The following is a 288,358-nucleotide window of genomic DNA, read 5'->3' on the forward strand; positions in this document are numbered from 1 at the left end:
TTGCGGAGTATGTGGAGGGTGTTGAAGCAGGAGGAAGAGACGGCGTTGACCTGCTTAGTCATGGAGAGGGTGGAGTCGAGGATGACCCCTATGTTGCATGCGTGGTCGGTGGGTGTTGGAGCTGTTCCCAGTGCGGTTGGCCACCAGGAGTTGTCCCAGGTCGAAGGGATGGATCCGAGGATGAGGACCTCCGTCTTGTCCGAGTTCAGCTTTAGTCGACTGTTCCTCATCCATTCGGCGATGGCCTTCATTCCTTTGTGGAGGTTGGTTTTGGCGGTGTGGGGGTCCTTGGTGAGGGAGAGGATCAGCTGGGTGTCATTGGCGTAAGAGATGATGTTGAGGTTGTGTTGTCGGGCGACGTGGACGAGCGGTGCCATGTAGATGTTAAACAGCATTGGGCTGGGGGATGAGCCCTAGGGTACGCCGCAGAGGATCTCTGTGGCTTTGGAACTTAAGAGGGGGAGGCGGAAGCTCTGTGTTCTGCCAGAGAGGAAGGAGGTGGTCCAGTCCAGGGCCTTCTCTTAGATCCCGGCGTCGTGGAGACGTGTTTGTAGTGTGCGGTGGCAGACCGTGTCGAAGGCGGCTGGCAGGTCCAGGAGGATGAGGGCCGTGGTTTCTCCGTTGTCTAGCAGGATTCTGATATCATTGGTGGCGGCGATGAGGGCGGTTTTCGTGCTGTGGTTGCTGCAGAACCCGGACTGCGACGGGGCCAGGATGCTGTTCTCCTCGAGGTAGCGGGTCAGTTGTTTGTTGACGGTCTTTTCGATGACCTTCGCCGGGAACGGGAACAGGGAGATGGGCCGAAAGTTCTTGAGGTCCTTGGGGTCCGCCTTGGGTTTCTTGAGTAAGGCGTTGATCTCGGCGTGTTTCCAGCTCTCCGGGAAGGTTGCTGTCTTGAAGGAAATGTTGATGGCTTTCCGGAGATGGGATGCGATGGTGGTGCTGGCTTTGTTGAAGATGCGGTATTGGCATGGGTCTGACGGGGATCCGGAGTGGATGGTGTTCATGATCTTGATGGTGTTGTCGTCGTTGATGTTGGTCCAGGAGAGTAGGCGGTTGGTGCGGATGGTGGTCGTGGGGGCGGAGGTCTCAGTGGTTGTTGGGGAGGTCGTGGCGTTGAAGCTGTCGTGGATGTCTGCGATCTTGCGATGGAAGAAGGTGGCCAGAGAGTCGCACAGGTCTTGCGAAGGTGGGATGTCATTGGTGTTGGAGCTGGGGTTGGAGAGTTCCTTCACGATGTTGAAGAGCTCTTTGCTGTTGTGTGCGTTGTTGTCTAGGCGGTCTTTGAAGGAGGCCCTTTTGGCGGATCTGATGAGGTGAAGGTGTCTGCGGGTGGCGTTCTTGTGGGCTGCGTAGCTCTCCTGTGTTCGTTCACGGAGCCAGTTCTTCTCCAGCTTTCTGCAAGTTTGCTTGGAGGCCTGGAGGTCTTCAGTGAACCAGCTGGCTTTCGTGCTGATGTGACTGTTGGAGGGTTTCTTGAGCTGGGCGAGGGTGTTGGCGCAGTCTTCGATCCACTGTTTGAGGTTGCGGGCAGCGGTGTCGGTGGGGCCAGTGTCCCATGTCCTCCCGCTGTCTCGTCAGTTGACGGTTTATGTTTAGGCGTAGGAATTCCTTCGCCGACCCTGTGATCCATATGCCTAGGTATTTGAACTTGTCGTGTTGAACCATGGCCACGCAGTCAGTTGTGAGAAGTGGGAGTTCCCCTGATAGCGTATAAATTAAGGATTTGTCCCAGTTTATCTGGTAGCCAGAGTAAGAGTATATTAATGAACCTGTGAAACGTTTGTCTTGGTCTGGATGCGGATAGTAGTACATTGTCTGTGTATAGAGAAATACGCTCTTCCCATCTACCCCCCCCCCCCACGTCTATGCCACGGACCATGGTGTCCCCCTGGATCCATGCTGCGAGTGGCTCAAGCAGCATCGTAAAGATTATCGGGAGAGTTGGCACCCTTGCCATGTGCCTCTATGTAACGCAAAAAACCTTGACACTGCTCCATTAACCCACACTCCGGCACTTGGATGTAAGTTAATTCTTTTTAGTAAATCCATCTTTTAATAAAGTTAACAAATAGGACGTCGTTTTTGACTGAAATATATTTTAATGATATCATCAAGAGCTGTAAATGAGCGTCCTCGATATTAACAGGAAAAATACGTCATTATTATTAAGACTTATAAAATGAACGTTCTAGATTTAAAGATAAAATTGCTATCCTTCCCTGACCGGGAATCGAACCCGGGCCGCGGCGGTGAGAGCGCCGAATCCTAACCACTAGACCACCAGGGAAGCTGTCTCATGAATGTAACACAAGTCCTTTTAAAATATAATATACACAATCAAGTTGTTTATTATTTCAACAGTTTCGCCTGCTGTTACTCATCCTCTTAAAATATAACACGGGCTGTAAAGGATGCGGGCATAACTCGTTCTGTTCTAGTATTACAATTGAGACAAACACGAAAGCTTAACGCTAAACCAATTACGTCACTTTCTGAAACCCTGAAGGCCTCTTAGGATTGGCCTATATTCGCCGTAGAAGCACGAAAAAAAGAAACGGAAAAGGGACAAGAGAGAAATAGAAACAAGGTCCGCAGAGCGCTCTGTGCGCAGAATGGAAACAGTGATTTTTAAAAAACGAATTGTGGGTACTGGGTAGCAAAAACAAAGCGCAAACCTCAGAGGCACAGGAGGAACGTGTGAAAGGCCAATGAAAAATCAGAGTGCTCTTTAGTAAGATAGTTGGCGCTCACGTAGGTTCGCAGAGTAGTAGCGTCGCACTGTCGTACCTAATACCCACGAGAAAGTACCGCTCCAAGATGGCCGCCAGAAGCGCTTCCGCACCCCAAGGGTCTCCTGCAGCGCGCTTCGAGGGTTGTGAGCGCGCACGGCTTCTCCCCCGCTCTGTGGCCGCGCACGCTGCCCCCTCCCCTGCTTGTCTCTCAATCTGGGCTCTGCAGATTATGTGAGGGGGAGGAGCAGAGCATCGGGGACAGCGGGATACCGGGGATAGCGTAGCACCGGGGAAGCGGATACAGAAGGACGGTGCCAGCGAGGCAGTTGAAGATACGGGGTACAAGGAACCGGAGCACCGCCGCTGCCGGGTACGGCAGACCCCTCTAGCCCTGTTAATTAACATCTCCATCGAAAGGTGAGTGAAGGGCCAGGGTGTTTATGTACCCTGGACAGCGCTCAGGTGACGGTTCCGACCTACTATTCTTTTGTGTGAAAATGACAATTTTCTCACTGTAACCCTGTACAGAATGTTTCCAGACCAACGATTAGGACGTAAAGTTAAAGTGGGGCCGGCATTTTAATGTCAGTGGGCCCTCTTTACAGTTATGACAGATTGAAAGCTGTCGCTAAACCCATTGGTCACATGTCCACCTCAACTATAATGAACGCTCCTAGAAATAACAGTGATTGGCACCTAGATATAAGGTGACCTGTCTCCCGTCCAAATATATATATTTACGCCAATGCACAGTGCCTCTTCTGTTGTTAGTGTAATGTTGCTGGATAGAGTACCCCAACCCGAATATATTGCCACTTTTATCAAAACCACCTTCTGTAAGGTACAGTATATCTACTCGGTCCCCAAGTCACATATGCTTTGCCTGACGTGCACAGAAGGTGCCTCCTCTCCTATCAGCCATGATACACCTCTATTTCAATTTCAAGCAAACCTCACATTTTCATGTCCGAGAACCCTCGCACATAAAACCACACACATGTATACCTTTTATGAATAATAATCGTTATAATAAATACTCCGTCCACTCTATTCATTACATTTTGCAGCCCCCTACTTCAGGGCACCTTCAGAAGTGAAATGTCGCTTTTAAGACACCAGTAAGTCCCCTTCCCCTTAAATATAGAAGGACCCCACTGCTAAGGTATAGTGCATGTACTCTACTCACCTCTAAGAAATATGGTTCTGATCCCCACACAAGACTTGCATACCTCCCCACCAAAGAGCTAAAATGATTTCTCCCCAGGGTATGATACCCGTACTACCTCCCCCTCACCCCAGACAAGCTTGTATGTGATACTTTATTATATATGCTACCTGTACCTCCACCACCCTCCCAGATACTCTTCCTGGTTGACTAATGTTTATGCAGTCTAGTCTCTCTATAGTAAAGTGACAGAGAAGATTTGTTGTATGCCTACTTGTTTTTGTTCGCATTGTATATTCGCTAGGATTATTTTTACTAAGATTGTTCTGCATGTATAACAATTTGGTGCATTATTTTCCTGTTCTTGGAATTAGTGTACTGAAGACCTCTTGCAAGAGCCACGAAGTTTACTTTTCCGCATTGTATTGCAAATATTGAAAGTACCGGTATATGTAGGATTTTGTATGATTTCGAAATTAAGTCTGAGAGAAAGCAGTTTAGGTTGAAGGAACCCAATAGAAAGCCCAAGCAATACTTAACATGGCAGATGAGATTGGAAATGGCGCGTAATGGTAGGGTTGTTTGGGATTACTATAAACAGATTCCTGCAAAGTAGCTGAGAAATGTGAGGAGAGCAAAATAGGCTGCATAGGGAGTAATGCACTCCAGGAAAAGGAAACTGTTTCCCCACATTACTGATTCAATGTCCTTGGAGACATTGTGTCCCGTTCTGGAACATTTGGTGATAATGTATCCAGCTTTGGCTGCTACGTCTGTAGACTAGTATTAATTTCTGTAGGCCACATCCCCGAAAGGTTAAAAAGAGCTTGCAGACTACACCTAGACATGTACCAAGAATGTTGTAATGTCACATTCGTATGTCCCATAGCCTTGGAGAGGAGACTGGGAGAGATTGGGTTCCATTGATACATTGGAAACGTTCAAAGTTCTAAAGTACACGAGCTTGCATTTTTAACCTGAGGCTGTTGGCTTTGGAGCACAGAACCAGAAAACATCATGAATACATTATTCACAAAAAATATGAGTCAGTATTCTCCTTACTAAAGTGTGCATGCACCTTTCGGGGAAATGGGTGTTCTTAAATAGGCTATACTAGTAAGTACAGATCCTCTACTCGAGTTACAGACGTGAACCTTACACTCGGGCTAACAACTAGGGACAATGACTTAAACAACTGGTATGATTGGAGGCAAAAGGGCTATAATGACAGGATCGGACTGACCTATGGGGCAATCAGACAGTGGCTGATCTAAAAGGTTAATGTGTGGGGCCGTTTTTTGGGGGCTGTTTGTGGGCCTGTTTTATGGCCTGGTTTTTACATTTGATTTCCCTTATATTAAAACAAACACTGCTGGCAGCAAGCACAAATCTATGCAGTCTCCCATACTTTGCAAAATCCTTATACAGTGTGTGTTTACAAGTACAAAAATGTCCCAGTTTGCAAACATTGGCCAGATTTGTAGCTATTTAATTCACTAATGGGGCAACTTTTATTTTGGTGCCCGAACCTATTTTCTGTCCCAGTCCAACCCTTCATAATGATGAGCTATAATAATACTTGGAACATTCCACCCACTGAGGGTACAATGTTTTAAATTAAACGGGGAAACAGAAAGGCACACAATCAAATATTGGAGCAGAAGGGCTGTACCAGACATTATTCACCTCAGCCCACTCTATTTTCCTCCATTAACGTCCCAGCATTCCAGTGTTAGGCTAGAATAAGCATAGGTAAAGTTAGGAACCTTGCAGGTTCTTACTGTTAAAGAACTGGCATAATTAGAAAACGTGATGGGCTTACAAGTCCTTTTTTAACATCAAATGACGTTATTGTACAGTCACTACACAATTTCTTGTTCCCCAGTTGCAGTTTCCAACATGCTTAGTTTATTTAACGAGCATTGGCCAAGCCTGTAGGTTTCTCATTTGTGGCTCACCAGCTTTGCAAATGCTTGTTGCCCTTTCTGTACAGCATTGGTAAAAACTCATAATGACACAATCGCCTCTGGCAGCCTCATAATACCCTTGTACATGAGTGATACTGTATTGTGCCCTTGCATCACCATATATGTGTGCAAAACTACTCTCTCAACCGCCACAAGAGACACACACATTCTGGTATTGTTCAAAAGTGAAGTCTCTGATTTATTAAGTCATAATAATAATGCAGGCACCGACGTCCTCTCGACGCCTTGGTCACCCGATAAGGTTTCTTGAATGCCGTAACGCGTTGGCTGTTTTTCTGCACTTGCTGCACATCAGCGCCTGCATTATCATCATGACTTAAATCAAAGATTTCAATATTGAACAATACAGGAGTTTGCGTCTCTCTTGTAGCGATTGAGAGAGTAGTGTTGCTGCAAATGACAGCTGCTGCCCCCTTCAAAACAAATACAATTAATTTAAAAAATGTTATGGACCATGATGGATTCAGGGACCCATTGAGGTGGAAGCAGTGGGTAATGGACAAGGGAGCAATGGAGGTGCTTGAGGTTTGGCCGAAAAGGGCCCAAAAAAAAAAAGGCTAGGGAGGTCTAGGATAAGGGTCCAGCTTACAGGTAGGGAAGAGGGATCACCAAGGAGCACACAGCTGTCTGGGAGAGGGAACCAGCAAACGAGAGAGCTCCAAACACATTCCCTCTCATAGTGTGCTGAAATAAAAAGAATAAAGTAGTTCCCTAAAAGTGAGGATTGGAATATTATAAGTCAGCCAATCAAAAGCATGGTAAAGAGGGTATGCTTCAGGGGAGGGACAAACAAAAGATGAGGAAGGTGAACCATTGAATCAGAAGCAAGCAAATGAGTGACAATAAAATCAACCAGCAGTAAGGAATGGGCAGTGCTGTAAGTCCACTGTAAGTTTTTGGTATGGTCCACAAGAGACGTTCGACTGCAAACATCTAAACGCTATCTGGTAGGTGAGACCTAATAATAGATCTTAAACCTGATAGATAATTTTGGTTTCACCTGGGTTAAGGAATGTGCATTATTAATCTTTTTGAGGCCCATTTAATAAAAAAAAAAAGTTTCAGAATTTACCTCCTACGCTTATTGTTGTCTTCAGTTTTATAAAGTGAATGTACACGTCTTACTCAGCATAACCCAAGCCAAAGTTCTCCATTTCTACTGCACCACCAGTCAACTTGGATTGTTCCTACATGGCTTTGTATAGCTACAGAACAGTGGATCCATAAGTTTATGCTTGTGTCCATGAAGTTATGTAGACGTGGCAAACTTTTTTCACATGTCATTCTGCTCAATAGGCTATCTTTTTATGCTGTAAATTATTCTTGTTAGGTAAACTAGGATGGCTTTAGTTATCTGTTGACAGACTTAACGTTTCCAATACATTACATAAACTTAAAGTGAACTTTGTCATACCGTGCTCATGAATGAGTGTCTTTGCTGTCTTTCTCCTGATTCGATGCCTTACCTTCCTACTCTTGTATTTGTCCTGCCCAGGAACATTTTGATCTTGCAGTGTTTTGATTAGATGAACTGTATATTTTCATTGCTAATGTTGGGGAACTCTTTTTCTTTTTGCATGTTTCTGTATGCTTTGACTATTAGTATTTGATGGCAGGGCGCAGCCCCCCTATTTTTCTTGTCTGTGTCTATATCCATCCCCCATCCCTCCCTCCCTCCCTCCTTCCTCTCTATAGCCTCCTTTCGGCCCCTCCCTCGTTCACCCACTAGAGTTTACATCATGACAGTCAGAATCTTTACTTCTGCTTACAGTTAAGACCTTGTGATGTCACCAATGCATGTATTTTTTCTTTGTGTCTCCCAGCTTCAGAAGCAGTACAAATAAACAATACGTGTCAGATGCAATCTAATTGATCAGGGCAATATTCGGTATTTATTTATGCTCGAGACCTATCCATTGGCTTTATCTTTCTCATCAAGTGGATATACAATGGGTAGGTTAATAAAATATGTTGATTTCTGGAAAATTGGAGTGTGAGTGAATGGCCATTGGTGCAGCAGACTACTTATTAGTATCCGTCGATATACCATCTAGTGTGCCACTTTCCTGTTAGTAGGTTTTGTTTCATGCTGCATTTTTATTTGCTTATCAAGTTTGTGACTTCAGTTATTCCTGTAAGCTAAAGGATTATTAGGTCAATTGGGAAATTGTCCCTCTGTGCAGTTGGTGGTTTTGCCCTCTCAGTGTCTTCAAGTAGCTAAGGTTCTCGAAAATTACCATTTGCCACAGTAAGAGAACATCAGCATGTAACTTTCTGTGATGGTCCCCTTTGCTTGTGGGTACAACTACCTTTTTGCCATGGAACAGTCACTTATTGAATGTGATGCTTCATCTGCCACTACTAATTAAAGATTCCTCGGAGGGGTGGCAGGGTGCTCTGGATCACTGGGAAAAACATGTATGTTTCCCAAAGTCCAGTATAAGCTGACTGACCTGTCTATTTTCCGCCATTTAGCTCCATATTATAAGTTTTCATTTACTGCACTTCCTGGAGAACTTCACTGACTTTTCGATATCCTTGTTCCACCTCTCAAACGAACTTCTCATCCTAAGAAACTTAAACCTCTTCAAGTAACTTTATTTTACCCCTGCTAAGCCTTTGCTGACTTCTATTTACTAGAATTCCAATAACTTGAGCATGTACCTGCCTACACATTCCAAAAAGCATGATTTATACCATTTTTTTTTTTTTTTTTTTAAATTTCAAATCTTTTTTTATTGATAAAGAAATAGAAAAATGACAAAAACATACAATACATGACAATAAGTGCCAATAAATGACATGTGCAATCCCCGACAAACAGACCCAAAGGACCTAAGAACTGGCAAGTCTATAGGGGAGTCGCCCCCAACACAGACATATATGAAGTCATATTCCTCATACACATAGTAATAAGATCCGTAAGTCCGGACTATAAGTCTGATCCTCACGTCCGAGTAACATGGACGAACTTAAAACAAATTAAATTAAAATATGTCATGAAACCAAGTTCAACCCCCAAACTCCGATTGCGCTATGGTGAATGAGCGCCATGACTGCAAATGCCTTATCTCATGTGTGTTACCTGTCCGACCCCGCCTCACCCTTTACTCTATAGCCTATCAGCCATAACTCCGCCACTTCCGTTCAGGGCGGGTCAAATGAGAACGAAGATCTGTCCAGGGATTTCCAGAGCCTCTTATGGGAAGCGCGCCACGGGGAGGAGTGCAGAGCTGGGTTGTCAGCTCCTCTTAGAAACGAGAGCCATTCCTGCCAAACCCTGAATGAGACCTCAGAGGCGCTTTTCCATTTGCATAGTACCACCTTGCAAGCTAGAGTAAGCAAAATATCTAACAATTGACGATCATTGTCATTATGAAGCTCCTGGTCTAGCACCCCCAATATAACATAGACAAATTCTCGTTTAGAATTGACCTTGATAATATGATCTATGCAATCAAACACTTTCCCCCAGAATAATCCCAGCGCAGAACACCCAAAGAGCATATGAGCTAAGTCTCCCACCTCTGAATCACAGTTCCAACATAGGGGGCTATCCCGCAGATGGAGTCTATGGAGTTTTTCTGGCATCCAGTATGTCCTATTAATGAGCATATATTTGGTTTGGGCTAGAATCGGGGAAATCTTATTCGTTAGGGCAGCAGCGTGTATCAAATCCCAGTCAAATACTAAACCGGTAGAGTTAGGCTCAGATTCCCACTTGGATTCATTTTTCTTGTACGCCTTCCTTGGGGCAGGGAGAAGCAACTTATAAGTTTTAGAAACAAAGTGACCCGATTTCAAAAGTCGTGGAATCTGGGTCTTAAGCCAGGGGTCGCTCGAGTTGAGGGAGCGAGTAGACAGGATAACCTTGAGTTTCAAAAAGTCATAGAAATCCATTGGTGACAGGTTGTGGCTGGCTTGGAGCGAGGAGAACGGCAATGAATGTCCTCCTTCAAATAAGTCTTTCACCAGGTTAATGCCCTTCTTAGACCAACCCCCCCACTGCAGAGGTTTCCCTTCCAGCTTAAGCGATGGATTATACCATAAAGATACCATAGTAGACTTCCTCCACAGCAAACCAACTTTATGAGCTTGATCTAGTCTCAGAAGTGCTCTTCTAGTGTTTAATAGGATGTATTTGGAGTGGGGGAGATGGGATAGATCCATTGAGAGTAATGCTATTAGAGGGGCATTACCAATCAGAGATTTCTCAATTGCGATCCACAGCGGAGTATAATCCGCGTCCTCATTCAACCACTGTGCCCCTTGTTTACATAGAAAGGCCGTCTGGTAGTTCCTGAAGCTAGGGAGACCCAAGCCGCCTTTCCCTTTTGATAGCTGTAGCTTCTTCATAGATATCCTGGGCTTCTTCCCCTGCCACAAGAATCCACCAAATAGCCCATCCACCCTTTTCAAGAAGGCCTCCGAGAATGTCATTGGCAACATACTTGCCAGATAATTTACCAATGGGGTCACCATCATCTTTAAGGTTTCCGCCCTTCCCCACCATGAAAGGAATTTCGGGGACCATCCCTCTAGTAATGTAGATATTTTCTTCAGAGTCAAACTTTCATTAACCCCCAAAGTTGTGATTAGATCTTTATCAAATTCCAGCCCCAAATACTTAAAGCAGCCTGGCTGCCACGTCAAGCCAGAGTCTCCCATAATCTCTCTGTTACCCAAATTATTCAACAGTTTAACCTCTGTTTTATCTTTATTCAACTTGTATCCCGACACCCTGGAGAAATCATCAATGGTAGACATGAGGGCCGGTATAGCTTCTTCTCCCCTTTCTGATACTATTAGGAAGTCATCCGCATATGCGGTCAACTTTATTACACAATCTTCAAATGGGATTCCAGCAATACCATCGTTAGTTCTCAAGTGATAGAGAAATGGCTCGATGGCCAGCAAAAACAATGAGGGCGAGAGAGGACATCCCTGTCTGGTGCCTTGGTGCAGTTGAAACGCTGAGGAAAATGAGCCGCCCGCTCTAACTCTCGCAGAGGGACAAGAATATAGAGACATCACCATCTTTGTGAAAAAGTGACCCAGGTTGAACTTTTGGAGGACCGCATTCAAATAGTTCCAATCGACTCTGTTGAACGCCTTTTCGGCGTCAAGTGTGATTGCAACAGTAGGGGTAGATAACAGTTTTGCTCTTTCAAGTACATGTGCCAGTATTCTGGTGTTATCACTAGACAGTCTATGCTTTAAAAAACCCGCCTGTGAAGCATGTATCAATTTGGGCAGGACCTTTTGAAGTCGGTTAGCCAGAATCATGGCTAGAAGCTTACAGTCAAGATTAATGAGCGAGATAGGCCTATAATTCTTTGGTAGCGCCGGGTCTTTCCCTTCTTTTGGCAGCACCGCAATAATGGCTTCCGACAACGTACCTTTCACCTCCCCTATAGCACTGATTTCCTGGAATAAGTGCAAGAGTGGTTGCGATAAAAGTGATGAAAAGCCCTTATAGAATCTAGCAGTGAACCCGTCCGGCCCGGGAGCCTTACCGCACTTCAACGACTTAATGACCATCTCGACTTCTTGGAGCGTGATCGGACCGTTAAGGTCATCACGATCCACAGTGGAGAGGGAGGGAAGATTGCACTCATCCAAATAACCGTCAATTTTGGAATCGACTACCTCTGTATTCTTGGCATAAAGTTGCTCATAAAATTGTTTGAATACCTCCGCTATCTTGACTGGGTCCGAGTGTGTTGTTCCCCCCTGGTCTTTGATGGAATTGATCGTATTTTTCTGTATTTTAAATTTGAGGTATGCCGCGAGGCTCTTCCCCGCTTTGTTGGATGCACAGAGTTTGAATTGTTTCCTCCTAGTTAACCAAATCCCCGCTCTTTCACTTACTATTTTGTTATAGTCATACTTCTTATTTGCTAATTTATTCATTGTTTCTTCCTTTCTATCAGACAAATGTTTCTTCTCTAGCGCTGCAATTTCTCCCTTTAAAGTCTCCAGAGCTTTATTGTGGTTCTTGCTTATGGCAGATTTTATTTTAATAACGACCCCTCTTATCGTACTCTTTAGCGCCTCCCAACGGATCAAATCAGTAGTGTCTCCCCTGCCGTTATGTTCTAAGTATTCTCTAATCGCGGTCTCGATCACTACCCTATGTTGTTCTTTTTCGAGGACCTCCTCATTAAACCTCCAGATTGTTTGTTGAATAGAAGATTTGACGTTGGAGATGGATAGGGAAATACATGAGTGATCGGATAAAACCCTTGGTTCTATAGATGTACCTTCCATTCGGGGGATGCCATTCTTTGTTATAAATAAATAGTCATCCTGGAAAATGAATCATGTGGAGGAGAATAAAAGGTATAATCCCTCCCATCAGGGTTCTATACCCTCCATGTGTCTACCAAATGGAATCGAGTACATAGATTAGTGAAGGCCTTATGAGATCTATTACTACGAAAGGAGCATCTGGAATCCCTATCCAATACTGGATCAAATGGTAGATTAAAGTCTCCTGCCAGAATGTGTATGGCTGAATCAGGGATAGTCTCTAGTTGCTTGGACAGATCGGACCAAAAGGTTAGGTCACATGTATTAGGGGCATATACATTCGTCACATAAAATTCAGTGTCGTCTTTAGTCAGCTTGGTCGTAACCCACCGCCCTTTGGAGTCAGAAGCGGAGGAGAGCAAATCTACGTTAGATTTTTTTGCAATCAATGTCGGGGCCCCATTTTTCTTTCCTATTGCCTCTAACCCTACGACCTCAACAAAGAATTTATTCCTGAGAGTATGAAATTGTGAGGCCTCAAGTTTAGATTCCTGCAACAATACAATATCACCTTTCTGTCTACGTAAATACTCCAGGACCTTCTGACGCTTGACTGGCTGATTGAGACCCTTGACGTTGAGAGAGAGTATTTTCAAGTTATTCACTCTTGTTACGCCTATAGGAGTGTCAATTGTGGGTAACGACATAGCCACTCAATAGCTAACATGGTAAATTGTTAATAAACGACCCTTAAATGTATTTACTTGGACCTCCTTCATTCTCTCCCAGAACACCCCAGCTCTCACAGCACTGGTATGAAGGTAAAAGTACAATCGGCATAGGCATTGACAGGAGAATGATGTTAGACCTGATGTACATTGGAACTTGACATAAACACTATCAGGATCCTGACAGCACAATCGGCATAGGCATTGACAGCGGAATGAGTGTGGACCTGGTATGCATTGGAACATGACATAAACACCAGCAGGGTCGCGGCAGTGCAACCGGCATAGGCATTGGCAGTAAGATGATGATGGACCTGGCGTGCATTGGAACATGACATAAACAACAACAAAAAGAAAAAATAACACAGAGATCAAACACGTACCCCCCCCTCTCCCTCTCCCATTCTCCCACCTCCCCCTCTCCCTCCCGGTCACCCTCCCCCACCCCTCCACCCCGAGATATGCTAGTAGGCATGGTGACACGGAAAAAATAGTGTCCCTCCCATGGCCTCAACTCGTATCCGTGTTAGTAATTCGGGAATTAACCCAACACATAAAACAACATAAACCTGTGCGCCCATAAGGCAGCAGAACCCGTCCAGGTAACGATTAACACATACAGATAGAGCTGCCGCTGTGCCACCTCCAGTGGGGTTATCAACATTAGCTACCCATCTTTACCGACCGTAACCTGTTTTAACAAAAGGCGCACCGAGCAGCCCTCCTCTCTATCCATTTTTCCTCAAACAAATCAACACCATACGATGCAAGATCCCCTTATATGCTTGCATTAGATGTATGCATTAAATGCGCCTCCCCATTTCTTTGACTGGTTGGGAACCGCTACTGCAGACCAATAAACGCATAGTAGTTAGTAACGATTCATGACTAGTAATCAACACTCGAACAAGGCACAAGCCACCCAAGAGCACAGAATATAAGACTTGCGTCCCCCTCTACTCCACAAACAGAGCCCAACATTGCAACAACACAGCAATACATCAGGATCCAACATTGTATGACCACAAACGACACAGCGACATAACAGTCTGCTACGGAAACAAAGAATCCTGCTTAGTGGAGGAAGTATCCATGTGTAGCTCCTCGCCTCCTTCCAAACATTTCCTGAGTTTTAACGGATCTGCGAAGACCTGCGGAGAACCCTTAATAAAGACGCGGAACTTTGCCAGACCCACAAAACCAAATTGGTGGCCCAGCGATTTCAGCTGTGGTCGCAATGCAAGAAAGGCTTTCCTCGTGTCGACAGTTTCTGTACTGTAATCCTGTGAAATGTACACTTTACTAGATTTCCAGAGAACATGGTTATTTTTGCGCACAAATGACAGTATTTGTTCCACATGCTGGTAACGTAATGGCTTACATACAATAGGTCGCGGTCCTTTTTGGCCCGGCACGATCCTGCCCGGGACCCTATGATCTCTATCAAATTCCAGTGGATGATGGAAGTTAAGGTTGGTTGCCTGTGAGAACCAAGCCTCCAGAAATTGGACACAGGACTCGTATGACTCTTCTGACCCCTCCGGTATTCCAAAAATGCGTAGATTCCCTCTTCGATTTCTATCCTCCAACTCCGACAGCTTCCTTGACATCTGATCTGTGGAGATGTGTAGGTGTTTAAGAGAGCTACAAGTTTTGGTCTCTGAGTCTTCCAGTCGGCTGATTCTCGATTCTGACTCTGTAAGTCTGGCATTAGTGTCTCTGATGTCTTTACGGATAGCTACAATTTCTTCCTTTGTGGACCTTGCAATCTCCTTCACCTCTTCTAGTTTGTTCAGTATTATGTCCATCGTGTCGGTCACATCCTTTTTACCCTTGATAGGTGAGATTGGAGCCGGAGGTTCAGCCTTAAGTCTTTTCAGGTTCTTTGTATCTTTGTCCCCCATTTTGTACTCACTGTTGGAAGACACTTGATACGGTCGTTAAGACTGATGATTCTAAGCAGGCCCAAATAGCTTGGCTAGGACACCAGACACAATATGTGCACACGGACAAGATATTACCACAGCAAGAGAGTTTCCACCTGAACTCCTCCCACCGCTGCCAGTGGCGTAGTCAGCGACTTAAAACTGCAGAGTGCCCCTCAGAATTTCACTCGTGATCACTTGTGTCACTTGTGATCACCTGTAGTCAGCATGTCGTTGGGCATATGCTTCATCGCTGTACAACTCCCACGTGTCACAAAACTCGGATATGGCACTTCAGCCTCTCTCAGATCTCTCAGCCCTCTCCGATCTCGCAGTTCTCTCAGATTTCCAGATCCTCCAGCTCGCTCAGAACCCCAGGACCCTCAGGTCTCTCAGATCAGCAGCGTAGAGTAATGGCGGTGATCATACATATATGGGAAGAGCCATGGCACCCGCGCCTCCATCAATCCCCCTTGCAGTATATCTTGCCTTCAAACATAGACATACTATGCGCCCTCCATGTGTTGACTCTGTGATTGTTAAACACTAATTAGCTTACTTCAATGTTCCGAGAGGAGCCTTAATAGCCTCAATAGTCGCCGTCACAGCCGCCATTTTGCAAGGAACAGGGGAGTGATCGTGTGCACCAAAACCGCTTTCACCGCTTACACCACTTTTGCCTGTGATACGCTTTACCTGTGACACGCTGCTGCACCCAATTGCCTCTGTATTCATGCCGCTTTAGACATGGGGTATGTCGCCCCTCTTACTCTCCGGCTGCAGCCCTCGCGTCCCGATCACACACGGGGGCTACGGAGACTCTTGTAGCCGCCATTTTGCCTCTCCATATCTCGCTGTATATTGGCCCTGCTCAGCACGTTTGGGGTGATATAAAATATTATTATCCGCTTCCCATCTCAAGCGCTTAGTAATAATCTTGCGCTGGCCTCTCCTCGACTGTCTTCGTCACACTTCGGGACATACAGAGACTCTCAGCGAATTCCTACATCCGCCATCTCGCGCCATCTTGCACACTCCACACATCGGCGGTATCCAAGCGTGTCGGGAATGATCTATGCGCACTCAGATCCACTCACTGTTGATGTGGTGGCAACATGCTTCTTCCGATCTCCTCCAGCACTCCGGTGAGGTAGCGGCAGCATCAGCGCCCGTCCGGGACCGGCAGGCTCCAACTGCTGCACACCGCTCGTGTTCGGTCTCCAGGGCACCGCGCTCAAACTTGTTTCCAGGATCGCCTCGCCGACTCAAATTCAACCCAGAGGTAGGGCTCAACCTCCGATCGATGAAATCTTCATTCTTATCACCTATTTGACAGGTATTAACTCCTAAATCACTCCGTATTTCCCTGCCACGGGAGGAGCGTCGCTCTAAGCCGCCATCTTCTCCGGCGTCCAAACCACGCCCCACCATTTTATTCTTTTGATGTCTTATTCTGATGTGCTGACATTGCTCCTTCCTTCCTCGTCTTTCCTATTAACCTTGCTAAGAAAGAGGCAGTAACCGATACCTGTGTGTTGATCTTTTGATTGAAAAACTGCAGACCCCAATTTCTTTTTAAGGTAGCCTCTTTGTCAATTTCTCCCACTGGCTCCTTCTTTTCTTTAGATGTTATCTGCTTTCTAGGACACTCATTAATGCTTTGGACGATTTGTTTTCCTTAGAAGTGCCTGAAGAATTAATTGAAACTGACTAGACATTGCTTGATTCAACATTCCCCCCCCCCCCCCCCCCAAGTGCTTTCTGCGCGAAAAGGAAAGCATGTGGAGGGAATAGAAAAATCAGTCCAAACCAAGTGGAATTTATTTTTCAGTTGAACGTCCACATAAGGAAAATCAGCTCTCTGTAACTGTTTCTACTTCTTTAAGATCAATCAAGCACCTAACATTTCAGCTGTACTCCTTAACTTTGTCTGCACCATCACTTGTTACCTCTCCATGGATCTTTCCAGCCATTGGTCGCAACAACACTGTCACCTTGACTTGCAGAAAAACGGAAACAACATTCAAACCAAACCCTGCTTTCACCTGGATACCATTAACAAGCCCTTTCTTCTGAGGTGATCCTGAGTTATTACTCCCCAGTAAACAAATTACACAAGAATTAATAAATTCCATCAAAACATGCTTTGTATGCCTTCATCCAAACCCCATCTGGATTGTCCTGCCTCAAATATATTTCCCACTGTGTCTGTCTCACTGATTTTAGGGAGCATTTGTTTAACCTCAAAGCAATTTCTTCTACATACAAAAAGTAATATGGGCCAACTTGGTCCAGCCAATTACTGGTTGGCCCTCCGCCAGCTTACTCTTCTCTTACAAGGCACATTCATGAAGACCATGGTATGGTAGATGGCCAACAGTCGGGCTTGTCTACAGTTGTAGGTGGTGACCCACTGAACACTTTCATGCAGGAGCTTAAGCAACCCTGGGACTATCGGGTATGTTGGCAGCAATTGATAATCTTCCTTGCCGGTCTGTCTTCAGAAATGTCTGAGGCACTTATATTAAAATGTGTTTGACAGGGTGCTCCATAAATGCTGCACGGCATGTTTTCATCGCCTAGATTTAGGGGTATCAGGAAGCTTGTTGTAATGTTGCGCTGAAGTAGGCTGAGAATGCCTGGTCATCAGAGCAGACAATGGAGTTCGCATATGTGCTTAATTGTTTGTGCGCCGTAGAGGAACTCTCCTGCAGAGGCTACATGGAGCCCGGGCTACTAACTAGTTCTTGACTGTGCTGGTGGGTAGGGGGAATCCCTCATAAGCCTGTTGCTAGTTCTGCATATGGAGAGAAAAAATGCACGCTTGATTCGGGGCTTTCCTTTCCCAATGGGGTGACTGTACACGCTGAAGGCTGGTAGCCAGCAATCACATTGGAAGGTGGCATGTTCAGTCAGTTGTTCAGTTTGAGAGCCATTTTCACCTGTGGAAGGAAGTTGTGCATGTGGTAAAGGGACCAATGTTGGGTAGCATATAGCAGAGCCCCGCACTGCTATGGGATCGGTTTACCACTGAGGGCCAAGCAGCTCAAGGCAGGTGCCATCCTAACGCATGGTTCGCAAGTAAAGCTGCGGCCTTTTTAAAGTGAACCATTTGTGAGTTTGGGGCACTGGTGGGGTCCAGAGTTCTGGCTTAGCCTCATTTTCAAACTGAAATTGTCAGAGGCCATAGCATGGATAACGTAGAAATTAACCAGGCTGTAGTTCAAATGTGAAGGGGTTAATGCAGGGAGCTCTAATTGTTCACAGACTTCTTTGGGGGGGCCACACAGTGCTTCTCGGTCCGCCTTTCGTGATTTAGCATCTTTGAAAGTGTTCACGGGAACCTGTCAATCCCACTGCTCGGGGTGCAGCCTGGAACGCCACCGACGCGTTTCAGTTCTCCGGTTTCCCTGCCTCGGGCTGGTTGCTGAAGGGTCCACCCCTGCTCTGCTCCGTGACTTCCAGCATTTTTCTTTAGCAGCAGTGCGCGTCGCCCCGGGCCTGCTGATTCACGGTCCCTCCGCGCCTGACAGATGGCCAGATCCAGCCTTTGTTCGCTCATGTGCCCTCCCAGGGGATTAGCTCTCCGGGCCTGGGGACGGATTTGGAGGTGCGCCACACACGGTACCAGTTTCTTCCCAGGCGAGGAAGATGGCAAGCAACCCCGCGAAAGTGAGCATAGTTAAGAAAAGGCTGTTTTTGAGTGCACAGACGGGGTGCGACTATAGACAGCCTTGGGGCAGATTTAACCCCTATAAAATGACTCATCACTCGCATCGTAATAATATATCACATGTTGGGTGAGACTGTTGAAAAGCGAGATGGCAACGCTTGAGCCCGCTAGCGGGTTAGTGTGACTGCTGCCGTGTTACAGGGGCAGAGAGATTTTGTGGAGGACAGTGAGATGAATAGTGCCGGACAAATCGATAAACACGGTGGGAGTTGAGCCGCTCAGAAAGATAGATTTGCCTCACTCTAAGGGAACACCCCCAAGAGATGATATTGGGGTTATTTGAAACGTCAGGTAATCGTTTGTGGCGCTCTGTGCCCACGTAAAACATTCTAGAAGCCTGGTGTCTTGAGAACAGGAAGGCCACCGGTGATGACGTAAGTGAGAACATCTGCTCAGGGGCGTAGGGCAAGCCCCTGCAGTGTAGGAAGCTTCCCATTCAGCCCAAAGCCAAAGAATACATTTGAGACATGGGCCACTCATAGGCCCCTCATCGCATTTTGGAAGGCGGGGGTTCATTTTGTGTTGCGCCACTGCCACTAACGATTGATCCCATACTCTGACTGGCAGGGGAAGTCAAGATTTCAAGACGTCCGGTCTATTATAAGCCCTATAGCCATGAGGTGAAAGGCCAAATGTGAGGGTGAGATGTGGTGGACGCCCATAGTTTCGGCCTTTCAGCAATTTTGCAGGTCCGGTAAAAGGGTGTGATTATAATCACATTGCAGTCCATCAGTGTGTATTCTTTCTTGCAGCCCTTTGTATTCAGGTAATGTGCACTGATAGCAAAAGTTCTCATCCTGACAGACTATCCGCCAGTTATTGTGTGGCTGTCAATTCAAGAAATGCGATGCGTCTACAGAGAACTGTAGAAAACTTGAGTGAGATTTTAGCTCATTTTAACTCCTCTTTGTATGTCCAATGCAATCATAGCACTTAGGCATTGCACAATCGCATATACATCTCGGGCAATCATATAAAACTGCTGGACTTGGGTTATGACATTATTCTGCTCTGTTGCTTGTAATGTTTGAAACTACAAAGTAGAAATTTGCATAACCACAGGCAGGGCCACTATCCACTGGGGGTGGCCAAAGAGGGCACCTACTCAAATTGTCCACAGTATGTGAGTGAATGCTACTCGCATTGCCCAGTGCCTGTTTAGCACATATAAAGGCACTGCTAAGCATGTACTGGGTAGTGAAAGTAGGACATGTCCTGCAAGATCACCCAGCTTCGCCCTAGGACCATACCAAGACCGTGCTGGTGTTAGGAGAATGCCTGCCGGGTATATCTGAAACCGATGCGGAGTGGGCACTTGCAATGGAAGGACTGGCCTTACGACAGTGACCATTTTCTGGCTGTGTCGAGGAATTGGGTCAGGCTACTTATCTAATGTCACCAGTGATGTAATTGCTTGACATTTGTAATGTCATGAACAGTTCATGGAGAGGTTTATGGTTGCATGGATCATAATTGGTGAATTTCGGGCATTTTTATTCTTGTTTTAGATCAATACCGTAACTTCCCATGACCCAATTCTTTTTTTTTTTTTAATGTGATTTTTCTATATTTTATAATACTGTGAAGTTACCGATCTTAGTATTTAACTGTATTTTGTTCCAGTAGCTAAAAATAAACACCCAGATGGCAATAGCGTGTCTCTTTTCTAGTTAGATCTCACTTTACATAGGAAGAATCTATTTGTTTTGGTGCTGGCTTGTGTGCTGTAAGCAGAAATGTTCCAATTCTCTTTTGCCTGATCTTTAAGGGCTGTTATGGATTGGTCAGGGATACAAACCATGATTCCATTATTTTAACCCCCGATGTGTATTGGCAAGGGCTACAGTAAAAGCAACTACGTGAAGCAAAACCAAATTGAGTGCACCCAGTGACTCTTGTGTGTGTTTTTTCTAAAGTTGATATAAATGTGTGCAGTGTCTTTCTGCATTTTAACTTTATAATGTTTAAACATTTGGGCCCATCGATACTGTGTTCAGGTATGGCTGATGGTCACACCCCTTACGTGGTAGCCACTCAGTACAGCCAGGCCATTCCCATAAGCTTCTGATGTGGCAACACTGGATACAGATCATGGCCAAACCTTGTGCCTGGCATTTCCAGTCATACTCTGCCATACGGGGATCGAGGAAACGTAGTGCACTGTAGCCAGGCCCTACACTCAGGGTCCTACTACGGCTACAGTCATGGTAATGGATCATGGCAGGAACATTTACCATGCCCCTCATCCAGTACTGGGCTGTACCCAGTGGGTGCTAGGAGAAAGGTAATGAGGCTGTACCTAGTAGTCTGCATTAGCTGGGCACAACCACTAGCTGCAATTAGCCAGTAATAAGGGACTTGTGGAGGGCATAGACAAAAGCCACCCTCTTGAAGCGGCCACTGCAAACTGGAGTTCAGTTGAATTGAGCACACAGCATGGCCAAAGGCCATGCTCTGCAACCTTAATCAATGGAAATGGGCAAAGGCCATGCCCATAGGGCATATGAAGTAGGCTCTGCCTAGCGGGTACAAGAGGGTGGTGTTCCTGAGTGCACAATATGACCTAAGACCGAAAGCTTCTGGGCACCTCTGAGGGGACCATGATGTGAAGTCATATATTCAGTTCCTAGAAGGGTGGAACATATGTTCAGGAAAACTAGATCCATGGCAGATTTTCAGGATAACCACTGACCATGTAAATTAGTTTTATTTAGAATAATTTAATGTATAAACATTTTATTTGGATTGTCTGAAAATGTGATATGAATCTGCCCTCCTGGACCTACGTTGGACACCTGGGATGTAGATTAATTGAAGACACTGTAGACGGTGACAAATTACATCTGAACAGTCTGATTATCTACCCTACACCTACTACTATGACCCAGCAGTTATGCAAGTAGAATCGATTCTAGTGATATGTATATAGAAGTTATTTTCATGGCCATTGTGTACATTACCGAAGGTCGTGCTATCACTGTGTCCTTCAGTGTGGTTCAGGCTAGTACAGAACTGGACAAACGCCCCACACCCCCACCCACGTTACAGGCCATGATCTCCAAGACATCTCATAGCTTTCGGGGTATTTGTCTGAGACACATTAAGCTATCATTTTCTCACTCTCACCTAGGACACTGTTTTAGCCATTCTTTCATCAGAGAGCCGGGGAGAAGTGGTCTGTTTGTTTGCATCTGTCATTTATGACATTGTGAATGCCCCTCTGCAGGAAAAACCTGTTTCATGGATCCTACAGAAATTACTTGTTTGCCCTGTTTTGTGAAAAAGAAATCCACACTGAACCCGTGGTGTTTGTTGTACTTAACTCCCTGTTTCTAGTCTCCTTCGCTGCCTAACCTGCTGCTCTAGCTATATTTTTGCCAACTGTCTTTGTCTGCGGCCTTCCACCCTTGGTTTCCAGCCTTACGTGCCTATATGGAAATACACTCTTGGGTGCCCCAGATTTTGTTCTAGGCTTTCTTTGATCTCCCAAATTCTAGCTCTAGAATAAGAATTCCTTGTTGTTTGTTCCCCCCCCCCCCCGCCCAGTTTCATAATTATTCATAACTCTAACTGTGGTGAGTACCTGGTGTGTATCTTGTTCAGTAGGGCTCTTGCCCACCTCAAGTTTCTCCTTCTAAAGGTCCAGCCACTATTTCTCCTGCTTTTGACCATTGAACCCTAACCTCTTCGACCTAGTTTTATACTCTGTCATTTTACTTTCTTTTGTGGCTAACACACATCCAAAGGGGTAATGCTCCTCCTTCAACATTTTTCTGCTTTCTACTGCATCCCTGCGGCTTTTAACAATTTAGATGACTCAAAACAACTTGCATCTCAAATTTGGCCAGCAGAAGGTTCACACTTTGTAAACAGAAGCAACTTATTGCTACCGATCTCTGGGTTCTTGGAAGAAACGTATGTTCCACAGTGACGCTCTTCAGAGCTGCATGGTCATCTTTTGTTTTATCTAAAAGTTGCCCTAATTTCTAGAAATGAACTGACTGTTTAAATCCATTAATTAATAATTTGGGAATCATGGACCATCTTTATCACCTCCAGATGTTGACCCATGTGTAACCTCCGAACATTCAAAAAGTCGCCTTTTTGGTGACTAAGTCTTCATTAGTACAAAGCTCTTTTGCATCCTGGGGAAAATCTAAATTACAACTTATTAAAAGCGCGCAGACTCTACAATGTAAGTGTGCTGTTCAAATAACCAACTGGATTGGACATCCGGTCATACTGCAAGCCGCAATTAGAAATTGATGTCTGGCGAATAGCAAGACAAAGGCAGTACCAGATACATCTGGAATGTACTGCACACTTGCCATGGTCCTTCAGAAAATGGGGAAAAAGGCAAACATGAAAGAAAAAACTTGGGAAATGGAAATAATCGGCAAAATATACGAACACAAAGTAAATAAGAGAATCAGACAGAAAGTAAAGGAGGGAGGGGTATGTAAGAGTCTGAAATTTAAAACGAAACTCAGGGGAAGATAAGACCTTGGAATGATAGAATATTAAGGTAATAGTCACAGGTGAGTGTCAGAAAATTATCAGTGAAACCCCATGTGTCATGAAATAAGTAAACTCTAGAGAAGGCAGAGTAAAACTGCTCATAAGAGAAGTAGGAAGCATGCACATGAAGACTGCTAAACGTATGAAGGCTCTAGATGGAGGGGCAACGTGTGTATCTGTCACAGGAGGGTGTGCAGTGTGCTAATATACATCAAGGAGGGGCACAGATGTACAAATGTATGCCACTATCACAGGGACGTGCCCTGATGGCAGGAATCCACAACCCAAAGTGTGAAACGAGTACATTCACATGAAAGAACACGAAGGAATTGGTTGTCTGTGAAACATTTAGAAAAAACTTCATAGTTGCCAAGATTAGTGTGACTAGCTAAAAATAGACATCTTGTTGGCGCTGGGTAGGTGTAAATGCAAACAGAAAGACACAGCTACTTAAGTGCTAATAACTCTTTCTCTCCTCGCCTCACCAGTGAGGTAAGCGCACATCCCCGGCCTCACTGGCTGATAATTATGCTTATGTATACCTTGCATTTTCAGCAGACATAGTCTCTATCTGTCTATGTAACAGTCTGAGGAAATCAAAAGTAATGGCCGGATTGCTTGAATTAATCTCTGTCACTGTCAATTACCCTGGGCTGCAATCTAGTCCATCTTTTTTCCGCAGCATGCCACCGCAGAACCGAACTAGCCATATACAAATTAACCTTGGTCCTGCTTCAGTAGGAGCAATCCAACCTAAACTGACTGGCCGTTCTTTGGACAGGAACACAAGCAACCCCAGACAGGGTCCAGCCTATTGGACTTCGCTATAAGGGTTCAGCATGTGTCCTCTGGCACCATCAGTAAGAGACCCACTTCTCGGCATACCCGTTGCACTGAGGAAAACAAAAAAGTGATGGGTGGATTGCTTGAATTAATCTCAACCACTGGTAATTACTCCGGGCTGCTATCCAGTTCATCACCTTTTGTGTGATTGATGTAATGCCTTAAAGGGCCGCAGGTGTATGCTTTTTGCTCTCTGTGCCTGTGGATCCAGGCTATATCTCACTGACTGGGTTAACAAGGCTGAAACTCTACTAGAGTTGTTTGTGTTCCCTCTGTAACGTTTGTCAGGAACACACCGAACATTAATTAGGCACACAAAATGTAAGTTTTAGCAATTAACAGATGATGTTTAACAGTAATGCAAAAAATGTGTTTATTGCATTGGAACTGGTTTTAAAAAGTTCCATTTAATAGAATAGTACAATTTGGTAATATAAATGCGTTCAGTAAGAACCCAAATGTATAACCAATGCTTTTGGTTACATCTAAGACAGTAAACAACATAAGTAGTTCCCAATAATTGTTCAAGACAAACTGATAGGTTCCACTACAGCCGACATGTGTTGTGTCACAAATGACTTTTTCTAGTCTGTGGAGATATGATATAGAATAGGCACGGATGAACAAAAGTAGAGACTGGTGAGAAGTTTAGAAACAATAGTATTGATGATAGGAATATGGTGAAGTGACCAGAGGAATTATTTCTTCATGATATTAGTGCAGTGGGGGAAAATGGTGGCCAGCTGAGTTAGCCGTCCGGCAGCTCTCCTCCTCAGATGTGGCAGAACTTAATGTAGTGTGCATGAAACAAGGTAGCTTTTATAAAAAGAAAGACAATATTTCCATTACCTGTGGCGAGCGTCGCTCCTTCGATCTTTGTTGTTTCTATTTTCTTTCCGGTTTCCATGACCGGCAGAGAGGTGGCTGAGCGAGAACGTGGCAGTGGGATTGCACTGTAGAGGAGGGAGACAGGGGGGTCTGCATAAGGATTGGTAGGCGTCAGCCCAGATATCCTTCGGGGGGTGGACGGGTGAAGTCACCACAAGCTGGTGGTGGGAACGCAAGGAGCCTGCTGAGCTTGTAGAGGGAAGGTAGAGCAACCAGGGCAATCAGGGTGACCAGAAAGAGACGGCAGTCACAAATGGATGTTTCATGAATTTAACGTGAGGAGCTCCCACACCGGAGATAGCATCACTTACTGCTACCACATCAAAGCCAAGATCAAAAGGTAGAAGGTCAGTGCAATTGATGGGGGCCTCGGAGGCTGACTGGGAAGAGCAAGGGGAGACCTACTTTACACAAATGCAATTTATGGTCAGAAACCCTCTTGACAGCGGAAAGAGACCCACAAAAATGAGGCTCAGATGGAGTATCAAGACTGTTTCCCCCATAATGAATACACTTTCAGGACAAACAAACTTTGAAGGGACCACCGTATCCTCTAGTTCTGGTGGTCAGGCTCCTGTTTCAGCCTCGAGTATACTGGCCTCCTTGGGGAAGAAAGAGAAGGCACCAGTGGGGAGGGGCTAAGCCTTTACTTGGCACCAAAGCAATCCATCCTTGAGGTTTTTTTTAAAAGTGCAGGCAAAAAATCAGACTCCACATATATCCCTTGCGAGATCCTGCAGGTTATCGACAAGAGGTCAAATCTGGATTGGAGGGGACCAGAGATGGTGTGGCAAACATTCAAAGTGCTTGTGAAATCCTAGAGAGTAAAAGATGGATTCCCTAGTGGAGAGGGTAAAAGTTTTAGAGGCATCACTTGAAAAGTTTAAAGAAGAGGTTGGAACAAATAGTAAAGAAATTCAAACACTAAGAACAGGGGAAAAAGAACTTCGAGAAAAAATAGAATCCTTAAAGAACAACGCAAGGCGGAATAATATACGAATACTCAATATCCCTGTGGGAGTTGAAGGAGATGACCTTAAAGGCTTCATGATTACCCTACTTAAGGAATTTGTTCCATCTGTGGACCCCCGTAAGCTAGGGGTACATATTCAAAGAATTCATTAAGATCCATTAAGAAGAAATCCAAATAAGAAAAAGCAGAGGAAAAATTTGATTAACTTCAAATCTTACTGAATAAAAGAACAAATCCTCCCAGAGGCTTTGATTGCGGGCAGCTTTAAGAGGATTAATGGTCCTTCTGCATCAAGTCGGACATATCAAGGGCCACTCGGGACAGTCAGTTGAATTGGGGAAGTATATTCAGGAATTAAAAAAGTTAGTTTCCTGCAACTCTTTGAGTAATGTGGTACAAAAAAATGCATAATTTAAGAGAGCCAGAGGAAGCAGAGACCTTACTTAAACAAATTAAAATCCATCATGCATAAAGCTGAATGCCAGAGGAGGAGATGCTCCGAAGGGTAAATCAACAATCCCCAAAAGAGAGAGGGCAGGTTCCCTAGGGCGGGTGGGGGGGGGGGGGTACGCAGACACATAGAAGGCTTTCACAAGTTTCTTTCAGGAGCTCTATACAGAAGATCTAGAGATCTCCGGGGTGGGGATCAGATAGAGGAATGACTCAGGAAGAATCCACTCCAGAGCTGGTATCAGATCTAGGTCAAGAACTGAATTGTAATTGTAATTTTAAAGCGCATAATTGCCGTCCGGTCTGTAAGGGCTGTGAGAGAGGGCCCTACTCTAGCGCATGGTGGGGAGATGATTGATTAAGTTGTGCCCCAGGCTTCCACTAAAAGGAGTGTTTTTAACTTCTTCCTAAATGGGAGGAGGGCATGTTCCTTACGCAGATTCTCTGGCAGCTTGTTCCACAGCTGAGGAATAGAGGTTGAGAATGCTTTACCTCCTTTGGAGGCCATGTTAAAACGGGTACATGCCATCAGGCCAGCCTCTGGGGAACGGAGCGACCTGCTAGGTGTGTAGCTTACCAGTCGATCTTTAATGTAGGTTGGGGCCTGGCCATAGATGGCTGTGTGTGCAATACAGAGGCCCTTAAACCTGGTTCTCTGCCTGACCGGAAGCCAATGAAGCTGGCGTAGGAGGGGGGTGGCATGAGCCCTCCTAGGATGTCTAAAGATCAGTCTGGCGGCATTGTTCATTATCACCTGTAATCTATCAAGCGACTTTTATGGAAGGCCAATGTACAGAGAATTTCCATAGTCCAGTCTTGACACTATCGTGGCCGATACAGACATTCGGAGTGTTGCGAAGGAGAGAAGTGGCGCTAATTTCCGTAACTGTCTTAACAGACCAACGCATGTACCTACTATGGCTGATACCTGGTGAGTCAAGGAGAGCTTGGCATCGAGTTTGATGCACAGGCATTTTACGGCCTGGGCAGGTTCAGAATTTGTGCCTAGATCTTGTGACCAGAAGAGGTCACTCCAGGGCTTGGTGTCCGTGGTGATGGCCAGTACCTCAGGCTTATCAGGATTGATTTTGAGGGAATTAGCCGTCATCCAGTTGACAGTGTATTTTAAAATGTTCTGCATTCGTGTGTGGGCAGCAGGGGAGTTGTCTATCTGAATGATGATTTGAGGATCATCCGCGTAGTTATAAACCTGGCACTCCATGTTAGTCAGAGCGGCCACTAAGGGCTGGAGGTAGGTGTTAAATACGGGGGGGATAACGCCGAGCCCTGTGGGACCCTGCACGTGAGTTTGCTGGCGTCAGACACCTGATCAGCCAGCTGTATTCTCTGTGATCGGTCAGTTAGAAAGGATGTGAGCCATATAAGGGCCGTTCCCTGGATGCCTAACATCGAGATCCGCGACAAAAGTCGGTCGTGATTGACCGTATCAAATGCCACGGATAGGTCTAGCAGGACCAGGGCACTTGGCTTTTTGTTATTGGCCTTGAACCTGAGTTCGTCCAGTAATGCTAGCATTACCATTTCGGTGCTATGATGGGCCCTAAAACCTGCTTGATTAGTTTGCAAGAGATGATTAGTTTCTATGTGGTGTGACAAGGATTACAGCACGTGCTGTTCCAGTACTTTTGCCAGGAAAGGGAGCTGGGAGATTGGCCTAAAACTTTTGAGGTTCTTCGCGTCTGCACCTGGTTATTTTAGAAGAGGAATGACTCGTGCTTCCTTAAAGTCAGTAGGAACATGGCCAGATTGAAGGGACCGATTAAGTAACGTGAGGACCTCGCTCTCTACCCCTGGTAATGCCATACTGAATACCCTCGGTGGGCAGGGGTCCGCAGGGGACCCTGACTTAACCCGGCCCATTAGGAGGGTCTGGGAGTCATGGTTGAGCCTTGGGAAGACAGTGAGCGGTTTATCATATGCGTGTGGCAGGGGGCAGATGTTAGGGGACAGTAAACAGCAGGGCTAAGATGGATCTCTGTCAGCAGGTCCTTCACTTTATTTAAGAAGAAGGCTTGACATTTGTTAAAATCTTCAGGGCAGGTGGGGGGCTTCTGTTCCTGAGACTGTCTCAGTTCCTTTAGAATCCGAAAAGTCTCTTTTTGTGTATTGTTAGCGGTCAGGATCCTAGCTTCATAGAATTCTGCTTTCCTTGGTAAAATCACTTTTTTATAGGCTGTGAACATCGTTTTATATTTCAGCAGGGCATTTGGGTTGTATGCTTTACGCCAGGCTCTCTCGCAGTGGCGTAAGGTTTGTTTCTTAAAGCCTTATGGAACCAAAGGGCCCCTTTGCCTTTGTACCTCACTCTTTCCCTGCGTGCAGGTGCTATTATGTCAATGGCGTTCTTTAGCCTCATGGAAAGGGCAGCACATTCTAGGTCAAGGTATCCCTGTGCCGGACTTGGGGGGGGGGGCAGATTTATGTAGAGTTTTAACCAGGTCGTCTTCTCTAATTTTATTCCATCCCGCAGCACTTTCCACTCCGAGGGGTGGGGGGTGGGGGGGGCAGACAGCTTGTCTTGTGGGTGGGAACCAGCCTCTGATTAGGTGATGATCGGACCAGGCGCTGGGACTGATATCTAATAGGCTAGTTAATAGGTGGGACGTCCAGATCAAATCAAGTATGGGGCCCTTATCGTTCACCAGTTGACTGAGTTCCAGAGAGACCAGTGCCTCCTCCAACTGTTTGGCCTGGCTGTCTTTGGGTATCTGATCCCAGTGGAAATTGAAGTCCCCCATCACCAGGATACATTGATACCGAGAGCGGATATCGTTGACTAATTCGGCGAAACGCTCTACAAATTTGGGGGCGTTCAGGGGGGCGATAGACTACCAGAACGATTAGACAGGTGGCCTGGGAGCAGATTTTAGCCTCTAACACATCTGCCCCCTCAATGCTTTCTGCGCATAGGGTCTCTATCTTTAGCTGTCGATTATGCAGGATCGCAACTCCACCCCCTCTAGTGCTGGCTGTCTCTTATAACAAAGGGCAGCATAGTTCGGGGGCATGGCTGCTACCAAATCCGAGCTGAGGACTCCCCGAGCCAAGTTTCTGTGACTCCTAGGATGTCCAGGCAGTCATCTTGGAAGAGGGAGAATACCTCGAGATTATACTTCTGTAGGGAGCGGGTGTTAAGGGTAGCGACCCATAGTCCCTGTGGGCCATGACGCCCTGGGTGGATGGGGTGGTGAACCTGTGCTGCCTGCTACCGTTTGAGTCCTTAATAGACCTTAAGTCCTGAGTGCGTCTGGTATATTATTAAGTAGCACCGTACCTTGAGCTAAGGTCAAGAGTTCCTCCGCGGAATACAGGTAGCGGGGACCAGGGAGACAGGCCCCGGTCGGGCGCGGACGTGCTTGTCTACCGTGCGTGTGCGCTGCGCGCTTGCTCCAGCTTTGACAATAAGCATGTAACTCCCACCCACCATTCAGCCCTGCGGTGTAGCAGCTGACCGTCCCCGAGCACTAGACCGTGAAATGCAGCGGAAGTTCCCCAGGGAAGTGAGGGAGCGCTGAGTGCGATTCAAGACCAGTGCAAAGTACACATTTTCAAAGGATTAAAAGGATTAAAAAGGTTCCTACAGTTTTAAAATAGCAGCGATTTACAAACCATACCAGCAGCGCCACGAGCAAACCACCGCGAGGGGGTAAGCGCGTCTCTCCCTGCCTCCTCCTTGCTCCAGCTTTGCCAATAAGCGTGTAACTCCTCCCACCCACCAATCAGCCCTGCTCTGCAGTAGCTGACCGTCCCCGAGCACTAGACCGTGAAATGAAGCGGAAGGGCCCCAGCAGAAGTGAGGGAGCGTTGAGCGCGATGCAAGATCATTGCCAAGTACACGTTTTCAAAGGATTAAAAAGGTTCCTACAGTTTTTGAATAGCGATTTACAAAAAATACCAGCAGCGCCACGAGCAAACCACCGCGAGGAGGTAAACGCGTCTCTCTCTGCCTGCGCGCTTGCTCCAGCTTTGCCAATAAGCGTGTAACTCCTCCCACCCACCAATCAGCCCTGCTGTGCAGCAGCTGGCCGACCCCGAGCACTAGACCGTGAAATGCAGCGGAGGTGCCCCAGTGGAAGTGAGGGAGCGCTGAGCGCGATTGAGGACCAGTGCAAAGTACAAGTTTTCAAAGGATTAAAAAGGTTCCTACAGTTTTAAAATAGCAGCGATTTACAAACAGTACCAGCAGCGCCACGAGCAAACCACCGCGAGGGGGTATTCGCGTCTTTCTCTCTCTGAATCAAGAGATACGTAGGGAGGAGGTGACTGCAGCAAGTAAAGAGCGAAAGAAAGGGAAAGCATCCGCTCTGGATGGCCTATCAATGAGCTGTACATAGTGTTGGCAGATGAACTAACTCTGGTACTTACCAATTTATTAATAGAGATTTTTGCAGAATGCCAAACTGCAATGCGATCTTGGGATGAAGCCACAATTAGTGTATTACTAAATCCTAAAAAGTACCCAAATTTTGTGAGTCGTACAGACCAATTTCACTGCTAAATAGTGACCATAATATTTATACTCTCATACTAGCTAGGAGGTTACAAAAGGTAACGGGCGGTCTAGTCCGAGTAAATCAAAAATGCTTTATCATAGGACGGCAATTATATGGATTGAGTCACAAATTGCTGGGAGCAATAGACATGGCAGTTGAGGGAGTGACACCACTATCCATATTAACTTCCGATGCTGCTAAAGCCTTCTTTAGAGTGAGCTGGCCCTTTTTACATAGTGTGATTGAGCAACTAGATCTAGGAAAATAATTTTCAAGAGCAATCGAATACATTTATAAGGAACCAACCGCAAGAGTAGTGGTGAATGGGAAACGAAACAAATAGTGATACAAAGAGGAACCCACTGCTTTTCAACCAATAATTAGAGCCACTAGCAAGTGAACTAAGAGCGAACCCTAATATACTCCCCTTTGAAAACAACGGCTTGATAAAGAAAGTTTACCTGTACACAGATGACCTATTGATATGCACTAGAGATTTTGTAAACTGCTACCTGGTCATCTGTCAGGCATTGGAAGAATTTGTAAAGATCTCTGGTTATCTGATGAATCAACAAAAGAACAAAAGATTGAGATTATCAAACGGAACACCCAAACCAGCAGCCCCCTGGCCAGGAAGAATATTGGGTATCTGGGAATTCAAGTGATACACGTTTTAGATCAAATGCCACAAATTAACTTCAATAAAATAAAGATGGAAATCAATAAACAGCTGAGATCATGCAACAGGCTTCCACTAACAATTCTAGGTAGAGCCAATATTACAAAATGGTAGTACTTTCAAAATGTACATATATCTTCAATACGCTTCCTGGAAAAAACTCCACAGGAACCGGTCCGATGGTGGTATAGGGGCCCCAGAATTCTGATACTATTGCTGGGCTTTCCAAATGAAATATATAAGAGTAATGTTGAAGTGCAAAACCCAGCAAAGTACTCGTATGTTGCAAGCTATTCTGCTTAGTGTGCCATGTGAAGGTTCCCATTTTCTATATACATTTGGTCACCCTAAGTTCTTCAAAAGGGTAAGGCTGAAGACTCTTAATGCAGCTTGTAAATTATGGGTCCAGATCAGACGATTATTAGGGATACAATACTATAGATATTTCGCTCCCATCTGGAGTTCACCAGGGACTCCTGAATGTTAGCAAGACAGTCTGGCAAGACTTTTGATGAAAGCTGGTATTGACAAATAGGGCCAGATTATCAAGGATGGTAGTCTGGTACCCTGGGAATAGATTACACAAATGACAGAATAGGCTATAGGTTGTCTAGGTTTAAATAATATCAAATGATCATTTGTATACGGAGGCTGTGTAAAGTTGGAGACTGTTACCTAGAATGGGAGGAAAAAATACAAGGGAACTTGCGCCATCCCCGAAAAAAAAACCCAGAGGTGGCAAATTGTTTTTTGATGTTAGTGCAGGGGGTTAATGGAACCTTCAGCCTCCCAGAAGAGACTTCGAAAAGGGACCTGCCGATGCTGCAAGTGACACTTTATTGGCAAGTACCGTTGTCTATACTTTGGAGTACAGTAAACTTTGCACCTCTTAAGAAAAAACATCTATTCACTCTACACAGAGCGTATTGGACTCCAAAAAAGCTGGCCAAACTGAGAAAAGAAAGCTTGTAGTAGGTGCGGTCTAGAAATGGCCAATGATGTCCATATCTTTTGGCAGTGTCCCGTCATCCAACCCTTTTGGCAGGAAGTGGGTAAGGCCATATCCGATATAATAGGAAGAGAGATCAAGATAAGCTTACAACTGGTGATCTTCGAAATCTTAGAGGGTGATGGGGGTCTAGTTTAAGGCTGCGTATGAAACAGATAGCACTTCTATTCACTTTGGTTATTCTTGCAAGGCGGCAGATCTGCATGAAATGGGTATCTCACATATCACCAGGGTTTTGGGAGTGGGTGATTTATGCACAGAGATTAGGCAAACTTGATCGTAAATGCGTGTCCACCAAAAGGACGGAAATTAGGGGACTTCTGGAGGAATGGTGGATGAGAAAGACACAGGAACCTAAATAATTAAATATTCTACAAGGGAAAATCTTCTGTCTCCGATGATTTTGACTGATGAACCAACAAGTGAGGGTTACCGGGGCCAAATCTAAGATCCTGCCAAATGTTGGAAGTGGTCGTGACAAGTAGGGGATGCTCAGGATGAGATAAGGGTGATGCACTTATGGGCTGCAGTTAGTCTCTCACTTGAGTTTTCGCTTTCAGTCAGAAATGAGAACGCCCCAAAAAATATTAGTGAAATGAAGAAAGACTCCTGAGACAGAGTGAGAACATGTTTATTGTATCAGATGAAAAACCACCAAGTAGATTAAGCCAGTTTAGTGAGAATTAAAAAAAATCATATCACCCTCGTGTTGGAAACCAAGAAGAAAAGAGATGTGTAAACCAAGTACATAGCTACCTATATAATATGTTAATGTATATGGTATTGGCCAAATCACGCTGAGAATACGGCTAAGGAAGAGAGATAAAATATCATGTAATAAGTAAAAACACCTATGCTGAGCAATCGTTATAAGGAACTGGCGGGAGAATGAAGTAGAGTTCAAGATACTCACAATGATATTAGGTAGTCACAAATGGACTGTAGAATATTTGTGATTCAAAAAAAGGTCCAATCGCTTGAGTATATTCTGAAGCAAGTGTTATAGGTGATAATGGTGCAGGACATTGGTCTAGTAGCCTTTAAGGGAAAATGGTGAGGGTGTGAGGACTTGTCAGAATATCATTAAAACTAATTTAACACCACATCCTTCCTAATATGGTCTCTGGGAATGGGTTATAAAATATTATTAGGGATCATTATTAATTAGATATGCCGTAAATTGAAATGAGGAAGCCCATCCAGTAAAAAAGGGAGATAAGAAAATGCTATCAAGGGTCTAGTGGGCCTTCTCCAGTGAAGTTATTTGGATATGTGCAGAAAGTATCCCCGTTGGAGCAATAACATAAAAAGATTATAGATTGTCATTATTGTGGAGAGAACCCTAAGGAGAAGATCGTCCAATTAAGTGAGAGAGTACATTCAATATTTCTCCCTAAAAATGCAAAAAAGACCCTCTGAGTGAAATTGACATTCTCATTTAGCATAGATTATCAGGGGTGATTCATAAAGAACGTAAACTTATTCGAGCCTTAAGATGGTCATCTAAATTGAAATTGAAGCACATAGCGTAATATGCCCAAAGTTGAAAAGTAGCAAAAGAAAATTCCTCATATTGGAAAGTAAAATCACTATTAACTATCGTTAGTATAAATTTAATGAAAGATAAATGTTTGAGTATGGCCAAAAGTACAGCAAAAAACACTCCATTGTAGGGCAATTTTCATTTACCCTAAAAAGTAATCCCCTACCAAATACTTTAAAGATAAAAATGGAGAGAGAGGATAAATCCTTCAGTTATATGTTTCCTGTTGGTGAAGGGGAAATGTTTTCTCAATGACTGATAGTCACTTTATGCACAAAATAGAATTTTATATATAAAATAGGTTAAAAATCGGTTGTTTGTATTGATGTGAAGGTGGGGAGGAGTGCCTGAATAAATATTGTATTTATCGTTATCCATTCCTGGATGGCGTTAGTGAGATTATCAAAATGTTATTACATATCAACAATTGGAAACATGTTGTTGGTAGGGAAGAAGCAACATAACCATGGGAGGGTGGTAGGGAAGAAGCAACATAACAATGGGAGGGTGGAAGGGAAAAAGCAACACTACGACAAAAGGGTGGAAGGGAAAAAGCAACACTACGACAAAAGGGTGGAAGGGGAAAAAGCAACACGACAACAAGAGGGTAGAAGCAACACGACAAGAGGGTAGGAGGAAAGAAGCAACACGGACAACAGGTGGTGGGAGGGAAGAAGCCACACTGACAGTGAGGGGGTAGGAGGGAAGAAGCAACACAGACAACGGGAAGGTGGAAGTTATGAGGGAAGAAGTGACACGGACAATGGAAGGTGGGAGGGAAGTAGCAACATGGACACTGGGAGGTGTGTGGGAAGTAGCAGCATTGACAATGGGAGGGTGGGAGTGAAGAAGCAACACAGACAACAGGGTGGGAGGAAACACGGACAACAGACGCTAAGATATGTTTAGCGCTGACTGTGTCATATTGCTTTTTTTCCTTATGGCTGTTGTGGGGGGCAACAAAGACAGCTGTAGGATGGGATGGAAGAAGCAACACAGACAACTAGAAGGTGGAAGGGAAGATGTAACCCACCAACAAGAAAGTGGGAAGGAAGAAGAAACACTAACAATGGGGATGGGAAGGAAGAAGCAACATGGCTAATGGGTGTGGAGAGAAGCCACACAGACAATGTGGAGTGGGAGAGAAGAAGCAACGCGGACAACGCAGGTGGGAGAGAAGAAGCATTTGGATGAGGAAGAAGAAAGAAAAATAGTACCTCCATGAGAGTACGAGCAGCAGAATGACACTAGTCAAAATGAAGCAATCAGTACACTTGGTCTATGCTCCACATGAAATAAGAGGAAGTGAAACTGGCACATGCAGGCTCAGTAGGAGGCAGCAAATGAGTGTCAATGAAGCCAACTAATGCTAAGCAGTGGCATGCTCTAAGCTTCTTGTAGTAAATAATAACTCTCGCAAGTTGAGACCTAAAAGGGGGTAGGTGGCATGTTAGTGGTAGTTGTCATATAGGGTTAGTCATTAGGTGACTCAGAGAGGACCAATAAAAAAAATGGGTCTGGTATTCAAAACCAGAGAAAAATTAATGGAGTTACCAATATAGATCAACTGTTCCAGTGGACATCCTCAGTGTCAGCAATAGTGAAGTTAGCATGTAGTTCGGCCTAGAGTCCTTATATCATGTTAAAGCTAGAAGGAGCAATAAATGGTGGAACACGCACAACTGATTTTTAAAGAAGGTTGTTTAGATTGTTGTTTGCCTCCGGAGTGTCACTCTCTGGTCAAGGAGTGTGGGATAATCATGATAAAGATAGCGTCCCCTGTTTGGGGTCCGCCTGCCCCGGCGCACTGCAAAAAGACCCGTCAACCGGGTTATGTGGGATGTGTTGCAGGATCAAATAAACAATCAAAATGTCAGATTATGACAACAGATTTGTAAAGTTTATTGCAGTTTGATATTGAATTCTCATATCGGTGAGTTTATTTATAGAGAATACATGGTATTAACTTAGTTGAATCAAGCCATCATTAGTTTTAATCATCCTTCCTAATGCATTTTGAGCTACCCGAGCCCTTCGTCAGGGGAAATTTAAGGACGAAAACACGATAACCAGCGTGTGACGGCGATTTGTATTTTTGGATCATTGGAGAAGTAATTTAGCTTGGATAGACATTGTTGATCTGGGCCGAATTTTTCTGGCCATTTTTAAAAAATGGCATATGTGTTGCACTGATGATGTAACATTTCAGGAACCATGAGACCTGTATACTTCATTTTGGTGTCAAAACATAGATTTTGGGGGGCCAAGTAGATTTATAGAGACCGAAAATAACTCCTCAGAGCAAACCTTCCGCCATTTTCCACAATGGTGGCCATAATAGAGGAAGAAGAGACATATATAGAAATGAAACAAATGGTTTTAATCCTTTTATGTTTACGCCAAACCATATTTATGATCTGAATATGAAAAAAAATAATGGTTATCACTCCTGTTTTAGACACATTTTCATGGTTTGTTTATTTGTTTCAGCAATTGTTTGTGGTACAGTTGTAGAATGTTGAACATTTGAGAAGAGCATATTGACAGGGACATCGTTTTTAGCAAAGGTTTTGCAAGTACATGTACGTGTAAGTTCTGTGAGTAGAGGCTTTAGAAATTTCATAGGTTTTAGCACTCCATCAATATCTTCACAACCAAATTCACACCGATCTTTCTCTACATCTGCATGATCCACAACATTTACACATCTTCTGATCAAGTAGAACACTCTTTTAATGTGTCTACGCACAGAATATGATGTCGGTGGAAGGTCACTTAGCGGAAGTGATCACTTGAACTCACTGTACCGAAGATCATCAAATGTGTGACAATCTGAACTCATTTTCTGCACATGCACAAGGTATTTATCTAAGTCTTTAAAGTCCTACTCTTCTTCTGTCTCACCAAATCCTTTTAGAAACTTCACAGGTTCAGCAGTTAAAGACAGTGCTGGCTTTAGCACTGATGGTGCTCTGTGTGACAATTATTTTTGTCTCCCCCACACCCCATGACCGCCTCCTAGGATTCACTCACTACCACCGGGCAAAAGTGCCCCTCATCTCTCCAATCATAAGTTATTACTAAACACAGCACCGCCCCCCTGAGGTCAGCACATCCCTCCACAGGTCAGCATCCAGTGCAGCTGCACAGGTCGCACTGCCCTAAAGCCATCCCTGGTTAAAGATCCAAGCTTTGTTCCAGTTTTGCTCATAGTGTCTTCACCCGTAAGAATATGTGCCTTGATAAGAACACCGGGCATCTCTGGGTCAAGTTTCTTGTACAGAATATGAAGCCGGATTAAGTGTCTTTTCTCGCCACACTTAACCATAACTCTGACAATCCTTGACTTATGAACATTGCAATAAATCTAAGGAGCACAATAATAACATCTATGTAATTTGACAGTACAATGACTTGATTGGAACCATTTCGAACAGCCCACTTAACGTGTAGCACAACACAAAGGTCAGCTTCCTTCAAATTGCTGTTACGTTCTTGAATAATGTGGCCCAAACCTTTTGAATATATCGCTGCAGGCACCACATCCTCATTGACAATCATTCCACTTGCAATAATTGGGAATTCAAGATTCGCTGAAGCATCAGCAATGTTTTGGCGAGTTAACATCTCCAAGTTCTTCTTGTTAGATGTTGATGAGCAGAATTTAACAAGTTGCACAGGTATAGGTGTCGAATTTTTGATGCAGGGAAGGTCAGTTGTTCCACTTGTAGACATTCGTCTGATTGGCTCACATTCTTTGACAGATAGTTCAAGGTAACTGTCAAAAACATTGAGCAGTTTTTGCTGTAGAACTGTCCGAATGACCTCTCTGCAGTCTTGCATGGATGAAATCTTGACCATTCACAGTTGCGACATATAGTCCACAACAACAGCAGTTTTCAATGAGGACACCGTTTCAAATTGAAATTCTTCAGGTGAAAGTTTTTTTTGAGCTCTTGTATGAGTTTGTGTTTCACTGGTGTGTTTGCAGCATCTCCATCAAAAAATGCATTTGTTGGAAGAAGTTAATACGACAGAATGTCCTTGATAAATTCCCTCCTTTCTTTTGCTACATCCATCTCGCTTTATGCTTGTGAGAGTTGTTTTTTTGCAACCTGTTTTGTAGGGGCTGGTTGGACTAAACTCTTTTTGTGGCAATTAAAGCGTGGAAGTTTAGCTTTAGTAATTATGTCAAACAGCTTTTTCTCTTTCAATACAAATCTCCCCTACTTTAGTTCTGCTCATAGTTTCAATCCATGTTCCAGGACATCTAGTAGATGTGTTTTTATATTGTTATCCACATATTGTTTGGTCACGAAATTGTGTAGTTGCACAGGCTCAGTCCTTTCAAAGGTGTTTCCTTGCTGCTGCATGAAATAAAGAAGGCTGTCAAAATGTTTATTAAAACGTTCCCTTCTATTTCCAACAAGTTTGTGGCGAAGAACAGTTTGCGATGGTCCATTAATTTTTAATTTGTCATCTCTCTGAAAACATTGCAAATAAAAAAGGCCTTCATGGTGAACTAGCTGCCATTGGGAAACATATTCACTTTTATGTGTCTGACCAACAATTCCTTTGGAGCTTTTTTGTGATCTCTGGATCGTCTATTACAGTTTCATATCTGGAGCCACAGCATTGAACCTTTTCTCTCTTTCATTACAAAATGTCTGTTTAAATTTTCTGTAGAGGTTTGGTTTTTCCGCCTCTAGCTTCTTCACTGTTTCCAAATAACAAGACCCATATCTCAGGTAGTCTATGCAATCAAATTTGCAAAACACAGCAATCAGTGACGCAACAGTCTTCATGTGCACCTCCCAATCACCTTCCCGATCAGCATGTACCAAGTTCTTCACTAGATCTACTATGTGTAAAATATTTCTTCAGTACTTGCAAAGTTCTGGTTTTTATTCACATTCTTTGACAAACTCTACAAACTTGGTTTTCTGGTTTTGCACTGAGTGTATTGAACATTACCTGGCATTCCATTATGTCTTTTGAATGAAGTGCATCCTGTGCCTTGTTCACTTATGGGATAAGATATGAAAAAACTAATTTGTCATTCTTGTTCCAGAAAGCATACCAACACAATGTATCTATAGCCTCCGATATGATGAGCATACCTTGTCACTAACAAACATTATGAGTTCCGCTCAATGCTGACTGGACAGTTTTGCTTCCAAAGATTTCAGCCTCAATAAGTGCATCGTCTATGCCCAATTAATTTACTGCGATAACTTCCTGCACAACACAACTTTTGTCATGTGGAAAACGCCCATCATTGGATAAAGATCACCAAAGTCTGCTGGATTACTCCAAAAAATCTCAGCTTCAATACGGAAACCACCTTCATGGCAGAAAATTGGCAGGATAGGCTGATCTACAAGCTGAGCATGCACATTTTGGAAAGTTATTTTTAGTGCTGTGTATACTGTTGCATAGTTTGTGACTGGAGATGGTATTTCTGGTAAAAACCAAACTTTCTTCAGTGGGGCGGTATTCTGAGAGATCAGAGCATGAATTCCAGCCCACGGAGGAACTGGCTTTTCTTCATCCTTTAGTCTGCACTGAATAATCGATGTGATAAATTTACTTAAACCAGCTTTGTGGACTGCAGCATCAGGCAGAAGAAGATCCTTGCCTCAGCCACTTTGAAACTTTCTGGTAAACTGGAACGTGTTGTAATTTTGCACACGTTGACAAGGAAATTGGGTTATAAATTTGCAGCTTGCTTTGTTTATGACACAGCTTGTTTTCCAGCAGTTGCTTCATTGGTACAGTCTTGAAAAAGCACCATAGCAGTATTGTGTGCTGGATGTTCCAAACAAAGAAGAGCTGTCTTCAAAATCAAGATTATCAAGAGCAGCAATTGTAAATCCTTTCCTGGAAAAGTGACCTGGAAGTGATGTGCTATTCGCAAGATTTTACAGCATGAGCTGCTAACGAGCTCATGCTCCATACTATGTCATTATAACCTGTTACACCAATCCTATTAATTGAAGTGATTAGCTCTGTACTTTTGCAATTGTTCTAGATTGCGTGGGGCAGTCATGTGTAGCGAAGTTTTCTTTTTGCCATGATGTATTTCATAAAACATGATATGGAAAAGCCTGTCGGTTCATGGGATTGTCTTCCACATCATCACTTATAATCTTCAAAGCCATCATCAATGTTGTTGGCTTCTGTTCCTAACTCAAGAACTTTAGTTTCTAACAGTTTTGCTCAATGATGTAAAAAATTTTAAGACAACATCAGCCATTCTTGTTGACTCCCATGATTTGCGGAGCTCTGGGGCATCACAAAATTTGTCATTAAGTCCAGAATCGATATCTTTCAAGACGTTTCTTAAAATGGTTCCAGCTGATTTCACTGCATCCTGTGATTTTATTTTGGCAGCAAGAACTTCAGGAGTTAAAGCTAAGAACACCATAAGTGGTTCATTCTTTTTGTTAGACTGACAAAAATACATTCTTTCATTGTACATTCTCACCAGAAAAAGCTTAATTTTTTATTATTATGTATCCATACAGTTTCATCAATGTTGACCATTATTTCTCTGATCTCACTGAGTGTGAACCCGTAGCCGGCACTCAAAAGTGGCTTTAAAACTTAATTTGCTTTTTCAAAGAGTGTAAACTTAACTGAAGGCCGGCAGTTTTGTTGGTGCTGGGAGGTCATTGTACGTTCATATTGTCAAATGTATGCACGCAGGCAGTTCGGGTGGGCATACAAATTCACTGCAAATATATTCACCTCACTGTTTAGATCAGCTACACGGCAGAAAACTTCTGCTTGGAAGAAACTAGGTGCAGATAAAAACATGCATGCCCTTTGAGACTCGAATACACTGTACTTTGATCTTTCTTCAATCTCTTTGGCCCTTGCTCTGGCTAAAACACAGATAACACATTGAAGATCCTATACTTTTTGATCAGTTGTTGGAGGTGGACGAGGGGTAGCCATAAATCTTCTAAGTAGATGAGCATTGGGTTTAGTTATTGTCGCTTTCTCAGAAGACTCAGATTCTTCTTGTGACTCACTGGTTTCTGCTATTTTTGTACAAATTAATTCCAGGCTTTTTTGCATTGTATACGACTTGTAGCAATGGTAAAATATGTGATCCTGTTCACCCTTCAGTTTCAATCTTTTGTGAACTTCGTCTTACCGTATTTCTGCAGCATCTCGAACTCTCTTCTGTCCAGCTGCAGTTGATTTTTGTTTTTCTTTCGATTAGTTTGCCATATGACACATTTTTCTTTATTGAAGCAGTCCTTCGATTTTGTAGTTCGCAACACTCTGTCAGGAGATAAAAATCCTTGGCTACCTTCTGCTTAGTTTATGTTTACTAATTTGAATCAACGGAAAACCTGAAACAAAAACAATATATGATGTCTAAAACCATATCATTATAGAGCCGCCTTTTTGAAAAATGGTTGAAGGGTTGATTGAGGAGTTATTTTCTGTCTCTATATGACTACTTAACCCCTAAAACCTATGTTTTGACACCAAAATGAAGTATATAGGTCTCATGATTTCTAAAATATTATATTAGCCTTACAAGCTACTGAGCCACGAGCAATCCCGACAGTGACTCCTCTTGTTTTAACTCATGGATCACGACCGCTTTAAATATAGTGGCACCACTCAGGTCAGTTACTACTTCCAGAGCTACAACTGCAGCCTCTTGGTTCTCGGCTAAACTTAGAATGGTAAAGAGCAGCTGCAAGAAGTTAGAGCGCTGCTGGAGAAAGTCCTACAATCCCACAGCAAAAAGTGCCTATAAGGAGGCTTTGACGAAATTCCGCAAGTTGATGTGGTCTAAGAGGAGGGAACATTTGGTTAGATGCATAGAGAGTTCTGAGAAATCTGCTAAGGAAATTTGTAAGATTGTTACATTCTTTACCAAACCGGCAGTGATGGGCAGCACTATCCATCCCTCCCCCACCCTGTGCACGAGCCTGTCTGATTTCTTTAAAGAAAAAATCCTAAAATTATATTCCTCGTTTCCAGTTGTGGCAGGGACTGCAGCCAAGCGGCAGCTAGCTCCAACACCCCTAGTTCTTTCTTGGAATTTCTCCCTATAACAGCTGAGGAGTCAATGACTGAACTTCTGAGATGCAAGTCGGGCTCTCCTGGGGACCCTTGTCCTTCCCAGTTTTTTAGATCGATGGCCCCCTGGTTAAATCCTGAACTGAACCAAATCTGGAACTTCTCTCTTCAAACTGGCACCTTTCCGGCCATTTGGAAACAAGCATTTTTATTACCATTGATGAAGAAACCTAATGTCGACCCTGTTGTGTTCAGCAATTTTCGATCGATTTTTCCCTTCTGTCTGTACCCCCAAAAAGTTTAGAGAAACTGGCTCAGCAACAGCTAGCTGATATCATAGAGGCAAATGGCCTTCTACACAACTCCCAATCTCCCTTTCGATCTGGTTACAACACAGACCGCTTTGGTGGAAATGGCCGAATCAGACTGTTGACGGTGGCGCATCTGCCATGATAGTTTTGTTAGACCTGTCTGCAGCATTCGACACGGTCACACACCCGATCCTGCTGGAAAGATAAAGTCAGCTTGGTGTCCGGGGGTGGCACTCTCCTGGTTTCAGTCCTATTTTGAAGACCGCTGTCCACGGGTTTTTCTCCGTCCATTTTGATCCTCACTAAAACCACTACAGTGGGGAGTGCCTCGGGGCTCTGTCTTGAGCCCTCTGCTTTTTAACATTTACCTTGCCCCACTGTCTACTCTCATTGTATCGTGCGGGGTGAAGGTGGTTTCCTAGGCGGATGACACTCAGCTGGTGTTTTCTTTTAAAGAACAATTTGCTGCTGCCTTCCATAAATTCAAGGAGTGCCTGAAATATATTTCAATGTGGATGAACAGTAAATGTCTGAAATTAAATGCAGATTAGACTGAGGTCTTGTTTTTTTGTCCGGCGCCCCCCCCATCCCCTCCTCCCGCTCCCGGTGGGTGTCTGGTGGCCCCTAGAGCTGGCTCCCCCCCGCCCGTTATGACGGAGTCAGCAAGAAGTCTTTGCATCAGGTGGGAGACGGATCTAACATTTATGCCGCAAGTCCGGCAGACCTCGTCAGCTTGTTTTGGGAAGCTGAGAACTATCGAGAAATTCCTACATTTGCTGCCGGAAGAGAGCTGTAGGATCACGGTCCATGCAATGGTAACCTCACACTTGGATTATGCCAACAGCCTATATCTGGGGTTGCCAGCCTACCTGATTCATTGACTTCAGATGGGCCGGAATGCGTCAGCGTGGCTAATTTGTCAGGTCCCCCTTCCATCATCATCTCTTCTCACCTGAGACAGCTACATTGGCTCCTGGTGGCTAGGAGGATAGAATTTAAGGCGCTGACCTTTGCTTTTTGAGCCATGAGCGCCATGGGCTCAGGCTATCTTAAGCTAAGGCTCAGCCCATATCGACAGGAGCGGACCCCGAGATCCAATTACCAGCAACTGTTCTGTGTCCCACGATATGCCAAGACTCGACAAGGTGGCAGATCTTTCTCGGTTAGGACCGCTAAACTGTGGAACTCTCTGCCAATTCATTTTCACCAGATAGAAACAGAACATGAGTTTAGGAAGGTCCTACACCTCTGATTGAGGTAGCGGCGTGCTTTACAAATGATTACTGATTAATTGATCACCGCTGCAACACATCCACCATTTCTAAAAATGTAATCTAGAAAAATTCTGCCTGGATTAGCAATGTCTACCTAAGCTAAATTACCTCTCTAATGATCCAAAAACACAAATGAAAATCTCTGGACAACAATTTTTTATGAAGGTATATCAAGGGGCCAGGACTATTAGGAGACAGCTGTTGTAAGTTGCATTGTGTCTCCTGTATCCTGGTACATTTAATGAGGTTGCGAATAAGGCACACATCTGCATTCTATATATACTCAGTGTAGGCAGAAATAGAGGCAACAGAAAGCCAGGGATAATAGCCGTTTACCTAGTGTAACTGGAGATGTCTACAGCTTTAACCTTGATAGTTCTAAAATGATCTGGAATGAAAAAGCAAGATTTTACTTAAGGTTGTCATTTGAAATGCGCAGGAGGAGACAACCAAATGGATCTGGTGAGATCACATTAGATTTTTTCGATCCAGAAGCTTTGGCTTTTGACGTAATCTGCAGGGCTATTAACTTCTCCCAAAGTAAATGTCTAATGGGTGCCAAGAGAAATTTGGTCAAGCCCTGTTTAGAAAGCAATGAGTCTCGGAAGACTGCTGTTCATCCAATGCAGAACTGCTGATGCACACCCTTAAATGTTGTTTTGAGTATGAGAGGTAAATCAATAAAGCCTTAAAATTAGTTGATTGTTGCCTGCACAGGAGATCATCAAGAGGATGTAAACAAAGTTAAAGAGAATGGGGGAAAATAAAGACCCCAGGGGAACACCATGTTCGAGCAAGTAGAATTTTTAATGGAAAGGAAGTTATGGGGATGGACTCCTCCTTCAGAGAAATGATTCAAAGCACTGTCCTGCATTACTTTGTTTTCACACCTACTGAATGTGCTTGCCCACGGTGGAGTGATCTACCATATCAAATGCAGCAGACAGGTCAAGTATAATGAGGTGGGTGGGTGCATTTAGATTTAGATCCCACATTATATTAGTAACAATTATTTTGTGGCTAGCCATGGTTTGAAACCCATCTGACTGGAGCCTAAAAAGAAGGAGATTGTCTTCTAGAGAACTAGCTAGCCAGCATGCACGAAACGTCTCCACGGTTTTAGAAACCGCAAAGAGGAGAGGTCTCCAGTAGGAATCTTTCTTACAGCCTTCAGATACTGCCACCAGTACTTCAAAGAGCAATATAAAGGTGCAGTTACAAGTGCAGTACCTGCATGCTACTGAATTTCAGGCACTCCCCCCCCCCCCCCCCCCCCCCCGTCACCCCCCCCCCCCCTCACCCACCCTAAAAGTATTGCATCCCTATTGAGAAGTGCTGGTACTCTGTCTTGCAAATTAAAGAAGTGCAGATACCTAGTACCTGACATTACTTGGCCATTTAATCACGGGCTACATCGGACATGTAAGAGTTAAGAATATGTGTAAAAGGAGAAATCAAGCCAAGAGCCAACACTTTAAGACCTTGACTGGACAGACATAGACCGTGGAACTTGATTTTGGGGAATAAAGCAGAGCATTAACCTCTTCTTCAGAAATCTGAGGAAGCAATTCCAAAGAGAGAACCAATGTAAAAAACATGAGTGCCTTCTCCTGCGGATCCATGGAGAAGGAGTCTAAGTTCTGCAAAATACTAAAGATTGTCCTTGGTCTGATTGATAGAATCCTCAAAGATGGTGGTTTTTGCTATGCTAAGACATTGTTTATAGTGTCTTGGTTGCAGACGAAATTCCAAATGCACATCCTCCGAGTAAGAACTGTGCCAGGTCCTCTTGGCTCAACAACCTTTTCTTTTATTTTTTTTATTCTGAGTGAGAACCAAGAGGCAGTACGTTTCTTAAGCTGCATCTTTCTAGTGGAAGGGGGAAGAAGTAAGTCAAAGGTTTCCAAAAGATAAGAATTAAACTTTGATAAAAGTCTTTGGATCTTGAAACCACGGATTTCCAAACGTTTCCAAATCCTACTTAGGTTGAGTGTACTCCAGGCTCAGGACGTGTAAGATTCAAGGGGTGGTTGCAGTGAATGTCGGTTGAGACCAAGCTGAACAATGATCAGATCGAACTCAATTTTAGATCTGTCCTAAAGAAAGTAAGTATGGTTGTAACTGAAACCCGTCCATGTTGAGACAAAATTAGATCTGAGGACATTACACTGCCTGGGTAGGACCAAAAGCTGACATTGAGCCTAGGAAGTCCTTGGCAGAGCTATTGACAAGATGACAGCCCTAACATTAAAGTCTCATAAGACAAAGATTTACGGCCCCTTGGAGGAAACAAAATGCCAAAAATTTAAACTAGCTTGTCTAAGTAACTCTGAAGGTGTATGATACGCCAAGATGAAACCTAATGTGCATGTCAGTCAGAACATGGCTGCCCGTCTGGTTGTTGGTCATCTACCCTGCAGTGAGCACGTGTTTTCCTTTCAGTGGCTCAAGATACAAGAGTGTATCATTTTTATTTAAGCACTTTGGTTTGGTCATTGCATTCTGAGATATGCTGGCCTTAGCGTTGTCATTTTTGCCACTATACGCCACTCCTGCTTTGAACTTCATCTGCTAACCTACTGTTTCACAACCACATTCAGTAGGTTAGTCTAGGAGAGCAGTCTTTTTTGAATGTCTCAGCCCAGAGCTGGATTTCCATCCACAGTTTTAGTAATATATCAACCCACCTCACTGTCAGCGATGCTGTTAAACTACACTGTTTAGGTCTTCTGTCTATTCCTGAATAAGCACACTGGCTGTCCAAGTCATTCCTCTTAGAACCAGGAAGCCTCATTAAGGTGCACTATCCAAGTGAAAATCATTTATTCGTTCATTATTACCATATCATTCTTAAAGGGCTCTTGCACAAGTCAGAATTGTGTTTCCTTACCTCAGATGGCTCATTCAAGAGTTAGCCCAAGGTGCTAATGATGGCTTTCGGTTCTCAAACAGTATGCGTGGTGGCTGCCAGTCACTCACTTCCAAAGGTGACGAGGAACCCAGTTATACCCTAGCTTCTGGCAACACTTTAGACTGTGGTTATAGCACTCACAGCATAGGCTTGTAGTTTTGAAGAACATAAAAGATGTTATTACCCTGCTTGATGGTACTTGTGCTTGTAGTCTCTGAAGGTAAAAGGCTGGCTGTAGCTTGCTGATGTTTGAATATCTGACTTGCAGCTTGTTCAAATGCCACCAGTAGGTTCATAACCTCCTTAACCGTATACCAGCTGAGTTCTTTTGAGACTCTCCAAGATCATGACTGGTTGTTCTGCAGCTGAATTGTAGAAGAAGAAGCCAAGTGTAAAAGCAGTGAACAAGTGAACAGAGTAAAAAACACACCTTTTTAAAGTCATCCACCAGTGCTGAAGAGGATGACCCTGTTTTTGTTGCTTGTTTTCCAAGTTCTTTTGCAGTTGGGGTATTTCATTGACAATTTAGTGTAGGTGTTATTCAGAAAGAAGTGGCCCTAGTCTTCATGTTGATAGTGTGAAAGCATCACATGCAATATTGAAGTGGAAGATGCTGTTGCAGAGGCCGGAAGGAGCTGGATACAGATTTCACTTATGCTATTAGTGAGAATGGTGATTAGAGGACAGCTAATGCAAATTGGGCGCTTCCATTGGCAGATGTTTTTTTGGGCATCCAAGCTGTTTCTGAAATTAACGAGTATGCCTACCCTAGATTTTAGCAAGGAGCAATGTGTGATCCTTGTATCCCCAGTGATACACATCTATGTTACTGCAGCCCCTGATGCGTTCACTGAGCACAAAATCCCACTGAGCTCTAAATCTCCCTCCGAGTTTCACTAAACCAGAATCAAGAAGGTACAGAAAGTCTACAGAAGGTCATTGGAAGGTTTGTTTCAAGAGCAAAGGAAGAAGAATGGATTACACAGAGTTAAGCCAATTTGTTGGTAACTGAACAACCCAAAATTCCATATTTCTGTGTGCTTCCGAAGAAGAATACGCCGCAACATCCCCCTCCAGGAAGACTAATTGTCTCGGGTACTGGTTCCATTTTAGAACCATCGTCATAGTTTATTGATTATTTCTGAGGTCAATTGTTGGGAAGATGCCCTCTTATCTTCAAGATACGAAAAATGTCCTCGACATTTTGCAAGGCATTCAATTTGATATGCAGACGTGGAATCTTTATATACATCCATTCCACAAGATGAGACACTCAGTACAATCCACATGCTTTTACGAGATAATCTAACAGATGAGCAGGACACCCATCTCTTTTATAATGGAGTGTGTGATTCTAGTGATGAAAGATAACTTTTTTCTGTTTCAAGATGAAACCTTATTTTCACATTACCGGTACTCTATGGGAAGCATTTTGCTCCCAGTATGGCGTATCTCTACATGTAACATTTCAAATGCCTACTCCGATATGAATCCCTTCAAGCAGAATTTAAAACGTTCGAAATGTCCCATCAATGACGTACTCATAGTGTGGGAATGCACCTCAGAAGAGATTCTTGCTTTTCACGTGTAGTTGCATACCAGAAATGAACATATTATATTTACTTGTGAATACAGTAAAGTGAATTTACCACGCCTTGATTTATTACTGTATCTGAAAGATGCAAGGGTACATTCTGAATTATTTAGAAAACATATGGCACGAAACACACTTTTGCTACTTCATAGCTTCTGCCTTAAATCACTATGGGATAACTTGCCAGTTGGGCGGTTTGTGCGAGTCAGAACATATTGTTCTGAAACTGAGAATTTCAACCAGCATTCTGACCTTTTAAAGCAACAGCTTGTAAACAAAAAATATTCTCATCAGATGGTTAATCGAGCTAAGAAGAGAGCGTAGAATAATAACAGAGATGCTCTCTTGGAGACTTATCAACGTCCGGTGAAATGGAGATTGGTAAACCCATGTTCGCCTTTAAGCGCAGCAAGTACCTGAAATACACTTTAGTTCATACTAGACAGAAGATTCCAGTATTTTTTTTCTTTTTAAATCTTTTTAATAACATAGCTCATAGTACCATAAAACAATAGACAATGTCCCAGAAGCAGATTAGAAATTGCGTTGTGGTGAATAAAATATGAGCACAAGTGGGATATCCGATTATATAATTACTCCCCCGGTTCACTCCCCGACCCTCTATATTTCCGCTATGGCCCCCAGATCTTCCATTTCTTGATGCAGCCCCTGCTCTTATATATGGTTTCCTTTGCCCTTTGGCACCAATCTAGGTGCCTCCTCCACTGATCCCATTGTGGGGGCGTCTGGGAACCACACCCCCTGGCGATGTTTCTTTTCGCTACACCCGCGGCTAGAGCCAAACAAAGTTCATCATGCCTCGTCCAGTCCGAGTCCCCCTTAATCATCCACAACAGACATTTTGGCTCCATCAGAACCTTGTCACCCACAACCGCGGACATAGTGTCCGTAACCTTTGTCTAGAAAGGGACCACTTCAGGGCACTCCCATAGTATGTGGTAGAAGGTGCCCTCTCCCTGGCAGCCCCTCATGCAAAGTGCTGATTGACTCCTGCCCCACGTATATAGATGCGTGCGAGGGTAATATAGACAATGTCAAATTTTCAATTGGACCAGCCTAAACCTGGGGCGGATTGCTATTTCGCGCGGGCTTTGTATGGCTCACCAAGGAGTCTGGCATATTATTTATGAGCTTTTGATAAATGGTGGATGTGGGCTTCTCCGATATGGGATCCAGTAATAACCTGTCCTCTAGGGGGGAATATTCCGGAATAGGGGCATCTCTACTGACATATGAACGTATGGAGTGTATGAGTCGTATGTAGTGGTATTGTTGTTGTGAGTCGTGGTGGTCATATTCTTTCTTGAGGTAGGCAGAGGAGCGTGGAGCAGATCCCTTCCAGACGTCACCTAAGTAGTCCATGCCGATCAGCTTCCACCCCCTAAAGCCGATCAACCGCTTCACCTCTCAGAGCTGATCTCCAATCCATAGGGGGGTTCTACCGGTCAATTTGTCCGTCCACCCCAGTAACTTATTCGCCTCCCTCCAACATTGAACTACCACTCTAGTGTGTACAGGCAACTCTCTTCGCGGCCTCCGGGTGTAGAGCAGGTGCTCACAGTTTCCCCTTGGCATGACAAACCTGTCTATTTTGTAGGCCGGTTCAGAGTTATCTGTATAGACCCAGTCGTTAACTACTTTAACTACTTGGAGCTGCGAGGCCCAGTAATATAACCTGACATCAGGGAGTGCCAGGCCCCCGTCATATACCCCTCTAGTGAGCTTGTGAAGCGCTATTCTAGGAGTCTTCCCATTCCAAAGCAGCATTCGCACTGCCTGCGAAATGCGTGTAAATACCCCCGAGGGGACAGGATAAGGTGTATTTTGTAGGATGTACAGGAGCCTCGGCAGAGCGAGCATCTTAAATAGTGCCGCCCGGTCCATGAGGGAGAGAGGTAGGGAACGCCAGTGATTCACGTCCGCTCCGAGGCGAGCCAACTGAGGCTCAAGGTTCCTTGCGAAAAGTTCCTCCTTATCTCGCGTGATGTATACCCCCCAAGTACTTGAACCCGGCAGTGGCTACGGTGGCTGGGCATCTTGTGAGGATCCATGGGGGGGAGCCCGACAAGGGAAAAATTACCTACTTTCCCCAATTAATTAATTAATTAATAGCCTCACGAAATAGAGAGCTTAGGTGTGCCTGGATGGGCCATCACTGGCTGGATGGGAGTGTGGAGCTTGGCAAATTCCCTACCTACACTTGAAGAACCTGTGTTCTGCCCTCAAACAAAGGGCTGCATAACCCCTCTAGTTAATCTGGAGCCAGGAAGGGGAAGATCGGATGCCTGGGGACTTCAAAGAGAAACCTTTAGAAGCTTCTCCCTTCCAGAGGAAGGGCCCTAGGTATAAATACTGGACCTGATGCACAACATCTTCAGAATACTACTGGACCTGTGGATAGTCTGCCAGGAAGAAGTGTTGTGCTGCTGAAGGGACTGCCAATCTTCTGGACAGCTGATCTGAAGGAACTGCTGCTCTGCTGTGCTGAACTGCTGCTTGCCTCCCTCTTGCCTAGGTGAGAAGGACTTGACCTACACCTGATGAGCCCAGGACCTCAAGGTGACTCCAATGGCTAATTGACTGGCCTCCTGACTAGAGCCTCAGGAGGCTTGAACAAAGCACCTGGACTCTGCCATCTGTGAGAGTTCTAACCTGCAAAATGGTGTCACCCCAGTCCTGGACCCTTGGAAGTGGGCCTGAAGGTGCTCTGCCAGCCCATCTGTGGACCCAGCAGAACAGATGCATCTTCTCTGCTTTGCAGTGCAAACCTGAGCGGAACCAGTGCATACCTCTGCTACAAGGGTTCTCCTGACACAAAAGACTCCGCATCGACCCTGCAACCACATCGAAACCATTGCCTGTGCGAAGCTTTCCCGACTTAGGCCCTCACATCCCTCGTCAACGGCAGCCTTGACGACCGTGCAATTTCTCGCATCGCAGCCTCACAGCTCCTCGAAACAAACGCTCCTCAACTAAGCGACGAATCCCTGAACTCCGACTTTGCACCACAAGCCCTCCTCAACGGGATCCTCGATGAAGATGCAGGACCATACATCTCGACTCCGCAACATCTCAAAACTGACACATTGGCTTGGCTGCGCAACGCATCCTTGACGCGAAACCTCGTCACAATCTGCAACCAGGACCTAAGGTACTTTGTTCAGTGTGCCTAACTGGGTCCCTGTAGCCGGCCTGCTCTCCATCACGGTCGGCCTGAACTTGTGACTTTGGCCCAGTCCAGCGCGACCGATATCCACAGTTGCCGCTTTGTGCTTTTTTACGCAATTTTTGCTAAAATCTTTAAACCTGCATATCTCTGGGTCTACTGATTTAAACTTTTGTTGTTCTGGTCTTGTTTTATTTATTAAAATATACTCTTTTTTTCTAAACTGGTTTGGGATCTTTTTGTTGTGTGTTTTTACTGTTAGAAGTGTTGCACAAATACTTTACGCATGGCCTCTGAGTTAAGCCTGACTGCTCTGTGGCAAGATACCAGAGGGTTGAGCACAGGTTAATTTAGGGTTTGTTTGGGTCAACCTGGCAAGGTTTGTGGTTCCTGCTTCAATAGGGGTTCACCCCCTCAACAAGTAACCTAATTTCTTACAGTTAACTACTGTCCCCCCTAATCTAGGCTATACATGTACTGGCAGAGGTGGCAACCTAATCAGTAGTTGAGGGAATGGGGCTTTTTTCTGTACCCCTACAGAGGGAAGGCCTATTGACTACATGGAGTTTGATTACACCTATGTGTATATGGCAGTTGATGGTTGTGTGTTTAACGCATTTGCTTGGACATGTGAATGGTGGGGTCCCTCTGGTTCCTTGTGTGCGCGTACCTAAAGATGACGGCCTGCTTTGTGTTAGCTGTTCAGGGTCCATCAAGGATATCAACCATACACACTCTCCTGACCCTCTCTCAGAACCCCATTTGTCTCTGTGGCTATGAGCGGTAGATCCTCAGCCCTGTAAAGGAGCTGCTGTTCCTCAGCATGTTCCTGTCCCAGATCTATAGTTCTTTAGTGTATGGCCTCCTGTCGAAGCCCAGTACCCATTTCCCCTGAGGCAGTATAAACGGGCTCCAGTGTGTCAGCCATGCTAAATGAGCTGCACACGAGGTGAACATGCCAAAAACAGGCCACTCAAGTATTGGAGGAACCCCTGGAAATTCAAACGTTGACAATCACATGATGGGCCAGGCCTGGGGATTAAAAAGAATAAGTACTGGGACACGAAAACAATTACTTAGTTAAGTATTTAACTGTGCATCTGGGGAAGAGTTTGCAGTGCACCAGCAACGAGGAAACAGACGATCCTGGCACAGAACCTCTGTGGGCTGCTACTCTGACTCAATCAAGGACTATACGTGGACAAGGCTGGAACTACAACTGCTGCTGAGGACCACAGCAAACAATACCTTTCCTGCCTGTGGGAGATGCTGTACTGCAGCTGCTAGGATGAGTGCCCAATCCCCAGTGATGTTTTGATTGCCCAATGCTTACATGAATAGTGCAGCATAAAGTATGAGGACCTGCCCCTTTTGCCCAGTTCCTCTCCGCTCTGGGATGAACACCTTCTCTATCCAGGGTTATGCCACAGGGATCCTTTGCCCCTGCAGCGCTCTCAGTTGTCTTCAGGGACACCTCCGGCATTCCAGGGCCCTGTGATCTCCAAAGTGATAAAATGAGGAGAACCTCTGAGGCAGACAGATGTGCTTGACTTTGCAGGAACACATGTCAAACATTCTCCAGAACGAAGTAACCGAGCAGACTGGCAGTTTTATGGCTGAGACTTTATATTGGGGGAAATACCTGGAGTCCAGTGACCTTTATAACCATTTGTTTTAAACAAAGAAGATGATCAATTAGCAAAGATGTCGACTTTTCTTTTCGAAAGTCACTGCTTGTAATCTTGGATAAGAAACATTTTTTTCCTGTTACTTTTGAGGAATTAGTATGCATATTTTGGAAAGCGGGCGAAGCAGGAAGGGCACTTCAGAGACAACGACCACAGGAGAATGCTTTTGATGTCTGTGGACAATAGTATGTGCAGTGATATGTCTGGAAGCCTTTTAAATCTATTGTAGTTATGTGTTGGTAACCCTTCAAAAGCAAGTGTCTATCCTAAAAAAATAGATTGAATGTGTTGCAAAAAATATTTTACATTGAAACTCTTCTATCATGGCCAGATCTGTGGTTCGGTAAAGAAAGGGTGAGATTCTGGTGTAGTAATAAAACGATCCTGAAAAAGCTGACTTGTTGAAGCAATACATGCTTAGTTCTTGCAGGGGAAAGCGTAGCTGATGAGCCATATGTGAGCTAGAAAATAACTGATGGAGGGAAAGGGTGAGTACTACGCCTTTTACTAAAGAATGGGCTCAGCTGAAGCAATTAGCTTAAGGTGCCTCATGAAAGACGACCAGATGGGATATACTTAGAAATTACAGGAGGCGTTGACATCCCTCTATCGAGCCTGTGCATTGATTTTCTAGAGATTCGAAAGGATTGAAATCGCTGAGCCGAGTGGGTGCAGTGAGGCGACAGAAAGAATAAATTCTCTTATATAGCTGCAAACAGTCTACTCCCTTTAAAGTAAATGAGTTTAGGATCATTTCATCAGCAGAATGGTACTTAGAGAAATGTATCTGGCGAATCTAATGGAGGTCTTTGCTGTGGGACCAAGGAAATAGATCTTGGTGTACTCCTGGTTGACAACCTCAAACTTGGATGACGTTTTTGATCCCCTTTTGGTTTCTTAAAAAACCACTCACTAGTTGTCGGTATCTAAGATTACAGAGACTAAGGCCAGGAAGGTAGAGCTAACGATAGGTCCTGATTGCAAATCTAATGTTCAGCTTTAATGGATAAACTGCCTATTAAACACTATACAGTGGATTTGCTCAGATTCTTTTACTCCGCGTTTGCATTGCATTTAGAACGTTTGGGTTGTGATTAGCCTTAACAAATACTGTTCATTTAACAGTGAGCAGTGGCTAAGCTCGGAGATTTTTGAAGCTTCTCTTCTAATATTCAGGTAATATTATACTATGATTAGAATTTAGATCCTTGGATTTTGCTTTGGCTTTCGTGAAGAAGGTGTTAATTAAACAACGAGCAATGGTGAAGCTTTGCAAAGGATGACGCAATTTCCTCAGACTATGGCAATATGTCACAAAAATGTGGATCGTTCTATCACTACAATGAAATCATCCAAAATGCTCCCTTTTAGACCATAACAGCGCCTAAATCTGTAGTAAGCAGGCTATGTTAAGAGCGTAGTAAGCTTTATTTCCTTGGTTGAACGTGGAGAGGGCCATGACTGAATGAGAGGCTAAGACTCACTGGTTCTTACGGCCGCTTCTCTCCCTCAAAAAATGGTAATTAATCACATATTACTCAATGTGTATCTGCATATGTGTCATGTTGTCTTGCTATATGTAGTAGTTTAGTTACAAGCAAAAGTATTTAACCAGAACCAGGATTCAAGGCGTTTAATCACCCTGACTAAGCCTTGTGACTTAGCATAGGTGTTTTCTTCTGCCAAGTCATTCTAACCTTTTTTGTGGGCGGAAGGGAGCAGTGTTTTCTTAAGGTATTTGCATTGTACTCCGGCTTGACGTTTGTGCTGTTGTAATAAGTGTATGCGTGTGCATTTATGAACAAAGCCTGGTAAATTGAGCCACTCTGAAGGAATGGAGGTAACAAATGGCAGGAGGGGCATGGGGATTGGTTGTCATTCATTTGCTGTTTAGTGCATCTTTTTGTGTAACGTTTCCGAGGAGGTGCTTGGTAAAGGGTGTCTCTTGTCTTTTCTGTTTATTGCCTTTGACGCGCACTCTTGAATCCCCAGACAAGACTGGCTTGGCACCCGCATCCAGTCTGCAGTGCCTAATAGCTTGTTTATAGTGTTTGTTGACACGCCTTTGGCATTGTAAATGAGGATCCTTGGATCTCCTTTCCTAACGGTACTCCTATTATCATCGAAAGGATGAACGGCGGAGTCGACTCCGTTGGAATCGAGCACTTCTCTGTCAAACACATACAATGCAGCACGTACATAAGTCCTCTGCGCTATCATGCTGCCTCGTTAAATATTTTATTTTATCAGCCATATCGGGAGAAGAAATGGTGCACAAAAGAAGAGTGACGATGGCAAAATGGGCAGATGCGGTGGCTAATATATACGAAAGTGAACTGTTACGGTTTGGATCAGAGGCGCAGCCGCTGTGTGAAATTCACCTGTGAAGACTGGTAGTAACCAAGAAACACGAGTATAAATACTATATTTAAAACGAATAGCGCAGGCCTGGCTTTTTTTCCGGTGCACAAGACGGAGAGGCCCTGTTTTCCCACATGGTGAGACCCGGCGGAAGAGCGGCCCTGTGCACCCCCACACGGTGAGACTCGGCAGAAGAGAGGCCCTGTGCACCCCCACACGGTGAGACTCGGCAGAAGAGAGGCCCTGTGCACCCCGAGAGGCCCTGTGCACCCTCACATGGTGAGACTCGGCAGAAGAGAGGCCCTGTGCACCCCCACATGGTGAGACCCGGAGACAGAGAGGCCCTGTGCACCCCCACACGGAGAGACCCGGAGGCCGAGAGGCCTGTGCACCCAGAGAGGCCCTGTGCACCCTCACATGGTGAGACACGGCAGAAGAGAGGCCCTGTGCACCCCGAGAGGCCCTGTGCACCCTCACATGGTGAGACTCGGCAGAAGAGAGGCCCTGTGCACCCCCACACGGTGAGACCCGGAGGCCGAGAGGCCTGTGCATCCCGAGAGGCCCTGTGCACCCTCACATGGTGAGAACCGGAGGCAGAGAGGGCCCTGTACACCCCCACACGGTGAGACCCAGAGGCCTGTGCAGTCCACCCTCACATGGTGAGACCCGGAGGCAGAGGCCCTGTGCTCCTTCACATGGTGAGACTCGGCAGAAGAGAGGCCCTGTGCACCCCCACATGGTGAGACCCGGAGACAGAGAGGCCCTGTGCACCCCCACACGGTGAGACCCGGAGGCCGAGAGGCCCTGTTCTCCCACTTGCTGAGGCAGAGCGGGAGAGGGTCTTTTCTCCCTCAGGGTGTGACCCGGTGGCGGAGAGGCCTCGTTCTCCCACCTGCTGAGGCAGGGCGGGAGAGGGCCTGTTCTCCCACATGCTGAGGCAGGGCGAGAGAGGCCTCGTTCTCCCACATGCAGATGCAGGGCGGGAGAGGGCCTGTTCTCCCACATGCTGAGGCAGGGCGGGAGAGGCCTCGTTCTCCCACATGCTGAGGCAGGGCGGGAGAGGACCTGTTCTCCCTCAGGGTGGGCGCCCCGGCGGCAGAGAGGCCCTGTTCTCCTCGCCGTGGTGCCCGTCGAGGGACCGCCGTAGCCAGGGCCTTGCCGCCTGACGCTGCAGTGGGCCGAGAGCTGATGGGTAAAGCGTGAGGTGTTCTATGTCTGTGCAGGAAGGGGGGCGGTGCTGCTGCAGGCCAGAGGGAGAAACGCTGAGTGTTGGTTCGGCGACCCATGATGCTCTTCGTCCGATTGATTTTTGCTGATCGGACTCGATCGCTTGCGGCAGATAGATTGAGATGTGCCCGGGAGCAGAGGTCATTCCTCACTGGCCTTTATCAATAGCTGCTGCTCCCACTCATGCACATCTGCCAACCATTTGTTGGCTGTAGGTAGGTGGACCGCAGGGCACAAGTCCTATAAAAAGAAGCGTGGGGACTGACCAAGTTAGACACTATGCAAGTGACATCATGACCCGTGCCATCACAGTACATGAGGTCACGACGTAGCGCTATCAAAGAAGTAAAATAGTACTATTTAAATTATTTGTGTATATACTGGGACAGACCCCTCCCATCTGAGTATATACAGGGACAGAAAAAAGGCAAAAGCATGCATCTCTTAAGTACCTGGTAAGAGATAGCAAGCTGTGTGCCTTTGTCTCCATCTGTGGCATTTACATTTGTGTGAGGTTCCAGGCCGCATCCAGTCTAGATATTCAAAGACAAGGAGGCCTTATGGTCCCTGAACTTCAGCCTGTCTGGAGGTTAAAAAAAAAACAACACCCCTCGCTGCTGCCTGCACGTTGCTGCTGGAAATGGAAAGCAGACAACATGCAGGAGCTGCTGAACGTGTCCTGGTGTCTTACACCAGGACAAGTTTAGCATATTTCTGTGGGGCCCAACTTTTTGGCAGGGGGGATGGCATCCACCCTGTGAAAATAGTGGGCGGACGCAGTGTACCTGCGTGTACCCCCGACTCGTGCCCTGGTAGGCCATGTCCAGTGGAATGCGAGGCGTCGTTAGCTAGCACCAATCCCAGCAGGGCCAATCTATGCTTCATTTTAGCCCCTCGTTTGGGGGATGGGAGTACACCCAGCAGACCATGTTTGATCGAGGGCTCCACCTGGACATGCGTCATTCCTCGCAGTAACTCCTCCCAGTAACTCTGTAGTGTACTGTACTGCACTCCCACGCCATCGTCAAATGCAGGAACTTTGCAGGCTCTACCCTGCATCTGGGACACACGGCCTCTTGCTGCTTTAAACCTATGTAACTGTTGTGGTGTTAAGTAGTTGCGGTGTAAATAATAAAATTGGGTGAATTTGAACCATGCATTACTGGCCACCTCCCTGACCTCGGCTCAGGCTCGCGTCCACTCTCCCTCCGTGAGTTGTTCAGGAAAATCTCCCGTCCGTCTATCACGGACCACTGACCTCTATCCTACGCTGAGCCTTCAAGGCCTTATAAAGGCGGGATATCAGGCCTTTGGTGGAACCCGGGTCCAGCAGTAGCTGCAGCGTCTGATTTTCCACCAGCTCCACAGGAAAATCTATCCAGACGTCGCGTACCATGCGAGAGACACCTTGGCTTATTGGAAAAACTGACCTTGCTGTAGCAGAAATAGTTCTTGCGCCTCCCCCATTGTGAGGAAAGGTCCATTGAGGACAACCGTGGTGCAGCCCCCGTCATACCACTGCGAAAGACCCATCCTGGACTATATCCACTGGAAGCATAGCAACCACTTAAGTGGCAGCAGTCTGGCGCTCTACGCAGCACATGCATGACCACCTGCTCCCAGGCCTCTGCCACCTCCCGGGCAATAAATTGGCATACTTCCAGGACTGTTACTCTTGCATAAGGCACCCAGGGAGGTCTGCTCAGGCACCCCACTCCGCCAGCAGCGCCTTCTCTCCAATCGGGCCATCCGCGCACCCTTGTGCTGCGTATTGTAGCAATTCTGCATAATAGTGCATCCGCAGATCCGGCAGACCCAGTCCCTCCAGCTCCGTGTCTAACTTCAGAATTTCCAGTTTCATTCTCCTTCTTTTACCGGCCCACACTAAGGACACCAAGAGGCTGTTCAATGTGGCAAAGGTGGGTCTTGGTATAATGACATAGGGAATTCTGCAGGACGTGCAGGCACCATCCTGCTCAAAGCTATCCTGCCCATCACAGACCGCGACAGGCGGTTCCAGAAACTAAGCTTGAGGCTCCTTGTTGAGTGGAGCATGTTCTGTTTGCAGTAGTAACCCTCTCTTTGAGGCTTCCAGTATTGTGGAATGTGTGCTGTTCAATGTAGTCACCTGTTTCAGATTTTTAGTGGTGTGGCTTTTCTGATGGTCGTGGGAGCACACTTTTGAAGCTTTTGGTCATGTGGATAGTGTACTGTTGCAGGAGCACCCTCTTTAAGGCTCCTGGTTTTGTTGATTACACACATTTCAGTGTCCAGTTCCCTGTTAGAGGTTTCAGATTGTGTAGTTCTTTAGTTCTCTGTGGTATTTAAGGAAGAGAGTCTTTCATAAGCCCTATCAGGCTTACTCTGAATTTAGAGTTCCCCAGTGCTTAGGCAGGTGCCTTTGTGGGACCAAGCTTAATCCACAGAATGGTTAAACATGCCATTATTTCCATGGACAGTTCAAAGGTCTTTTTAATGGATGTTTCCACATAATCAAATTAATATCAAAGAGTTTAGTTATATCAGATCAAGGGACTCTGTTCACAGTCTCACCTGAAGGAGGCCAGGTGCGGGGTGTTAGATCCTGGTATTCAGGAACCGCGGTGATCTTGCTGTATCAACAGAAATCAGCACCACACACACCAAAGAGAGATAAAGAGGCTTCTACCACTGTCAAATAGATTAATATAAAACCCACACCAGTTTTCTCTTATAACTTTTTACTTTTTATTTATAAATCCTAAATTTCTATTAGGAAATCAAATAAGTTTGTTTAAAGATGGGGTGGGGTAAACCCAGTTGCATTAGCACAAGTGGAGATAAAGTCTTAAGAAGATGACCACATGTTGCCTGGTGAATGATTATGGAATGATTATGGAATGATCACTTTTCGAAGACTGGAGTGCATCAGTTTCTGTATTTGACATGTTATTTACTGTATGGTTCTTTTACATTTTTTACATTCTGTTCAGACGAAATCATAAAAAAATGGCAATGATACTTTCATTTGGTAACATTAGCATAAATATATATTTATTTTTCAGTCCACTTTCCATCGTTATGGGGTCTTCTCTCTTCATGCTACTGGCTCTTTCCTATGTCTCGTACCTCATCCGATTCTAAACTTATAACTGCTTGTATGTTGTCTAAATCTTTAATAGTGAGTAGTATAAATTAGTCCCGTATTTTACAAATTGTCTGGGAACTATCCAGTACCCTTTCAAAGAATTTCTATAATTTCAGTTTTCTTGAAAACCAAGATAGGTTGATTTTAGTTTCAAAGAGGTTCCAATGTCAGGTGGTTGCAAAGGATACAACTCTATTTAATTCCCCAATTCTCTTTTGGTTAATGATCTATTCAAAGTAATCACTACAATATTAGTGATGTTTTTTCTGCTCTCACATTTGATCTGGTTTTTGCTCCTGACAGCTTTGAACCCCATGGCTGTTCATTGTTGTCCTCTGTTCCCTCCGTGTTTGTACTTTTATAATGTGTGCAAACTGTGGTATTCACAGGCTGCCGAAGCCTGATAGTCGTTGTAGGTGGTTGTCTGTTGCAATTATTTTCCACATGCATTGCTCTCATACGGATAGATTGAGCTTGATAGTTGTAGGGAGTCTCTGACATCTGGGGATTCAGGGTTTATTGTAGACTCCAACCTCAATTCATCTATGCAGATGCGGAGTATAATTTGCCACGCACTTAACTGCTCTCCTCTTGCTGGGTTCATTTTCTACCGGAACACTGTAACGCAGGCTTCCAGTGCCCCCGCTACTTCCTTCTTCCATTCCTAAAATGTTCAAACTCTCTGAGGTCAGCGTTATTCCGCCTGGCACTGCGCTGCTTGCATTGAGAGAAAAGTGCAGAACTCTTCCCAGCTCAGTTTTCTGATTCACGTTATGATCACTGGCCTCTAATTCTGTAACCCCCCTCTGATTTCGATCAAGTGCCTGTCTTTGTCCTCAGACTTGGTCCATCTGGATTGCACTTGTTGCTTGGCTGGTCTACCTTGGCTGGAAAAGAAATAGTTGCCTGAAAGTCATTTCCACTTGTCTTGGTTCGGTTTATGTTTCGCTGTGTAGGCCTCCTCATGCTACAAACTCAGCATTGTGATTGATCACTTCAGAGCGCCATTGATTTATGTGACCGTGATTGTTTAATTTAACACAAAGATTTTGAAAATCTAGTTGGCAGCAGCCTTGATACCGTCCAAGCAAGCTAGCTGGGCCCAACTCGCAATCTGCTGGTCACTGTACCCTTTCCCGCTCCTGTACGCAGACATACCGGGTCACTCTGGGATGGTTTCCTGAGGAGTAGATTAATATAATCGGCATCCGTTTGAGTTTATATATATTTATTAGAATCAGCGATGCAAGGTTGGAAAAACAAACCCCACATACAAGAAATAATCTTCACATAAAGATTGGAGGATTCACAGCACAGTAACTTCAAGTCTGATCACTGCTTGAGTGTGATGAGGAGTTGCAAATATCTTTGTTGCGAATCCACTCCTGTTCAGCTTCTTATCATATAGGTGGTGGAATTCTCAAATACTTAATTCTTCGGGGGAGAGGGGTTACAGCTCTTGATCTCTGGAAAGTTGTGGCGTCCAATCACATTGTTCTTTGCTCTCATTTTTCTGGAGCCTCTCCTCTGGTTTCTATTTATTTTTTGTGCAGGAACTGACTTTCCTGGGAATTAAGGGTTGTAATGCACAGGAATAGGATAGGTGACCTGGTTAAGTCACACAGCATTTTTTTTTATTTAAACATTTTTATGTTTTTTTTCCTAATAAGGTGCCATACATGTATATGATGCCTATCAGAAGCAACACAGTCTGATTAGTAAATATTACCCAGTGAACAGCATATCTTGAACTCGTATCTTGACTGTCTTTTTTTGATTTCAAAGTAATTTATTGATTTTTTTATAAACAAGACATCAGCATTTCTATTCCAAGGTTAGCCAATCGTAGTTCTTGACCGTCTTGACATAAACATTGCTAAGTGTTATTCACCGTACACAGTTATGCATGTGGAGTAAGAGATGTATAGTTGGCAACTTAACTGGGAAAAGATGGTTAAAAGGGACAGTGCTAGTCCTGGTGAAGACTCAGTAATGAGCATGTGTAGTGTTGAGAGGGAGGTAGCTAATTCGTAGTCGGAGGTTAATGGCAGGGTGTTGTAAACAGGCAGGAAGGATTACAATGGACAAGTTTGACACTGTGGGTGCAGCTAACAATTGGGCATAACATGATAAATCAGTGCATGTTACTAGGGGCATCTTGTATCCTCTTTAATACATTCTTTAACGGAGAAAATCAGTTAATCCCAGAGGCCTGCAACAGGTCTCTTCCGTAGACTCCTAGCCTCCTCAGGAGGATGCAAGCACTGGTTTACTATGTTGCCTGGAAAAGATGCTCAGAGTGTCCTCAAACTTAAATAGCATAGGTAGCAGACTACATCAGGCACTGCATTCGCGCACCAGTCACAAGGTTTCCAAAAATGTGTCCATGGCCTAGAAATGAGGATTGTGATTTGAAGTCTGTGAGATATGAAACCCCTTTATTGAGGATAAGGAATATGTGGAACACCATCTCCATTTTCCCCTTGTGACATCAGTAGCATTATTTTCAGTACTCTACTGTTGATATGGTGTGGACAGGACAGTCTCAAATCTGTGTTACTCTACGTGCAGCAACCTCTATTATTTCCCCAATAACCAGATATAAACAGCACGGTCTCAACACTCGACTGTCAATCTGGTGTGGATGGTATCGCCTAAATGTTTTCAACAGGTGTTATGGGATAGGTTTTCAAAAGGTGACCTGCTGTGGCTAACACTGCAAGTATGACCAGGCGGCGGCAGCACCATCACCATTCCTACATGGGTGATATAAGGTGCTTAGGACTGTCTGCAGTGTTCTCTGGTTAATCCTCAGTGGCTAGTGCACTCGCGGTTGCCCTTAGTGGTACGTTGTATTGCTTCCAGTATTCCATGAGTGATGTGAGTAGCACACTGTGAAAGTGGGTTCTGACCCATTTATTTCCCGGGCATTGTTGCATTTGGACTGTTCGGTGTTTGGACTTCTGAGTCTCACTGTAAACTCTGTCAAAATGAATTGGGAGTGCTAACTGCCAGTGTCTGGCTTTCAAGATAATGTCCATTGCTGCATTGATGGGATAAAAGGCTTTGGAATGGTAGTATATGAATACGTATGCGCACATGTGTGGGCTGAGCAAGTGAGACGGCTGTCTAACTCAGCCAAGTGTCTGCACACAGGTAGCCTGTCACAGGGAGGACCATCCATGGATTAGTGCTGAGCTGTACAGGCCCTGTAATCGGATTAGGAATTCATAATATGAGTATGTGTATCTGTAGTGATTCATTGAAAAGTGTGTGCGCTTCACAGTGGGTTGAATCTGCAGCAAATTAAAGTTTGGCCGTGGCTAGGCCTAGAGAGCAGGTTCACATAACCAATAATATGGTAAACCAGGATCTGAAATGCAGATCTGACAATCATTTTCAGATATTTGCGCTACTTCTGGTACTTTAAGATTTACCATTTTTCTCTGACTCTAACAGGAGCGGCATCCATACACAGTAGGGGCATTTGACCGTGATTACGTGTGTTCCTGGTAGAGGAAAGGGTGGGAACGGAATTTGCATGTGCTAATTATTTTTCACACTGCACCTGGCTTGGAAAGGCTCAGTAGCCTGTCACAGGAGGGGCTCCTCTTTGAAGATTTAGAGGGAAGGGACAGGGCAGCTGTAGCAGTTAGAGGTGAGGCATAGGCACTCAGATAAGTTCTTTCAAAGGTATATCTGAAAGCACCATCTTGTAAAATCCCAAAATGCAGTGCATAGACTTGAGGCAGAGGTAGAGTGAAATGTCCCCCTGGGCTTAGACAGAGGTGCTTATCTTCTAGAACGTCCCACCCTACACCACCCCACTTAAAAACCCATGCTTAAGGCAGAGACTTTAGAGAAAAGTCTGGATCTTGTGGAAGCAATGCTAGAGGAATGCTCAGCTGGAAGAGAGAAGACACCTGATCCTAACTGCAAAGATGGACTCGAGACCTTCTGATTTCAGTTGTGTACCCAGAGATTAGGATATGTTTCTCTAGGGCCAGTGGTGCTGCCCCCTCATACCTTCTTGGGGATGGTAGAGGGAGTGATCTGCTGTGTGGAGGGGGACTTGGAGAGATACCCTGGACGTTTAGTGGACTGGTCCTTACAACTTTAATTTATTGTGAGCACCATATGAGTATACACACATTTGGGTCTCGTAAAGACATGAGATAAAAATTCAACGCTAGTGACAGACTCTCTATTTTCCAATCAGTAAACTCCTGAACTGTCCACCAGTACTCCGAGAATCCATGTATGTCACCAATATACTCAATTTGACAAAATTGAAAAGAAGGTGATAAGTAGAGGGCGAATGAAAGAGAGAAACAAGGCATATATCCTCCTGGAAAACATCATTATTGAGGATAAATAACACCCCAGGGGTCCTGAAACTAAATTTGTTTTATAAAGCGCACTGCTGCCCCAGAGGTAATCCTAGCACTAGCAAAAGCTTACCTGTACAGAGAAAAGACAAGGCTTAAGGGAGAATTACATTGAAGAAAACAGCCATGTTTTTCTCCTGTCCCATCATAAACGGAACTGGATCATTGCTCCACTGTGCACACAGGTGCATAACTCATCGGGTATGGTTGCTAACTAGTGAAAAATAGACTCTTGTATCATTCAACATCCTATACTAATTTTCATAGATACTGCAGATCAAAGAAAAGGTAAAAAAACCTGCAATCTGTTTGAGGATCAATATTACAGAATAGTACATAATATTGCCTAATAACCATGCTCCCATCAAAGCAAATTTAGCAGTACATTAGGAAGAAAGGTCATTTCCTCAAAGATGGGCTCATAAGCAATGCTAAGTGCTCGTGTTATCCCAATGCCAATGAAAGATGGTTACATTAAGATGTTTTAGCATACAGGACAATAGAATTAAACATATCTCATAGTTCCAGGAAAGCCTCCCATATCCTTTCGAACATTTTCGCATTTATCATAGAGTTTATATGTCATCTGTTCACAATGTGCAACCCGGTACATTTCTATCAGCCACTCATTGCATGTATGTGTAGGTGTTTGACATTAATGTCTGAGTAGGAATATCTTGGCTGCCACATTGTTGTAGCTGACCACCTATGGATATGGGTATTCAACTTCAAAACCCAAGCTACATCATGTAAGGTAACCAAGCATCAGGAGGGGTAGGTAAAGGGACCTAATGTGTTCCAAGTGGGACCATATCTCTTTCCAATAGGATTTTAGAGCAGGGCACCACCACAGAATACAATATAAATCACAATTATCAGATTTAGATATCCAGCACTGACCGTGAGTTAGTAATTTAGTGCATCTCAGTTTCCGGGGCGTCCAATACCAATTGTTCAGGATCCTAAAATAAAAAAACTTTAGCCTACATTCCATAAGTATCCTATCATGATCATGTACCAAAGCCACTCAATGTTCCGGTGTGTTGTCCCTTTTCAAGAGTGCTTGCCAAGTAAGTCTGGCCAAATTGAGAGTATGGCTTGAATGCAAGGTTTTAATGATAGTCCTGTCCATCCTAGATGGCACCCCTCTAAATAAGCTCTAGACGCTCCGTTTTGCAGCACAGGGGATGCTATTACTTCAACAGAGCAGGCTCCCACTGTGGCATGGGCCCGAGAACCATTGGCCGTTGCCCGGTGGAGCTGTCCTACTCCGCTATAGAGGAGTCTGACTCTGGTTCACCCCCTCGGACGTCACCCACCCAGCCAGACATCAGACATTGATTTTAACGGTTTCCTTCACGGTTTTTGTTTGTCTTTCACTCTGACTGCTCGGACTGCTTTGTCTACCCCAAAGTTCTTTTTCTTTTCTGATCTGCCTGATTTTTATCTGAAATCCTTTCCCCTGTTTAGCTTTCCCCCACCCCATACCTTCCATTCCCCATAAGATGTGTTGTTCATGGCTATGCAACGTGCTAATAACTTTTGTGATGTTGTAATCTCATGTTTTTATCTTCTGCCTATACTTGTTAATCAGAAACTGTAACTGATGTAATGTTTGTAATGCTATAACTCACTGATCCTCAAGTAAAGTGCTCTGATACCTCTGGGTCTAGCCAGCGCGATATAAAATTCTGCAAATAAATAAATATACGAACTAAAGTTACTTCCAGTGATAAGAGTCCAAACTCTTTCTTCAGTGTATGAAATTATTTGAGATATCCTTCATTATATAGTTGATTCATGTGCTTTACGCCAACCCCCACCAGGATGCCCAAAAAAAGGGTGAACCCATAATTCATATAATGGCATTATGCCATATTGCACCATTTTGTGGAGTGGGGAAACACCCATGCGCTTATGAACCATTTGCCATGCTATTTGCAGCTAGAATCTGGTTCCTTACCACCACCTGGTTGGCAGTAGCTAAATAACCAGGCAGTGGCCTATTCGGGCACCACAGCTGTTGATGCTCCAATAAGACCCATTTCGGAGCCTCTCTTGGATCTTGCCTGTAATAAGACAGCACTGATAAATGGAAGGCCAGACTATATGCCAGCATATGAGGCAAATTAAGCAACCCTGCTGTGGTATCTGCCCATAACCTGGAGGCTAGGTACTCGCAAAGGTAACATACCCAAAAGATAATTGAATCTGGGTGTGACTGTCATTTTGATCGGGAGTACGTCAAGTTCAGGTGTGACCATTTTGCAAAAACTTTTGTGGCGTGAGCAAACAGGATTCGAAGATTGTCCACCATGTGTGAGACCATGATGATGCCGAAAGAGAGATAATTACGTCCAAAGGGTACCCAGCTCATGGAGTAGCCACACAGACTGGCACTTGATCCAGTAATCTTATACTCTGATAAGTGTGAGAACTTGTCTATAATTGATATAACTACAGCAATTAAGTTCTTAGGATAAGATAACAAGAGTTGGATATTATTTTCATATAATAGTTCCATAAGGTCTCTGATCCCCCAGTAGTAACACAATGGACATCATGGCATTGCTGAATGCCAATGGAGAAAGGTTCCAATGCAAGTAAAGAGAGGAGTGAAGACAAGAGACATCCCTACCTAGTGCCGTGCCCTGTCTCAATATTCTTAGACCGCCTCTGCAATTTGTATCAGCTGTGAGAGTGTGATGCACCTTACACAGGCCTCACCGAACCACATCTTGACAGGACCCGAAAGAGTTCTGCCTATCCAACTTGCTCGAACGCTTATCAGCCTTTAACGAAAGGGCTAACTGTTCCTCATGCCCATTTTTAGTCTGCCAAAGGAGATATGCCAACATCTATAAATGGTTGCTTGAGGAACAACCTAGTACAAAGCCAACCTATGAACTAGCTCAGAAACACTCTGTGCAAGCGACTCAACACTATTTTGGCCATAGTCTTTAGATCTACATTAATCAAGGAGATTGGGCAAAAGCTGCCACACTCTAGTGGATATTTATTTTCCTTAAACAAGAAAATAATGGCAGCCTGATTTAAACAGGGCTCCGTGTGAGCCAGAACTCTCTACTTCTTTATACATTTGGTGTAAAATGAGTACCAATAGGGTCTTGCTCGTTTTATAGAACTCCCCAGGGAGCCCATGTTCTCTTGCTGTTTTATACATTGGTAAGACCAAGATAGCATTAGCCATCTCCTCTTCAGTGAGCTCACGCTCATGGAGCATCCATACCTCATCTGATGGAGCTGGGAAATGTAGGGGACTGAGAAAAGCAATAATTTGATTAAGCATTACCCTATGTTCCGAGCTATATAAGAAGTATAATGAGTAGCAAAACAGACCACAATATTGAGGAGGTGCATCAATAGGCATCCTCAGTATGACATATTTCCAGAAAAGCCATCTGTGATTCTATCTGGTGTAATTGTGCCTTCAGATGTCTCTTTGCTTTCTCCACTTGGTCATACCACCGCCATCAGCCTTTCTTAGCAGTGTTAGTAAAAAAAAAAAAAGTGTTTGTGTAATCTGGCTACCTCCAGTTCTTTCCATAGCGTTGGGATATCTGTATAGAGCTTATTAAGATCTTTAATTGTTTTCTCTAGTATCTGTTGAATTGTAAGAATCCTGTGTTTCGCTATCACTGTATCCCGCACTAGCCTTCCCACCAACAATGCCTTTCCAGCAGCCGATGGTGCACAATAAGAAGCTACAGAAACCGCTTTATACTGATACATAAGTAGGAACATATGCAGGCTTTTCTATATCCTTAAGAAATTTATAGGCCAATGCTTTTATACATCTTTTGACTGGTGGAGACGCCAGAAGTCCTAGGTCTATAGTTAATCATACCGGGTTATGATGTAGAGGCCTCCTTTAACAAAAGCTGTCCTTATATCAATGGTAATCTATACAGGATTGAGTGTTGGGCAAGCAAAGAAGAGTGTACTCTCTGTCTACAGAGTGCAATAAGCACCAAGCATCTATTATGGCATGTTCCTTTCAGCAGATCCTAAAACTGAGCCTTATGAGAGTTCTCCTGATCTGTCTAGAACTGGGTTTGGCACCAAATTCTGATCACCTCCTAGTAGTACTGGCATCTTCTCAACCTCAATCATGAGTCTGGCAAGTTGTGATAAGCAAGTTTTATCTGTGTTAGGGGCAAATACTGAGCCTCATGTGATGATCCTGTCCAGAATACCCAGTTTGATGAAAACCCAGTGACCCTCTGCATCCGGCCATGTTTTGAGGAATCCTATGGGAAGCCTTTTCTCTTTTGAGAATCACCACCCACTTTTATTGGAGCAACTATGAGTGCAGGCAGGAGCCTAGAATAGAAGGGCCAGTAAGTGTAAACTCTGTCTATGTTAAATGATGAGAAGTGTAGTACTATGAGGTATATATCGATACAAAACCAGCAAGTAGAAGATAACGAAGCAGCAATGCCAAATGTCTGACAGAAGTGCTGTGAAAATAGGGCGCTGTGAGTCTAATGATGTGCAGTCCTAGGTCGCATTAGACACCTCTAAAAAGTGGAGAGTCCGTATCGGGGAGAAAAGCCTAACGTAATCTAGTTTAATCTAATCTAATGTGTGCCCGTCTACTCAGAGCTAAGCCAATCAGATAGGTGGCAGTAACACCAAAGTAGTCCAGCACCAGGGAGAAGATAGAGACCTCTTGCTGTACTTACGAGCTAACTCCTGCACCTCTTGACACCCCCCTTCCACCCATCCTGCCTCTTTACGTATAATGTCAAGTAAGAGCTGTGTGGGCTGTCTATCCATTGTAAAAAGAACAATTGATTGACAGAATTCAGAACAACGTCATACATTCACCCCAATACAGAGATCTGGGCCTAAATCCATAGTTTTTTTGCTCACCATGCCATTCTAGTTTGAACCCAGCCATATGCAAATCAGTCTTGACCCTGCGCCCAATGGGAACAGTCCAGCCCAAACTGCCAGGCCAGGTCCTCCCTGGACTGGAAACAAGCATCCTGGGACCGGTTTCGGGGTTTCACCCCTTTTCAGCCAGGATAGCTTGAGTCCAGTGGCATGGAGAGCACGGGACCCACGTCTGGGCATACCCATCCCACTTGGGGTGATAAATGCCAAAAAGTACAATTGATGGACAGAATGCAGAACAATGTCATACATTCACCCCAGTACACAGATCTGGGCCCTAATCCATAGTTTTTTTGCTCACCATGCCATTCCAGTTTGAACCCAGCCATATGCAAAACAGTCTTGACCCTGTAAGTGGTTATGCAGTGTGTGGTGATATGCATTGCAGCACCTTGGGGAAAAGAAAAGCACAAGGCCCCAGAATATCTGCTAAACAATAAACCCAGACAGTAGAATCCGGACACCTCAACAATATGCACCATATCATAGGTAATCATAACATAGCATAGTGGACTAAAATGATTCCATCATTGGTAACAATGGATGACGGTAGTATGGGCCACGGCTGCCAAGGGGACAAGATAAACAATAAAGAGAGAACATCATCACTTGTAAGGATTCCTCATGCAGTGGCAAGTCCTTGATCAGACCTCACCTCGTCAGCCTTGTCATCTGTGGTGGACTTCAGGGGTGAGCGGAATTTATCATTCTCACTGAAACGTGTCTCCACAATCTGATGTAGACCAGCCCGTTCAGTTTCACACCAGAATGGACAAGTCATTCTTTGATGTTTCACAGGGTTTCTGTGATGAGACCAAGACATTTGATTGTCCTTGAGCTGGGTGGGCAGATTTTGTGGAGAAACGGTGTCCATTGTACAGTCAACCAGGAAATTAAGAAAAGTTTCTAGGTTGTATGGATCCAGAAATTCGCTTGTCTTGCAGTCCAATGTTACAATCATTCATGCAAGGTCTAGAATTCCATCTGTGAAGTCCCACTGTTTCAACCTGGGCGGGAATGCATTAACTTGTTGCGCTTATATTTTGTGTCTACTGAGTAATCTGCCAAAAGAAAATTGAATAACCTACTTAGATGAATGGGCCCCTGTTCAGTGTTGCAGCCATGAGGATGTCCTTGTTATGTTGTTACCTGGAGTGCATACTGTGATTGGCACACCTTCTTGCTTCGTAGCTTATCACACCACCTAATGTGATGGGCCCTCTGAAAACCATGAGCTCCATGAGTTGCAAGTTAAGGAATCTGCATTTGAGTCTCCTCATTAGAATGGCAGATATTGGAAAAATTGCCTCTGCAACATGCACTTGTCACTTTAATAGATCTGATCTGCAAATCATAAATGGAATTGGACTTTTTGAGTTTTTACCTTTTTGTATGATTATCTTTGTGTGTGATTAAGGGCGTTGTAGGACAGCTCAACACAGGGTTCTAAGCACCAAATTGATTGAAACTAAAGTTTACACCTGTGCTGTAGAGTGTAGCCAATGCTGTCTGGGATTTTAGGTTTAGGTGAATGGGCAATTCAGTTATGATTACACAAATCAGGGCCACCAGCAGCTGTGGTGACTCCAATGTGGATCTTGGCACTCCTGAGAGTAATCTCCAAGAGGTTGATTGGCATATGCGATTGCATGCCGTCCAGAAGCATAGAGATATTATCATCCAGCCCAACAATCACAGTGATGGTGCTCCAGTACCTGGATTCCTGTGCTGTTTTCACTCCATCAGGCCCCACTGCGGGATATCAATCGCCAGGCCCGCACAGAGCAATCTCCAGAAATATCCATGATTGAAGCACTCTTATGCCCATGTATCAGACCAAGGGAAAGCAAAATAGGACAAAGAGCAATATTAAAGGCACGGATCTTACGGGCATTGTCAATCCAATTAGAAGTGGTGCGGGGGGAGTAGAACTAACTTGCATGATGCCACAGAGTTTTGCCTTGTCTGGTCTTTGCGGTCCGGATTCACCTCTCCCAGGCTGGCGACGTCAGGCCTCTATTTTGAGTACTGCTTCACTCCTCTTTTTAAGTCATGGGCCGGTTCAGGGCTGCGGAGTCCCTGGGGTGAACATTGTGAGCCTTACTCAATGCAACAGGCAGAGGCATACTTGCACAACCAATGTCCTTCACTAAGGCACCCTCTGTCACCAGGACAGGGGAGCTGGAGCATCCGCAGAGATTCAGCAGGGAGCAATCCTCTTGGTGGGCTCCTACCTCCGCTTCTCTGTTGGCTGGTCCTGTAGTTATATGATATCAATGATTTCTGCGGGCACAGGTGTCCTTCGTGTGGCCAGTGGAGGGCATGGGAACTGTGTGTGAAGGAAGGGATAGCTCTCAGCTTTGGGGAACTGCGGATGCTGCTGAGGAAGATCCAGGGCTCAGACAGGACTCGGGTCTTGTGTAAAGAGCGAAATGGTAGGAGGACAGGCCATGGGCTCACCCTCATCAGAGGGCGAGCAGTGAAAAATCAAACTCCCAGAGAACTGAAGAGTTTAGAAGTTAGCTGGCTGACACTACCCAGAGCGAAACTCTATTTACTCTACAGAAAACTACTCTGAAGGGCCAGATAAGCAGGCTGTGGTCCTGCCTGCAGAATGACAACCTGCCTGGTTGTCCCACACTGCTGCGTGCCAAAGAGTGGTCTGCTGGTGCCACTGTGAAGATGATAGGATCATGGTCCCATAGAAGGGTGGGGGGCACAATCATGTCAGGTGCATTTAGCCCCCCTTGCTAAAATGTAATGTTCTCAGCGGAGGGTCAGAGCCCAGAGAGAAGCTTGCTTGGGGGGGAGCCCCCCTCTTATATTCCTATTTGTCCCCAGGAACCCCCATTCTCCATAAACCTATGTGAGAAGGTAACAAAATGAGCCTAGCTGCACACTTCCACTCATATAGTCCCATGGGGCCACCATCTCTAGGGGGACTGAAGACCGAAGAGTACATGCCTAGTGAGTCAAAACCAGGCTGGAAGAAGGCACCTCCTTTGCCCCACATGCCCATGTCCAGGAGGTGGGCATGTGGGGAGTGCGCCGATCTGCAGCACCCTGCCCACACTGACAAGGAGGATGAGTGAGAGTGTGCCACCCGCAGAGGTTTTAATGTTTTTACATTCGTTTATCAATACATATTTCTGTTTTTATTTTTGCGGTGACACCCTTACATTCAGCTGGCTTGACATTTGATAACAACACTCCTTTATATTGTGTCTAGTAGTTGCGTGTGGGATTGTAGTTTCAGGGTTCAGGACTCCCCTGTATGTATTTGCGAATGAAGGCATACTACGAGTAGTGAGTGCCTAATCAAGTACTTTTTGTTTGTCTAAGTAAAAGAACTAGTTGGACAATGACTTATTGGGTGTTGTAAGTTACGTCCCTGGGGTCTGGGGTACTAGCCCATTCCACCTCTGTTGAGAAAGCCTTAGACCGCTTTACCTACCCAGAGAGGGAAGTGCCACAGAAGGGTACTTGGCTCTCTCTAAAGACAGGTAGCGAACTCAATTACTTGGGACGGGCCCACGTCCTTCGTGTCTAATAACCCACCTTCTTACAGACGTTCTCCAATCTGCTATGGTTGATGTGGTGGGAGCAACACTGTCTGCAGTCTTTTATCATATTTAGCGGGGTGCAGGCAGCAATGTCTTTGGCGGGATTGTGCGGTTAGCACTGTTTCTGCTCATCTGTGGATGCTGTGTTGTGTACAAGGACTGTGGGTATACTGCGTCCATTCTTTCGTAGAGAGGTCTGCTTTTAAAACTTTACTATATCTGGAAATTAAATAATATTAACACGTGGTTGAAGTATGTACATTCAAAACTCCATCCTCGTATTCATAATGCAGCGTGCTCAATTGTAACTGCATTTGTTGCATTGCTGTGAGGCATTCAGTGGTTATTGGGCATTATTCATGGAAACGTCTGTTTATAATTGGTTTCCAGGGCCTCGGTTACTATTGTAATCAAATTGAATAGCAATGTTACTTCCTTTGTATACTTCAGGTCGCTCTCGCAGTGTACCAAGCCTGACCAGTCTGGACTTGCCTCAGGAGATGGTCGACAGTTTGGAAATTTCTGTTGCTCTCTTTTTCTCTCTCCCACCTTTATCCGATATTTGTCCTTTTTGTGTCTTGCACGGTGTTCTATCCATTCCCAGACCATGGAGAGGAGTAAAGGACCCAGTTAATGGAGGATTAAGATTTCACGATAGACGGTTAGGAGAACTACTCAAAGGTGAATGTTAAAGGGCCAATGCCCGTGAACCAAAAATCTGCAGTCTGCATCCTTGGGTCACACCATAGCAAATTTATGATCAGGCAGTAGCCACCTTCACCTATAAAGGCCAGTGGGTTCAATCCCCATCCAGCAGTGGTAATGCCCATTGGATTCGCAGATTGTCAAGTCCCATGGTAGGCTGAAAAAGTTAGAAAGGGGCAATGTCGTAAAGTTTTCTTAGTACCGCAACTTTCATCTCTTCAGTCACTCCACAGGCCAAGCACTAAATTCCCTTGAATGAACTCCATTGAAGCCCAGCATTGAATCCTGCTAGAAACCAAGCTCAGAGCACATACAGTGTGGCAGTAATGACAAACTCACCTCCTTTGAGGCCGTCTCGTCCTCTAGTTGTTTTTTTTATTCCTTACTCAGTAGCATATTCATCACAAACTGAATCAGCAAGACATGAAACCAGATTGTAAGTGCAATGAAACAGCCTGGAGCAGAAGCTCTTGGCTTACCACCGGCAGCACATTTTGAGAGGCGCGGACATTCTTTAGAAGCAATGGGTCTAGATCGTCCTAGCGGCAGCGATCTATAGTTGGCTATTGTGGCCTATAGAAGTGTATGTGGTGGGCATTGGTCAGCTGTTGTAAGAACCATAGACGACCGCCTTTATTAAGTTCTGACAGTGACCTACAAATCGTGGACACTTAGATGATAGGAAGATCTGGGGAAGCTTTCACAGACTTACTGATCCTGTCACTTTCTCAGCAGCCTAAGGCATCCTTGAAACTTCTGCCTACTGCCTCCCAGTGACTAGCAAATAAGATGGGCAGTCAATGGCGCTGATACCTGAAATTAGCAGTTGCTGGTAAGTTGAGGTCCTATTCCTTCTTGTAGCGATATTTCTACCCTGTTCATAGTGCTGATACAAGAGCAAACGGTATTTGTTTTTGCACTCCTGATGATCAAGAGGTGAATGCAACTTAAGCTAGCTCAGGTACTGAGCAGATACTTGGATCATAAGTTATTCATTGCTAGATCTCACACACAAACCTAGATTAAAAGTGAGCTACAGAAACTAGTCACCTTTTACATTTCCTGGTTACCTTAAAGGTGGGGGCAGTAAGCTAACATCTACTTCCTACTAGACCTTGTTCGAAGATTGCAAGAAATAGCGGATCAAATAGGAAAATGCTTACAAGAAAGGAAACTGGACACAGTGGTTTCTCTCTTTTTAATTTTTGCTTACGGTTCACTCTCTACCTTGGGATGAAAAAAGAGCACTAACATTTTATTTATTGGGAACATGGCCAGCAATGGGGCAGGGTTAAATGCCTGAATGTTTAATTCGCTCTTGCGAAAATAGCTGGTTAAATGGTTGCACTAATCTTGTAATACCGTGGGCCCTGTGTGTCCCTCTCATCTTGAAGATCTTGAAAACCGGTCCTGTGGACTACGTAGGCAATGCTCAAGAACAAAGGTAAGGATCTTAATGTTTTGGATTATGCGCACCTAATATTTTTCTAGATTCTAAATTTAAAAGAAAGGGAACTGGTGACAATCAAATGGCCTACTGTGTGTACCTGAGTCTTTGGAAAGTCCAGGTCAGAATCTGTTTTACGAGAAGTAAAAGATTAAAAGCCATGAGACAACAATCACCCCTTCAATGTCAAATAAATGAAGTCATGCACCTACAAAGTGTATCAATAACATCTTTAACAGAAAGAACAGTGTTGAAACCGTGCATGGGGACTCTGAATTTTAAAAACTATATTACATATGGACCTTCCCAGGTGGCATCCACTTGCAACTTGAAGTAAGGTCCCTTGGTTATAGAGCAATTAAGGACAGTCTGAAGATGCTAAATAAGAAGGAAAACGAATGGTCATGCTCTGAGGCCCAGAGGCACTGTTTGGAGGAAAGTTGACTTGCTCCACTAGAAAGACAATCTGAGACCATGAAGGAGAAAAACATTGCGAGGTTGTGATCAAGATTGGTGTCTCAACGTTCTGTGCGGGTGTTTGCAAATTGTCACATTTCACAAATATAGTACCCCTCTTATCTTTTGTCAAAGTGATGGTGCTGAGGCTGTGGACATGAATGAGAAGAACCCGAGCAATTGCATGGTTGTGGAGCCCTGAAAACACTACACTTGCAAATGTGTTAACCCACCTATAACAGCTGCTGATATGGCAGCGAGCTGGGATGTCTAAATCTATTCTGCGATGTCTAAATCTATTCTGGGATGTGGCTGCAAGAGGGTATCCAGAAAAATAAAATACCTCCCACTTTGAGCCAAATCTTGAAATGTATTGAGTGAGAAGAGCATTACTAGAACTCCTTTGGTTGCTTCCAGGAGGGAATTCTGTTCCCCCACCGGGTCCTACCCAGGGGCGGGGGGGGGGGGGGGGTTCCCCCGAGCTGCAGAGCTCCCCATCAGGAACAGCTGCAAAGTATGGTTATCAAAAGGCAAGCGTAGAGACTTTGAATATGGAAAACACCTCCATTCCCAATTAATGTTTTCTAAATTGCCGTTTCCTGCAATTTTCTGTCAAGATGGTTTAAAATAAAAATGCAGAAGTCTTCATTAGGATCATGTGAGGCCACTTCCTGTGATGTCATGGGGGTCAAGGGCAAGTGAGGTTACATCTTCCACTGCTTTCATTTTCAGATTGCTACTGCACCGCTTGCTCATATTAGGACATTTTTTTACAGAAGCCACCTACCTAATAGGAACTCATTGAGGTGACCTGAGACAGCAGGCACCACGCCAGAAATAAATCTGTACAATAGCGCAATTGTACAACTATTATCACCCTCAACAGATGAGCGATCGCTCCAGTGCACCACACTGAGAAAGGGGCATCACACCGTATGCATATCATGGATCCAGCATCTATGACTTTATTGTAGTTTTCCAGCAACAAAAGCTGCCTTGCACAAAACAGGACATTCTGTTATTTGCCGGAAACCCATTCATTCACCAAATGTTTCTGGAATATTTCCAAACTGTTGATCTGGAAACCCCTCATTCTTGTCACAGTGGGAAAAGGAGATTCCTACAAAGTGTTCAAGTTAAGGACACAAAAAATCTGCTCCACAGATTGCTGCCTGTGCAACGCTATAGAGACATTGCAGAGCCAACCTGTGTTTCGGGCGTTCACTGGTTGGATGAGGCAACACGCTTCAAAGGGACCTGCTCCTTACTAAACGCCATGTCAACAAGCGCTATTGCCACATTCCTTCCCACCCAACCCATGGTTCATTTGTGAAAGTGCATTCCCTCTGTGTGCTACGAAGAGAGGAAAGGCACTATTTGAACTCTCATATATCAACATAACTAAAACTATCTTCTCTTTTGTTTAAAACTTGCCACCACAGAGTTAATGGCACTGTAAGGAAATCCTGCTATTGCCCAACGCAACAGTATTCATTTTACTGATATCAGGAGGATGAACATATATTGTTGGCAAACCGATCAACCCAGTAAACAAATTATTTCTCACAGAAACATGCCCTACAGAGCCAACAGAAATCTTGTGTATAAGACCATCCAACACCCTCACATGCCCTACAAAGCATGAAAGTAAGCAATGGAAAAATTCCCTGGTAACACCATATCATTCAACACAGCTATATGAACAATACACAACTATTCATTGATATTGAGTGAAATAAATGGCAACGTCCTGTTACTCACTCACCAAGATGCAGAAACACACAGGGGCTTATTTACAAGCCCTTTGCGCCGCCGGTGCGTCACTTTTTCCTATGTTAAAAGTGACGCAACGGTGGCGCAAGGGGGTTGTAAATAAGCCCCACAGTGCTGTGATTCCAAGCAAGCTTTGGCGCAGTGGGAACACAGTGTCTTTCCTTAAATCAAAAAGAAAGGTCACTAAACACCAAGCAGAACAAAGCTTCTAAGTGCTGTAAAACCTACTGAACAATGATTGGCTACCGCGACTCCGGACAGATGGAAAACCAAGAGCAGCCCCCTCTGTGCTGCAGAGAGGCTTCAACGGCACACAAATTGTAGACATGTGCTGTAAGAATAGTCATAACAAAATGCAGGAATCAATACCAGTCGGCCACCCTGGACCAGCAGTGCCAGTTTGCAGCCACGGTCGGTAGTAGGAGTAACTGCAGGGCGGTGACGTGGGGAGGGGGAGGGGCAGGGTGGGGTTTAGTAAACTATGGATTACGGAGGTTTACAGGTAAGTTAACATATAAATTAAATAAAACGAATTTCGTTGCGTGCACTGCATCCCCAAATGCGATGCTGTGCACGCAACAAAATTAGTTTTATTAATTTATATGTTAACTTACCTGTAAACCTCCGTAACCCATAGTTTACTACCCCCCACTCTGCCCCTCCCCCTCCACACGTCACCGCCCTGCAGTTACTCCTACTACCGACCGCGGCTGCCAGTTTGGCTAGAGTGTCACTAGTGAAAGTAAATATCACTGATGCTATTTGTTAGGGCTGTTTACACGGAGCGGACTGGGGCAGTTTGAGTTGTTCATGACATAAGCTCTAACATTTGAGCGACTGATTATGGTGAGTCAAAAATAACATTGTTGCATTTCTCACAGAGCACAAAGACCACACACTTACACCACGCAAAGAGTGTAAAATATGTAATTTGCCACTGAGTGGCTGGTCCGAATGTTGGAACAAATGCCAGTACCACGCTCAGTACACTCCCAGAGATCAGGGTGACCTTTCTAAGTGTGTGGGCGGCTCCCTTTAAGTTCTACTGTAGCTTGTCTTGCTGGTCACCTCTTCAAATCCTGCCTAAAGTTCAATATAAAGAATCTAGGCTAACACAAACCCTTACTGTATAATGAAGAATTAGAGGGGGGTCCGAGGGAATTTTAACGACCTGCAAGGATTATATCCCCAATTATATACTTATTACCAACAAAGAAATCCTTGGGTATTTAAAAGGGCATCTAAGGTGATGTGCAAAATCACACAGGAAAACCTGTGGGATGAACCCTTTAAAGACGAAAACCCTCACCCACCATAGGTGGCATGCTTCATCATTTGGGTTTCTCCTCTCGGTGACGAGTACAGGGTGGGTGGAGGAGATGGCCTAGAGTGATGAACACAGAGAGGCAGCAACAGAGAAAGAGAATGATGGGGACAGGAGTGGACATAAGTGATGGAGAAGAGACCTTTGTGTGGTCGAGAACCGAAGGAAAGAGTGCGAGAGATAAAGATAAAAGGGGAAGGAAACGACAAAGCCAGAAACAGGGAAGAGAGTGAGTAAGTGATAAAAAGGAAGTGATGGAGAGACTCGAAGGAGATGATCTGATGGAGACATACAGGGAGGAGAGTGAGCGATGACCGAGACAAAGAGGATAATATATGATGGAGACACAGGGAGGAGAGTGATAAAGAGAGACAACGACAATATTGTCTGATGGAGACACGCACAGAGGAGAGTGAGTGATAGATAATGATTGACGGAGAGAGACAGCAAGGATATTTTGTGATGGAGACACACAGGATAGTGAGTGATAGAGAGGAAGTGATGGAGAGACTCGAAGGGCATCATCTAATGGACACTCATAGAGAGGAGAGTGAGTGATAGAGAATGAGTGTTGAGAGAGACAAAGAGGATATTATATGATGGAGATACAGGGAGGAGAGAGAGTGAAGAGAGTGAGTGATAGAGAGGAAGTGATGGAGACAGACAGAGGAGATTGTCTGATGGTGTCACGCAGGGAGGAGAGTGAGTGATAGAACAGAGTGATGGAGGGAGAGAGACAATGTGGATCTTGTATGATGGAGACATACAGGGTGGAGAGTGAGTGATAGAGGATGAGTGATGAGAGAGACAAAGAGGATATTATATGATTGAGACGCAGGGGGTAGAGGGAGTGATGAATAGACAACAACAATATTATATGATTGAGATGAACACAGAGGAGAGTGAGTGATAGAGAATGAGTGATGGAGAGAGACAGGATATTGTGTGACGGCGACACAAACAGAAGAGAGTGAGTGATAGAGAGGAAGTGATGGAGAGAGGCTTGAGGGGCATAATCTGTCACCTGAACCCACAGACAACAACCCTTGAAGAAGCACCGACAGCCTCGGAAGCAGACCTGTGGAGTAGGCAGACCTTTTGCCTACCCCCCCACCCCCCCAAGACCTGTACCCTGTGGAAGTCCTACATGAAGAGGTCAACCGGAGGGGCCCCTTCCACGTATCCTGCAGGGGGGCCCCCTCAAGTTTCGTTACGCCACTGGTCCAACCCACAGCTAAGATTTTATGATACACACGTGGCACATTGCCATCTACCCCCCCCCCCCCCCCTACACTCCTGAAGTGTGGAGTTCATGACGCCTCCATGTGGGTTGCATCCCAAAAAAGGTTGTAGGGACAGCAGCAGAGGTGTCATGAAAGCCCACTGAGATGTGAATGGGGTTGGGGAAGTTGGTTATTTTGAAGTCCAATTCGGTGATATTATTTGGATGGCGTATGAGCAGAAAGGTAACATTTTAAAGTTATCTGGTGGAGCTCACACAAATAACTTGGTTACATATGATGGGTGCAAACGGTTTTGAATTTGACTAGGTGCAGTAGGAAAGTTCTTATTATTTGCAGCGTTCAATATTCCTACACTTCATATTAAATGCCTCCGCTCCGCGACCAAGAGGAATAGGGTTTTAGCTATTTTATCTTAAATGAGCTTGGTAGTATGAGCTATACAGGAAACGGTCACCAAAGGAAGATATACAGTCCATTAGAGAAAACATTCAAGCAGTTGGGTGGAAGAGGACATCCACAGTGAAATGGTACGGGCATTGATACAGTGCTTGCTATCCCTGTTGAGATACCGAAGCACTTTGGGACAGGTAGCACGCTACTCCATGGGAGATCAATGTTAGTAATTAGTCTGGTATAAAGGTTCTATTTAGTTACTCGGTTTCGATGCCATGCAGTTTAAAAATTATTCTCAAACAGATTAGCTTGACCATGTGCGGGTTCCAAATGTGACGCTTATTTCTTGCGCTTGAGTTAATAGGATGTTTTACATTAATCGTAACTTTGTCATGCGTATGGATTGTCATGAAATTAATTTTCATACTGTTTGTGAAAATGCATTTGGATAATATATTGTCATGTCACTCATGCACTGTTTTTGTTATGTTACATAGGGAAAGCTAGCCACCATTTCGTCTGATCAGTATTAGTTCTCAGACTGTAGATAAAAACATGAATGTGTAATTCCATATATAATCTCATGCGTTATTTTGTATTTCAAGCATATTTTGGCTGGGGTTTATATATACAATCGACATGCATGGAAGTGACCATCGAGAAAGTGAAAGAGAGGAGGGCGGCGAGAGGCACGTTACCGACTCTGCCGGAGTGACACATCCGTGCGCACTTCCTGGGAGATCTGTCGCTTGGGGAACTTAATTAAGGTATCCTCCACGTCCCATCAGTGTTCGCCGACATCTCTCGCCTTTCTACTTCGTGGGGCCAGAACACACCCCGGAGAAGAGCTCCCCCCTCTCCTACAGTGGCATAGAGAGGCACCAGTATGCCTTTTCTCTGGGCAGCCTGCACGGAGAAGGTGGAGGCTGACATTACCGCAGTTGAAGGAATCGCCGGACGGGACTGCAGGTCCCAGGAGCCCTGAGCGCCGCAGCGCCGCAGCTGTGTAGCGGCACGCCCTCCCGCCACCCCGCCCACTAACGGGATAACGATCCACCCCTATTTTCCATTGGATGTTCTTTTGGCCAAATTGCACCATTACAAGCGGAGCGGGACGCGACGCGGGACGCCCTGGACGAAGCCCGGACTAAGGGCGGACAGTCTGAGACAGTCCGGGACAGGAGGGGGCAGGTGGGAGCAGCAGACTGGCTTTTGAATACCTGTGTTACTTAAGTTTACTATTGTTCACTCTGTGGTGTGTATTGATTGCCAAGTTACTGTTGGTTACTGTTTAAAGCTCCCCGGGGATTGGAAGTTATATGTGATAACCTATTTGGGGAACCCTGGTATATTGTTGTTGGTGTCTACAATAAGAAATTTCTGGGGGGTCCCGGAGTCCGATCTGCTAATTATGCCTAAAGCAAAAATAGCAGCCTCGACCACAACCATGGACAATTATTTGGTTAAGATGGTCGATAAAATTAATCAGGAACGTCGGAAATCATTAGGTCGTCCTGGGTCATCGAGTTTGATTTCCCCCCCGCCCATTTGTTTGGCCTCTGAGCACCCCCTTGTTCAGGATCTTAATACTCCCTTATTACCCCCTGATTGTATATCTGAGGGAGTTGTCACTGACACTATCAGTTTGGATAGCGACACCCCTGAGTCCACGATCGACCCTGAACCAGGCCAAGCTATTCTACCTGATGTACCTATCCCCAGTCAGTCTGTTCCCAGACGCCAAAAATTAATACGCACCTGTAGGAACATTACTAAACCCATACAGTCTAAGCGAGGAGGGAATCGCCATACTAATATAAAGGACACCACCCCGCAGATAAATGTCCCAGCCCAATCTGTGCTAACGGAAGGAGTTAAGGTCACTTTAGATAAAGAACAGCTGGATCTTATAACCCAGGCTATAGTTGCTAAGTTTGACATATTTGTTAAACCTTTATTGACCAAACTTTCTACTCTTGCCGATGAAGTAGTCAGATTGGGAGGTATCTTGGATTCTTTTATCAAGGCTAGTCCAGCCCCATCCAATATTACTGGTACACAGGTGCCTGAGGAAATTTCATTAACTACCTCCGATACAGCCCCATTGATGGCCGAGAACAGTAGTTCTGAATGCAGACCCGGGTGTGCCCCTGGAAAGCCTGTTGCGGTTCCCAATGTACCATCTCAGCGGCAAAACACTACTAAACCACCCGCCGTTTTAGCACCGGGGGAATCGTTGGGCCACAATGATAACTTCCCTAGCTCCAGAAACCCCCAACCGAACCTGCCACCTACGTGTGCACCATTTGTTGCTGTCCTTATGAACGTCCCCCCTGTTAAGAGGTTTGATAGCAATCCTGCCAGTGTAGAATCACACTCGTCATTAAAGAATAAAACTGTGGACTGGCTCCACCGACAGTGTGATTTCCCTATAGCACTATCCAGAGATATACTTTGTACCAGGAGAACTAACTGGGTTGGTAAGTCCCGTAAGACATGCGAAGGCGACTGTATAGTCATCAACTTTCGCAACCCTCAACTTACCTCCACAGTTTTAATTAAAGCCGCTTCTCTCCCAGTGACCGAACATGGTATATCCCTGCGGCCCCTTGGGTACTTTTACAGAGATTTTGCAACCCAACCTGTCATTCAATCTGTTGTTGAGCGCCATTGGTATAGGCCTAGAGTACAGGATATGGGTGCTACACCCACTATCTCTACATTTAATAGATTTCAGCCATTAAGTGGGCTTGATTACAATGACTGACTGGAGCCGTCCATAGATGGTGCTAGGACGGAGGACCTGGACTCGAGCAAAGTGAGCTACATTGGGGCCTCCAGGATATCAACAACTATTATTAACAATATTGGTGTAAGCAAACTGGACTCTACTGTGGCATGCGACCAAGAAGATCTGGTTAACGTGAGAGGGGATAGGTCCCCGATGAACCCTTCCACATGTTTAGTTAACTCTGGTTCAAGTGTCATAGCTTGTTGGAATGTTGCGGGACTTTCCCACAAGGATGATTGCTTAGGTTGGTTTGATTTTATCAATCTTTTTAATATTTTATGTTTCCAGGAAACCTGGAGTTTGGTCCCCATTAACTATAACGGGTTTGTCTCGTATTCAATACCTGCAGTGGCTTCAAACTCAGGAAGAGCCAAGGGTGGCCTCCTGACACTGATTTCTGTTGACGCCCCGTTTGTAGTAAAGAAACATGTCCCGGTGGGGGACCATTCCCAGATCCTTTGGCTTTGTAAGGAGCAGGATAGGAATATCCTTTTAATCAATTTTTATAATAATGTTTTTGATAATTCTAGGCAAAGGATAGCTTTTGCTTTGGAGGAAGCTTTGGTTAAAATTGTTACAGGAAATGAAATCGCTTTTGAATTTATCTGGTTGGGTGATTTTAATATTTCTACCTGTGTGTCCTCTGCCCATAGGGTCTGTGGTTTTTTAAGTACCCAAGGAGAGGGAGTCGCCCATTTTCCCCATAATCTTTATGGGGATTCATTAAATAAAATCCTGATGACATATGATATGGTGATCATGGGGAATGCGAGGGGTGTCCGTGATGAAATTGTCCCTACCTTCACGGGCAGAAACGCTAACTCTGTCATTGATTTTATTTGTACTTCCACTAGCCTTATTCCATGGTGTTCAGTCCCTCTGGTAGTAGATAATTTGATTAGTGATCACAACTGCCTGACCATGGAGTTGGCCTTTTGGAAAACTAATGTAGGTCCCAAACCTAGTATTGTGGATAACATTGAACCACATAGACCAAATGGATTTAGAATTAGGTGGAAGGGAGAGAAGGCAGACCTCCTGTCTAGTTCCATCATTGAGAACTGCTCTAAAGAAATTGAAACTATCCTAGTGAGTGAAGAATCGACAGCTGTAATCCTGAATACATTTGTCGATATCAATCACTCCATAGAAGCAGTATTCACCATTAATTTTAAGGGCAATTCAAATCGGCTAAGGGGGTGGTTTGATCATGCCTGTACTGCTGCCCTGAAGAGCCTTAAGGTGGCATTGGCAGAAAAACAGAGGGACATTACTCTTATCCGGCATCTTAGGGCAACCTATAAGGCAGCCGTGTCAGTAAGGAAGGCAGAACTTAAGCGTGAGGCATGGGATAAGTTAGATCGGGCCGCCGAAACCTCTGACTCCTCGCTGTTTTGGGCCACAGTCAACAGCCCTTTCTTAAGGGACGAGGCTGCGCCTATCCTGTCAGCTAACGTTGGCGTGGAAAGCTGGGTTTCCCACTTTTCCCTGATTTTTGATTCTGATAAACACATGGACAATGGTGGTGGGGTCCGGCCAATTATTCCCCTAGATATTACTTGTGCCGAGGTTAAGAAATGCATTGTTGCAAGTAAAGGTGGGAAGGCTCAGGGACCTGATGGTGTGCCGGTGGATATTTACAAAAAAGAACCTGAAATCTGGGGCCCATTACTGACCAAGGTATTTAATACAGCTGTGAGACTTGGTGCACCGCCTACATGGGAGGAATCTATTATTATCCCCATCTATAAAAAGGGGGAGAAGGGTGATGCTAAGAACTATCGGCCTATCTCCCTTCTCGATTCGTCCGTGAAAATTATGAGCCGGGTGCTCCTTGTCAGATTAGAAGAATGGGCTGAAGATAATAATATCCTGGCCAATTCCCAATATGGATTCAGGAAGGGCAGAGGCACAGTTGAACAGTGCCTCAACCTAGAACTACTAATTGGGAAATATACTATGGCCAAGAAAGGTTCCCTCTTCCTCTGTTTCGCCGACCTTAGTAGTGCCTTCGATATGGTTAATCATCAGATTCTTTGGGAGACACTACTTGGTATGGGGGCACCGGAGGGCATTGTCCATTTCCTGGCTAGACTGTACGTTAACCTTAGCTCTAGCGTTCGGTACGGCCCGGGCGGGGAGTGTACTCCTAAGTTTGCTGTTAAGCGTGGCATTAGGCAGGGGTGTGTGTTAGCCCCATTGCTTTTCACACTTTTTATCAACGAGGTAGACTCTGTCTTAAGGTCTGTGGGGGCAGATGCCCCAATGATTCTTGACTCCTATATCCCGGTATTACTGTATGCGGACGACGCAGTACTTCTTTCTAGGACCCCTGTAGGCCTCCAACGCCTTATGGACAGGTTTTCCCTGTTTATTGGGGAAAGGAAGCTGGTCATTAACAAAACAAAGACCTTTGTCATGGAATGTGGTAAGGGCCGTAAAAAACCTCATTCATTCTTTATGGAAGGACAGAGGGTACAGACGGTAGATACATTTAACTACTTGGGTATCACCTTTTCCAAGACAGGTAGCTGGACCAGCGAAGTCACCCACGTTAGAGCAAGAATGGCGAAATGTGCTCACGGGGTATTCACGTTCGCCTATAAGATCTGGGATAAACGGATTAGTGACATGCTGAAGATCTACCAAATGAGGTGCCTTTCAATTGCCCTTTATGGAGCAGGTGTCTGGGGGCATGTTTCGGTTGGGAGTCTCCAAGTGGAGGAAAACCTGTTTCTAAAAAGGTTACTCTGCTTGCCTACTTCAGCATCAACGCATTTGGTCCATAGGGAATTTGGAATATCCCATCTTCTAGATTCCATTGCCCATAGACCTTTAATGCTGTGGCGTGCGATCTGGGCTAAGGAGGAGACCTCCATGAACCGAGCTATTATTAAGGATTGTTTATCTCTAGATAATCATTTGAAGATCCCCTGGGTAAAATTTGTTATGCACAGTTTTAAGGACATATATGGTGTTAATCTTTATGAGGACTGTTATGCTGCCAATAGTATGTCCAAAAGCGAAATGAAGTCTATTTGGTTGTCACTAAAGTTTGAGCAACATTTGAAGGCCAGTAGCAATTTATCCACCTGCAAGCTCTATGACAGCTGTTGTGAGATGTCAGGTTATCAATCTTATTTGAGCTTTGTTACTAGGCCCTCTCACAGGTTCGTTTTAATCAGACTGCGCTTCGGAATTGTTCACCATTTGGTGGCGTTTCCTAATACCAAAAAATACCCCATGGGTCCTTGTCCCTGTGATGGAACTACAGCCCAAAGTACAATGCACCTTCTATTGTTTTGCCCACTATATGGTAATTACCGTATTGCATTTTTAAAACCCCTGTATAAGAAACTCGGTGTCAGAACAGTTAAGGATGTCATGAAACTGATATTTAACCCCTCTCCCGATGTCTGTTTTTTTACAGCCACATTCCTTTTAAAAGCTATCAAGGCTAGGCCTAGTATTATCATCTTTTAAAATTGATATTGTTGTATTTTATGTATTCTGTTTTAACCCCATTGATGAAGTTTTTTATGAATTATTTTTGTTATTAGCTTATGTGTACCATCGATGTTTTTATGTGTACTGCTTTTATGGACTTTGTTGTCAAGCTCCGAATAAAGCTTTATGAATTGAATTGAATTGACATGCATGGTCATGATTTGTGTAAGGTATGCAATAATATTTTCATAGTTTCTCTGACTGTTATGAGAAATGTTTATTAAACTCTAGCAGTATGCTGTGGTCTGTCCAGAGATGGTCTTTTGTTGTTTACTTGTGCCTCTGGTTATCGTAGGATTAGGCTTATTTCAATTGGTTCTGCTATGGTTGTGGCTGAGGATAAGGTGTGTGTAGTCTTTTCGTTTTGTCAGTTTGATACTGAAGTTTTCTTTTGGACTCGGATTTGAGCATTATGTTTTTTCTTGTGCTAAATAGGGTTCAACGGGTTCCTGTCTTGCTTATGAGTTACCAGACTAATACAGAAGGATGACCAGTCATCACCATCCTCCTGAGTTCTAGGTGCCTGTTAATGGTTTGTATCCTTGCTGGAATGGGTTCCATAATTTAGCATCTTGTTTGTAAAAGGATATAGCACCAATTGTGTTTTTTTTTATTGTAGGGTGGTGTAAGTAATTTGGGTGCTAATCTCAAATGCAGTTTCCTTTTCTGAGAGCTTCTCTTAAGCTTCATATTTGGGAAAACTGAGCGCTTTTCTTTTATTGCCTTATGTGTACTGCAGGGAATGCAATTGAAGCCAGTGAAGTAAACACAAGGGAGGTGTTGTCTCGTAGTTCTGCGTGTAGGCATGGCCTTACAGCTGCATTCTGGATTCTTTGGAGACATTTCGTAACTGGAGTTGATATTCCATATCACAAGCCACGGGCATTATCCAGTAGTGGTATGATTTTGGCAGTGGATGCAATGATCTTCTGAGGGAATTCGAAGAGTATCCTCATGGTATGAAATGTGGATTCCGTTACTTGATTTACTTGAAGATTCAGAGAGATGGTGGAATCCATGATTGATCATTCCTAGGTTTGATGCTTAGGGAGTAAATTGCCCTTTGTTCATCTCTTGTAGTGTAAAGTTTCCAGATATTTTCTCTTTATGCTGTTCTTTACAAAGATCTATTTTAGTTCCTTAAAAACGGCTCTGTGAAACCAGTAAATTGTATCGCCTGGTGGGAGAATTTAGGTGAATGTTGATCTCTGCTAACGGCTACTGCCCAGAGGCTACTATGTATCTGTCCCTAGCTCTTGGGTTACATCATCAATGCAGACATTTTCTGGGTCCTCTTCTGATAGTGGATCCATTTGTTATCCTGGTTTCAGGGTTTGTTAGCATACCTATTTGCGAGTTGAGGTATATGAATAGGTGTACTTTTGTTTGTACTTGATCTCAGTGTGTGGCTGGGATAAATGTTAGACATTTAATTAGAAGGCTTCTTTTTGTAGTTAAGTTAATAGTTGTGAGGGTCCAGATTAATATTAGGGAAAGAGCCGGGGGCCCTGTGTGCAGAGTAACTCTGCCCAGACAGGGAATAAACAATAAATGGTTACGAGAACACCTGGGCAAGATGGATTTTAGCTTATGCGGGCATAACAATTTCAAGTCAATCAAGAACAATGATAATAGGTCAAACATGTATTCAAAAATTGATATTTATTAAATAAGATCATTAAAAAATATATTTTCTTTTTTTCTCTAGATTTATATCTGTGTGTCAAGTGGATCAATTGATATTAGTCAATATTACAATCCTTCAGTATTTACTTTGCATAGATTAATATTGTACAAATTAATACACAAAGGTCAAAGGACCTAGAGATATACAACAAATCATTCAATTATCGAATCCTTGGTCGTAATCCAACAATGTGGCGATGAATAAACACTATATGTAGAAACTGGTGGTATGCTGTTATTCTACACGCGTTTCGGCAATGCATTTATCAGGGTTCCGTCTCAGAATATACTGAATGAAACACATGATCACATGTTTAAGTATGAAATTGGATGCCCGCTAATAAATTGAATGTATCTGGAGATAAACACATGGTTGCCTGATCGAACACGTCTTGTTTCACTGTTCACGCTGAAATATCTTGTTTACAGATATAAAACGTATAGTGATTATACATGCAAAGACAAGTGAATTTTTATCTAAAAAAGGAGGGTCCAGATTAAGCCTCTGTTGGTAAGGGTTGTTCTTCTGTTCGTTTCACCAGGCTCAAGTTTGTACTCCTGTTGCTTATTGTAAGCCTCTGCAAGTAATAGTTTGTCTTTTCTCCTCTAGCCGCTATAGAGCATTAGAATGTTGGGAGCTCCAGTGCAAACAATGAGTATTATGGGTTTCTAATGCCCATAGAATCCTGGAGCTCCAACATTCCAATGTTGTCCTTCACAGGTTTTGCTGTGAACAAAGGCCTCACTCCGGCTCCGTGAGGCCTTTGTTTTATTTGTTATAACATTCTGTCCTCTAGTGGCGGAATGTTCTAATAGCCTTATAGGCCTATGTAGCTGGGCTATACCGGCCTTAATGTCCCCCTCCCTTGTTAAAGGCCCTCACCTTCAACTCGGGCCTGTAACACTGGAGCGGGCATTTAATGGCCGGTACAGCCTGGTATGGTGGGCTATAAGGGTATATTAGAACATAGGAATGTAGGGAGCTCCTTTGAAGACCGTGGAGTGGCTCAGAAGTTATAATGGCTGGTATAAACCTTCTGTTCCAACTTTCCAATGCTTGTCTTTCTGTTTCTCCCTTTCTAAATTAGAACATTCTTCCCTCAATGGGTGGATGTTCAAATAGCCTCCGGCTATACCAGTTGTTAAAGTCCCTCTCCCTCGTTCTAGGCCATGGCCTTTAAAAATTGGCATATCTCTCAGCTGCGGGCTGTAGGTCTATATTCTTAAAACTGTATCCTTTACAGAGCTACCTGATTATTCTGTCCCTGAAGATGGATAGCTAGCTAGCCAGCTGGATAGATAGATCCCTGCGGTATTTGTTTTTTTCATTTAATTAAATCTTCAAAATCATCTAGTACTTTATTCAGTATTACTATTTTTTTTCTTTGTGATCTTATCCCTCTTATTTTCTTCCGTTTGTTTTGTGTTGTAATCTGCTTCTGCTAATGTTAGAAATTAGGTTACTGGTTGACTGGGTTGTGCGCCCAAGTCAAGCAGCAACCACAATCCCAGTCAGGGTAAGGCAGAAGCAAACACCAAATTAACCTGGGCTCCACCCCCAGGTAGAGGGGCTCAGAGCAGTCAGGCTTAACTTGGAGGCAATGTGTAAAGTATTGGTGCAACTCTTCAAACAGTAAAACCGCGAAATCACTGCACAAAAAGATAAAACAGGTTAGAAAATTAGAGCTTAATTATTAAATCTAAAAATACCAAAACAACAAAAATCCTATCAGTAGTAGTGGAATTATGAAATTTTAAAGAGTAACCTGTAAAATAGTGCCTAAACCATAAAGCGCCAAATGGAGAGATCTGATCGCTCTGGACTGGGTCGAAGTCAAAAGTTCAAGCCAACTGCGATAGAGCACAGGTTGGATACAGTCCCAGACTAGTCCAGCGGAAGGTTTACCTTCTCAAGTTTTGTGCCAAGAGTACTGTTCACATTGGAGAGGGCCGCAGGAGAGTGTTGTGTGTGGTGGTCAGCATAGCGCGAACGGGACGGGCGGGCTGGAGCTTTGCTGTGGTGGTCCTCTGTGGGCAGTCGATGCATGCTGTGCGAAGAGATGGACTAGTGGCAGCTTGAGCTGAACTTCAGTGCGAGCGGTGCGGTTCCGGTGCCAGCGGGCCTGATTGCGAAGAGCCCAAAGCTTTAGTTAAAGAACTTGGGAGGCACCCATTGGGGGTGGAAAATAAAGGGGGGGTGGCACCTGGCACCGGCTGCAGCTGGCCCCAGAATACGATTGGGTAGCTTTTCTTGTTCCAGCGGCACAGATTAGGAGGCCAGGAAACTAGCTCTCGAGTCACTCTGGGGCGTGGGTCCAAGATGAAGTTGCAGGTCCACTTCTTCCCCAGGCAAGAGGGCAGTGGGTCAACACAACAGGGCAGCAGTTCCTTTGGAGCAGCAGTCCAGCAGATTGGCGGTCCTTGTAGCAGCACAGCAGTCCTCCTTCTTGACAGAGTATCCACAGGTACAGAAGTTAACTGAAGATTTGATGGCCGAGGTCCAGTATTTATACACTGTTGTGCCTTTGAAGTGGGAGGCAGCCTATCGAGGAATGCCTTTGAAATGCAAAGATGCCCTGTCATCCTGGCCATGGCTCAAGACTAACTACAGGGGGTATGCTGCCCTTTGTGTAGAGGCAGGACACAGCCTATTCAAGTGTAAGTGGGGATGGACCCAGCTCCTCCCATCCATACTGCCAGTGATGGCCCATCCAGTCACATCTAAGCTCCCCATTGTGTGTAGCTGTCTAGGAGGAAAAACAAAGCCCAACTATCCGCTACACCCAGTCATGTGAGCCAGAGACATGCAGCAGGCACAAATGGCTAAGGCAAGAAAATGTCAACTTTCTAAAAGTGGCATTTTCAGAATTGCAATTTGAAATCAGATTTTGCTAAGTTAGGATTTTAAATTGTGATTCCAGAGACACCAACCATAAATGGGTTACCTATTCCCATTTGGAAATTACACTTCTAAAATGTAATAAGGTAAACTCCAATGTCATCCTATACAAGTGGCCATTCTTGCAGTAGTGAAAAATGGTTTTAAGAGTTTTTCACTAACAGGGCATGTAAAACTTAAAAGTACATGTCCTTTTTAAATGCATTGTACCCTGCCCTCTGGGCTGTCCAGGACCTACCCTAGAGGTGACTTGTATGTATTAAGAAGGAAGGTTTGGGCCTGGAAAAAGGTTTATTTTACCAGGTCGACATGGCAGTTTAAAACGGCACACACAGGATCTGAGATGGCAGGCCTGACGCATGTTTGAAGGGCTACTTTAGTGGAAGCACAATCAGTGCTGGAGACTCACTTTTAATTTACAGGCCCTGGGTACATGTGCACCACTTCACTAGGGACTTAAATGTGCCAATTGGGTATAATCCAATGTACCATGTTTTGGGGAGAGAGTACGAGCACTATAGCACTGGTTAGTAGTGGCAAAGTGCACAGAGTCCTATGGCCAACAAAAACAAATTCAGCAAAAAGTGGAGGGTAAAAGGCAAAATGGGGGTGATCCTGCAGAGATGGCCAGGTCCAACAATAGTTAACTTGATCCCTGCTGTATTTGTTTTTTTCATTTAATTAAATCTTCAAAGTCATGTAGAACTTTATTAAGAATTTCATAGTTTTTCTTTGTGATCTTATCCTTCTTATTTTCTTCAGTTTGTTTTTTTGTTGCAATCCTCTTCTACTTTGTATTTTAAGTCATCCTCTTCTGCATTTTGTATTAATTGTTACAGGATAGTATTGGATGTTGGTCTCGCATTTCTTTATTTTCTCTGTATGTGGTTTCTCGAGAGGGAATGTTAGAATTATGAGCCCTCTTTGATTTGTGCTTTTAACTACTATTTATGGATTATTCCTTCTTGAAATTGTGGGGGTTCTTTCTGTTTTTTTAACGGCTTTTCTTGTACCTAAAAATTCTTCTTAACTGAGAGGGTTTTAAATGAGTTGCTATTTGCAGGTATTCCTGGTGTGTTGCGTACTTGTACTCCGTTCTCCCAGTTGTCCATTCTGTTTCTAAATTCCGCCATATCATTTTCTACTCCTAACCTTTTAGTATCTTTGGAGACCTGGAAGCTTGAGGGAGTTTGTATACCATGGCAGGGCCCACACTCCTTCACGCGTCCCTTACTGACTTTGTGTAAGGTGAACCGTAGCTTGTGGCGTGTCTACGCTGACTCCTTGTTATGGTTTGGCCATTTACCCAGTGTTTACAACATAAGCTCAGCAAAACGATTGTGTAGACCGGCAGGACTCCAATACGAAAAATACCAAACATATAGGCTTTACATAACAACCATCAGCTCTAGAAAATAAAAAATAGCCAACATGGATATCTACAACTTCATTTGTGAAGGCATCACAACCAATACTCCCTCCTAACCGGCTGGCAAGCTCACCATAATTGGTATCCCTCGGCAGACCCGCAGGAAGGACACCATCAGACTAGAAGCAAAAAAGTATAAAACAATAAAATACTTTTTAAAAAGTTTTCATTTAAAGCAAAGCAGCAGGCTTTCTCCATCAATAAACCCGGGATTAACAACATATGTGCATCCACCAGGACTGCCCCACCCTTCTCCAATTTAGGGAACGCTCTTGACGCACCGCTTTAAAGGACATTACATCACGGTGCATTAACCGCCCACCTCTGCTCCACGAGACCAGCTGCGTTTTCAATTATTTGTCGAGTTTATCTTTTCCTCCTACCCTGTACAGCTCCTCTGCCTTTAGGCAACCCAGTGTGTGTGGTAGGGTGAATACATGCGTGCGTCTATACCAGTAAATTTGGTTGTGTTACTACGGTGCATACAGCACCTTCGCTGTCTATGCAGGTTAGAGAGTTTACTGTCGATACTCGAGATAAACTGAGTATGGCCATAGTGTTTAAATGCTGTCGATACTAGTATATTTTGAAGGTTGCCTCCCTCTAAACCGTCCCCACCAGGGGGTGGGTTAATGTGCCCTGGCTTACTGCACCTCCTCGGCTCCATTTGTACATTGGTCACGCATGGCTCCCTGTCTCGAGAAAAGCAAAGAAAGGCGTTTTCAGTGAGTCAGAGCGGAGCCGCTGCTGTTCACAGACCCGAGGGCAGAGTTGGAATACCCAAGGCGGCTGCAGTTCAGGGCTGACGAGCAGAGCGGCGTGTGGGCACCAGTGCTGAAATAATAGGGTGTTTTAGGGTACAGTTTCAGACCTCTGTGGGGGGCTCACTGCAGATCTACAGTGAGTGCGTCAAGCCAGGGCGCAGGCGCATGCGCAGATCACTGCGTTAGTTGTCAGTACTATGTGAGCTGCGGCGCCTGGGGTCAGGGTGAAGGGAGATTGCGAAAGCTCTTTGTGGACCCCGTATTTCAGCTGCAGGACCCGTAAAGGTGCATTGACAGGGTTTACGTGTGGATCGTCGAGTTTTTACTGGCGAAGTCCCTGCATAGTAGACATGCGTGGGCTGCACTCCTAGAGGCATACATGGTGCGAATACTGCGTTCTAATGCTCAGTAGCCCATTCTCTGCATCGCTATTGGTTCCTTATTCAGCTGTACCTGTATACCAAAACATTCCGCGCCCTTCTTTCTGCTATTTAGTATTTTTCAATGGATCAGAATGACTTCCTGGATTAGTGCCCGGAGCCGCGTTCCATTTGTAGAAAACGTGCCTTTTAATTAAGATTATAAATGGTGGCAGGATGCACCCCCCCCTCCCCTTGAGGACTTGTGTCCAAGCCAAGCTTCTATCCGCTCAGTAATTCATTGGCATCCGGCGATGAGAAAATGTAACCACTTTGAATTTATTATCCATTTTCAGCTCATTCGTGCCCTAAGCAACTATGGTCTGATCATCATTGACACACCTCTTTGTTGGCCCCCAATTATTTAAGGGGACCCACGTCATGCGGGGGGGGGGGCAGTCAGTGCAGAGTCTTTATATATTTATGAGATATTGGACACCAGGTAGTACATTTTCATATTGTGAAGGTGGCCCCATCATTTTTGCGCTGTGCCACTATCTGGGACTGTCCTAAAAGCCTAATGATGGGGCTCCTAGAAGGGTGGTGGCCGTGGGCTAGAGCCTACATTGCTCATGCCTTAAAACATCTCTGCCAGCATCCCTGACTATCCCCGGGTACATTCACCCCCTGGCAGGTCGTCCTGCTGGTCAAGCGAAGCCACCTGATGAGAATGTCCAGAAACCTGCCCTTCCCCAGACATGATGGATGGATGGATGGAATAGAGAGGGTTTGACGACTGAATCTCCTCATGGCACTGCTTGTTGAATGGGTTTCAGAAAAGATGGTTTCAAAACAAAAACACAGTCTTCCTGTTCTAGGTGTGGTTATCAGAGGAAGTGCATTCCAAAGACACTTTGTGTGATTTAAAAGCATTTGCCACTGTTTGAGTAGTAGCACATGCAGGGTATCTGAGGTGCGTCTTTGGTAGATGAGCTGTGTATTACCATGCTGCTGTGTGTTTTCAAAGCCTTTCAGGGATCCATGTTTTTCATTGAGACGGAGTCTTGAATTTGACTAGAATTTTGATGTACAGCCAATGGTGTGATTTCGATTTCAGGAAAATGGGAGTTCAAGGTTATTTTGTTGGCCACTTCTTTAAATGCTGCGTTTGGAGCCAGCCGGATATGAAAAACCTGGTGTTTTACCAGAACATTGCATAGCTAATTAGCATGCTCAAGGCAGGAATTGATTGTTCGTGTTCATGATAAATTGTGCTTGTAGGGTGCTTTAATCTGCATTTAGTATGTCATCACAGTGCCTTTCGGTATTTCAGGGTACGTCAATAAAACCATTTCATTCACAAATTGAGTCGGACTCAGTTTTGTGTGGTCTGTGACTTAGTGTGCCAGTTTTGATGAGCTATTAGATTTGTTGGTGGGTAAGGCTGTGGGCGGGGTGTACTATTTTCCTTCTGTATTTCCTTAGCTGGTATGGGGAGCTCATGTCCTCTGTGAAGATTAAGTCAGAGTGTTACAGTATGTGAAGATAACAGTATTATTTGCATACTACTGATCCCATCTTTAGATTGAGTCATTTTGATTTAATCTTTTACTCTTTGGGTTGTAAACCTCGGTGCTTTCAGTGATTGATTTACCTTCTATCAGCTGGGATGGGAGGATGGGATATTGGTCATGCTTTTGGTATTGTGATCAGAAGTTCAGGTTTGCTTCCATAAACAACCTACCTATCTAGATTTAGTTGCAAGTTTATAGGACTCAGGATTTCTTGTTTGTTGGTGAAGGGTCGTGAATAGTACCAGTTGTATGCAGATAACCTTTGAGAGGGGTGGGATAAGTAGTTGCTGAGATTTAACAAAACTGGTAGTCATGTCTCCTATATCGGTCACTTAAAAGGTTTTTCTCAACATTTTGCAGGGTGCAGTTTTGTCCTGTGCCCAAGGCATAAATGGACCTGTTGTTGGTCAAGAAATCTGTTAATGTCAATGTGCGACAAGTACATCCAGCTTTTTTAATTTTAATTTTTAAATATGGAGGCTAGTTGGGGGTCTGGTCTATAATAGTTTTTCTGGCATGGGTATAATGACTCTTGAGGATGACCGCAACTTTTCCTTCAATACCCATCTTTTGATGAGATGAATTACTCTTGTGGCGAAGGTTTAACCAACATTCTTGAGGACTTGGGTGGTGTGATGTTGCCTGGAGAGGAGATGCTACATAGAGTTAAAAAAATAAAATTGGTGGTGAGTCGTGTAAAGGTGTGTGAGAGGGTATGCATAGTGGTCAATTGTACTACCAGGCATGGTAGGTGACTAAACGGGAGTGGGAGAAGCAGGGTGGGTGGTTCAAGGAAGCATGTGAGGGGGTATACATAAGGCAGGGGGGTGCAGCTCTAGACACTACTATACCCTAACACGCCCAGAGAGGATGCCCATAGCAACAATATATGGCAGGACACCCTAGGAATAGAGGTTAATAAGGCTAGTGTATCCGGGGCGTAGGACATGGTGTTAGAGTCTCCTGACCCAGGCGAGGCAGACTTAAAAACATACTCGCACAGTTCCTGCACATGGCTGATTTATGCAATAAGAAACGAGTAAGAAAAAGCATTGGCAAAGCCAATGGATCTGGCAATGGCTGCCAGCATGTTGGCTTTGTAAGTGCTTTTTTGTCATGATTTTTGCAAAACTTTATTTTAGAAGAGCTGCCAGACACTCCCCAATATAATAATGAAAAATGAAAAAAAAAATGAAAAACCGTAGTTTTTTGTCTCAAACAGCAAACCTTGCACTAGCAGCCTCTGGACATGAAGGAAACTACTTTGTGTGCGAGTGTGCTTCTTGTGGCAAAAGAGTGTTGTCACTCGCTGAACTGCGCTGACCCATTACTCCATGCTGTAGTGGTCAAAGGTAAAATGTAAATAGCCCAGCAACAGACCAGTGGCTGAGGAGAGACGATTGAAAGCCCCTATTAGTATATCATATATATTATTTTACCAAAATCAAAAGGTCTAATGTCAACCCTAAAAACCTGCATTAAAATAGCAGTTCCTAAAAATATTCTATGATACAGTGGCTTCCTGAAACGACAAAATTATAGTCTTTACAATTAGCCTGGGTGTTGAAGCACCGCTAGCTACCGTAGAGCATGCCAGGGAACATAGTGGTATTCTGAATTTAACTTAGTAGGAAACATAGAAATTGGGCTCATTGCCTGGACCTGAAATCTACCACTAGTCTGAGTCCTGCGTGATGAAAGAATTGCACAGTATCCGTAGTCTGCGGCAATGGCAATGAGATGTCATTGGGTCTCTCACTTCACCCACTCCTCAATTTACGAGGAAAACACTGACTGGGTTGACTGGGAGAAGAGGGGAAGGCCTTAGGATCACTAGTCCCAGATATGGAACCGGTCCCTTTGAGTAAGATAGTTTCTGAAACTTTAAACATCAATGTCTCTGAAACCATAAGGTCCAGAAAGATTAATCAAATGGTTGTCATTGGGAGGTCTCCTCCAGCTAGCGGTGCCTGACTTAACATCATAGAGCATGTAGACCTATGCTGGACATGAGGAGAGGGAATACTGGCATAGGATGGTTTGCGGACAGTGCAGACTCACTCTTGCATCTGCATGTGTTACAACATCTCCATGACTGGATGCCCTACTTGCCTCCTCCTGGGCAGCTAGACTGGTGATCTCCTGGCTCCTGGGCAGACTCTTCCCATTGAACTGTCCTTACGCTTGTGCAGATGAGGCTTGTGCTGGTCTGAGTGGTCAGGTCAAACCTTCAACCAAGTATTATGTGAGTAGTCTCCAGTACTTATACACCTGTGATGGTTACAATGGGATTACAGAAGCAGGCAGAGGGTGTACCATATTTAATGTTGATGGACTCTATCCCTGAAGAAGTACTCTGCAACTGGCCATATTTTATAAGCTTCTCAGTCCACTGGCTGAAATGTTTTTATGAGTTGTGGTGTGATGTATATTCCTTCTGGAAGTTCGGCTGTGCTTGTGTTGCTGAAGGAAATGGTCACAAGATTGGAAACCGGGGATGTTCGAGCATTACACACACACTTGGAGAAGGGGATGGTTTGCATACTACCCAAACCCACCAGGTACATGAACATTCGAGGTGGGATAACTGGGAGAGTGTATGTGAAGACCTGAATGTCCTGGACAGCAAAAGCTTAAGACAAAGGAAACCACCATTTTGTGCATCAGTCACAGAGTGGACCAATCCATTCTCTGATCTGTGAAACACAGACCATGCACCAACACACAGAAAAGAGGTTATGAACTCCAAACTGCGCCACGTAGCCGGTGGATACAACAGGGGCTGCATTTCTTTAAACTAAGGGTGGGTGGTCCTCGCAGAATTTCACTCCGTGGAATTCTGTGGAGTTGCATAAAAACTCTGCAAGATTCTGCAGAGTTACGCGAGTGGACAGGATTCGGCACGTCACGCTGCTTGTGTTGATTTTGAGCTCCGGGAGCTTGTTCCGCGCTGTCTAATCAGCATGGACAACACCATGCAGTGCACCAGATGGCACTGCTTCTTTCTGCCGCTCAAGAAGATTTTCTACTCGAGCGACCGTTTTCTTGACGCGAACGGTCGCAACCTGCCGCAACTGCCTGCTTTGAGTAATGTTGCCAGGAGGCATTCCAACGCTCAAAAATTGCTCTGGGGCGCAAATTCTCGCTCGTTCTTGCCAGCTTAACATTTATGAGTCTCGCACAAGGAAAAACTCAGCATGGTGGTTGGCGGAGTTTTGCTGGAACTCCGCGTTCCAGAGCGTAATTATTCGCCATCCCCTACTTTAAACTATCGCAATGTGACAGGTTGCGCCCGAAATTCACTGTTCAGGTAAAAAAAAGACTATGTTAGGATACCAAAAGTTTTTTTTTTTTTTTCAGACTCTTGCATTTTTTTAAAACTGAGCAACGGATGTAGCAGTCTTGAACCTGTTCGCTATATTATGCATTACAAAAACCGGCTCAATGTGTCCACCTGCCCCCTGCCACACAGTGTGAAACAGGTTACATTCCCGTATTGCAGGTTTCAATTTTTTTACACCAGTGAGTGTTTTCCGTCTGGAAAATCAGCTATGTAGTTATTCATTTATTCATGATCTAAATAGACAGGTGGCGATTTTTAGCCCCGAGCGTCTCCCATTTTAAGACCTCACAAAAATGGTAAGTATAACAGACGCTCGCTGCCCCTCCCACCCCCTTCCAAGGCTCCATTTCATTGGAGCTCTTTGTTGAGATACAACTGCAATTATTTCTCATAGGGGGTTGAAAGGTTAGCACCCAAAGTAGGCTCAAAACATTTATTTTTAGGAATCGGAACAGGATTGGACAGCAATGGGCAGGGCGTGGCACCTGGTAAACATTAAGGAAAGGGAATGGGTCCAATATCCTGGTGGTTAAGTGCTTTGGAAGGATTGCCATTCTGCAGCATCACATACATGCCAGTGCTGCCACGTAGTGTTTCCTTCTCAGACATATGGATTGAAATATTTCAAACAAAGCAGCATTTTGGAAGCTGACCAAAACTCTCTATTTGTTGCACTAGTTTCCATTCGCTTCTCTTTTTTTTCCCATATGGAATCTTTTGGCTGTGCGCATTCACACGCTTCTCAGGCTTTGTGGGGATGCTTACCATCTGAAGTAGATAATTTGGGTTCTCATTTCCCTTTCCCAAGTGCTAAACAATAATAAGTGAAATAATAGCAAAAACTTTGACTATTCTGTTGTGGGCACAAAAGAGGTGGGGGTTGGAGGCTGGGAGCGTCTGTTCTTAAGTGAAATAGAAGAAACATTTCTCCCGGGCTCCTTTCCACACCACAGAACCTTATATCCGGGGTTCCATAATCGAGTCGTGAGCAAAAAACTGGAGTGATGCAGATTCCCACTGGGAAATGTCCACTCGCTGACTGCAGTGGCGTCAGGCATTAATCCAGGATAATGTCACGATCTAAAGTCAGAGTCACTTTAGACATGCAGTTGAATGGATGGAGGAGCCTGTGCTGTGGGCGGTGGTCTTGTGGAGTGTCCATTTCTATTGAGTATTCTAGTTAATGGGCCTTTTAGAAACGTCCATGTTTGCTCTCAGTCTCTCTACTGTTTGCCGAAATTGACCCTTTCTTTTGTCCTAAATCACCTTGAAACCCTCGTGTTTTGCAAAGCATGCAGGATGTGTGCATTATGCTGCGGGTTTGTTAAGTAGAGCTCTGCTGTCTGTGCCAGGTCTGAACTTGCTGCTGTGTTAAATGGAGCATAATGAGTGCTGTGCATGTGTAGGAGCGGGATAGGCCTCAAGGGATCTGTTCACAGGTCCTGGAGCCGGATGTGGTCACGATGGGACCTTAACTGCCCTTCCCTCTTGCCTTTCCTGGTGATGCACAGTCCTGGTAGACTGAACGCCACGCTCATCCTCTTACCCATGCTCTTAATTCAGATAGTATTAGGTGAGTCGTGGCTGCAGCCTCCTCCACACACACACTCTTGAGAGTGTAAGTCTTGAGCTCTAGGGAGGTCTTAGCAGTTGTCTGAATACTACAGGCTGACCGGCTTTGGAGTGGGGTGAATATGCAATAGTACAAACCAGACCCCTCTTTGAGTGTGTATTGCAGTAGTCATGCCAGGCCCTTCCCGGAGCATGCCTGCCTCTGCAGCCAGTCCATGGCACCCGAGCATCACTCTACTGCTTACAACCTTCTGTAACGAGTCTAGCCCAAGTCTCTGTAGCGGGTGCCTGTGCAGCAGTATGGGCGAGGACCCACTGCTCCTAAGGCATTCAGCCCAGTACAAGTCAAGCCCCTGTGTAGCAAGAGTCTAGCTCAAGTCTCTGTAGCGGGTGCCTGTGCAGCAGTATAGACAAGGACCCGCTGCTTCTAAGGCACTCTGGCCAGGACTTGTCAAGGCCCTGTGTAACGAGTCTAGCCCAAGTCTCTGTAGCGGGTACCTGTGCAGCAGTATGGACAAGGACCTGCTGCTCCTCAGGCGCACGGGCCAGTACAAGTCAAGCTCCAATGTAACACGGTTTCTTATTATTATTATTATAGAGGCTTTTGTAGCGCGCTCTGTTACTAAAAAGTATAGTATCCTGGCGCGAAAGAAAAGGGAGACCGATCATATTACAAGCGGAGTTAGAGAGACATCCATTATGTAGTGATGTTAAAAAGGTGGGTTTTTAGGCCTTTCCTGAACGTCATGATGGATGGGGATGTTCTCAAGTGAAGCGGAAGGGTATTCCAAGCTCTCGCTGCTCTGACAGAGATGGATTGACCGCCGAGCCTGCTATATTTAAACTTTGGCACAGTCATTTGGTGGAGGTTGCTTGATCTAAGAGGGCGATTGGGAACATAAAGGGAAAATCTTTTCCTCAAATATGCTGGACCCGTTTGATGAAGTGCTCGGTATGCTAGCACGAGGATCTTCTTATCTGCAGTGTAAGCCTTCTCTAGTTGGTAACATTTGCTCAAACTTCTTTCTCAAATGATGAATCCATTCCTGGCGGATGAAGGGAATGTATGACGTTACTACGCCATCTATTACCCTGCAGTAGGTTGCAACATGGTCGTTACAACGACCGCGTTGTTACCACGCATGGCTATACATCGCAAGTCGTTTCTACGACTTGCGCTAGATTGCCCGCTGGACTTAGGAATAGTATAAATTACTATTCCTACTCTAGTTAGCGGAACAGCAGGGAATGTGTTGATTTAAAATCCAACACATTCCCTTGTGTTGCACGCCACCTAGCGCAAGTCGTAGAAACTGCTTGCGTTGTAAAGCCACGCGTGGTGACAACGCGGTAGTTGAAACGTACACGCTGTTACCTACATGCGTGGTAACAACAGTGTTTTAAACGCTGTTTCTCGGATGAAGGGCTTGATGCGGAGTGTGACATTATGATGTATTTGGAAATTTATACAGCCACGTTTCATGCAGTTTCAGCAGTTGGAGCGTTTGATAGATTGTGGGGACAAAAGCTTTCATGTGATGTAGTCAGCTGTGAATATTTTGCAGCTGTTCTTATTATTATTTCTATAATCATTCTAGTTCCCTGTAATATTATTACATCCAAGCTCTCTGTTTAGTTGTTTTTCTCATTTCATTGAAATTCCTTCATACACTTTGCCCGTCACGTGAGTGGAACATACCCTGATCTCCATTATCACTTCCATGGAGCGTTTGTGGACTTCTAGGGATTTCATTTTATTACATTTCGGGATCTGTGCACTGCTTCGGTACAATGCAATGTCTCTTAAGTTCTGTCCAACTCCCACATTTACCTGCACTGCAGTCAAGTCCTTTCTTAGTCCCAGGCATCTGTCCTACAAGCCTCTCACCAGAGATCTACCAGTCGAACACTGGTGAGACTGAGAGAATAGGTTCTGTTTGATGGTGGGCTGAGGACTAGTTCTGCCTTTAAAGTGCTTTAGCTATTAACCAATTAGTGCTTTGTTGCCACAGGTCTGTCCACTTTCACCTGCCAATAAAACCATGCACTCCACCAGACTGTATGAAGACCGTACATTAACGTCTGTGAAATGTGTATTTGTTATTCTAACTCCATACCCAGTCACATCCACCCACTCCACCGTCTCCCTTAGGTGCAACTTCATCAGTGATATCACTGAGACCCTCTATTAGGGCAATCCTTCGCACCTCAGGGGCCCATAAATGAAAAACTGGCACTGCCTTCCAGCATAGTTCAAGTCCTCACACAAATACTCCTGTTTCAGTGGTTGAAGCCCATGGTGTTATGCAGGGCAGGTGGGTTTCTTTTCATCACCCCCGAAACAGACCATGAGTCCTAGAGGGTCAGTCAACACTGCCCTTTTGAATCCCATGTCAATGTCACAGCAGCTAGGCTAGTGCTGCAGGAGGACAGAGGTTTTTTGTTTTGTGTTCACCGTATATGAAGGTAGTGCAAGCAGTGAATTCTCAGAAAGCCGAATGGCCAGTAATGCCAAGATTCCTCTGAGAATTGGACATGACGTGTTCATACTGCAGTGTTGACTTACCGCTTGCTGTGTGCAAAGCCTAAAGAACACAGCAGCCGATGCCTTTTCTTGTTTCCAGTAGAAAAGATTCTGAGCGGCCTGTCTAGTGACCGATCCAAGTATGGATTGCATGGTGGAGGCTAGTGCAGTGGACTCCAGACTGAGGGATCTGGGAGAATTCGTTGGTCCAGGCACCAGAACCCTCTACAAGAACAGTTTCTCCACCTTTCTGACACTTTACGCTCAGTCAGGCTTGTTGAGAAGCGGCTCCAATGGAAGCAAGAGTGAAGCAGTTTGTGGTATGGTTCAGGGAAGTGCTTAATTTGAGTCTGTGGTTTCTGGTGCTCCACACCTACACTTAATCATCAACACCGGTGCTTTTCATGAGCTCCAGTTAATGACATATTATTTTACGGGGAGATTAAGGGATTGGCCAAAAATTACAGGATGTTGATCCGAGGCTGAAACTGGAACCGAGTTCTCCAGCTGTGAAGGCAGCAGCTCTGGCCATTACGCCACATCCTCTCCCAGCTTTCCTGGTTGGTAGTTTGTTCTATTTTAGGCGGTGCTAACAGGAGAAATGGGCTGGTGCAAGCTACCTCCTTACGAGAGCCACTTATGTTTTTTACAAATTAACCACTGGTTCAGGGTCAATAGAAAACCCCCAGCTGGGTTTGTAGGCATCTAGCAGTAATATCCTATTTCACAAGCTATCTGGTCAGACTGATCTAACTAGCACCTTACTGCTCCATGCTACCTTGAAGAGGTGGACCCGAGACGAACCCTAGGTAAGTGATCTGGTTATTCAGATTATTCATACTGGGGAAGACTGCATCCCTTTTACATCAAGGGCTTTTAAAATGGATCCAGAGTATGAAGAGACCACTTTCACCTAAACTTCACTCGGTGGAAATAAACAGTACCTAGGCGCAGTGTAGCAGCGATACATGGCAACACAGGTGCCTCTCTCTGGGTACCTGCTTATTCGTAAGAAAACTACTTCTTACTCTGTTTCAGTTGTGGAAAGTGAAGACCAAAACTCTGAAGAAAGCGGCTGACGTGAGTTGGATCTAGTCTATACATTAATTGAGGATTGGTGCAGCAACCAGCACATTCGGAGAGGGTCTTTATGCTTCACAAATCTAGAGTATTGGCTTTGGGTCATCAGACAAGTTAAAGCTTTTCTGTAGGTCTTAATACCTGTTAATACGTTTACTATTGCAGCCTTTCAGTAACAAGGTGTTAAGGTAACCGCAATGGAAAGTGAAAGTTATATAGTCCATTGAAATTTGGCGGTGACCAAAACATTGTCAGTTAAGTAACTTTTAGTGGCTCCTTAGCCAGAGTCGAGGTGTGCATCACATCCCTGGACCATAGGCTGGTAAATGCCATTTACAACACAGGCATTACCATGCAATGCCTTTACCACGCATGCCTTTACAATGGATATAACTTTAGCGCTCAATGCAAGTATATTTAAGATAAGTGTGTGTTCATATATGTATGTGTGTGTGTGTGTATATATATATATATATATATATATATATATATCGAATTACCACTCCTTCGTGCTCTCCACGCACATAAGAGATACGGACGACTTAGTAAGCTTGTTGCCAATGTTGCTCTTTATTTTCTTAGTATATGGTGCAGTCGATCATGACGTGTTTCAGCCAACGCAGTGGCCTTGGTCACATGATCGCATTACGTGTATGTGAGTTTTTTTATAGGTTGTTTTAACTAGACATGTGACACCAAACACTCCAACTGGATAGACATAGACGACATACTATGGCTCGAGTGATTGCATCTTATACAGCCTGCTAAGTACATAAACGCATTCGTGTCACGTAGACATAATGTCTGTAATAGTGGAATTACAACATCTACCTTCAATATATAAGTAATGATAATTCAGTTTTGTTAGATCTTGTCAAGGAGAACAGAAATTAATCAAATGCAATTATTTCCAGTACTTCAAATGATTGATAAATACTTACACATAAGAGGACTGTTCAATTAAATATATAAACTATTGTACTTTTGTGTCCGTTATGATTATGTTAAAACATATACGGAAAATATCCATGAATTTTATATATAGTATGATTATGCCACTTTATAGAAATGCAGAAATGCAATTTTTGTTGGTGCCCATTCGGTCGATCAAAGCAATACTAAAAAATGCGAAAAAACAGTTTGAACAGGATATAAATATATAAATAATCACCTAAGAGCCAATAACAGTTATTGTTAATAAATAAGTAAAATCTATAACATGTGCAAATACCGCGATGTAAATGTGAATATATTCACATTGTTGACTTAAAATGATGTTAAAATCTTAATGTTGCATCTAAAGTGCAGTGCTAACGTGTAAAGTGCAAACCTTAGTGCAAAATTAGTGAGTGTCGAAAGTGCATGTGTGTATATTAAAGCTAAAGGAATGGCTAACTGTGGAACCAACTACTACTGATATATAGTTAAAATATATAAATATTTATTTGTTGTATGGGTCTATGCTCGAACTTGTAAGGGAGCCCCCTTACATTATCATGCGTATCTGTATCTTGATTATCTTGCAGAGATATCTCCATAACTCTTGTAGTATGCTGCACGGATATAATAGGATTCTGTATTTTAAAAGGCAGTACTGACAGAAGGTGTTTAAAGGGCATAGGTATCTAATTCTTAGACTGAATGCAGCTTACAGGTAGTTGTGTAGGTCTTCACATAAATTGAGACTCTGAGGGGACTTGGTATCGAGTTCAACTATATATTTACTTTCTAGTTGTCTTAAGTTTCTTCTCTCAATTACCACCCCGGTTATTTGCTAGAACTGTGCCAATCACATAATATTGGAGGCATTTGAGGTCGTTATTATGTTCCAATTTTATGTGTCGAGCCACAGGGTATGCAGGGTCCGAATTTACTACAGCTTGAAGATGTTGCAGTATGCGTACATGGACTTGTAGCTTAGTGCTACCTACGTAGCGAAGCCCGCACTTACATTGTAACACATAAACCGCAAATTCCGATCGGCATGTGTAGCGGCCTTTCAGTTTTACTGGTATGTCAGAGAAGGCCGTTGAATATGCAGTGGTATTAGTTCCAAATTTACAAGCATGGCATGTGCTGCACTTAAAGCCTTTTCTAGGTGACAACCAACTAGTGGTATTGTCACATTCTGGGCTGCTTTTCACTAAGTCGTCACGCATGGAGTAAGTCTTTCGGAAAGTTAACTTTGGTCTCATGGGCAAAATTTGCTTTAATGTGGCGTCAGTCAGCACTGAGGGCCATTGTGTATTAATAATAGTTTTAATGGCGTTCGCTTGTTTTCTGTAAGTAGTGATAAGCCTGCACTGAGTGTTTTCTGAGTCCACGGTTGCTATGTTCTCCGATATTGGGCTGAACTTTCTATTGTTGCTTCACTAGTCTTGCTGTATAACAATTGCTGCCTATTTTTGCTATTGGCTTTGGATAGGACTCTGTTGAGTTTGGTTGGATTGTAGCCTCTTTCTATAAACCACTGCGTTTGGTGGAAATCTAAGGGCTCATGTGTGCTGCATTTGAATGCGTAGGAACTCTCCATATGGTATGCTGGTAATCGTGTGCTGAGGATGGAAACTATTAGCATGTAGTAATATATTACCAGCAGTGGGTTTCCTATACAAGCATGTCTCTATCTTGCCCTCTAGAGTATAAACCGTAATATCCAGAAAATGTGTGGTGCACTGATCTATATGTGCTATATTATCTACTGGCGGTCGCCAGTAGATAGTTTTAGTTAGGACCGTGTTTCCATAGGAAATCTCAAATATTTTGAATAACTTTGGCGCCGGTTGATGAATCCTCGCGAAATTTTCAAAACTAATGGGGTGCTCCGCTCAGCTCCAACCCTGAAAGTCTCGGGGGGATTCGTCAAGCGGGGGCCGAGAAAAAAGGGGGGTCCCAAAACGCGTTTTCCCCATGCATTTTCCCATAGGACCTTTAGTCGAAGGTACAGCCCGAACGGCTGAACAGAATTACTTGAAATTTGCCAAAGAGGTAGTCCTCAGGTCAGGGATGTGCCTTTTGCATATATGGAGTCAATCTGTTCAGTAGTTCCTGAGAAAATTGCAGTTAAAGTGCATAAATATCTATAGCCGCGCACGGTGCGCGCACCCTAACGTGCGCGAGCGTAATTCTGATTGGTGGTTACATGTCAGTCAACATTCGAAGCGGTCGAAATCAGGAAGTGTCGGCCGCCATTTTGTTTGTTTTGAGTGCGAGAGTGAAAAAGGAAGGTGGCGAACGTGAAAAGGGGGCAGGGTAGAGAGTTCCTGACCCTCTAGCCTTTGTCAGGGGATCCCTGAAGGACCCCGAAGGCAGAAAAAAACATTTTAATTTTTTTTTAAAAAATCGCGGGGTGCGCGCACGGTGAAAAACCTTAAAAAAAATGTTTAGGACGTTGTTTATTGTTAAATAAATATATACAAAATATAATAATAAATACATAACTTAGCATTTAAAAAACCGTACAAATTCACTGAAAAAACCATAGGTTTCACACACAGTATAGTTAGGAATTAGCATTTAAAAAACCTTGCAAATTCACTTAAAAAACCATAGGTTTCACACATGTTATAGTTAGGTGGACATTTCACTCGTAAAAAAAACAATGAAATTCCCCCGTTATAGTTAGTTGAGATAACTATAACTTGCGCGACCACCACTCTATCACAAGGATGATGTCATCAGTGATGTCATGAGTGATGCCACTGACCATGTCATGAGTGATGTAATATGTGACGTCATGAGCAGAGGATTGCGGGCGCGCGAGTTATAGTTATCTCAACTAGCGCGAGTTATAGTTATCTCAACTAACTATAATGGGGGAATTTCATTGGTTTTTGACGAGTGAAATGTCCACCTAACTATAACATGTGTGAAACCTATGGTTTTTTAAGTGTATTTGCAAGGTTTTTTAAATGCTAATTCCTAACTATAACGTGTGTGAAACCTATGGTTTTTTCAGTGAATATATATATATGTGTGTGTGTATATGTTTAACTCTCATACACTTTTAGAAAACATTCCTAATCGCTGGATGATGTAATCAGTTATGTTATTTGAGATGTCATCAGTGATGTAATATGTGAGGGCAAAAGTAGGGGCATCAGTTATAGCTAGCTTGGCTAACTATAACTGCTGAATTTCACTGGTTTTGTACGACTGAAATTTGATCCTAACTATAACATCCCAGTAACCTTTTGTTTTTTGAGTGTATATATATATATATATATATATATATATAATATACTGAAAGTCTACCCCCCTCCCCACCAGCCATTTCAGCCCTTGGGACCCCAGGGCCCAGCCTTAACAAGCTTGGTGCCCTGGAGCCCACCCAGGGCACCATTTCAGTACAGTTTGGGACCGTGGGGAACCGGAATGCCTCCTCTGCCGGTTCCCCGCCTTCAGCAGGACCCGGCATTGCTCTCACACACAAGGAGCTGCTAAACATTCAGCTTCCTCTGTGTGAGGGCAATTGTTTTGTCTGTTTCCCTGCCCGTTTGATAGCAGCCAGGGAAACAGATAAAAACTTTGCTCCCAACAAGCAGGATCACTTTGACAGTTCCTGCTTGCTGAAAGCGGAGTGTTTGCTTTTGGTTGTTGGGAGCTGTCACAGCTCCTGCCAAGCAAAAGCAAACAGCTATGTTCCAGGGGTGGGTACCCCGGGACATAGCAGGAGCTGGCTCTGGGGGTTGGTGGTCCTTAGGGTCATTTAAGGCTCCAGCAGGGGGGTGGCACTGCCCCCTCCTTTGATTGTCAAGGATCTGCTCCGGGGAGGTGGTGACCTCAAACGGCACCAAAGATATAGGCAAGTCAAAAAACAATTTTCCTATGGACACCTGGGCCTAACTATAATTACCTACGAGGGAGTGAGGGAGAGCATCCATTCCAAATACAAAATTGCCATGGTATATATAAATGTTTTACGACCAAATTATGGTCGCAAAAACATTGATATTTTACCAACACCTCAAAGGAGGTGCTAACCATTCACCAAGGGTAAGCGTTTCCCATTTGTTTTTGTTGAAGCATATATTTTTTAAGAGCAGGCAGTGGTCCCATGGACCACTGCTTACTCTTAAAAAATTAAATATCAACGTTTTATTTAATTTTTTTTAACTCCTCCCGTTTTCCTTTAGGGATAAGGGGCTGCATTTATAAAAAAAAATTGCTTTATTAAATACCAATTACAGACATGGTAGTCTGGCAACCCTTAGCATGCCACTGTCCCAGTGAGGGCTGCAATTCCTAATGGAACGCAAACTGCGACCTTCTGCATTCTGAGGTAGGTCGATTTGCGACCAACTAGGAATTGCTATTTAAGAGGTTTATGTTTTTGTACGTTAGGAATTGTGAATTACTAATCGCGAATCGGTAAGAATCGCAGTCCCTACATTTTGTACATATGGCCCGAAGATCTCAGTTGCTTCCTATTTCTTGCTGATGTGCTAAAGGAAGTGCACCATTCAGAAACTACTGAAGGGCAAGCAGGGTTCTTGTTGCCCCATTTACCTTCTGTTCTTGCCACTGAAAATAAAGGGCAATGCCAAGGGTAGCAACTATTATCCTGGCTGACCCTAATCCATGATTCCCTGATGTAGGCATGCCCACAGAGCTTAAGGGCGAGGTGAGTGAGGTTATAACTGAATTCACCTACAGCTCACACTGAACTGAATCGCTTCTGGCCATTTGGAAGAGATGCTTGGGTGTCTTGGGAGAGGTGCTTGGGTGTCTTGGGAGAGGTGCTTGGATGTCTTGTGAGAGGTGCTTGGGTGTCTTGGGAGATGTGCTTGGGTATGTGCCAGGGAGAGACATGCTTGGGTATGTGCCAGGGAGAGACATGCTTGGGTGTTGGCTTGATTTAGATGCTTGGGAGAGGTGCCTGGAAGAGGTGCTTGGGTGTGTGTTTGGGAGATGTGCTTGGTTGTCTTGGAAGAGGAGCTTGGGTATGTGCCTGGGAGAGAGATGCTTGGGAGGGTGTTTGATTGAGATGCCTGAGAGAGATGCTTGGGTGTGTGTTTGAGAGAGATGCTTGGGAGAGATGCTTGGGTGTGTGCTTGGGTGTGTGCTTGGGAGAGATGCTTGGGAGAGATGCTTGGGAGAGATGCTTGAGTGTGTGCTTGGTACAGATGCTTGGGTGTGTGTTTGAGAGAGATGCTTGGGTGTGTGTTTGAGAGAGATGCTTGGGTGTGTGTTTGAGAGAGATGCTTGGGTGTGTGTTTGAGAGAGATGCTTGGGTGTGTGCTTGGGAGAGATGCTTGGGAGAGATGCTTGGGTGGGTGCTTGGGAGATGTGCTTGGGTGGGTGCTTGGGAGATGTGCTTGGGTGTGTGCTTGGGAGAGGTGCTTGGGTGTGTGCTTGGGGAGCAATGCTTGGGTGCGTGCTTGGTAGAGATGCTTGGGTGTGCGCTTGAGAAGAGATGCTTGGGTGTGCGCTTGAGAAGAGATGCTTGGGTGTGCGCTTGAGAAGAGATGCTTGGGTGTGCGCTTGAGAAGAGATGCTTGGGTGCGCGCTTGAGGCGAGATGCTTGGGGAGAGATGCTTGGGTGCGCGCTTGAGGCGAGATGCTTGGGGAGAGATGCTTGGGTGTGTGCTTGGGAGAGGTGCTTGAGTGTGTGCTTGATAGAGATGCTTGGGTGTGTGCTTGGGGAGCAATGTTTGGGTGCATGCTTGGTAGAGATGCTTGGGTGCGCGCTTGAGGAGAGATGCTTGGGTGCTTGAGGAGAGATGCTAGAGTGTGTGCTTGGTAGAGATGCTTGGGTGGGTGTTTGGGAGAGATGCTTGGGTGTGTGCTTGGGAGAGGTGCTTGGGTGTGTGCTTGGGAGAGGTGCTTGGGTGTGTGCTTGGTAGAGGTTCTTGGGTGTGTGCTTGGGGAGCAATGTTTGGGTGCGTGCTTGGTAGAGATGCTTGGGTGCGCGCTTGAGGAGAGGTGCTTGGGTGCGCGCTTGAGGAGAGGTGCTTGGGTGCGCGCTTGAGGAGAGGTGCTTGGGTGCGCGCTTGAGGAGAGATGCTTGGGTGCGTGCTTGAGGAGAGATGCTTGAGTGTGTGCTTGGTAGAGATGCTTGGGTGGGTATTTGGGAGAGATGCTTGGGTGGGTGCTTGGGCGAGGTGCTTGGGTGTGTGCTTGGGAGAGGTGCTTGGGTGTGTGCTTGGGGAGCAATGCTTGGGTGCGTGCTTGGTAGAGATGCTTGGGTGCGCGCTTGAGGAGAGATGCTTGGGTGCGCGCTTGAGGAGAGATGCTTGGGTGCGCGCTTGAGGAGAGATGCTTGGGTGCGCGCTTGAGGAGAGATGCTTGGGGAGAGATGCTTGGGTGCGCGCTTGATGAGAGATGCTTGGGGAGAGATGCTTGGGTGCGCGCTTGAAGAGAGATGCTTGGGTGCGTGCTTGAGGAGAGAAGCTTGAGTGCGTGCTTGGTAGAGATGCTTGGGTGCGCGCTTGAGGAGAGATGCTTGGGTGCGCGCTTGGGGAGAGATGCTTGGGTGCGCGCTTGGGGAGAGATGCTTGGGTGCGCGCTTGGGGAGAGATGCTTGGGTGCGCGCTTGGGGAGAGATGCTTGGGTGCGCGCTTGGGGAGAGATGCTTGGGTGCGCGCTTGAGGAGAGATGCTTGAGTGTGTGCTTGGTAGAGATGCTTGGGTGGGTGCTTGGGAGAGGTGCTTGGGTGTGTGCTTGAGGAGAGATGCTTGAGTGTGTGCTTGGTAGAGATGCTTGGGTGGGTGCTTGGGAGAGGTGCTTGGGTGTGTGCTTGGGAGAGGTGCTTGAGTGTGTGCTTGGTAGAGGTGCTTGGGTGTGCTTGGGGAGCAATGCTTGGGTGCGTGCTTGGTAGAGATGCTTGGGTGCGCGCTTGAGGAGAAATGCTTGGAGAGAGATGCTTGGGGAGAGTTGCTTGGGTGCACGCTTGAGGAGAGATGCTTGGGTGCGCGCTTGGGGAGAGATGCTTGGGTGCGCGCTTGGGGAGAGATGCTTGGGTGCATGCTTGGGGAGTGATGCTTGGTTGCGTACTTGGGGAGCGATGCTTGGGGAGCGATGCTTGGGGAGCGATGCTTGGGTGTGTGCTTGGGGAGAGATGCTTGGGAGAGATGCTTGGGTGCGCTGGTGATAGATGAGGGGGCTGAGTACTTTAAGCGCAGCAGTAAAAGCCCATCATACGACCCACTAGTGCGTATTTCACACACTCCCTGCCAGTGCTGGCTACTTGTACTGGCCACTTGTATCAGCTCCTCACAACGCCATGGCCACCTCACCACACTGCCCACCAGCGTGGCTCCTTCAAACGCCTTTGTTTACAGGTTGCACTGCCCTACTAACTTCGCTAGAACTGCCATCGCTACCTTCTTGCATGCTTGCTAGTGGAAGCTCTTCAGACTGCCCTCTACTGGGCATTAAAAGCATTCGAGGAAGGGGGGGGGAGTAGACTTAAACCAATTACGGAAGGCAGAAATCAGAGTCGCCCCATGCATTGCCTGGCCTTCCTGCTGAGACTTGCAACAGCAGTGCCGAAAGCTATCTTAATACTCAAGTCAGAGTTTATTTGCAGTAGTACAACACATACTAACTACACAAAACTCCCAATCCATTATTTTAGACATATTTTGAAAATAATATACTCGATGGCATCTATCCTACTGAAAGATTAACATAAAGTTGATACCCATCACACTACAAACTATCTACATCATGCTTACTGCACATAGTATTCAATTCATGCTGTATTTCGATTATAATTTCAAATCATAAAAGCGTACAGCAATACAATCATACAATTATACCACTCCTAAAAACCTAATTATCTACAAGTTATATGAGATTAAAAAGGAAAAACTGTTTAAAAAGACGAATAAAGCAAAAAAGTACATATCCACAATGACATATCAATCTAAAATCTTGCGGTATTTGACAATAGATTTCAAATAATTTGCTAGTAGAAATACCAAGTACTCCCCCTCCAGCAACTGTAAAAATAGTAAAGCTGGGCGACATTGTCTAAGACCAATTCGCCTCAAAAACGGAATGAGCCATTTTTTCCTTAAATCCATATAAAATTTACAAAAAAGGATGGTATGCAAAGTCGATTGTTGGGAAATTTGGTCGCAAGGACAAAAATGGAGAAATTTAGCCCAATTGTTTCGTACAAGGAATGTGACCATTCGGCTCATAGCTTGTGGTATTAAAAGTGAGGTACGGCTGTAATGTGGGCACCAACTGAATTAATAACGAATGAGTGGCAGAAGGTTTAACGATTTCATTCGTCAGTCTTAGTTCCTCCAGATGGGCGAGGGCTTTGTTTTTTAAAGTCTTCCTCGTGACCTCACATATAGAGGAAGGATTATGGTAATATGTATCCGAGCCCAAATCATGGAGAAAACTTGCAATATACGAGAGCCACCTAGACCTATGAACGTTATCCATTGAAAGGCAGTCAAACAAAATGGACTGAGTGAGGGTTGCCTTGTCAGAGGTCCAGATCTTACGCCATAATAAGAGTGGTTCAAGTTTGGCTTGGTCCGACACATGAACAAGGCCCAACTCTAAATGGCAGGCAAAAGTACCCGCACTCCCTGGCACTGCGAGGATGTATCGCAAGAACGAGTTTTCCACTTTCTGGATACAGTCTGTGTTCACAAAACCCCAAAGACCCGCCCCATACAAAGCCACAGATAGACATTTTGCTTTATAGATCGTGATAATTTCCGCGGGAGCTTTATTTCCCAGCTTCCTGGTGAAATTAATGAGGGCTGTAGTTGTTTTTAAAAATAAAAGTTTTCTCGTTTCTACAGCCGATTTCCAGAATAATTTGTGATCCATAATAATGCCTAGATAAGGATATTTTTCTGTAGTGGCTATTTTTTTTTTATCCAAATAGATACCCCTCATTTTGTTGTTACTTTTTTGGCCGGGAAATGCCCTCATTACAAACGTTTTAGTAACATTTATCTTGAGGTCAAGGCCCGCCATAAATGTGGAGTATCTATTCAAGCTCTTTTGTAGTTCACGCGGGGTACGGGCTAAAATCGCAGTATCGTCAGCATAAAAAAGTGCAGGTATAGGGCGTTTGTTCACCATAGGGAGGTCCTGGGATCCCTTAATCATCTTTCTCCAAACCATTTGTGTACAGTGTAAACAAAAAAGGGGCCAGGACACACCCTTGCCTAACCCCTTTTTCTACTGGAAAGGCTTCCGTCAAGTCCCCCCCCCCCCCCCCCCCCCCCATCCCATAGCGTACTCTTGCTGTAGAATTGGCATACAGTTCCCTAATATACTTGAGCAAATTTGGTGGAGCCCCCATATCAGCCAATAAAGCCCAAAGCTTAGAGTGGGAAACACAGTCAAATGCGGCTAATAAGTCCACATAAACCATATAGAGATCTCCTCCTTTGATATGAACGTATTTGTCTATTAAAAGTGAGAGATTTAAGGCTTGTTCAATGGTCCCCAAGCCCTGGCGAAACCCGTACTGCAGGTCTGAAATAATCCTGCCATCCTCCGCCCAGACTTGTAATTGCTCTAAAATGACTCGACCCGCCGCCTTTCCCAGGGAGTCTAAGAGAGAGATTGGACGATAGCAGGTTACTGACTCTCTATCGCCTTTTTTAAAAATAGGGACCAGTATGGATTTTGAACAAGAAGGTAGTAGACCTACATAACAAGAAGCATTCAAGACTCTGGTTAGAGGGGGGTCCAGAGATCCATTTGATTTTTAAACAAGTCAATAGGTACACCATCTGTACCCGGTGCCTTTCCATTTTTGCTTGCATTCAGGGCGAGGGCAATTTGCTCCAATGAAAACTGTAAGTCAATGGGATAAATACTACCCCGATCATTCTCAAAATTGGGATTCTGAAATTTTTGATCCGAGTGATTATTTGACTCCGTGCCAACTGAGAAAATCTTGGAAAAATAGAGAACCCATTCCTTTTCTTGTATAGCTAGATCTAATTTAGGTTGGTTAGCATTATCATTTAGAAGAGGAGACTTGACCACTTGCCAAAAAGCAGCCGAGTTTCTTTGGGAGCAGGTTTGATGCAATTGATCCCAAAGTTGGTTTTTTAGTTCCTTTTTCCTTGTTTTTAATACAGAGTTATAGATTTTCCTTAAAGCTGAGATCTCAGATGGCACCCTAACCAATTTTCTTAGTGCATCCTTCAGATTTGAGTAAGCGACCGTACAGTCATGATTGAACCAGCCCTTCTTTTTTTGTTTATGCTTTACTTCTACCCACAATGCCTCGTTGATTGCTTTAACAATCAATTCAAAGCTTAAAATAACTTCAATGTAGGGGGTCTCTAAATTAAGACATTTCATAATGGAGGAATTAGCCTTCACAACCACTTGCTTTGTTATCTCCATAGGGTCTACTTTCCCCCAATTGAGGGAGTAACCATTTACTCTGCCTAATACCAAAATATTTTGTGATAAGAGGGAGCCCAATCCGCGCTTCAATTTGGTGGTCAGTGAGAGGGAGATACTGAGGGGATAGTGGTCACTTAGCGGGATAATATGTCTATTAAATCCTGCATCTAGTGTCCTCACGCTGTTTGAAGCCAAAATGTAATCTAGTAAACAATTGAACCCATTGACCTTTAACTAGGGATCACGGATCTTGTTAGGTGCAATAAGCTGTTGTAAAGCTTCCTTTATTAGGTTTGCTACATTACTGCACATATGTTTGTCTATAGCGTGCAATGCATCCTTTACACGTATGATTTCCCTTCATGCCAAGAGCCATTAGACTAGTGCCCATTGCTCAACTATGCAGTAGGTCTGGCAGCTCTAATCCACAAAAGAGGCATTGCTGGTCCTGGGTCGTCTAAGATGTCATGGGTTTCATTTTGGGGTCTCCACAGGGGTCATAAAATAAAGAGAGGTGTATTGGATAAGCCCAAGTACAGTGAAAACTATGTGAGGAGACGAGCACATTTTTCACTTTTTGAGTAGACAAAAGTAGACCTGCATGGAATGGAAAGCGCCTTCTCAATTCAAGGCCTGGTGTAATCAAACCACATAATATTAGACTCACTGTATTTTTTTCAGCATGCCAAAAAGTTTATTCATCATGCTAATTGAAACAAGTAGGGCCTCTGACTCATTCACACACATTTATCCCAATGCCCGCTTTATATCAGGATCTCTGTTCTCCTCACACTTATCTCGAGCCCGTCTGTCTACAGTTGCTCACTGCATCCTCTCAAAGCAATGTTCTCACCTAGGTGTCCATGCTTCCCGCGCATGTGCTCCCTCAGAGCTGCTCATGCTTCCCACGCTCTGAGCTCCCAAGCTGTCCATGAAGATCACCAGAGGAGCTCACTCTGGACTTGTCCCTGAAGACCACTTAGAGGAGCTTTCCGCACTGAGCACCTTAAACAACTCGTTGTGGAGCAGTCGGTGCTGAGCACCATGACAAGCTTTTTCTGGAGCTGTCCACGCGGGGCCGCCGAGTGGCTCACAGTGGAGCTGCTTATTCTTAGCACCCGAATGACTCTTTATGGAGCGCTCAATGCTGAGCTGCTCAACTACCTTACTCCAGCTGCCCGCGCAGCCTCCTGGCGCAGCCCGTGCAGACCTATCTGGCACTGCCCGCGCAGAGCTTCATGGGGGAGCCCTTACAAGGCATGCTAAGGAGTCCACACTTGAGTTGTTCATACTGCATCCAGAGGTAATTGGGGGGGGGGAAGCAGGAGATATCTGTATTCCAGGTATATCTTGCGTAATGCTATGGTGTATTATAATTCTGTGCTGGTCACCCTTTGGAACATGTCGACCCAAACCCTTGGCCTGTTTGTTTTTAACTGCCTCTCAGAGCTGACCCACCAGAAACCTGGCCAGCAGGCCATTATGGGCTAAGTGACTACTGGGATGGCCAGAAGTAATTCTTGTCAACAATAACATAGCACTTTGCTCCTGCTTAGCATCCTTGGTCCGATTCGTTTTTTTGGTCTCCTGTTTAAGCATCAGTTTCTATAGATACTGAAGGTATACCAGCAAGCATTGACAAAGCCAGCCGTTTCACCTTTTAAAGATGTTAACTGAATCTTTAGTTTTGTTTGTTTCTGATGCTAAACACTATTGGCACAAAAGCCAAAATGCTCGCTGCAGTGTGAGAACTTGTTCACACTCATTTCATTACATTTCATAAAGCTTTATTCGGAGCTTAACACATAGTCCATAAAAGCACATACATTACATTGTAAAACACCATTTGAATACAAACAAGAATGATGAACCCTAAAAACAAGCGATTAAAATACAGTTGAATAACAATTAAAAAATAATACTAGGCCTTGCCTTAATGGCTTGGAGAAGAAATGTAGCAGTAAAAAAGCAGACATCAGGTGGGGGGTTGAATAACAATTTCATAGTGTCTTTAACTGTCCTGACTCCATATTTCTTAAAAACAGGTTTTAAAAAAGCTAAGCGAAAATTGCCGTAAAGTGGGCAGAACAATAAAAAGTGCATGGTGCTTTGTGCGGTAGTGTTATCACAGGGGCAAGGACCAATCGGGTGTTTTTTGATACTTGGGAACGCCACCGAATGGTGGACAATCCCAAAACGTAGTCTAGTCAGAACGAACCGATGGGAGGGTCTGGTTACAAAGCTCAAATACGGTTGGTAACCTATTAAATCACAATAACTTCCGTAGAGCATACAAGTAGTTAGATTCCTACTGGCCCTCTCACGTCGCTCAGACTTTTGGATCATAAAAACAGATTTCATCTCACTTTTGGTCAAACTAGAGGCAGCATAACTCCTCAAATAAGTTAAGACCATAAATCTCAAAAAAACTACTCGTGACAAAATTAACCCATGGAATCTTTAGATGGTTATCAATAGTAAAACAATCCTTAATGATGGCTCTGTTTAAGGAGGTCTCTTCCTTTACCCAAATTGCACGCCACAACAGAAGTGGTCTAAGGGCGACAGAATCTGAGAGGTGTTGGATTCCAAACTCCCTGTGCACCAAATCCGTAGAAGCTGAAATGGGTAAACATAATAATCTTTTTAGGAAGAGATTTTCCTCCACTTGTAGACTCCCGGTCAAAACGTGCCCCCAAACACCCGCTCCATAAAGAGCAATTGAAAGACACCTCATCTGGTAGATTTTCAACATATCTCTAAGCCGCCTATCCCCAATTTTAGAAGCGAACGTAAACACCCCGTGGGCACATTTCGCCATTCTAGCCCTAACATGGGTGATTTCACTGGACCAGCTACCTGTCTTGGAAAAGGTAATGCCTAGGTAGTTAAAAGTGTCTACCGTTTGGACCTTATGCCCTTCAATAAAATAGGAATGCGTTTTTTACGGCCCTTACCACATTCCATAACTAAGGTTTTTGATTTAATAATCATCCGCTTCCTTTCCTTAATGAACAGAGAGAACCTGTCCATTAGGCGTTGTAAGCCGATAGGGGTCCTAGAAAGAAGAACGGCATCGTCCGCATAAAGTAAAACTGGGACGTGAAAATCAAGGATTTTTGGTGCGTCTGCCACAACAGTCTTTAAAGCAGAGTCGACCTCATTAATAAAAAGTGTGAAAAGTAGGGGGGCGAGCACACACCCCTGTCTGATACCGCGCCTAATAGGAAACTTTGGGGTGCACTCCCCACCAGGGCCATATCGAACACTTGAGCTAAGATTAGCATATAACCTGGCCAGGAAATAAACAATGCCCTCCGGTGCCCCCATTTCAAGTATTTCTCCCATAGGTTCTTATGGTTTACCATATCGAAGGCACTGCTTAAATCTGCAAAGCAGAGAAAAAGGGAACCTTTCTTGGCCTTAGTATATTTCCCTATAAGTAGTTCTAGGTTGAGACACTGTTCTTCTGTCCCTCGTCCCTTCCTAAAACCGAATTGGGAGTTTGCCAAAATGTTATTCGATTCGGCCCATTCTTCTAATCTGACAAGAAGCACCTGGCTCATAATTTTCACGGAGGAATCTAGAAGGGAGATTGGACGGTAATTCTTAGCATCCTTCCTCTCCCCCTTCTTATAAATAGGGATGATAATAGATTCCTCCCAGGTATGCGGGTCACTGTGACAAACAGCTGCGTTAAATACTTTGGTTAATAACGGGCCCCATATCTCTGGTTCTTTTTTATAGACATCTATGGGCACCCCATCAGGCCCCTGGGCCTTCCCTCCTTTACTAGCAGAGATGCAATCCTGAACCTCGGAAGAGGATATATCTAAGGGAATGGTTGGCCAATCCCCTCCCCCTACATCCAAAGGTTTAGCCGAATCAAAGATCAAGGAAAAGTGAGAGACCCAACTTTCCGCACTGACGTTTGCCGTCAGTACAGGCATCTCCTCGTTCTTTAGAAAGGGGCAGTTGACTGTTGCCCAGAATAAGGAGGAATCTGAAGTTTCAGCAGCCTGATCTAGCTTGTCCCATGCCTCTTGTCTTAGTTCGGCCTTTCTGTTAGTAACTGCAGCCCGATAGGTAGCTCTAAGCTCCCTAATCAGGATTGTATCCCTTTGTTTGGCTGCCAGGGCCTCTTTAAGACCCTTAAGGGCAATGGTGCTGGCATGGTCGAACCACCCCCTTTGCCGGCATAATTTACCCTTAAGAGGCTTGGTAAGTTTAGCTTCTATACTGAGATTAATGTTAATAAACTTGGGCAAGATTACATCAGTCAGTTCTCTGCTCTCTAAAATAACAACAATTTCATTTACACAATTAGTAATAATGGAGTTGGACAGGATATCTGCCTTATCCCCCTTCCACCTGATTCTGGTTCCATTGGGTCGATGTGGTTCAATATTGGCAACTATATTTGGTTTAGGGCCTTGTTTAGCCTTCCAAAGGACAGCCTCCATGGTCAGGCAGTTATGATCACTAATTAGATTATCAACTACCGAAGGGACTGTACACCATGGGTTAAGGTTAGAAGAAATACAAATAAAATCAATAACCGTGTTAGCGTTTCGGCCCGTAAAAGTAGGGAGGATTTTGCCAGAGGCGCCTCTCATATTTCCCAACATCTCCATGTCATAAGTCATCAAGATTTTGTTTAATGAATCACCATAGGGATTATGGGGAAAATGAGGGACGCCCTCCCCCAAACAGTTTACAAAACCACAGACCCTGTGTGCGGAAGATGGGCAAGCAGAAGTATTAAAATCCCCTAACCAAATAAAATCGAAAACAATATTGTTTCCCGTAACAATATTTGCCAAAGCAGACTCTAAAGCAAACACTACCTGTTGCCTAGTATTATCAAAAACATTATTATAAAAATTAATTAAAGGATATTTCTATCCGGCTCCTGACAAAGCCATAGAATCTGGGAATGGGCCCCAATCGAAACATGTTTCTTTACAGTGAGTGGTACTTCCACTGAGATCAATGTCAAAAGCCCACCCTTAGCTCTTCCCGAATTGGAAGCCACAGCCGGCAGTTGGTAAGAAACAAAACCATTATAATTAATGGGGTCCAGACTCCAGGTTTCCTGAAAACATATTATGTTAAAAAGGTTAATAAAATCAAACCAACCTAAACAGACATCCTTATGTAAAAGTCCCGCAACATTCCAACAGGCAATTGAACACAGGCCACAGTTAGCTGGTAGGGTGAGCTTATTAGGTGCAGTCCAATCCCTATCATCGATGACTGGTCTTTCGTGTTCACAATCCACTGGGGAATCAATATGGCTAACACAAATACCAGTAATATTAATTGACTCCGCAAAATCAGGTACCCCAGGGACCGTACTACGCCTCCCCTTTCCCAGGGGAACATCCTCATTCCCTATATCAGCTAGAGGGGATACCAGTCAGTCATTACAATCAAGCCCACTCAGGGGCTGGAATCTATTGAACGTGGAGATAGCGGGGCCGGTACCCAGGTTCTGGTCTCTAGGCCTCCACCGATGACACTCAGCATCAGATTGGGTAACAGGGTCTCTATAAAAATACCCAAGGGGGCGTAGAGAGATACCTTGGTCACTTGTAGAGAGAGATGCGGCTTTAATTAACACAGTGGAGGTAAGTTGTGGGTTTCGAAAATTAATGACAATACAGTCTCCCTCACAAGTCTTACGAGATTTGCCAACCCAATTGGTTCTTCTGGTACTTAAAATATCCCTTGATAAGGCTACAGGGAAGCCACACTGTCGGTGAAGCCAATCCACAGTCTTATTCTTTAATGACGAGTGGGATTCACCATAGCCATGGTTACTACCGGGCCCTCCAACAGGGGGAACGTTTGTCAAGACGGCCACAAAAGGTGCACATGTCGGTGGCAGATCCGGGTGAGGGCTGCTAAAACTGTTAATATTTGCGTCGGGACCCATCGGCTTCCCTGATACTGACTTAAAGGGTGGTTTAATGTAACCCGACCGCTGGGGGGGGGAGTATTGGGAGCAGCTGATGGTATTTCACAAACATTCCCAGAACTAAAATTAGAATTTCTACTCCCAGCCGTCGATGGAACTGAGTTAGAAGTAATTGAGGGTATCTCAACAGGCCCCTGTTCATTAACATTGGTTTTGGCTCCTATACCAGCCTTAATAAATGAGTCCAATAAACCTCCCAATCTGGCTACTTCATCTGTGATTGTAGCAAGTTTAGTCAAAAGGGGTTTAACCAATAAATCAAACTTGACCTCTATAGCATTAATTAGAAAATCAAGTTGCTCGTTATCTAGAGTGATCTTAGTACCGTCCAATAACACTAATTGATCTCGTTGAATATTGGGCAGTAAAGGCTCAGGTCTCTTGGTGGGGCGGTTCCCCCCTCGTTTAGGCTGGGTAGTTTTGCTGTTATTCCTACATGTGCGTAATAATCTTTGTCGCCTAGAGGCCGTCAAGCTAGGGGTTAGTGGATCAGATGTAGCAGCTTGGCCAGATTCCGGGTCATTAGAAGGCCCGGGGGTACCACTAACCACGCTTATAATATCCGTTGGAGCACCCTGAATCGAACAATCTATTGGATCTGAAGATGTACTAACATCTTGATTGGTACTAGACTGGGGGGCCAATCGGTTAAACGGGGTGGGACTCGTGCTTTGTGACCCCGACAGTCCTAAAGACTTCCTACGTTCATGGTTGATTTTGTCAACCATCTTGACCAGATAGTTATCCATAGTTGTGGACACAATTGCTGGCTTAGCTTTAGACATTATGGCTGAGCCAGGCCGGTACCAAATCCTCACAACAACTATCACCACAAAAAGCAATAGACTAATAACTTTCTCTGTGTGTAACTGCCTATTCCAATTAATTAATCACGTAATACCACCATACACCTTATAGACCAATCCTGATAGCGGTAATGTCTAGTCGAGTCCACCAACAAATTCAACAAATTAATTACAAACAATAGGCCAGTATGCGGCCCCCTCCTTCCCCCTCCTGTCCCGGACTGTCACAGACTGTCCGCCCTTTGTCCGGGCTTCGTCCTGGGCGTCCCGCGGCGCGTCCCGCGCAGCGGTATCTAGTGATATTAAAAGGGGGACAGGGGCCAATGGGCGGGAAGGCGGGCCGCGACTCAGGTGCGGGCAGGCAGGCACGGGCTCCTGGGAACTGTAGTCCGTCCCACGGCCCCTCTCACCCTTAGCAACGGCGGCGATTCCAGCGAACAGCTCCTCCCGGTATAGCAGGGCTCCGAGATACTGATGCCCCCAACAGCAATGCGGGACCCGCGCCAGCGGGTTCCGCGAGCAGTTTTCAGTGTTTGTGGGCGGGAAGGCGGGCCGCGACTCAGGTGCGGGCAGGCAGGCACGGGCTCCTGGGAACTGTAGTCCGTCCCACGGCCCCTCTCACCCTTAGCAACGGCGGCGATTCCAGCGAACAGCTCCTCCCGGTATAGCAGGGCTCCGAGATACTGATGCCCCCAACAGCAATGCGGGACTTGTTCACACTCATTTGTCTCAACACTGTGGCAAACACCCATCTTGGAGTTGTAATTTAAAAACACGAGAAAAGGTGCACAAAAATGCATAATAAAGAGGGAAGTGGCCTGTAGCAGATTGCATCACGGTGGAACAGTAACTCGCAACAGAGAGAGGTGTGGGAGCAACAGAGTAGATGTGGGCGAGGAGAGGACTTTTAGGGGGTATAATAGCAACAAGAAAGCTGTGCTGGACGCGGAGCAGTGGGGAAACAATAAGTTCCCTGTGAATCATGGGGAAGAGCTACACGGAGAGCGAGGGGGAGATTTACTGAGTAAAACAGCACACGGAGGAGAGAACATGAAAAGACATGCACCCCCATGGAGCTCTGCAAGAAGAAGGGGGGAAAGCAGTTCCTAGACTGTAGGTATTGTAAGGCTACAACAGAAGCTATTATTTGGGAAAGAAGAAAGTAATCGATTAAGAAGAAAGTAATTGAAAAAGACAACCAGTCCTGAGCAGTGTACTACCCAAAGCCCATTCTAAGTATTAGTGCTGTACACATTAGATCTTTTGACATCAGACAGCTAAAGGCTATTAGTAGGCAAGACCTAAAATCGATTATATATTCACCTGAATGCAGCAATCAGTCAAGGAGAAACAAAGAACACAAATTACTTAAGACTCGGACCCGTTGCTGGAAGTGGCAGGGGTGTGCAGGCGTTGGTTGGATTTGGGGAGGACGGAAGCCTTCAGGTGAACCCCGAGTCCCAGACTGAGATGAGCTTGATATGGTATGAACTCGGCATACTCTACACTGTGACAGATTGCAGTTTGCGTCCATGATGTGCAGGTTTCTTGTATGCAGGTTTATCTTATTCAAGATCTCCTGAAAATCTAGCCCGGCTCCAGCCCTTGTGGACCAACAATGGACACCGCTCCAGTGACAGCCTGAACTTTCCCCATTGAAACCCGGACAATGCTCAGCCCTGGGCGAAGGCAGAGGTAGAAAGCGACGGTGGAAACAATAGCTTAACAAACACGTGAATTCACATATTTGTGAATGTGTCACAGCTTAGGCCGCACTGGAAGCACATACACTGAAGGACCGTGTGTGCTGTTGGCGGGTCTGCTGCAGTGTGTTATCAGCTGTGAACCACAGACCGAGGGATAGGCGGGTGGTTCCGCCTGCATTCTGCACAAGTTGCGAGATCTGTACATATGAGGTTCATAGGCCAGGAAGTGCAGTCATCTGATTTCTGGCAATTTGAGAACGCTTTCCTCACTGCGGAAGCGTGGTCGCCCTTACCATGCACATGGCCTCCCTTCTCCCACCACAGCTGACTCACTTTCACGTTAGCAGGAATTGCACTTTACTCCCATGAGAGATGCATCTGAAGGCCTCATTCTCTTCGCCTTTCCTCATCCCAGAGGCTCTGAATTGTGAGCCACGGAGACCAACACCCTCTGTACATCAGCATCCGTTAATAAAGGGGGGAAACGCTGATTACTGTAGGCGCCGTCTTGAACCATCTTTCAGCTGCTAGCATTATATAGAAAGGTTACCATCGGCGAAGTCATCATGAACATGGCTCTGATCCGACACCTCACACCGGAAGATTAGCAGCAAGAAGGCCCTCTTTCACCTGGCTCTGGCTTCAGACCCTGCACTGCAAAGCTAGAAGCAGCAAGGCTGTCTTGCTGTGGGTTCTGGTTTCAGATCCTACGTAAGAAGATTGGCAGCGGCTCAGCCATCTTTCACCTGATGCTTTCAAGCTGCCTTTAGAGTAAAGTCAACAGGAGTGATTCCTTGCATATTGGGCTAATGGCCTATAAAGAAAACCCATGCAGAAATAACGCTGTCGGACATTTTGCATGTGTCGAGACAGTGAGGCCATATTACCTCTTTGTACTGACTTTCGATAGGACACTGGAAGGTTGGTAGCAGTAAGATCATACAGCTCCTGGTACTATAATACCGTACCTTTCACAGGAAGCACTGTATTAGTGGTATCGCCTCACACCAGGTGCCGATACCAACCAGTACACAAGAAAGTTGTAGCAGTTAAGACACGTTGTCTGACACCTGATGTTATAGAGGATGCTTGGGACCAATGAGATCCTCATACATCGTGCTCTGGTACCGGGCAGTATTTAGGAATCCTGGAAGCAGTGAGGTCTTCTGGCACCTAAGCTAGCTAAAGAACTTGAGGACCCTCTCCATGGCAAGCCAGTACTATCTTCCGCTCTCCTGCTTTGTGAACTTTGGTTCTTTTTTTCATGAAAAATTTCTAAACATCAGGAATGTCTTCGCCAATTCTGCCCTCGACTAGTTCATCCATCACCAACTCTGTTGTCCCTAAAGTTTGTGTCTTGAACCAATTACCCTCATCAGTACCCCCTCGCACATTTGACTGACCTCCTGACCCCAGCGTCCAAGGTTGCTTCAGTGCTCGCTCCGGGTTATAGGCCACTGTCCATTTGCTTGCTTGTTACAGCAAGACATTGTGGCTCCCTTTTTAATTTTTTTTTTTGACATGATGGTCCTATAAGACGTTGGGAACATCAGGTCGGTTTACATACTATTGCTTCACACCAAAATAATAGAGAAGTCTGTAAGTCTCTAAGTATCACAATTTTTTTAATCTTCCACAGTCCCAAGACCCTGTCATTAGATAGAGACTCCTCTCATACCAGCTTCAGATGACATTCTGCTCGGCTTTGATGGAGGCGGTATCATTTTCTTAGCTCTTTTAGATCTCTGTGGTCCTTGCCATGGTTGATAATCCAAGGCTCTGGACTGAATCACCTATTTTCTGTTAAACAAAGTCCAGGTATCTTTCTCCGTTCCGATTCCTCTATGAAGCTTTCGTTGCCCCTCCGGGATCCTCACACAGACACACACGCTCTTCAATACTTTTGTGGCTGCTCTGCAGCCCAAATCATTGCCTTTGGGTTCACTTTTGCATACGTTGATGAAATCCAGCTCCACATCCGGCTTGATTGCACCTCAGCTGGCTATTTCTACTTTTCACAACTGTGTATCTGTAGCAGCTGAGTCTTTGAAAACACCCTGAAGCCCAACTTTGATATATCATACATATGTTCTTATTCTGGAAGGTCCACCCTCTCTCTTCCTGACCTTCAGAGTTAGGGATATCTGATGCCGGGCCCTCTTTCCAGACCTTGATCCCAGCTGCACAATCTTGGTGTGAATCTGGCTAAATCTGTGTATTTGTTTTTTTATCAACAAAATAACTTCTGCCTGTTAATCTTGCTCAAAAGTTTGAGAATAAGTTTCACTTTTCTTCATTTTGAAGGTAGGCCTATGATCATCCAGGCTGCAGTCTTTTATGAGTGGCCAATGGAAATGTTCTTTATTTAAATCTTCCTTAGGTCCTTGTAGCCTTATTTCAGATAAGACCGTACACCACTGCTTGGCTGTTACTCTGTATCCATCACCGCAACTCTGTCGCTTCTCACCTTGACAGAGTCACTGGGTTCCCTTCGACAAAAGAATTGCATTTTCAGTGTCCGTATTGTCTTTCCACTGTGCTGTTAACGCCTGGGGACTCCTGTGTTTGCAGAGTGGGTTTGTGTATTGCATCACTCTTTGCCCCTGCTAGGGAAACCTCATTTCTGCTCTTCTCTTCTAAAGGGGCCATCCTCTCGAATGCTCTTACTCTACATCTGGAGTCTAATCTTCTGAACTTTCAGGCACAGCTGAAGAACCATCTCTTTATGCTTTTAGGTCTGTGTCTGGAATGGAGCTTGCATTCAGTGCCAGTGCACCAAAGGGTATCTGCGTGCTCTGTAAGTTTTCCAATCAATCTGGCATTCACCTGTTGCTGATATCCTACAGTACACTGGAATTTTGGCAGCAGAACAATCCTTTCTCCCAGCATGGTGCCCGAAGGAGAGAAAGTGTTCCAGAGCAATTAGTTCCAAAAGTAATTATCTATTTTTTTCCTGGCAGTTGTTTTAGTCAAGTGTTTTTCCCTGGGGATAGTGCAGCTGATTGGGAGAGTGCTTCTTTTATCCACAGATAAAATGTCCCCCTAGAGGAACAGAGTGAGGTTTGGCAGGCATGTGTTATTTCGATACCCCATTCGTCTTTCTGCTTCCATGTGGAGGACATGAATTGAGTGTCACTTCCATGCGTGGTGGCAGAGTTGAGGAGGTGGTATAACCACAGTTGAACTTGCTGTTCCCCTGCCATCAGCAGGCAACAGTATAGGGGAGAGGTGTGGCGCAGCAGCCAGGGCAGCTGACTCCGGAGCGCAGGTCTCACGGTTCAGTCGCGGGTGGCAGCTCAGCTCAGCACTATGTGACTGTGGGCAATAGCTCAATTAATCTGCCCGGCGGCCCCCAGCGCCTTGTGACCCTTAGGAGTGAATAGTTTGCACTTTACAAATACCAGATTTGGATTCAACCATTAAGCATTGTTTCCCCTTTAAAGGTGGACATAAGTATCGCCTAAATAATATTAGACCCACTTTGAGAGGCAAATTGGCATTGGCCAAGCTTTTAATTGTCTTCTGCTGAGAGCTATTTGTCACCTTGCAGTGTCATCCGAATCCCCTAGTCCCTCAGGCAGACATTGTGCAAATTGAAGCTGATCTCTACTTTTGATGAGCCGCAGCGATTATATGAACGGTCGGTTTAGCTCTTCAGAGGTCCAAGGCAGAGCAAGTTGGAGAGGACTGCTTCATCCACAAAAAGGAAAGGAGAAGGTAGTTTTTCCCCTCTTGGGTGAAGGTTGATCCTCAGTGCCACTATTTATAAGATTCTGAGTACTTCAAAAGAGGGTAGCAATACTAATTGCTATTGTGCATAAACGTTTTATGAAACCTACATTCAACAATGAGCTTTAAGCCATGTTTCACATCTCCTGCCAAAGTCTTGTTCCATTGTCTGTTTTTAGGGCTCACCTACTAGACCGCACAAGCTGACTGGTTGTGAATGACTTAATGTGAACTCACAGTGGGTTTACAGCCCACCCATTGTTTCATTGTGTCTTTATGGTCACTCGTTTGTTTGCTTCTTATTCATTGGCTTTCCTTCCTCTTCTTGTGTTTATATCTTCCCTGGAGCATTGCCCCTTTATGATTCTTTTTATTGGCCGACTTGTATCCTTTCACCTATTTATTCTGCATTCTATGAGTGGGCAACTTCACTGGAACTCCGGTCCATACGAAATGGGCTCAGTCCTTTAACTCTTATTGTTCACAAGCTCGTTCCAGGAAGTCCTCATGACACAAAAATCACATTAACCAATTTTCCTGTAACTATGTATTGATGATACAGGCATGTACTGTTGGGTTGTTCAAAATCCACCATCAATCTAATCCTTTTCCTTTTGTTTTCTCGTCCAAAACCGTTAATGCCCTCCGTTATTAATTTACTATTGTTGTATACAGCATTTGTTGTCAAAATGCTCTATGGTGTGCTTAAAATATATAAATAAATACATTCCAGATATAGGTGCTAATAAGGATACTTTAATTTTAAATGGTGGTTGGTCCCACTTTGATGGCCACCTGATGCAGTGCCATGAAACTGTTTGCCTGCAAGCTCTGGGGTCTTGCGAGAAGCCTCGTAGTAACTGCTCCAGTGCTGTATGTGACTGATCCCTCTTGGGCTAGGAAAAGGCTCTTGTTTTTTAATTATTCCCATAGACGAGCTCTTTTCACTTCTCTATCCTGAGCTAACGTTGCATACTTTTGCAAAACTATGGTATGGCAGTATGGTGAACCCCTGGACACATTGAGGTCAAAATGGTAGGTAACTGGTCACCTTGTAGGCTGAATGAGTGGATCCGGGACATGTGTGCAGTAGAATGAGGGATGGTCAACTTTTGGGGGCGTCCTGCTTACTTTTTTTAGGCACCATGTTTTTTCAGGTTTTGACGGTGTTGGGCAAATTTTGGGTGGCAAAGAGGCAGTCTCATTTTGTGATTATTCAACATTATTGATCACTCCCTTTTCATGCCGAACAGACTCGTGTGCAGCTTAGCACATCAGTTGTCATTGCATCTCCTACATCACAGACCACATCCCTGATCCAAATGTGTGGGAAGCAACTATGCTCACTTTAAACTGCATTCATGTGTATCCGCCTTCCCTACACCTGCATTATTGGCAGCCCTGCATCTGAGTGTGGATACTCATGAATTTGCCACGTACTACTGAATAGGTCAACATCCCGCACCCTTTCAGCACTTTGAGTATTTTCTTACTAGAGAAAACTGCCCCATGCTCTAAGGGCGCCTTTCTTAGTTGACTGCGAATTGGCCCACATGATGAGGTGTCCTGGTTTGCAGCCACTTTTGACCTGTAGGGACTTGCAAAACAGTATTTATTTTTAGCAACCTGTGTGAAGTGTGGTGGAAACCTTGTCAACTTTGTGAAGGTTGTCGAGGTATACTTCAGATCGAAAGTCATTTTTGTTGTGACATTTTTTTGCTACGAAAAGCATCTTTGCAGACAAAAGGTCTTAATACGTTTGCCATTGTGCATGAAAAACTTCTAGTTAAATTAGAGTGAAATTATTACAACATGCAGTATAACTTTACACGGACAAATTTAACTATGAAACTTTGTGAATGGTGAAATCTGAAACTCTGAAAACTTTGCTGACCGAAAAGAAACTTTGCACACGCCGAGTTGCAAAGAGGTGGTGAAGATCTAGCTTACTTGTAAACCTAGAAACCGTACTGGAGCCTATGAAATTGATGGCCCTCTGACGGTGATGCACCTCAATCAAGGACAGCGTTTGTCTATTAGTATAACTCGAGTGTTCTGAAGCGGCATTCGCAGCATGTGTCACATTCTGTACACTATCTTAACCACGCCCTTCTGTTGCTAACTCCCTTCTTTTTCCTTCTGTTTTCTAGGAAGAAAAGGTCCTTGTAGCTTTGAAGCCAGTCCTGAAGACCAACCTTGGTGGCCAACACTTGTCATTTCCTCCAGCCATAATATCACAGTAAGGGTGGACGGTGAAAATGTGGTTTCGTTGGTTGGTTACTTGTTGAGTGCCAAGATACAGCTTTAGGATGCTATGGAACATTCAGTATTCTTTCTATGTATCTTCTCTGAGCTGACAGTCTCCATCTGGTGGCTGGTGTGTAGCCAGCCTTTTGGAACACAATTCGCTCCAGTCTGAATAAAGTCTCCAGCTTCTACATCCTGCATGTGTTGGTGGTAACTACATGGCACCTCCTTTCTCGGGAAATCTCCATGAGGCTGTGACGCCTTGCAGATCATTAAAGGGATACAATAAACTGAGGATCCCAGCAAAGCTGCTGCATAAACGTAGGGAGGCGGTGTTGTATTACCAGATTTGGATGGCAAGTTTGTGATGTACTTGGCGAGTGACAGTCTTGCTGTGGTGGTGAATTTCTGAAGTACTCTGGTGGATGCAGCAGACTTTCCTCTTTGCTGCTAGCTTGTCAGGCTCCATCTTTCAAGGACCTGTGAGTTTAACTAGCCTGCATCCAATCGCCTTGGAGGCTTTGACTAAGCACAGAGATTAAAAAACATGATTTCAATGTGTGCGCAAGTCATTCCTGTCCTCGCACAGAGGGTAAAAAAGCTTCCTGGGAACTGCACAGACTAGCTCAGAACACTATCTCACCTCACCAAGAGAAGTGGAGGAGTATTTGCCTCCCTAGGCTAAATAATATTTTGGTACTCACTCCCTTAAGAAAAGAGTTAGTGGTTGCTTTAGGAGGCAAACTAGCAGCGCCCTGCTGCTGACCCTATGTACATCTACAATTATTGCTTTACTTTAGAATCAAACCAACCCTTCCTAGTCGATGTCTGAGCTAACGGTGGGCATTTTCCATAGCTGAAATGCGAAATTTTCGAAATATGCCTTCATAGAAATGTTGCTTGTGGAACAATTTTGGCATTTTGTATATGAATCTGTTCCTCTGAGTTTTGTGCTCTTGGTGGAATTTCACCCATACCTGAACTAGCGTACCGGCTCAAAAGATCATGAACTGGCATGAAGTATAAACCTGTCAAAAAAAGGCCTAAACTATGTCAAAACATAACCTCGCTTCATGGTTCAGGTCCAAACACTACCTCTTTTCCTCTTCGAGTAGCACAGTTGATATAGGAAAATCTGTCCCACAGCACCTGCCACTTCTTAGGATAGCAGAGCCCAACAACAAGGGTAATGTAGTGACCGGAGCTGAGCACCGTCCTGACCTGTTGAAAGTAGAGGTGTTGAATTATGCATATGTTGTTACATATTTTCCTTCATAAACAAAAAAGGGGTGAGATGTAGGTAGACGTTAGGTTCATCCTCCAGACTGTGTATAGTTATTAACAAATCTGTACTACCGGAATGCCCATTGCTCCCTCACAGCAAACTCTTACAAAACTAAGAGTATGGATTTCCCTCATCCACTGCACCTACAAGGCAGAGATGGGGAAGGAAAATATGTTATTAACAAATCTGTAAATGACAGATCAGAGAACCTAACCAAAGGGAAGGGTTTCTGCTAAATGTGCGAAACAACGCCCCGAATCTAAGAAGAGAAAATTCTCTTCTTGGGTCCCCTCACTCACCAAGGGTTGCCCCTATGTGACATGCTTCATCATTGGGGCCATCCCAGACAGCTACTGTCTAGGGCGTGTTGCAACTTGCGGAACTACGTAAGAGCACTTTTTGTGAAAAAATGTGTAGTGCAGTGTATGGGGGAGTGGTGATGGTGATTCTCAAAATACCTAGCTAGTGAGCGATTAATTTATTCCTGCTCCTAGTTGGTATGGATGAAAAGGGGTTAATAGTAGGGAGGAAGTGTAGCTGTTATGTGTATACTGTCCCTGATCTGTCATTTACAGATTTGTTAATAACATATTTTCCTTCCCATCTCTGCCTTGTAGGTGCAGTGGATGAGGGAAATCCATAGTCTTAGTTTTGTAAGAGTTTGCTGTGAGGGAGCAATGGGCATTCCGGTAGTGCATGAGACAGTCTGGATTTTAGCCTGGAGGTGAAGATTAAGATGAAAAACTTGAAGAATATCTTATCAGTACATGGTTTATAAGAGAATCCACATGATATAATTTTGCAGTAATAGGCGCGTTGGGACAAAAGTCCTTTCCATGGCTTTGATAATCTGTGTTGCCGTTTCCTGTTCTGTACATTTTTGTTTTAGAATCAATTGCATTAATAACCTGTGAGCCTCCATATTCCAACAAGAGATGTTCAGAAGTAGAACACAGCTCTGCTGAAAGGGCATGCACCCAGAGTGTACCCTTCATCATACTGAGGTGGTGGCTACTGCTCTCTCTTATTTTGGTGAAAGGTGACGGGCTCTGATGTCCGTGGTTTGTAGTTCGGAGGGTACAGATTACTTTACCTGCATCCCCCTGTAGGCTGTTGTGCACAGGGCAGATTTGTTTTGTCTGTTTTGCATGAAGAATGTTGGGTGGTCATTTGTGATTCCAGGTGTATGCTGCCCATGATTTTGGCTTTCTTGCTGGCTATGGTTAATCCAAGGTAGACTTCTTTTCCTCACATTGGGATAAAAGTATGGAACTTAATGTATAGTTATGCTTTTAATGTCTCAAGCCTTCATCTGTGCTCCCATAGTAGGATAAATACTGACCTCCCAGTAGTCACAACTTTTCTGGCTTTAAGGGGGGTCTGTACATCTGTGTAGAGAGTACCATTGCCAGTGCTAGGGCCTTTCTGGTATCTGCCTTCCTTTAAAGTTAAAGAAAAGTTTTGGGTTCTACAGTTCTTGTTCTTATTACAAGAGCTGAAGATGTGATGAACTGCCCAGTGATGAGGCGATCTTACTCCTGCCAGACAGGAAGAACCGCACGCTCAACAGAGTGATGAGCAGTGTTTCCTTGCTTCAGTGCATCAGCCCGCTATGAGTGTTGTGATCATAGCAGCCTTACAGGCCACATTCATTACCCAAAAACATAGTATCACCTGTGGTTGATGAGTTGCAAAGATACTGCCCTGCAAACCATCTTGGTGTGTGTGCGCCCCATCCCCATGCTCGTATGTGTATTTATAACTTCAGGTAGACTGAGGTTTTTTTGGTTTTCCTCTCTGCCGTTGGGGTTGTTGGGTTGGCTGCAGCTTGTCATGCTGATTCTGGACCACAAACTTTAACTTGCAAATTCTGAAAATATTGCTGCGTAAAGGTGCAGTCACACCCTAGCCATAAATTCAACTTCCCAACAGGACCTAATTAGGATTTGGCTCTGCTGGGTGCCCATGACACTGGAAAACTGGACTATGGACAGAAAAGTTTAAAGGTATAAGCACACTTAAAGCCTGGAATTCTAAAGGGACTCCGTAGTGGGGTTGATCCACTATAGGCTTTGACCCCACTTACTTGAAAGAACTTTTTGCAACTTTAAAAAGATTGTGATACCGGTTTAGTCCTTGACTGGTCCAAGGAGCCCGAAGACTATCCATTTGACATGATCAGATGGTTAAATGAACCACAAACATTTGATGGGACCTGGTTTGGCACCCGACAACATCATCTTCAACATGGATAGGACCAATGCTTTGTATGGGTGATCGATGTTTGGGCAAAGATGATTTTTTTGTACTGTTTTTTGATTGAAGCCCCGCAGCAGGGTCTCAAACCCACCCAGTTGTCCAGCCTTGCAGCATGACCCCTAGCCCTTACAGAGGGCAGACAGATATATCCAAACTGGATACTTAGTATTTGTATTGTCTCTCACCTCTGCCTGTCAGTTGAAAACTGTTACAAACATTGTAGTAAACCCAGTCAGTCACAAAGTGTGTTTAAGGACACATAAACACCACCCCATAGGCTAACATTGGCCAAAGGATTTTGTTATTGGAAAATATAGCCCTTATTGTGTAAGCACATTAGACTGGTTTGAGCTTGCATATCGAAAGGTTAAGACCTTAGAATACTTTTGCATGTATTCTAACAATCCTATTTTATTTAACCTAACTACTGGACATTAGGGTTGTGTATTAGTCACTATGTCTGCCTCTTTCTCAGTGTTAACCCTTACTATCTCCTAAAGGAACCTTCTCTGGCATTGGATTTTTCATAAATTCACATGCTTGAATGATTCCCTGTCGTCTAGCCAGGAATCCCCTGTAACTTTAAACAGCAATAAACAGCGTTAAAATGGCCCTAGGCCTAAACAAGAGTGTTTGTTTAGTAGCACATTCACCTCATTTGAAACAATCTGAATTAGGCCAATGATGTATGTGAAACGATGTCCATCTCAAACTTTGTCTAGCAGTTTGGTTATGTTTTGTGAGGGGTGGGAGATGACGTTGAGCAGGGTGTCCTTATCATGGTTCAGTTGATCCCGGAAGGAGTGAACAGAGCCAGTGAGAATTACTGTTTGTTTAATGGAATTGGTGTGGGATACGGAGAGTAGCTGAGCAGGATGTTAATCAATATATGGATAATGGGCCTCCCCTGAGGGTGGAGAGGTGATTGGTGAGCAAGGCATAAACTATAACTGGTGATAGAGATGAAAATTAAGGTCAGGTGCTTTTGTGGTGTAGTAAGTTGACTGGGAGTGGGTGCTTGAACGTGCACTCTGAGTTTGAGTGTATGGAGGAGTGTTTCCTGTTTGATGGTTTTCTCCATGTTCAAGTACCAAGAACTTTGATGAGGAAGTCGTCAGCAAATACTGGATTGTGCACAGCTCTTCAAACAAAGATCCCAGAGGAAATAGACAATGGCTTCATCAGGTGTGAGTGGAAAAAGAGCACACCAAGCTTTACATGCAAGTGAAGGTGGCATATGTATGAGTGAGGCAACACAGCCTTACCAGTGATGGAGAGTGACATGGGTGCAAGTGCGCATATGACGTAGGAAGTGACGACGAATGTGATGGCTGTGTGATGAGGAATAGGGGGTCACACCGCCTTAGGACAAGGTAAGCTGGGTGACTAGTGAATGAAAGGAGCATGGAGCCTTCAATGGGAGTATTTTTGTGATATGCCTAAGTGTTATATGGGATGAGGGTGAATGAGAGTAGGAACATACACCAAAATATACTTGCATTGAGAAACATGTCTTCCACATGCTTCTTGTTGGGTTTCTTGATTCATAGGCTAACTTCAGCATGTCTCCTAGAACTGTAATAATAAACTGTTTTACATGTTTGTTGTGCTTTGCTTCCAACAACATATAAAATTGGTTTACATGGACTGTTCCCCGCCAGCTTGCAGTCCACCAAAAGAAGTGGAATGGACTAGCATCCGATTGTTCAACACCTCGGTGGGGGAGAGGCGTTGGTTGCTGGTGGCTATGTCCTATGACATTCCCTCTTTGTGAACAAAGACAGATTTTGGATGTGGACTTAACAACCAGCCCCATCTCCCTATTCTTCCTTTGCATGCTAACTGAGAAGATCTTGTGTAGTCTGCAGCTTTACGCTTTATTTCATTTAGCTGGAGTACCAGTCCAGAGTCCAGCAAATGTCCATGCTTGTTGGGAGCTTCCCAGAGGTTGATCTCTTAGCCCCAACACTGGCCATTGCGAGGTATTTTTGTCCACTTTAGCCATCCCCCACAGGTCCAAATTTGAGACTGCCCGAGAAATTAGTGTCATGGTATTCTCAGTGGTGTAAAGATGACAAGAAGAGAAAGGAGAGAGTTAAATACCCCATACATTCCTTTACCTGGTTAGAGTGCCGGAACATTTTACGCTGTGTGATTGTGGGGTAGCAACATTTTGCATGACCAGTTGCCTCTTTGTTGTCATATAGCAGGCACTTCCTGCTTTGACGTAAGAAGCTTCTGCAGAATAGAGAGCCCTCCACATCTTGTGTCAGTAAAGGACCCAATCCCATGGGTGTTTCTGACCCTAGCATATTGCAAGCAAGCTGTCTCACTGAACTGAGATTTGAAAACATAGGTCAACGTTTCAAACCATTGGCTCAGAGTGTGGCTTCTGATCTTTAGGTCTTGCCTATGACCGTGCGTGCGCTGTTGCTTGTGAATACCTTTTTGTTACTTAAAAAGATAAAATTAAAAAATACACTTACCTGGCTACGGCTGGTGTTGCCGCCGACTCTCCTCCGATCCTCTTCATCTTCTTGTCTTCTTTCAGTATGGAGTCCAGCAGCAGGAAGCACCCGGGCTCCCAAGCTCCCCTGACCAATCACAACCCTGCAATGCAGCGCTGTGATTGGTTTGAGCGCCTTAGTTCAGCGCTCAGACCAAGGTTGGGAGCCTGGGGCATGTTCTCCACCCAGGCTGTAATGCAGCCTGGTTGGAGACCATGGCAAGAGCGCATGACTGTTTTGGGCAACCCTAGAGGGCCGGTCAAAATGTCATGCACACTTGGAGTGCCACCACTCGCGTCCCCCTGCAGATCTGTTGACTGGGTGTGAGTGTTTGATTGGTTCGGATGCACCGTCCATCACCACCCCCTTTTGTACCGCTTTGTTCGCCATAAGTTGGCAGGGTATGCTCAGACGTGAGTCCCTTGCTCACTTTGCCACTGGATTCAAGCAAGCCTGGCTGAAGACGGCTGAAATGCCAGAAACCGGTCCTAGGAAGCTTGTTTCCGGTCCAGGGAAGGTATGGCTTGGCAGTTCGGGCTGGACCGTTCCCATGAGGCACAGGGTCAGACTGATTTGCATATGGGCATGTCTGAACTGGGGTGGCAGAGTGGGCTAAAGAACGGTGATGGATCAAACCCAGATCTGTTGACTGGGTGTGAGTGTTTGATTGGTTCTGATGCTCCGTCCATCGCCACCCCCTTTTGTACCGCTTTGTTCGCCATAAGTTGGCAGGGTATGCTCAGACGTGAGTCCCTTGCTCACTTTGCCACTGGATTCAAGCAAGCCTGGCTGAAGACGGCTGAAATGCCAGAAACCGGTCCTAGGAAGCTTGTTTCCGGTCCAGGGAAGGTATGGCTTGGCAGTTCGGGCTGGACCGTTCCCATGAGGCACAGGGTCAGACTGATTTGCATATGGGCATGTCTGAACTGGGGTGGCAGAGTGGGCTAAAGAACGGTGATGGATCAAACCCAGATCTGTTGACTGGGTGTGAGTGTTTGATTGGTTCTGATGCTCCGTCCATCGCCACCCCCTTTTGTACCCCCCTGCAGTGCTGTGGCGTCACGGGGCCCAGCCTCACCCCCAGGAAACAAATGAGCCACTGCAGTAGGAAAAATAAAATGCTAATAACGTTACGTTATTATCCTTTTTTTTAATTCCTTTTTTCGCTGCTCGGAGAGCAGTGGGGCGACGCTCCTCCACCTTAGTGGAGGAGCCGCCACTGAAGCATACACCCTTCCTTTAAGACTGTTGCTAAGCAGTATGTGTTTTTAAGAATTAACATTTATTCCTGTGTCACGTTTACTTATGTGTTGGTTACCTGGTTTATAATTTAGACGATGTTTAGTCAACTACGCAGTGTTTGTGTTTCAGAAGGTTTATATTTCACCCTTACCTTCCTTCATCCACCCCTGAACCCTGAAATCGCCCTGACAACCTTTTACCTTTACCATCCGTAAACACTAAAATGACCCTTATTTTCCACTACAGATTCTTACCCCTTAACTCTAACATCACCCTTACCTCCCTTTCCCTCTACCCACCTCTGAACCATAAAATCACCTTTACCTCTAATCACCACTAAACCCTAAATTCAAACCTTACCTCCCTTTACCTATATCCAGCCCTGAACCTACCCTTACCGCTCTTTACCTCTGCCTATCCCTGAACCCTAAAATCACCCTTGTCTCCCTTTACCTGTACCTAACCTAAAATCACCCATGCCTCCTGTTAACTCAATCCATCTGGAAAATCATCCTTGCCTTCCTTTACCATCTCCCACCCCTAAACCCTGGACTCACCTTATCTCTAGTACCACCTCCCACCCCTAAACCCTAAAATCACCCTTGCTTCCCTTTACCTCTACTCATCCCTAAACCTTAAAATGACTATTACCTCTTTTCACTTCTACCCACCCCTAAACCCTAAGATCACCTTTACCTTCGTTTAACTCTACCCATCCCGAACCCTGATATCACACCCCAAACCCTAAAAATCACCCTTACATCCCTTTTACATCCTTTTACCTTTACCCATCCCTAAATCCTAAAATAAAATCATCCTAACCTCCCTATACCTATGCCATCCCTAAACCCTAAAATAACACTTACCCCCCTTCATCTCGGCCTATTCCGAACCATAAAATCATACTTACCACCTCCTCTACCGGAACCCTATAATCACACTTACCTCGACCCACCCCTTAACCCTGAAAACACTCTCACCTGTTCCTCAACTCATCACCAAACCTTAAAATCCCCCTTACCTCCTTTTACTTCTACCCACCCCTGAACCCTAACATTGCCCTTATTTCCCTTTACCTCTAACCACCCCTAAACCCTGAAATCACCCGTACCTCTGTTTGCTTATACCCATCCTGAAATCACCCTTACCTCTTTACTTGTACACATCCTGAACCCTGAAATCACCCTTGCATCCCTTTACCCCTACACACCCCAAACACTAAAATGACCTGTCTCTTCCTTTTCTATAGCCATACCCGAACTCTGAAATCACCCCATCTCCCTTTACCTCAACCCACTCCTAAACTCTTAAATCACCCTCACCTCCTGTTACCTCTACCCACGACAAACCCTATAGTCACTCATACCTTTCTTTACTGTTACCCACCCCTAAAACTTAAAATCACCCTCACCTCCCTTTACCTCAACCCAGTTCTAAATCCTAAAATGAACCTTACCTCCCATTACCTCTACACACCTGCTAACCCTAAAATCCGTTTTAAATCTCTTGATCTCAACTCATCCATTAACCCTAAAATCACCCTTACCTTCTCTTTACCCCTACCAACACCTGAACCCTAAAATCACCCTTACCTTCCTTTACCCACCTCTGGAGCCTTAAATCACCCTTACCTCCCTTACCTTTCTTTACTTCTACCCATCACTAAAGCCTAAAATCACTCTTACCTCGGCCTAACACTAAGCTCTAAAATCACCCTTACCTCTTGTTCTTCAACCCACCCCTAAAATCATCCTTACCTCCCTTTACTACTACCCACCCCTAAACTCGCCCTTATTCCCTTTTACCTCTACCCATCCCTAAACCCTGAAATCACCCTTACCTCCCTTTACTTCTACCCATCCTGACCCCTGAAATCACCCTCCCTTTACCTCAACTCACTCCTAAACGCTTAAATCCCCCTTACCTCTTGTTACCTCTACCCACAACAAACCCTAAAATCACTCTTACCTCTCCTTACCGTTACCCACCCCTAAAACGTAAAATCACCCTCCTCTCCCCCTACCTCTACATAGCCCTAAAACCTAAAATTACCCTTCTCCCTTTACCCCTACTTTACCCTTCTCCCTTTACCCACCTCTGAACCGTAAAATCACCCTTACCGCCACTCACCTTTAAACCATAAAATCCCCCTTACCTCCATTTACCTCTTCCCACCCCTAAACCCTAAAACAAATACATAACACTTGAAGACGAAGTGTTCTTAATTTGCGCTATATTCCAGGTAAGCAGTCGCTATGGGCAGGGAGGACCAAGGGGGTATTTTTTATTGTTCGCTGTTGTCTTGTTGACTGGTTAATTTGTCAAGCGAATTCCCATTGCTCCTTGTGGGCCTACTGATTGTAGGTGACTATCTGTACGAAGTGAACGAATTAGAGTTAGACCATAATATCCTGTGCCAGCCTTTAAGATCCATTCATGTTTAGTTCTTATTGTCCTTCCAGAAGTCCCTACCCTAACTCAAGCCCTGTGATGTCCCTGTCCTACAGGTACACTACACATGGGCTTCATGTTACCAAGTAATGCTAGGCCAAATGTCTTTAGCCAGATGAGTGTCTCGCTCTTTTTCCGCCCTTCTAATTAGTAATTGGGATGGAGGGATGTGAGAGGGAAAGGTGTCCAGTGGTGCTTTTACATTATTCTATGTTATCCGAAGTCTGATTTATCCCCTTCAAATCGTTACTATTTCTCCTTGTTTTGTCCTTATTGGCTGGCTTTGTGTAAAAGATAGATGGTCTAGTCAATCATCTCTGGTGCCCAGTGTGTGTACAGTGGTGCCCCACAGCATGGTGGGATATAGTAAGTGAAGAGAAAGCGGGGCACAGTGTGTTGTGGGTCGCAAGCATAGACAAAGGGTGTTAAAATGAAGTCGGAAACTTGTTACAGATGGTGCACGTGTACCCGTCAACAGGGCCAGTATAGCCTATCGTATTATATTCCCTGACGCGTCTGCAAACTATCCTATTCACAACGTTCCTGGTGGGCATTTTGGAATGCGTGTGTCATAAAATTGGTTCCAGTTAGGCCTTTGTAGACGATGTGTGTGACGCATGAGGATCCGAGGCGTGCTTCTATCTTGGTGCGATGAACTGGCAGCTGCGCGCAAGTATGAAGTGATGCATAAAAGTGCGAGAATAGATGAGCCGGGAATTCGGTTGCTTGTCGTCTTTTTAAGATTGACCTGTATCATCTAACTTCCATTGTGCAGCAGGTGCAGTGCACCGGGTCCTAGAAGCCCGATGAGCCCACTGAACCCTAATTATGAGTGAATTTCATAATTCATACGGCAGTCAGTGGGCCCATTTTCTTCTTTGCACCCGTGCCTATGACACTCTGGCTGCGCTACTGATTTAATTATGTGAAAGCCAGATGTTTGGCACGAAATTGACATGTATTATTATTCGAGCACTATGCAGCGAGAGGCAAGACTCTTCAGTCTGGTCCGACCCACTTCCTCACGCCTGGCTTGGTCTGCAAGCCAGGCATGGTCAGGGCAGCTGTGCACTGTCAGGCGACTCGGGGGTGTTCTGTAATGGCGCGCTTCCGCCAGTCTGGTATCCGAGTGAGCTAGTCTCCACACCCTCTTCCCGTCCACTGACCGTGCGCCACCTAAGGCGGCCCCCAGTCGGAACTGGCCCACTTCCGCCCGCCCGGCTTCTAATTGGAAGCTGGCGCCCCCGAGGCCTGCGTGGGCGCTCGCGCTGCCCGTGGGCGTGCATGCCCGGCGCGGCGTGCGAAAGGACGCCGCAGAGCACGTGGTGGCTGCGGCAGCAGCGGGAGCTACCATCAGGTTCAGGGTTTTCGCGTCTCTGCGGCGCGGACTCCAATTAACACGTTGCGCGAATCCTGCCGACGCCGTCAAGTCTCACCTTGGAGCCCTCGCAGGGATGGAGATGGGAGGGCGTTGTTGCAGCTATGAGATGTTCTTTCTGTTATGGGGGCCGATTATACCCAGGAGCTCAGGGGAGACTGTTGTCTGAGCTGCTTGTGATGCCTTCTCATTTGCCATGTGCGGATGATCTATGTTGAACATAATTCATTTAGTGCGCAAACTATCTTGGCATGTAATGCTTTATTTTAATTTTTCGGAGTTACTCTTAAAGAACATTGGTGCTGAGTGCAAGGCTATTACGACAGAGCAAATTTGGAGGCATTGCAAAAATTGGCCCACAGAAGAGCCAATCTGGAAGCTAAAAGCAACCCTCGAAAATATTTAAATACTCGTTCATTACCCACAGAGGAGCCCGATGTATTCCAGTTACTCGATCTCTCAGCTTATCGGAAGAAAAGAGGAGTTGCATATTCTATTGTGCATATTTCATAAGTCCAATTTTGAGGTCTGGCGTGACAGTGCAATTGTTAATATACATTATGTGTTCAACAGAAAAATAGCTTTAAGAAGCACTGCTTCAAGAGGGGCTTCCATCTTTGCCTCCCGAAACCACCTGTGTCAACCATTCAAAAACCTTACCCTCTTCAGTAACTCCGAGCTGTAACAGTTTGTGCAAGTCTTAAGTGGTTGCATCATGAGGTTTGCCGCCCCCTAACTGACACCACTGGTTTAGTGCTGTTTTTCAGACTTATTCTGTGTTTGAAGTTCTTCAAAAATTCCTAATCCCTCTTGAACACATCCCCAAAATCTCTCAAGATGTCTGCATCCTCACTGATGTTGGCCAGCAATAAGACCTGATCAGGGGTATTGGGGTTAAGCTTGATCCTTAAATCTTTCTGGTGTCTCCACCACAGAAGAGAATCACCCCCCTGGCCACAGAGACTTTGCCAGCTGTCTCTCGCCCCTTGCAAATAATTCATGATCATGTAACCTATTAAGTCTATCTTGACACTGCCTTAACCGCCATGGTTGATATCGAGTGGAGACCAGAGGCGCAACTAGAGCCAAATTTCGGTGGTGGGGGGGGGGGAGGGGGGGGGGGGGGCTAAGAAAAAAATTTGGAGGGGGGGGCAGCTAATTCCTCCAGCAATAGGCAGAGTGAGGGGCTCTAAGAAGGGGTCAAAAAACAACAAAGCCCCTTTAACAAGCAAATGGTCTTACAAAGACCTTTGAAGTACTCAGGTGCGGCTGTGTGTGTGCCCGGCAAGCTGTCTCAGCCCGGGCAGCCACACACGAAGGGGGAGGGGGGGGGGGGTTGCGGTTGGGCTGAAGCCCTTTGAGACCTCTCCAGCCAGTTTTTATCATCTACAAGAGTAAAGGGGGAAACAAAGTCTATTACTTTCTCCATTTTGTTGAAAGTCTGCTTATTGAGGTCTGTCTTCCTTGTTTGATGGAACCCTTGCATGTCCTACTGTTTAGAATGCCTGTGTCTCTTAGGAGCTATTGTGGGCTGCAAGTTTTTAGCAATTGAAACAAGATACCTCCATGCCTTCTTCTTGGTGGATTCCTTAAGCTTTCTCAATATGCCATCCTGTTAATGTCGATGTTGTAGATGTAACTGAGCAATATGCATTTTCACAAATCTTTCTGCAGGTTTGTATTAAAATGTGGTGCGCCAGGACACCAGACTGTTGCACCTAGATGTAAATAACAATTATAACCAAAGATAGAATGGGAAAACTAATAAAAAGGAAATGCACATTGAAGGTATAGGCACATTGGACTAACGTATTCCTCTGCCAGGATAATGTTTTTTCTGATTGACACTTCCCACCACTGCAGTCACAGCCATTCTGTTGGTCAAGGGTAGAAGGTATCTTCTTAATGAACCCCCTCTGTTACCTGGCACTTTTCACCACCCTACCAACATCCCCACAAGCTTGAAAATATTGTTTGGAGACTTTGCTTTGTGTGCAGCAATAGCACACAGCTTGAGTATCCCCTATAATCGACAAACAAAGCGAGGTCCTACATAAAAAAACATCTATTTACATTGCAACTTGCCATTCTGTGAAATATTCCAATCCATTTAACATTGCTGTCCATATAACACTGCTGTAGGGGTACCACTCCTTGCAGCATTCCACTTTGCCATTCCACTCCATCTGACATTCCTCTTCATGTTAAGTTTCATTCTATGAGCCGGGGACCCCCAAGCAATTTGTACTATTTAAATTTCAAGCATTAAAACAGTGATCCACATAAAATACACAAACAAGTGCACACTAAACAAATACTCAAATGAGTAAAGTTTATTTTATATTGAAAACATTTGCAAAGATCGAAAAATTTTGTAGGAAGGTCAGTGCTGCATCTCGGCAACTAACTTTTCAATGTTTGGTTTTATTTTGCAGTACAAGGCTCCTGCTACTGTCGGGGCTGGACTGGAAACCTAAAGCAGTCCTGGCAAATGTTGTCAGACCAGTCCCCTTACAGTGTACACCCAACTGCAGCGAGTGAGCCTGCCCACTACAAATGGGGGGCTCTCATCCCAAGAAAATTAGGGAAAAATAGTGCATTCTACAACACATTTGTCATTATATATTGAATTGTATTAGCTTTTGAAGCATAGTAAATGATTACCTTGCTGCGCGCCAGGATTCTCCAATCTCTGTTGGGGCTCTTCAATGATTCCCTCACCATCACCCTCCAACAGTGCCTCCTTTCTCTTCATAGCCCCTCTGTCACAAGTACATCATTTGTTTTATAGTGCCTCTCATACCAGTGTAGGGTGTCATAGCACTTTATGTCACACTCATACAGAGACAATAAATCATATGTTTGCAAATGAGTGTATAGAAAATGGTACATTAGGCAAAGGGGTCTCCAAGGTCTAGTATTCACATGTCATCCATACTGGCAGGCAATTGTGCTTGATCTGGAGAAGCACAAACTCAGGATTCAGAACATAACACAGTGGTTAGCATTGACTTTAATAATAGAATATATTTCTACCCAAACAAACCTTTTTTTAGCAGCATCATAATTAATGAAAGACTGGGGGCGGGGGAACATAGCTTACTAACTTGTACTATGCAGTTTGCATGCAGCTCTTTGGCAGTTCATAGCTCACTGTGCTAGATTAGAATTGTAACTTATGAACTGCATAGTAACAATAGAATCTCTGACAAAAGCTGTAACCAACTGAGCTATGCACATAAAATACTGTTTTTATAAATGCATGGTACACGTTCTTTGCAGCAGGCATATTAACCCTCTGCGCTAACTTAGATGTGTCAAAGCTGCCACTGGACAAAACTCACCTCTCTCTCCAGCAGGTACTTTGATCACCAGAGTGATCTTGACACTTGTATTGTTGCCTGAAAACTGCTGATTATACAAGGAAGTTTGCAATGCTTTTAAAACTGCTGCCCACGAACCCCCTGGAAATGTGTCACGGACCCCTGGGGGTTTGCGGGCCACAGTTTGGGATCCACTGATTTAGTGTGTTAATTAGCCTCAAGACTGTAGTTAGAAAAAATACCCAAAGGCACTATATATCCTTTAAAAGGCTAAATCTGTTGTATTTATAAACTGGCTATGTACGTTGCTGTGGTGTTTTCGGCTCTTCATTATACAAGGCTCTGTGGTTCTCCTATTGTGTATCCAGACCATTGCGTTTTCAAGTAGCTGGGTCTATAGCTAAGACTTGCTTTTTGAGTTTCCTACCATGTCACTGCAAAAATTCAGAGGCAGATTAATCTGTAGTGGAGCTGACTAGATTCTGGGCTGTACAGGACTTCAATATTTCTCTCTTGATCACTCTATCATGGCTTAGTTTTCCTGATGGCCATAGTAGAGATCCAAGTCCTAACCCAGGGTTTATTTTAATCTTAGTACAATTGGGAGGAATGAGTTACTCAACACAGGGGTTGCCTCCCTTACCCCAGCCATTTCTTGTTCTTTACTGCATCATCAGGCTTCTGAGTTGAATGCATTGTCCAAGTGGAGGACAGAGGACTTATTCTACAGGTTTTATGTTCCTTTTCATCCTGTTCTGTACTACTCCCTCCATGTCAGAATCCCTTGGGAGTTTGTGAGTGTTGAAACATATCCGTCTGGTTGCTGTGTAAGACGTTTCACCATTGTCAGCCCTCATATGGACAGACATAGGAACCCCCTCTATCCTGGTCATTATTTCTTACCAGAGCAGTCTGCTTCCAGAGTGGACTGGACCTGGTGTTCTTAATACCAGTTAAATATTATTTTATTGGCTGAAGTTGTACCTGTTCTCTTAAACCTTTCCGGTGACATATATTTGGGATCCATGGAGAAGAATACAGATTCTTAGTCACTGACCCTGTTCCTGATGGTGGGACCTTCTCTGTAACGCACCAGAGCTAGTTTGATGAAAAACAGGCTTCCTGCATTTGGCCTAAAACTGAAGTGTAAAGGTGGAAGCTCTTTTCCACAATGCCCCACATTCACTCAACTTACCTTCAACCTGCCTAATATTCGGCACCACTTTCGATGTTTCTTAAACTGACTGACTAAATGTTTTTGAAATTGTAAGAGGAATTATTTAAAAAATATGTAAGTGTCAGGTTTGTAAGAAGCTCCTGCAGGACAATGGGATAGTGGCTGTGGATTACTAGTGAAGTAAGGGTTCTCTTCCAGATGATCCTCCCACGTTTTGAATGAGACCGAGACTTCCAGTACGACCTAAATTGAGATTTACTACTACTGCGTGGAGTCTCAGGTTGAGGCTGGTTGGGTGGTGGAGGGTCCTGTACAGGGGGCACCATTGGAGATATCGGTAGGTGCAGAGATATCAATGGTACTGGAGATGAAGGTGGCGCTGGAGAAAACCAAGAAGAGACTGATCTCTTTTGGAACTGGTCATCAACTGCGCATGTGTTTTTGACGTCAACCGTACATGTGTTTGACATTGTGTTTCAATGTAGAAGGAGACCCACATCTCAACGGTGAGCAGGTGGGCACAATACCAGTTTTTGACGTCAAGGGCTTTGAGGTCGAACAGGAACGCCGTCTTTTGTTCTGTGTATGTCTTTGGTTATGTCTCTTTGGTTCTACCACCAAGGTATCCTTGGGGGTATGAAGAGTGAGCAGAGATAAATTACACTCTATCCCTGCCCTTAGGAGCACCCTGAAGCTGCCTTCTGAAGTCTCTCCAGTGGGCCTTTGCACCAAGATCTTCTGACTGTTCTTTAGTGTCGTCCATCCCCAACCCTCTCCCGGACATTTTCTGGCAGTGGTTGCCCCAAAAAATATAAAGCCTGAGCTCTGTGCTCCAGGATCCTGTCACCAGGAACCAGGAAATACAACTATTCTGTCACCTTCAAGGTACCACGGGAAGGTGATGCTCTTAAAGTCACAGTGAGAGTTTTTTACTCCGTATTGCAGCCTGTCGACTGGCATGATCAATCGTTCCCTTATTTCTTTTCTTTCAAAAAGGCTTGTACAATATGTTTTCTAGCCTCCTTTCTTAATATAGTGACAATTTATTTTAATTGGATACCTTTTTTAAACGGAACATAAATGAAGTTTAGCCTCCTTTAGCCTTGAATAAGCTGCAAAAAAAAACAAAAAACAATTCTACGAAATCAGTTTTCTACTGAATAGCTTTGCGCAGATATACATATGTACATTTAAGAAATATTTTGGGCAAAGTGTTCTAGGATCCTGTATGTTGGGACAATTCTGTGCGTATAACTTTGAGGATTGCTGTAGAAGAGAATTAGGATTACAGCTAAGTAACTTTTCCTTCTTTGGGGTTTATGGTGAGGCCATAGAAAAGAGTGTTTCTCAGGTGCCAGGGGCAGTTCTTTATTGCCTTGGCTACTTCTGTGCATGCAACAAATGTGTGGTCCTGCTCGGAATATTCAAAATACTTATCCTCCAAAGCCATCTGCTCTACTATCATATTTATGCCATTACAGGCCTTTTTGTTTACTCCATTGCTTTCAGCAACCACTACCCGTTTGGAGGCAATTCCATCCCAGGTACAGCAGGATGTCCTTCTGCTTAAAAATGATGAGGAAACTGTACCCTGTATTTTTTAATAATGCTATCCTGCTCCCTCAGCCCATGCTCTGACTCCATAAGTGCTTGTCGCCAGAGAAAAAAACAAATGGGAATGAAACAAGCATTGACAAAGCTAATAGGTCTCACCTATACAAGAGCTATTGGCTTTGCCAATATGATTTAGCCATGGTGTACAGCAGCATGGCAACTGTTCAACATTGCTAAAAGTTAGAAGCATAGAAAGGTGTGGAGGCGAGTGGGGTGGAATGGAATGTTGTGGAGTGGTGTGGCGTAGCGTAGAGTGTAGTGGTCCAAAGTGGCACAGAGGGATTTGCGTAGAGTGGAGTGGCATAGAGTGTAGTAGAGTACTAGAGTGGAGTGACATAGAGCGTCCTAGAGTGAGGTAAAGTAGAGAGAAGTGGTGTAGAGTAGAGTGGAGTGGCATGGTGTAGAGCGGCATGGCATAGAGTGGCATGGAGTGGTGTAGAGTGAAGGTGGCATAGAGTGGAGTAGAGTATGCATGAGGTGGTAGCGCACTGCCATTACAGACATGTTTTTTAATTAAAATTACTATTATATTTTCAAAGACCTACAGTTTTCCTGATAAAATTATACAGTGCACAAACGATAATGCTGCCATTACAGACAACTCATTTTCGTTTTGATAGGACCATTACGTTTGCACAGGCATACAGTTTTACTGATAATATACACCACGCAAATGATAATGTGTGGAAATGACATCACTTAGTTCATTGATTTGTTTTGATAGTATTAAAATATTTGTTTCCTCCACAGCTCTGAAGTACAAAAAATGTGCTTCATTTGTGCTTTTCTAATTCTGATTTATGCTGAAATATTTGCAAAGTTATTTACAGACATTTAAGTTTTGTTGGGTTCTAGCAAAAGGCTTTCCTTTCACACCCCCAGATTGTCACATAAATCCTCTCACTTTAAAGTCAGAGAAACAAAAGTAAACACTAACCTTCCTTGATAGAGCCTGACATTTGACCTTTGTCTTTGAAGGCACAGTAAATATAACAAGATAAGAGCAAGGCCTGTTTACAGAAAAACAAACACTCGTGGAAGAATACAGTAATCATGCAATGTTCCATGGGAGGGACAAAGGCATCCAGGACAGCCTAAACAAGTAAAGCCTGCAAATAGAAAGCAAGCAAATGAGAGTTGCAGAGCCAATGGTAAGTAATGGCCGGAATGCATTCCTAGGTCAGCTTTCAGAATGCCCCCAAGAAATCTTTAGCAGCCATACAGCTGTGTTGTCTAGTAGGCTTTAACCTTAAAAGGGAATGAAAGAACACAACCATACGACCAGTGCTTGATACAAGTGAACCTCTCAAAACTTTTTTAAGAATCAGGCAGTCTGTGAAAAAACGAACTGTGACTTCCTTTCCCAGTTTATCCTTCCTCTTTTAAGAATCATTGTAGATACTGGTAGGGCCTTCGTGGAGTCATCACAGGGCTTAGCTAGTCACTCAGCGCGACCTTGTTCCTGCACCCAAATCTGCTCACTCCTGAGAAAATGTTGAATTTGGTGTTGAACTTGTGCCATTGAGTGTGGTATCTGATGGTATGACCAGTGATTGTTGTGGAACATCATTAACAGTTGCACTGCAAGAATCATGCCCTCAGACATTCTAAAATGAAAGTGGTAGCAGGATTTGAATTGAGGTTGTTGGATCTATTGAAGGCTGTGGGTGAAGTACAATAAAGAGACTTATTACTGGAAAAAGTGTTCTGTTTGCTTGTGGAAGTGCTGTATCGAGGAACTCGTATACTTGACTGTGTGATTCTGTCCTTCCCTTATGAAGGATTACACTATTTGGTGAGTCTTAAGGTGCACCTTTTCGATGTGTTTGGGCCACTGCTCAGGACCTCGGTTCTAGGGATTGTATTCTATGGGAGCTGACACAGCTGGGCTGCCTCTGAGATGCCCAGCAAAAACTGCCAGTTTTGTGCAGCTGAGTATAGAGCGGACTGATGGTTTCCTAAAGTCTTCTCCTTATTATGTGAGGTTTCTCCCCTGCCTCTCCTTTCTTGAACAGGAATCTGGAAGCCTTCACCCTGACCTCCTCCTGTTTGTGCATTTGAGTGCTTGCGGAAGGGTACCTCTGGGCACACAGAACCTGTCCAGTCCATCTCCAGTTTTGTTTTCAATGAAGTGTGAAGAGGACCTCCATCTCCATATAATGACAAGTGACTGTGGGGATGGGAAATTGGCCCATGCACTGCATCAAGGGAAGGTAGCCTAGGGGGTGGAATTTTCGAAAATACTTGCTTTTACCTGGGTCAGGATGCTTGCTGACAAAGATGGCACAAGCCCTTTATCTAGGGAAGGGAGCCTGGGTGTCACATTGTATAAATGATATACTTCTCCATAGACGGGATGTTCAGAAGTCTACTTGTCTTGTAAAAAAAATCCACTTGTCCTTTTTGGTGCATGCAGTAAGGTGGCAAATTGTGGAAGCGTTCTTATTCTGTCGGACCTCCGATGATGGCCTCTCTGATTATGTTGGACCTTCTATCAGGTCATGTCAGATTCTAGCCAGTATCCGAATTTGCCACTTTTTTACAAATCTACATTCAAGGGTTAGAGTATGTGGGATTTAGTAGTTCCAATGTTGGTGTGCCCTGTGAGTGAGTGTTTCCTTACAACATTTAAATATTTTAAGGCTATTCATCAACTTCTCATGAATCTCTTCTCACTGCAAAATGTTGACATTTTACTCCTGACAAGGGCGCAAGAGGTACATTTTTTCCAGGGTGTAAAAAAATGGAGTTCAGGGAAAGTGAATTTGTAATCACTCAACACTCATGCAAAACTGTAATTTACAAAGGTTTGTTAGGAGTACAGTTTGCAGGCCTGCTTCTGAAAACATGTGAATTCCTGAAAGTTGGGAATCTGCACCAATGCATGGCCATGTACCTGTGGGTGCACTTCTTTGAGTTTGTAAGAATCAGGCCCCTAATTTATTTTTATGTTGCATACAATATTGCCTATAATGGTTCAAGGCTAATTCTCCAATATGCATCTTTTATTCTGGCATGGTGAAAACCTGTTTTACTGACTGATACCCTCAGATAGAGTATATTTAATTTTGCACAATACTTCTGCAAACATTTTTTCATAGTTTTATTTTTTGTAAACAGTTTATTTTGAAAGCAAACAATCGCCAGTCTTGCTTTTGTGCTCATGCATGTAGTTGCATATAATTAGGGAGCATTCTGGTATAGTTATAAATAGCCTCAAATTGTTATATTTTGGAGACATGCTTTTTAGGTCGAGCATTCAAGACCTCTTGTATATACTTTAGTATATACTTATATGTATATGTACTTTGTGGGCTCTGGAGATCAGCCCTAGGACTTGTCTGCTTCCGCTTAGGGACTTTTTTTCTGTTCAACTGCCTCTATTTAACTGTTTTGATGAAAAACGACCAGCAGAGGTCAGTAAAATACCAGAATTGCTTTCTGCTGAGGGACTTTTCTTCTGACAACTGCCTCTATTTAACTTTCTTGATAGAAAACAACCAGAAGAGGTCAGTAAAATACCAGAATCACTTTAGCATTCTCTAGATTCCAGTCCATAGAAATTATCTTCCACGAGCACCCCTAGACAATATTTTTTTCAAATCTTGTATTTTCAGTGATATGACAACTGAAGGCTCAGATTTTATATTAAAAACATAGTTTTGGACTATACCATTTCCAGCTAAAAGGCAATATTTCTCCTCATGTGTTCCCATACCAGGCATGTCACGCAGTTTGGTGCTTACTTTCCATCCATGTTAAAGAACAGTAGATGTTTCAGCACCCAGGGTGATGTGCTGCATAGCTAAATACATATAAGGTCCCAAAAGCGAGACCGATTGCATTGCAAATGCTTGTTTATCATGGTCTCAGTGTCAGTAATGCAACCTTAGGTCACAGTAGTTCCTGAGAGCGCTTGCGTTACTAGTAAAGGTGTTGGTATTAATGAATCATATATGTAGGTTTTAATAACTTAAACATATGGATTCTGTGGTAAATTTAAATTACCTGTACTTAATTTATGCGGTAAAGTTCAATAAAGATAACTCAGAATAAATAAGAGGCAGAATCCGTGATATTTGAGGTTTTAAAAGGGGTTTATTCCTTACAAAGGAATTGGTTCGAACCAGGCAATCGGGTTCCGTCACCACGAAGGTTCGGGAAGGGATCGAGCATACTTTATTGACAGGTTACCATATATATAGTCAATGCATTACAGTAAAGGCAGATGCAGAAGGCGTAACAGTTGAGAGGAGAGATAAGAATACACATACGTAATGAAAAAGGCGTTACAATAGGCGTGCATAAGGGCGTGTACTAGAAACGTCATTATGAGGATGTCACAGGTGGGTGGATCCATAAGAGAATCCTGCAATGTCAGCAGAAATACATGGCAGAGATGCGCGTGCAGCAGCATGACGTGTGATTGACGTATAACTGGAGGGTGAAGGGGACTTGACATTTAGCCCCACATGAGGAGACAGAAGTCTGGGATGTCAGAACAACCTAATCCCAAATCGTATCTAATATCTTGTGTTTAAGGAACTGTATTATCTGGAAGGAAAGGTCTCTCGGGCAGAGGCTATCCTATACTGACTGCTAGTGCGTGTATAAGCGTCTACGTGTCTACATGAGATGCGAAGGAGCATGGGCCTACCATGGTAACAGGAGCTATGAATTACTTGCACGGAGACAGTAAGGCTGGGCCCTTTGCTCTGCAGCTGGAAGGGTGTTTACCTAAACTACTAGACAGGAATGTATTTTTCGAGGAGCAGAGCAGATAACTTGAAGGCTAAGTACAGTCTTGGCAGGCAACAGGCCGAGCCGGGCACCGTTAGCTGCGCAGGGAGTAAGACAAAGGTCATGGATACAGATGCAGGTCCAGGCTGGAGCATTCAGAGGCAGAAGGCAGGAAAAGGCTCGATGGCAGAATTCAGGCCTAACTTGCCATAGCTGAAAAACGTGAAAGGTACACCATATAAAGACGGTGGCAAGGCATACTTAGGAACGGAATATTTGACCCATTCATGGTGGATCTGAAAGAGGACATGTTAACGTTGGACGCAAATGTATTTACGTCTTCATAGTTGGAAGTGGAGGGAACATACATGTACTTGTAGCACGTACATGGAGCCGTTGGGGTCTAAGATAGGGGACACAATTGATCATAAAAATTCATATTTCCTCATTCCCTCCTTGTCCCCTACGGACCCTTCATGATATATCGATCCTCATGAATCCATCAATCTGTTCATGTAACATCATTTGCTCTTCTTTCTTCTTACAGGATTTTGAATGAGAACTTGAATGTGGAATACATGATGTGGCAAACAGGCCGCAAATCGCTGGCCCACATTGTAGACACAGGCAGCAACTGAATACTCTGAGAAGGGCAATACCTAGGAAGGATAGGACTTTCCATCCCCAGGCTGACAACACACTCCAGAACCAACCGGACCAAGTCCAGGTGCCTGGATTCTGGTGTATCTGACTTGCAATCTCATGAAGACGAGTTATGGCTTTATATACTGATGGCGCGTTTTCTGGAATGAAAACACAGCAGCTTGATCCGATGACTCTACAGGCTGCGCCCCTATCGGCCAGGATGACGTCAAGGACAAGACGATTTTGGAGAACAACAATCCGCATCGCAGACTGCTCCTCCGTTAAGTTGCCTAGGGCAGAAGTAGTTTCATTCACTACTGCTTCAAGGGTTCTGGTTAATTTGCGTATCAGTTTACTATTAGAGACAACACCTATGTAGGGAAAGAGACCTTTATTGAAGTCTGTGTATTGTTCCCATGCCGTTTCAGTGTAGTCGACAATCGGGAGATCTCTCTGGGGTCTATTGTGTACTAGATGGGTATTTCTATGATAATCAGGAGGGGCTAGGAAAACAGGTGGCAGAAGGAATGCAATGTAACAGGTACCATCCCAATCTAGAGGTAAACGTATATATGCGGTATGACCACAAATGAAGTAGGAATGACGGGAAGCTCTAAATGTAGACTTGCCTTGATCACTGAATTCGATCACAGTAGTACATTTACTATGACCCAGGTGTACTGAACCATTCTTTCTTGCACATAATTCACCTTTGACTGGTAATACTGACATAGCAGGCAAGACTGGTGCAGCTTCGGATTCTACGTTCAGAATCATGAGGTTAAGTGTAAAGTTACCTAATCCATATACTTCATTTTCTAGATCAGTTCCTGTCCTTCTGGGAAGTCCCTTTTTGTTAGGGTAGCAGGCTTTAAGCAAAACTAAGTTCAGGTTTCCCCATACCCAGTTGCCCCGGTAAACTACGGTATCTGAATCTAAAGAATTAATCAAACTAAACCATGCACCACAGGAACCATTGTGTGTGAACGGATACGGAAAGAGGGGCAGAACTCCCTTGTATTTCTGGTAGGGAGGGAGTCGGCCACATATCCAACAATTTGTAGCGTTGTTGGCCTGATGGAAGTGATGTAACATACTAATGAATGTGTTGTTGCGCAGTGCAAGTCTGTAGGGCAACTCATGCGGAGGTAATTCGCTAAAAGTGTGTTCGGCAGTAACATTGAAAGCAGAATATGCACGCTTGAAAATAGGGTAGTATATGTGCAACAGTATACTTGCAGCAATAATCAGAAGATTTAGAAAAAACATAATCAATAATGTCACTATACAGTGACTACGAAGTGATTTACAATATGCACGTTTCTTGAGCTGTTGCTGTCTATCTCTCTCTCTATTTCGGTCTAGAGGATACATGTCAGAAACTAATTTAACCGATTCACCTAGGAGAGGACTTAAACAATTAAATTGTCTGACTTGCTAGACCTTAGTTTCAGTTTATATTCCTGGGAAGCAGTTTTCTCGACCAGGGGGAGTTTTGAGTCAGTCTGTGGAGGAGGGCAGGGCTGAGAGTTCAAATCGGAAGGCAGTCCGTGAAATTTCTTGATGTGGCTCGAGTGCAGCCAACCCTTGCGACCCTCAATCTTCACTGCTGTCCTCGTGGTCAGAAGTACTAATTTCGGCGTTTGCCAGCGAGGCTCCAGCGGGCTCCTCCTGTCTAAATTTCTTATAAACACGTAATCACCGGGAACCACTTCATGGGGCTTCACCTCGGTGTTGTCGGGAAAGGCTGCAGCTACCTGTGAACGGCAAGATTGTAGTGCAGACATCAAGGAAGCAAGGTAATCTGTCAGCATATTACAATCAACATCAGTGATTTTACGAGGTATAGGCGTCCCCCACATATTTGGTGGCCTACCGAAGACCACCTCGTACGGGGATAGCCCTGTTCGAGAATGTGCTATCATTCTCATGTAAAAGAGCGCAACTGGTAAAGCTACTATCCAGTCGACGCCTTTCTCTCTGCATATTTTAGAAAGTCGAATTTTCAGAGTCTGATTATGACGCTCCACGATACCTGCTGCCTCGGGATGCCGGACACAGTGGAATTTCCACTGATAGCCTAACAGGAGTGTAATGTGTTTCACTAGCTCGGATGAGAACGGCTGACCGTTATCTGAGTACACGATACGGGGCAAACCATACCGTGGGAAGAATTCACGAACCAGCTGCTTGGCAGTGGTCGGAGCAGTGTAATCTGGGACTGGATATGCTTCTGTCCATCGGGAAAGTGCGCATACAACTACGAGGACATATTTGAATCCTCGACAACGTTCCATCTGGATATAATCCATCTGGAGGACTTCAAAAGGGTGATCGGGAGGTTGAAATCCACTTTGCTCTACAGGAATGCCTTTACCTGGGTTGAACTGGCAACAAATCATGCAAGTACGCACTTTCTGTTTGGCTGCTGCTCGTAAGTGTTTATTGAACCAAATGTTTCGAATACTGTCTAGCATAGCTTTCTCTCCTAGATGCGCTGGACTATGTATTGTGTTAATGATAACTTGAACCATGGAGTCGGGGAGAAACCATGTAGATTTTCCCTTCGTCATCCATCCCTGATCTGTTTGGATCCCTCCTAGTTCAGTCCATTTCTTGATTTCCTCTGGTGTAGCATGTGTCTGTATGTCAATTACATCAAGGGCGGGATCCCTAACTGTCATGCAGTGTGTCGATGTCGGAACTATTGTCTTTGTCAAGTCAGTTGCATGAGTCCGATTCTGTGCTGTTTGCTTAGCTGTTCGGTCTGCCAGGTCGTTACCCTGGGAAATGATATCGGTGACTTTTGTATGGGCCTTGCACTTCATGATAGATATCGCAGTAGGCAGATGTATTGCATCTAACAGAGCTTGAATGAGGGGACCGTGTTGAATGTTGGCACCATGAGACGTTAAATAACCTCTCTCTCGCCAGAGGACTCCGAAGTCGTGTACAACTCCGAATGCATAACGTGAATCTGTGTATATGTTAACTCTCTTATTTTTGGCTTGAATACAGGCTTGTGTCAGAGCGATAAGCTCTGCTGCTTGAGCTGACAAGGTGTCAATACAATTCGTTTCAATAACTTCGGTGTCTGTCGTGACTGCGTAAGCGGACACTAACTCTCCTGTACTTGTTCTCATGCATGAACCATCCACATAAAGTGTCAGGTCTGGATCTGGTAATGGAATGTCTGTCAAGTCTTGTCTGGGTTTCGTCGTAATAGTAATGACTTCAATACAATCATGTGCCAATGGGTCTGTTCCACTTAATGGCAAAAGTGTGGCAGGATTTAATGTACTACAGCGTCTGATTTCTATGTGTGGCTGAAACAATGTCAATTCATAACCTGTCAGTCGTGCTATAGTCAAGTGCTGGGTCTGTGTTCGGTTTAAAAGAACTTCCACGGAATGTGGAACTTGTACTGTCAATTGATGTCCTAATACTATGGAATCGCTTTGTCTGATCGCTAAAGCTGTCGCTGCGACTGATTTCAAGCACGTAGGCAGAGCCTGGGCTACTGGATCTAATGTGCTAGAAAAGTAAGCACACGGTTTGTGTGAACCTGCTTGTTCCTGAGTGAGTACTGACAAGGCAGTACCTTCGCGTTCTGTGACAAATAGTGTAAAAGGCTTACTGTAACATGGTGTCGCTAAAACAGGTGCTTGACATAGGGCTTTCTTTAAGTCTTCAAAAGCTTGTGTATGTTCCTGAGTCCAAGGGAGGACAGTCGATGTCGCTGCCTCCTGGGTTGTCAACTGAATGAGTGGCTTTACTAGAAATGCATATTGGGGAATCCATTGTCTACAGTACGAAGTGAGGCCTATGAAGGCCCGCACCTCCTTTTGTGTCTTGGGTGGTGACATGTTTACAATTAACTGGATGCGGTCAGGTGTGAGCTGTCTCCCCCCTTTGGACAGCAAGTGCCCAAGGTACACAACTTGCTGAACACAGAATTGCAGCTTCAAAGGGGACACCTTGTGCCCCTTGTCGGCCAGAAAATGTAAAACCGTCAGTGATGCTTTTTCACATTCGGGCTCACTTCGGGCGGTGATCAACAGATCATCGACATACTGAAGCAGGGCAGTGTTAACAGGCATGTGGATACTGTCAAGTTGTCTTTTCAGTGCTTGGCTATAGATGCTGGGGCTTTCTGTGAATCCTTGAGGTGCGCGTGCAAATTTGAAGCTTCGTCCATTTAAACAGAATCCGAACAAATATTGGCTTTCCGGATCGATTGGGACGCTAAAGAAGGCGTTCTTGAGGTCAATTACAGTAAAGAACGTTGCTTCTGAATCAATAGCTGTCAATAATGAAGAGATATCTGGAACCACGGGATACTGTGGTACAATGCATTTATTCAATTCGCGCAGATCAATAATTAATCGATAAACTGGGGGCGCATTTGGATCAGTACGTTTAAGAATTGGAATGATAGGAGAATTACATACATACATTGGAGTCGGTTTCCACAACCACTCCTTGTGCAATGAGCTCGTCAATGATTTGCAGCAAAGCCACTACAGCATCTGGCGGTAACTGTCGAATTCGTGGTAATACCACTCCTGCTTTGAGTGTGACTCGATATGGTGTAATGTGCATACAACCTACATCAGTGGGGCCTTGTGCCCATAAATGTGCAGGGACATTCTGTAACCGGCGATCCATATCTTTCAATACGTAGTGACCTTTAAAGTCACGCAAAAATAGTCGTGCCCCTTCCGGGGAACAACATATTACAGCTCCTAGAGCTTTCAGTGTCTTATACCTAACAAATTTTCTGGGCATGATTTTGTAAGCAATAAATCTGTAGTCCGTGTCAATGGACCAACTGCAAGAGGAAGAGGTTGCGATACTTCGTTAACAATAGGCTTTCCTGAAAATCCAAGGGAAACATTCTGTGAGCCTGAGAGGGGTGCCCCTGGAACCTCGTCGTGACTTATAGTTGTTCTGCTTGCCCCTGTATCAATTAAAAACTTTCTGTCTTTCCCTAATACTTGACTATGTACATAAGGACCCTCTTGATCTACAGGAACCTCAATAAGAGGCAAGCCAACCTCCCTCTCTAGGCTGTTTCATGTGTATCGCTGATAATCGGGATAGTCATTTTGTGCATTCTGGTACATCTGTTGTGTCGTGTTTTGTGTTGTGGCAATAGGCTGTGGTACTGCTACGGTCTGTTGTGAAGCTTGCATAGGCTGTACATTCTGAGGTACTTGTGGTTGGATCTGATCCTGTCTAGATGGACGCGGTCTCTCCTTGGTTTTACCCGTAGAGATATTGTGTTTCAGAACTGCACAATCGTTTATATAAGGACCTGGCTGTTTACAATAGTTGCATGTCCCTTTAACAGGAGCCGCTGAATTACTGGACTGTGTCGCACCCTTTTTATGACCGTCAGCTGGAACTGACTGAGCAACGAGCATTTTCATTTTCGTATCTTTCATACGTCTTTGTTCGTGTTCTTGTTCTTCTCTAATTCTATTCTGATGGTACTGTAACATTTGTAACATTTGTGACGGGGAATTAGCTTGCCAAGTGCTCTCGACTTTCAATACTCTGTTCTTAACCTGGGGTAGGGAATTCTCGACTAATTTTGTTACAAAAAGATGTGGATATGAATCGCTACTTGCTTTCAGGCCGCTATTTTTTATTTTTTTATTTTTTTTTTGAAACCGTTTATTGCATTTTGAAAAAGTTACAGGTATGGGCCTACAACCACCCGGCCGGCCGCTAGAGTGACAAAAGCATATGACATACATACAGTAAGAGTCTCTTGGCGGTGCAGATTGGTAAAGCAGGAGACATCAATAGCGCAGGCCGCATAACTCCAAGCCCACAATACGGTTTCCTTTTATCAAAACAGAACAACACAAAAAACCACACCCGCAAGGCAACCCGCAATCCAAAGTGACGGCACGTGCTCCGTAAGTGGGGGATCCCAACCAGCAGCAAAACTCTGAAGAGGGGAATGGGAGTAGATCAGGGACTGGGGAACCACGTGCCACACGGCTGAGAGAGGGGGGTCGGCTAGGGGGACGGAGCTGGCGAGGCAGCCGGTAGCAGTGGCGGCTCACAAATACCCCCGCGGTAGGCGTTCCAGGGGCCCCAGATTTTCACCCACGCCCCAGGCTTACCCCTCGCCACATACACTACCTTTTCACGAAACATACACCAATCCATATGTTCTTTCCAGGCCAACACCGCCGGGGGCCTCTGGGATCCCCACAATTGGGCAATGTCACGCTTAGCTATCATGTATCCCAGAGTCACCCACCGCGTCTGCGGGACCGAATAGTCATTTGGTTCCCACACATTCAGCAAGCATCTCCTCGCTTCAGGCAACAGCGCGACACGCGTAACCACACGCAGAACCTCATGCACACCACGCCAGAATCGCTCCACCTTTGGGCACTCCCACAGTATATGCATGAAAGTTGCCAAAGCACCACAGCCACGCTTACACAATCCGTCACCAGCAAAGCCCATACGTAGAAGCCTTGGCCCCGTCACGTAAACCCGGTGAAGGATCTTAAGCTGGACGAAGCGAAGGCGAGCCGGGATGGCCACCTCCTTCGGAGAGGCCACCGCGGAAATCCAATCCTCGTCGTCCAGTTCCAGCCCGTCGGCAACCCAGGCCTCGCGGAGACTAATCAGCAGGCACGATCTGTCGTTGATCAGTTTTTTATATATAAGGGAGATTGTGCTGTCTGGAACATGGCCATCCAGCACTCTGTCCTCCAGGGGGGAAGACTCCGGGATGGGCGCGACATCCGGAAAGACGGAGCCCAGCGCGTGGCGGACTTGTAGGTACCGAAAGTACTCACTGCCTTGCAGCTGAAACTCCGTCTGCAGCGTCTCAAAAGTTTTGAATCCCCCCCTCGTCCAGAGATCTCCCACCGTGCTGATTCCGATCGTGTCCCACTTCTCGAAGCCCTTCGATGTCCACAGGGAGCCCAACCTCTCAGACGCATATAGCGGTGACGCCCGGGTCAAACGGTCCTTCCACCCCATAGCTGCATTAGCCGCGTGCCAGACACGCACCATGACACGCGTCGGTCCCGTCAGACGGGAGTCGGGCGCGCCAGAGTAGAGCGCTCGATTGTAATCGCCACCGGGCAGGAGCATCTTGTCCATTTCAAATGCCGGGTTCAAGGCGGGCCCGTAAAGGCCATGATTAATTGCAGCTAGTTGGGAGGCCCAGTAATACCGTTTAATGTCCGGGAGGGCGACCCCCCCCATCGTACCACGGGAGCGTCAATTTAGCCAGAGCAATGCGCGGCCTCCCGTCCCAGAACAGGCGCCGCTGGAGGCCCTCCACCTCACGGAAGTAGCGCGCCGGAACCAAGTCCATAGTGTTCTGGAGGGCGTACAGAAAGCGCGGCAAGGACATCATCTTAAACAAGGCCGCTCGGCCAAGCGGCGAAAGCGGAAGACGCCGCCAACGCGCAACGTCCTCCTTCAGGCGCTGGAGGGGGGGTAGCAAGTTCCGCTCATAGCGGGCCTCCGGGTCTAGAGTAATATATATACCCAGGTACCGGAACCCCTGGGAGGCAATCTGGATCGGGCAGTCCCGTGGTAGGGCCGGAGCCTCCCCGGAAAGCACATATACGCAGGATTTCGCCCAGTTGATGACGAGGCCTGAGTTACGACCGAAGGAGCGCAAAACATCAACCAGGACAATCAGCGATTTACGCGGGGAGGCGAGATACAAAAGGATATCATCGGCGTAGAGGGACACGCGGTCCTCATGCTCGGGGGTCCAGCGGAGACCACGGATAGAAGGGTGCCACCGTAGCCACTCCGCCAAGGGCTCCAAGGCCAGTGCAAACAGGAGCGGCGACAAGGGGCAACCCTGACGCGTGCCCCGCCCCAGCGCGAATGGGGCCGAGACTCGCCCATTCACCACCACCTGCGCCAATGGGCCCGAATACAACAATTTGACCCAGCTAATGAATCCCGGTCCAAATCCAAATTTCGCCAGCATCGCCCAGATGTATGGCCATTCAAGCGTATCAAACGCCATGGTGGCGTCCAAGGACGCCAAGATGGCCGGCTCCCGCACAAACGGGACACGCGCGAGCACCCCGTGCAAGCGTCGCAGATTAAGAGCCGTGTTGCGGTGGGGTATAAAGCCAGATTGGTCTTGGTGGACCAAATCGCCCACCACGCCGACCAACCGGTTGGCCAACACCTAGGCGAGGATTTTGGGCTCCGCGTTCAAGAGCGAGAACGGCCTATAGGATGTGACCCGCTCACGGGGTCTCCCCTCCTTGTGGATCACCACGATTGTGGCCAGACGCTGGTCCGGCGGGAGGGAACCCTGCGAGTGGGCCGCCAGGAACATCGCGCGCAGGTGGGGCGCTAGTACATCCGGGCGTAGCTTATAAAGCTCGATGGGGATACCATTGGGGCCCATGGCCTTGCCGGATGCAACCGAGCGAATAGCCAGGGCAATTTCGTCCGAGGTGGGAGGAGCGTCCAGCAAATCCCTGTCCTCCACCGTAAGGGAGGGCAGCGCGATGTCCCGAAGCAGGGCATGGGAATCTTCCTCCGAGCAGGGGGAAACCGGGGAGTACACCTCGCGGAAGTAATCCGCGAAGCAGGAGACAATGGCTTCCGGCTCGGTGACACACGCACCATCCATCCTCTCAATCAACGGAACCACACGACTCGCTCTCTCCCTCTTATCCAACCACGCAATCAATTTGCCAGCCTTATCACCCACATCATACAATCGCCCCTGCTGCTCTCTACTGAGGCCCCTGGCCGCCTCCGTGACGAGGGCCCTATAGGCCGCATGCTTGAGGTGTAGAACATGCAGCTTGGCATCCGTTACCCCGCTCCCCAGGTCACCCTCCAGTTCCGCAATCTCGGCCTCCACCCGGGTCACTTCCTCCCGCTCGCGCCTCCGGGCATGGGAGATAAAGGAGAGGGCCTCCCCTCTGAGAACTACCTTAAAAGCCTCCCACAGGGAGATGGCCGAAGGGACAGACCCCACATTCTCGTCAAAATATCGCTGTAAGGATTTGATCAAGTCGTCACGAATGGTGGGGTCGCGCAAATACCATGCATTGATTGGAGCCACCCTGCCCTCCCCCCTCGGGAAGACATCGAAATGTAACAGCAATGGGGAGTGATCTGAAATACCCCGCGCCAGATGGCACACCTCCCCCACCCTCCCAGCATAGGCCGCCGGGACAAGGATGTAATCAAGCCGCGAGAGGCTACCATGGGCACCCGAGTGGAAGGTGTATTGCAGCTGTGCGGGATGCTTTAGTCGCCAGCAATCCACCAGGCCCAGTGTGTCTAAAAGGCCGGACAGCCACGCCTGTGCCCGGGGGAGGTCCCTAGGGGGATGACGATCCATAGACCCAGAAGCTACCGCATTAAAGTCCCCCCCCAACCACCAGCAGGCCACCCGGAAGGTCCAGGAGGAGGCGCCCCAGGTCCGCAAATGTAGTAGCTTGTAACCCAGGCGGGATGTACACTGATATAAAAATAAACACTCTACCCTCCATTCTACCCACCAGGACAGTGTAGCGTCCCCTCTCATCATGGCGCACCTCATCAACCTCCAACGGGAGCGAGTTCTTGATCATGATACCCACCCCCCGCGAGCCCGAAGTGAAGCCCGAATGGGCCACCAAACGATAGCCCCGCCGATTCATTGCATGAAAGGAGTTACCTATAAGGTGTGTCTCCTGCAGGAAGACAACATCTGGTGAAATACGTTTCAAGTACTGCAGGACCACACCACGCTTAATCCTATCCCCCAGGCCGTTAACATTCCATGACAACACAGTCAAATCCCTACCCCCCATTGTACGTAGAAGCAATCAGTCGTCCCCCACAGAGCATCTTGAGAGCAACAATACAGTAGCGGGTTTGCCTTGCGGTGCAAACAAACAACACCCCCCCCCCCACCCCCCATCCCAACAGAACTCCCCCCTCCCTGCACCCCTGCATGAGCCCAGACAGCCCCCCCAAAGTGCAGTGTGCCTGTCGCCCCATAGATGAAAACTAACTAGTCCCCCAGAGGAGGAGGGAAGCCCCCAACAGACCCCGAACGACCTCCATAGGAGGGGAACATATACGATCAATAAATGGTAAAGGAATGTTGTCCAGAGCAAGGCCTATTATTCACCCCTCAATTCTGATCCGGCGGGCCCTCCCCGCTGACCGCACCCCCCCCACCCCCTCGGCCCCGATCTCCAGGCAGAGTGTCCAACCAGTCCCCAGCCGCCTCGGGCCGGTCAAAGAAGTGCGTGCGACCATCCACCTCCACCCTCAGCTTAGCTGGAAAAAGCATTGAGTACTTAAGGTTCAGGTCCCGTAAGCGACGTTTAACACCGAGAAAACTCAGTCTCTGCTTTTGGACCGCCGGAGTAAAGTCTGGGTAGAAATGCACATCCATGTTATCAAGCTTGACCGGTCCCTGTTGCCTGGAGGTCTGCAGGATAGCGTCTCTGTCCCGAAAGTTAAAAATCCGGGCAATGAGAGGCCGTGGCGGGGCACCGGCCTTAGGTCTGCCCCCAGGGACCCGGTGAGCACGTTCCACCGCAAAAAGCTTACTCAGCCCCCGGGGCTGGAGATGGGTAAGGATCAGTTCTTCCACAAAAAGATCTGCCGCCTCCGCCTCTCGTCCCTCCGGCACCCCCACAATACGAACATTATTCCTCCGGGCCCGACCCTCGGAATCCTCCAGTCGCCGGTCCATCAGGGCGCTCGCCTGGCCGAGCCGGCGCACCTCCTTCTGGAGGGCCACCACATCCGTCGTGAGGCTCGTGGTAGTGTGGGCCAGGGAATCGACCCGGTCGTTCGTTTTGGACAAGTCAGCCCTCACGAGGCTCACATCCACAAGGACCGAGTCTATTTTTTGCGCTAGGGTGTCGAAGCGCTGGTCCACCGAGGCCTTCATCTCTGCGATGGCGCCCATGACGTCCCGGAGGGTCAGATCCACCGGCTGAGCAGATGCCTCCGTCGGGCCCGCCGGGGATGTGCGCGATGTCTCCGGAGATCCCTTCTGGAGAGTGTAGCGGTCCATACTGTTGGATTGGTGCGCCGGGCCACGGCGGGTCGTCTTCACCTTCGCCCGGTCGCCATCTTGTTTGGTGGACATGCTTGCTCTCCCACCGCCGTGCCAATCTCCTCGAACGGGCCGATAAACCAGTTCACGGGTTCTGGGGGGGGGAGGGCGACCACTGGACCGCAGGATGACCCACAGCCGGCGGGCCAGCCGGGCACCTGGACAAGGCCACACCACCGCACCCCGCTCCGCAGCCCTACCTCGCTTGAGGGCAAGGAGGGCGCAAAAGCGAAAGTGAAAGCGCGGGGTACGCGAGTCGCCCAGCCTTGCCCGCCGCTGTTGTTCACTTTGTCCCCGGATCGCCCCACTACTCCAATCCGGGGGGCCGGCGCGGAGAAGGCCGCAACCTCCGATCGGTGCTCACACCGGTGTCCGGGGTCCGATTCGAACCCAAAAAACGGGTGGCGCCTCAGCTCGGGTTTACCGACACAGTCCCCTCAACAAGGACAGGATATCGCCAGGATTAATTCAGGAGGTCGCGGAGGTCCTCGGGAGCCTCGCACCTACGCGGCCATCTTGGTTGCGCGCTAGGCTCCTCCTCTTTCAGGCCGCTATTAATACCAAAACATTTTTCAAATCGGGAATAAAAATCACTAGTGTCTTCATCGGGTTTCTGTTTGCAGGCTGAGATTGCACCCCAGTCTTCCTTTTTCGTAGTTAATAAACGTGGCAATACTTGTACTAATAATCCTGGTAACGCTTTAGTTTTGTCCCCAAGCCCTAGGCCTGGAGTTCGGGTATTTTCTTCGTTTTCTAATGCAGTCCAATCAATCTTTTGCTCTCCCACCTCCCATTCTTTTTCTTTGAGTTTCTCGTAAATACCGGCAGGCAATAATACTTTTAATATTTTCATAATGTCAGGATAGGTATAATCACCCATGAGTAACATGTCTTTTATTTCACGGTGGAAACCTGCTGGATCTTTGTCATGGCTAGGCACTAATTTTTTCATTTCCAATAGTTCTATTTTAGTTATGGGCGTGTACACAAACACGCGCCTAAAAGTATTATCATCATTTCTAACTGGGTGCACTTCGCGTAAGGGATTCTGTCTGTCTATGTAATACATTTTTCTTTCCATGGAGGGAGCTGGATCAAGCTGTGGACACAGGAAGGCACTGTATCTGTGCCGATGTTCTAGAATTACTTTAATTAGATCGGTACCTAGACCTCTCCATTTCTTCATGAGTAGTTCTATCAGTATATCAGGTAGGGGACCAGGATCGGAGTGTTGACCTTTATACAATATAAGGAGGTGTTGTATCATGTACATACCAGCTAAACGCTGTTCGTCTGGTGAAAGATTCAAAAACGTGTGTGCTAGCGCGTCATCACTATATTTATCAGAACTGTCAGCCCATTGTACTGCTGACCTGGCTAATTCTTGTTCATCCATAGAATCGAGTACATGGTACCCCATTCGTTCTTGAAGTATTTTATCAGTAGCCTGAAATAAGTGTTCGGGGGTCTTTGGATTTGACATGGCTGCTTGAAAAATTCTCTTACTTTCTGGACGTATCGGACGCATTGAATTATTAAAAGATCTTCCCTTACCTACATAAGCTATCATTTCTCTAGCTGGTAATTGTAATTGTCCTGTTGTCGTTTCTGGTTGTTCCTCCTCCTCCGAGGATTCAGTCTTATCTGCATCTAGTTCTCTTTCAGGCTGTTCTCTTTCACGTATTTGTTCTACTGTTTTTCGGATCCTTCGGTACATATTTTTTATACTATTCTGTTTATCATGTTTTCCGTCTGCTATATTCTGACCCCGTTTGTTAAGTGCTTTCATTTCTTCCGGGTCTGCACTAGGCCTATCTCTGTTTCTTATCAGGCAGTTTATGAAGAAGCGTAACAACAGTTTTTGCGTGTCCACTTTCTGGTATGCCATGGCCTCGCCAATACTTTCAGGACCTTGCCCTGTTTGGACAAAGTGATATATTTTGTCTAGATGGTCAACCATTCCTGGTAGTATCATTAAATAGTTCGCAACTCGTCGTAGACGTACTGATGATAGCATCATTCTGTCGTCTTTACCGGGTACTGGATCATATCTGCAGTCTGTAAGAGGCTCTTTAAGTATGTCGTAATTCGCTGTTTGAGGTGTACGTTGGTGTGCTAAATCCCTATAAGTCAATCGATGTGTTGGTGGTGGCGTATGAAAACCTCCTGTCGCACCTCCTGAGGTGCCAGGTCCAAAAGGATTTGTTGGGTGTAAGGTAGGGAGAATAGGTGCAGGAAGGAGTGGAGGAACAGGCGGAAGGTTTGGAACGGGAGGAGTAGTATGTTGCTGCAGAAGTGGGGGCGGATTATCTCGGGGTCGAGCGCCGTTAGCAGGTGGTGTGCGTGGCGGCGGAACATTAACATATTCGGGGGCTGCATCGTCTAAATAGGAAGAAAGGAAAATGTCCTTTGCGGTCTTGTGGTGCAATTTAGTCGGAAGCAATGGAGATGGCAGATCTTTTGGTACTTCCAGGGTGGCCTTAGGTAAACCCTCGGCCAGAAGAGGATACATACCATTCATAAGAGTGTTTCGTTGTCTGTCTACTTGTTCTGCTTTTACTCGAATACCTTCCTCAACTAATACGTTTTCTCGGGCTTTGTCTGAATCCTCCTTACTTTTCTCTTCTTTTCTGAACGCTTTCTCTGTGCGTCTATGCGATTCTTTACGCCATAATTCAATGGCATCTTTCTGTGACTGTCTGGCTTTCTTTTTCCATAATGCTTCTTCTATTCTCATGATGCAATCTGCATCCCATGTCCCAGCAGCGGGCCATCTCTGATTCTCTGCTAAATCCTTGGTGTAGTCCACCCACAAATCGAGATATAATACGGCATCTAGGCCATGTTTATGGTACATAAAGTACCCTGGAGTGTCCCTAGGTGGAATGGGAACGGCTTCCTCGAGTATCCCTTTTCTAGTTTTTATCTGTCTTAATTTTGAGAAGAACGGCATCTTAAACCTTGCTACTTGATTCTGACTCGGACTTGAACACAATTAATACAATAAACACAATAATGAAGATCGAACAATCACTCATACCACGACAGTTAAAACATATTAAAACATTTTAAAACGAACAACGATAATTAGAATAAAACTAGCTAACTGCATAATACTGGATGTACTGCTAAACAGTACAGATACACTGCTAAAACAGTGCAGACCGAGTCTGTGTACCCAAACCCGTCTTGACCGGCACAAATTAATGCGCACGTCTAGATGCGTCCCCAGCAACGGTACTCACCGGGAAGCACGGAACGGAACGGAAGGCCTCGGAAACTCTGGACTGGACTGGACCGGACTGGACTCGACTCGACTCATGACATAGGTACTTCGGAACTTCGGAACCTGGTGGGCCTCTGTATACCTCGGATCTTGCTCTCTCAGCTAGGCTCTAGTCGGGATCCTCCGCACTCCTCACCGCCTCGTCTGGGTGTTGATCGCAGCCTCAGTCACCTCCGTTGGCCTGAGGGAGCTACAGGAAATCCTGCGGGTACGCGTAGTTGTCCGTCCGGCTGTGGCAGGAGACCGGGTCTGCAACGCACCTCCGGCGCGTGGGGTGGGGGAGGAGTCCCTGTTCGGGCACCAATTATGTGGTAAATTTAAATTACCTGTACTTAATTTATGCGGTAAAGTTCAATAAAGATAACTCAGAATAAATAAGAGGCAGAATCCGTGATATTTGAGGTTTTAAAAGGGGTTTATTCCTTACAAAGGAATTGGTTCGAACCAGGCAATCTGGTTCCGTCACCACGAAGGTTCGGGAAGGGATCGAGCATACTTTATTGACAGGTTACCATATATATAGTCAATGCATTACAGTAAAGGCAGATGCAGAAGGCGTAACAGTTGAGAGGAGAGATAAGAATACACATACGTAATGAAAAAGGCGTTACAATAGGCGTGCATAAGGGCGTGTACTAGAAACGTCATTATGAGGATTTCACAGGTGGGTGGATCCATAAGAGAATCCTGCAATGTCAGCAGAAATACATGGCAGAGATGCGCGTGCAGCAGCATGACGTGTGATTGACGTATAACTGGAGGGTGAAGGGGACTTGACATTTAGCCCCACATGAGGAGACAGAAGTCTGGGATGTCAGAACAACCTAATCCCAAATCGTATCTAATATCTTGTGTTTAAGGAACTGTATTATCTGGAAGGAAAGGTCTCTCGGGCAGAGGCTATCCTATACTGACTGCTAGTGCGTGTATAAGCGTCTACGTGTCTACATGAGATGCGAAGGAGCATGGGCTACCATGGTAACAGGAGCTATGAATTACTTGCACGGAGACAGTAAGGCCGGGCCCTTTGCTCTGCAGCTGGAAGGGGGTTTACCTAAACTACTAGACAGGAATGTATTTTTCGAGGAGCGGAGCAGATAACTTGAAGGCTAAGTACAGTCTTGGCAGGCAACAGGCCGAGCCGGGCACCGTTAGCCGCGCAGGGAGTAAGACAAAGGTCATGGATACAGATGCAGGTCCAGGCTGGAGCATTCAGAGGCAGAAGGCAGGAAAAGGCTCGATGGCAGAATTCAGGCCTAACTTGCCATAGCTGAAAAACGTGAAAGGTACACCATATAAAGACGGTGGCAAGGCATACTTAGGAACGGAATATTTGACCCATTCATGGTGGATCTGAAAGAGGACATGTTAACGTTGGACGCAAATGTATTTACGTCTTCATAGTTGGAAGTGGAGGGAACATACATGTACTTGTAGCACGTACATGGAGCCGTTGGGGTCTAAGATAGGGGACACAATTGATCATAAAAATTCATATTTCCTCAATTCAAATGTTTCCCTTTAGTGGCAGACATTCCTCTTTAACAGATCTATACTGTGGTACTGTAAACTTGCAACTAAATGGTTTGTGCTGCACAGAATTGGGCCTTCTTGTCCACTGGACAAAATAAACATGAACACTTGTCATTGACCCCAAATAATATGTCCTCCGTTTCAACCCCCTGTGAGCATTCGAAAACCTGGGATATAATCAGCTCGAAATGCTAAGTGGAACCCTGGAAAAAACATTTGAAGGGGACTGGCTGGCTCCGGATAGGGGACGGAGTAAGAAGACGGCCACTGTTTTGTAGTCGCAGCAGAATGAATATGTAGCACCTGAAAAGAAGTTGTGTTCCTCTGTTAGGATTCAGTCAGTAATTTGTCTCACACAAATCTTTTTTTGCTAGATTCTGCCACTCCTATTCACCCCACCACCACCACACTTTTCAAGGTGACTGAGTTTTATGGAACTTTGATGATTTGTGCATCCCAAGTATGTGAATTGGAGTTTTAGAATCTTAAAGGGTGGGGGCTGTGGGTGCAGAAAAATCGCATAATTCTTCAGGAAACACAACTATCGGAAAGCAAATCATCCATTGAAGAACCGGTTTGAAAGAAAACCATTTCCAATCTCGGTCATCTACGAATAGAGGGTTTTCTGTATTAGAAAAGGTACAGCGGATATCCTTGCATAATTATAGAACAAACCTTTGAGGTACATGGCTCATCACAAGAGTTAAGTGTAGGGAAGATATGTTCAAACTGCCATTAATATACTATCCCAGCGTAGAAAGGACCGAAAACATAAATATGGATGAACTTCCTCTATCCCTTTATCAAAGAATCTATGTTTGGTGTATAACTAGATCAGATCTCCAAAACCTTGTAAGCATTGTTAACACAGCTATGACATGAAGGATTTACACATGAAATTTGGAAGATGCACTCAGACCTGAGAACCTTTAATTTCACTTTTGGAAAGTAGGGCCATAATTAGAGATTAGACACGTTCTTAATGGAAGACTAGCAGAAAGAGTCCTAACTTTTCACTTAATGATATCCCCAGACAGGGATATCATTAAGATTAAACAAGGGAATGCATTGGTAAAAAGTAGACTTATGTTCTGTAGAAGGCGCTTCCTGGAAGCAGCGGTCAAGTAAGTATTGCACTCCAGGTCAGATTAAAACTTTCAATTCAGGTTGGCTCAGTCCTCCATGAAAGATATGAGATGTGTCAACATTTCTTCAAAGGGTTAATAGAATACATTTGAGTAGGTCTCATGAGCTATAGATTGAGGGATAGATAAGAAACTGTAGGTTTAATACAAGAAAGAGCAGCTGGGTTATAGATGACTGCACTGCCTAGACATGTCACTTACTGGTAGTTAAAGTATTGCCCACCTCAGATGGCCAGCTGCCAAATGACCATAGATTATATTTACATTCACAGGGGTATGAGAGGCAATACGTTGTAGGATTTTTGCAGTATATACACAAGGTACAAATAATTAGAGAGTCCACGTTGATGCTTGTATTCTTAGGTGGTCTTTAATCTTGAAATCGAATAATCGTGGAAAAGGGGATCTCACAGTGTGTTCACTCTGATAATCCTGGGAAAATGAGTAGATCGATCTACTCCGACGGACGTACCGGCACTGAAGGCTCCCCTCCATAGGACCTTTTTCACTTTACCAGAATCACCCTAATAAGGATTAGCTAATAAAAGGCATCACCCAGTCCCCTCATTTTCCCAGGATTATAAGAGTGAACACACTGTGAGATGCCCTTTTCCACGATTATTCGAGATTCTACACCTAACCTGCCCATAAGCGCTTTATTGGCTTTCTTACCTTGCCCTGAAGAAGCCCATTATTGGGCGAATCGGGTTGGCTGTATTGAACTCTAAGCACACCAAGGCTGTATTGATCTCTGAGCATTTCAAGATTAAAGACCACCTAAGAATACGAGCATCAACGTGGACTCTCTAATTATTTGTACCTTGTGTATATACTGCAAAAATCCTACAACGTATTGCCTCTCATACCCCTGAAAAGAAACTGAAGGTCTTTGAAACTAAATGGCACTGTTACCATAAGCCAGTGGATCAAACACAAATTATTCAGGCCTTCCTGTCATCCATAAAAGAGAGGCTGGTGCCGGTTTTCATGGAAAACACCACCACCTTGTTATACTTCAACAAGCGAGGCAAAGCTGGGCCTGGGTCCTGTGTAAGGCGGCTCTTGACTTTAGGAGGTGGTTTTAGTGCCAGGACATTTACCTGACTGCAAACTACCTAGCAAGGTCACTAAGCACCATACGAGATGAACTGAGCAGATGGCATCTGGAAGGTCACAATAGTGAGGAGAACCCTGGCAAGATATTTTCGCTACCATCACAACGCGCAGTTTTGAAAGTTTTGTCCGTTGAGGTTTACACAAGAACACTGATGCATTGTGGCTAGAATGGAAAATGGGGCTCCTGTATTTGTTTCTGCCCTGCCTCTCCTGGCTAGAGTTCTGAAAGAGGTCAAGAACAACCGGGCCCAGGCCATCCTGGTAGCTCCGGATACCTGGACCTTCTGGCCATGAGCATCTGTCCTTCGATGTGGCTGCCGTTTCATTAGGACCTTCAGCCTTGGCAGCACGACACTGCCCTCCACCCTAATCTTTTCAATCTACATGGGTGGCAACTGACTGCATTTAATCTGCCGCCTGCATTTGTGGATGTCATCCTTGTCGATGGGTTGAGGGCCCATTCCTACAGGGCCAAAACTGCCTGTCCTGGAAATTTGTCACACCCCAACGTGTATCAGTACATATGTTCACCAAACACTGCTGCCTTGACAGCCAGATTCAACGGGAGTGACTATTTGGCTGTTCACTCCTGCAGGACATTTTGGTCTGAGTCTTTCCTCAGACCCACTACCGGGGGAGGCACTGCTTTTGCATATATTCTGGTGATGAATCTTCCGTTGGAAGTATCCGTGAAAAGAATAGTCATTTACATTTGGTAGTGCTCTTTCTGGTGGATACTCTTTCTAACTGCACATTCCTCACTGCCATCCTGCCTCCCTGTTCTGTTGAATGAATTATTTTTCCATCTAAAAACGTCTCTAATTGGAGATCTGCACACTGGCACGAACGATTGGCTTTGGGTTCCACGTAAAAGGAAGCGGACTGTGTCCAGAAAGAAACTGATATAAGAGCGCTTGGGTGGTCGCTTCTGGGGCGGAGCAGAGTCGACGTGAAGCCGCACTATGCCACCTACTGGCGTACAGTGTCTATGCTGACAACCTCTGGTTCTGGTCTGGCACCTGAAAATATTCTGAAAATAAGGAATCTGTAGTTACAAAGATTATCCATGTTATTGCAGGTATGTAACTTATTCATCTATTCTTTTCCATGTATTCTGTATAAGACCCTCTTGATGCTGTCAGTAGTAAAGCCAACCTTACAATTTAATTTAAATAGTGACACCAGTAGTAAATAGATATGTGATGTCACCACTTATGTAATCAGTTGCATTTGTAATGTCATCATCAATAACACTGGAGACCTCAACTATAACAAGCAGGTACTGGAAGCAAATAGATGCCCCAAAAGATCCTATAGATCATAAAGGCTGTGGTTGCCTGAATAGATGTTCTCAGAGTTTGCACGTAGACTGCAAACGAGCAGTACGTCTGTATGCTTTCCCATACAGAGAAAATCCTGACTGCATGGAGCTGGAAGTGTTCAGTACTGCAGGTTGGAACCTAGATACATTCCGCCAGGTAACGCGTAGAGAATAATCTTCCTCCTATAGAGAGATCAATATTCACAAAAGTCTACCCTCAGCAGCTGCAGGTCAGCCTAGGGAACTTGCAGTGAAGAAAGACTGTTGCAATGTTGATACCAAGGAACAGATCTCCTTATAAATATTAAATATATTTGTAAGACTGCAGTACTACTGTCAAAAGATTAGTAGTCCTCGCACATAGATGGAAAGAAGTATTTCTTGGCTAGTAACAGAATTATAAAAAAAAATAAGGCATTTGTTTGCAGCTTCTGTGATGTATTGGGAAGGGCACGAGAAGGCCTTATGGTTGTTCAGCTAACGATAACTCGTGAATATCAGTGTTTTTAAAGTTGTGATTAATATCTATGAAGTGTTTTCAGGACATTGTAAGCTTTTTTATTATTCGATTAATTGCTCATTGATCTTCGTAAATAGCCATAACGTTGCTTAACAGATTTTTTTTTAAATCTCTGATATATTATGTAATTCTGCATTATCATGACCATTCACACACAGAGCTCAGTCAGCATGTGTGTCTCCTAGCCGGCAAGAATAGCAGCGTTGTGACCCCCTGAACACAGCAGATTTGTGACTAATGTTTGGTGTTTCAGCATCTGCTACCTGGATTAGTAGGCCAGTAAAGGGTTAAAGAAGAGTCGTGAAGGGACACAGCCAGTGTGTAAATACCTGTTAATCCACCACGTGCTAGGAGTAAGGCTAACTTAATCCCAACACTGGGGTCGCTTTGCCGGCGGAAGCTGATCTGTCTGCATTAACTGGTGGTTGGAGCTAATCTGGAAATGTTTTTATAGATTTCACCAAAGTGTGCAGCCACAACCCTAGCCAGGCTGTGCATGCTGAATCCTGGCAGCCCCCTGTAGTCAAACTCAACAAGCAATAACACAGTCCATAGGTCTCGCCTATGAGAGCTATTGGCTTGGGCAATGTTTTGTAGCCATGCTGTACAGCACCACAGACACTTTGCAGTAGGGCTAAAACTAATTTAAGAAAGCGCTATGACGCAGCCAGGGTTAATGTCCTTTTTATAATACAAAGTTCATTAACACCGGATGAATCAGAGTCCTTTTTTTATAAATATTTTCAGCCATGCTACCCAGAAGCCATGCTACTATACAGCATGGCTACAAATCATTGCCGAAGTTGGCAATAACCATGCTGTACAGCATGAACAAAAAGCAATGGCACAGCCAATGGTCTTAAAGACAAGACCTATCGGCTTTGCCAATGCTTTTTAGGTCACAGCACAACACTCTGATGATTCGGACACATATCCCATTTAGGGAATGTTTTCTGGACTACTTTTTTCTTTGATTTACCACGCTTTTCACTAGCGCTTATTTTTTCACTTGTTTCTTTATCCTTGCACCATCTGTGCGAGTGCATATCTTGCCCGCCTGCTGTATTTTATTGGTATTTGAACCTCTCTTCAGCGGTTATCAGGTAAGCAGGATTCATGGGGTTTAGGGCAGTTCTATCGGAAGTATTGCTTTGTTTTAGGCTTCAATGCTGCTACTGTTGTGGAACATCTGCCCCAGCTGAGCGTGGGTTCTAATCCCCCTCCGGTTCTATGAGCTATATTGGCATTTTCGCTTACAGCTTCCAGGTGGTTTGCCTTTGTAATTTTGCAGGTTAGTCCTGAAAAGGCAGGCCGTCGCTGCGAAAGAGTTTACATCTCTGAGATGTGCAGGAGAGCTGCCCTCATCGTAATTAAGGAACCAGGTGAGAATCCCAGCCTCAGATCAATATTGGTTAATGTAACTAGCGCTCAGGTAAAGCACTACTTCTGGTTTGGTTTCCAATTAATGCAAACAACTTTATACAGAAGAGGTCAGGGCATGTCTAGCACCTCAAAGGCCCTAAATGCTACGCATGCCAGGCAGGGTTCAGGGGAGGCCACCATGTATACAACATACTAAGGCACAATATTTGTGTCTAGTTCTGCATGTTTGAAAGTTAACAGAAGAAATCTGATAGAGACATCTAGCTGCAGATTCCTTACCTTTGAGTTTCCCAGGCGTAAGACTGGATCCGGATAATTTTTCTTCGAGCAATACCCTTGTAAGCCAATAGGCGGTATCGGTCGACTCCACATGATGATGTTGGCGTTTGTGGCACCTTTGTAGGTGCCACCTTGGAGCGCTGATGTCAGTTCTTTCTTTCCGTATCAGTTAGCGCAGATCTGTGAACAGAGTTACCTTCTGTCACTTTTTGATAGGCATTTTTTCTACGTTTTCTTGAAAAATACAATGGTGTGTAGGATGTTCAAGAGGACTTCTGGATTTTAAACTGTGCGGCACCTGTCACCGTGCCATGTTGGTAATGGATCCACACCTGGTTTTGTCTTTGATGCCTGGAGCGCGATCACAACTCGAAGTCATGCTCTGACTGGCGGGCCATGGCTCCGAAAGCTCAGAGGGAGCAGTCCCTAAAGCTACTTGCAGCCCGGCGCTCGTTACCGCTTCATTCACCGCAGAGGTCTCGTTCTCAGTCCAGAAGAAGGTCCAGGCACTGCTCTCAGAGTCTCAAGTCCTCATCCTCCCACTCGAAGTTGTCAGGTAGGTCAGGTAAGAGGCATAAGAAACGCAAGAAGTTGAAGCATGCTTCTACTTCTTCCCCGTCAGTCGGGTGATGCGACAAAGGAGTCTCAGCTGTCTAGACCTTGTTCCGCTGAACCTGCGTCTGGGTTGGCTCTGTGCTTCCTCGCCTTTCTGGGAGCTGGAGCGACCCCCACCCAGCTCAAATGAGTCTATGACTCCATGTGGCTCATATTTGGGTGGTCTGACCCTACCGGTGCGCCTTCATTGGGTTCCACTCTGGCAGCTCCAGCCCGGGTACCGATGCCCCCCTTCCCCATGGATCTGGCCTGACGCCGGTAGTGCCACTACAACCTTCCCTGGCACCGGCCCCCGTGCCGATCTTCTCACCGCCACTGGCTTCAGCCCCATTCTCATCTGTGATGACCTGGAGCCAATCCGTGCCTACTGATGCCGATTCCATCGCCGATAGAACCCTTTGGTCCTAGGTCAGTTCCTTAGCCCTATTCTGCAGCGCTAGGAATGGAGGAAGATTGGGAGAGGTCGCTGGACCCTTTACAAGACCAGTCAGAGCAAGAAAAGAACTGGTATGAGGAATTGGGTGAGGCCAGTGGACTGGACACCATTCCAGATTCTGGTCTGCTTTCTCCCCCTACCATGGCTACGGGGGAGGGAGCTTCATACGGTATGGTGGTGCAAAGGGTAGCTGAGGTCCCGGACCTTCAGCTCCCTTTTGTGGCAGTCAAGACAAACATCTTGACAGTGGTCCTGCAGCCGGGTGTCTCCTCCTCGGAACCCCTCCTTCTTTTTAATGAGGCCTTAACTGATGTCCTACTGGGAACCTGGTCCAAGTCCAGCACAGGGGCTCCTATGAATCGAACAATATCCCGCTGCCATCGCCCTGCACCCGGCAACTCAAATTTCTTCTCCAGCCACCCTACCCCTGAGAGCTTGGTGAGCCAAGCCTCCAAGGGCGCTTGAGGCTGGATAGTTGGGGTAAGAACACTTTTTATTCCGCCAGACTTGCATTGCGATCGGTGAACGCCGTCTGTTGGGCTGTTAATCCCACTCCCTGCGGGAATCGGTTGCATAAGCCCTGCCACAGGTCCCAGAGGAAGCCTGGGCCATCCTCTCCCAAGCAGTATCGAACGAGAGAGATGCGGCAAAGTTTGTCATTCATTGTGAGCTTGACACGACCGACTCCCTTAGCAGAGTTATGTCATCGACTGTGGCTATTCAACGCCATGCCTGGATGAAAACTTCTGGCTTTTTTCGATATGTCCAGGCTTCCTTCATGGATATGCCATTTGATTACACCCATCTTTTTCAGAGACAAAGCAGACATGGCCCTGGAGCACATTAAGGACTCGCGGGCTACAGCCAAGTCCTTGGACCACTCCGCGGCCTCATATCCTCGACTGCTTGTCGCCCCTTTTGTGGCTAAGGAAGGTGATTTCAGTCGTGCCATCCATACCATAGCCACAAGGCTGCGCAAATTCAGCAACCTCTGCGTGGCTGTGGGTGCACCTCGTTTTGACCCCGGGGGTCCAGTGGCCAGAGGTCTGGTCAGTCCAGCCCCTCCCCTGCAGCCTTAGCCTCCAAACCTTCCTAGTCCAGACCCTCAAGATCATGGGCGGCCAGTTGGTGGCAGATAAGCCATCACCTCCACCACAGGCAAAATATCATGTCAGACAGGTGGGTACTTCACATAGTCCGAAGTGGCTACTCTCTCCCCACTCATTTGAGATTACCCCTCTCTGTATGCCCCCACCTTCCGACTGGCTGACTGACGATCACCAGACTTGGCTTCGGGAGGAAGTCATAACTTTCTTGGCCAAGTGAGCCATAGAGAAGGTTCTGGCACCATAAGTACGCTGTGGTTGTTATTCCTGATACTTTCTGGTCCCGAAGTAGGAAAAGAGCCAGCACCCTATCCTAGATCTGAAAGCCCTCAAAAAGGAAAGTTCAAGATGCTCACTCTGGCTCATATTTTGTCTGCCCTAGACCCAGGAGACTGAATGGTAGTGTTGGACTTGCAGGACACCTATGTTCACATTCCTGTCCTGCCGGCTCATCGGTTCACGGTGCACCCCTTTGGCCTTACCAGCACCCCTCGGGTGTTCACCAAGGTGATGGCGGTAGTCACAGCTCATCTGCGCCGATCAGGGTGCTAGTTTTGCTCTATCTCAACGACTGGCTGTTGAAGGCAAGCTCCCACCTCCTGACTACGGTGAAACTCCTGTATTAGCTAAGGTTCACTATCAAAAGTGCCCAAGTCACACCTGACTCCCTCTCGAACGTTCCCTTTCATCAAAGTTGTTCTGGAGACTGTGCAGTTTTGGGCCTACTCCTCCTGAGCAGTCAGTACATTCAGGCTATGATACCGATGTTTCAGCCTCTATCCTGGATTTCATTGAGAATGATTCTGAAGTTGCTGGGCCTCATTGCCTCCTGCATCCATGCTTGTGACAGATGCCAGATGGCATAAGTGGGTTTTGCAGTTGGACCTGAAGTTCTAGTAGGTGCAGTATTGGGGAAATCTCTCTGACATCCAGAGTTCTGAGGGAACTGCACAGCATCTGCAGTGGTAGCTGACCAAACGCGATTGGGTCAGATCAAGTACCCTCTCCCTTCCCCAACCAGAACATACTGTAATGACAGATGCGTCACTCCTGGGATGGGGCAGCCATCTGGGAGAGGTGAAGATGAGAGGACTCTGGTCTCCGGCGGAATCCGGACTCCACATCATTTTGCTGGTGCTCTGAGCGATTCGCTTGGCATTGAAAGCCTTTCTTCCTTCAATCAGGGGAAAGCTGTTTCAAGTATTCACGGACTACATCACCGCCATGTGGTACTCCCACAATTAGGACTGGGTGCGGTCGTGGACCCTTTGTCAAGAGGCTCTGCGTCTCTGGACATGGCTGGAACAGCACGGCATATCCCTGGTGGTAAAACAAATGGCAGGTATCCTGAACACCAGGTCGGACGAACTCAGCCGTCGATGCCTAGCAGATCACAAAGGGTGTCTCTATCCGGAGGTGGTGCAAAGTCTCTCTCAGCATTGAGGGGAGCCTTGGTTAGATCTGTTCGCCTATGCAGAGAACGCGCAATGTCAGCAATTTTGTGTGTTCGAATTTCCAACGCGGCTCTTGCTTGGAGACTTTGTCTCGAGTGGAGCTCATACCACCCCTGCCCACAGTGCTCAGTAAGATCAGGAATGACCATGCCCAAGTCATTCTTGTGGCTCCGGACTGGGCACGGTGAGTCTGGTATCCCAAACTTCTCCAATTGAGCATTGATCCTCCAATCAGGCTGCCTCTTCGGGAGGATCTTCTGTCGCAGCAGCATGGGAGGGTCCTCCAACTGAACCAGTCAACTCTACGGCTTCTTGTGTGGAGATTGAGCAGCAGTAGTTGATAGCATTTGGACTTCCTCCCGAAGTTTGCTCGTTTATTTTAGTGGCCAGGGGACCCTCTACTAAGACCATGTACGTCTGCCGGTGGCACAAATTTGTAACATATTGTAAAGAAAGATCTATTGATCCTCTTTCTGCTTCCCTGTCTCAAGTCTTACTTTTTATTTTGACCCTTGCCCAGCAGGGCTCTGATCTGGGCGATGTTATAGGGTACCTTTCAGCCTTGTCTGCCTTTTTGAGGCTACCATTCAACCCTCCTTATTTAAATCCCCTATTGTAAATAGATTTCTCAAGGGGCTTGTACATACATTTTCCACCTGCCCCTTTCATCATGCCTCAGTGGGAACTTAATTTGGCTCACACCTTCCTGATGTGTGCTCCATTCGATCCTCTGCACAACTGCCTCCTCTGTCTGCTTACCATCAAAACATCCTTTTGAGTGGCAATAACTTTTGCCAGGAGGGTGAGCGAATTGCAGGCTGTCATCTAAGCCTCCTTACCGGTCCATCTTCCCTGATAAGTTGGTGCTTCGCTTATTGGCCTCTTTCTTACCGAGTGTTAACACCATTCCACGTGGGGCAGTCTGTCACCTGGCCCACTTTCTACAGTCCTCTGCACCCCTCTAAAGAAGAGGAGCGACTCCACAGTCTAGACCCACCTTGACCGCACAAAAGAGTTCTGGGTGGAGGACCAACTCTTCGTAGGGTGCGTGGGAGCAAACAAGTGTTGTGCGCTGCAGGGCTGTCTTAGTAGCATTATAGACCCCCAGGCAAAGCAGTGCACTGGGCCCTGACTACACAACCATTCACAGGAATAAAAATGTAAATTTTTGATAAAATAAACTTTGATATTTATTGGTACATCCAACAAAATCATGTTTTGACACTAAAAAAACTAAATTAATCAAAACAAACAATTCTGGTCTGTGCATAGATTAGCATGGGGCCCACAAACAACTGCCCAGCGTACCACTGCGTTAAGACGGCACTGGTGCAGTGCAGAAAAGGACAATTTCTCGTTGGGCCGTCCTTTGCAGTAAAATCTGCTACACTCTGGCCAAAAAGCAGCCTCCTGAATGCTTAAGGGCTCGTTCTACCAGAGCTAAGGCTGCTACCACGGGATTGCAACATGGATTCCCAGTCCTCAACATTTGTTAGGTAGCAACATGGGCATCACTGAACACGTTCATCAAGCACTACTGCCTGGACAGTCAAGTCCGCAGGGATGGCCTTTTTGGCCGCTCTATCACGCAGGACTTCCAGGTCCGCAGTCCCTCCTCCGGGGATGGCACTGCATGGGTATCTATTAAAAGGTAAGGAATCTGCGGCTAGATGGCTCTTTCAGATGGACGGGTTACTCACCTTTGGTAACGCCTTATCTGGTATAGACATGATTTAGTCACAGATTCTTTGCCGGCTCTCCCATCCGACCCACACTGCGTACAGGTTTTTAGGTTCAGGGCTGCTCCCTTTCAGGGCCTTATTTGTTTAAAACAAACCAATATCAGTGTACTTCATGGCTCCGCGCTCCTGGTGTAGAAAGTCGTGAGAAGTAACTGACTTAGGCGCACCAGGGTGGCAACTATATAGGTGACGCGGACGTCACTTCGGAGGAGACAACGATGGCAACGTCACAACCTAATGGCGCGCAAGGGTATTGCTCGAAGAAAAATCTTCCTGATCCAGTCTGAAGCATGGGAAATTCAAAGGTAAGGAATCTGCGACTAGATCATGTCTCTACCAGATAAGGCATAACTGAAGGTGAGTAGCTTGTCCATTGGGCCCTAGTATTCAGTGTGTACAAATACAGGCTCACTAGGCATGCAGAAAGAGGACTTCAGGTAACTTGCCCCCATCCACGGTAGTGTTTAACATGCATGCAGCATACTAATAGATGTATGTATATGTACATGGAGCAACAATTAATAAAGAAAAGCATAATTCGGGCACACTGCACTAAATCTAACATTTGCACCACCATCTTGACCCTCGTAAAAGCAATTTAAGGCTCAGGGCACTTCCGGTGCCTTGACAGATGAGTGGTTACCAAAAAAAGGGAGGCGAGTGCATGCAACAAAACAGCCTTTCCTTATTTGCATGATTAAACAATTAATACATAATTAAACTTTTTTATTAAATACTATCGATCTGCAATACAATCACAGAACTTACAGTGCCCGATAAGTAGTTTGTTGGGAGGTTTACCACTGTTAATGATCCGACAGCAAACTGTTGTGAATGTTTATTATTCTAGTTCAGATCATGCAGTTGATGGTGCTATTATATTGTGGATTGAGTGATGGGCCCAGGGCATGTTGTGTTGCCGTGGCATTTTGTTGTAGCAGAACTTCGGGGGGAGTACTTCTCTCAACGGATTAACATTTTCATTGCCAAGGGTTAGTTTTTTTTGTGACATTGTGTGACCGTGTTTAACTCATGGTGCAACACCATTTACTTTTACAGTGTTGGCACAATGTGAAAAAGGTAAACACCACACTGCAAAAGTATATGCATGAAATATCTCAGCCCGTTCATCATTGTTAATTGCTCCACCAAACCCCCAATACAGCATCAAGCCACCAAACTGGTTGGCACACATGCATACATGCAGAAAGACCCGATTCAGTAGGGAGACTCCTGATTTTTGAGGCCATAAATAGCTTTATATTGGCTGTCTTCCGCCTGAAATTGCTTCGCCCTTCAAAGAAGTAGATGGGAGAAATACATTCTTCCGATTATTTTTTTTAATATCTCCCACTTTCCACTTCTAAAATGTTGGCCTGAATGCTTATGCCACCTTTGACATGGCACTAGAAGCCTCTGGCAAGCATAAAATATCTGACCCTCACGTACCATGAGGCTTTTGCTGCTCTTGTGTGCACACTGCTTGGATGGATTTCAATTATTTTTGGAGTGGAGCGGTTTGTTTTCTCACAAAATCGAATGAATATTTTATGCACGGGGAGATTGAGTATTGTGCCCAGAATCACAGGCTGCTCAGTCAATACCAAACTCAAGCCTACTTCCCCTAGTTCCAAAGTGCACCACTCTGCCCATAGTCACATCCTCTGCTTCATCCTCTGAGCCAAAACCCTTGGGACAGTTTTACAGCTAGCAACATATGTTGTTTTATGTTACCTTTTAAATCCAAAACAAATACCCGGTAAAGTCAATGAACCGCTTTTTAGGTCTCCGCTCTTGACAGCGCTCATGCTCTATCTCAAAAAGGACCTGTTGTATGTACTTGGTGGGCTTAAGCCCACTTATAGGCTTCTGATTTGCTGGCTCCATTATTTGTTCTCCCAATTTGTCCATGGCATGCATGCATCACGGCTCTTCCAGGGTTTAGCCCTCCCCGAGATTACGCTAAACACACGTAGCAGCCATTTTAAGGCATTGCTTTGGGACCACATTTTTATTTCTTTAACAGCGCTTTTCACGAATGCTTCTGTTTTTACTTGCAGCGTTCTTTGTTTCCTGCTCATGCCCGCTTGATTCAGCTTTCCATGTGGGTTCAAGTCAAGTCATAGTGCTCAGGCTCATGCTCGGGGTCCCCACCCCCACTAGGTCAGTACGGCTCGGCTCTGCCCCCCGCAATGCGCCACTTGTTACTCATTGCTCTTCTTTCAGTGTTAATTAGCATTTATTTTCTTTCCCTGCATATGTCCATTTTCCATTCACTTCTGATAATATCTTCCTCTGTCCATCATCCTGCATCTATGAATTTTTACAAAATAAACACTATTTGGAACCGTCTTTCGGATCCTGTCTTTTTATGCGCTTCAACCTGGAATATGAATAAACTGAAACCAATCATTCTTATTATGCTAATAGTTGCAGTTTAGAGGACAAAAGGAAAGTATTTGTTTAACCTTTGACGTCAGCTCTCATCTGTCTTTAAATTTGCATAGAGAAGGCACACCAAGTACAAGGATACCACACGGGTCCGGTGCTTTGACGATGTATGTTAGGCGCTAGATTGTCCTCTGGGATCGAAGCTTCGATGCTGTTTCACCGACTTTTATGTGATTGCTATAGATCACCCATCAACAGAAAAGCATACAAGACCATCCGATCACTTAATTTCACATGTTCACCCACCCTGCCTCAGGCATAGCAGGACCTCGGCTTCAACAATTCTCCATCGTCTTCCCTCATTCGATGCATGTGCAGTGATGGAAAAGCTTCTGCCCCAAGTGCCACTCAAGGCAAGATCACCATCCAGTCTGCAACCTCTGACTGTCTCCAGACCACGAGAAGACAGCGTGTGAATCTTACTGGGCCTTCCAGTCAAAAAAGACTCTTCAACAACGGGAGAGGCAGTAGGCCCACACCACAATGCAGGCACGGCAAGTGGAAAATACCCGTGACATCTTTGGAGACCAACAAGAGCAACTGGAATAGGAATTAGGCCTCGAGACTGAGGTCCAAGACAACTGAGACGCAGATGCCCAAGGTGCCCTGGGGGACATCTCTAGCCTTCTGTCTAGCAGCAGAGAGAGGTTCAATTCTGACCACGACATGGAGGAAGCACAAAATATTGCCTCGACTGGGCACATGAGTAGGATGGCAAAAGCCTCACACATGCACATACCCAACTGAAAGCTAAGGACCAAAAATAGGCTTAATGAACCCCACTGCCCTGGGGCAATGGAGGAGTCGGATATAAGACAACGGTGCAGACAATCGTTCCCTCTTTCCAAGCCTGCCTCCAAGGCACCCGAAAAGATTAACGCACCAACTCCTTCGAAGTCGATGCCAATTTTCGGAGCCGGCATCGAAAAAAGATTCATCAACGCCAAAAAGGCCTTCGTAGCCAAGTGTGGGACTCAAAAAACAAAGAACTCTGTCGTTTTGTCATATGTCGCTGTCAGTACCGAAAACACCCTCTGCACCGAAACCACAGTTGGCGTTGACAACGGCATCGGAGTCCAAAACCCCATCGGCTCCGAACGAGCTGTCGGCGTCTAAATGCCCTTGACATCAAAGACTTTAACGTCACCGAAACCAATACCAGCATCTAAGACACCTAAAGATGTGAAAACCTATAAAGACCCCAAAGACCAGCCTGTGGAGCCTGTTCTCTCCAAATTTCAGGAGCAGCCTGATGCCAGGCAGACAGTTTTAAACATAAATCCAGACACAAGCAGAATGCTAACAAAGTTACCACTGCCTAAGAGAAAGAAGACATTTGAGGAAGAGATTATGGGGCCTCAGCCACATAAGCCCCCACATTTAACACAAGGCTCATTCTTTCAGCCTGGGCTGTCTACCACTTACTCCTCCAGTACTACCTTCTCTTCCTCCTTCTACCCGTCCTCTTCCTGCAATGCCATCCACACCTCCTCCTTTACCAACCTCGCCACAATGCTTCCCTCATGTTCACCCACAGGGGTCACCCACTACCTCATCTATATGGGAGCACAGCATTGGAGAAAGCATAGGCCCGTACTACAATCCAGGTCCACAGGGTGATGCCGATACACTAGATGAACCCTGGAAGGGCTATAATGTCGACTTTCATCCGGAAACAGATCCAGACCTATACCCCTCAAAACTTTCTCTACCTGAAGACACCACCACATACAATGAGATACTACTCAGGGCTTCTGAATATCATAAAGTTGATATGCATAAACTAGAAGATGATGATTTTCTTGTTGTGATGCTGTCAAAAACATAGCAAACAGTCCAATTCTTACCCATGCTAGAAGACAAGCCCTCTATTGACCTATTTAAAGAACAGGTCAAGTCATGAGTCCTAATGCCTAGGGTTGATTAGAAATACAAACTCTCACAAACCCTCCATTCATATATTAAAGGATATGCCCCCCCCAATTCTCTTGTAGTACATACAGCTAGACAATTGTCCAAATTTCAAGGTGCAGGTGACTCGCCTCCTACAGACAAGAAGGGTAAACAAATTGATGCTGCAGTTGCAGAACAGGTGGCAAACCACCTCAGAATCACTAACTCAGTGGGACTCCTGTCCAAGTATAATCAGGCTCAGTGGAACAAGATACAGGAATTATTACATCACCTTCCTGATTCCTAAAAGCAGAACTAGTTGAGAAAGGCAAGGTCATCTCTATTGAATCAATCCAGTGTGTATTAGATACTGGCTCTCAAGTGAACCAAATGTTAGAAAAACATTATAAAGGACCCAGCCAAAGTGATGGATGCCTTACAAACATACCATCCCAAGGGGATGTAGGGGTCTGTACAGAGGGGCATCCAAATAACAATTGCCACCTAGACGGGTATCTGTTACAAGGATGAGGCCACCTATCCACCAGAAAACACCACAGGGTCGGTCCTATCACAGAGCTTAATACAGAGGCAATAATAATAGGGGTAGAAGTCGTGGAACCACTGTCAAAAGGAGCACTTCCCATAAGCAGTGACTCACTGTATTTCCTCATTTCAAAGAAAGATGGCACCTTAAGGCGTATACTAGACCTCAGGCCTTTCCACAGTTACTTCTTTGTAAACAGTTCTACTTGGTAACACAGCAGGAAGCCATATTGCAGCTTCAGCTTGGAGACTTCATGACAGTCATAGACCTCAAAGAATCCTATTTCCACTTACGAAATGTATCCATCATATCATTGCTACCTCCGATTTCAAGTAAGCGGCCAATAGTATCAATACAAGGTGTTGCCATTCGGGCTAACTACTTTACCAAGAGCATTTACAAAATGTCTCGCATTGGTAGCTGCTAATCTCAGAAGGGACGCACACACTTGTTTCCCTATCTAGACGATTGGCCAATCAAGAGCGCAAGCAAACATCAATGTCTGCAGGGCACTCAAAAGGTAATCAACCTTCAGCACTATATAGGCATCACGCTCAATGTTACCAAATCTCACCTCCAACCCACGCAAATTCAGCTGTTCCTCGAGGCTGTCCTAAACTATCATGGCAAGGGTTTATCCCAGCCCTGCAAGAGTACAAAAGATCCGACTTGCATTGCCTCTTTTTCAGCCACATTATCACATATTAGTCAAGACGGTGATGAGCCTTATGTGTATGCTGGCATGATGCATTTCCATAGTGCCACACGCACGAATGCACATGCGCTCCCTGCAACAGTGTCTACAGTCACAATGGTCACAAGCAGAGGGCCACCTACAAGATCTAGTGTTGATAGGGACAGCGACCCATCGCCCTCTGCAGTAGTGGAACAGCAACAAATTGTTGCAGGCCCTTAAATGCCCAGTTCCGCAAGTAATCATTACAACAGACGCATCTTTGCACGGTTTAGGGGGCTCACATGCAAGATCTCAGTGTGTGGCCAGTGGTCTCCAATGCAAATGTCTTTACACTTCTGTCATCTCTAGCTTCTTGCGATTCATATAGCTCTCAAAGCTTTTCCACAACATCTTGAACACAAGGTGGTTCTAGCCCACACAAGCAACATGACCGTCTTGTATTACATTTAAAAATGGGGAGAAACGCACTCCATACATCGGTGTCTAGCTCAGTGCATATGGCATAGGGCCATACATCACGTCATCCACCTCCTAGCAGTATGTAGGGATGTACAATGACTTTGCTGGTGCATGAATGGGAAATCGGCACAACATTACTTGACTCATGCTTCCAACGGGGGGAGCCCCAGAGGTAGATCTGTTTGCCACACAACAGAACACGAAATGCCAAAGCTTCTCCTCCAGGTTTTCTCACCCTCAGTCCCACTCATTCCTTAATTGGTTCAGAACCTCAGGCAAACATCCCTTACATTGATCCTATTAGCCTCAATATGGACTCCAAAATCCTGGTTCACAATTCTGCTACAGCTATCAGTTGTGCCACATGAGAAGTTGCCAATCTGGCCACACCTAACTCCGGATAAGGGCAGGATCATACTCCCCAAGCACCTCAATCTTGCGATTTGGCTCCTGAGATCCTAGAGTTTGGATACCTACATTTTCCACAAGAATGCATGTCCATTCTTAAACAATCTTGTTGGCTCACCTAACGGGCATGCTACATATCAAAATGGAAAGATTTGTACACTATTGCTTAACAAAACAGATTCAACCGCTCTCACCTATGGTACAAGATCTTATTTGTTACCTACTTCACTTACAACAGGCAGGCCTAGCCTGCACATACATCCACTTACATTTAGCAGCACTTGCTGTGTGTATGCAAAATATAGCATTCGCCTTTGTTTAAAATTCCAGCCATCAAAGTATTTATGGAAGGACTCAAATGGGTTATTCCGCCCTGCATTCCACCAGCACCAATCTGGAATCTCAATACATTCCTCTCCAGACTTATGGGCTCTCCTTTTGAACTCTTACATGTATGTGATCTACAGTTTCTCACATGGAAAGTAGTCTTTTTAGTAGCTATAACATCCCTCAGATGGATCAGCAAACTTCAGGCACTCACTTTGGAAGAACAGTTTTGCTAAGTCCGTCCTGATTAACTAGTACTAAGAACAATTCCCAAATTTCTCCCTAATGTGGTTTCTTCTTTTCATTTAAATCAGTCCATTGACCTCCCAGTTTTCTTTCCAAAACCAGACTCTGTAGCGGAGAGAGCACTTACATTGAGAGGACGAAACCCTTTCTTAAAAATCAGCAGCTTTTTTGTCATTTTTTCAAACCTTCGAAAAGGCTCTCTAATTTCCATAGCAGGAATTGCAAGGTGGATTGTAAGATGTATGCAAACTTGCTACGGCAGGGATCGCTTCTCACCTCCTCTGACAACTACAGACCATACAGAACGCCGCAGCCAGACTCCTCCTGGACCTCCCTAGACAAACCCACATCACCCCCTACCTCCGGGAACTCCACTGGCTCCCGGTACAGAAAAGATGCCAGTTCAAGCTCCTGACCCCTGCATACAAGGCCGTACACAACTGCGGACCTGCCTACTTGAACCATCGCCTGAACTTCAAGCAGCCCACCATACACCTCCGTGTCCCTTTCTCTAACCTTCACCCCTGTATCCGACGTAGCGTATGTGGAGGTCACTCCTTCTATCTAGCAGCGAAGACATGGAATGAGCTACCCCTTCATGTATGGACCTCCCCATCTCTTCCAGAGTCCCGAAAGTCCCTGAAGAGTGGCTATTCAGCTAATTAACTGGACTCTGTCACTGCCCGATACCCTCACAGGTGACAAATAACGCTGTATTGACCACAGGCCAAATGAGTGCTATCTGCTACTCCAAGACGTCATTTCACATGTTAAAAAAAGTCTCCATTGCTTTCTTAGGCAACATTCCTTTAGTAGACATCTGTAAAGCGGCCAGATGGAATAACCCACATATATTCCTCAAGCATTACTGTTTAAAAGTTCTACCTAACCAACAAGCTAGAGTGGGTCAGGCTGACTTACAAACCGGTTTTCAAGCATCTAGCCACCACTTTTTGGGGAGCACTGCTTTACATACGATGCTAAGCATATGTATAGTAGTAATAATAAAAGATTTACAGTGCACATGGTTACTCCATTCGGAGTGTCCCCACGCTAAAGATTCTGCTCTGGCGGAGACGGTCATGCTGCACCCACCCTGAATCTACGGACAACACATGCTACAATTGGAATATGTTACTTAACCTGTAAGCATCTGTTTGTAGGGTGCAGTGCCGTAAATTCATATGAACACAAGGGGCCTCCCCCCCCCCCCCCCCCCCGAAGCTACTGACTGATTTTTTTTTTTTTTTTAAACAAACTTTATTAGGTCACAGAACAAAATGCAGTCAATCCCCGTCCCCCATAGTCCTCCCCCCAGCCAAATCAGGACATCCTGCAATAATCACCCCAGCACATAAGCTACATCTGTACAGCATTCACCCCAATAATGTCCGTGCTACTAGGTAGTGCATCCACAGGAGTAATCGAGACAGCCAAAATACCCCCCACCCCATCTCCCAACATCCCCCCCAACGAGCCCCTCCTCCCTACCCACCCACCCAAGCATGTCGCCCGTACCTATCAGAAGTACATGTACATCAAAACCTCAGTCACCACCCGTCGAGTCCGCCTCCCGGCAATCCCAACAGACAGTACCGCAAGAGCAGAGGGGGGAAGCCCTGTATAGTGCACTCAAGGAACCGGGGTCCCGTCATCCCCCACAAAATCCCGAAGCTACTGACTGATGAGCGAACTTTCCTATTATACATTTACCTTCCTGCAATATAACTTACATGGTCATCTTTACTGCCTCATTTGCTGCACATATCCTAAGCTCACCCAATGAGTGAAATACATTCTAGCAAAGGAGATGATGATCATGCGTAATACAGACTATAAAAGGAATCACTATGGGCCACATGTATCATTATTTCAAATAGCGATGACCTAGTTGCAATTCTCTGCGAATCGCAATTAGGTAGTCGCTATTTGAATGTTTGAAACTCCAGGAGTTTAATTCAGCATTTCCTAATTAGTCGCAAATCGACCTACCTCATTATTATTAATGAGGCAGGTCGCAATTTGCGACCCATTACGAATCGCTAAAATCACAGGGATGTTAGCCTGCTGGGGTAAGCAGACCACTATGTCTGTGATTGCTTTTAAATAAAGCAATCATTAAAAAAATGCAGCCAGTTTTCCTTAAAGGAAAATGGGTTGCGCTTAAAAAAGAAAAATGAAAAGTTTTCTTTTCATTTTTCAAGAGCAGGCAGTGGTCCGTGGGACCACTGCCTGCTCTTAAAAACATTTTTACAAACTTTGGGACTGCTTCCAGTTTGCAAATGGGTTTCCATCTACTTGAAGTAGGTGGTAAAATGCAAATGTTTTGTGACTGCATTTTGGTCATAAAATATTCTTACATACCGCAGCGATTCAGTATTAGGAAGAGACTCCCTAAACACGCCCCTCCCTAATACCGTATCTGTATGTATTCACAATTTCAAATTGCCATTCGGTAACATGTTATCAAATCGCAACTTGTAATTCATACATACCAAAATGTATTTTACTGGTTGCAATTGGCCCGATTCAACAAATCGGGCCGTTTGCAATCGGTAATATGCATGATACATGTGGCCCAAAATCTTGTAACATTTACAGACTTTTCGAACAAAATCAACTTGTAATATCTGAGCCCAACACTAGATGGCAGGAGTATGCTAAGCATATGAATCTATGGCACTACATGCTACCAAAAGACACTTACAGGGTAAGTAACATATTCTTTTTAGTGTCTACAATTGTATGTAGAAAACGAACTAATCACTACAGGTAAGTCTAAGGCGTACCATTTCATCAAAGAGAATGATCTCTTTAACTGGCCTTGGAGGGGAGCTTGTTGCGTGTAGGACACTATTGCATGCAGTGTGTTTTCTTAACATTCTGCTATGTATGTTGGCACCCGTAAAATAAAATTCGAAGCCCTAAAACACTATTTTTTGTTATTACAATTCATTGTGGGATATATTTCGAAAGGGTTATGAAAAACTCTAGGACTGTTTTATCTATATTCACAATACCATTTTGGATGCCCCCTCATATTTTGAATTTTCTGTATTTTCCACTCTTACGAATGTTAGAATGATGCCAGTTTCCAACCTCTCAAGTGTTAGATCAATGGTAGCTTCCTCCTTCAAAGGGGTTAGATTGATGGTAGCTTCTTCTCTCACAGGGGTTAGATTGATTGTAGCTTCCTTCCTCACAAGGGTTAGATTAATGGTAGCTTCTTCCCTCACAGGGGTTAGATTGGCGGTAGCTTCTCTCTCACAAGGGTTAGATTGATGGTAGCTTCCTCTCTCACAAGGGTTAGATTGATGGTAGCTTCCTCTCTTACAACAGTTAGATTGATGGTAGTTTCTTCCCTCACAGGAGTTAGATTGATGGTAGTTTCTTCTCTCACAATGGTTACATTGATGGTAGCTTCCTCCCTCACAGGGGTTTGATTGGCGATAGCTTCTCTCTCACAAGGGTTAGATTGATGGTAGCTTCCTCTCTTACAAGGGTTAGATTGATGGTAGCTTCCTCTGTTACAAGGGTTAGATTGGTGGTAGTTTCTTCCCTCGCAGGGGTTAGATTTGCGGTAGCTTCTCTCTCACAAGGGCTAGATTGATGGTAGCTTCCTCTCTTACAAGGGTTAGATTTATGGTAGTTTCTTCCTTCGCAGGGGTTAGATTTGCGGTAGCTTCTCTCTCACAAGGGTTAGATTGATGGTAGCTTCCTCCGTTACAAGGGTTAGATTGATGGTAGCTTCCTCTCTTACAAGGGTTAGATTGATGGTAGTTTCTTCCCTCGCAGGGGTTAGATTGGTGGTAGCTTCTCTCTCACAAGGGTTAGAATGATGGTAGCTTTCTCCCTCACAGGGGTTAGATTGGCGGTAGCTTCTCTCTCACGAGGGTTAGATTGATGGTAGCTTCCTCTCTTATACGGGTTAGATTGATGGTAGCTTCCTCTCACAAGGGTTAGATTGATGGTAGCTTCTTCTTTTACAAGGGTCAGATTGGTGGTAGTTTCTTCCCTCGCAGGGGTTAAATTTGCGTTAGCTTCTCTCTCACAAGGGCTAGATTGATGGTAGCTTCCTCTCTTACAAGGGTTAGATTGATGGTAGTTTCTTCCTTCGCAGGGGTTAGATTTGCGGTAGCTTCTCTCTCACAAGGGTTAGATTGATGGTAGCTTCCTCCCTCGCAGGGGTTAGATTTGCGGTAGCTTCTCTCTCACAAGGGTTAGATTGATTGTAGCTTCCTCTTACAAGGGTTAGATTGATGGTAGGTTCTTCTCTCACAAGGGTTAGATTGATGGTAGCTTCCTCCTGCACAACTGTTGGACGTTTCCACCGCCTGAACTGTTAGATTGACAGTAGGCAGGTTCCACCTTCACAAGTATAAATTGACAACAGTTTATATTCTCACAGGCATTTGATAGGCTACAGTTTCAGCTGTTCCAAGAGTTGGCTAAATATTTTTTTCATCCATACAGATTAGCTGACCATGTCGGAGCAGCGGCAACGTTCCCTGTCCACGTCCGGAGATTCGCTCTACCACGTGCTGGGGCTGGACAAGAACGCCACATCCGATGACATCAAAAAGTGCTACAGGTGAGCTGGAAGGGAGGGTCTCGGAACACCTGGAAGTAGTTGTGGGGAGGAGGCGCGAGAAGGAAATTAGACATTGGATGCCCTGATGGAGGAGAAGAGGGCTGTTTGCACCATATAGACATTTTGGCTGGTCAACAGCAGGGGTACGGGTGGGAGGTACGTGTATCTTCAACTCGCAAGGCTAAATATTAGTCAGTAATCTGAAATCCAACAGCAGTAGTCATTACATGGAGATCAAACACATATTCTACTGGCCTAGGAAGTCGGATGGTGTGACGGTCTGGCGCCTCAGGTGTCCTGTTTTTGTGCAGCACATACACGGAAGGGCTGGTAGGTTTTAGCACTGTCCTTCCTGTATTTGTGAAGAACATACCTGGAGGACAGCTGGTTTATAGACCCAGCTTTCTTGCACTTGTGCACCACGTCTTGGAGGGCGACAAATGTGGCTTCCCCAATTTCCTATACTGGTATTGTGAATCTCCTAATTTAAAACCCCCTTTTATGCATTATACCTAGGCTGGCGACTACTGCTGGCTTCTAAATTTCATGTATACATCTACAGCATACATAGAAGTGCAGCTAATTCAGAATTCTAGATTTTCTATATTTGTGTAATTATTTTCTAGGAACATCAAACACAGAGACCTAGATTACATGTATGTATGTAGTGCCTACCTAGGCTGAACTCTAGCTATCCTGTATTTGTCTAGGGCAAACAAGGGTGGGGGTTAGTTTGGAACCATTGACTCCATATATTTGTGATCCAACCACCTGGTAGGGCAAAATAATGTGGGGTACTAAATTCAAGGTTCCAGTGCAGTGCATTCCTAGGAGGAGAGGCTAGAGGTTCTAGATTTCTTATATTAGTGTGGCGCAGTGGTTCCCAATCTTTTTAGAACCTCGGCCCACCTTTTAGAACGGCAAACGTTTGTGACCCACCTACCTTTAATGAATATGATGGGTGGTTTTTTAATGTACCTAAGCATTGTGTGGTAGCACTTCGTCATTTGCAGACAGCTTATTTTCCATTGAAATGGCCACTAAGTGTACACATACATACAGCTTTACTGGCATAGCTATATAGACCACAAATAATTATATGTACAAATCTGGTTTCTATGCATATTTATCATTTGTGCATTACCAAGTAAAGTCTTGATTTGTTTCGATCTTATTAACATCTCTGGTTCCAGCGCACTTCAGAATTGCAACAAAAATGTGTTTTCTATGCTTTCCTATCTTCTAAATGCATACAGGTCATTTGCAGTTATTCACATTTTGTTGCGTTGCAAAAACGACACCCTACAGCCTTTTCATTCACACTCCCTGTACTCCAGCATGTTTGTCACATTTTAAAAACTCCCATCACTTTGCAGTCCGAGAAAGAAAGGTAAATACCAATCCAATGTTAAAAGAAAAAGCAATTTGCCAGAAGACATAGTCTGACATTTGACCTCTCCCTTTAAAGCACTGGCAAATGTGACAAGATAAACACAGAATATAAAGGCATCTTTCTTTATTGCTCTGACTTTCCCGACCCACCAAAAATCAGCTCGCGGGCCACTAGTGGGTCACGACCTACAGTTTGAGAAACGTTGCTGTAGTGCACACTTGGGAGATGGTTTGATTCAAGACCTTAATTCTGCATATTTATGCAGTACACACCTAGGAGGGAAGCTAGTGTTGAGTTTTACATTTTTGCATTTGCGTTTTACATACCTAAGAGGGCGGCAAGTGTGGGGTTCTATATTTGATATATTAATTTGATGTATATCTGAGTGGAGGCTAGCTTAGAGACCTTGAATCAATGCATCTGTGTAGTACGTGCCTAGGAGGGGCAGCTAGTGAGGAGTTTCTGTTGTCACATAGCACATACCTAGGCGGGCAGCTAGGGTGGCGTCCTCGATTTCCTAAATTGGCGGAGTGCTTACTAGGGAAGTGGCTAAATCAGTGTTTCCCAATCTGTGGGTCGCGGCCCACTGGTGCACGGTGAGCCGATTTTTGGTGGGTTGCCAAAGTTCAAGCAATAAACAAAGATGCCTTTTAAATGCTTTATTTATTGTCCCATATTTGCCATGCTTCAAAGACAGAGATCAAATATCAGGCTATGCCCTCTGCTGCTTATTTCTTAACACATGGACGGGTGTTTACGAACTCCTCTCACTTTGCAGTCAGAGAAAGAAGTAAGTAAAGTGAGTTATGTGACATTCTGGCTGGGCTACATGAAGTGTGAATGCAAATGAAAGGCTGTAGGATGTCATTTTTTCCCCTAGCACAACAATATGTAAATCCTGTAAAGGAAACCATATACATTCAGCAGACAGTTGTAATTCTGAAGTGTTATGGAAACAAAGTTTTTAATAGGATCAGAGCAAATCAGGACACTTCACTTGATGATGCACAAATAACAAATATTCATTGCAGTCCAGTTTCCACACATTATCATTTGTGTGCAGTTTTATCTGTAAAACTGTATGTCTTTTCAAATTTAGTCACCATTTTAAAGGAAAATGTGCAGTCTATAAATAATACGGTCCCAAACCTTGCTTTAATTACATAAAAAATCGCCGGTCTCATGTCCATTAAAGCAGGGTGAGTTGTGAAAGTTTGTCATGCTAAAAAGTGGCACTTGGGTCTAAAAGGTTTGGGAGCACAGGGCAAGATTATGTATTTGTGTAGTACATGCCTAGGAGTGCGGCTAATGCTTAGTGCTAGATTTCCATGTATTTGTGAAGTGAATACTTGGGAGGTTGTCTAGTTTGGAGCCCACATGTTGAAACCTGTCCCTCATATTCCAGGAGGAGCGAGTAGACTGACTTCTCACTTTCTTCCACATGGTGGTGCCATCGAGCCATGGCTTAGTTATTAAATGCACAATAATCGCCGGTTGAAGGGATACACTGAGAGACTGCTTCTGGTTTGGCCTTTCAAGAGAAGTGAATAAATACACATAGGACAGGCAGCTTGGCAACGTTTTCACTATTTGTTTACTTTATTCCGCAATTGCTGTCATAGCTCCGCAGCTAAACGAATCTGTGAATAAACAGAAAGGCAGGTACTCCTGTTGCCTAACTCGTTTCATTAACCGGGTCTAGCGGCTTAGTGGGCGAATGCATCCACAGTAAGGGCCTGTGTATGACCTCATAGTCACAGGTTCAAATCCCAGAGGTTCCACTCAGCCTTTCATCCTTCTGAGGTCGATGAAATGAGTACCGTTGAGTTACAATAAACATCTGTTATTTAGCTCCAAGATGCCCTCGGGTGCATATGCAATTTACAAATACACATGCTATGTTATGGTATGAACCTCGGAAGGAGCAATGATTGAATTGGTGCCAATCGAACTCCTCGTCGCCCTCTGTCTGTAACCCCCTCACCCACCTAGGTGGCAGATGCTGCATTGTAATGTAATTGCATTTATATAGCGCTTAAACATTCTATGTTATGAACCTCGGAAGGAGCAATGATTGAATTGGTGCCAATCGAACTCCTCGTCGCCCTGTGTCTGTAACCCCCTCACCCACCTAGGCAGCAGATGCTGTATTGTAATGTAATTGCATTTATATAGCGCTTACTACCCGTCATGAAGTATTGAAACGCTTTACGCTGGGCAGCCCACTGCTCTGGAAACCCAAGATTAGTAGTAAATCTAGCGGTTAAGTAATTGCTGATTATTGGGATTAGTCTAATTTATTTACTCCAGTTTGTTTTTAGGTCTCGCCTACGCAGCGCGCATGCGCTGCATAGGAGGAGACCTTTTGGAATCGATTCAGTTTTTCGGCCAAAAACGTGCACGCATTGCATTTCTTTGCATGGCAAGGCCTGCACGTCTGGCTATTCCCTTGCAGGAGCGAGCTTTGAAACCATCTGTTTATAATTAACTTTCAAACAGATGGTGCCCTTGCTCGCTCCCGCAAGGGAAACGCTGTGTGTGCTCTGGGCCGCATTCCCCCCACCCCTCCCACTTGTTTTTGTTTCTTCTGTGCAAGTCTCATTCGTCAGTAGGTAGTCTCTTTGAAATTGCGTGCTTTTGGTTAACAGCGCACCCAAAAGTCGGTAACATAGCCTCGCCGTTTCTGGGCAGTGTTAATTCGCCTTCCTAAGTTTTCCCTTCTCAAAGGACGCAGGGGGCCAGGAAAACAAAACTTAAACATTGCCGTACCTAGTTCTTTCCTTATCAGTTGCATCCACTTGGAAACCTGTTATCTAGCTTTGCTCTTGCATGGGAGAGACTCTTAAACTTGTGTTTTGCTACAGGTGCAGTCTGTCTAAGTGAATGGTAAAGTGTCTTGCGCTCGTTGCGTGGGGTCGGGTTGATGGGAAGCGGGAAATAGCATAATTTTGAGTTACTTGCGTGCTGGGACTACCAGTTTACACCGATTGAGCAGAGCGCTGCCTTAAGTATTCTTCCTTCGTATCTACAATTTAAATATTTTTTGACTATCCTGAAGAAATACTGTATACCATGCTTCGGGGAGACGTGTATGCGTAACCACATCCACAGAGTGTTATTGTATTGCAGTGTGTGGTAGCGCTGCAGGAGAGATTTTTCCGTCGTAGCACTAACACTGGGAGGCCAGGCTGCAAGCGGAGTGTAAGCTCCTCCTGTGGCTCTGGGGCCCGGTAGGCTGTTGTATTGCAATCCTTCTATGTGGGAGTTAGAGCACCGTGCGGCAGTGTGAGCCCCCAGGGTTACAGGACAAAGGCGACCGCCCTCATTGCGGCTGTCTGTTTGTGCCCCGCCTTTCCGTGGGCAAGTAGACCTATGCTGTGTATGGAGGGAGTGGAGATCCAGCACGGCTTTTCCAGCTCTCCCAGACAGATCTGCTTTCTCAGCCCCGCTCTCCTCCCCCACGGTGTCTGTTGGGATCTTCGGCAGAAGTTGGTACTCCTGACGCTACCTCCCCGCCCTCACGGCTGAATCGCGCCTCCCAGAACTTGGAGGGCCCCTTTCTATCAGTTGTTGCCCCGCCTCCCAAGGCTCAACTGGTCCCCCAGTGGTGGTAGCTCTTGCTGGAGGTGACATGTGTTATTGCTGACTGCTAGCATTTGCCGGTTTTCACAACGACATTTGGTCATTTAAAATGTGAGTGATGGTAAAAGCCTGTTTTACCCCGTGTTGTCTTGGCTCTGATCAAACTTTAAGGTGAAAGGAGAGTACGTCTGCACTAGATCGATTTTAGAGATACCACACAAATGCATTTACTTTTATTGTCCAACGGAGTCCCTAAAGCAGGGAGAGTATGTAACAACAACGTTTCCACTCCCCCAGAATATGCCCTCATTAGTTGGATGCACTCTGCAAGAATTTTCCAACGCTCGCATTGTAATTCGGAGTTCAACATCTCTACTTGTGCTCTTGTCATGTTAACTTGAATGTCATTTCTGTTTCCATGAATTCTAAAGGGCTATGTCGTCTGATAATTTGCTACTGGTAGCACGCTTGCACAGGGGATTTTTTTTTTTATTTGAGTATTGTTTGTTCCACCTTGGACCTTAATTCTTTATGGTCCATAACTATTGCAATCAAATTAATCATTTACCCTATTCAATAGGGTAAGGGATTAATTTGGCAATAGAGCCTATTGGCAGTCCCACTGGCAACCGGCGGAATGGAATGGGGTGAGGAGGAGCGTGGCTGTGACTCTGTCCAGAAATCACAAGCAAATGTTTATCAATATTACTAACATTACTTAACAAGAAAATCAGTTTTCTTGCAGCTGAAACGCCACCTTCGTGTGAAAAGCAACAATCATATAGGTTTTCCTAGAAAAAACGTATATCCTGTGGGTATTTGTTGTTCTTAATATTCTAGACCATTTACATAGTACACGTGAACAGCGTCCTGCCTACATATAAGATGTTTTTGTCACCCTAGTATCGGTACTATATTAGGGCTCTGAAAGAGAGCATGCAATAATCAGACCTTCAAATATCATGCAAAACTGAGTGTGAGAATATCATGAGCACCTGCAGGAGGGTGTCCATTAATGACGTGTGAAGTGGTTTGAAGAATAAAAGATGGACACCTTTTATCCCGCAAGATCTGGAGGTTAAAACTGTTTCACTGGAATTCAATCTAATCAGAAGACCGTAATGGATGTAAGAAAATGGGTTTCCTTTTTTAAGACACCAGGTCCTATTAAGTTCCAGTGACCATCCAATATACTTATTACGCATACTACATACTGTTTATATGCCTAATCGCTTGTGATGTTGTGCCCACCCTGAGCCAAGAGCAGCTCTCCCTATGCACCTGAAGCTCTGATCTCTCCAGATGCACCACTTGCACCCTGGGACAGGAGCAGCCCTCTGCCTGCATCATCTTTTATTCACATTTCCCCTATCTTCTCTCCATCTCTGCTTCTTCCCAGTCTCTCTTCCCCTATTTCTCTCTCCTTCAGCTCTCTGACTTGCCATCTGATCTGCCTCTCTCTACATCAAGCCTTCCATCCATCTTACACGCTTGCTTCCTACCTCACCCTTTACAACGTCCCACCCTTCCAGGTCTTTTTTTCTTTACACTTCTCCCTCCTTCCTGCTCACCTCTCTCCTCCGGACACTTGTGCTTTCTCCTATCTTCCTCTCCCCTCTATATTCCGCTCCTTCTAACGCATCCTCCTCCCTGTTCTCGCACCACAACTCTTCCCTCGCTCAGCCATTGCTGATCTGTCCAGAGTCGCAGCACGACTCGGCTCACCACTCCCCACTGTAACCACCTCCGCTTCTTACCAGAACAAGTATTTTTTTCAGCAAGCACAGCCAGCATTTGACAACCCATTTCTCTCCCACAGCTCTTTCAATCCTGCTTCCCTCCACTGCCACACAAAAAGATTTCACTCACCCCATATCACGCTCACAACCATAACTTAGCATCTGCACTAACGCCTCCTTTGACTGCATGCCCCAGTGAGTAGCAATAGTATAGCAATTCAGTTCCTAGCGGCACATTACCCAGGATAATGTGCTGTATGGCTAAACACTTATAAGGTCCTAAAGGCGAGACCTATTGGCTATGCCAATGCTTGTTGTAGAAAGTGGTTGTTTACAGCAGTTAGGTGTGATCATTAGTGCAGGGGCATGTGAGTTTATGCAGATGGTTGGGGGATTAATAGATGAGCTGGAGGAGATTAAGTATTGTTAGGTTCAAGGCGTGCGACTTTCAAAGAAGGAGCGATTGTGATCTTGAAATAAGGCCTGGTTAGTTTGCAGAAGTACATTAATTGAGATTAAAGCAAACATGTGACTTAGAGTAGGATGTGCTCGGGGAGAGGAGGCATGCAGTGGATGGAAAGGAAAAAGTCATTTCAAAGAATAGAGTCGACAATCAGAGGTTTTTAAGTCGAGGTCAGGTTTACATGCAGGGCTTTTTAGGAATATTGTGGTGGCTTTTTGAAATGGCATGCGATTTGAGGATGCAAAACTGCAGAAAGAAGCAGCATCATTTGCATGTGCGTTAGTGCTATATTTGCTATTTTGATAGGCACTAGAATTAGGCGACCAGTCTGTCAGCTGCTTGGCTATTGATAGACCACCGGTTCAGCAAGGACAGCACATCTACTCAGATGCTGAAGAGTAAAGTAATGGCTGAACGCACATATAGGGAAATATTGAGAGCTTTAGGCTGCCCTCCGAGGAAGCAGTATCATACCAATGTGATGATATACAGGATAAATAAGGCAACATCAAAAGGGATATTCTGCAAGTGCTTATGTTTTATGATGGTCACACTTAAACTGTGGATCATGGTTTTAATTTGAAAAGTAGGGTTCATTATGGATGCACCTGGTTTGGCATGGCACAGGATGGGGGTCTGGATAGCAACCCCAGACAGTGGAAGTGTAGTGCCAGCATTCCTGAGCCTTGAAGGTGGAGACCAGACACTGAGTTGAGGGAGGATGGAGACCAAGCGCTCCTTAGAAATGCAATGAGGTGAGGCTGATTAGTCCTTTTTCTGAGTACTACAGGTTAGGTAGATGGCGAGCTTGAGGTGGGACTGCAGTTTCTATTGTTCAGTGTGAGGAAGTTTCTAGGCAGGGCCTGTCCTTCTGTGTATTTAATTGCTGCTATGGGATGGCTTAGGACATCTAGGATCAGAGATCTCACACTTCATTGCACCTGTGCTGGGTGTTCCGGATTGGACATGACCTCAGTGCTTCCTGCTGTGAGAAGCATTACTTTACACAAAGACAGTGCAGTGTGGATACCAAGCGGTCACTCTGAGGAGAGAAGGTTTTTTAAATTTTTTTTTTTAGTTAAATTAAGAAACAGTTCCCACAACAATACGAGTCTAATGGTGTAGGAACACACTGCACAAAGCTGGTGTTTCTCATTCTTAAATAACCCCTTTCGCTCACTTTCGCCCAGCGTCGTATTAGTCAAACACCAGAACTGATGACCACACACACACACTCCCTCAGCCCTGTGCCTTCCTTACCTCCAGCCTTTATAAGACGACCCCTCTTCCCATGTGCACGAAAAACAAAGATTAAAGCCGGCGAGTGAGTGTTTACTAGTGGCTGCAGAAGGTTAAAAGCCTGGGCATAATGAAGTTAAAGTACAGCCCTGCAATGTACCATGCATAAGTACAGTGTCATTCATGGAGTCACACAGAAAAGGAGTCACGTGCTGTGCAAGTCGTGTGTGACTACCGGCATGGTGCTTCACAAATGCCATTTCTTGCCACACTGATTATTCTCTCAAACTCTCCTCTCCAGTGGAAGGGGGAGGGGGGTAAATCCTCTCCTCTTGCCCCAGGGCTGCCCTGCCCAAGTAAAAGGCACATCCCCACATGTAAAGCTGGTATTGTTTGTGGCTACCACCAGGAGCGAAACGGAACTCAAAGGCAACGTTTTTAGATGAAAATTATACTTTTAGACCTGGTCACTATACCGCATACGAAACGCGATAGTTCTACCACTATTCCGTCAGACTATTTCTGTATAGCTCTCAATTTGTGCCCCATGATGTATCTTTGTTGCTCAACACTTCTGCAGTGGCTGCACTTCATGATGGTCTTTCACAGCAGACTCTCCTTTCTGATGGATATTTCTAATCGCTGATTCCTCACCTTTAGAGTATCGGCACAATGCTGCATCCGGAAGATTTTCAGCAGAGACCCTGCCCGCCAGTAGGTGGCATTGGGTGGCTCCTTGTCGATTTCGCTTTGCCCCGGAGGTGACTGCTGGAACCATATATAGGCACCACGCAAACACGTGGTCAGTTTCTTTCTCCCCACGCCTTCATAAGCGGATCAAAATTTAATTCCAGTGTGCAAGGGAAATGTTGGAAGTGGTAAAGCAGGCAGCAGGATACTTCCTCTAAGTTACAAGATAGATGTATTAAAAACACAGCAGAGCGCACACCTTGCCAGCTGACCAGACCATCAACTGACAAGAGTGGAACTCTCCAACGGTACAAAGTAGAATGCACACAGGTATTCTGGGAGGCTGGGGAGGCGGGAACACAAAGGCAGGTCTAAAGAAAATGAGGAAACAAAATACAAAAAGAAAGCTTAAAGCATGGTAAAGAACAACACAAAAATCATTAAGAAATGTAGGAGGTCGGCGACCTCTTGGACGGCGACCTCTTGGACTTTCAACTGTCTTAAGGCTATAGAGATAGCGCACCACTAACTTGCCAGAATGGACTTTGTTTACTCTTTCTTCAAAATTCTATGCGCAGACGGCATCCTCACAGGGATATGCATGAGTCTCTTTAATGCATGCGCTCGCTTACCATAACATCAGAGTTGTGTCTGCCTCACGGCTTCACGTTCAGGGATATGCCGTGACTTACAGTGTTATTGGATGTATGTGCAGGCAGACCCCTTTCTCTCAGGCTCTCCGGCGTTGCGATCTCGTGCTGAAATCTTGTTTGAAGGTTTCCTTATATGACTTGGCGGTAATGCGGAAGAAACTTCACAAAATATGGCCGCTTTACATCGTGCGCGATGACGTACTGAAAGTTCTTTTCCGGCCAGACGCTGGTCCTCTTGAGACGCGCTGTATTTTCTTAATTATGGCGCTGGTAACCAGGCAACATGGAGAAACGATGGAAGGTCATGACGTAACATAGGACATGCTGCCTCTCCGCTAGCACCAACGGGAGATTCTACCACGTCATCAGAGCAGGGAAGACAGCGCAGCATAAGGATCACTCTGGCCCAACAACGGCAAGGCAGACTGAGTGGATCCTTACACACAAGACAGGCAGAGCAGAACAGGATTGCTCACCTGCGACTTGGCGGAGACGTCTCTTGGCATCAGACAGCCAAACCCTCATAAAGCAGTGTCAAAGTCATCCAGGTTAGTTTTTTTCCTTCGTTTTGTTTGTTTTTGGAATTACTTGCGACTGATTTCTTCTTCTCTTGTTATTTCTTTTTTAGTTGCGGGTGATATCCTCTAATTTTCAGGTGTTTATAAGGTTTCTAGTTTCTTTTCCTCTTGTTGCTAGCCGCAATTGCGAGGCCCGCCATGGGTTCTTGTTGCGAGGTGTTGCTCGGGGCTGTGCTGTGCTTCCTCTCTGGTATGCCTCTCTGGTCTTGTCAGCCAAATCGTCGCCAAAATGTTGTAAGTGGTAAAGCAGGCAGCAGGATGCTTCCTCTAAGTTACAAGATAGATTAAGAACACAGCCGAGGGCACACCTCGCCAGCTGAACAGACCATCAACTGACAAGAGTGGAACTCTCCAACGGTACAAGGTAGAAGGCACACAAGTATTCTGGGAGACTGGGGAGGTGGGAACACAAAGGAAGATCTAAAGACCACAGGTGGCCATCTTGTGAGGAGCACAAGTATACTACAGGAAACATGTCCCTTCCTAAAACTACGGGATTAAGTTGTGTAGGGGCCATCAGAAACAATGTCTGTTACAGATCCCTATGAGGTGTGTCCCTGGTGTTTGTACGATCAGGGTGTCCTGATGCACCCAAATGTGATCCAGGAAAGGAAAGCCAAGCTGCATGTTTCTGAGCACTGCAGGAAGTCATGCAAGGGCTGCTCTTACTCAGTCAAGGACACAGAACTGTTCCTGCTCTCGGTAGGGTGCGGGGGACATGCAATGACGTTGTCATGGTCCAAGTGGTCCGGTCAGTCCAAATTCTAAAAGAAGCACAAGCAGTTCAAGCAGGCCTCCTCCCAGCTTCTTCAGTCTGCGCCTAAGAAACCTTGAGGATGCCAAGATGCACTTCATTATCTCTGCCAGTCCCCTACTTAGGAGCCCATTCCACAATTGATCCTGATGCACCCCGAATCTCTGCGCGTCTCAGCGATACCACAAGCAATTGAGGTGTTGAGGAAGGCCATGCTCCCAATGATCAGCACCCGACTGGATCCCTCTGGCACCCCTTTGGGCTCCATGGAGCTGTGAAAGCCTCCAGTGCGGTTACTGCCAGCGGGTCTGTCCTAGATGCTCACTACGAGTCCTGAACCAACTTCCGATTTAGCTACAACTTTGGAGCTGACTCAATGCCAGGCACCATGATCTATACTGGTCCCTACCACATTGAGCTAGAGGAGGACGTCTATCACCTTGTCCTTTCCGACATCGTAACCGAATCCATCTTGATCTTGGCTGAAGCAGCTCTCTGACACAATCACAACACACTCTGCTCTCATTCCCTCTGACTCCGATAAGACTAGGAGCCACCCCTAGTACTCCAGCAACTGTTCAGATCAGACTCTAACCTGAGCCAATCAGCTTTTGGTGATGATGGTGGGAACAAATTCTCCCCACACTCTGCAATTGGCAGTTTTTATCTGGACCTAAAATAGGCCTGTGTGCTTGACACTTCCCCTAACTTGGAGCTTTTTTTCTTCCCCTCGCCCATCCATGTAAGAGCCTGCTTCATTTACCATGGCCATTATACAGGTGGCTGAAGTCTTATATTTGGATTTCCTCCCATTGAGGTAAAAACCAACTTCCTTACAGAAGTATTACAGCCTGGATATTCCTCATCTGAACCCCTACTGCAGTTCAACAACTTCCTGACTGATGCTTCTATCGGCACTTGGGCTAAACCCTGCTCTTACCCACCTGTAAACAGACAGGTGGCTCATCATCACAGACCTGCTCTGGGTGACCCTGCCTCCCTGACGCAGCACCCTACTCCTGAGAGCCTGGTAATACAATTTTTTTCCTATTACCCCCCATTGACAGAGTCAAAAGGAATTTAAGCATTTGAGAAGAGAACGTTTCTTCCACCAGCATTGCCCTCAGGTCTCTGTTAATGCCAGCTGTTTCCTGGCAAGGTTCTCCCATGCATTAAGGGACTTGTTTGCTGAAAGCTTACCAGCAGTCCCAAAATAATTTTGTGCCAATGGGGTACGACTGTTCAAGATGGCCAAGTATGTCATTGGTCAGGCCTGGGTGCCACTGACTGTTCAGGCTGAGTAGTCAGGACTCGCACAGTGCTCTGCATGGATGAGATCCACAGGCTTCTCGATTGACGTTCAGGCGTCACTTATGAATGTACGTAAAGAATTGAGTATATGCTCCTCCTTAATCAATATTGGGTTTCTGGTAGTCAAGAAAAGTTGCAAAGTCCCAGTTGGTTTGTATTGTTTTATAAATCTTTATTATTTTTTTTAAGCTTTTAGGCTTCATCCTCATTCTCCAGAGTGTTACAAAATACATATTTGGTGTTGCAGCAGTCGACACATGTATCGCCCTATAATGGTCAATAGGACCAGGGCTTTCTCAAGGCTTTTGATAACTTAGCAAGAAAACCATATCATTTGATGGACATTTGGAATCGGGGATTTCATCAGGCAAATCTGGTAAGAGCAGATGTTTCTGCTGGATCAATAGTCGGCTGGTCCTGGGTACAATCCCTCGCCTGGAACGGCCTGATGCCAAATGCCCGTTAAATGATATTGTTTTCTTGCTAAGTTATCAAAATGTTCATGGTGGACCACAAGCATTTTCAGTTTGCTGTTCTCCCTTTTGGTCTGATCAGTGCTCCTTGGCATGAAGGTGATGGTCGCAGAGTACCTTAGAAGTTTGGGAGTACTAGTCTTTCCCTAACTTGACTTGCTGTGGAAGGCGCGCTTGCCACAGTTAGTCTTGGACCACCTCTAGATGATGCAAACATCCTTACATCGCTGGCGTTGACGATAAAAATGTTAGTTACTCTTGACTTTGCAGAGGTTTGCTTCCATTGGAGCCATTCTGGATATGGGGCACAGTCGGGCCTACTCTTCGAATCAAAGAGTTCAGGATATTCGTGCTAGATTCCCGATGTTTCATTCTCAGTCCTGGGTCTCAGTGAAAATGGCTCTGAAGCTTCTTGGCCTACTGGCCTCCTCCTCTTTAAATGTTGTGGTGGACCAGCTTAGCCAGAGGTGCCTAGTGGATCACTTTTTAGCAGTTACACCGAATTGTAGAGCAGGGAATATTCTAGCAATGGCGAGAACCTTGTTTAATCTTCTCACAACTGCTGAGTATGCACAATATCGGTAATTTTGTATGCTGAAGTTTCCAAGACAAATTTCATCGAGAGTGGAGCATGGAACAGCTGTATCCCTTCACACCGCTACCACTGGTGCCCCAAGTTCTGAGGAAGGTCAGGAATGATATGGCCGAAGTCATCCTAGAGACCCCAGATTGGGCCAGGAGAGCGTGCTCCCCAGAACATCTGGATATAAGCATCTGTCCTCTAATCAGACTGTTGCGTCAGGAAGATCTTCTATCACAGCTGCAGGGCATGGTCCAGCACTGGGGCTTGTGCAATCTGCACCTCCATACAGGGAGTTAACAGCATTTGATCTACCTTTGAAGTAGTGGATGTTAAACTGGTGGACAGGTGCCATGCTGAAAAGTCTGTTTACACTAGATGATGGGAAAAGTTTGTTGTCTGGTGTGGCACCTATAACATGGACCCTTTGTAGGCAAAACTACTCTATATGTTATTGTTTGTTTTGTGATGGGTGCAGCAACAAAGGACTTGTGGTACGCATTGTTAAAGGTTATCTGTCGGCCCTTCTGCATTTTTCTGTTTACTTAACCAGCCATCCTTGTTCAAATCACCTGTTATGATACGTTTTCTTAAACGTTTAGTCCGCATGTTTGATTCTAAGTCTTTTGTGATGCCACATTGGAACCTTAATTTAGTCCTAGCTTTCCTTATGTGTACGCCATTTTGAGCAGTTACACAGCTGTCCCCTACATCTCCTGACCCTGAAGATAGTCTTTCTCATTGCGATCACCTCAGCTCGGCACGTGAGTGAGCTTCAAGATTCGTCAGTCCTGCCGTCCTTCACCAAATCTCTGGATAATTGGTGCTGATGACTAGAGCAGGCTTTCTGACGAAAGTTGACTTATTCACGTCAGACAGTCCATCACTATTCTCAGGGCCGGACTGGCCGTAGCGGGCACCTGGCGTTTCCCCAGTGGGCCGCCAGGGTGGTGGCCGTTTTTGGGCCACTGGGGGGCCGTTTTTGTTACAGGGCTGTTTTTGCCCCTGTAACAAAATCGTCCCAAACTGGCCCCGGCAAACAGCTCGGCCGCACCCCCAACCTCTCGGGGGCCGGCCGAGCACTTTGCCAGGACCGGTTTTGGTTCCCAGTCCGGCCCTGACTATTCTGACATTCTTTTCCCCACCTCACCCCTCGATAGAGGAGGCAAAATGCCATTGTTTGGATAACAAAAGAGCTGTCTGCTTTAACTTGGATAGTACCAAAGACCATCGGGTGGACAATTACCCTTTTGTAGGGTTCTCTGGGTCAAACAGTGGCATGGCAGAACACAAAAGGAGCTTATCCAGGTGGATGGTCCTCTGCATCAAGATCTGTTACATGTTGGCCAAAAAAGCCTCCTGAAATATTGTGGTTTCACACTACCATGGCCAAAGCTGCTACCACTGCACTGGCATGTGATGGGCCTATCTTGGATATTTGTCAGGCTGTTGATATGGGCCCAAGTGCACACATTCATGAAGCATTATTGTCTTGACAACCAGGTCAGATGGAAAAGGCTTTTTGGCCATTTGATTCATATCTATTGTAAAGGCGAGGAATCCACGCTTACAAAGAGTATCCACCAGAAAAAGCATTACCAAGGGTAACTAACGTGTTTGTTACGTACATATTCATAACACCATTGCTTGAAAAGAGAACTTCCCAGGCATCCCACAAACTTTGGGTGTGGTTCAGTGTAGTGGAATTGTAGTAGAAGTCAGTGAAAGCCAACAGGCTGCCTTTTTATATGATATAACTTTAAAGAATTTAGCAACAGAGACAAATTGAGTTGAACTCATCTGGCTTAATTTATTGGCCTCAAACACATCCTTTTTCAAGATTGCTCAGCGTGTAAAGGCACTTGCCAAGAACATGTGGGGGATCAGATCTGTAATGCTTGATGGGGAACATTTCATATTGTTAATGTTCTAGTTCCAGGATACACCTTTTTGACTGCACTGTTATGGTAAATAATTAATTGTATACAGCTTTACGCCACCCTGGGCCACCTCATAGTGCCAAGTAGGACTGAACATATAGTAAACCGGGACCAGAAGGGAGGAAAGGCAGGGGTGTAATACATGGAATTGGGCTTGTGACTTGTGAATGTAGTGGTCTTTCTCAAAACACTTAAATCTCACTGGGTGGTATGAAGGTGGTGGATAGCTGCAATGGGTGAAGGGAAAGCTTATCGGTAGGGAAAAGGTACCATGGCACCTTACACGGCTGGGAGAGTTCACATAATAAAGCGAGATGAGCCCTATTACTGCATCTCAGTGAGACCAAGCATTTTACACTTGAAGAGGACATCCCCTCCCACCGACCTGCATCCCCTCACACACTTACTGTAGTTGATCCCCAGCTTTCATCTTGCTTCCTCGGCACTATTTCTCCCGTGTCTTTCTAGCCTTTTTAAACTAATGTAATAATTTGTTCGAGTACTTTACTTTACATTTCTGTAAATACATCTTTCAAATTATACTCCTGAGTCTACTTTAAACCTTAGTCTTCATAGCATGTTCTCGGATTGCAGGAGTACAGTCCAGATGCAAAAAGACAGCCTCTTATAGGGCCTTTGTGTTTGTGCACATCCTCCTCTTCCACCTTCTGTGACAGAAGATCTTCCCGATGCAGCAGGCTGATTAGAGGACAGATGCTCATGCCCAGACGCTCTGGGGAGCACACTCTCCTGGGCCAATGTGGGGTCTCTAGCAGGACTTCGGCCCTGTTATTACTGACCTTCCCTCCGCTGTCCAAATGCTGATATTATTAACCCTCTTATTATAGCCTTGTTTTTTAAACAATACACTGTTTTGGTTACTGTTCTGGTCACCTATCCAATCAAAGCCTGTAAAACTTGAAATTGACATGTCACTGAGGTCCCACTGATATATGTAGTGGTAAAGCCAACAGCTTTCCAGATCTTGTTGGTCAGGAAGTCATTGCAGATTTCAGCGAGAAATCGCGCGGCTAGCCATTAGGCAGACTGAGTCAGACTGTATTTTGTTTTACTGTACGCCATATTATATGCACGTGTTTAGCACATGTTCTAACATTGTTAGGACTTTGCAGAAATTTCCCAAGGCCCCTGGCTTCCGGCTTTCATGATTCTAGGTTTGAAAATCACAGACCTCGTTTGAATCTTATTATAGTGACCTGTTGTGCATAGTGTGTCCTAGTCGTATTCTCGGTTTTATTCTTATTTGTGGAACTGTGGGGGTATAGTTTTGGTGTTTAGGCATCAGGGCTGGAGGAGGTCGGATTTTCTATTACATCTGCAAGAATTATGGATACTCCAGTTATATAACGAAGGGAAACCCAGAGCGATAAAGGGCCAGCACACAGGCTCCTTGCATTTATCAAAATATAAATTAGGTGTGCAGTTCTTTGTGAAAGAAGACTAAGGTCGATGGCTCCAGGGAAAGGAATATGCTCCAGTAAGAGCACGGGCCCTCACACACCCAAATGGGTGTCATGCTTCATCATTGGGCTAGCTCCTCATCGGGCCGGAGCTGCAATGCCCGACGGGCACCCGCAAGGGCGCTCAATGCCAGAGATCTTTTAGTTAGCCGTATAGTGAAGTGAGGGTGTGTGGGCTAAAAAGGTGTAGTGCAGAATGGTGACGTAAGTGAATTAAAATAGATGCAGTGGTACTCAGGATCAATTAATTTAATGAATCCGCTTACTAACCGATTACAAAATGTATGTGCTACATTGGGATATAATGGTCCTAGATAGCCTGGTGAATTAATTTGTCTAAATGATCAACATGTTTCTCGCCTAGTTATGTCAAGAAAGATCAAGTGGCGATTCATCAGGACCTAGAAACTACCCTAAACTACACTACCTGATTTTAGTGAGTGTGAATACTGTGACAAAACCAGTCACATAATAAGTAATACAGTAAATATGGTACCTTAGAACAAGTAAAGTTATCCTGGAGCACAAAGACAAACAAAAATATATATGCATATTTGTAATTCGCAAATAAACCATTTTTTAACAAAGACATGCGAAGCACCGGTCATCAGCAAGCCCCAAGTGACATAGGCAGAGAATACAACGTGAAATTAACACCACCAAACACTCATACCAATGTGCTAAAATTGTGCTAATTCTACATGGCGCGTTGGGTATATAAAGTAATTCTGACTCACCCAATTAGGATATTGGAACAGGCCTCATGAGTCAAAAGCAGAAGGAACGCCTATTAGCGTCCTAAAGGAAGGGAAATGTCAGCTTCAGAATGAGAAATGCTTCTATCTCAATACTCCCATGACCAGGAAGAGGCTTCTGCAGCAAGACCTACCCTGGCTCTGCTTCCTCAAGTGAAGCAAGCGAGTTGAGGCGGGGCCTATTTACGTGGCAATCATCGTAATTTGTGTAACCGCTGTTGCCATTTTGGAGGTATTAAGTATGCCGGTTACAAACAGTAATAGTAGGGGCAATGAAAGTTCAGTAATGGAATTTCGTATTCTTCCTTTCACTTGTGTTAAAGAGTGTCACACAGGTGGGATATATAGCTGGTGTTTCTTGGTGTGAAGGGCAGTGGAGTACTTTGTAATTACACATTGCCCAGTGTAGAGACGTGGCATGTCTAGTTTGTCTTGTGTGTCAGGAAATGGGATAATGTATGGATGTGAAGTGTTCAGTGTGGATGCTGTGAGAATATGATGATGAATGGAATGTTGGTGCCTGTGCGCTCGGTGAACTTTGAGAGCGGATTAGAGTTGGAGGGGAATGGAGCCCTAACAAGGGCCATCAGGCTGTAGCTGTAACCTAAGCTGCTAACATGAAATACAGAACTTACCCCTCTGCCAGAGTGGCTCTAGGCTTGTGTGATGGCTCGGCCCTCTGACTACAACACTTTGGCAATAATGTATTGAAAGAGCCTTCATGAATAAGCTGCATGACTTGGCGGCAGTTGGGAGCTGGCCCTCACAAAGAAGGAAACCTGTCGATTGAAGGAGAGAGTCCCTGTGGCCATGGTGGGTGTAGTCCCTAGTTGCCTACTCTCAGGTTTTCACAGGCAAGTGGTGTCCGCTCTGGCTGTAGGGCAGAAGGAGCCGAGTAAAAAATGTGGACTAGGACTTGTTGTCCAGGAAGCTACATATCAATAGCAATTGAACAGAGTTATGGGACATTTTTATGGTGAATTAAAATCAACCCGTACTGTAGACTAAAGAAAACGACTGGGCTCAAAGTCAGTACTGTTTCCCTGTCAGCTGACAGTAAGTTAATCTGGGTGCAGGACTTGAGTTTACTCCGGTTTTGTGTATCAGTTGACGTGTAGAGGTTGATGGCTGGGTCCAGCTGGAGTTGTAGTATTTAGTGCTGTGTATGTACCCCTATGCTGTACTATGCTGGGTCCTTTCAGTGCTTTCATTTGTGGCAGTTTGTTTTGAAAGAAAATTGCCTGTGCTGGTCAAGGCGCATAAAAAGAAATGCACGTTACCTAAGTGCCCGGTATCACACTGTTGACTGCCTTGATACCAGCCTACAGGCGTTGTGTGTATGGGCTTTGTAGAAATTTCACAAGTCCCTTGACTTCCAGCTTCCATGATTCTAGTGTTAAAAATCATAGACCTAGTCTGAATCAGCTTATAGTTGGTAGATGGTATATTTTGACCCACAGGAACGAACACTGAATGTGTTATCTGAAATAACAAGATACACTTCTGAAAAACAGGAATTGAGTCAGGAGTGGCACATTATTTAAACAAAAACAAGCAAGTAACAAGTGACAAAGACACATAATTAATCAAGCGTTAAAAACATGCAGTCTGGCAAGTTTATAATCACGGCAATTCAAAGAGAGAGTAAGAGAGAGATAGAAATTTAATATCAAAGTGCAATGAGACAGTATAACCTTATCTAATAATAAATCAATCAGCTATCTGGGAGCACCTCGTCGTGAATTACACTGTGTGAGATGATCAATGAGCTGGTCGGTGGACAATCCTTTTATACAGTGTTAATGAGGAACTGGTGACCGTAAAATCAAAACATTAGCAGGTGTTTGGCCGCAGAACATAACAAAAGCTGGAACATTTTATCGAAAACAATGTGTGTAACTTCTTGGAAAATGTAAGAAGCAGACGTTACTTTTAAGGTACATTGTTCATCAAAAGGTTATTTTTTATTTTGAGCCATTCCACTGTCTTATTTTCCAAAGCTAGCAAAACATCAGGTGAGAAGTTGTGGAAAGTTGCAGTCAGCCCTCACTCCTACTCTTAGCCCATCTTGTTCTTCTAGATGACAGATGCATCCTGCTATTGCTACATCCTCTCGAAGTACAGTAAGATGCGCACTCAGAGGACAGGGGTCGGAGGCTTGTTCATCAGAAAAGCAGTGAACTGAGGTTCGTGGTCTTCAGAGGAGAGAAATACTTCTAATTTTGTAGATGGGCATGTGGCCTACTGCCACAGTAAATGGTCAAGGCAGTATGGACAATTTAGTTCAACTATATCTATTGGCTAGCAGGGACATTCAAGATTCTCATGCTTCAGATGTGGGCAGAATGGCCCTGGAACACTATATGGTAAAACTAGACCCTGCTTCATAGTGATTTGTAAAGTATTTCACACTGAGCACTAGGATGGGGGCACACTCAATTGGTTCTTTGACACTCTTCATGAGTATGGTGAGTGTGTAAGGTCTCAGCTTTGGAAAAGGACTCTACCATGGTTTGACCAGAGGGCGTCACTTCTACTTTGAACACCCTGAGTTAAGCAACTGTGAGAAGAGTAGAGACATTGTGCTTCTCTTGGGGTGTAGTCGTGGCATCTCAAACTTGTATAACTTAATATCTAGAGGTGAGCCCTGCATACCTTGGAATGCTGACAGTAGAGCTATGGCTGTCAGGCGCACAGTGGCTGCATAAGAGGTGCTTGAGCACCAGGTCCTTTAATGAATTGGTGTTTCCGATGGGAGCAAAAGAGAACTTGGACTATTACTAGAGACATGCAGATAGAAAGGAGACTGATATACAAGGAAAATTATTCAAAAGTTGCGGGATAATCAAAACAGAAATTGACTGACAGTTCTATTAAAATGAAGAAAATATCCATGTAATTAATTTGCAAAGACCATTGACATTCTGTGCCATTCATAATGTTCAATGTGCTAATGTTTGTCTTGGCTCCCCTAATACAGGGGGTTCGTAAAGTTAGAAAATGTTTTGGCTACTGAGTATTGCATATTATATTTTCCATAAACCCTCTATTAGTAATGAACATGTCTGGATGGTAAGGTAAATGTTCGTGCAAGTTAGAGTTTTGGGAATCGCATTTTATGTTAATGCTTAATGCTATGTCCTGAGTGTGCAGAAATCTTAGTGCTGCAAGACAGGTTTGGGATGTTTATAGTTTTCTGCTATTTGTTGTGTTGGGAGTGCAGTGTGAACATACCATTTGGACTCCATATGTTTTAGTATGATGGAGCCACTTTCCACTGAAGAGGGGCAGTCTGCACTTGGGTGAGCACAAGCCTGGTCATGTTTATAACCTCAGCCCGACTGGCACCCTGGCCTGCATGTGTGAAGTTTGGACAAAAAACGGGTGGGAGGTTATTCTGCTGAATGAACAAGAAAGACCAGGACACCCAGTAGCCTGCTTTCACCCTTTTGTGAAAAGCCAATACTTTATTTTATGTCACAGTGAACCATGTTGTTTCATCTGTACAAGAAGTTGCGTCTTCCTAATAATTTCTCACATGTGATTTGTGTTTTCTCCTGCTTCCAGGAAACTGGCACTGAAGTATCATCCTGATAAGAACCCCGATAACCCAGAAGCTGCAGAGAAATTTAAGGAGATTAACAATGCTCACGGGATACTGACCGATGGCACAAAGAGGAACATTTACGACAAGTACGGCTCACTTGGGCTCTACGTGGCCGAGCAATTTGGCGAGGAAAATGTCAATACCTACTTTGTGCTGTCCAGCTGGTGGGCAAAGGTATGAGTTCAGCAGAGGCTTCCATTTCCAATTCAACACCTCTGCTCTTCCCTGCTTCATGTCTCTTTGCCAAACTGTACTCCTGACTCTCTCTCTCGCTCTCTCTCTCCCTCTCCCTCCAACCCCTCTTTGCTGTTCCCTCCAGCACCTCTCTCTGCTCTTCCTTCCAGCCCCTCTCTCTGCTCTTCCCTCCAGCCCCTCTCTCTGCTCTTCCCTCCAGCCTCTCTCTGCTTTTCCCTCCAGCCCCTCTCTCTCTGCTCTTCCCTCCAGCCCCTCTCTCTCTGCTCTTCCCTCCAGCCCCTCTCTCTCTGCTCTTCCCTCCAGCCCCTCTCTCTCTCTGCTCTTCCCTCCAGCCCCTCTCTCTCTGCTCTTCCCTCCAGCCCCTCTCTCTCTGCTCTTCCCTCCAGCCCCTCTCTCTCTGCTCTTCCCTCCAGCCCCTCTCTCTTCTATTCCCTCCAGCCCCTCCCTCTTCTATTCCCTCCAGCCCCTCTCTCTTCTATTCCCTCCAGCCCCTCTCTCTTCTCTTCTGTCTAGCCCCTCTCTCTGCTCTTCCTACCAGCCCCTCCCTCTTCTATTCCCTCCAGCCCCTCCCTCTTCTATTCCCTCCAGCCCCTCCCTCTTCTATTCCCTCCAGCCCCTCCCTCTTCTATTCCCTCCAGCCCCTCCCTCTTCTATTCCCTCCAGCCCCTCTCTCTTCTCTTCCTTCCAGCCCCTCTCTCTGCTCTTCCTTCCAGCCCCTCTTTCATCTCTTCCCTCCAGCCCCTCTTTCATCTCTTCCCTCCAGCCCCTCTTTCATCTCTTCCCTCCAGCCCCTCTCTCTGCTCTTCCCTCCAGCCTCTCTCTCTGCTCTTCCCTCCTGCCCGTTCTATTCTCCTTGCTCCACTCCCACTCTTTCTGCTCTTCCCTCTAGCTTCACTCTGCTCTTCTCTCCGGTCCCTCTCTCTGCTGTCTCCTCTAGACTCACTCTCTGCTCGACCCTCCAGGCCGCTCTCTCCTCCAGGCCCACTCTCTGCTCTTCCATCTAGCCCCATTCTTTCTGCTATTCCCCCAGCCCCATTCTTTCTGCTCTTCCCCAAGCCCCATTCTTCTCTCTGATTTTCCCTACAGCACGATGCTCTCTGCTCTTCCCTACAGTGCCACTCTCTGCCCGCCCTCCAATCCAGTGCCCTCTCTGCTCTTCATTCCAGCCCCTTCTCAGCTCGTCCAACCAGCCCCATTCGCTTCTTGTTGCTCCAGCCCCACTCTCTTCCTGTCACCTAGCTCCACTCTCTACCTGTCACCTAGCTCCACTCTCTTCCTGTCACCTAGCTCCACTCTCTTCCTGTCACCTAGCTCCACTCTCTGCCTGTCACCTAGCTCCACTCTCTGCCCTCCCCCAGCCCCACTCTCTGCTAGTCTTCCCTGCTCATCCCCCCTGGCCCCGCTCTCTGCTCGTTCCCCCTGGCCCGCTCTCTGCTCGTTCCCCCTGGCCCGCTCTCTGCTCGTTCCCCCTGCCCCCGCTCTCTGCTCGTTCCCCCTGGCCCCGCTCTCTGCTCGTTCCCCCTGGCCCCGCTCTCTGCTCGTTCCCCCTGGCCCCGCTCTCTGCTCGTTCCCCCTGGCCCCGCTCTCTGCTCGTTCCCCCTGGCCCCGCTCTCTGCTCGTTCCCCCCTGGCCCCGCTCTCTGCTCGTTCCCCCCTGGCCCGCTCTCTGCTCGTTCCCCCCTGGCCCCGCTCTCTGCTCGTTCCCCCCTGGCCCCGCTCTCTGCTCGTTCCCCCCTGGCCCCGCTCTCTGCTCGTTCCCCCCTGGCCCCGCTCTCTGCTCGTTCCCCCCTGGCCCCGCTCTCTGCTCGTTCCCCCCTGGCCCCGCTCTCTGCTCGTTCCCCCCTGGCCCCGCTCTCTGCTCGTTCCCCCCTGGCCCCGCTCTCTGCTCGTTCCCCCCTGGCCCCGCTCTCTGCTCGTTCCCCCCTGGCCCCGCTCTCTGCTCGTTCCCCCCTGGCCCCGCTCTCTGCTCGTTCCCCCCTGGCCCCGCTCTCTGCTCGTTCCCCCCTGGCCCCGCTCTCTGCTCGTTCCCCCCTGGCCCCGCTCTCTGCTCGTTCCCCCCTGGCCCCGCTCTCTGCTCGTTCCCCCCTGGCCCCGCTCTCTGCTCGTTCCCCCCTGGCCCCGCTCTCTGCTCGTTCCCCCCTGGCCCCGCTCTCTGCTCGTTCCCCCCTGGCCCCGCTCTCTGCTCGTTCCCCCCTGGCCCCGCTCTCTGCTCGTTCCCCCCTGGCCCCGCTCTCTGCTCGTTCCCCCCTGGCCCCGCTCTCTGCTCGTTCCCCCCTGGCCCCGCTCTCTGCTCGTTCCCCCCTGGCCCCGCTCTCTGCTCGTTCCCCCCTGGCCCCGCTCTCTGCTCGTTCCCCCCTGGCCCCGCTCTCTGCTCGTTCCCCCCTGGCCCCGCTCTCTGCTCGTTCCCCCCTGGCCCCGCTCTCTGCTCGTTCCCCCCTGGCCCCGCTCTCTGCTCGTTCCCCCCTGGCCCCGCTCTCTGCTCGTTCCCCCCTGGCCCCGCTCTCTGCTCGTTCCCCCCTGGCCCCGCTCTCTGCTCGTTCCCCCCTGGCCCCGCTCTCTGCTCGTTCCCCCCTGGCCCCGCTCTCTGCTCGTTCCCCCCTGGCCCCGCTCTCTGCTCGTCCCCCCTGGCCCCGCTCTCTGCTCGTCCCCCCTGGCCCCGCTCCCTGCTCGTCCCCCCTGGCCCCGCTCCCTGCTCGTCCCCCCCCTGGCCCCGCTCCCTGCTCGTCCCCCCCCTGGCCCCGCTCCCTGCTCGTCCCCCCCTGGCCCCGCTCTCTGCTCGTCCCCCCCCTGGCCCCGCTCTCTGCTCGTCCCCCCCCTGGCCCCGCTCTCTGCTCGTCCCCCCCCTGGCCCCGCTCTCTGCTCGTCCCCCCCTGGCCCCGCTCTCTGCTCGTCCCCCCCCTGGCCCCGCTCTCTGCTCGTCCCCCCCCCTGGCCCCGCTCTCTGCTCGTCCCCCCCCCTGGCCCCGCTCTCTGCTCGTCCCCCCCCCCTGGCCCCGCTCTCTGCTCGTCCCCCCCCCCTGGCCCCGCTCTCTGCTCGTCCCCCCCCCCTGGCCCCGCTCTCTGCTCGTCCCCCCCCCTGGCCCCGCTCTCTGCTCGTCCCCCCCCTGGCCCCGCTCTCTGCTCGTCCCCCCCCCTGGCCCCGCTCTCTGCTCGTCCCCCCCCCTGGCCCCGCTCTCTGCTCGTCCCCCCCCCTGGCCCCGCTCTCTGCTCGTCCCCCCCCCTGGCCCCGCTCTCTGCTCGTCCCCCCCTGGCCCCGCTCTCTGCTCGTCCCCCCCTGGCCCCGCTCTCTGCTCGTCCCCCCCTGGCCCCGCTCTCTGCTCGTCCCCCCCTGGCCCCGCTCTCTGCTCGTCCCCCCCTGGCCCCGCTCTCTGCTCGTCCCCCCCTGGCCCCGCTCTCTGCTCGTCCCCCCCTGGCCCCGCTCTCTGCTCGTCCCCCCCTGGCCCCGCTCTCTGCTCGTCCCCCCCTGGCCCCGCTCTCTGCTCGTCCCCCCCTGGCCCCGCTCTCTGCTCGTCCCCCCCTGGCCCCGCTCTCTGCTCGTCCCCCCCTGGCCCCGCTCTCTGCTCGTCCCCCCCTGGCCCCGCTCTCTGCTCGTCCCCCCCTGGCCCCGCTCTCTGCTCGTCCCCCCTGGCCCCGCTCTCTGCTCATCCCCCCCCTGGCCCCGCTCGCCCCCCCCCGGCCCCGCTCTCTGCTTGCCCCCCCCCCCCCCGGCCCCGCTCTCTGCTTGCCCCCCCCCGGCCCCGCCCTCTGCTCGTCACCCCCCCTGGCCCCGCCCTCTGCTCGTCACCCCCCCTGGCCCCGCCCTCTGCTCGTCCCCCCTGGCCCCGCCCTCTGCTCGTCCCCCCTGGCACCGCCCTCTGCTCGTCCCCCCTGGCCTTGCTCTCTGCTCCTCCCCCCTGGCCCTGCTCTCTGCTCCTCCCCCCTGGCCCCGCTCTCTGCTCCTCCCCCCTGGCCCCGCTCTCTGCCCTAAACCCCCCCCCCCCCCCCCCCGCCGGCCCCGCTCTCTCCTCCTCTCCCCTGGCCACCCGCTCTGCTCTTCACAGACTTCTCATTTCTCTCTAGGGACCAGTCCCTGCTCTTCTCTCTCCAGGGCCTAGTCACTGCTCTGTTTCCCCTCTGCTTGGTGCCTGCTCTCTTTGCCCTAGTACCTGGAGCCTGCTGACTGCCCCCAGGCCCAGTGCCTGCTTTCTTTTGCCACTCCCAGTGCCTGCTCTCTTCTTCCTGGCTATCATTGCCTGCTCTTTCCACCCCTGACCATCATCATCTATGCAAGTTGCTTTAGGCTATGGTAGAATCTGATTACTAATCCAGCCTGAGCCCTCATCGGAATAGAGCACCTAGGCGTTCAACCTATTGGGTCATCCTTTGCCTCTTGTGCCTGCAGGCCCTCTTCGTCTTTTGTGGCCTAGCCACAGGCTGCTACTGCTGCTGCTGCTTGTGCTGCTGCTGTAACTGCTGCTGCGGGAAGTGTAAACCCAAGCCTCCAGAGGGCGATGAGCCAGAGTTCTACGTGTCACCAGAGGACCTGGAGGCGCAACTGCAGTCAGATGAGAGGGGTAAGTCTCTGGGGTTGCAGGGCTGGGGGCAGAGCAGGGGGATGGATTGAGAGGAAGCACTTTGAAGGATCCCATGTTGTTCTGCTTTTGGAGAATTACACCTCTATGGCGGAAACTGCGGATACTCCAAAGCAGCGGGTTCTAGATCACCACACTGTGGAACCGATGTGTTAAGGATGGCTCTAAAATAGCAGCAGTTTTAGCTTCCTGCACTGATAGTTTTGGGTGGGACAGCAACACCCGTTTGCATTGCAAATATGAGCAACACCTAATCCCAACTTCCCGAAATTGACTTCTGCACCAACCTCCATCTAGCCTCGACCCCTCAGGCCACTCCTTCAAATCTGCAGCCCTTCTTCCCCTAACCCTACCCCCTTACTCTTTCATTTGCTGCCCACCTAATCCTACCCACTGCATAATTCCCCTTTGGACTCTGCCCATGCCCCCTACCCTACCCACCATGGAAGTCATTTGGGGTTTCCCAGGGCACGAAGCTATGACCCCCATTGTAAGCTCTGTCCCCTCATTGTGACCCCTGGCCTCGGAGATGGCAAAGGAGACCCAAGAAAAAATGTAAATAGAGCCATGCCTAAACGTTTTTGCTGGTAGTAAACGGACAGATTCTGTGAATAGAACATTTGGCAAACACAAAAAGGCTTTTTGGGATGTATAAAGCCCTATTTGCGAATCTGTAACCTATTACAAGAATAGAGCGTATTCCTTCAATCTACCAAGTTAGATCTTTAATAAGGTATTTGATGATCCTAGATCCATCCTATTCAATTGGTTGATCAGTCTTGCCTGTCAGTACAGTATAGAATATTTCCTGCTTAATACAATTTCCTTTTGTAAAGAGGCTGATGCGATATCGGTCACTAAACAAGCATGGGCAAGAAATCTAAGTACACTCCGGCTAAAAAGAAGGACCGTTGTATGGACTGCATGGTCAATACTCTGCAAATGCTTTTTTCCATCCATTCTGTATCTTTTTTATTATTGTTTTTTTTTGTTGTTACAACAGCAAGAATGACTATTTTTCAGTTGACAGTAATTCAAAGCCATAAGTATCTTTTCTATGTGCCAATGGAAAAAACATAAATTCGAAGTATGTGAGCTGTAGATCACATGCTTTGCATAATTTTGCCATCTAGTGTTGGGTCCGGATGTTTGCAAGTTGTTTTTCTCCAAAGAAGTCTCTCCAGTTACGGGGTAAGGTGACTCCTCCTTTCAGTGATTCTGCGTATGGGCATCGACTCCATTGTTGGATTGTTTTTTTCTGCCAACGGGTTCAAACATGTTTTGCTGCGCTCCGGCTCTAAACCGTTCTTCGGGTTCCCCTCAGTGCGCAATCCACTCTACTCATGTCGGTGTTGTTTCAAACGCATATCCCACTTCTCCGTATATTGTATCCATCAAGGAAAATCTCTATTTTAATTGGAAAACTCCATTGGGCCTAACCGCGTCAGTCCCCCTCGCACTTGATGGAACGGACTCCATTCAAATTCTGTCCCCTGTGCCACGCGAAGTATACATGCACCGACTCACTTTAGTGTGCAACTTGTGCTTCTCTCCGGACAGGATTGCAACATGTGCAGATCGTTTCGGTCTAAGAAAACTCTCCGCGATCGTCAGGCTCGACGTCGTGAAATGCAAAGCCAAAACATCATATACACGCCAGACATATTCGGTGATGGATCCTAGCAAGAAGAATTCGACGCACAAAGGCCAGAAGAATAACAGGAATAACTTGTATCCATTCCAGAATCGGACTCAGAGATGGAAGACGACATACCTCAAGGTCAATGTCACGTGAGTACCGAACACCCCTTGCCACAAAATCCGACTCGGACCAAGCAAAAGGCTTCAGTTCCACCCCCGCCTTCAGGCCACGGTCAGCACCGAGAAAATGTTTGACGCCCCACCTTCTGGCTCGGCTCCGAAACACGTCATTAAGCCTTCTGGCTCGGGATCGAGGCGGCCAAAGCCCGGCACCGAGCCAAAACTTTCAGGCTCGAAGCCAAAAACTGCTTCGGATCCGAAACCCTTGGCACCGAAATCAAAGGACGGCTCCTTGAGACCTATTCTGGACCACAGAGAACTAAATCACTACATACTGTCAGAGCATTTCCTCATGGTGACACTTCAACAAGTACTCCCACTTCTACAAGTGTTCCCACTTCTACTATAGATTGTCTACTCTAGACTTAAAGGACGCATATTTCCACATTCCAATCCAACCCGCTCATCGCAAATACCTCAGATTCATGATAGCGGTTCATCATTACCAATTCAAAGTACTACCGTTTGGAGTCAACACTGCTCCCAGGATATTTACCAAATGCCTGGCAGTAGTCGCAGCTCATCTGAGAAGACCGCACATCCATGTCTTCCCATACCTGGACGACTGGCTGACCAGAGCCAGCACTTACCAAAAGTGTCTCCAACACACTTGAGCCGCAATTCACTTATTACACCAACTAGGGTTTACAGTGAACATGTTGAAGTCTCGTCTATAGCCTTCCAACACACAACCATATCTGGGAGCCACCATAGACACTCAAAGAGCTCTAGCCTCTCCCAGTGCAGCCAGAATTCTCAGTATTCAGCCCCTTCTCACTAATTTTCAGCCCAACCAATCACTGCCAGCAAGAGTATTCATGCAACTGCTAGAAATGATGGTGTCTTGTATCGTAATTGTTCCCCTTGCAAGAATTTACATGTGTCCCCTTCACAAATGCTTAGCAAGTCAGTAGATCCAGTGTTGATAGATGGCCACACACATCGCTCTCTGCAGTGGTGAAACCCACAAAATGTATCCAAAGGGCAGCCTTTCATCGACCCTGTTCCACAGACTGTGCTAAAAGCAGACTCATTGCTCACTGGTTGGAGTGCTCACGTACACAATCACACAATCCAAAGGTTGTAAAGTCTAAAGTACAAGAGTCTCCATATAAATCACCTAGAGCTACTAGCAGTGTTTCTAGCACTCAGAGCTTTTTAAATTCACATCATAGGCAAAGCTGTCCTAGTCCGCACAAGCAACATGACAACTATGTATTATATACAGAAACCCGGGATGGGGGGGGGGGGGGGGGGGGCACACTCTCAAACTGTCATGCCTGGCACAAGCCATTTGGAAATGGGCTATACGCCACTAGATTGATCTCCTGCCAGAACATCTTCCAGGAGTAAACAATCAGATTGCAGACCTTCTCAGCAGACAGACAGCAAATCGACAAGTGGGAACTGCATTCCCAAATTGTCCTCCCCTTCTTTCAGGAATTGGGATTTCCTTACTTAGACCCGTTCGCAACAGCTCAGAACGCAAAATGTCCAAACTTTGCCTCCAGGTTCCCACATAGCTTTCCAAAGGCAATGCCCTATGGATGAACTGGTCAGGGATATTTGTCTATGCTTTTCCGCCTCTCCCACTCATTCCGTTGGTAGTTCGGAAGCTCAAACAAACATCCCTAAAACTGATTCTCATAGCCCACATGGCCACTTCAACCTTGGTTTACCACTCTGCTGGATCTCTCAGTAGTTCCACACCAAAAGCTGCATCTCCACTCCAGTCTCCTCACTCAGAACCATGGCGAAATCAAACATCCAAATCCCAAAGAACTCAACCTGGCAATTTGGCTCCTGAAGTTATAGTTTTGGTTATTTACAATTACCACCAGACTGTATGAATAGCCTAAAAGATGCTATACAACCTACCACTAGGGCATGTTATGCAGCAAAATGGAAACGGTTTGTTATCTATTGCAACAACAACAATATCAATCCTCTTGAGGCTTCTGTGCAAAACATAATCGGTTATCTGTTACATTTACAGCAATCTGGACTAGCCTGTACATCCATTCACTTACATCTAGCAGCAGTAGCTGCATACTTACAAAACAGACAACACTTATTTCTGTTCTGAGTACTAGTGATAAAAGCCTTTTATGGAAGGATTAAAAAGAGTGATACCACCAAAAGTGCCACCTGCACCAGTATGAAACATAGTCCATACAAGGCTAATGTGTCCACCATTTGAACCAATGCACAGGTGTCAATTACAATTCCTCTCATGGAAGGTTGCTTTTCTCATCACAATCACTTCACTGAGGAGAGTTGGTGAACTCCAGGCCTTAACTATACAAGAGCCGTTCTTTCAGCTGCACAAAGACAGAGTGGTTCTTCGAACCAATTCTAAACTTCTTCCTAAAGTAGTTTCTGCTTTTCATATAAATCTATCAGTTGAGTTACCTGTGTTCTTTCCTCAACCTGATTCTGTAGCAGAACGAGCTCTACACACACTTGATGTTAGAAGAGCTCTACTATATTATGTGGAAAGAACAAAAGAATTTCGCAAAACAAAGCTGCTTTTTGTTGCTTTTTTGGCACCACACAAAGCAATCCCATATCTAAATCAGGCATTGCAAGATGGATCTCATTCCACTCGCATAATAGGGGCTACTATGGCATTCTTAGGGAAGATTCCCCTAGCTGATATCTGAAAGGCAGCAACATGGTCTTCACCACACACATTAGCCAAACCCTATTGTGTAGATGTGTTGGCGAGGCAACAAGCTAATGTAGGCCGGGCAATACTTCAAACACTTTTTCAGACAACTGCAACAGCCACCGCTTTGGTAGTATACTGCTGTATAGTCTATGCAAAGTATGTGATCTAAAGCTTACATGCCTCAAACGGATAATGTTACTTACCTAGGAAGCATCTGTTCTTTGCATATAGTGCTGTAGATTCACATGCGCCTCCCCAGGTACCTATAGTCGTTACAGTTTCTTACTTTACTTATATACTCATGGACATCACTATTCTACACTTACTAACTCCATTCTCACCCTCTGCGGGAAAACAATCTAACAATGGAGTCTATGCCCATGCGCACTATCACTGAAACGAGGAGTCACCTTACCTTGTGACTGGAAGGACTTCGAAGAAAAACAACTTGCAAATATCCAGACCCAACACTAGATGGCAGGAGTATGCAAATCATGTGAATCTACACCTCGACATGCAAAGAATAGCTGCTTACTGGGTAAGTAACATTATCCTTTTGCTGTGCTGTTTATGAATACCAAAAGACACACAATTGATGGACGGAATGCAGAACAAATCAAAACATTCACCCCCAGTCAAGAGATCTGGGTTAAATCCATCATTCTTTTGCTCACCATGCCACCCCAGTTTAGACCTGGCCATATGCTAATCAGTCTTGACCTGTGCCTCATGGGAACAGTCCAGCCCGAACTGCTAAGCCAGGTCCTCCCTGGACCCGAAACAAGCATCCTAGGACCGGTTTCGGGGTTTCACCCCTCTTCAGCTAGGATAGCTTGAATCCAGTGGCACAGTGAGCCCGGGACCCACATCTGGGCATACCCGGCGCACTTAGGGCGAGGAAGCAAAAGACACACATTGCATTTGTCACCCCTAGTGGAACGGGTGTGCTCAGACGTGGGTCCCATGCTCTCCATGTCACTGGAGTGAAGCTATCCTGGCTGATGAGAGCTGAAAGCCCGAAACCGGTCCTAGGATGCTTGTTTCCAGTCCAGGGAAGTCCGGGCATGGCTGTTTGGGCTGGACTGTTCCCATTGGCCGTAGGGTCAAGACTGATTTGCATATGGCTCGGTCCAAACTGGAATGACATGGTGAGCAAAAAAACAATGGATTGAGGCCCAGATCTCTGTACTGGGGTGAATGTATGAAATTGTTCTGCATTCTGTCCATCAATAGTTATTTTTGCGTTTATTAATACCAAACAAGATTATTATACCTATCTAAGTACACCTGCCTGCTATGAAGTGCTTGTAATGTTCTTTAAAAACACTGTTAGGGTAATTTATTCTCTTCCATATTTTTGAGGCAAGCATATGGCCACGATGTTTATGCTGCACCGTGGTTTTCTTTTCTTTTTTGTTGCATATGTTTGCAATAAAAATCATTTAAAAGTAACAGCCACCAACACACCAATCCATCTGTTATTGAAAAGCAGAAGTCTCCTCATGCGCTCATTTGTTTGCATTGTCAATGGTCTCTTGCTTCCCACAGGGCTCACTCTTCCTCCACCTTTGTCTTTTCCTTTGTCCCCATCTGACAAAGGAGATTGAATTCTCAGATCCTTCTTTAAACATTGGTGATCTGTAATTCACGGAGTGCTGTTTGTCAGTGAATTTCCCTTGTGGAGTGTTTGGAGGTCAACGCTATCGTGCAGTCTCCATAGTGCCTGCTCCCTAGCACTTCCATTTAATTGTTGGTAACGTCCCAGATGGACAATTCTGTCTCCGACACTCAATCGCCTTGGGCTGCGATGTGTTCAAATAAATTGGTGTCTAGATCAAGTTAATCTTGCCTCAATGGTGTTGATCTGTTCTTTCACGCAAGATATCCTGTAGGTCCTCTTTCATGTTTGGTGCATCATCAGCTTCTGTGTGGCTTTGTTCCACTCCTACCCTGGTCTTAGTCTGCTCTGAACCTTGGATCCCATGTTTGGGGGAAGCACCTGCAAAATATCTGCTTTTGTACAAAGGCACTTAGCTTTGTAGTTGCTTGCTTTCTCCAAGCAAGTGTGGCAGCATTTCTTCTACCCTCCAGCACCTCATCCAGCTCCCTTTCCTGCGATGCCACATGCTCCCCACCCATAAGTGCAGATACCACATGGTCATTGTCGCTCCCAACTATGTGTACCCCAGGAATTGGACAAAACTACCAAGGCTCCTTCTCTGGTAGCGGACCATAGTAATTTTTATTTGATTAATCTAAAAAGAATCTCCCCCCTGCAGGCTTGATGTTGTCTACATTTTTCCTTACCAGCACCGCCACAATGTTCTTCCAAAACTGATTATTAATATTAGTGCATTAAACCACTGCTGATAACATCCTGTCTGAGGATAACAATATGCCAAATTGTTCTCTTTCAAGTATTGTGTGGTGGCACTCATTACTAGCTATTTTGGAGAATTTCAGTCTGCAGTTGTGGGAGCTAGAGAAGAGTGCATCAAGTTCGACCATCTGTAGCATAGCTCATCCAGAGATATTTCATTTTTACTGGGAAATACCACGTTAAAAATGTAAGGAGATTGATGGAATGGCAACCAGTAAAAAGTGCAGAGGAGTATTGTAAGATAGATACACGTAAGTAACCTGTTCTTGTTTAGGACGCCTGTCCATTTCTCAGCTTATCTTTACACCACCCATTGTGTATGCCAGTGGATCAGTTGAAATAATTTCTCATCATCTAAAATAAGTTAAGGCTCACATAATGGACATGCATCTTCATTCATAATGGAAATATTAATATTGAACATTGAGTCAGTTGCATCCTAAAATCTGTATCTTGTTACTCCAAGTCTGAACAATGCACCAATTAATCCGCATCATCAATCCCAACAAGCACATCAGAGGACAGATTTTAGGGCATACCTCCCTGATAGACCTGTATCTAGTTAACAACTCCATGAAACAAGCCAGAACATTGCAGGTTTCTTTGTCATCTCATCACAGTACCCACGAAGGCTGTTTTTCTAGTTAAGTTATTTCTTATTCAAGAAGTGATCACTGCCCTTGTTGCCTTTAACTGCTAATGTTCCTATAGCAATGTAGTAACTGGCAAATCCTCAACACTCGCCAGGTTATTGCCAGAAATGAAACTCTTTTTTTCCCCTCAGACGCCATGCTCTATCTCTTGATGAATTTAGGTAAATGTAAAAGTTTGCGTTTTCAAATGGCTATTTAATTTTATGTAATGATGTGTACATGATTTCTTTAAAAAAAAAAAAAATCCAAGTCCTCTCACTGTTGACACACAAGTTGCTTTCTTTCTTGCTTTTAAGGAACAATAATCTTGTATTAATTTGAAATGTAGCTTCTGCCAAGATCTATTCCCCAATTTTATGCAAACTAAACTTGTCGCTGTACTGCTATGTGTTGGTGAAAGGTAGGGGCAGGGAGGTGGGGGGGGAGGGGGTGTGTGCGCGTGCGCGCGCATGTCCATGTATGCCTGAATGTGTGTGTGCGCATGTACATGTTTGTGTGGGAATGGGATGTGCAGAGTTGAGGTTGAGGATTGGAATTAAATGTCTATTGATATCTTTGGACATTCTGAAGGTCACCCCTTTTTGTCATTCTACTGATTTACAGAGGCAACAGACACACCAATCCTGGTACAGCCCTCGTCTGCCACGGAGACCACGCAGCTGACGGCAGACTCGCACCCCAGCTACCACACCGACAAGCTAAACTGAGCCCCAGCAAGTGACCGCATTGTTCTCCAGACACAACCGTGAAGGGAAGGAAGTCATTGAGGAGGCCAACTCTCCGCTGGGTTTATGTGCTTTAGAAACAGGGGCGGGCGACTCATAGGACCAGTCTTTGTCTCCACCCTTCCACACACTCATCCATTCAAGCCTTTTTTTGTTTCACCTAAAACCACATTCACCAAACTCCTGCCAAGGTTTTTGTAATCCTTTAGAATCGTTTTCCCTTTCTGCATTGTGTCCGACGTTCCGCCTCTGTTGTTCTCATCCTCCTCACTGTGTCCAGCCTCAGATTGTTATATTCCCTGTTGCTGTCCTGGCTCGGGGATGGGCCCTGCCTGTTTTGTCCTGCTTAGTCTTGCTCAGGCATAAATCTTAACCCTCACACCTGATTACACCCACATTTGTCCCTTCTTTCTGGGTCTCCTGTTGTGAGTTATTATTGCCGTATTTTCCCCTTTTACTACGGTTCAATTTTTAGTGGTGATTCCCTCATGTGAGTCCTGCCCTGTTGGTCTTCTATCTTTGTGGTAATTGACATGTGTCCTTATCCTATCTCTCCTTACTCCCTTTACCATCTTCGCTTACCTATCTCATCATGTCTTTAGGGTGTTGCTCCCCGTCTCTTCCCCTCCAATTCCCGACATCATGTCTCAGGGTGTCATTCCAGCCTATGCTGCCCACTTGACATAGTTCCTGTCTCTTTTGCCCATCCTTTCTTGGCACTCTGACTCAAGGTGATTACAACCTGTGTTGCCCTCTTAATGTCCTGTCTCTGGGCTGATTTGTGCCCGAGCTGCTGGCCTACCCTTCCTTGGTGTCCTTTGTCGGGGCCATTTCTGCACCTCGTTCCCCTTTGACGCGCTTTCTTGGGGATGTTCGAGCATGGTGTCACATTGGCACCCTGCCATAGAGGGCATCTTCTCGCATGCAGTACTGATGTTCGGTTTTGCTGAGGTTTTGTTCTTCGTTTTGTTCCCCTGCTCTAATTCCTGACCATTTTTACATTGACTCGGCCTCTTGCAAAGCATGTGTGCGTTTAGCTGTGTCTCTGTGCTGTGTATGTACTGAGGAGTTGTTTAAGCTGGAGACATTTCAGTGTAAGAACAGTAGTGTCTGCTTTTTCCTTGCTCTGCCTCTTAAACAGGGGAGATTTCCCAGAGAATGCCATAGCCTGGGCATGCCTCTAAAAGTGCTTACCCCTTAAAGGGATAGTCAAGCCACAGTTTAATTTAAAATTCTCGCATTTACCCTTTTGACGATCATCCTTATTGTTGTTTTTGAATGACGTGTTTTACTACAGTATGTCTTTTTATGTTTAGTGTATATGAAGCTCAGTTTTATTTTTAATAGACTTTCCCATCTCGATGAACGTAACATTGGAGAGTTCTCATCTCTCTGGTGGGTCAGGTCTATAGTCCCTGCGGTGCAGCTGTAGTCTGGATTAGGGCATACACAGGGCCCCAGTCCTGAATATCACATCAGGAATGCATTGGCTCATGAAAGTCAGGCCAGTCAGTCTGGAACTGTTCAGGAAGCTACCACTCCTCACTTCTACCTCTGCAATTTCTTTCTGTCTATTAGAAAGCACAGCCGGAAGTCCGTCGACGGTATGGGGATCGTAGTGCAGTGGTTCCTTGAAAAAGCATGCACATGCTCATCTTCGTAGTGTAGGCAAGCGCCATAGACGTACATGCTGAACCAAATTAATTTCAGAAGATTTCCATACATGGCAGGGCCTCCAAATTCAATGAGACATAGTCTATCATTTGGCAAGGACTTTAGTGGCAAAAACTTTGTCACATTTCATTCTGGGACTCGGAGCATTACATCAAGGCAGACAGAACTACATATCCCGGAATGTCTGTGAGCCAAGGAGGGATTTAAACTATCTAACTTGGGTTCGCATAAGAGAACATGATACTCCAACCCATCGTCTGACGCATTCCCATCTGAGTTTTTGACTTGTGTTTAACTGCACTGCTGAAGAGACAAGCACTCTATTTTCTGGTAATAGCCATTTATTTGTGTCCCATTAAAATGGCTTCCATGCTCTTTATTCCTCTAGCCACTGTACATGTTGGTTAAATGAAGCAATATTTGTTAGCATAATTTAAGGATAAGTCATTAGAGTGTCACAACTTTCATTGTAAAAAGCATAGAGCAGTGTTCTTCTATTTCAAATTAGGCAACTATATCTATATTTGCCTATTTTTGAAAAGGAAAATATATAAAATAAATAAATGAGTTACTGAAACTTCTTCAGAGGGCATAGGAAAGGGTTTTTATCGCGATGCTCAGACACAAAAGCTTACGACGGTCAAGTGAGTTTTTAGAATAGGTAGAGAAGTTCATAGTACAGCATCCAGGAAGGAACATTCTGTATCCTTCAAAAAAGCTCGAAGGCACTTCTTCAGGAAAGCCGAAGAGCTGACTGCCTTTTGGCCTCACACACAGTGTTCCATATTTCAAGAATCTTTTATTTCTCTTGTATCCCATGTGGGCTGATCTAATTTTCTGAACAAAAAGAAGACTGACAGTTTATTCGGCACCACGCTGACCCTACTCTCCCTTGGTACTGTGAACTTTGTGCTACCTGGATGTTCAGAGAACTTAAAGGTGCTATATATTGCCCTATCTGTTGGCTGCTAAAGTTTTCAGAGTGTGGAAGTCTGGTTTGGACAGTATGGGCATAACTGTCTTCTCTAGAAACAGAAAGAGATGGCTGTGCTTCGGAAGTTTGACTGGTGTAAATTTACAGCAACATCATCTCATGAACTCCAATTTGCGCTAATCATTTTTGTACTGGGCAGTGTTTGTACTGTGGATACTGGTGAAGGTGTTATCCTCTACTCCCTCTCTGTCTTCTTCCAGCAATGATAAATCCTTTTAGGATCTACAACTTTGAAGCAAATGCCAAAAATCCAGGCAGTCCTTTTTGGACAAGACAATCAAGGGTAACATCCTTTCCCCTAGCCCTGGTGCCATGGGAAAACCGATAGACCTGCTCACAAGGTTTGTTGGTAAAATTTTTTACTCTTTACTCGTCAAGACTGTACCAGTCAGAGGGTGAGACAAGCCTGTTAACATTTAGGCTGTAAAGACCATCGCGTCTTTTTTCTACCATAAGTACGCTAGCCCTGGTGGTGTGACCAGATATATTTTGGTCAACACTGTTTACAGCTAACCTTGGACACCTTTAGATAGAATATATCGCGCTACCTTTTTAGAGGCGTCTTTTGCTCTCACTTAGGATGCATAATAATTTGAATAGGATTCATTCTCAGAGCTCCTCTTACCTCAGTAGACTGGTCAGCTGTTGCATCTTTCTTGGAACCATTGATTACTAAATAATTATTTTCCTTTACCCCCTCTTTTAACAAAAGCCTGAAGCAGGAGTGGGCAACTCTTTTAATTTGGGTGGGTAGTTTTTGGGGAGCTTCCAACCTTTGCATTTTCACGAACCTTAACAAAATCCCATCTTCCAACATACCCTCAAATTATCTCTTTCAACTCTGCACCTTTTCAAGGACAAGCCCGTACAGTCGAAGTAGCCCCAAACTGCCTTTATTTGACCATAACATAAGATAATTGCTTTTGCTTGTTACTTTGTCAATATTTTTTCTGCAGTATAACAAAGGGCATATTTCTTGCCTTTATGGTCCATTGGAAGGGCAGTTTCGAGTCTTTCTAGTTCCATGGACTCATCCCATTTAGGTTGGTCCTAGCTTTCAATTATTTTTACTAACTCTAGAGTGGAGTTTGATGGAGCCAAGGGGAATAACTACCACTATTAATAAAGCTACTGGGTTATAAAGGGCCTGCCCTCTGTCAGTAGTGCTCTTGTATGCTCCTCCGGGCACACGGAAGTAGTCTGCATTGAGTTGGCCGAGATGAGACTGTTTGAAGGACCAGTTTGCAGGAAGAGACACCGAAGTAACTGCTCTAGAAGGGTGGGCGTATAGATTGTTGCATCAGAATGCAACCACAGAATGCAGATTGGGTGGGAGCTGCGCAGAGAAAAAAGCTGTAGGGGAGCCATTCCTACTGTGCTGCCACCGTAGGCATTGCATGGCATTGAGGCGGGCTGGTTGTTTTGGTATAACACTTAAAAAATCATTATGAGAACCATACTCTAGTCTAATGACCTGCTAATGAAGAACAGTTACTCACTGCCCGTTATGCCGACTGGCATGTAGGGCATCGATGAAGCACCTCCACTTCTGTGTTTTAGGCAGTTTCTGTGTGGTGCTCGGGTGTTCTTCAGGGTCTTAATTTTTGTTTCCGCTGTTTGCCTTTAGGCGTTCTTTGGCCTGCCTCTCTTCTGTTTGCCTTCTGGGGTCAAGTGAGAGCGGTTCTTGTGATGGAGTGTTTTTCTTTTCTTATGGTGTTTCCCATCCATCTGCATCTTTTTCTCATAATGATGGTGTCCTTTATTGCTTGTATCTGGTGAGCAGTTCCTCGTTGGAAATGGTTCGCGGCCAGAAAATCTGCAAGATTCTTTTCAGATTACTGGTTTGGAAGGCTGACATTTTGGTGATGTCGCATTTCATCAGCTTGCTGTTGGTGCTGTACTGAGATGACCTCAACACATACAACGAGATCCATGAGAAACGTTCCAATTGTTCTTTCAAAGTGAGCTGTAAAATCTGGGGCAATATTCCATAGTTTAATAATTACGGAAATCAAATGTGACCCATTCAGGAGAACTGAAGTTACATTTCTATTTTGTCTGAAAACTAACTTTCATGCCATTGTTGTAGCTTTAAAGTTCCTGAATTAATTCATGATTCTTTTACCTTCCTCCTTTGTTCTACTTCATTTGTGCATAAATAATCTACTCATCAAGGAAACCTTGCAGTTTTTCCTCAGCTCCTTGTAGAAACAAAGTTAATGTGTAAGCTAACTCTTAGTTAAGAGTGCAAGTTTCTGAATTCATTGTGTGAAGGACTCGTGTGACAGCAGATGAGGTCTGTCAGGTGGTTACAAGGAAGCAGCGTGTTCTTTGTTTCCCTTCTTTCAATCACAATTCTATTTTTAGGATCACTGATGGTAGCATGTTCGCAGTCCTATTGCCTGCCAAAGTTCTCCCACTGATCTGCTTCTAGGATATGTAAAAAGCATAACTTACCATTCAAAATTAGTTATCTTTCTACTATTGTGAGAATATCTTCATACACTTTTCCTTCAGGCAAATAAAAAATAATCTTCATCTGAAGGAAGGGGAGCATAGGATCAGGATAAGAATTGTAACATTCCTATCCCAGTAGTAAGGGCGGTAAAATGTGATTTATATCGGCTTCTTGTTTTCTTGAAGCTAATGACATGCCTGGTCTTTTTAGTATGGGCTGGTGTAGCTAAGCAGTGGATGCGCCTGGGACTCTGCTAAATCCACCTGCTTAATTCCTCTCCATCAGAGTCTGGTTTTCATCGCAACAAATGTTAAAATCTGGTTTGAAATTAAATACTTTTGAAAACTACTAAAAATAGTAGTTGATTGATAGGTAATCTGATGGACCCAAGTCTTTCAAATCATGTAGTTAAGTTGGAAATTAGTCAGAAAAAAATCGTAGTTTAGTTGAGAATGTCAACTGACTGTTATACCCCTTGAAGATCTGTTTGTTACATAGGAAAATTGTGCTTCACCCCCATGCAGTCTGAAATCATATATATCTAGAAGTTAGTGTTTATAGTTCGAAAACTGCATTATTGTACAAACCCTGCATTATTGTACTAGCCTACGTGTTCAGCAGGATCATATCACTGACATTTCGTATAGTTGGCCTCCAGTATTAAACCCCATGCTCCTGTTGAGGTCTCACCAGTGATGCCTCCTATGGTATTACCGTTTCCTTTAAGTTGCTGGTTCTCTTATTCCCTGTGAACCCAGCTTTCCTCTGGGGATCCCCTTAGGAAAACATTTCGATGCTGCTCAGAGCTGCTTGAAGTTAGCTTGTTTTTAAGGAAATCTTCAGATACCCCCCATTAGCCAGTGACTGAAAGACTAGTGGTGACAGGACAAGAACTGTGACGTGTCTGGTGTCAGCCAGAGTCTGCCACAGCCCTAGTTATCTCTTAAGACCTCTGACTTGGTGTTGAAGTCACTAGATCTTTTTGAGGCAGAGTACCACAGCCCTACCGCATTGTGAGAGCATGTTCCAAATGAGAAATGTTAAGATCTGTGCGACTTCAACTTAAAAACCTGAACCATTGCAGTGTATTGCACACAAAACTATGAAGGAACTGTGCCATAACTGGCACTTCATCAGGACCTCAATCAAGTGTAAAGATGCTAATGTCATTAGTTTCGTTTTTGTTATTTTGTATGTAGTTTAGATTAGACATTGTAGCCCATCTGTTTAGCTTTGCTGTTTGTTAATACCACAGCAGGTGATGGTCCTCCTGCTTGAGATGTAGCAGCTGTAGGTTATTGCTTTAGGAACAGGGGATGGAGTCATTCCGAACATTATTGTATCAGTAAATCCTTGGATGAGGCTCCAATGTACTGTTAGACTAGCAGGATTGTGTGGGAACCGTGGCATATGATATGGCGGTTGCAGGTTCACAAGCTTTGTCAACTTATCAGAAAGCTACACTGGATCTCTCCCTCCCAGCTCCAGCAAGTGTGCTGTCTGCACTGTTCCCCAGTTAGGTTTCACATGCGCAAGGATTCCTTGACCACATTCAGTCACTCATTTCTTTGTTTATAAAGATGCTTTTGAAGCGTTAACTCGAATTAAATTTTTTCTTGGCACTTGAATTAAACGTGCGAAGCATCCACAAATGTTTTTAAGTGGAGACTGCTTCACTTGGTAATGTGATGTCATCACCTGTGCCCTTCCAAAATCAAGTACCAAATGCATATTTACTGATATTGTCGCATATGTAGAGACATCAACACTGACATTGATGGCTCGTGATGACTCCCAGGCCTTTGTAGTTTTACCTTTCCTCACCTGTTGCAGCACTATACGATCTGCTTGGTCTTAGTCTTTCTCTTCCACTACTTGCTCTCCTGTCCTACATATCTACACCAAATAAATTTACATGCAGTTAAACTAAGAGGGAATTATTTACATAGTCCGTGTTTATCCTGAAAATCAGGCATGGCTCTGGCCCTGATGAAAATAAGAAAATTGAATTTTTCATGCAATTTCTCAATTTTGAAACTCGTTCAGCTCCAAGTCAAAGTTTATAATAAGGCACCTAATCAAAAAACATAAATGTAAGGCCCACAAAAGAGTGAGGAAAGCGAAAGTAAAGCCAGAAATCTCCTTTCCGATGGTTCAATTCACTGAACCAATCATAATAATCAAAGTGGCTAGAATGATTTAAAGACACACCATTTTAAGGACACTTATTGCCTGAGTATAACGCCATTGGTCCATTAGAAGAGTACCAGTGCAGACCAGTCACTAGCCAGTGAGAGAGGTGCCTTTGGTAGAAGACCTCATAGTGTGTACAGAGAGTTATTTGAGAAAGGATGTTTGGGGTTGGGGTGTGGCAGTGATCTAAGTAATCAAAATGTAGCCTTTTTGTTTGCCTCTTTCACTCAATGTTTATCTGAGTGTGCTACCAGGCAGCCCAAGTATGAGAGATGTATTTTAGGAGAAGGTGACATTTCCTTCGGAGATACCATCCCTGCTGATTAGGATTGTCACAGGGTGTGTATCTGTATCCAGTGTCTATCTTGATGGTTCAGTGCACAGATTCTGAATCTGTGCACTGAGACTCATCCAGAATTTATAAAAGAATGCAGGAAAAGAGCATTATTTTAAGCATCACGTTTAACTTGTGCTTGTTCAGCATCGCTCAAGCTCCTTTCCTGCTGACAACAACTGCCTTTGCTTATGATTTGGGGTTGTTTTACTATCATTTGACACTTAGAGGTGTTTATCTTTCCTAAAAAAGGCCCTTTCTGGAAGAATCTGTTAAGGATTTCTATTTCTGGAGCTGTGGTGGGATGGATCAACCACATCATAACATAATGAATAAAACCAGAACATGACCACAGCTGGCAAAGAATTATGGGCGTAATTCACAAATAGTCTTGTAGATGTACACTCGTATGTGAGTGTAGATTTCCTACAATCTGGGATTCCATGAAGCTTCCAGGAATCCACCTAGATAGCTCTGCCAGGTGCAAGCTTCCATGCGGATTTGTTGAAAAGTCTTATGGCATTCCAATCAGGATCCAGGCCTGATGTTCGGAAAACTCTCCTCCCGGGAATAGGATCCCTTCTGTAAATGCGCATTTTTTTTCCTCTTCAAGGAATCAGTTTTTCCCTGTGGAGAAACCACCTTCCACTATGTGGAGGGGATTTATTCCCCTTCCCACCCCAGAAAACTGTTTACATCAGCACTGGGCTGGAGTAAAAATCTAACCGTTTCCAGACTAGTTTTAGCGAATATCCACAAATGTAATTGATTTGGGTGTTCCACAACTTCCAAGGCTAACCAGACTTTGAGATGCCTTGTAACACCATTCATTATACCCACTCCTCAAGTTTGATGTACAGGTGTAGAGAACTCCATTATCATGGCGGAGATCTCCACACTATTAAATGGGATTACCCCTGCCATGAATCTCTGCAAATTCCTATCAGTCATAAAATACATGTAAATTCGATTATAAATTGGGTGTATGACCAAATTAGCCTTTGAGTAGGGCTTTGGTGTTTAATCTTTTGAGCCAGATTATTTTTTTTAATTTACGAGCTCGACTCAAACTGGTAGACCCTAGGGCCTGGGACTAATGCTTACAGTGACCACACATTTGTTTTACAATACTTACTTGCAGAGGGCACAGAAATAAGCAGCCAGAGCTTTCCCGTGGAGTGGATTTACACACATTCAATTCCTGCTCTTTTGTCCAGAGCTTGATACAAGTACTCAGCCAATTTTGACCTAAAATAGAGCAAAGTGAATAATGAGCCTGCAGTTTGGTGGAGTAAAGGAGCCAGGATTAAAATAAGGGGTTAGGTGTTTTTTCAGCTTTCATAAAGTCTTATGGAGAAGTTTGCAACTTCCCAAGGTTATAAACATTGACACTTTGCCACCCGGTGCATAGAAAAATATGCAAACTGTAAACTTGCTGAGAATAATTCTGCAAACATTTATCATTCTGCATAAAAAAGTTTTGCAATAGTTAACATGCATAGAAAACATCTGCATGCATTTTGCAGTTTAGCTTTGTAGAAGTAGATCAAAAATATTTGTAAATGGTGTAAAGTGTCTCACAGTATGGAATAAGTTTCACGTGGGAAAAGGTAAAATGGAAACCTCAGAACTTATACAAAGGGTGTAATTTTGGAACTTTACAAAACTACAGTCACAAAAAACTTAGCATACTCCTAATTAAAATTCTGGTTTCCTCCTTTCACTGCCTATTGCTGAGCCACTTTGCCAGAGAAGTGGCAACATGCTCTTGATAAAAGATTCTTGGGACCTACATTTTAGATTTGTTTTCTAGTTCATAGGCATTCTGATCAATAGTTTACTCCTTAAACAAAGTTTAGAGGTGTATAGATAGCGACAGCAGGCACTGTTGGGCCCATCTATTCTGTTTCCACGCCTGCTGTAACTCTGTAGTCCTTTTGTCTGTATATCTCTACCTTATACTTGCGTCACCTCCTTACGTTTTGTAACAGCCTTTGAATCGTGCATGATCTTTCACCCTCTCACCTACCCCTCCTTTTTTTTTTTTTTACCAGCCATCCTCCTTAAGGTGATTTCCCCTTATTTAATGCTTTGCCTCTGTTGTGGAATTCCTGGCAATCACTAGTCACCAGGAGGTCTATGTTGGAATCTGAGAACAGGGCGGTTCAGCCAGAAGTATGGACATTTCACCTCGATTGGCTCTGGGAGAGCTTTGTAACCTCGGTGAAAGCATTATTTAAATATAGAAGTACATATTTGATATTGGGCGGTTGCTTAGAGGTAGAAAGTTGTCGTAGTGCTGCTGGTTGTAATTTTATGATGTACTGTAATCTGGAATACCTGAATCCGGTCATAAAAAGACATTTAATGACGGGGATAGGAGAGAGAAATTCCAAGATATAGGATACTGTCCCCTTATTCAATTATTTATCACAAAAATGTAGCCTGCAGCCTATGATCAAAAAGACTTCCTAATTGAAAAAAAGATGTTTACAAAAAAAGGTAACCCACGGAAAACCTCTATAGTGTTGGTAAAGACCCTCACCCTTTCTATAAGTGGCATGCTTCATCATTGGGTCTCATCCTGGTTCCTATAAACAAGGACAGGCTCAACCATATTCCATACACCCAGGTGTCCCTTTAATAGCTGGTGTCCATGGTATAGATTAAAACAGTTGGCTAAAACATGTTGACTCTAGAAACCGTATAGAGTCATTATAACCCATTGACCCCCCACATCTGTTTATATCTATACCATGAACACCCTTTATTGAAGGGATACTTGGGTGTTACTAAGATATTTTAATCTCGGAAGACCCTGAAAGAAAAAAAAATGCCCAGTTCCCCCTTGAGTATGGTTTTTAGCATCCAGGATGAAACCCAATGATGAAGCATCCCACTAATAGCATATGTGAGAGTCTGTATTAAAAACGATAGACTTTTCCCGTTGGCTACCTTGCTTTGTTTTAATTTTGATTCCGTTCGGAAGTCTTTTTGATCATAGGTTGTAGGATACTTTTGTGTGATGAAGTACTGTAATCTGGGCAAGTTCACGATTTTTCTGGCCCCGGAGGCAGTGACATTTTCTCATACTGTCCCCTGGCAATGGGACCACATATATAATGCTTTTCGGGTCTACCTGAAGCCCCACTGTTAATTTCAAACTAGGCTGATGATTTTCGTTGCTTTAATGTAGCACTGCTCCTAAAGGTCACAAAAAGAAAGATTTGGTGCTACAGACTGTAAGAAAAAAAAAGAAAATAGGTGAAACTTAAATAGTCTGGTCTGGATGTGATTTGGCACTCGCTTTCTTAAATATTGCTTTTGTTTTAGGTTTAAGGATATTGTCCATTTGGAAACTACCCCAGCTGTCAAATGTGCATATGTAAGTTGACTGGTCCATGCAGACCCAATATGTCTTATGTTGTGAGGATTGTGGCCAAATGCTCCACCCAATTACACTCACTCTGATTCATATCCATTTCTTTTTACCTCTGTTTCTCGTCAGTCGTCTAGCATCCCTCCACTTGCTGCTCTTGACACACCAGCACTCCTGTCTGCAGATAATGTTTTATTTACTAGCCCGGCAGCTGTGTCTTAGATTTTCAGAATTATTTTTCAGAATTCATTACCAGTACTGCACAATCATATCCTGACCTGGTTACCAGAGTGCATTGCCTGATCAAGCTAACGTATTGAAAACTAGTTCCCAGAATGCATTTTCTGAGTAGAAGATCATCCTTAAAACTAGTTTCTAGAATGCATTGCATGAACAAGCAGTCCCATTCAAAAGTATCTCCATTCTGTATGCAAGTGATTATGTACAGAACTAATTCCCAGAATGATGTTGTCCAAGCAAGCTATCTCATGCTTGCTTTGTAAAAGCAATGCAATATTCTCTGATCCGTGGAAATATGTTTAAATTGCAAACAGGAATGGGACCTGTGTCATCAGGTGCTCCACAGACTTTTAAGCCAAACATATATTTTGGTAGGGACATGCGGGAGCTATCATGTATTTATGTGTATTTGTTGTTTAAAAATAATCATGTTTGCAGATAAATTATTTGTTCATCCAACGTGACCAAGGAACTGCCAAGTGGACTCTGGGGTGGTTCTGTTGTGGTATGATTGAGAGATCATGTCTGTATGTGGGTGCCTATGAGGTCAGTAACTGAGTGATCTTGGCCCCAGCTTTTTTTTTGTGTCTTGCAAATTTTGTCTTGGCATGGCAACGTATTCCTTCTTCAAGTCAGCTGTTCCCTGACCTCAAGTGATCCCTTCTCCTGAAAGACCGATTCTGATGCCTGGGTTCTGCAGCCTGACCTGATAGGTAGTCTCAGAACATGAATGAATTTTGGATTTGCACTAACAGCAAAGGACACCGAGCATATTAAAGGAAAAAGTGTCCATTTGAACCAGTTAGCAGGTGTCACCACAATCAACGCATCAAACACAATCAAAAGCAGTTTTGCGCTAATTAGATCTCCTTCTTTGTAAAGGACCGTAGTTTAACTGTACTGTGGATGTCTGAGGTCTGTGGTTACTACTGAACTCCTATGTACATAATGTTTAACACAGAGCAGAACCATTTTTTGTGTTTTTAGCATGGCCAGTTATATACCGTATGTCTGAATATAAACTTTGAGAAAATCACACACAAAAAAAAATGTTAAATTATCTGAACCAATGTTGTAAAATAAATGTTTTAAATGCAGGAACATACCTATCTTTCCAATTTACTCTGCAATTCATAGTTCTGCTTCCTGTGGTGCATGTTGCAAAATGGCTTCTTTGGTGTGGTGAATGTGTGCGAGTTACTTTTGAAATTGCTGTGTATGTGGAGATGAAAAATCCCAGATGGCTCATAATATTTTGGCACAGAGTAAGGAATGTGGATGAAGCTGCAATAATTTTTTCAAGGGAGTCCTGACAAAGTTGTATGTTTTATTTTTCATGACCTGCCATATTTTGTGAAAATGTATGCAACTTTTTATTTGAAGTTTCCTTACAGAAGCTATCATTTTGATTGTGTTTTGTGTTTTTTAAAATAATTTTTTATTGGGAGAGTTCATCACTTAACATAATCATCAATCACATAAAAAAAGAGTAATTACATCATTACAATCTTTTAAAGCCGATTTTAGCAAATTGATTTAGAAAAATGCAATATATTAAACTCACGCCCTCGCAGCTTGAACAAGAAAATCCATAATTGTTCATTGCACATATTATCAATAAAGCCTCCTAATCTTTTAAGAATTTCCAATAAGATCCTGATCTTAGGCATATCTCTTTTCAGATTCCCTTATTCTACATATTTTGGACTACTGTTGTTGAAATTTTGGAGCGTCTTCAGACCACCACTTTTGAAGAATTAATGATCTGGCTATTAAAACAATAATATATAGTCTCTTTTTTTGTAGAAGGCCAATATTTAGATTAGATCAGTACCCCAAGACCACTGTCTGAACATCTAATAAGTGTTCTAATTCTAATGTGCAAGAACAGTACTGATCAGACTCTTCCTAGAACTTTCTTAATATTGAACAGCTCTATATAAAATGGGTCCTATACCCCCTCCCTCCACAGAACACCTAAAACTATTTGCAGAAATGTGAGGGTTAAATTCATGGAGAAGGGGCGGAGTTCTGTTACACAGCCACTTGGTTTAAAATTAGATTAGCCGCCAATGCATCCCCTTTGATAGGGAGAAATTGAAATAATTTATTTTATCCTAAGTTATAGCAGAAATCTGAAGATTTTCTTTAGACTGCCATTATCGCGCACCTTCTTGAAGAGCTTAGCATCCCTGTTTTTGCGTAAGAGAAAACCCACCTACTTGTAGAGCTACAAGTCCTAGATTCAATCAAGTCCTCTTCTAGCTCCAAAGTTGCCAATATACCTCTGGGCTCTATATCCCGTAAAAAAATGTCTAATCTTAATAAAAGACCACTGCATCGCTGCTTTAAAGTAATTAATGCTAGGCTCAACGTCCCTCCAGTTCTTACAATTGTATGCATCTATAAAATCCCATATTGTACGATACCCATTGCTCTCCTACCTAGAAGTAAAGTTTTTTTCTAAAAGGAGTTGATTCCCAATATATATATCTGTCAATTAAGTCGCTCCATTAATATAAGGAATATTATAATGCCTAAACATTTGCTGCTTATGCTTAATGGTCCACTGTAGAATCTTATATCTCACTTTTTTTTGGGAACTTGCCTGAGGCACAAAAAATCCACAATTTCATACTCCTGAAAGATCAATTCTAAAAAATAAAAAATTATCAACACATTAACACCAGGGGACTTGAAAAACCTATATGTAGTATGTGCGAATTTGCAAAGTAATATTCTTTCAAGTCGTGAAGAGCGAGCCCTCCTTCTTTCACTGGCCTGCATAATGTATGTATTGCAGTAGCGCAGCCCGTCCCCTGCCAAAGTTGGGGGGGGCGGACCGGGCCAGAGGAGAGGTGGGAAGGGTTTGGGGGCCAAAAAAATAAATTCAACTTACCTTTCCGCCGCTGTGTCCTGCGAATCGCCTTGTCTTCTGATCCTGGGCACACTAATCCTGAAGCTACTCTTGCGTGAGAGCAGTTTCAGGATTGGCCGGAGCGCTGGCAACTTGCGCTCCCAGGCAGACTGGGAGCCCGTGCCTGCTTTCTCCAGCCTCAGCAACGCAGCTGGGGCTGGAGAGAGCTTCACTGTGCATGAGGGGTTTGGCCAGCCTGAGACAGCCGGCCAAACACCATGCGCAGTGAAGGGAGTGCCCACTACTCACCCAACAGCAGTGTCATCTCGCCCCCAAGTCTCCTCGGAGTCCTGGGGGTGGTCCAAGGTATTAAAATAAAATGATAATAAAACCGGTTTAAAACCCTTTTTAGTATCTTTTTATTTCTGCTGGTAGCATGTGGGGCGGCGCTTCTCCGCCCTAATCGAGTGGTGCCCCTGATCTATTGCTAATCTATGCATTTTGTTAGCCCATAAAAAAGCTGAAAAATGCCCTGCAGCTCTTTAAACAAGCATTTGCAGTGTAATCGGTCTCGCCTTTGGGACCTTATATGTATTTAGCTATGCAGCACATTAGCCGGGGTGCTGAAACATCTACTGTTTTTTAACATGGAGGGAAAATAAGCACCAAACTGCGTGAAACGCCAGGTTTGGGAACACATGGAGAGAAATATTGCCTTTCAGCAGGCAAGAAGGATGTGTGCACACCCTCAGGCGGTAGCGGAAGGAACCGGGGGTAAGAGAAGGCCTGGGGAGGATGTTTGCCTAGGCGAGACCTAAAAAGGAAAGAGAAATAGTTAACCATTTAGTGGCTGATTTGTACATAATGAAATCAGAGAACTTTGATAAATCACAGCTTCTGCGCTTCAATTGTTTGATCTTAGGCAAAAAATTTATTTCATCAAAACTCCCTTTGTTTTCATTATGGCTATGAAAGCACTTTCAAATATGTGAGTTCAGAATACCAACTGTGCAAAAACCTATTGTGTTTGATTTAATAGACTATAATATTACTCTGTTTTCATGGCAACGGTGCTTCTTAGTTAACTAAAGGTTCATGTTTTAAAACTCTTTTAATAAGTACTTCTTAGTGCAATGCTATGTATAAAGGCATAATAATACTTCCACATGTTAGGCACTTTTTTATTTTCAAGAGGCTATCCTATTTTACATGATGTGTGTTGTATGATTTACATAGGTAGCATTTTCAGGGCTCGGTTCGTGCACGGGCTCTAAGAGCCGAGACAGACCCTTGGTTCGGTTCTCCCGATTAATTTGTTTGATCTCTCACCTGTGATGTGGTGTAACCCACTCAGTTAGCTTTTATTTACGTCGTTGTAATTTTGTCAAGAGCAATCAGCCACCAGAGGTCTATGTTCGGTTGCGAGGATTGCACAGAAACATGACGCGCGGTGACGTCGGTGCAGCGCTATCATGGTCCTGCGGGGTCCCTGCAGCGCTAACATGCTCCTGTTGTGTCCGCAGAGTATCCTACCCCGTGTGCAGACACTGCACTGTGCTCACCACTTGTGCCCGGCTCCAGACGGGTGTATGTGTCAAGGCGAAGAATGTTTAGGACCACTGTTCAGTGCGGGGGTGCCAAGCCTCGGCTATGCCCCAGTGCCAGCCTGCTTAGGGCGGGAGGACGTCGGGGCAGGGGAGCGCATTCAGGGCTGGGCACGGTTTGCGGGGTGGCTGTGATCCGTGCCGTGGTGAGGGAGGATGTGCAGGACGGGGGTGCTGCAGCCTCCCGTCAGCCTCCAGCTGCAGGGAAGGTGCAGCTCTCCATCCTTCTGAACAGGTGTCGGGGTGCCGCTGGTGGGCTTGGAGTCGTAACCTACAGGCGTTGTACAGGAGTAGGTCTGTGCTCCAGAGGTCCCATGTAGGCGACCTTTCGCCGGGGGCCATGGTGGGGGCAACTGAATGAGGGTGCTGAGGTGTGTCTGCCTACAGGATTTAAAGTGATCTGCTACTTGTCACTCGTGTGTGCATGAGCACGTGTGTGTGTGCGCACAGCACATGGCTCCCACAGGCTTCCCACTCCAAGTGTTCAGGGGGGCACCCTCGGACATGGTGGGGGCCGTGCTGGCATGAGTTTGTCTGATGCAAGATGCCAATGCTGCCTGTGAAAGGGATTGGGACAGGCGTGTCTGGGGGAGCTGTGACGAACCGTGGGTGGGCCTGTAACATACGGGGTGGGTTGTCAACCAAAGCTTCCAGGAGGGCTACAGTTTTAGACACGGATAGAACACACCCAGTGTTAGTCATGTCTAAGCATCAGGTTCGTGTCAACAAAATAGGGGACAGGAGGGTAAGTTTAAAGAGGTCCAGTGTACATACCCTAACAACTAGTAATGCAAAAAAGGGTACAAAGTTCCTCTAGTCGAAGAAAGAAAAAAGGGGGGGGGTTGTTTGTTGGACTGTCATGTGTCACGGAGGGGGGAAACCCTTGTTAGAACTAGGGCTCTCACACACCCAGCAAGCTAGGTGTCATGCTTCATCATTTGAGCCTGCCCCTCGTCAGGTCGGCGCTGCAATTCCTGACGGGCTCCCAATAATGGGGCTCTTTAGCGGGGATCTTTTGTTCCTGCCGAAGGGTGCTGTGGGGGTGAGGGGCCCTAGAGTGTGTAGATGTAGTGAAAGTATTTAAAATAGATACTGTTGGTCCACGGATGAATATTTATTAAAGTGGTGAACAGCCTAATTAAAACAAATGGAAATTGAGGTGGGTATAGCCACTAGTGGTTATGTAGCTAGTTATGTATGCCCTACGCTCAAGAAGATCAACATGTTTCATGCCTAGGTAGCCAAGAAATGGTCACGGCAATTCCTCAGGATCAAAGATACGAACTATCTACAACAAAGGTGTGTGAATTCTACATACCTAACAGGTGCTTAGAAGTAACCTAGGAAATAGAAAAAAGAGACAACACATGACAGTATATCACTTAATAAAATGCACTCACAAGATAAAATCAGCTCAAATCATCAAGAGACTGGTGGTATCATGCTCCCAAGTGGGTAGTGAAGAGTCAATTACAAGGGGGCGAAAACAGTGACAGAGCAATGGGTAGAGACAGGGGGGAAAAACCAGGTGAAAAACTCACCTATGCTACTGGCAAGACAATCTTGCAGCAGTGACCGGCGGGTAAAAGGACTCCAACGTGGGTCCTAAGATAAAAACCGGAAAGGGGGGAAAATAGATCGTTAAAGACGCAAAGCCGGGTCCCGTGCGGGAAGAAAAAAGTGAGGTCATCCCATGACCCCAAGGGGGTGAGTATAAATCAGGAAGGTAAAGGCAGCCTAATACCTCGTAAAGCACTACCATGGGCGGTGTGGTGTGCAGCCATGGTGGCCCTCATACCCAGGGGCTCTGGCGCGTCACCGCCCAAATGGTTAGAGGGGAAATTTGCCACAAACTCATGGAATCCTCATAAACATTGCGGTGACCGCCGTAACCCCTGGCAGCGGATGGGTCAGTGCAAGGACGCTGGCGCCCATGGTGTCATGGAAGTGGAATTGGCGCCAAAATATCAGAACACTCAATACCATTTTTGGACCTGAACATCACACTATCCGATGGCACCCTTACCACCACACTATACAAAAAACCCACCGACCGCAATAGTCTACTGCGTTATGACAGCCACCATCCCAAAACACTGAGGGATAACTTACCTTTTGGGCAATTCTTACGTATTAGACGCAATTGCACTAGGGTATCTGACTATAACACAGAGGCTAGGGTGTTATCAACTAACCTGACGGCCAGGGGCTATCCCACTAGACATGTCCATAACTCTATGAAAAGGGCTAAGAATAACCCACGTGAGGCACTCCTTGAAACACGCACCAAACCTGCAACTGACATCTTGACCTGTGTCACCTCCTTTACACCTGATTCTACTAGGATTAGGAAGATCATTTTGAGAAACTGGAGTATTCTAGAGACGGGTAATCTCAACATACCCAAACCTAGGTTTGCCTATAAACGTACACAGAATATCAAGGACCTATTGGTCCACACTAGACCTAGATTGAATATGAATGGTCTACCCATTGCTCTGTCACTGTTTTCGCCCCCTTGTAATTGACTCTTCACTACCCACTTGGGAGCATGATACCACCAGTCTCTTGATGATTTGAGCTGATTTTATCTTGTGAGTGCATTTTATTATGTGATATACTGTCATGTGTTGTCTCTTTTTTCTATTTCCTAGGTTACTTCTAAGCACCTGTTAGGTATGTAGAATTCACACACCTTTGTTGTAGATAGTTCGTATCTTTGATCCTGAGGAATTGCCGTGACCATTTCTTGGCTACCTAGGCATGAGACATGTTGATCTTCTTGAGCGTAGGGCATACATAACTAGCTTCATAACCACTAGTGGCTATACCCACCTCAATTTCCATTTGTTTTAATTAGGCTGTTCACCACTTTAATAAATATTCATCCGTGGACCAACAGTACCTATTTTAAATACTTTCACTACATCTACACACTCTAGGGCCCCTCACCCCCACAGCACCCTTCGGCAGGAACAAAAGATCCCCGCTAAAGAGCCCCATTATTGGGAGCCCGTCAGGAATTGCAGCGCCGACCTGACGAGGGGCAGGCTCAAATGATGAAGCATGACACCTAGCTTGCTGGGTGTGTGAGAGCCCTAGTTCTAACAAGGGTTTCCCCCCTCCGTGACACATGACAGTCCAACAAACAACCCCCCCCTTTTTCTTTCTTCGACTAGAGGAACTTTGTACCCTTTTTTGCATTATAAGCATCAGGTTCGACACCTTTGGTGACGTTGCTTCTAATCGATAACCTTTTTCCAGCCTCGCCCACTACGAGCAGATATGTCCTGCACTGACTGCAGGCGGCTGGAATGTGACTGAGCAAAGTGTCTGCTGTGCACGAGCTGTGAACTTGGGCATCCTAAAGTACCATAGGGAGCCCTCACTGACGAGGACCGGTGCTTTTTAGGGTTTCAATGGTAGATAAAAACAACCCTCAGTTCTCTCAAAGCCAGGGACAACGTACTCCCGTGAATTATTTATTTTCCATGACAGCACAAACTACGTCATCTGTGTGTATTATGGACTTCAGCCAGTGAGAGGGGTAGAGACGCACACCAGTATCAGTTGTGAAGACTTTTCTTATCTGCTTGTTAAATAAACAAGCAGATAAGAAAAGTCTTCACGACAGCCTTGAAGCAGGCCAGCTAGTCCGTGTGGGCGGGACCAAAAAGCAACAGGAAGCAACGAAAAACGATCCTTTCCAATGGGAAGCCAGCGTTTACCATAAACGCTGACACTACCCAATGGAAATGAGGGGCGGGGCTAGAGTCCCTTTCTCAAAACTAACTTGTTGACTATAGCTCTCACAGGCGAGGAGAGCAAGACCTAAAAGTGTAACCTGTACAGCATTAGGAATAGCAGCAAACAAAAAATTGCATAAAGGTAAAATAGACATCTGAATCAAAGCTACCTGACCCTTTATTGAAAGAGGTAAATTGGTCCATTTTGCAAACAGACCCTTGATTTTGCTTATTAAGAAAACATGTCAGATATTATAAATCATTAATATTTTCTGAGACCCATTTCCCTAGATATCTCTTCGGCCGTAAATTAACTGAAGGATGGAATTTGGTTAATAAAGTGTCTAGTGCGCTTATTGCATAAATTAATCTCAGTTTTTAATTAATTTATCTTGTACCTTCCCAAAAATTGATATTCTTGAAAAATTTCAAATACCCTTTTTTGGTTCTCTAAATCGGGATTAAGAAACAATGCTTATATCATCAGTGTATAATTGAATATTCATCATCCCTTTCAATGGTGGTACTATATTCACATTAGTACAAACAGCTATACCTAGTTGCTCTATAAAAAGGGCGAAGAGTATAGGTGACAGAAGACAACCCTGTCTTGTACCTCTGCTCACTTTGCTAATTCCGATTTCACTGGAATTGATAATTATTTGCGCAGAAGCTCCTTTATATAAACAGGATATTATTTTGATAAAATTAGAGGGGAACCCAAACTCGCCAAGGATAGTAAAAAGGCTTTCTCAGCACATGAAATTGAAAGCCTTTATGGCATCAAATAGCATATCCTGAGCCAGAGTTTTATTTTGTGATCAGTCCAAAACAGAAAGTTTGTATTAAAACATAGTTGTCTACCAGGTACAAAGCTGCACTGAATCGTATGTACAACCGGGCCTAAAATGCTACGCATTCTAGTTGCTAAAAGTTTAGTTATAATTTTATTATTGACATTTAAAAGACTTATAGATCTATATGAATTGAAATCTTCCTTATCCTTGTTTTTCCTCAGAAGGCTGACCACAATTGCGGTGAGAAATGAAGCCTCCTTCTTAAATGTAATTGGCGAATCTTACGAGTTCAGGCTTATGCAAACTTTTGGTACAGTGCAGCCGGCAAGCCATCTTCTCAACAAGTTTTTCTGTTTGTCAATGATTTCACAACATCTTCAATATCTTAATGGGAAATACCAGCGACCAATGCTTGCGCTTGGCTTGTCTGCATGCAATTTTGGAATAGGGAACTTGCTAAGAAAACCCCTAAGTCTCAAAACATCTACTTCCTGTTGTGCACTATATATTGTTTCATAGGGTTGAAATAAATCGACCCTGTATTTGTGCCGAATGCTTTATATAAGCTTTGGTTTCTTTATCTATAAGAGATGTAATCCTATGTTGTGCTTGACTCACCCGCACCTCCCATGCTAAAGATTTACCTGCAAATTCACTCTTTTCATATACTTTTTGGAGATATGCTGAGTTAGCAGAGTCCCCTCTGGCATAATAATATTCTTGCATGGCCGTCCTTGCTTGTCTCAGTGCAATTTTGTTAGTCATAGTTTTATTACATAAATATTGCACATTTGCCCGATTCACATTCAGCTCTTGCCCTAAGTGCCCTGAGGCATTTCCTTTGTGCAATGTCTTTGGAAGTTATACAACCACGTATGGTTGCTTTAAATGCCTTCAAGATAGTCTCTACCCTTGTAGTGTTGTTATTAATCTGAAAAACACTCATTATTTCCCGATGATATTCTGTGCACAAATCTTCATCCTTCATAATGACTCTATTAAAAAAACATCGGCCAGATGTTGTTAATACGCTAATCCCTGAGCTGCCATCTTTACCAGAGCATGATGTGAAAAACCATTTTGAATGTGCATGCAGCAAATTAATTTCAAATTGTGAGTGGAGAGAAAATAATCTAATCTGGCAGCAGATTTATATTTTGCTGAAAAACTGAAGTATTGCTGCTTATTTGGGTGTGCTCCCTGCCATAAATAAGATCCAGCCCCCGCATACATTCCATCAGTGCATTTGCGCCTTATTCTGCTTGCGTCTATCAGAAGATGACTCTAGCTCCGAATTGTTAAGGCGATTAAAGTCACCACCTAAAATCATGATCCCGAGATAGTCAACAATGTCAGGTATAGCTCTAACAAGAGTCCTGAATTATCTAAGATCGGCACATAAATTGTGGCTATAGTAAGTCTAGTATTATTAAGTAAGCCGCTAATTAAATCCCATTTGCCTTCTGTGTCAGACTGGGAAAAAGTAATTTGAAACGGGAAATTCTTATTAACAAAAATTGCAACTCTGAGTGGCATTTGCAGATGATATATATTAATAACTTGCCCTTTGCCTAAACATTTTTTATGCAGGATCCTTTAATCCAAATAATGTGTCTCCTGAATAAGCCCAATATCCAGGGAGTGACTTCTCACCCTTCACCTATAGCCTGAGGTTTGCTTTTATTATTGAGGCCATTAGCATTTAAGGTGACTATTCATATGGAGTCCTTAAGCAAAAGATGACCAAATTAATTAACATATTGTCTCTCCACATGGCAAGAGTTTATTCCATATTTCCCATAAGTGCATAAAATAATAATCTCGAACCTTATTGCACCTTCCCTCAAAAACTATATATAATTATGTTTGCAACATTTTCTACGACTTAAAATGCAACATTCCTAATAAAGTGCCTAATCCTTCCAGGAATAAAGTGCATTGATGCATCTTGAATCTAAAAAAAGGATGACTGAGTGCTTTGGTATAGTCAAAAGAAAACACCAAAGATAACACCTAGGCTTATAGGCATAGAATCGTCCTGTCACCCATAATATTTTTTAATTTTGAAATTTTCCTTATCCATTCCCCTGGATTAATAATACATAAAATAACTCCCAAAATTTACTGCATCTTAAAGTGCCACATGTATAGAAAAGTATATAATCCATTGAAGAATCAAATGCATTGTTTTCACATTAATTATAAAAGAAAGGGACTGAGTGCATTGAATTAGTCACAGAAAGCACCTTAGGATACTCCCTAAGCTAACAAGCAAGAATACATCATACAGCGCATCGCGTTTTAAATTTGAAGTCTTCGTTAGCCATTCCCCTTGATTTTTAATAGAGCATACAGTATTTTACAGACCTGTACTCCATAATCATTCTCAATCAATCGATTTCCAACATTTGCATCATTTCGTACTTCTTTCTAGCATATCCAACCTATAAAGGCTAGTAGTGAACTCTTCAATTTTTCTCCCCTGCTGTAACCCAATGCGCCCACCCATCCCCCACTAAAAGCAACGTCCCTTGCTTCAAACACCAGTTTTATGGATGATCTGGGGCTTAAATTAAATGCCCAAAAACTTTTATTATGACCTGTGGGCGGGGGAGGAAAAAATGCAGCAGTCTCCCATTGGGAGATAGGTTGCCTCCACCAACATCTTCACATACCTTGGTGTCGTGTTTGAGCAGTCCGGTTCATGGGGTCTGGCAGTCAAGGCGAGGAGCCTTCTTTTTATGAAGTCGACTGCGGCCGTGGTAAACTTTGAGGAAAATGGGTAAAAAACCTCCGGGGATCCTCCTAAAGATTTATCAAGCAAAATGCTTGAGCATTGCGACATTTGGGGGGGCTTTTGGGGTTTTTACGACGTATCTTCTATGCAATGCTTGTAAAACGCTTTTTTAAGTACCTGTAAGTGCCCCAGTTTTTAGTTGCCACAGCGAGTTGGGTATTTCCTATATTGCAGACGTGATTAAAGTACAACCGGTGCTTCTTTGGCACCGCGTTTGGACCTCAAGTTTTACTGGCCTAAACAGGGAAATCATCAAGGACTCAATGAATTTGGATCATGCAAGTAAGATTACTTGGTTGAAATATGTTAAGAATTAAATGTCTGATTTGGGGCATCAAGAATATTACACTTCCCCAGAGTCAATTAATTCTATACCGAGGAAGGATTTTAAAGCAATTTGCATGTCTCATCTTGAGTCGCTTAGAATGGCCGCGGAGATGAATAAATGTATGGTAGATCAACATCAAATGACCTTTATTACTTATGAAATCCAACCGTACCTTTTATGTTGTATGATATGATAGATATCTGTTAACACGTTTTAGGTTTGGCATCTTTCATCGTCTAATTAGCTATCCAAGGATGAATGATTGGACTAGTAATCTCAGCCCCTGCCCTTGTGACAACATTTCCCCTCAAACCACTATCCACGCGATTCTATTTTGTAAATACTATGGTAAGGAAAGATCAAGATAGATTGTGCCCCTATTAAAGGTGGGGGGATGGAGGCAATTCTCTCCTGCCTTTTTTTTTTTTTTTTTTATCTGCAGCTGCTGGATAGCGTGTATAGTATTGGTGTTATGGCCGTCTTTCTAAAGAACATCTTGAAAGCAAGGAAAAGAATAAATAGCAAAAATTTCTATGTAAATGAATTTGTCTTCACTATTAGCTGTAGGGTTGCCCTGTTCTTAATGTATTATTATGAGCAGCTTAGCATTGTTTTTATCTAATTAACTGTGTAACGTGTATAGTTGTATTTTATTGGTTTGCTTTTGTGATTTTAATGGTTAAAATCGAATAAAGCATATTTTGATTCTGATTCAACATCCAAGGTGCCCTGAGAGAGGATAGCCCACACTTCCTCCCTCTCACCATTTGAATCGCCTGGGTGCCAAGGCCTTGCACCCCTGGGCACTCATGCTACCTGAGAGACTGAAGGTCCCCCAGACCACACCCCCAGAATACCATATGATCGCCATTAAAAGGCTATATGAGGAACTGTTTGTCGTCACCTTATATAACTTGACTGAGACGAATGCATAACACCAGAGATCCCCAATTGTTGTATAATAGACGCTTATGCCCCCTTCTTTTTAGATAACCAATTATCCTGACAAAGTCTCTTCTCCGTACTGCTACAGCAGCCATGTCCGAAAATATTCTGAATTGAGGCACTTCTTGAGTTGAAAGAGTCTGTTTCTATGGCTTTAGACAGAATGTTCTCCCTGACTTGGAAAAATTATCTTGTATTGTGCGAGGGTATTTGGCAGTCGATTGGCACTGAGCAGGTACCGTATGAGCTCTTGTTAGATGGCCTGTTACCTGCTGATTTGCATTCTTTATGAAGGAATCAACACAGTCTCACACATGAGGACCTTCACTTCCTTCAGGAACACCTACTATTCGAATATTCAAGTGCCTATTCTAATTTTCAAAGTTCTGCCATTTACTTTCAATAGCGTCTTTACTTTGCTGAATTTGCTTAACTTCCTGTTTCATGGACAAAACTTTATCCTCTAAGCTGGAGGCTCGACCTTCCGCCTCTGTCCTCTGCTTCGGCAGTTTGACCATCTCTGTACTGGGGTGAATGTAGGACATTGTTCTGCATTCTGTCCATCAACTGTTGTTTTTGCATTTGTCACTCCGAGTGGGACGGGTATACCCAGACGTGGGTCACGTGCTCTCCATGCCACTGGAATCAAGCTATCCTGGCTGAAGAGGGGTGAAACCCTGAAACCAGTCCCAGGATGCTTGTTTCCAGTCCAGGGAGGACCTGGCTTGGCAGTTCGGGCTGGACTGTTCCCATTGGGCGCAGGGTCAAGACTGATTCCCATATGGCTGGGTCCAAACTGGAATGGCATGGTGAGCAAAAAAACGACGGATTTAGGCCCAGATCACTGTACTGGGGTGAATGCATGACATTGTTCTGCATTCTGCCCATCTACTGTTGATCTAACAGATTAAAGGGCAGCAGAGAACTTGAAGGAGAGTGACATACGAGGTAAAGAAACCTTGAGAGTTGGGAGTGAAAAAAACGTGGGCTACTCCAAGTGATGCAGGCATCATAATTGTATCATTATGGCCAGAATGAGTTTGAAAGACCAAGCTTCGTGCCTGCCCCTACTCTTACTAGAAGTGACAAAAACTGGTGGTGACCTAAATTGCAAAAGTAAAATCTAGCTTTGTGACTCCACACAGTGGATATCAAGAACAATAACTGCAAAATATTTGGTTGTAATTGGGGAAGTAGCAGCCTGCAGTATCAAAACTTGATACAGGAGCAAACATAATGAAACCAGAGGAAATTGATTAAGCTTTTGTCAGACGTGGGGTGTCTGGTGAGTGATCGCTAGTGCGTGCCCATTGATGCGACTGGACTCCCTGAACTAGCACTGCACTGATTGTAGAGTAACCAAAATACATGGAAACCTTAACAGCTTGTCACTGCTTCTAAACAGACAGTAAATCTGGGTAAAGGACAAAGCCATGAAGCGCAGCAGCAAAATATCGATGAGTAAGAGGGGCGACAGTCGCAGGAACAGCAGTTAGAATCCACATAAACACAGACACTACAAGTAATTGAAAGTTCATAATTGGCATTACAAGATAAAATAGAAACAACATTGGTAGAATTCAGCTCATTTGAGGACAGATTTTCACAAAGTTGTGAGCAGTGTGCAAGAAACCAGTAATGGTGGAGCACATCCAGTTGGGTGTGAAGGAAGTACAAAACAGAGGTAACATTTTCTTAGATTGCACACTAGAAGTGGAAGATACCAATGGAGGATCGAGGAGAAGCAACCTCAGACTTCGGGGGTTCCTAATTCAAGCAGGTGATGCATTTTTGTTGGAATTTATGCAAAGAGCAGCCCACCATTAGGCTACCTTTGGTAAGAGCAGGCTGGGCCAACTTACCACTAGAGACATGAAACCTGGTGGACTGTACCCCACGAGCCACCTGCACACTACATGAGGATGGTGTGTTCTGGACAACAATCAGTGCTGTGAGACTGACAGGACTCTTTGTTGTGTGTGAGCTTGAAAATGCAGGCCTCTTGCTGAGTGATGTAAAATGGAAGAATTTACATGTTAATCTTATTTCACCTTCCGTGGATTCTGTCGCATATTTTAAATCATATGAGTATACATATATGATTAATTTATACAGTAGAAAACTTTTAAAAAGCACATTTTATAGTTTTACACATGTAATTAATATTAACTACAGTCAGCATGTATTTTTTTTAAATGAAAATGGGCACTTAAATGCATGAATATATGAAATGAAACGGGGGATACATAAGCAGAAAAAAATGTATAGATTATTTCACAGGGCCCCACTGCATTCTTGTCCATAGAATGCACCCACAAGGCATTGACACAGATGCCCCCTCCTGGGCTACCACCAAGAGTCATCCCCAAGATATTCAATTAGAGACAGAAATGAGAAAATCAAGGGAACCACAACATAAAAGCGGGGCGATAATGATATTCCCAGCCTAAACACAGAAATGACAAAAACTGAAATTCATTGCAAGAGGTTAGGCAAAAACTGCTTTCGCTAAATTTGAACAGCATGTGGATATATCCTGCTATGGTGAACATTTTTCATGGGAGTAAAACGCATTTCTTCATAGAACCAGAAGGAATGTCTCGAACTATGCAACCAGGTCAAGATGCTGTCATGTCAACTGCAAGTGGGATAACACAAAAGAACATACAGAGCGGGATAGAGATGCTAAAATAGCAGCAAAGAATGGAGATTTGGAGAGCTCACCTCTAGATTAGTTTCACAGAGAAGATGGGACATCAGAAGAAACTTGTGACACATGAGATGGTCGAAGGCGAGGACAGTGCCCATCAGTAGGATCAAGGTTAAAAGCAGTGGGCTGCATCTGAGGCTAAAGAGATGAGCAGGATTAACAAAAAACAAGCAGGACTTTAAGGCTGCTAGAGGCAGAACTAGCACAGGAAAGCCTGAGATGTATATAATAATAATGGGGGGGAGACGGGGGTGAGCGAGAAGGCGATACGATCAGTAGCTACTACAGCAATAGAATGACATACACTGAAAGTGGCGTTGCAAGAGGAATGTATGACCAGGCATATGGTACCAAAATTCAGCTGGATTGCACAATCATCCCACAGGTGGGTAGAACTCGTGAGATTTGCCTAAATAGTAGTTAACGAACCAATGAGACAGAAGAATAATAGATAATTCTTTTTAACTTGGGATGCATTAAACTAATTTACTCACACCACAGAAAAAAAACTATAGAGAAGGAGTTAATACAAGGGCAACTGTTGACTTGACTTCGGAAGAGAGAGAACCCTCTCAATGTGATACATGAGCTGAGGAAAGGTAGTGGTGAAAAGGCTATTGCGCTTATAGGATTAAACGAGGCATTTTGAGAGCACGTGAAGCAGGCCTTCACCCAGCCATGACCGAGAAGACAGCAAGGGAGCAAACACATTTTTAAATGGGATTGAACTGCCTATACTTAGAGATGGAAAAATTGAACTCCCCACTGACTTAGAAATTTGGCAGGAAGAGACTGTTTCCCAGAGACTCTATCTCACAGACTACCAGTTGTACTGTTGTAAAGATTGTTCGAGGTCTGTCTCGAAGCGCCAAGCACAAAAATGCTTCCAAGCACTATGAAAGGAGCTATAATGACCATGATACCGAACCAGGCAGCAAGTGTGCGGATTGCGCACAGTACCACCCTGCGCACTGTACCACCCGCTATCTATGTCAACACAGATGTTAAACTTAGCAGAGCCTTAGCATTTAGGCTGATAAGGGGGTAGACCGTGTTCTGCACGCTGACCAATGGGGTTTTATACGCGCAGAAACTCCGCTCTGAATTAAAGAAGTTTCACACATCCTACATCGACTAATATTAGCGGAAAAGCACTACGCCTCAGCAATGATCGACATTGAATAATTTTTTGATTCCATTAGAAAGGAGTGAACACTGCAGGTTCAAGAAAAAATGAGATTTGGACTGGGCTGGCTAGTTTGAAGTCAAAAGTGAGTGTAAAGACAGTCGGGTAATATAAGATCAAGAGTGCGATCAGTCATGCATATAGTATCTTTGTACAGGGGTAACTTTCTCCTATAGCTTCGCAGATTGCAAGAATTTGTGCTGGTGTGCTGCCTCAGTAGTTGGAATGTTTTGTTCCAGTTTCAGGCCTACATACTGACTTCGGAAAGCCTAAATTATTTCCTTGATTGCTCCCCGGACAGCGCAAGAGGTGAGGCTTGAATTGGGGATGTGATATGATGCAGACATACTCCGATAACCTGGTATACAATTGATGTACACGACTTAGGGACAGTACAAAAACTTGGGTTTTGGTACTTTAGTGACTGCGTAGCTCAATAGAGTTTTGGAAACTTTATGTTCGAGGCATATGAGCTGCAGATCACACACTTAAGATAGTAGATCGCAATCTGGTGTTGGGCTCGGATGCTTGCAGGTTGTTGTTGTCTTCGGAATTAGTCTTTGGTCACGAGATAGGGGACTCCTCCCTTGGACTACAGTGCGCATGGGCATCAACTCCATCCTTAGATTGGTTTTTTTCTGCCATTGGGTTCGGATGCAACTTTTCCGCTCCGGTTGGAAATCTCAATTCCAAGCTTTTCGAAGCGAAAAACTTCCACAACAACATCGAAGCACCTTCACTCGACATAGATTTCATCGGCTCGATTCCGGACGTCGACGCGGGCCGCTGGGCCTATCCATGCCGTGAGGCCTACGTATCATGGAAAGGACACCTTTCAAAAAATGCCCCCAGTGTGGAGCAAAATTTCCGCCCAGTGACCACCACAAAGTCTGCAACCTGTGCCTATCACCGGAACACGACGAGTCCAGCTGTCCAGCCTGCACAGCATTTCGATCCAAAAAGACCATTCGAGATCCAAGGGCTCGATGCCACATCATGGCACAGAGACTAGCTCCGGAACCAAAAAACATCTTTGATGAGGGTCCGATGTCCCGGAAGAAGATTCCGAGGATCGACAAATCATCTCTGAAGCAGACGACTCAGACGACCCCATTACTCCTGGGCAATGCGTGAGTACTACTGCCCCTGCCGCAACCCCTCCAAAACCAAAGGCATTGGTCAAGACTTCACCTGCTGGCCTCAGTTGAGACCGAAAACATCCTTCAGAAGCCCCGCTTCCGGGCTCGGCTCCGAAGAAACATAAGCCTTCCGGTAGCTCGGGCCCGAGCAAGCCGCATGTCATTGTTCCACCGGCACCTTCGGCACCGAAGACAAAAGACCTCTCTCCACCGAAATCGGCTCAGAAGCCTTCGGCACCGAAAACATCAAGGCCCATAGATAAACCGGCACCAAAAGTTCCCAAGACTAAAGATACAACTTCGGCTCCGAAACCATCATCGGCACCGAAACCACCGGCTAAGGACTCTCATACACCTCCTAAAGCCAAAAACTCCACCGATCAACCAAAACCTCGATCGAAACCGAAAAAATCGGCGCCAAAAACTGTTCCCGAGGAACAAGAACTTTTCCATCCAGATCCCATTGATCCAAGACAGAAAAAGATTGATATTAATCCAAAAACTGGTCATGTCACCGTGGTGCCATGTAAAAAACGGAAACTGGACACACCACCTGCCCCAGTTCCTATAAACAAGGACTCTGCAGTATCGCCTATTCCTCCTTCCTCTCCCATACTACCTTCTACCCCACCCCCTCTGCCTACACCACCCTTACCTCTACCCTCTCCATCACATACACCACCTCCACAGGATGATGATGATGACCTAGGGCGAGGGGGTGATCCTAATGATCCGTTCACGGATCCAGATAACGCACCACTGGATAATTGGGCATTCCCTCTACCAGACATGCCTGACCGTCCAACATATCCCTCCAAACCATCACCTCCAGATGACCACCTGGGGTTTGGCCAATTATTAAATAGAGCATCACTTTACCATGGCGTCACCATGCACTCTGACGCACCTGAGGAAGACTTCCTATTAGATACTTTTGAGCAATCTCAAAAGTCTGTACAAATTTTACCTATGATTAAAGGAGTCATAAAACACACCCCAGAGGTATTTAAAGACCCCGTCCGTGACAGGGTACTTAACCCAAGAATAGAAAAGAAATATAGGCCTGCCCCTGAAGATCCTTGTTACATCAAAGGACAGCTCCCTTTGGATTCTTTGATCGTTTCCAATGCTAGGAAATGCGCCAACTCCCAAACCACAAGAGATGCACCACCCCCCAACAAAGAATCCAAACTGTTAGAAGCCTCTGACAAACGAGTAGCAGCACAAGCCGCTAACCATTGGCGTATTGCCAACACCCAAGCCCTACTAGTACGCTATGACAGGGCTCACTATGACCAGTTGGAGAAGCTGTTACAACATCTGCCAGACCAATATAAAACACAGGCAAATGACCTTATCCTGGAGGGAAAACTTATTTCAAATGCTTCAATTATATGTGCGCTTGACGCCGCAGACACCGCCTCTAGAGCCATAAACACAAGTGTGCTCCTTAGACGACATGCCTGGCTACGCATTTCAGGCTTTCAGCCAGAGGTACAAACTACCATACTTAGTCAGCCATTCAACCAAGAACAGCTATTTGGGCCAGCAGTAGACACTGCCCTTGAAAAAATGAAAAAAGACACCGAGACTGCTAAGTCCATGGGAGCATTACAGTCTCCACAACCATGTGGCTCCTTTCGACGCTCCTTCTACAGAGGAGCCTACAGGAATATGGGAGCGGATACCTCCTTCACCTTCAAACCCGCTACACAAACATCCCCCAGTAGAGGATATTTTAGAGGAGGATATGGAGGAAACAACAAGGGACGAGGTCGAGGCAATACCAACACTCGCATCTCCCCTGCCACAAAACAGTGACTTTCCTCCACTCCCCCCAGACCATTCCACTCCAGTCGGGGGAAGACTCAAACAGTTCCTACCTGTCTGGTACTCCATCACAACAGACAAGTGGGTAAGACAAATTATCCAGTATGGTTACTGCCTGGAACTCACAAATACCCCTCCCCCCCACATATACCACCCAAACAGCGTTCCATGTCACCAGACCATCTTGCGCTCCTCAAACAAGAGGTTCTCTCATTGCTTCAAAAACACGCAATAGAGCCAGTTCCCTTACAACATAGAGGGTACAGGGGTATACTCACTATACTTCCTAATCCCCAAAAAGGACGGGACTCTAAGACCAATACTCGACCTCAGACCCCTAAATCTGTATATAAACTCAGATCATTTCCATATGATCACTCTTCAACAAGTGCTCCCACTACTACAACAAGGCAATTTCCTTGCCACACTAGATCTCAAGGACGCCTACTTCCACATTCCCATACATCCTGCTCACAGGCAGTACCTAAGGTTTGTGGTGGTCAGACAACACTACCAGTTTACAGCCCTTCCACAACTTGGGATTCACAATAAACTATCCCAAATCTCATCTACAACCCTCCCACATACATCAGTTTCTAGGAGCCACTATAAACACCTCACAAGCCCTAGCATATCCCAGGCCAGCCAGGATAGCCAATATACAAGCTCTTATCGCAAAATTTCAAACCCAAAACTCTCTTCCAGCAAGAGTGTTCATGCAACTCATAGGCATGATGGTGTCCTGCATCTTCATTGTGCCTTCTGCAAGACTTCAAATGCGTCCCTTGCAAGAATGTCTAGCACGTCAGTGGAACCAGGCTCATGGACAACTTACAGATCTGGTGTTGGTGGACAGCCGCACACATCGCTCTCTCAAATAGTGGAACATAAAAAACCTCTCCAAAGGGCGGCTGTTCCTAGAGCCTCTTCCACAGATCGTGCTGACAACGGACGCATCACTCACAGGATGGGGAGCCCATCTCCTCGGACACACCACTCAGGGGAAATGGACCACTCAACAGAAAGTGCTCCATATCAATTACCTGGAACTACTAACCGCGTTCCTAGCATTAAAATCATTCCAACTACATCTCCAGAACAAAACTGTCCTCATCTGGACGGACAACATGACAGCCATGTATTACATACAAAAACAAGGAGGCACACATTCTCTCCCGCTGTCCCAGCTCGCACAGAACATTTGGAGATGGGCCATTCCCCAGAACATATACCTACTTGCAGAACACCTTCCAGGGGTTCACAATCAAATTGCCGATCTGTTAAGTCGACAAACTCGACAGATCCACAAATGGGAACTACATCCACATGTCCTACTGCCCTTTTTCCAACAATGGGGCCAACCAGACATAGATCTGTTCGCCACACACAAACGCAAAATGCCCAACCTTCGCCGCCAGGTTTCCCCACCCGGAGTCAAAGGGCAATGCGATATGGATGAACTGGTCATGCAGATTTGCGTACGCTTTTCTGCTTCTCCCACTCATTCCATTAGTGGTATGCAAGCTCAGGCAACAGTCTCTCAAACTGATCCTAGTAGCTCCCACATGGGCACGCCAGCCGTGGTTCTCAACACTACTGGAACTCTCGCTAGTTCCACACCAAAAACTACACCTCTCCCCGTCCTTATTAACCCAGAACCATGGAGAAATCAGACACCCAGATCCAGGTCAACTGAATCTAGCGATCTGGCTCCTGAAGTCCTAGAGTTCGGTTACCTAAACCTGCCACCAGACTGCATGAATATTATAAAGGAGGCCAGAAGACCTACCACTAGAGCCTGTTATACTGCAAAATGGAAGAGATTTGCCATTTACTGCACTAACAATCATATAAACCCACTGGATGCATCCATCCAAGACATCATTTGCTACTTACTGCACTTGCAAAGATGTAATTTGGCATACTCATCCATACGTCTCCACCTAGCAGCATTAGCAGCCTACTTACATTATCGACAACACCTGTCACTATTTAGAGTACCTGCGGTCAAAGCCTTCATGGAAGGACTTAAACGGATAATTCCTCCCAGATTACCACCCTCTCCAGACTGGAATCTAAACATTGTTCTTACAAGGCTCATGGGACCCCCATTTGAACCTCTGCATAAATGTGAACTACAGTTCCTCACATGGAAAGTGGCTTTCCTTATCACCATCACATCCCTCAGAAGGGTAAGTGAAATCCAGGCTTTAACCATACAAGAACCATTCTTACAATTACACCGCAAAAAAGTAGTTCTTAGAAAAAATACGAAATTCCTTCCAAAAGTCATATCTCCGTTCCATCTTAACCAATCAGTAGAGTTACCAGTGTTCTTCCCAAATCCAGACTCGGTAGCTGAAAGAGCTCTTCATACCTTAGACATTAAAAGAGCCCTTCTTTACTACATTGACAGAACCAAGTCATTCCGCAAAACAAAACAATTGTTTGTTGCTTTCTCTCCACCACATAAAGGCAACCCCATTTCCAAATCTGAGATAGCTAGGTGGATAGTTAAATGTATCCAAATATGCTACCACAAGGCTAAACGCACACTAACAGTTCCCCCTAGAGCGCATTCCACACGCAAAATAGGGGCTTCCATGGCATTCTTAGGAAACATTCACATAGAAGATATTTGTAAGGCAGCCACATGGTCTACAACACACACCTTCACTAAACACTACTGTGTTGACGTGCAAGCAAAGCAACAAGCTTCTGTGGGTCAGGCTGTCCTTAAAACTTTATTTCAAACGGCTGCAACCAAAACAGGTGACCACCGCTAGGGGAGACACTGCTATATAATCTATCCTAAGTGTGTGATCTGCAGCTCATATGCCTCGAACGGAATATGCTACTTACCAGTATGCATCTGTTCTTGGCATGTAGAGCTGCAGAGCCACACACACCCACCCAACTCCCCGGGACCTGTATCTGTTCCAGCACTCTCTTACTTAGACATCACACATGGACATCTCTCTCTTTTCTACAAACTCCATAATTTCCCATCATGGCGAAAAACAATCTAAGGATGGAGTTGATGCCCATGCGCACTGTAGTCCAAGGGAGGAGTAGCCTATCTCGTGACCAAAGACTTCTTCCGAAGACAACAACAACCTGCAAGCATCCGAGCCCAACACCAGATGGCGATCTACTATCCTAAGTGTGTGGCTCTGCAGCTCTACATGCCAAGAACAGATGCATACTGGTAAGTAGCATATTCCTTTTCTCTATTATAACATGGATATTTCTAATTAATATGGTGTTTCAACCCAGATGTTTATATTGGTTTCAACATTCAACTGGCCCTTTACCGGAAGGGCAATCCAGGCATTGAATAGCTTGGATACCCAACTGAGACAGACACAGCCAGGGCATGGGTTAAAATTGAGTTGGGAGAGGAATGCCCCATGATTACCATATCTGAAAGCATATTACATAGCTCCAGTACAAAGTAAGGTGTAAGGAAAGTGAGAATAGTGAGGAGGTGCAAAAAACAGAATTATTATTTGGGGTGGGTTACTGCTTACTTGAAGGATAGTCAGGGTGAACCCTCCAAGTCACTAAGTTAACCTGAGCTCAACCCTCTGGTTGCTATGCCACAGTTAGGGCAATGTGTAAAGTACAAAAAACAGTCATAAACTGAAAACCTCGAAACAATATAAATCCCAAAATGAATTAGAAACGTTGAGTAAAATCAAATTATATATCAAAATGCCAAAAATCCAACAAGAGGAACCAGAGATGTGAATTTTTAAAGGTTTAAGTAGAAATAGTGCCAAAAAGCACTAGGCACCAATGATAGTCTATGGTCATGGTAGATCAGGTCCTACGCACAATGTCAGGCTAACCGTGATGGAGTGTTGGTTGGATACACTAACCAGAATTGTCCTGGTCAAAGATTTTAACTTCTGACTTAGGCTTTTAAGGACCAGTCAACCACAGGAGTACACTTCTAAAGTCCCCCTGGACCTCAGACAAAGGACTTGGAGACTCACAGGATGTCAGGCAGAGGCCAACAGCAGGGTCTAGTCCAGTTCCAGTTACCCTTGCCAGTTGGGTACATCCAGGAAAAGACCTCTTGCAGTTTGTTTTCTCCCTGTAGCCACACAGGAGGTCAGTCAACTGACTGTTAGATTCCACTTCTTTGTCCTGGGTACACGACGGAGCAGGTCCAGTCATTTAAAGCTCCCCTCTGGGTACAGACCTTAGGTCCAGTCCTCTTTCGTTATTCTACAGGTCCATAAAGTGTTCTGAAGTAGGTGCCTGAAGGTGCCACGTTTATGCCTGGTACGAGCTAGTTGGTGGGGTTGACTCCTGGGCACTCACTAAACCCCAAAGAGTAAAAGTTCCTGGGGCCAACCCTACCCACATTTTCAGTAGTTCATTTTTGCATTACTGCTAACTGGCCCAAAGTGCCAATTGTCAGGGCATTTACGATATGGCAAAAATTTTCAGTCGCACTAGACTTGGGCTCTGTGAGCTAGCATTGTGGGAGTGTCGGAGGAACATCACCATATCTAACACTAAAATCCAGTTTGAAGTAGGCACTGAACCTACAACAAACCCAGAGACCTAAGTCCGGTAGGACAAAAACAGGGTCCTTCAGCAACTAGATAGTGGATCCACAAGAATGGTCTTGGCATCCTGTTCTCTCCCTTTCAAGTGTGACCCAAGTATTACTTGTAGCTCAACAGACCCGTCAAGGATGATTTGACAGTGTGGTGTCACAGGATGCCCACAGTGCCCAAATTGAATATTCTGTGAAGTTCAGAGGAGCCATCACTGCCCATTCAAGTCAGCCTATTGGGTGCTCCTGGGAGGCATATCGCACCTTTTTCACACCTATTCAAGGCAGTGCAGAGGCTGTGAGAAGCTGGACGAGCTGTCATTAGATCTTCAAGGATTAAATGTTTTGTAGCATAATTTGAAAAGCGTCACATAATTTAGTCCTTAATGCCACATAACTTGAGTAGCAGTTGGTCTTTATACCACTGTATTTTGTGCAGTTACAATACAAAATCATTGAATAAATATGTAGGTACATAGACATACCACCAATTTCTTCTGTGTATTGGTCTCCTCATACCCTAGACCCATATAAGTAATGCCCAAGTGATGTACATATACCTACTGTTGATGACTGAAGGTAGAGCTGAAACAGTAGCTTACATGGGACATTTCAAACAAAGACCGTTGATGTACTATAGCCCTCTTCTGGCTTGGCTAGCATTCCTCACACCAGCAGGTATCACCTGCCACAGAATGTCTTCCTCTGCTACAGCCAGCTTCAAGAATACCAGGAAGAGTTTCAAAGACAAAAACCTCAGGCTCAACAGCAAAAATCATGTTTGATTATTTCACACCCTGGACCTTCAGCCCCTCCTCCCCCACTAACCCTCACATACTTTTTTTCCTCTTTGCAACCCCCTTCCCCCATATTTTTCCTTTTTTGTATTCTGGTAAGGGCAGCTTTTCCTGTGAGGAACATTGTGAACAGGAATTGAATCAGTTTCTAAGGCCCTACGGTCATAGCTTAGAATTTATCTTTTGCTTTAGAAGCTCCACCTCCATTTAAAAAAATTATATTTACCCCACCTAACTGCAGTATGACATCTTGGGGTGCAGTGAATGTGAGTAAATGACCGACAGTGAGATTGCGCTAAAGAGGACACCTACCTGAAACTAATTGTTGGAGTATTGGTCTGGGATCAGCAAACAATGTCATTTTACTTAACACACTAAAATTCTTTATCAAGAACCAGCTTGGTACTTGAAGAAGAAGGAAGTCTTTCTTGCCTTCAGCTGGAAGTTCCTCTATTACCTATTAGAAGAAGATTGGAGATGTTCCTTCCTCTGATTTGAATCTGTCCTCTACAGGTCTGCCTCTTAGATTTGTTGCGAGGCTATTTTCTAAACAGATTTATTGGAATATTTACTTCTACCTCCTTAGTGAGATACCTGGTGGAGTAATTTGACTCTTGGAGAAGCCAGATAGGCTGGGAGCCTGATAAGTCCAGAACAAGAAGACCCTTCTGACACGTTCACAAAATACAGTTAACTTGTGTGCTGCTAGGTTAGCTGCTGAGACTTGCACCCTGTGGTTGGAATGGCCCTAACAACATTTCCAAGAGACTGATAACTAGAGATAAGTCCATAGAAGCTGCCAAAGGAAAAAACAGCTTGGAAGCATGCAAAGCTGAACGCTAGCAAAATCGCAAGTAAAACAAGTGGTGATCTTTGCACAGTGCACTCAGCACTTAGCCTCACTCCAGGGGTCCGCTTTAGTAAGGCGAGACCGCCATTTTGGGAGGAGGAAGCAGGTTAGCGGGCTAGTTGTTTGCCCAATCTGCCTACTTAATCGGAAGCTGGCGCGAGCGCGCACCGGCTGCGCCGCGGGTGTGCCTAAGGCAAGTCTGTCTGCGCCTGTCCGCGCACGGCCCACACACCGTGCCAGCCCCCCCGCCCGTTTGGGCACAAAGGATCCCAGGCCCTATATTTACTCCAACAGTACACTGCACAGCTTAAATGTTATCAAGCATAACCCACTGTACCTTTGTATTCAACCTGGCCGAAAATCTCTAAACAATCACAAAATCTGCCCTGGGTGTAGGACGAAGTTACTGATGCTTATGGCCCAGCAGGAGAAACATACACAGTATACACCTAAAGGTAGGAAAGGACGTGTGGGTAAAAATATCTTTAAGTGTGTACTACTGAATGCAAGATCCTTAGTTAAACACAGTATTGACTGTGCGTCTTTAATTGAGTACGAAGAAATCAATATCGCCTTCATTACAGAGTCATGGATGGACGAAGCCTCCGGCCCAGACTTGGTTAAAGCCACACCCCCGGGCTACCTTTGCTATACTCTGAATAGGCTGGCTAAAAAAGGGGGTGGCTTAGCAGTAATATATCAAAACTCATTAAACGTGACTTTTAACTGCTCATCCAATATGGAATGCGAAGCACTAGATTTCTGTTTTTACCTTTCTCACCACTATACTTTTAAAGGCACTCTCGTTTATAGGCCACCTGGTCCCAGAAACCGGTTTCTAATACAAGCTGGCAGCTGGTTGGAAAACGAGCTAAGTGCATGCTCTTACACGATAATAGGGGACTTCAACTTCCATTTAGAAGCTGAAAATGATCCAGATACATCAAAGCTACTAGACCTAATGAGTAACATTGACCTAAAGCAAATGGTCACTGGTGCCACACATAATGCAGGGCACACACTGGATGCCATATTTTTCAATAATGGGCAACTAGTATTCACTGACATTCTCTTGGTTGTCTGGTCGGATCACAGGGTGGTGCTTTTTGAGGTGACGCCTCCTGACCGAGGTACCAAGAAACCAGTAAAGAAACAGGTGGACACAGTCGAGCATGGAATAGGGTGAAGGCCGATGAACTGCATGACCTGCTAACCTCTACCTCATCTGCTCTTCCGGTAGATCAAGATGAGGCCACGTCTGTCTATACTAACTGGCTGAAAGCAGCTAGTAACAAGTTAGCTCCTGAAAAAAATCCTCCGTCACAATAGGGAACGATCCACGTCACCTGGGTATACCAAAGAGCTTAGAGAAAAAACTGACCTGTAAGCACTTGAAAAGAATCTGGGGAAGGGAGTACAATGAGAGTGGAAAAAACGAATACAAACAAAGCCTAGCTCAGTAGAAGCAGTTACTTCATAAAACGAAACAAGAGTTCTTTGCAAATAAAATTAATTCTGCAAAAAACTCAACCAAAGAATTATTCAAAACAGTAACGGCTCTAGCACATCCAGTCCCCCATCCCATTACAGTGAGTCAAAAATTGTGTGATAAGATAGCTAATTCTTTCTTTGATAAAGTCGATGCTACATTCATAGGCTCTACAAAGAAGACCTCTCTGGCAGACACGGCAGACCCTAAGATTGGAAAAAGCACAGTGCCTCAGTTCCATAAGTTTACACCAGTCACAGTCTCAGACATCTATAAACTTCTGGTGGAAGCAAAATCAGGGTCACCATTGGATCTGTGCCTTCCCTCTATATCAAAACTAGCTCCTGAACCAGTCACACTAACAATGACGGCCATCATAAATGCTATGTTTGCGGAAGGGTATTTCCCTAAAGCATGGAAATCGGCATCCATACTTCCTCTGCTAAAAAAAACAAATCTAGATCCTAACGACTCCAATAATTTTAGACCCATATCTAGGCTTCCACTTCCAGCAAAAATTTCAGAAAAAATAATGAATACCCAACTCAGTCGATTTTTGGAAGAGGGACGGGTGCTGGACCCTACCCAGTATGGCTTCCGGGGGGGACACAGCACGGAGTCTGCTCTCCTTCAATCCACTGAAGAAATCAGGACTACAATGGATCAGGGAGGAAAAGCTCCCATGATTATGCTGGTCCTCTCTGCGGCCTTTGATACGGTCTATCATGTCTTACTGATGGAACGGCTGCAAGAGATCGGAGTAAAGGGCACGGCCTGGAAAGTAGTCAAATCGTTCCTAGCCAATAGAGTACAGACAGTCACCCTTGGAGACTTCACTGCCAAATATTTTTCACTTCCCTGTGGAGTCCCTCAGGGGTCTTCCATGAGTGCAACTCTTTTTAATGTATATGTGTCGCAGCTAGCTCCCCTGATTGAATCCTTCGGGTTCAATCTGACTTCTTACGCTGATGACACCCAGATTGTAGTATCACTGCTTCCAGATGGAATACAGGAGACGGCGTCCTGCTTCCACGACTGCAGTAAAACGGAGGTGGTACTTTTCGGCAATGACCCAAATTTCTGGACCCCGGTATGGTGGCCGGACTCACTTGGTCCTCTTCCAACTCCCACTAGGAAGTTTACAAATCTAGGAGTCTATATAGACAATAAACTCTCTTTTAAGTATCAAGTGAATGCAGTGGTCTCAGCCCCATCGTACACTCTGAAATCCTGCAAAATCATTTTGCCTTTCCTACCCAAAGACGGCCAACAAACAGTCGTTACTGATATGGCCATGTCCAGACTGGATTATTGTAACAGTTTATATCTAAATATCCAGGAGGGGCTCATGAAAAAACTCCAACTCCTGCAGAATGCAGCTGCCAGACTTTAACATTAACATTAACAAGACCAAAGCACCAAAGAAAAATGGTTTTCGACACCCCTATTGTTCCCTGAGTATACTCTAGATCGAAGGTTCCCACATTAATATACCGGTATCGCTGCTACCCTCTAGCGGCACTGTTGATGGGAGTTTCTCTTTGGATTGTTGCTGGAGTGAAAGGATGGTGGTTTCCCTACTTCATATTTGTTATCAGAGAATGTGTCTACCGTTAGTAAATGTTACTGTAAATAAAATTGCCAAATATAGCATCTCCTAATGGCGCGGAGTGATTGCACTGCAGCAAACGCCCGACATGCAAATTCCAAATGAAACGGCTGCAACCAGTGAGTTGTTGGATGTGAGAACCTTTTATTGATCGTTTGCCGTGCCATCAATGAATGTGCCACTATGAATGAACAGTCCCCTCTTTGCATGTTTTTTGCTGGTTTCAGATTCTTCCGGAAGGATTGTATGTTGGCCATTAGAGCAAGTGATCCAGGCGCAAGGCAATGAGAGTGGATAGGCTGCAGTGGAGTTGTTCATGCTTTAGTGAAGGGGTCTGCAACCTTTTTTGTAACGAGAGCTACTAAACTAAACCAGGGAAAGCAAACAAAATGTGTGGCATGGTTTCAATGCGTGCAGCCAGGGAAAGTAAACGGAAAAAAAAGTTCCACACAAAGCGGAAGAACACAGTATTTCGGTAAGGAACTGATAGGAGCCCCCTTATAAGCTATATTAAATATAAGAGATTTCACAAGCACAGCGCAAGCAAAACCTAAAATTATATGTATTGTTCCGAGCAACTAATATTAATAATGACCACATCGGACAAGATTACCTTAGTGGCCACCTCTTGCTAGTATATGAGCAATGATCACATCAGTGCAGCTGGCAGAGTGGCTAGCAGTAATCTGAAAAAGGCATTATCAATTTGGAATGCCTCTACATGGGTAATACATGACAGCCATAGCTGCAGTGCACCAAGAAGGGAAGGGAAGAGGTGTGGCGCCGCGGCCAGGGCGACTGACTCCGGAATCTGGGGATCACGGTTCGATTCCCGGCGCAGGCGGCAGATTAGCCCAGCACCATGGGACTCTGGGCAATAGCTTGCATAATCTTCCCGACAGACCCCAGTGCCTAGAGACCCTAACGGGTGATTGTTCGCGCTTTACAAATGTGAATTATTATTATTATTATTAAGATAATAAATCTCCACAATGCTGCAATTTATCACACAAATATCAGCTTTTATTATATTGTGTATTTGTAAAGTGCACATTTACCCTATTGGGTATCCTAGCACTGGAATAACATTAGTTTATTGTTAACTAACTGAATGGTTGCAATGGCTGAACTGGAAATTCAACTGGAAATGTAAGCATTTTAGATTAACATCTGTTTATGAGTTCTGAAACTCCACACATTTCAATCTCAGCTCCACTCTTTTGAATTTGGGTATACATATATTCATTCAACAATGCAAGCGTTTCTAATTTAGTGAGCTGGGTTGCACACAGATGAGCTACCTGCAGGTAGTGGACGAGCTGATAGTAGCTCACAAACTGCTTATTGGAGAAGCCTGATTTAGTGCATAGTCTTTCTTCTAGCATCTGTGCCAGTGCATTATGGTAGTGGAAGTCATCTTTATAGTGTTTCATGGAGAAAATGCCAGTGCATTTATGAATATTTTGCATATAATAAATCGGCAAGTGCTCAACTTTAAGATGACTTTAACTACTATAATGCACTATTGAATAGTCCTCTGTTAGCGTCGAGGAGATCTAGTGATTTGATCTGAACCAAAATGGCAAAGGTCTTTTGTTTCAAAGAAGGCAGTCCAGGATTATATTGAAAAGTATATATTTGTTATTGAAGATGCTTATTATGGCCAAGTTGGCATGACAAAGGTGTATTTTTCAAACGGGAAAGTGTTAATTGAAAACAAAGTGAAATACTGGACGATACTGTGTGATTGACTGTAGTAAAAAGAAGAGAACATAGTTAATTAAGAATGTAGAATTTTAGGAAAAAACCCATTTTGCTTTCTTAAAAAATACATTCGGTCTGTTAAAGAAATTGTTGAAGCTATTTTCTGAGGTGCAGCTAACAATGGACACTGATTGGAATTAGAATGGTTCAGCTTATGGTATCATTTATGAATAGAATGTCAATTCAACCATGGACAGTGGTGAAGCTCTACAGGATGGTTTTGGTTTGTCGTTATCGAAGTGTACTGTAATGATTAGAGGCTAAACAAGCATTAAAAATGCAATAGGTCTTGCCTTTGATTAAGTTAAAGCCATTTACTTTGCTATACAATACCATTAGCAAAGCACATGGCTTTAACTTAATCAAAGGCGAGACCTATTGCATTTTCAATGCTTGTTGCATGTGCAAGGGTTTTGGAGCTAAACAGTTTGTTAAGAATAACATTCATGTTTAGGCGTGATGCTTTTCAAGCCTGTGGGCCATTGTTTCTGAGCTTTCTAGAAGGGAGAACGCCAAAGCGCAAGACTATCTTCCAGTTCGTGAGACACGAGATTAGGCGAGAGCCACTTGTGTGACCAGTTCCACGCGCCACGAGACCAGGCGGGATAAAGACAGATTTTTGGGAGAGGGAGGCAAGGTCCGGAGACTGAGACGGGCAGACAAAGACTCAGAAAAAGAGCGAGAGAAGCGGCCATTGAACCGAAGGAGCTGAAAATAGGTTCGCTCAAGAGACAAGTAGCGGGAAAGAAGAGGGAGAGTGAAAGGGACAGAGAGCAAGTGACAGAAACGCAGATGGAAGAAAAACAAGCGCGGCCCGTCATGGGACGGACAGAAGATGTGCACAGTTTCTTCAAAGTGTGCTTCGACTGATGCATGTGAACTTGAAGGCGCGTTTCAGCGATACAAGAACTACGGCTGGGAAAGAAAGATCAGCTTATCTGACTGCTAGAAAGATTGCATTACACAATGAGTCACCAATTCACACTTCTCCGGCAGATTCTGATAAGGCACCCTTGTATCGGTAGAGTAGACCTTGCGCAAGAAGCCAGACTCGAGACAGCCCCTTTGTGCTTTGATTGATGCCACTTAATTGATTGTAAATGCCTGTGGTAATGCTATTAAGGGCTACGAAGACAGATTCTATTAGAGCCATGCTCATCTGCTGGGCATAAATAATGTCAAGGCTGCCCGGGGGGCCACGCAGTGGCCCCTCATCAGGGCGGCCGCCTTAGTGCCACAGGAAGGCACTGGAGTCGGCCTCCTAGTCTCCCTGGGCTGGGACCAGGGGGACTTCCGGCCGGCCACTTCCGGTAGTGGGAGGGAGGACAGGGGTAGATATACTGTCCCCCGCCCACTGGGCAGCCTCTTGTCCGCTGCCCGTCTCGCCTTGTCGCTTCGCACGCCGCTGGTCGCAATTCGCCGTCTCATCCTCTGTGAGAACAGGGAGTCCGCTTGCTAACCTTCCCCCGCCCCGGCCCTGGGCAGCACCAGGTTGACGGGGCCCTGTGGTACGGACTACCACGGGCAGGGGGAGGTGCGAGCATCGAGCGTGCACCCCGGGCCTGCGGCCTGGTTTTCTCGTTAGGCGGCGCGAGGGGGGCCGTAGTATGTCTGCGGGCCGCGAAATGGAACTGTGCAGGGAGGCGCAAGCCTCGAGCGTGCCCCAGGCGGCCTTTGTGGCCGGGTGTCCCGATCTATGTGGCACGAGGGGGGGCTCAGCAAACCTGAGGCCTGAGGCCGTCATCGCCCCCCCCCCCCTGCCCGTGTGAAGCGCAGCGTGTGCCTACGGGCGGCAGGACGTAAGGCAGAGCCCCTTAGCGTTGCGGTGGCAGAATGGTTGATGTCTGCTTTATGCAGGTGAGGATGTGGTCCGTCGGCTGCGCTGCCGCCTCTGGTGCAGGAAACCAGGGTTCGAGCCTCGGGGTCTCGTCCACACCCGGTGATGCTTGGGTAAATCACTTAATCTCCCAGTGCCTGAATGTGTAATGTAAATACGGTGCTATGTAAAGCGCGCCAATACCGTGGGAAAATCACCTAATCTCCCAGTGCCTGAATGTGTAATGAAAATACGGTGCTATGATAAGCGCGCCAATACCTTCGGGTCGAGTTCGCGCTATATAAATGCAACACAAATTTTAATATGTTCCAGTCCAGCTACAAGTCTCGAGCGTGCCCCAGGTGGCCTTTGTGGCCGGGCGTCCCGATCTATGTGGCGCGAGGGGGGGCTCAGCAAACCTGAGGCCATCGGCAGCCATCGACCCCCCCCCCGCCCGTGTGAAGCGCAGCGTGTGACTACGAGCGGCAGGACGTAAGGCAGAGTCCCTATAGCGTTACGGAGGCACAATGGTTGATGTCTGCTTTAGGCAGGTGAGGATGTGGTCCCTCGGCTACGCTGCCGCCTCTGGTGCAGGAAACCAGGGTTCGAGCCTCGAGGTCTCGTCCACATCCTGTGATGCTTGGGCAAATCACTTAATCTCCCAGTGCCTGAATGTGTAATGTAAATACGGTGTTATGAAAAGCGGACCAATACCTTCGGGTCGAGTTGTGCGGGGGCGGGAGGGGGGCGCACCAGCTAGTGTGCGCGGCTGCTTCCCCCCCCGGCGGGGAACAATAAAATTGGGCATCTCATACCGCATTGCTGTACCCCCCTGCGGGGCCGCCTTCCCGGTTCCGTCCCACGCAGGCCATGAATGTGGAGGGGTGGGGGGACATCGAGCGATGCGCTCTCCCCCAGCCCCTTGTCCTACCCGCGGTCAATGGCGTCTGCCACTGGGCTTGCAGGCCCCACCACTACGTGCGCCAAGGCACTTCAGAAGCAAGGGGGGGTTCGCAGGTTCTCTCGGGAGTGGGGATAGAGCCGGGCGGCATCAGGGTGCCCCCGGAGTCACCTGAGCTCGGTGGACTGCTATTTGGTTTTGCTACACTGTTTCAGTGTATACAAATCTTCCTAAGGCTTCGCGGGTATTGCAGTTTTACCGCTGCAATGTCAGCGTTTAAATTTTAATGCGTTCAATCTGGGGAAGGGGCGAGGTAGCAGGGTACAGCGCTAGGCTTGTACGGGCAGCGTATGTTCAGATTACTATTGACCGTCCTACCCACCGCGGCAAACCCTAAGGGGGCTAGGCTTCCTCCACGCCCCCATGCCGCGAGGTGGTCTCGGCTTCCTGCAGGTGTTGCAAGGTTCCCCACCCCCCCTTCTTTGCAGCTCCTATCCTTCGGGTCGACTTCGCGCTAGATAACATAACGTTGCACGCTCCCTGCGACTGTGTAGTCACTGTAAAAGTAATCTTTACAGTAGGGATGCCGGGCGCCGAGAGGTCCGCATTCCCGTGGGCTGCAGGGCGGCGTACCTCGGCTTCCCATGGTCGCCAGGCCTCCCGGTGGAGGTGGAATGCACGGCAGGGGGGGGGGGGGGGGGGGGGGGGTGTAGCGCATGGATTGCGCAGTGCCCCGAGGCTCGAACTGCTGACTTTGGTGCAGGAGACCAGTGATCGAACCTTGAGGTCGCGGCCACATCCTGTGATTCTGGGCAAATCACGTAATATCCCCGTGACTGAATGTAATGTAATTACGGTGCTCAGGCCAGCGCTCTATCCATCGGGTCGAGCTCGTGCTAATGGCCAATGGTTAAGGTCTGAGACTTTCTCTCAAGGTTACAGGTTCAATTCCCATTGATTCTGTTATAGTGGTTCTATCAGGGTAGGACCGGCCATTGTAGGGCCCTTCTATGAATGCCTGTGATCCAGGTGTGTTAAGTGGTGGCTCCGTGAGGGAAGAGGAGCGGGGGGAGGGACCGACCAGGGCACATCACACCAGTTACGGCATTTCCGGTGAGTTCAGGACCCCCCCCCGTGGCCTTGGCGCCTGCACCCCGGGTGGCTTCCTTCCAGGCCGGCTGGATTTCCCCTAGCTGAGTGTGGTGCTATTTCTGGTTGTGGTTGCCTCATACTGTACAGTTTGCCTGGGAGTGGGGGGCATCAAACAGTAACCAATTAGTTTATTCGGTCATGGATTATTGTAAGTGAATTTATAGTGCATACTTTATCAGAAGGTGTCAGAGCGTTTTTTTATTTGGACCAGTTACTTGACATAGATGTGGCAAAGTGCAGGCTTTATTGCTAGAGATATGCGCAGAAGGTGGCATTGTTTGCAACGCGGAGGGAGCATCAATAAATATCTAGACACATTATCTTGGGAGGTAGCAGGTTTAACGCGTGCAGATGTGCGGCATTTTCCTTACCGATGTTGGAGCTGCAACTAATGCCACATTAGTCTTGTGAGGCAACAGGTCTTCACCGCGTGCATAGGTTCAGCATTTTCTTTATGGAGTTGGAGCTTCCATTAATAGAAGCCAGATTACTCCTATGAAACAGCAGGCTTTCACCTTGTGCAGATTTACGGCATTTTCTTTACCGATGCTGGAGCTTCTTCGACATAAGCCACAGTGTTCCGGTGATGCAGCAGGTTTTCACCGGGTGCAGATGTACATGGTGGAGCACGGGATAGAGCGGACGAGGTGTGTGGCTTGGGGGTTTCCCGATGTTGGGATCGGTGAATGGGGAGGTTTAGAACCTAGGCTCTAATTTACAGCCTCTTCTGTTTTATACCACTCTGTGAGAAAGTTACCCTGGAACTTTAATAAAGTGCTGCACTGGCCTTCCCATGCTTATTGAGCATCTAATTTTCCTGTGCTGTATTGGACTGGGTGATTCCGGATGCACTGCATTGTCCTTTAATGCGGTCCTACATGCTTTTTTGGTGGTCATGCGTTGCGGATGTCTTACCAGGCGTTGAACCATAGCAAATGTAAATATACTGGGGGAAGCAAGGGACGGCCAGAGTTTGCCCAGGCTTACCAGTGTTGAATAGGTCAGCCTGCGGTGGATAATGCAGTAGTGTAAGGAAAGTATAGGTTTCAGGGGCTCCAAGATAACAGGCGATCATGTGCAACGTGCTATACCTGGGCAGCATGTGCGCATGAGAGTAACTCTGCGTATGGTAGTCTCCGGTATTTACAAGACAGTGGAGGAATAACGGAGACTTATATTTATTGGATTCACTATTGGGTAGTCAATACTCCAGGGGGAGGGACCCATACATTCTCTCCCCTGCCACATACAGCCACAGTGATACACTCCTTACATACTTGAACCGTGCAGTATGTCTATCTGATTGAATCACAGCGTGCAACCCCAGGGGCACCGGGTTCTAGGTCTCCTCCAAGACTCCATGATTAACGGCAGGACGGTCATTTGTTCGACCCAAAATATTTTAACGGATTGTGGGCATGTTGCCCAGCGCCAACCTATAAGCTTGCATGAGTTTTCGGGAGGGGGACTTCACTTTGGGTTCCCGGTAATTTTATGAGTGAGGCAGTGGAACCGATACCACTAGGGCTATCATGACGGTCTTTTGTTGGATCCTGTTGAAGGTAAGAGTACCCATTTTCGCAGTAACTGTGTGCTTCCCTGTGGTAGGATTTGGCTCGTCGGTTACAGTCCGCTTTCCTCTGGCCCAAGCTATCCTTCTAGCCTTGGAGAGGGGGGGGCTGGATTGCCTCATTTGTCATATTTGGAGTTCAAGGGAAATAGAGGCGTGTCAGCTCTCTAAGTTTGATTGCCACGTTTGCTGCGCTTCATTGACAGATGTTGAATGTCTCCTGACAAGTGCTGCTTGCAATTTTAATTTACATTGTTTTGGTGAACACATTATCCTTTCACTTGCGGTCAGAGAACGTAGATTATGTGGTTGGATTTAGCATTTCATGACCTGGGACACTTAGCGGTAAGCCGGCTAGAATTAGGCGCATATATCGTTATCCAGAAGGGGGATGCAGAGGTCAGTTCTGTGTGGACAAATGCTCCGTTAGTAAGGGAACCCCCTGGGTTAAGGCGTGCACGGCTAGGATCTGAGGATAACCAGCAAAGGCTTGCTTCCAAGGTTTGTAAAGTGGATCAGATGGGCCAAGCTGTGCTGCAAAGCACCACGCATATTCTATAGGTCACAGTTTGAATACTAGGTCCTATGCACAGTCACTGTTAGGTTCTGATTCCTATACGCCTGCACACCTTCACGTATATTGTACATTCGGGACGCATGTTATACGTTCCACCGACCCCCCCCACGAGAGGTGACCACACAATTTCAGCGATGTAATTTTCAACGGGCCAAGAGGGGCGAGTTGTGGTGGCAACAAGATTCCTGCAGCAGGGAGCGCCGCCAAGCGGCAAGGAGTTGGAGAGTAATTGGGATTTGAAGGTCCCGCTGGGTGCCTGCCACCTGGCCACTGCAGGTTGTTGATGGTGATCTCTAAGGGCTTAGGAGGGGTCATGACAAAAGTCACCAGGGCTGATTCACAGGCGGGTGTGGTGGTCCTTACCCCATTTCACATGATTCTCCCTGTAGGGTCTGTCTAACGTTCATCTATAGGGGCTTTAAATTAACAGCCTCGCTTGTCTCAGCCATACTGTGAGCAGTATGCAAGCGGTCTGTGCATCAGTAGGTTGGGGTGAGCACGTCCGTTCCCGGCGTTGTGGCTGTGATCCCTGATGTGACTCTTGGAATCCTAGTCCTGCTTGCTGTAGGTGGCTGATGAGTGTTGATTACATAACTGGGTGCGATGGATGAGGAGGCAGAACCTTGCAGCACACCCTGCTAAGCAATTTTCCTGGCGAATTGTTTTGACCCAAGGCCGAAGCGGGAGCCTCTAGTGCGGGGCCAGAATCATTAGGCCAGGCAGCAGGACAAAGGTCTTTTAGGCACTGGTAGAATGGTGCATGCTAAGTAGTCCAGAAGGTCCACCCCCCCCCCCCCCCCCGGTAAATATAGCAAGCAGGGGTCACACGGGGGACAGAGCTATCAGCTGTCAATCTGTTGAGCCTATAACCAGCATCTAAGTCGGAGGGAGGCTGCTGAGTTGCCCTAGCATGGTTTGTCTCGCTTCAGGGCCAGTTGGGGTTCTGTTCAGGGTAAGGTTAGACTTCTTGGTTGCGTCTGGATACTTTGATAGGTTGCCCTTCCGCATGCAACACGGCGATAAGTGGTGATTTGGGGGGTGTGAACTAGGTGTCCTTCAAGAAACTCATTAGATCTTGCAGTCCCGCCATTGCAGAACATAGATTTGTCAACATTCTTCAAGGAAACCATTATTAGCAGGAAGGTATTGAACCATGGAGAGCCAATGGTTGTGGGTTTGTGCACACCAGTAGTAAGGGAATTACATTCTGTTTCAACAGGCTATGTGTACCATCAATAGCACCAGCAGCTGTAAAGCTGCTTTTTTCACCCGGGACTGGGGCTGGCAATGTCATCTAACTTTGCAGCCAGACACGGAACAGGCACAGACATACCTTGATGGTGCAACGTGCACTCAGCAGTAGAGTCAGCTGAGTGCCATCATACCATGGTATACCGGCAGTGATAAACGTAGGTTAGGGGCTACACACGAACAGACACTTTGTGTCTGCTGGGGCGGGAGTGTGCCAGTGCCAAGAGGGTGCGGGCCTGGTTAGGGCTGATATGGATGGGAGGGAGCACTAATATGGACAACAACAAGAGCACATTTTACAGTCATAGAAGGTTAAATCGATAATTTGAGGGCATGGTACCAGTTGCTTCAGTTATGCGCGTTATCCTTGGCAGTTGTCAGCGAACATTCAGTATGCAATGTGGGTGGTTAGCCTGTTGTCATGCCTTTCAGAAGTGTTTTAGCTCAGACATGGCCAAGCATGGGTTAGATGCCTGTGGTATGCCCTGGGATTCACGCTCACAGGCAGGTGGAGCGGCAGAACTTAGAGGGGCTTGGGTCCGACCTCTGGTATCAGGTCAGATCCTGGTAGGTTCACTTAGTATCCCGTCGTTGAGTTTGATGAAACAGGTCCCTGGATTTGAGTAACGATAACGTGTAATTTCTCCCGCCCTTCAGCCTTGGCTGGCAGCTATGCAGGTTGCGGAAGTTGTTATCCAACTAGGGCGATATGGTCCATATGATTGGTATTGGTATTAGTAGAACACTTGGCATTCCCTATACGCTGGTTCCCCTCTGGTTCACTCTGTCCTGTCTGCTCCCTGGTATACTAGCAGAAGTTTGGGAGGGCAAGGCTTCACATAGGGTGGTGACTGACGGAATGCTACGGACATACTCCGACTAGTGCTAGACTCGGATAACTGAGTGAAAGAGGAAGTTAGACGGGCTTGTCAACTCTTACATCCACCCGCATTGGCACTTCCTGGCCAGAGTGGCTGGTTCAAGGTATCGCTCTTCAGCCAGGCAATGGTAACATTGGACCAACGCCTAATTTTTGGTTTTAGGTCATATCAGTCAAAAAGCCACGGGGAGTTTAGAAAGGATGGGGGCACCTGTCCAAAAGGGGCGTTCTGGCCTCCGGTCCTGTATGGGCGAAGACTTGTTTTGGCTGGACCTGGGAGAGGCCCGGTAATCAGCATGTTGTAAGTAAATAGGCCTACCTTGGTGGGCTATCCAGAGTCTGCAAGTTACCAAGGGGTACTTCATGCAGCAGCACAGTATGGTGCTAAGCCAAGGATACCCAGGGATGTTTTAGCGTTGTCCCCTGGAAGAACTACGGCGCCCCGTTAGTCCTACGGCTGGTTGTGGGTCTGAGCAACCGGGGGCTGCCTGGAACGCTCCGCCCACCTTTTGGGGGGCATGAGTAAGGGAGTGGACTGCTGGTCCACTGATGGGAGGGATGCTCCCTCCCAAGTATTGGTAAACACCGATTGGCGACGGCCACGGTGTAATTTGGCTCATCAGACGGGCAGGCGGCATAGGGGTTGGCCTGCCCTGGGATCGCCCGTAAGATAACCCACCATGTTGGCATATTTGTTATGCAAATAAACCTGCAGCAATTTTCTCCACTAACAAAGATGTTGTGTGGTTTATTGATGTATTGTGCTGCATGTAACTGACTACTGTTGCCGATATTGGCACTATGAGTGTGCAGTGTAAAAATAGATTCAGGTTGTTGGAGCCGGCATCAGCCTTCGGGCTGCTTCTACTCCGGTTTTGGGCCCCTTGGGGCCGTTTTTGTTACAGGGCCGTTTTGCAGCATAGCTGCAAAATCACCCTGTAACAAAATTGTCCGAAAACCGGCCCTGGCAAAGAGCTCGGCGGCACCCCCAACCCCACGGGGGCCGGCCGAGCACTTTGCCAGGGCCGGTTTTGGTTCCCAGTCCGGCCCTGGTGTCCAGCATACCTCTGCGAAAGTGTGCTGCACAAAGCCACAATGTATCAGAGGGTTACAACAATACAATTTGTATTGCAGTTTCTACTTGTCAAAGCTGTCCCATTAAGAGGATGAGGGGAGAGGATGTGGTCCGTCGGCTTAAACTGCCGACTTTGGTGCAGGAAACCAGGGTTCGAGCCTCGAGGTCGCGTCCACATCCTGTGATTCTGGGCAAATCACTTAATCTCCCCGTGCCTGAATGCGTAATGTAAATACGGTGCTCATGTACAGCGCTCCAATACCTTCGGGTCGAGTTCGCGCTATATAAAAGATGCAAAAAAAATAAAGCAAAACTAAAAAGTAGCTGTAGGGGCGGGTCATGGCTATCCCAGAAGAGGAGGTTACCTACACGCACCACAACAGACTCCATCCCTTAGTAACTATGCTAGCCCATCAAACGATGGGGCAGGCGACAGATACAGCTGCAAACATAACTCGCCTGGGTAATCTGGCATGGTTCGCGTCCTCCTCAATCACCGTCGAACGTCTCTGATTGCTGATAAAACCCACAGACCTCACACCTATGGGTATTTATTGATCTCTGCATTTTGAAACGAGTTGCAATAAAAGCCCATAGTCTGCAGAACGTGGATTTTCCACACGTTATTAAAGAAAGGTCCCATTATCCGCAGCGCTTAACAAAATGAGCACTCACAGAAAATCAAGTGCCTCTGAAGAGAAGCTATTTAAGAGATACACAAAGCGAGAAAAGGGCACGTCTCATTTTAGAAAGCACAATCGCTGCCAGTGGGCTTGAAATAAAATAAAGCATCATTGTGCTAGCCCGATGTCAAGGGACCCTGCGCTCGAGGTGCTGCCCCCAGCACATATGGGGGAGGCGCGGCCTTCTAAGCACAGCCCTTCATTGAGACTCAGCCGTTACCAGGACTTTAAGATGTGCACAACCTTTGGCCTATGTATACTTTCTATAATGGAACTGCAAGCAAAGCCGGGAACTGTACTGTTACCCTGGCTAGTCAGAAAGACAAATACCGGAATACTTGGATTAATCGCGACCATTTATTTTTTTACAATGCGCCTTGAAAAACTGCACAGGTCCGCTCGCTCTGAGCTGGGAGAGCACGGTCTTTACAAAAGAACCACCATAACAATCTTATGCTATTCCAAATGATAACAACCCCCTATTTTAAAAGTATTCGACTCCATTTTAACAGAGCATCCTTACTGGCCGCTTGGCAGCGCTTTGTACTGGCATATACTGAACGCTTGGCAGCGCTTTGTACTGGTATATACTGAACGCTTGGCAGCGCTTTGTACTACTGAACGCTTGGCAGTGCTTTGTACTGGCACATACTGAACGCTTGGCAGCGCTTTGTACTGGTATATACTGAACGCTTGGCAGCGCTTTGTACTACTGAACGCTTGGCAGTGCTTTGTACTGGCACATACTGAACGCTCGGCAGCGCTTTGTACTGGTATATACTGAACGCTTGCCAGCGCTTTGTACTACTGAACGCTTGGCAGTGCTTTGTACTGGCACATACTGAACGCTTGGCAGCGCTTTGTACTGGTATATACTGAACGCTTGGCAGCGCTTTGTACTACTGAACGCTTGGCAGCGCTTTGTACTACTGAACGCTTGGCAGTGCTTTGTACTGGCACATACTGAACGCTTGGCAGCGCTTTGTACTGGTATATACTGAACGCTTGGCAGCGCTTTGTACTACTGAACGCTTGGCAGTGCTTTGTACTGGCATATACTGAACGCTTGGCAGCGCTTTGTACTACTGAACGCTTGGCAGCGCTTTGTACTGGTATATACTGAACGCTTGGCAGCGCTTTGTACTACTGAACGCTTGGCAGTGCTTTGTACTGGCACATACTGGCCGCTTGGCAGCGCTTTGTACTGGTATATACTGAACGCTTGGCAGCGCTTTGTACTACTGAACGCTTGGCAGTGCTTTGTACTGGCATATACTGAACGCTTGGCAGCGCTTTGTACTACTGAACGCTTGGCAGCGCTTTGTACTGGCATATACTGAACGCTTGGCAGCGCTTTGTACTGGTATATACTGAACGCTTGGCAGCGCTTTGTACTACTGAACGCTTGGCAGTGGTTTGTACTGGCATATACTGAACGCTTGGCAGCGCTTTGTACTACTGAACGCTTGGCAGCGCTTTGTACTGGCATATACTGAACGCTTGGCAGCGCTTTGTACTACTGAACGCTTGGCAGCGCTTTGTACTGGCATATACTGAACGCTTGGCAGCGCTTTGTACTGGTATATACTGAACGCTTGGCAGCGCTTTGTACTACTGAACGCTTGGCAGTGCTTTGTACTGGCATATACTGAACGCTTGGCAGCGCTTTGTACTACTGAACGCTTGGCAGCGCTTTGTACTGGCATATACTGAACGCTTGGCAGCGCTTTGTACTACTGAACGCTTGGCAGCGCTTTGTACTGGCATATACTGAACGCTTGGCAGCGCTTTGTACTGGTATATACTGAACGCTTGGCAGCGCTTTGTACTACTGAACGCTTGGCAGTGCTTTGTACTGGCACATACTGGCCGCTTGGCAGCGCTTTGTACTGGTATATACTGAACGCTTGGCAGCGCTTTGTACTACTGAACGCTTGGCAGTGCTTTGTACTGGCATATACTGAACGCTTGGCAGCGCTTTGTACTACTGAACGCTTGGCAGCGCTTTGTACTGGCATATACTGAACGCTTGGCAGCGCTTTGTACTGGTATATACTGAACGCTTGGCAGCGCTTTGTACTACTGAACGCTTGGCAGTGCTTTGTACTGGCATATACTGAACGCTTGGCAGCGCTTTGTACTACTGAACGCTTGGCAGCGCTTTGTACTGGCATATACTGAACGCTTGGCAGCGCTTTGTACTACTGAACGCTTGGCAGCGCTTTGTACTGGCATATACTGAACGCTTGGCAGCGCTTTGTACTGGTATATACTGAACGCTTGGCAGCGCTTTGTACTACTGAACGCTTGGCAGTGCTTTGTACTGGCATATACTGAACGCTTGGCAGCGCTTTGTACTACTGAACGCTTGGCAGCGCTTTGTACTGGTATATACTGAACGCTTGGCAGCGCTTTGTACTACTGAACGCTTGGCAGTGCTTTGTACTGGCACATACTGAACGCTTGGCAGCGCTTTGTACTGGTATATACTGAACGCTTGGCAGCGCTTTGTACTACTGAACGCTTGGCAGTGCTTTGTACTGGCATATACTGAACGCTTGGCAGCGCTTTGTACTGGTATATACTGAACGCTTGGCAGCGCTTTGTACTACTGAACGCTTGGCAGTGCTTTGTACTGGCACATACTGGCCGCTTGGCAGCGCTTTGTACTGGTATATACTGAACGCTTGGCAGCGCTTTGTACTACTGAACGCTTGGCAGTGCTTTGTACTGGCATATACTGAACGCTTGGCAGCGCTTTGTACTACTGAACGCTTGGCAGCGCTTTGTACTGGCATATACTGAACGCTTGGCAGCGCTTTGTACTGGTATATACTGAACGCTTGGCAGCGCTTTGTACTACTGAACGCTTGGCAGTGCTTTGTACTGGCATATACTGAACGCTTGGCAGCGCTTTGTACTACTGAACGCTTGGCAGCGCTTTGTACTGGCATATACTGAACGCTTGGCAGCGCTTTGTACTACTGAACGCTTGGCAGCGCTTTGTACTGGCATATACTGAACGCTTGGCAGCGCTTTGTACTGGTATATACTGAACGCTTGGCAGCGCTTTGTACTACTGAACGCTTGGCAGTGCTTTGTACTGGCATATACTGAACGCTTGGCAGCGCTTTGTACTACTGAACGCTTGGCAGCGCTTTGTACTGGCATATACTGAACGCTTGGCAGCGCTTTGTACTACTGAACGCTTGGCAGCGCTTTGTACTGGCATATACTGAACGCTTGGCAGCGCTTTGTACTGGTATATACTGAACGCTTGGCAGCGCTTTGTACTACTGAACGCTTGGCAGTGCTTTGTACTGGCATATACTGAACGCTTGGCAGCGCTTTGTACTACTGAACGCTTGGCAGCGCTTTGTACTGGCATATACTGAACGCTTGGCAGCGCTTTGTACTACTGAACGCTTGGCAGCGCTTTGTACTGGCATATACTGAACGCTTGGCAGCATACTGAAAGCTTGGCAGCGCTGGGCACTGACATATACTGAACGCTTGGCAGCGCTGAGCACTGTCCTATACTGAAAGCTTGGCAGTGCTGAGCACCCGAATATACTGAAAGCTTGGCAGTGCTGAGCACCCGAATATACTGAAAGCTTGGCAGCGCTGAGCACTGGCATATACTGAAAGCTTGGCAGTGCTGAGCACTGGCATATACTGAAAGCTTGGCAGTGCTGAGCACTGGCATATACTGAACGCTTGGCAGTGCTGAGCACTGGCATATACTGCAAGCTTGGCAGCGCTTTGCACTTGGATGGACAGAAGATGTGCACGGGGACTGCCTTTACTGGCGTCTGGCGGTGGAAAAAAAAGTCTCCAGTGTATCACGCGGCCAGTAAAGCATCCAATCCCAGCCTGCACATCTTCTGTCTCGTTTGTCTCCTGGTGTGCACGCTGGAATCCTATAGATTCCAACAAGCATTGAAAATGCAATAGGTCTCGCCCTCGTTTGGCTTTTTAGCTTTGCTTTTATTAGTGTTTTTCAAACTTCCATGTACATAACATGCATATGTATGCACATATGTATATGTATGCATGCATTTATATTTGTATTTATATAGCTATGCAGATGTATATATGTTTATATATGTATGTATATATACACATGTATATGCATATACAGGCCCGGCTCCAGGAATTTTTATTTGGGTGGGCCACAGGGTGCATTTGGGTGGGCCACTGCAGACTCGATTTGTCGCATATATGTCTGGGCAGGCCTGCTTCAGGGCCCTCCTTTATCTCTTCGTAGTCTTACAAGGCCCAGTAAAACACACTCTATTCCAAGTCTCTTTCTCAATGTTATCACTCTCAAAAAGTGTTTTTTCCATGTCATGTCCCTTTGATGGGAAGAGGAGGTTTCTGAGCTGGGAGTATCGGGCAAGTGAAACTTCTCGGGCTCCCTCTGTGCGAGCATTCCGGGATAATCCCTCTTCATTACTACCTCCACCTGACCCCGGACTCTGCAACGCACTCCCTCACAGGCTCCCTCTGTGCGAGCCTTCAGGGAGAATCAAAAATTAGCTAGCATTCGCGCCAAGAATTTTCAATTCTATTAAGGACACGGAGGCGAGGATTATGCTTCTCTTTCTATTTATTGCTACCCACAGCAGCCAATGAAAACTTTTGTTACATGAAAAAACAACACTTTTCTCATGATGCATATGTCACATCACTTCCTGCAGGGCCCCATAAGAGCCAGCCATACCGGAACTAGTCCTCTTTCTTTGCTCCGAACAGAAGTCCAATAAGTATTAAAGTTCAAAAGTATTAAAGTTCAACAACAACAGCTTCCAACGTGGAAGAACACCAGACCAGCTGGGAAACACGCCACTCCGTACGACGGATCAATCCATCTTCTTGTCAGATCCTGAAAGAATAGAAATAAACAGCCCGTAATTTCTGTCAAAACAGAGTATATACAGCACGGGTGGGCAAGAAATTACATTACAGTAATTTAACCGGGTGGGATAATCCTCGCCTCCGTGTCCTTAATAGAATTGAAAATTCTTGGCGCGAATGCTAGCTAATTTTTGATTCTATTACAGGACCGGAGGCTTCGTATTATGCTAGTTTAACGCTGATTAAAAACAACAGAGGATATATCTCCCACCGGTTTATAGTAAAATTGTTTAAACGTGGATTCAGACGACCAGTCTGCAGAACGCATTATATCTTGCACCGTAGAACCCAACATGAAAGTCTTGGAGGCCATGGCGCCTCGAACAGAATGTGCACCAAACACTTGGGTATCCACCCCTGCCTCTTGCATAACACCTTTCAGCCATCTGGCTATGGTAGCCGCAGTAACAGGTTTATACGGTTTTTGCAGAGCAATTAACAGTTGTACCACACCATCAGGCCTGAGAGACCTGGTACATTCTTCGTAAGTCTTGAGACATTGAACCACACAAAGTTTAGCATTATCAGGAAAAGCATGATAATCCACACAACGTGACAAGGTTTTTGTTCTAGACGTAATATTAAACGAAACGCCCTCTGGAGTAAATACTCTACCTGTAATATCGAGCGCTTTAACATCCGAGGAACGTCTGCAAGCCGCCAGGCAAAGTAACATGGCCAGTTTGGCCGACAACTGCTTCCTGGACAACCTATTGTTGTCCGGCCAACTATTGAAGAGGGACAGAACCAGCGAGACGTCCCACAAAGAGGAATACTTTGGTTTGGGAGGATTGGCTACTCTAATGCCCTTTAGGAGTTTACAGATGAGAGGATGCATCCCAACAGGCTTGCCCTCGATCTGAGAGTGGCCTGCCGAGATGGCGGAGCGGAAGTTATTAACCGAGCGGTAGGCTAAACCCTGCGACGCCTTCTCCGAAAGAAAATTTACAACATAGGGTAATCCTGCCCCCACGGGATCCACATGTTGTCCCACGCACCAACGAATCCAGCATCCCCAGGCTGAAGAATATCTTTTCTTGGTAGAGGGGGCCCATGCCTGATTGATAAAGCTTGCAGCCTGGTCCGAAAATCCTGGCATTTGCCAACGCTGCCTGAAAGTCTCCAGGCCATCAGGGTCAGGTGCCCCGATAGCACCATCGGGTGTGTCTCCCCCTGAGGGCCCTGGAGCATGGTCGAGGACCAAGGGATCCGCCTGGGGAAGTCGCAACTCGCCTCCATCAGCAACGGGAACCAAGGCTGCGACTTCCACAGGGGAGTCACCAGTATCACCTCCGCTTTCTGACGCATCACTTGAGTGAACACTCGGGGAATGAGGATGAACGGTGGAAACGCGTAGTTCAACTGTTGAGACCACTCCTGAGCCAAGGCATCTGTCGCCAGCGCCAGAGGGTCCGGCCTCCAGCTGAAAAACTGCGTCATTTGACGGTTCAGCCTGGAAGCAAATAGGTCGATCTCGCAGCGTCCCCAAATCTCCTGTAACCAGTGAACCACCCGCGGGCAAAGTTGCCAGTCGCTGTAGTCCTTGAGGTGGCGAGAGTTCCAATCCGCCACCACGTTGGACTGACCCGGAATGTACTCCGCTACCACCGATATCTGGTTGTTTAGGCAGTAATGCCAAAAGGCCTTCGCTACCTCCACCAGCATCGAGGACCTCGTGCCCCCCAATTTGTTGATGTATCGGACTGCCGACACGTTGTCCATCCGAAGAAGGATGCAACATGAGATCTGCCGGGGGGCCAACGTCCGGATCGCAAAGGATCCCGCGAGGAGCTCCAGACAATTTATGTGAAGATTTTACTCCTCCAGGGACCACCGTCCCCCTGTGGAGATATTTCCGCAGCGCGCTCCCCAACCCCAACGGCTGGCGTCGGACTCTATGACCACCTCTGGCAACGAGCCGAAGATTGCTCTGCCGTTCCATGCCTCGACGTGGGCCAACCACCACTGCATCTCCTCCCTCACCTCCTGGGTGAGGGGGACTACGTCTGTGTAAGAAAGGCCCTTCTGTAAGTGCTGGATCTTTAGGCGTTGAAGGGCCCTGTAGTGCAGGGGGCCCGGGAATATCGCTTGAATGGATGACGCAAGGAGGCCCACTATGCGGGCAATCCCCCTGAGCGAGACCATCTGCTTGGAGAGAAACGAGCGTAGCTCCTTCTTGATGTCCCGTAGCTTGGAGCTCGGGAGACAGAGTTGGGCCGTCTGAGAATTTATGACGAACCCCAGAAAGTCTATCGTCTGCGTGGGAGAGAGGACCGACTTCGGTTCGTTGATCACGAACCCCAGGTTCTGCAAAATATGAATGGTCATGCGCAGGTGCCGAGCCACCAGCTCCGGAGATTGCGCCATGATGAGCATGTCGTCCAAGTAGACAATCATGCGAACCCCTTGCTCTCTGAGGTAGGCCACGACCGGCTTCAGCACCTTGGTGAAGCACCACGGTGCTGAGGAAAGTCCAAAAGGAAGGACCAAATACTCGTACCACCGGTTCCGCCATTGAAACTGAAGGAATCTGCGATGGGGACGGTATATGGGAACGGACAGATAAGCGTCCTTCAGGTCCAGACGGACCAACCAGTCCCCTTGCTTCAATAGATCCGCCAACAGATGGATGCCCTCCATCTTGAAGTGTTTGTACGTTAGAAAGTGATTGAAATCCCTCAAATTGAGTACCAACCTGTAACCGCCTCCTTTCTTCTGCACCAGAAAAATATTGCTGCAGAAGCCGCGAGGGCCCTCTTTGCAAGGAGCTATCGCGCGTTTCTGCAGCAATCCGTCTATTTCTGAATCTATAAAATCGCACTCGATTTGGGAAAAAGAAAGCTGCCTGGGGCGCTGTACCTGACGGGGTGCCTGAAAAAACTCTAGGTGGAACCCCTGAACTGTCTGTAGTACCCAAGCGTCTTGTGATATCTGAGCCCAATTGTGAAAGAAATACCGAGTACGCCCCCCCAAGGGAAGAGGAAGTAAATCTGAAGCGCTCACCTGAGGAATCAGCGGCTTGGAATCCTCCACGGTAGGAGCCTTTGTTAAAGCGCCGTTTGTTGAAGCGCTGTCTGGTGGGGTAGAAGGTACCACCACGGGTGGAGTCCCAGTCACCCCTGCCGCGTCCGAAATCTCCTCGCTGGGGACCTTGGGTGTGCTGACGGCCAAACGAGCGTCCCCGCCCTCGTCCGGCCCTATTGAAAACACCGGCGTGAAACACGCGCTTGATCCCTGCTTGGGCCTTGTCCAGGGTAGTAAACGTGCCCACATACTTCGCAACATCCTTGACAAACCGGTCCCCAAAGAGGTTCCCGTCCGCCAACGGTCCAGGTTCCGACGCGGCCAGCTCAGTAAGGTTGGCGTCCATCCGCATTAATATCGATTTCCTGCGTTCCGTCGATATCGCGCAGTTGGCATTCCCTAACAAGCAGATAGCTCGTTGGGTCCAGCCTGCGAGCACGTGGGGATCGATCGCACTCCCTGATTCCTGCGCCTCCAGGGCCATTTCCAAAATTTTTGCCAGGGGCCCGACCACATCCAGGAGCTTGTCTTGGCAACCCCGCCAAGCGCGATCAATCCCTTTCTTGGGATCCTTGGCGAACTTTTTTAGAAACGTTAGCATGCTGGGGTCAATGTCCGGCGTCTCCGCCACTTTGTCCGAGAGGTCCGGTCTTGGGCATTCTGACTTTAGCCTACTGCGCACCTCCTTGTCAAACCCCTTGCGTAAATTCTCGTGCAGGTACGCAGCCACCTCCGGAGCCGGTAACCAGTCCGATGATCGGGGGTGCACTATATCTGCGGGGTTAAAAGTAAAGGGTGTAGGAACCTCTGGGGGTTCCGCATGCTTGGTCTTCCTGGACTTCTTTTTAGGAGGGGAGTCGTCCGGTGTGTCCGAGGAAGTGGACGTAGACTCTGTATCAGTGTCTTGAACCTTCTCACGCTCTCGAGTTGGGCGCGGCAGCGCCTCGTAGGACTGTGAGTGTGGCCAAGGCTGACCCCGGGAATCCCCTGACGTCCCCTCTGTTTGTTTAGGGAAGCCATGCTTCTTAGCAAACCTCTCCAGCTGTTTAGTGATGGGCTTTAAAGCCGTCGCCAGAGCTTGCTGTACAGTTCCAGGAACTGCTTTTTCTAGGGCCTTGCTGACCGACTCCTGGACAGAAGCATCCAGGGCCTCAACAATATTGTCCTCAATGGCAGGTCCTCCTACCTCCTCCTCGTACAAGGTATCATCCTCCTCATAATGCACCCACGTATCCATAGTGGAACCACACTTGTAGCGGTACTTGCTCATAAGGCAAGAGCAAAGAGGAATCCAAGGGGGGAGCCAACCCACAGCACAGCAGCACCGGTACCTAGCTCCTCAGCCAACAGCTGTAGAATAATTATTTCAGCCCACAGGGCGTAGTGGAGCGAAGAGCAAATATTAAATATATAAGGAGGTGTGCTCCCTCCAGGCCCAGGTCGTTCTTACAGCCAGCCAGGCGTCAGCAGTGCTCTTTCGGTAAAAACTACAGCTCAAATGCTGAAAACGAAACTAATTGGGTCGTTTCGACGTGCGTAGCCCAAATCCTACTAAATCCTACTAGATTGGGCTACGCACGTGGAAACGCTAACGAAACTAAACTATCCGGCTCCTGGCGTCAGCGGCATACGAGGGAAGCCCAGCGCCCATAATCCACACAAGTTTTGAACCCGCCGAAGGCGGGACGGTACCGGGTGCTGAAAGGACACAGCGCCGCGCGCTAATGGGGCATGCGAAGCGGCCGAGCGCCGCGTTTGATCAATTTCACTTGGCAAGGTACGCTCTCGCGCCTCGGTCCGCTCGCCGCCCACAGAGACTCCGATCGTACCGCGCTACACCGCGGAGATCACCAAGCGCCGTAGCGCGATTCAGGCACATGAAAGTTAGTAGGCCAATGAAGGCGCTCTCGCCGTTAAGGAACAGTAATACAGCCTAAGCGGCTGACCCCAAACATTAGCTATCGCTAGCAAGTCACATATCACACCTCAATGTTAGCATACACAATCAATCTTAATGTCATAAAATCGGAGCTTTCGACTTAACTGTCTGCGTGAGCAGCAAAGAAAGAGGACTAGTTCCGGTATGGCTGGCTCTTATGGGGCCCTGCAGGAAGTGATGTGACATATGCATCATGAGAAAAGTGTTGTTTTTTCATGTAACAAAAGTTTTCATTGGCTGCTGTGGGTAGCAATAAATAGAAAGAGAAGCATAATACGAAGCCTCCGGTCCTGTAATAGAATCCCTCTTCATTACTACCTCCACCTGACCCTGCAGTGCACCCCCTTACAGGCTTGATTATCCACTACTCCTCTCCAGTGCACCTTATCTCACAGCTGACCTTGGGCCCCAGCCCCATATCAGGCACCATCGGGCTCCACTTTCATTTTTCCTGGTAAAAACATTAGTAAAATCACCTTCAAACTTAAAACATTGAATATAGCAGTACCTATAATTAGCACGCACTTTAAAGTATGTTCCACAGTAGCCCTTATGACCTGATTGCTAATTAAATTAACAGAAACAGAAAGGCCATGTCAAGGCCGGCTTCAGTGCTGATGCGAAAGTCTTTTTTACTACCACCTTCCAACAGTGCCCCCTCATCCCTCCATGGCCCCCCCTATTGACCTCCTCCTCGGATTCCCTCACTGCCACACACCACAAGTGCCCCTCATCTCCCCATAGCCCCTCCCCCTCATTACCTCCTCCTAAGATTCCCTCACTGTCACCCTCCACCAGTGCCCCTCATCTCTCTGTAGCTCCCCCTCCACCCCATGACCTCTTCCTCGGATTCCCTCATTGTCACCCTCCAACAGTGCCCCTCATCGCTCCATAGCCCCTCCCACTACCACCTCCTCGGATTCCCTCACTGCCACCCTCCACTAGTGCCCCTCAATGCTCCATAACTCCTCCCCCTATTGACCTCTTCCTCGGATTCCCTCACTGCCACCCTCCAACAGTGCCCCTCATCACTCCATAGCCCCTCCCCCTATTGACCTCCTCCTCAGATTCCCTCACTGCCACCCTCCACTAGTGCCCCTCATCGCTCCATAACTCCTCCCCCTATTGACCTCCTCCTCAGATTCCCTCACTGCCACCCTCCACTAGTGCCCCTCATCGCTCCATAACTCCTCCCCCTATTGACCTCTTCCTCGGATTCCCTCACTGCCACCCTCCACCAGTGCCCCTCATCGCTCCGTAGCCCCTCTCTCATATGCATTTCATGTGTTGTATAGCGCTACTCATATCAGTGTAGTATGTGTCAGTACTTTACACCATGCACACATTATATAGAGACAATGAGTCATACAAGTATGTAAATCAGTCTACAGGGAATGCCACATAAGCCAATGAGTATTACAAGATGTATGAATCACATGTCAGCCATACCGGTGGGCAGTAAATTTTAAGAGGGTTTGGTCTTGGGAAACACAACCTTAGGATTTAAAGAGTATTCCATGGGGGTCAGCTTTACTGATAAAAATG

General features: G+C 45.6%; 1 protein-coding gene and 1 non-coding gene across 3 annotated transcripts; one reads left to right on the plus strand and one right to left on the minus strand.

Annotated features, from left to right (window-relative positions):
* Nucleotides 1-2,218: 2,218 nt before the first annotated feature.
* TRNAE-CUC (transfer RNA glutamic acid (anticodon CUC)) lies at nt 2,219-2,290 on the minus strand. The gene has a single exon. It is a non-coding gene; the product is annotated as a tRNA-Glu (tRNA).
* A 638-nt stretch (nt 2,291-2,928) lies between these two features.
* Nucleotides 2,929-237,115, plus strand: DNAJC5 (DnaJ heat shock protein family (Hsp40) member C5). Of its 2 annotated transcripts, XM_085619651.1 has the most exons (7): nt 2,929-3,152; nt 86,616-86,712; nt 129,125-129,213; nt 190,369-190,486; nt 211,685-211,898; nt 216,299-216,470; nt 224,617-237,115. In XM_085619651.1, the coding sequence occupies exons 4-7, from the start codon at nt 190,380-190,382 to the stop codon at nt 224,718-224,720; spliced, it is 597 nt and encodes a 198-aa protein (XP_085475777.1). In that variant the 5' UTR covers nt 2,929-3,152; nt 86,616-86,712; nt 129,125-129,213; nt 190,369-190,379; the 3' UTR covers nt 224,721-237,115. The 2 variants fall into 2 exon arrangements, with proteins under 2 accessions (XP_085475777.1, XP_085475776.1); XM_085619650.1 differs by lacking the exon at nt 86,616-86,712.
* Nucleotides 237,116-288,358: the final 51,243 nt, after the last annotated feature.

This window comes from Triturus cristatus, chromosome 7 (genome assembly GCF_964204655.1).
Source record: "Triturus cristatus chromosome 7, aTriCri1.1, whole genome shotgun sequence".
In the NCBI taxonomy this organism is placed as follows: domain Eukaryota; kingdom Metazoa; phylum Chordata; class Amphibia; order Caudata; family Salamandridae; genus Triturus; species Triturus cristatus.

Coding starts and splice junctions, on each gene's coding strand:
- DNAJC5 (XM_085619651.1), top strand. CDS start 190,380: ATGTCGGAGCAGCGGCAACGTTCCCTGTCCACGTCCGGAGATTCGCTC. Junction 211,899..216,298: donor TGTCCAGCTGGTGGGCAAAG/GTATGAGTTCAG, acceptor TTGTGCCTGCAG/GCCCTCTTCGTCTTTTGTGG. Junction 216,471..224,616: donor ACTGCAGTCAGATGAGAGGG/GTAAGTCTCTGG, acceptor ACTGATTTACAG/AGGCAACAGACACACCAATC.